The sequence below is a fragment of the Mustela nivalis genome, assembly GCF_964662115.1.
Source record: "Mustela nivalis genome assembly, chromosome: 14".
NCBI classification, from domain to species: Eukaryota; Metazoa; Chordata; class Mammalia; order Carnivora; family Mustelidae; genus Mustela; species Mustela nivalis.
In genome coordinates, this window is record NC_139033.1 from 79,289,462 (window position 1) to 79,577,819 (window position 288,358).

At 39.6% G+C, this 288,358-nt stretch overlaps 2 protein-coding genes and 1 long non-coding RNA gene across 11 annotated transcripts; 2 read left to right on the forward strand and 1 right to left on the reverse strand.

The window, feature by feature from the left end:
* Positions 1-64,423: 64,423 nt before the first annotated feature.
* On the forward strand, positions 64,424-94,141 carry SEH1L (SEH1 like nucleoporin). 2 transcript variants are annotated; one of them, XM_082697415.1, is made up of 9 exons: positions 64,424-64,689; positions 69,536-69,586; positions 72,337-72,483; positions 78,732-78,943; positions 82,857-82,955; positions 88,004-88,144; positions 89,101-89,258; positions 90,639-90,789; positions 91,837-94,141. In XM_082697415.1, the coding sequence occupies exons 1-9, from the start codon at positions 64,579-64,581 to the stop codon at positions 91,847-91,849; spliced, it is 1,083 nt and encodes a 360-aa protein (XP_082553541.1). In that variant the 5' UTR covers positions 64,424-64,578; the 3' UTR covers positions 91,850-94,141. The 2 variants fall into 2 exon arrangements, with proteins under 2 accessions (XP_082553541.1, XP_082553540.1); XM_082697414.1 differs by having other exon boundaries at positions 93,467-94,141.
* A 4,141-nt stretch (positions 94,142-98,282) lies between these two features.
* On the forward strand, positions 98,283-224,906 carry CEP192 (centrosomal protein 192). Of its 8 annotated transcripts, none has more exons than XM_082697403.1 (46): positions 98,283-98,458; positions 99,115-99,285; positions 102,470-102,637; positions 103,666-103,791; positions 112,846-113,021; positions 118,022-118,074; positions 120,192-120,312; positions 132,060-132,205; positions 133,328-133,466; positions 134,032-134,165; positions 148,477-148,837; positions 149,244-149,387; positions 155,671-155,735; positions 156,164-156,373; positions 158,628-158,754; positions 160,200-160,318; positions 165,388-166,216; positions 166,302-166,428; positions 172,558-172,726; positions 174,821-175,739; positions 176,705-176,853; positions 178,378-178,608; positions 182,473-182,598; positions 182,799-182,942; positions 183,052-183,115; positions 183,754-183,893; positions 183,992-184,084; positions 184,640-184,758; positions 185,651-185,827; positions 189,980-190,070; positions 190,221-190,397; positions 193,778-194,038; positions 194,287-194,402; positions 196,005-196,114; positions 199,301-199,451; positions 204,424-204,599; positions 205,210-205,333; positions 207,045-207,150; positions 207,576-207,783; positions 210,162-210,241; positions 211,150-211,245; positions 215,457-215,576; positions 216,052-216,173; positions 218,880-219,009; positions 219,500-219,558; positions 224,459-224,906. In XM_082697403.1, exons 2-46 carry the CDS (start codon positions 99,176-99,178, stop codon positions 224,598-224,600), a joined length of 7,755 nt encoding a protein of 2,584 aa, XP_082553529.1. In that variant the 5' UTR covers positions 98,283-98,458; positions 99,115-99,175; the 3' UTR covers positions 224,601-224,906. The 8 variants fall into 8 exon arrangements, with proteins under 8 accessions (XP_082553529.1, XP_082553530.1, XP_082553535.1 ...); XM_082697404.1 differs by having other exon boundaries at positions 218,883-219,009; XM_082697409.1 differs by lacking the exon at positions 176,705-176,853 and having other exon boundaries at positions 174,821-175,261.
* On the reverse strand, positions 179,792-186,804 carry LOC309847359. Its single transcript, XR_014302423.1, has 3 exons — positions 186,641-186,804; positions 185,150-185,249; positions 179,792-179,915 (listed from the first exon to the last, which is right to left on the reverse strand). It is a non-coding gene; the product is annotated as an uncharacterized lncRNA (long non-coding RNA).
* Positions 224,907-288,358: the final 63,452 nt, after the last annotated feature.

Genomic DNA, 288,358 nt, shown 5'->3' on the forward strand with positions numbered 1-288,358 from the left:
AATGGAACAATCACAATTCTTCCCCTGGGGTGAATAAGTATGTTTTGACTGGGGGGAAGTAAGGTTCTAGTGAGTCAAGCCTCATTGAACAATTCTAGAGGACAAAAGGTTGCATAAAATCTGTTGAAAGGAGAAGTTGCCTGAGAGGGATAAATATGTAACTTGCCAAATCATTTTGCCTTAAGCAGTTTTGGAAGGAAGTATGAATAATGGGTGAAGGAAGGCAAAAACTAGGTAATGATGACCAGGACTCTGAAATGATTCATTTTTTAATACTTTATTACAACCATATTCTTTTGTATGTGCCAGAGGGTTTTTAAGTCTTAATTCCTGAAATCTAGGATGTACCCATCAATGTCTTAGGAAGAAACAGTACACTCAAAAAGGGTAATTCAAGAGTGTTGGAGGACAGGACAATTCACAAAGTTGTGAACAAGATTAAACAAAATCAATAAAGCAGGATGACACCCCTTAGGTCAGCAATGGTGGAGAAATCCTACCATGTATGGGTCTGAAGGTAAAAAGGAAAGGAAGGGAACAGTTACCAAACCCAGAGGACAGGCATGAGAGGGCCGACAGATGGGCACAGTGGCTTTCTTTAGAGAAACACAGTTGTGCAGTCCAATGACTTTTAGCAGGAAGACAAACTGTGTTAGTTTCCTACCGCTGCTGTGAAAAGTTACCACAAACTTTGTGGATTAAAACAAATTTATTATATTAAAGTTCTGGAGTTCAGAGTCTGGAAATGCGTTTTACTGCTCTAAAATCAAAGGGTTCGTGGGGCTGTGTTTCTTCTGGAGACTTAAAGGGAAAATCTAACCCTTGCCTCCTCCAGCTTCTAAAGGCCTCCCACATTCCTTGGCTCATGGCCCCTTCCAATAACAGCATCACTCTGACCTCTGCACCCATTATCACATCAGCTCTTCTATTCTGACCTTTCTCTTCCCTCTCTGATCTTTCAAGGACCCTTATAATTACATTGAACATACCCAGGTAATCTCCCCATCTTGAGATCTTTAATTTAACCACATCTGCAAAGTCGTCTTTAGCAGGGGTTATAGATGAGGACACGGACATTTTGGGGAACCATGGTTTCTCTCTCCTGACCCCGATATCCTGCTGGTGTCTCTCATTGGCGAGAAACAGATAGCCAGAGGCAAATAAACCATCTATGTCTATAGAAGCCAACCTCTGGGGCACACAAGGGGAGAGAAGGGTGAAGTATACATCTGCAGTTGCAAATGTAGACTATCTGGTACAAAGGTAATTAAGAATTTTATACATACTCGGCACCTGGTGCCTCAGTTGGTTAAGCATCTGCCTTCGCTTCAGGTCATGATCCTGGAGTCTTGGTATCGAGGCTGGCAGATCAGGCTCCTAGCTCCACAGGGAATCTGCTTCTCTCTCTGACCTTCTCCTCTCTCATGCTCTCTCTCAATGTTTCTCTCTCAAATAAATAAATACAATCTTTAAAAAAAAAAGAATTTTATACATACTGACAGATAATTTCTTTGTTCTTATTAAGAAAGTAATATATTTGCAGTTGATTGGACAGAGATTGATGCCAAACTTAAGCTGATCCAATCAGAACCTCCCTCTCAGAAATTTAGAATCAGGCCTATCAGTTTTTCTCTGGCGGTAAATGGAGTGAAAATACGAAGCCATTATCCCACCATTAAGGCCAGAGAAGCAGAGAAAGCATGTAGTTAGAATAATTTTCAAACTCTCAATTTTAAATATATTTTCAGACATGCTAAAAGATATGTATATATGTTATATATGAAAATTAAAAACGACCCAGTTATTAACTACAGAAAAAAAAATTAATGTCAAAGAAAGGAAATAGCTTCTTTTTCTGCAGTCTCTATCCCTGTTAATGGCAACACTCATTTGCCCAAGCCCCAAACCTGGGAGTTATTGTCAACATCTCCGTTTATCTTCTGTGTTTAATGGGTCACTTGGTTCTGCTGATTCTTGCCTTCTAAATTTCCCAAATCCATACTATACTCTCTTTCTCCTTCTCCTATTATTTTTAGTTCAGGTTTCATCATTTTCCTGTTTGTCTCCTGTCTTATCCAATTATATGACATTTCATTTCGATTTCCTGAATGCCAGCACAGTGCATGGGATATAATAGATACAGAATATATGTGGTTGAGAGAATGATTGAATGAATCTCTGATGGACATTTAGATTGTTTCCAACTTTCCTATCCACATAAAAATGCTGTAGTATCTTTTTCGGATATAACTCCTCCCTCCTTTTTTAAAAGGATTATTTCACTTGGATAAATACCCAAATGGATAATTATTGGCAAAATTTTTACTGTTATTTCCATTTAGATTTTCCCAGAAGCAAGACCTAAGGCAGAGATTTGAGTGTAAGTTGGGTATGTGGAAGGTGATGCCAGGAAACATTGGTAAGAGAGTGTGGAAGGGAGGCAAAGCAAGGAAGGGAGCTAATAAAGGGTTTGCTAACAACCAGTTACCACCAAAGGCAGCTGGACTTCAGTCCCACTGGGGAACCCTGAGAGGAAGTATGGAGCATACTGTTGAGTTATCCAAACTGAAGGGCAAGGAAGCTGGGGTGTTATCCACCAACTCCCCAGCTGTCATAGTTTTAAGTGCCAGGAATGGCCAGCGATCCCTGTACGGAGGGATGAGATTACTCCAAACCTTGCTGTGAAAGAGAGAAGGCAAGGGAGTGAAACACTCAGAGATGAAGACCCTTTGCTCTTTTTTGCTCCTGCTTTCATTGGACCTTCAGGGTAATCATAAATTCTATCGCCATTTCTCAAGCATGTAATGTGTGACAAGGGGTCCTACTGGAACTTGGAGGATCTGTTTACAAGAAAGATATGATCTGTGTGCTCTACGAGTTCTGCTAAACAGCCCAGGGAGACAATGCAGACATCTCTTAGATCACAGGGCCCTGGTTTGGGCTAAGAAATCTTTGGAAAAGGCAACTCTTCACGGCATTCCAACAGCAGAGTGGTCACGCAAGCCTCAGCATTCTAAAGGTCTATGCCCTTCTCTGAAAACTTCCCTGCCCTCAGCGGCCTCTGTATTATATTTAAACAAGCCAGGAATTCTGGATGATTTCAAGCTCTACATTAATCCCAACACTGAAGAATGCTTCTAGAGGTTATTAGCTCTCTGGCACTTCCAACTTTCTCTGTGTGTAAGCAGAATATGTTCCCTACTATAAACCAAAATTCATATGTTGAAATCCTAACCCCAATGTGGTGGTATGATGAGATGGGGCCTTTGAGGGTGATTAGGTCATGATGGTGGGGTCCTTATGAATGGGATTAGTGCCCTTATAAAAGAGAGCACAGAGGGCCCTCTTGATCTTTTTTCCATTATGTGAGGACACGTTGAGAAGACAGAAAGCAGATGGCCATCTATGAACCAGAAAGCTGTCTGCTCCCAGACACTAAAGTTGCTGGCACCATGATCTTGGATTTCCCAGCCTCTAGAACTATGAGGAATAAATGTTGGCTTAGACATTATTTTTGTTAAAGCAAACCAAATGGTCTAAAAGGGTACCCATGGTCAGAACTTCTTTAAGCAGATAACCTCTGAGAGTGGGGGTAAATGTTGAGGGCATGTGGGCAAGGCACGTAGAGCATCTACTGAAGATGTTTTTATAGCTTTTGAAATGCACTGCTAAACTGATTTATGAAAGAATAGAACCAATGTGTACTACATGAAGAAATCTAAAACTATGTGAGTTTACCCACACCCTTACTAACATTAGTAACCATAATTATCCTTTAAAAACTTAGGATATTTGAATGCTCTATATTGTTTTCCTTTTGCTTTCTTTTTGCCTGTAATTCTTTCCACTTCCTACAATTTCATGCTTATGTGTAAATTGAGCTGTTTCTAAAGTGAATAGCAACTAAATCAATATAAAATCACAAAAAATTAATATTGTTGCAAAGACACTTTTATGCCTAGCTGGGACAGAGACTCTAGACAATTTTAATTGATATTTTAATTATTTAAATAGATTTAAATAATATTTAATTATTAGAAAAGTTCACATTTTTTATTAGAAAAGTATATGCTTGCTATTGAATACACATTCAAATGCCTAAATCTTACTCAGCTGCACTCAGCATCTTATCAGTAAGAATTCTATCTCTGAGCACCTTTCACTTCCTGGCCTAGGGTCCCTCTGATGCTGTAACATGGCAAACCCTAAAGTACCCATTATTCATCCAAACATACGTAACTTAGAAGGGCAGGTAAGTTAGTGGGGTCACTCTTGACAAATGATTTCCTCTTTCATCCCTCAGGCACACAATTCTGAGATATGTTTCTTAAGGTTTCTCATAAGGTCCTGGTAGGAATGGGCGCCATTTGTCCCTAGAGATGGCCAACATGATAAGGCATTTTCTTCCTGTTAGCTTTTTCTCCTTACCTCTTCTACTCCCCATCCCACACCATTGCTCTCTAGACACACTTTTGCAGGTAATGCACCTGCACATAAGCCCTTATCTTGGACTCTGTTTTCAGGGTTCAGAAGTTGCCATGGATAGCAGACTCTCTGGATGGGTTTTTGGAGCTGCGTTGCACAGCAATATGGACCCAGTTGCTGGAGGTACATGTATGCAGTAACATCACAATTGCTAAGGATATCACCTGTGGTGGCTTGGATGAGGTGGGAGTGGAAAGTGAAACACTGGATTATGTGGTAGTTCTAAACCCTAAATGATATTGGGGCAAGGGTAATTATAAAGATTTTGGAGGTACTGGCCTTTGTCAAATGCTTTGGAAGGCTTCAACAAAGTAAAAGACAGGTTTTGGTCACCATCATTCAACATGAGTCAGGCTGTAGGAGCAAGGGGGCCGGCTGGCAGTGTTCAAGGTGACAGCTTCTTAACCACAGATTGTGCTGAATGAAAATCAGGCACAAAGTCTTGTTTTAAAGAAAACAGAGATGCAGGGGAGAATAAATTCATAGCCATAAAAGATCTCTTCATCAAAATCAAAGGCATTAGAATTATTGGGTGGAAAGCCTGGGGATCTTGTAACTCCAGTCTTTTTGAACCTCCAGTGTCTTTTGGAACCTTGTGCACCAGAAGCACACTTTCATTCTTGTTAGGTTTACTGAAGACCTCACCTGAAGAGGTGTCTAAAATGATGTTTCTAACTTCTCAAGATTTACCCCTGCCACCACTCATTACGTCTTGACTGATAATCAAGGGTTCACTCTCAGCACAGCTTGAATGGGGGGAAAAGAACTCTAGGAAGTTCTTTTCTACTCTAAGAAGAAAGCATATACAATCAAAAGAATTGTGAGACCTGGCTAATACCCACAAAGGAAGGAAGGAGAAGAAAATGGGCAACAGTAAAGGTGTTAGATGAAGGAAGAGGCAAATATAAGGATTTTTTTTTTTTTTTGAGAATTGGAAAATTCATTGATACAGATATACACTGATGATTTGGGAGTCCTGGTGAGATCATCTGAATCTACTTCTACTTCACTGCTGAGACAGCTTCTTGAAGCATGGACAGGATTATGACCTACAATGAATGAGGTGAAGATGTTTAACTTTCCTTGGCAGAGTGCTAGAAAAACTCAGTGAAATTAGATGTTAGAATGAATCCACTATATGAGAGCAGAGAACTCACCACCTGGCTGTGTTCCTTAGGACAACTCATAAGAGGCACCCTTTAGAAAGCACAAGGACTACATTGATAAGGGAGGCATGGGCATCTTTGATAAGCTTGGTAGAACATGAGCTGACCAGAAGAAGATATTGCCAATGGGCTGCCAAGTATCCATGGGGATGGTAGGATTCCGAAATAGTAGAGGGGAGGCACAGCACAAGGAGGATGGAATAACTGTAATGGGTAGCAACACCAGAATGGCAATTAGAGTGCAAAGTTCTGTAGTACAGACTAATAAATAATGGTGTTCTGTTCTAGTGGGTGAGCTAGAATGAATATGCCAGCCAAGTAAGGTGGGTTTTGACTTGGATAATTTTTAAAAAAGAAAAAAAAGGGTATTGGAAAGGTGAAGTTTGAAATTAACCACAGCAATGGAAAAATCACAATCCCATATTCAATTTCCAAAGCTAAATCAATTCACAGACCTAAAAGCACATTGATTGAAGGGAAGGTTGCCAGTTCTCCTTGATAAAGGACTCTGCAATACCACTAAAAGTATAAATGGTGACTATTACCCCAATCCTTCCCTACAGCCATATATCAGGATAATGGTGTCTAAGGAAATGGGTAGAGAATCTGGGTTGATACAGATACTACAGGACCTGAAATACCATTATGTCCGTCTAGTTAGAGTTGGGGCTTATGAAGGGCAGATGATAACATACAGCTTAATCCAAGTACACCTACAATGGATCCACTGGGTCATGGACCTGCCCTGTGGTTGCTTTCCTTCTTCCCACATGTGAAATAGCAATAGATACTTAGTAACTTGAAGAACACTTACAATGATTTCCTGACATGTAGAATAAGAGAGATAGGGAGAGGTCGCTGAAACTGCACCCAATCCAGCCAGGATAAAAATTAGAAGCAACCGGGGGTGCCTAAGTGGCTCATTCGGTTAAGCATCTGACTGTTGATTTCAGCTCAGGTCATGATCTCAGGGTCCTGAGATGGAGCCCCAGGTCAGGCTCTGCACTGGGCATGGAGCCTGCTTAAGATGTTCTCTCTCCCTTTGCCCCTCTCCCACCATTCTCGTGCTCTCTATCTCTTTAAAAAAAAAAAAAAAGGAACCAATCTTAGGAGGAATTACAGAGATTAGTACCACTCTAAAAGACTTCAAGGACAGAGGGTGGTGGTCCCATCAATTTACCTGACTGGCCCTTATAAAACTCAGAAAGACTGTGGCAGACAAGGGTGGCACACTGCAAATTAACTAAATAGTAGCCCCAATCACAGGTGCCATGCTCCATGTAGTATGGACTGAACAATCAACCCAGTTTCCAGAACCTAAGTGGCTATCGCCCTGTTAGTGTTGTTCTCTTAATATCCATCAATAAAAAGGTTCAAAAGTAGTTAGGGTAGCGTAGCCAGGGAGGGGATGGGAAGAAGAGGGAATGAACAGTAATACACATTCATTTTTTCCCCAGGACTCTTTACTTTGGTCACAGTATTGTCCTCTGGGATCTTGATCTGCTTGGCATCTACGGACTATCACAATGGCTCACTATTTGAGCTGTTCATTCCAAGCTCAGTTGGTTAAACATCTGACTCTTGATTTCAGCTTAGATTATGGAGTCAGAGTTCTGAGATCAAGTCCTGCGCTGGGCTCTAGGCTCAGCAGGGAGTCTGCGTCTTTCTCCCTCTCCTTCTCCCTCTGCCCTTCCCCTTGCTCATGCTCTCTCTCTAAAATAAGTACATAAATCTTTTAAAAGATAAAAATTTTAAAAGTATAACAGTTAATAATTGTTTAAGATTTTATTTATTTATTTATTTATTTATTTATTTATTTATTTGATTTATTCAACAGAGAGGCGAGAGAGGAAGAAGCAGATTCCCCGCTGAGCAGGGAGCCTGATGCAGAGCTCAATCCCAGCACCCTGGGATCATCACCTGAGCTGAAGGCAGAGGCTTAACGCCTGAGCTACTCAGGTGCCCTAATAAACAATTTTTAAAAACTTTTAAAAACCAGAACAGAGTTTTCCTTTAAGGATGTTAACAGGGTGTCAGTCATGATCATGCAATGCTTAACAGAGAAGAGCAGTGGGCAAAGACCCCACAGTGTGGGCCTGTAAGACCCTCGGGATCTGACCCCTGAATGAATTCCCTCCTCTTCCCACCCCTTCGCTTGCTACTCTACCCATTCTTCAGATCTTGGTTTAGATATTATTTTCTCTGTGAATTTTTCCTGTTTCCTGTTCCTTAAGACTGAGCCATATTTCCCTCCCTTGTTGTGAGCAGCCCAAGTGCTACCTCGTATCATCTACCACTCTATTATAAATTCCTGCTGGTTCATCTCATCACCTAGACTGCCAGATTCTTGAGGACAGGGGCTATGTGGAATTCAACTCTACATTTCCCATCCAGCACTGTTCCCAGCACTGTTCCCAGCCCTGAGCGCATGCCTCATACATTTCTGCTGTATCACATAGATTCTTGGCCCAGACAGGGTGCTGCAGGGGGATCCATGCTGTCAGAGGGTATGAAGAAGATGCCAATAGGAAATATTCAGGACACCCCCTACTGGAAATTGTATTGCCTTATTCTGGTTCTCAGGAAGAGAAAGTAAATTCACTTAATTTTTTTTAAGACTTTATTTATTTATTTATTTATTTATTTGTCAGAGAGAAGGACAGAGAGAGAGAGAGGAAGAGATAGAGCGAGTGCACGCACAAGTAGGGGGAGCAGCAGGCAGAGGGAGAAGCAGGCTCCTCCTCCCCGAGCAGGGAGCCTGATATAGGACTCGGTCCTAGGACCCCGGGATCATGACCTGAGCTGAAGGCAGACCCTTAACTGACTGAGCCTCCCAGGCGTCCCTAAACGCACTTAATTTTAGTTAAAAACACAATAACTGATCTTTAGGTGTCATTTTCATTTTAGCAGTCCCCTTTAAATGCCGCGTTATGTTTTATTTAATCGGTCCTCTATTGTTGGACATTTACATTGTTTCCAACTTTTCGCTGTTATAAATAACAGTAAAATAAAGAGCATTTTGATGCATGTTGCCAAAATTTCCCTCTAGAGACACTATACTAATTCATTTCCCGACAGCAGTGTGCTCTGTGTGACTGGGGCACGTTAGCCTGGAAATAGGAATATGCCACGAGAAACCAGCAATGCCCCTAGGTTGTGCAGTGCCCTGGACAAAGACACACAACTTGTTTTGAAACAAATATATGCACAGTTTGTTGAAGAATGTCTTACAAAATTCATAGGACCATTTGATGTATATGGATTTACTGATACAGATTTGGAACAGTGGATCAAAAAGGGATATTTCTATATTTATTTATCACCCAGGTAGTACTCATGAAGACTCTTTGCTGTGTCCAGGCACCAACTCTTCCTGTTCTGTATTGTCAAGTCGCCATTCTGGCTTGTGTTAGAGTTCCCATTTTGAGAAAAAGCAGTCATGTATGTGGCCATTACTTGCAATGCCATGGTGCTGGCACCTGTTCATATTGACACGATGGAGACTTTCCTGACTCTTGAGGCTCCTTGGAACCATGACACTGTGGCATCATTGCTGAGGAGGCCAAGGCATGCTGTCTGCCCAATGCCATAAACACTAACATCTATGGACGCTCTCCAAGTTTTTCTTTGTGCTTTGCTGATGTGGCCACCAATGCCAGGATTTCCCAGAGTGCAGGAAGATGCAAATGAAGGTTTATTTTCCTGTCTTGGTAAGGGTATTGTTTGGAATTTTATAGCATAGTGGTAGAACAACAGCTTTTCAACCATGTTTTTTCTTTATCCCTTTGGGCTATAGTTGCAGCACTTTTAGAATGTGGTCTCCTTCAATGTTGACCCCACCATGCTTTCCATACTACCACCAGCAGGGGTGAGAGGGCAGGCAAGGAGCCGATGGACCGAGCAAGAAGTTCATCCTGAAGGACTTAAGACTGACCAGGGAAAGCAAGACATCATCCCATTGGCTGAGTGTAAGAGAGAACATCAATTGGAAGGTCCTGTTGGGGTCCGAGAACAAAGATCATACAAACTCTCAGAAGAGATGACATATGGCATGGTGTCCACAGAGGGTCCAAAGTCACAACTTTGGGTACCAGAGGGGGTGTGCAGGGTAAAGACACCTGCTGCCTGCTCTGCTGGCCTCAGTTGCTATTGACCACAGGCAACATCCAATCTAAATGGGCTATATAGGTCCGCACACAGACTATTAGCAACACTGTGTGCCAAAGATGATTGAAAGTTACCAAAACCAGTGTGTTAGCCCCACTGTTGTGACCCAGTCTCTCAAGATTCTGTGAAAGAAACACTACCAGTAAAAAGTTGTGATGTACTCATGGTCCTCCAGGAAATGCCTTGGTCATGAGAATGAGGAACTACCCCATCAACAGAGAGTCCTCAGTCTCATGGCACTCCCTCTCTTCCACCCCAGCCAGCTCATTGCCTGGGGGGAGTACAGAGAGTCAGAGTGTATACTAAAGAGATATGGGTTCTGAGCTCATGAGGGATCTGGTCTGGGAGCAGGGTGACCACCCAGATGGCCCAGGCTTGGGAGGAGACAGAAAATGTTGAGAAAGGCAGTTACACAACAGGCATCTAGTCCCAGATCTTGAGAACACCACCCATAGCAATAGCTGAATGACTGCTTTTGCAATATATTCACAGAGAGGAAAGATTATTTTTGTTGCCACTGTTGGTGGTGAGTCTAATACCAGTATTAAGCAAATGTGGGAAGTCTTATGCCCTCCAGCCAGGGGTAGCCCAGTCAGTGCCTTTTAGTCAGATTGCTGGCAAATGTACAGGAATGGTTTTATAGGATAAAGGAGGGAAAATATGGGAACACATAGTTCTCATCAACTAAAAATAACTTTTCATGCTTTTTTATTTATTTTTTTTTAGTGATACTCTTTCAGTTATAAATTTGCTTCGTAGGCTGTTGGATCCTTTACTCCCCTTAGCTAAGCTCTGAGACTAACTTTTTTAAAGTGTTATTGCAAGACAAGCTAATGTTTTCATAGAGCTTGCCAAAATAGATAGGAATGACTTAAGAAAAAAAAAAAAAAACCAGTTCCAGGAAATATGTAATGACTTTTTTTAAACAAAGAACACAGAATCTGAAATTGTGAAAAATGCTGTACGATACCCCTTATAACATTTTTGGAATCTTTTTAAAGCGTAAGCTAATAGTCTAATTAACAAAATACAAGGTTTGAAGAACAGTTTGTAGAGTTGTTAAAATCTCTTAAAATGCATTTTTGATCTTTTATAGGCTGGTAAGGACACTCCCTTATTTTACAAGAGTGAATTGTAATTGTTTCTTCATTACACAGACCTTAAACTTGATAGAAATGTTAGTCCTTAACCATCCTATGTTCCTTAGGCCCCAACATCAGCTTTCAAGTGAAAAGTTTGCATAAGCAGTTCTGCCCTTCTGGTTTTCTTCCATGGAAAAAAGAAGAAAAGAAAGAAAGGGAGGGAGGCAGGAAGGAAAGAATGGAAGAGAGAGGCAGAATAGAACATTCTGGATTCACAGTTAATGGACCATCAATCTAATGACACCCAGGTTATGCTGTGTTTGAAGACCATTACCAGCAGATGTTCCTTCCACCTGGATTCTCAGCAATGTCCCCTTGTATTTCTCTCTGGTCTACACAACCAGGTTGCTGGGGAGCAGGCAGGAATTGATGAGAATTATTTTGGAAAACTGACTTCTCTCATTCAGACATAGCTTTTCCGGAGCAGAGTATTTTCAGAACATTTACTGGCAGCATAACATAGATGATATCACAGAAGTAATTCCCGCACTGCTGAGCTGCCTAATTCCCCAGTTAAACACTGCTCTGATGTCAACAGCCTCACAGCCAAGAGGACTGCCAAAGTCATGTTGCACTTAAAAAGACTTCTCACCACCCCAGGAATGCCACTTTCCACTAATATTAATTTCAAATAATTAGTTATTCTTTTTCTTAATCAGTATTTGACTTATTTTAGTTATATAGATTTAGACATACTTTAGTTGGTTGAAATTTGAAATTTTTGTTAAAGATTTTATTTATTTTTTTGAGAGATAGAGAGAGAGAAAGAGAGGGAGAGCATGAGTGGGGGGAAGGGCAGAGGGAGAGTGAAAAGCAAACTCCCCACTGAGCGCAGAGCTCAGGGGCTTGATCCCAGGACCCTGCGATCATGACCTGAGCCAAAGGCATATGCTGAACTGACTGAGCCATCCAGGTACTCCTGAGACTTGAAATTTTAAACAAAATTTGAAAATTTCAAATGATTGAGCTTGATCCTATCATGACACCAATGCCATGTAGAGTCAGGGATATGAAAAGACATGAAGTTGAGTTTGAGTGTTTGCCATACCTTTGTCCCAGGTAATATATCATGTAAAAATATGGAAGAATCAAGAATATTGACATTTTGTAGGAATGCCTATTCCTTGCCCACAGAAAGATACCAAAAAGATATCTTACCCTCCTATATTTCTGGTCCCAAGTTTCAACATCTGTAAGAAATAAAATGGCATTTTGTAGATGACCTCTATGGTCCTTATTATTCTAAGAATTCATTGCTTCATGAAAACAGAGAATTCATGCTTGAGCAAAGAAGAGAGTTTAGTGGCCAAGAAAGACCTTCACTATTAGTAACAGTCTTGTTCACATTATGTTGTAATACGGTTCTGGGATGGGTGAGTAGCTGGACAAGAAGGTACTCTGCTATTACAAGGTTGAAGAGTACCCATTCAGTTTCAGTCAATCAACTTCCAGAAAGCATCATATTCACATCTTTAACAATCATAAAACAGAAGACATCCATGGCTGGAATTTTAAGGAGGAGTTACGGTGGGGACTATTTTCAGAACTGTGTGCCGTGTTTAGGGCACTGACAAGAGATGTTGAGACACCCAGGACTAGAAATAGCAGAAGGGTGTGTTACAGGAGCCCAGTGGGAGTTGGTCCTATCACTGACCACAGCCCACAAGGCTGGGACTGACACTTTTCACCCAGGGAGAACCAATCCACAAGCTCAGCTAAGCCAGTCAGGTATTCTTTCTCAAGGAATTGAACTTAATGGCCAGAGATCAAGCCAGCCATATGACGCGAGACCTTTAGCTATAAACTCTGGTGGAGCTACACGCAGTCAGTAAGATCCATCCAAAGACAGAAATTAAGAGAATCACAGAGGAGTCTTGCCTGGAGGGAGAAAGAGATAGATGGAGAGGATGTAGAAATTAAAGACCGTGGCCCCAGAATCATAGAGAGATATTTTCTCTGATATCTTTAAATTCCCAGTGTACCCCAGCTAAGTTCATTTCAGTCCTTAAGTCATCAATGACTCACTGTACTTACACCCTTTGGTTACACTGGCCCAGAGAAACCCAGATTTTCCTGAGACACCTTTAGTATTCAACTAGTATGTAATGGCTGTACCATAGTCCATTTTATGAAATAAACAAACCATAGTTTATTTATAAATCTCTCATCATCTCTAATATTTTGCATTATAAACATCCTTGTAATCTGAGTCCATCTATCATTTTTTTCTAGAGGTAAATTCCAAGAAGCCGAACTCCTGGGCTATTTGGATAGTTTGATGTGTTTATTACCTTTGGTTTATTACCTTTGGTTCAACTAATTTACACTTGGACAAGCAGTGCATGGCAATCCCGTTTCAACCTATTCCCTAAATACTGCCATTCTTATTTTTCCATACATGCCAATATGTTGGGTTGAAAAGTATTTCATTGTTAATTTTTATTTCATTGATTGAACTTTTTCTCAAATATTGATGGGCACTTATATTTGTATATGTATGTCTTGAGTTTATGACCTTTACTTACTTTCTATTGTTGTAGTCAATTTCTCTTATTGATTTGTAAGAGACTTGAATTAACCCATTGTCTGTTACCTTGGTTTAAATATTTTACGGTTTATTGTTTGATTTTAAAATTTTGTTTGTGGGTCACTTAAATATCACTCTTCCACTACCTTTTTTCAAAATGTAAAGACAGAATGTGGGATTATTCAGTTAAGTGGTTTGTACTTGTGTTTGGTTTGTACTTTTAGATTCTAATCAATCCTATTAGTCTTTACTTTCATCTAAGGCTTAGCCAGTTCCTCCTCCTCAAGTCTTCGATGGCAGGTTTTTACTCCGGTCCATATGTGCTTGCCTCTAGATGTGAAAGCTGGTGCAACTCTATTCACCTATGAAGGTCTCCTTTCTCTTTAAATTCAGTTAATTGGACTTTATTTCCCACTATTTATTAGGTTCATAGAAAAGTATGATAAATCATACATTATTCAGGTGTTTCTTGCTGTTACTATGACAGGGAAAAATTTTCATGTCCTTTTAAATCCTAACTGGAATCAGACTTCAAGATGTCTTAAATTTCCTTGAGTCTTTTTTTTCCTTCCTCACATCCAATTTCTCTGCAGTTCCAGCAACTATATCTACAGTATAAATTTTGAATCTATCCACCACTGTCTCCAGTGATTCTACCAATGCTGATATATTCAGTGGATTACTGAAGTAGTCTACTAACTCATCTCCATGCTTGTATTCTTGACAACCTCTATATTCCATTCTCCATGAGAAGCCAGAATACTCATTTAAGTGAAAAATCGGATTTCCTTTTGCAAAATCAACAATTGTTTCTTATTTTATCTGGACTTAAATCCAAATTCCTTATCACAGCCCACAGTGCTCTACATGTGATTCTTTTTTTTTTTAATGTTATGTTAGTCACCATACAGTACATCATTAATTTTTGATGTAGTGTTCCATGATAGAATGTTTGCGTATAACACCCAGTGCTCCGTGCAATACACACCCTCCTTAATACCCATCACCAGGCTAACCCATCCCCCCACCCCTCTCCTCTCTGAAACCCTCAGTTTGTTTCCCATAGTCCATAGTCTTTCATGGTTCGTCTCCCCCTCTGACTAGCCCCGTTCATCTTTCCCTTCCTTCTCCTAATGTCCTCCATGCTATTCCTTATGTTCCACATGTAAGTGAAACCATATGATAATTGTCTTTCTCTGCTGGGTTTATTTCACTCAGCATAGTCCCCTCCAGTTCCAACCATTTCAATGCAAATGGTGGGTATTCATCACTTCTGATGGCTGAGTGATATTCCATTGTATATATGGACCACATCTTCTTTATCCATTCAACTGTTGTTCATCCATTCAATTGCTCCTTCCACAGTTTGGCTATTGTGGACATTGCTACCATGAACATTGGGGTGCACATGCCCCTTCTTTTCATTACACCTGTCTTTGGGGTAAATGCCTGTAGTAAAATTGCTGGGTTGTATGGTAGCTCTATTCTTAACATCTTGAGGAACCTCCAAACTGTTTTCCAGAGTGGTTATTCTGGCTTGCATTCCCACTAACAGTGTAAGAGAGTTCCCCTTTCTCCACATCCTCGCCAACATTTGTTGTTTCCTGTTTTGTTAATTTTGGCCATTCTAACTGGTGTAAGGTAGTTTCTCATTGTGGTTTCGATTTCTCAAATTTTGTATTCTCTGAGGGCTAGTAATATTGAGCATTTTTTCATGCGCCTGTTAGCCATTTCTATGTCTTTTTTGGAGAAGTGTCTGTTCATGTCTTCTGCCCATTTTTTGACTGGGTGATTAGTTTTTTGAGTGTTGAGTTTGAGAAATTTTTTATAGATCTTAGATACTTCTTTAATTGCATCTCATACCACACTTTTTCTCACTAATCAAATTTCTACCAACATTGATTTCCATACTTTCCTACCACATCCCAAGAATCTGTTTCTCTTTTTGCTTCCCACTTACTGGCCTTGGCATTGCTATTGCTTGCCAGGAAAGCTCTCCCAGATCATCACAACTTTTGGCTGTCAGACTGATCCTCTCTGCTTTGCATAGTACCAAAATCTGCAAACACATTTCCTGAGATTCCCTTGCATACTAGGTTTTGCCCAGGTTCAGCCAAAGAAGAGATCCGACAAGAGATTAAACATTAGGGGTAAGGGAGAGATTATTCCCCTCACCCCTCTGTGAGGAGGTATCGTCAGCAGTGATTGCATCTTTTCTGTGGTTCTAGCTCTGGCCTGGCAGCCCCTGCCACAGTAATAGTATGTCTCATTTGCATAGGACTAGGAGTGGATTTCCTTCCTGCTCATCTCTGGTTGCCTTACCACACCCTGTTTGACTTAACAACTCTTCTGACACTCATATTAAATGACCTCTATTTAACTGCCTGGTGTAATTGTTTTGTGTTGGTTTTGTTGCCAGTGTAATTCAGCTGATGCATTTGGTTATATGTTATCATTCAGTTCTGAGCTCAGATGATATCTCCTCAAAAAACTATTTTCTGACCATTCTGTGTACAGTAGTGTTCTAGTAACTCTCATTCTATCACTTTTTAATTTATTGCCTGTTTTCTCCCAATAGCATATAGGCTTTAAGAGAGTACAGACCTCCTTAATCTTGTTGAGTGCTCTTTCCCTGTGTCTAGAATGGTACCTGGAACATAGTAACACCTTAATAAATATTTGTGGAATAAATGAAAGAAAATACCTACTACTTTTATGAGTTTAAGCTTCACAGTTATATTTTAATACATCTAAAATTTATTTTGGTGTAGATGTAAAGTATCGATACAATTTTTGTGTTGTATAGCCACTAGCATAAACCCATTGATTGAAAAACTATTCCTTTTGCCCTGTTTCATACTGATCCCTTTATTATATACAATTTCTGTACATATATTTGTTATTGGACTTTCTGTACTGTTTTGTTGTTTAACCCATGCAAGTAATATACTATTTTATATCTTTATAATGCATTGTAAAAACTAGTGGGCCAAAATCTCCCCTCTTTTAAAAAAATTGTAGCAAATATATAACATTTTTATTGATCTAGATATACTTAAGAATAAAATTTAAGGGCCCACAAAAATCTAACTTGCATTTGATTGAAACTGTTTTAAATACATGGATTATTTTGAGGGAAAAATTACTTTATAATATCGAAACTTCCCATATAGAAAAATAGTATTTCATTCTATTTTTTTTCGATTCAGTTGTGTATAGTGTAGCACTTCAGTAAAGTTTTAGAACTCTTATTATATAAATCCTGCATAATTCTTCCCCTTAATATTATCAGTGAATTTTGAGTTCTTACTATGTATCAGGAACTGTTCCAAATACTTTAAATGTATTAGTACTATATAATGCACACAATCATATAGATAGGTACGTTTACTACCATTATTCCTAAAATGATTTATATTTTATTGTTATGTTGAATGAGATGATATCCTTTTGCATTTTCTAACACTTTATATATAGGAAAGCTATTGATTTTTATAAATATATCTTGTAATTGGGGCATGTCTGGCTTTTAAAAATGAGTTAGAGTAATTACCAGTTCAATGTGCACTTAAGAATGCTGCTCTGTGATAAATAACATATTATGTCTACCCATATTCACACAGAATTTTTAGTAAACTTTAAATATTTATCATTAGTCATATTAACAATAAGAATTACTACTTACGGGATGCCTGGGTGTTCAGTCAAGTAGTGTCTGCCTTCGAGTAAGGTCATGATCTTGGGGTCCTATGGTCCTGGGATCAAGCCCCATGTCAGGCTCCCTGCTCAGTAGGGAGTCTGCTTCTCCCTCTCCCTCTGCCCCTCCCCCCTGCTTGAACTCTCTCTCTCCAGCTCTCTCTCTGGTGTTCTCTCTCTCTCTTTCTCAAATAAAGAAATAAAATCTTTTAAACAAAAAGAATTACTACTATCAAAGAAGATCCTACTATCTGACAAACAGTATGCTTGACAATTTACATATATGATATCTTTGAATCTCTGGCACAACACCCTATATAACAAGAATTATTATACCCATTTTACAGATGAGAAAAATTGAGACTCAGAGAGAATAAGTTATTTCTCCAAGTTCACATATTTCTACTCTGCTGCTTAAAAAGTAACTTATACATATAACATTTCATTTTCAAATGTTAATTAATATAAAACCAGAGCACCAGGGTGATTCAGTAGGTTGAGCATCTGACTCTTGGTTTTAGCTCAGTTCATGATCTCAGGGTCCTGGGATCAAACCCCATCTTGGGCTCCACACTCTGTGGTAAGTCTGCTTGGGATTCTCTCTCCTTCTCCCTCTGCCCCTACTCCCTACACCTTCTCTCTCTCACAAATAAATACACAAATCTTTTTTAAGTTAATTATATAAAACTATAATTGAATTTTGATAGTATAAAATAAAAATAAATGAGTAAAGTAAAATATAATATTAATTTCTTTAACATTGCACTCTTAAAACTTTTATTTTAGACTGAGGGTCATTTTCTCTTCATGAAATTTTACTACAGTTTAAGGCAGGGCAATGTGATGTTGTCTGAAGGGGGCTTGATTCCATATCCCAATGAATGTTTGGTTTGGTTTTCAAAAAACCATAATTTCTTAGTGTAGTAAGAAAAAAAATTCAAAAGAAAATTATATGTAATAAGATATCTAGGAATAAACTTAACCAAAGAGGTGAAAGCCCTGTACTCTGAAGCAATAAAACATTGATGAAAGAAATTGAAGAAGGAAAGAAATGTAAAGATATTCCATGCTCATGGATTGGAAGAACAGATACTGTTAAAATGTCTATGCCACCTAAAGCAATCTACAGATTTAATACTATCAAATTTTGGGGGTGGGGGTACCTACCCTAAATTCCGAATAGAATTTTTCACAGAACTAGAACAAAAAATCCTAAAATTTTTATGGAACCACTAAAGACCCCAAATATACAGAACAATTTGGAAAAAGACAAACAAAGCTGAAAGTATCACAATTCCAGGCTTCAATTATATTACAAAGCTGTAGTAATCAAAACAGTATGGTACTGTAAAAAAATAGACATATAGATCAAAGGAACAGAATAGAAAACCCAGAAACAAACCCATAATTATATAGTCAATTAATCTTTGACAAAGCAGGAAAGAATATCCAATGGAAAAAAGACAGTGTCTTCAACAAATGGTGTTGGGAAAACTAATCAGCAACATCCAAAAGAATGAAGTTGGACCACTTTCTCAGAAATAAATTCCAGATGAATGAAAGACCTAAATGTGAGAACTGAAATCATAAAAATCCTAGAAGAGAGCACAGGCCGTAATTTCTCTGATATGAGCCATAGCAACATTTTCCCAGATACGTCTCTTGGGAAAAGGGAAACAAAAGCAAAAATCAACAATTGGGACTTCATCAAGATAAAAGGCTTTTGCACAATGAAGAAATGATCAACAAGGGGCACCTGGGTGGCTCAGTGGGTTAAAGCCTCTGCCTTCCACTCACGTCATGATCTCAGGGTCCTGGGATCAAGCCCCGCATCAGGCTTTCTGCTCAGTGGGGATTCTGCTTCCCTCCCCACCTCTGCCTGCCTCTCTGCTTACTTGTGATCTCTCTCTGTCAAATAAATAAATAAAAATTTTTTGAAAAAGAAATGATCAACAAAACAAAAAGCAGCCTATGGAATAAGAGAAGATATTTGCAAATGACATATTGGATAAAGGGTTAGTAACCAAAATATATAAAGAACTTATAAAACTCTGGGCCCTAAAATAAATAATCCAATTTAAAAAATGGGCAGAAGACATAAACAGGCATTTTTCCAAAGAAGACATACAACAGACACATGAAAAGATACTCAACATCACTCATCATCATGGAAATGCAGAACAAAACTGCAGTGAGATGCCAAGTCACACCTTTCAGAATGGTTAAATTAAAAAACACAAGAAAAATAAATGTTAATGATGGTATGGAGTAAAAGAAACCCTCTTGTACTATTGGTGGGAATGCAAATTGATGCAGGCACTCTGGAAACCAGTGTGGAGATTCCTCAAAAAGTTAAAAATAAAACTACCCTAAGATCCAGTAATCATACTACTGGGTATTTACCCCCCAAATTAAAAAAAAAAACAAAACACTAATTCAGAGGGATAAATGTACCCCTATGTTTATAGCAGCATTATTAACAATAGCCAAATTATGGATGCAACCCATGTCCATCGATAGGTAAACAGATAAAGAAGATGTGAGATATCAGGGCATCTGGGTGACTCAGTGGGTTAAGCCTCTGCCTTTGGCCCAAGCCATGGTCTCAGGGTCCTAAGATCGAGCCCTGCATCAGGCTCTCTGCTCAGCAGGGACTCTGCTTCCCTCTCTGTCTCTGCCTGCTTCTTTGCCTATTGTGATCTCTTTCTCTGTGTCAAATAAATAAATAAAATCTTTAAAAAAAAAAAAAAAAGATGTGACACACACACACACACACACACGGGAATAATATTCAGCCATAAAAATTACTGAAATCTTGCCATTTGCAATGACATGGATGAAGTTAGAAGAATTATGCTGGGGTGCCTGGGTGGCTCAGTAGGTTAAAGCCTCTGCCTTCGGCTCGGGTCATGATCCCAGGGTTCTGGGATCGAGCCCCGCATCAGGCTCTCTGCTCAGTGGGGAGCCTGTTTCCCCTCACCCCCGCCTACCTCTCTGCTTACTTGTGATCTCTGTCTGTCGAATAAATAAATAAAATCTTTAAAAAAAGAAAGAATTATGCTAAGCAAAATAAGTGAGTCAGAGAAAGACATACAATATGATTTCATATATGTGGAATTTAAGAAACAAAACAAACAAGCTAAGAGGAAATAAGAGAGAGGTAAACCAAGAAACAGACTCTTAACTATAGAGAATAAAAGAATTGTTCAAATAGGTTATGGAATTAAGGAGTGCATATGTGATGAGCTCCAGGTGTTATATGGAAGTGCTGAATCTTTCTGTTGCTCACCTGAAATACTACATTGTATGTTAACTATACTGGAATTTAAAATAAAATTAATTTTTAAAAAAAGAAAAAATTGTGGCACCTGCATGGCTCAGTCATTACGCATCTGCCTTTGGCTCAGGATCCCAGAATCCTGGGATCGAGCCCTGCATTGGGCTCCCTGCTCTACAGGGAGCCTGCTTCTCCCTCTTCCACTCCTCCTGCTTGTGTTCCCTCTCTCACTCACTGTGTCTCTCTCTGTCAAATAAATAAATAAAATCTTTAAAAAAGAAAGAAAGAAAGAAAAAATTACGTGGATCACTGTCCAGCTCCTTAAGTGTTTGCCTTTGCTTTTTCAAAGTCTACTTTAAGCTACATGAAGGATTTATTTCAAGCCTTCTCATATACTGTGCCTTTCTCCTTAATTTTTAATTTTGCTTAATTTGAAAAAATTCACTAAAGTCATGATCAATGCTGCTATTAAGTACTTCTATTCCCTTGAACTTCCCAACACTCAGGCAGAAATTATGACAATTTCTTAGAGTTTATGCTGTTTCTGGTACATAATGTTCAGTGTTTCTTTTTCTCTCCATCTAATCCAAAACTTGTAGAAATTTTACCATGAAGAAAATCTATCATTTTATGCTCTTGCCTATAATGGAATACTCAACTCCCATCTTTCATAGCATGCTAGGTAGGTACCCCCACCCCCAAAAAAGTCTTTTTCTTCTTAGAAAAAGAAACTGTAGTCTCTTTCTTTAAGAAAACTCTAGGGGTGCCTGGGTGGCTCAGTCAGTTAAGCATCCAACTCTTGGTTTTTGGCTCATTTTATGATCTCAGGGTGGTGGGATCAAGCCCCACATCAGACCCTCCACTCAGCAGGGAGTCTGATGTTCTCCCTCTTCCTCTGTCCCTCTCCCTGCTTGCTCTCTCTCCTTTTCTAAAGTAAATAAATAAATCTTTTTTTAAAAAGAAAGAAAACTTTCTCACAGGATTATTTTGTGATTTACATAACTTTATGATAGTCTCAACTCCAAGTTGCACTTAAGGGCAAAATAGTAGCATAATACTACTAATCATTAGGGAAATGCAAATCGTAACTATAACGAGACATTGCCTCACACTCATTAAGGTGGTTACTATATTAAAAAGCAGAAAACAAGTATTGGTCAGGATGTGGAGAAACTGGAGCTCCTTTGTACTGTTGGTGGTAATGTAAAATGGTATAGCCATTGTGGGAAACAGTATAGAGGTTCCTCAAAAATTAAAAATAATATTACCATATGACCCAGAAATTCCACTTCTGGATATATACCCCCAAAGAATTGAAAGCAGGGTCATGAACAGATATTTGTGCAACCCATATTCATAGCAGCATTACTCACAATACTAAAACGTAGAAGCAACCCAAGTGCCCATTGACAAATGAATGGAATACCAAAATGTGGTATAGTCATACTATTAAATATTATTCAGTCCTAAATAAGAAAGAAATTCTGCAAATATGCAACAATATGGATGAATCTTGAGTACATAATGCTGAGTGAAATAAATCAGTCACAAAAAGTTAAATACTGTGGCGCCTGGGTAGCTCAGAAAGTTAAGCACCTACCTTCGGCTGAGGTCATGATCTCAGGGTCCTGGGATGGAGCCCCGCATTGGGATCCCTGCATGTTTGGTGGGGAGCCTTCTTCTCCCTCTCCTTCTACTGCTTCCCCTGCTGTGCTCTCTTACTCTCTGTCAAATAAATAAATAAAATCTTTTTTAAAAAGGTCAAATACTGTATGATTCCACTTATATGAAATAATGAAGTAGTCAAAATGATAGAAGCAGAAGGTATAATTTTGGTTGATGGGACTGGGGAGAAAGGGAGAATGAGGAGTTATTGTTTAATGGGTATAGAGTTTCAAATTAACAAGATGAAAAGAGTTATGAGTTTAGATAGTAGTGATAGTTGCACAAGAATATAAATGTATTTAAAACCACTGAACTGGGGGCACCTAAGTGGCTTAGTCTGTTGAGTGGCTGACTTTTGGTCTTAGCTCAGGTCATAATCTCATGGGTCCCAGGACTGAGCCCCATGTTGGGCTCCACACTCAGCAGGGAGTCTGCTTAAAGATATTCTCCCTCTGACCCTCCCCCACCACACTGGACCTCTCTGGCTCTCTCAAATAAATAAATAAATCTTAAAAACAAAACAAAACAAAACCGAAAAACACTGAACTGTTACCTTAAAAATGGTTAAGATAAGCAAGCAGAGTGGGACAGTGGAAGCATGCTTGGCCCCATAACCCAGAACCTGATGGATGGAAAAATGGTTAAGACGATAAATATTGTTATGTATATTTTAAAACAATTTTTAAAATCAAAATTAAATATTTTTAAAATAAAAAATTAGAGTCCATCAGTCACATAAGTTATTTGACTATAGATAGATATACAGGAAACATTGATTTTGCTGAATTCAGACAGGCCATTTTGTGTGGATGGAAAGCCTAAATCTAACTAATGATATTTCAAATCCACCTTTGTTGAGAATTAGTTAATAGCCTTCAGCATGATATATGCTTATAAAATTTATTAATTTCAGATAGATAAATTTAACTCCTTGGTTTTGGAAATTGATACACAATTACTAACATAGAGAAAAGGGCACTGAGCTATGGTTTTATAAAATGTTATTCAAGAATCATTATTTTATGAATTTAATGGCTTTTCGTAAAAGCTCCTGAGATCATTCAGACTCCTTCATAATGAAAGAGGTGTGCCCCTCATTCCCTTTTGCAAGCCCTGTGACAAACTAAATGTTAAGAAGAACTGTAAAGAAAAGTTTCACTGCCAAACCGCTAACCATGCTCTGAACGTGCAAAGTAGAAAAAAAATTAAAAGTCAAACAAAAACAAACAAGGCTAGAGTTCTATGAAGCCAGAATAAACCACAGACCATAGGAAAACACTATCCCTTCCATGGCCTCAGTATCATCATAGTAGACGAGTGCTGTGAGTGGGGATGTCTGGGTCCAGCCAGCCACCATCTTGGAGCCTCAACCCCATAATTTCCGCCTCTCAGTGGATACTACGTGAAGATAGAGTGTATTCATGGTTATGAGCAGTCTTTGTCTCCTCTCCTCTCCATGTTGGCACCCAGAGAGTCTCCCTGTTGGCTGTAGTGGTCTCTGTATTGTCAAGAAAGATCATCCAAAGTAGCTAATTCCTCAAGAAACTTTGCCAAATCACATTCAGCAAGGTCGATGCATAGCAGTTCATTATTTTCCAAGTGGGTAGCACTGATTAGGAAAGGACAAAAAGACGCCCTAATGTTTTTCCTTTTCTTTGTGTCTTCCTCAATTTCTTTCATGAGTGTTCTATAGTTTTCTGTGTATAGATCTTTACCTCTTTGGTTAGGATTATTCCTAGGTATCTTATGGTTTTTGGTGCAATTATAAATGGGATGACTCCTTAATTTCTCCTTTTTCTGTCTCATTATTAGTGTACAGAAATGCAACTGATTTCTGTGCATTGATTTTATTTATTTTTTAAAGATTTTTAATAAAGATTTTATTTATACATTTGAGAGAGAGAGAGAGAGAGCACAAGCAGGGGGAGAAGGAGAAGCAGACTTCCTTCCCACTGAGCTGGGAGCCTGATCTGGGAAATGATTATTGTATTGTATTATGATTATTGTTTCAATTTCCTTGCTGGTTATGTGTCTGTTCAGGTTTTCTATTTCTTCCTGGTTCACGTTTGGTAGTTTATGCATCTCTAGGAATGCATATTCTTCCAGACTGCCTAATTTATTGGCATATAATTGCTCATAATATGTTCTTGTAATTGTTTGTATTTCTTCGGTGTTGGTTGTGTTCTCTTTCTTATGTGATTTTACTTATTTGAGTCCTTTCTCTCTTCTTTTTGGTAAGTCTGGCCAGGGGTTTATCAATCTTATTAATTCTTTCAAAGAACCATCTCCTGGTTTCATTGATCTGTTCTACTGTTATTTTGACTTCTATTTCATTGATTTCTGATCCGATCTTTATTATTTCTCTTCTCCTGCTGGGTTTAGGCTTTATTTGCTATTCTTTATCCAGTTCTTTTAGGTGTAGGGTTAGGTTGTTTAATTGAGATCTTTCTTGTTTCTTTTTTTTTTTTTTTAAAGATTTTATTTATTTATTTGACAGAGAGAAATCACAAGTAGGCAGAGAGGCAGGCAGAGAGAGAGAGGAGGAAGCAGGCTCCCTGCTGAGCAGAGAGCCCGATGCGGGACTCGATCCCAGGACCCTGAGATCATGACCTGAGCCGAAGGCAGCGGCTTAACCACTGAGCCACCCAGGCGCCCTCTTTCTTGTTTCTTGAGAAAGGCTTATATTGTTATATACTTCCCTCTTTTGAACACGAAAGGTTTTGAACAGTTGTCATTTTTATTTGCTTCCATGAATTCTTAAAAATTGTTCTTTAATTTTCTGGTTGACCCATTTGTTCTTTGGTAGGATGCTCTTTAACCTCCACATATGAGCTCTTTCCAAATTTCCTCTTGTGATTTTCCTCTTTAGTTTCAAAGCATTGTGATCTAAAAATATGCAGGGATTGGTCCCAATCTTTTTGTACCAGTTGAGATCTGATTTGTGACCCAGTATGTGATCTATTCTGGAAAATATTCCACGTGTATTCAAGAAGAAGTGTATTCTGTTGCTTTGGGATGGAGTGCTCTGAATATATCTGTGAAGTCTATCTGATCCATGGTGTCATTCAAAGCCCTTGTTTCCTTGTTGATCTTCTGCTTAGATGATCTGTCATTGCAGTGAGTGGGGTGTTAACGTCCCCTACTATTATTGTATCATTATTGATGTGTTTTATTTTGTTATCGGTTGGTTTATATAATTGGCTGCTCCCACATTAGGGTCATAGATATTTACAATAGTTAGATCTTCTTGTTGGATAGACCCTTTAATTATGATGTAGTGTCCTTCCTTATCTCTTATTACCTTGGTTGAAAATCGAGTTTGTCTAATATAAGGATTGTTACCCCAGCTTTTTTTTTTTTCATGTCCATTAGCATGGTAAATGATTTTCCACCCCCTCACTTTCAATCTGGACATATCTTTTGGTATAAAATTAGTCTCTTTGTAAGCAGCATATTGATGGGTCTTGCTTTTGTATCCAATCTGATAACCTGTGTCTTTTGATTGGGGCGTTTGGCCCACTTTTCTTCAGAGTAACTATTGAAAGATATGAATTTAGTTCCACTTTACTACCTGTAAATCACTTTTTCTGTATATTGTCTCTGTTCTCTCTGGTCTATGTTATTTTGGGGCTCTCTCCTCACTTAAAGGATACCTTTTAACATTTCTTGTAGAGCTAGTTTAGTGATCATGAATTCTTTTAGTTTCTGCTTGTCCTGGAAGCTTTTTATCACTCCTATTTTGAATGATATCTACTTGGATAAAGTATTCTTGGCTGAAGATTTTCCTCATTTACCACCCTGAATATATCTTGCCAGGCATTTCTGGCCTGCCAGGTCTCTGTGGCTAGGTATTCTGCCAGTCTAATGTTTCTGCCCTTATAGGTTATGGATCACTTGTCCTGAGCTGCTTTCAGTATTTTTTCTTTGTCTCTGAGATTTGCAAATTTCACTCTTATATGTCATGGTATTGACCTATTTTTACTGATTTGGAGGGGGCTTCTTCAGGCTTCCTGGACTTGAATGCCTATTTCTTTCCCCCGGTTAAGGAAATTCTTTATTACAATTTGCTCCATTATATCTTCTGCCCTGCCCTTCTCTCTTTCCTCTTCTTCTGGGATCCCAAATATTCTAATATTGTTTCCCTTTATGGTATCATTTATCTCTCGAATTCTCCGCTCAAGATCTAGTAGTTGTTTCTCTCTCTTTCGCAGTTTCTTTATTCTCCATCATTTTGTCTTCCAAATCACTAATTCTCTCCTGCTTCATTTATCCTCACATTTAGAGCCTCTGCTTTTTGTTGTTGTTGTTGTGTGTGTGTTTTAGGATTTCATTTATTTACTTGTCAGGGAAAGAGAGAGAGAGCAGAAGCAGGGGGAACAGCAGGCAGAGGGAGAGGCAGACTCCTGACTAAGCAAGGAGCCTGACCAAGAAGCCCAATGTGGGCCTTGATCCCAGGACCCTACGATCATGACTCAAGCCAAAGGCAGATGTTTAACTGACTGAACCACCTAGGCATCCCTAGAGCCTCCATTTTTTATTGTATCTCATAATGGACTTTTTGGCTTTGACTTGATTAGATTTTAGTTATTATATTTCTCTAGAAAGAGATTCTCTAGTGTTTTCTGTTTGTTTGTTTTCAGCTAATATCTCTATAATCATTATTCCTAACTCCAGTTTTGGCATTTTACTTATATCCTTACTGATTAGGTCTCTGGAAGTCAGTACTGCCTCTTTTCTCTTTTTTGAGGTGAGTTTTCTGTGTTGTCATTCTGTCCAGAGAAGAATAGATAATTGATAGAACAAAATATTAAAAGGGTAAGAACAACCCTAGAGAAATATACACTAAACAAATCAGAAGAGACCCAAAAGTAAGTACGTAAATAAATAAATAAAGTAAGTAAATAAATAAATATTTTTTATAAAGAGAATAAATCTGATAGGTGAACAGAATAGAGCAAATTCACTGGATCTTGCATGTATTTTGGTCTGTTTGTTTGAAAACTAGATCCCAAAATTGTAAAGAAAGAAAATGTATATGTATATAAAAAAAAAAAAAACTAAATCCAGCGAAAAGGTAGAATGTAACTGTACAAATGAAAATTAAAAGACAAAAAAAGAAAAAAGAAAAATGGAGGAATATGAACAGACAGTTTATGTTCACCAGAGCAATAAACTGTATCCTGAGTGTTTTTTGGTCAGTTTGTTAGAAGAAACTACATCTCAAAATTGTAAGAAAGAAATACATATATATGAAAAATAAAATTAAATACACTGCAAGGATAGAATGTATCCTTAAAGATGAAAACTTAAAAAGATTTAAGCAAAAACAGTTGATAAAATTAGAAATTGGTTGAAAAGGAAAGAGAAAAAAATTAAAATTAAAGTTTAAAGAAGCCTGGCGGTGGGGGGGGGGGCATGACATCTATATGCTATATTCCCCTAGTGCTGGAGTTTTGCCATTCTTATTGGTCGAGGCTGGATGTTCTTGCTGATCTTCTCAGGAAGGGGCCTGTTGTGTTGATTCAGGTGTCTTCCCTGTCCCCTCTCCCATCCCCAACCCGGGGCAGAATTGCGTGGCCCTTGCCAGGGTACTCCCGGTTGTCTTTTGGTTTTCTTGACTGTTTCCTTTGCTGTGCAAAAACTTTTTTATTTTGATGACGTCCCAATAGTTCATTTTTGGCTTATTCCTTGCCTATAGAGATGTGTCTAGTGTTGCTCCAGATTGCTCCAGATTACTCTATGTGGTTTTTGTTCCTTGAAGCCTTTCCACACTGCTTTAGAGAATGAGAATGAAAATGGCAGCCTCCCAATCTTCAGCTCTGGAACAGAAAGCTTGGGACCTCACTCCTCAGTGTGCCCCCAGGGAAAAGCAGTCAATCACTTTTGTCTCCCTCTCTGGGCCACACTCCATGCTCTCCCAAGTTGTGACCAAGTATTTCTATCTCAGGCATGTGATCCCATATCAAGTCTCCAAATCCTGCAGACACCTAGGAGGCGTCTGCCTGCTTCTGACATTTGCTGGGCCCCTGCTCAGAGAGCAGTCACCCAACCTTTCCATGGTTCTCAGTTTTCAGCCACTCTGAACTAAAAGCCCACTCCTGGCCTTGCTGATTGCAGCCAGCTTCCCTGCTCTGATGCCTGGAAACTCTGTCACATTCAGGCACCTCCAGTCTTCCTGTGACCCTGGGAATTCTGAGACCACACTGTCCCACCTAGGATCTGCCCCACTTAGCCAACTGAGCACCTTTCAGGTAGAGACATCCCTCACTGAAGCAGACTTCTAAAAATTCTGATTTTGTGCTCTCCTGCGTATCACTTTCCAGTAGCTGACTTATGGAGACTCCCTCACCATGGTTTAGCTACCCATATATCATCTTGGATTCACTTTTCCACACCTCCTAACTTATAGGAAGTGGCCACTTTTCTATTTGTAGAGTTGCATCTATTCTTTTCTTAGATCTCTGGTTGAGTTCACATGTGTTCAGAATAATCTGATAGCTATTTAGTTCAATTTCTGGGACCGACAAAACTAAGGTCTCCTACTCTCTGCCATCTTGGACCACATATCAATAAGTATTAGTTTTAATGACTAGTTTTCATCATTGAAAGGAGTGAAGTTTGACATTAAATAGCTCAGATCATATACAAATATGTATAATAAATTTTACTCTAATGAGAAAAAGTATATCAATAAACTTAGTAAATAAGCATGCATTGAAAAAAATACACATCTAGAAAATAATTTTTTTTAAAAATTCAGACTCATAATATAAACTTTGATCTTTCAGCTAAATTAGGGTGTAACTCAAAACATAACAGGGACCTAAAATAAGAAATGAAGAAACCTCACATTGTCCAAAAACAGGTAGGATATTTCAATTGTAGTTGCGAGCAAACTTCCAGGTGTTTGGTGAAATAGTTATCAAATATTTCAAGTATTTATATCAAATGTTTACCAAATATTTCAAACATATTTATCAAACATTTGGCATGACTAGTTGGAGTGAAGCATCTTTCTCCATCAAATTTATTGGTTTACTGCCCTAGTGGGCCAATGTCCATTCTCCTATCACCACTCGTCTCTCAAAAGTGAGAGATGAGACAATGATGGGGCCAGTCAATGAAAACCCATTACCAAGGGTAGAGAAGTAACACAGGTAATTCCAACTATTCACACAAGTGATCCATATGATCACATTTCTGTATGAACAGCAATATTGTTATTGAAAACTGCTAAATCACTAGCATTGTACACTGTTTTGTGGAAAGGAAAGACATAAAACATCCTGTCTTTCTCTTAAATTGTGAATGCTCTGGCATCAAGTAAACCAAACACATATGAAACAGCATGAGGAGAAACTACAAATCAATGTTATCAACAACTAAGAACTAGAATGATAGAATGTAAATTCATGAGGATCATAAATCCTTAGAATGTTGGAATATACGGTCCAGAGGTCAAGTTACTTTATCTTCCGGCAAAGACAACTGAGACCCAGAAACGGTCAACCTGTAACAGCCAGAAGAACTCAAACTCATAGAGATACATAAAAAGATACAGGGAAGTAGGGGAAAAGACTATTTTGACAGGTATTGTCCCCAGTTAGACCCCAAGACCTGTTCTTTACCGATTGTCCTTTGTCCCAGATTTTTCCTTAAGCTCTTCTTTCTAGTTTATCTCTTAACTCAGGCAAAAGACGCAAGCAAACTTGGAAACTCCTCAAGCAATAACAACTGCCCATATGAAGAGCTCCGGTGGCCTAGACCTCCCAGACCAGTTTGAACTCAACTCCTGACTCATACCTGTGCAGATGGACCATGCAGTGACCAACAGTTACCTTTTTCTCCTGATAATACCAAAATCTTCACCCAAAGAGGCGCCTCAGCCTTATTAACAGAGCATACAATGTTTGTATAAGCTATTTCCTTAAGGTGCATGAATGGCCTTTAGAGGATGAGACAAGGCTTCCCTATCTAAATATTCATCCTAACCCATTCACCCTCTCTCAGGGAGGCATGGCTTTGGAATGCTTCCCTGCAATCTCCTTATTTGCTGAAATAAAGTTTCCTTTGTGCAACAACACCACCTGGTATAGTTCCTATCTGAGACTCACCAAGGAGCAAACTCTTGTTAGTTTGTTTATAGTAGCACCAAAAAGCCTTTGGGTAAAGGTGAAACCTAAATGCATGGTCTACAGGAGGGAGCAGAATAAGGTAGCTAGGTGGTCTCTATAAGATGTTAGCAGGAATTTCAAAAATAGAACTTTAATTTTAGAATAGTTTTAGATTTGCAAAATAATTGGGAGGATAAGGCAGAAAGTCCCCACACACCACACTTAGCTTTTCCTTTATTATTAACATCTTAAATTTGTATTATGCATGTTACAACTAAGGAACCAATATTGAGCCATTATTATTAAAGTTCATATTTTACTCAGATTTCCTCAATTTTGTTTAAAAAAAAAACACCCACAAAGTTCAACTGAGTAAACTCTGAAGATCTTATTGGTTTTATTCAGTGATTAATGAATCAGGCAGCATCCCATCTTGTAGGAAGTAAGGAGCTCAGAAGAACTGAGCAAAATGGAGATTATTACAGGCAGAAGGGGGCAGGGACAAGGAAGGAGATGATTACCTTCTCTTTCTTTGGGGGAAAGAAAGGGTGTGTCAGTTGGGTTACCTCACTACGGCTGACCAGGTGATTCCAGATTGACTGGTTACAGGTTACATTCTGGGGACAGGTTGAAACTGCAATTAGGTCAGTTATAAAGTCTTGGTTTGCTGATGTGGTGCTTAGCACAAGTGACTTCATTTTGAGTCTCTTCTTTTGAAAACTGTTTTTATCTGCTATCACTTTTTTTTTTCCAGGATCCCATCCAGGAAACTATATTACATTTGGTCATCATGTCTCCTTGGATTCCTTGACTGACAATTTCTCAGACTTCATAAGCTTTTGATGATCTCAACAGTTTTGAGGTATTCTGTAGAATGTCCCTCTTTTGGGGCTTACCTGACATTTTTCTCATGATAAGACTGGGGTTATGTGTTAGTGGGGTGGGGAGGGAAGACCACAGAGGTAAAGTGCCCTTCTCATCACATTATAACAAGGCAACATGCTGTCAGTAAGACTTATCACTGTTGATGCTGAACTTGATCACCTGGCTCTTTGTCACCTGTCAGGGTTCTGTGCTGTTAAATTACTCTTTTTCCTCCTGGATATATTGTACTATTTTATTTATTTATTTTTAATATTTTATTTATTTATTTGGGAGAGAGCAAGAGAGACAGAGAGAGAGCGCATAAGTCAAAGGGAAAGACAGATGGAGAAGCAGACTCCCTGCTGAGCAGAGAGCCAAATGTGGGACTCAATCCCAGGACTCTGGGATCATGACCTGAGCTGAAGGCAGACACTTAACTGACTGAGCCACCCAGGCGCCCCTGTACTATTACCACGGCGCCCCTGTAAGAAGTTACCATGTGCAGCCCACAGTTATAGATTGGAGAGTGATGCTCCACTTCCTTAAGGATGGAGTACCTACATAAATTATTTGGATGTCTTCAGCTTGGCAGGATTGCTATTCTTTCTCATTCACTTATTTTTCAATCATTAATTAATATTGGTACAGATGCCTGGATTTTATACTTTGTGTTATAATCGAATGCTTTATTTACTTTATTGGTCAAATTGTTCCAGTGTTGGCTATGGGAGTTCCTTTGGTTAGCGGTTGTGTCCTTTGAACTGATACTAGAAATCAAGATAAGGCTGCTAGATCTGCTTATTGCAACCAGGCTGTTGTTGCCTCTAGGTGACAGAAAGAGAAAATATATGTATATATACTAGTATCTAGAAACATTTCTATGTGTAACTATTTGTACCTCTCTATATTTTTTTATTGTGTTATGTTAGTCACCATACATCATTAGTTTTTTTTTTTTTTTAAGATTTTATTTATTTATTTGAGAGGGAGACAGTGAGAGAGAGCATGAGAGGGGAGAAGGTCAGAGGGAGAAGCAGACTCCCTGTGGAGCTGGGAGCCCAATGCAGGACTCGATCCCAGGACTTGTGGCATCACGACCTCAGCCACAGGAAGTTGCTTAACCAACCAACCCAGGCACCCACATCATTAGTTTTTGATGTAGTGTTCCAAGATCCATTGTTTACATATAACACTCAGTGCTCCATGCAATATGTGCCCTCCTTAATACCCACCACCAGGCTCACCCATCCTCCTACCTGCCTCCCCTCCAAAACCCTCAGTATTTTTATCTATATTAAGCTAAAGAGAAGTCCTTACTGGTGTTTCCTGCTCTGATTCATTATCATATGAGTCACTGCGGCCTCTCCCTTTTTCTGACCTATGACCTCCTACTTCAACAATGAAAGACCTGCTTCACATCATGCATCCTCTATTTACTAAATTGTTCAATATATGTGTAGTGGTTTCAGAATTGTTAACCTCTACCCCTTGAAAGGAATTTTGAAGTACAGTAGAGCAACTAGAGAAAGAAGAGAAGGTTGGGGAAGAGCCAAAGTGGCCACAAATAGGGTGGCAGTTGTAAGTGGGCTTGAGGGACCCAGGAAAAAGTTTCTGGTGACAGATGCCAGATTTATAAGAGCAAAGAGTTCTCTAACAAATGTGGAGAGATGTACAAGCTCACTTATAAATAGAGAAATGCAGAATTAAACAATAAGGCCATTGTTATTTGTCATATGGGGAAAAAATGAAAAAGCAAGCTGATTTCCCAGTATTGCCTGGTGCCATGGGATGCTGTTGGTGAGATTGTGAACTGATGTGAGCATTGTGAAAGATAATCTGTCAGTGTTATCACTTACAGTGTATGTGCTCTTCGACCCAGCAGTTTCACAATAATGTTCGTAATTGGACAGTGTGTAACAGCAATAAACTGGAATTAAATGTCCATCAATAGGATACTGGTTAAAATGCCTGGCACATGGTAAATGCTCACTAAATGTTCATTGAGTGAATGAGTGCATATGTAAACGTATAAAATGAAACATATGTTGCAGTTTAAATACACATACACACATATATATGTATATACACACATACATACATACATAATACATATATACATGTACATAAAGAGGGCCAAGATAAAGTTGAATGAAAAAAGCAAATCACAAGATAATCTTATTCATAATAGGAGTCTTTTTGTTTTAAAAGATTTTATTTATTTATTTATTTGTCAGAGAGAGAGAGAGAGCACAAGCAGGGAGAACAGCAGCAGAGGGAGAAGCAAGCTCCCCACTTAGCAGGGACTTGATCCCAGGACCCTGGGATTGTGACCTGAGCTGAAGGCAGACAGCCAACCAAATGAGTCCAATAGTCAATTTTTGAAAATAATGTTTTTATATGCATATCAAACTTCTGAAGGGATACATTAAAAAAACAATTCTATTTCTGGAGAGTAGAAATGGTAGAGGAGAAAGTGCTAAAGGGATATTTACCTTTCCCTTTGTAGTTTGTAGTTTGAATTCTTAAATTGTGTTTAAATTGTTCTTTATTACTTTTATGATAAAAAGAACAAACAACCTTGGGGTGCCTGGGTGGCCCAGTCGGTTAAGTAGTTAAGTATCCAACATTTGACTTCACCTCGGGTCATGGGAGGAAAGCGCCACATTAGGCTCTGAGGTCAGGGGGATGTCTGCTTGAGTTTCTCTCTCCTTCTCTCTCTCCCCCTCACCCCTGCAATCTCTCTCTCACAGAAATAAATAAATCTTTAAAAAAAATAAAAAAAGAACCAACAATCTCATTCGTACATCACTTCCTTTGTGTTTATATGGCACTTTGTGTTTAAACTTTTTATATGAAGGTTAAACCAAGGACAAACAGGTCCACTATTCAACTTTAAGTGGTATTTCTATGACATAAATGTCCTTTGTAACCCCAAATCTTCGTTGAACTTGGCTACTTACTTAAATGCTTTGTGAGCATTTATTTTAGGGAAACCAAGGAAAAAGGTCTATGCTTTAATCCACAGAGCAAAGAGCAGAACACACCAAAATAAGTGGGTGTGAGAGAGGGTGAGGATCCAAGGCAGAGAAAGTAGGAAATAAGGTGACTATAAGAAGCGTTAGCCTGTGGGGTATATTGAGACATGTAGGAAGACCCCAGGTTAACTATATGAGCCATCCTAAATGGAATCTTCATTTGAGCCGTATTTTATTTGCATCTGAAAAAAAGGATGAACCCAGTTGAAACTTAGGTTGCAAGTTAAAATGCACAGGCTGTGTCTGGGGTCACATTAGAGTGGTGCACCATGGCCTCCAGGAGCATCCAAGAATGTGTGGCTGGCACCTCTGCCCAAATTGCCACCTTCAAAAAGGACAGGGTGTTTAGGCTGAATGGTGAAAAGTGCATAGGGAAGTTTGGTAGGAGAAGAGGTGTTAAGGCAGCACTTCAGGAATAGGAAAAATCTCATGGTGGTGCACATAATGGTGACTGTACTTCCCAGCAACCTTGCTGTTAGCCAGTGACCAATTATGGCCAATGGATCATGAAAGAAAGTGAGGTGTGTCAGCTGCAGGCTGAAGTAATGAAAACTCCCTGTCCAGCCCTCTAGCTTTCTCTTATCCTGCTGAGGCTGCCTGGAAACATGTGCTGATGTGACAGGGCCACAGGGCATAATGAACTGAATCCCAGAGTCCCTACATGGAAAAGAGCCATCCTGAGGAGCCAAGGAAGGCCGAATAAGCAAAAAAGGTAGACTGTAGTGTTCATTCACTGATATTTCAGGGTTAAAGTGTGACTGCAACATAATTTGGGCTACCCCAATTAATAGACATGTGATATCTTTCCAGGGTTTGACAACTCCTTGTATAACACACAGCCCAAGCGTGTGTTACACTCCATAGTGTGGTCTTTGCTACAGTTTCTGTTGCCTCCAAAGGTCTGCTGGTTCCCATCTATTTTCCAACTCGGATCCTCCAGCCTGCTGTTGAGTCTGTGAGCCCCAATATTTCTTCAATAAGTGTTCCCCATGTTTAACATTGCAACCAAGAAATCTGATGGGTATGTACATGAAACATGGTAAAAACAAAGTCACTGTAATACCAGATTGCATTTATAGCAAGCAGTATTCTATTTTAGTTCTAGTATAATTATAAAGGTACAGCTTTTGAATTAGATTGGTTATTTGCTGAGAGACCAAATCTCACTTTGGCCCATAAGTGGTTTGGGAATAAAATGAGATCTCATCACTTGATATGGATTGAAAATGAAGCTTGGTAATTAGAAAGGCTTCTGGAAGATCAGAGGCTTCAACTGAGAGAGATGTCCCAAGTATTTCACAACGTGAATAAATGTACACCAAAGAAAATAAGTAAGATGCACAGGTTGCTAGTAGGCCCATTGACTTAGTTTCCATGGATCAACCAAGTCAGACAATGAACAAAGGAAATTGCAGAAACACAGGGATTAAAAGCAAGTGGAGGTTAATTCTTCTCTGTGGGGCTTAGGACATAATAAGCAGTAGGGAAACCCAACTGATCATGCTATTCAAAATCAGACCTGAAGAAGAGAAACAACAGGGGAATAACTATATGCAACAACATTACACTCCACAAAATACTGTCATCGAAGTAATCATATTTATTGACCTACTTATTCATAAAATTTTATTTTTTTTAAATTATGTCTTTCTTAAAATTTTATTTATTTATTTATAAAAAGTTATCTGTTTACTTTTTTAAATTATTTATTTTATTATTTTTTAGATTTATTTATTTATTTGACATAGAGACATCACAAGTAGGCAGAGAGGCAGGCAGAAAGAGAGGGGGAAGCAGGCTCCCCACTGAGCAGAGAGCCTGATGCAGTGCTTGATCCCAGGACACTGAGATCATGAGTTGAGCCTAAGGCAGAGACTTAACCCACTGAGCCACCCAGGTGTCCCAGTATTTATTTATTTATTTATTTAAAAATTTATTTATTTTAAGCTTTATTTATTTCTAAAAATTTATTTTAAAACTACTTATTTCTTAAAAATTATTTATTTATTTAAAATTATTTATTTAAAATCTTTATTATTTATTTATAATTACTTAATCAGTTAATTAATTAATTTAGAGAGTCCGTGCTTGTGAGCAGGGGTAGGGGCAGAGGGAGAGAGAGAATCCCAAGCAGACTCAGTGCTGAGCACAGAGCTGGACGCGGGGCTCAATTTTACAACCCTGAGATCATGACCTGAGCCAAGAGGCTTAACTAAGTTAACCAGTTACCCCAGGCACCCAGTTACCCACAAAGTAACCTTGTGAGGTAGGTATTATTGCGCCATTTTGAAAATGAGGAAAGCAGGCCTCAATCAAAGGAACATAATTGTTTTTAACCTGAAAGGTCCAAAAAGCAGGCCCTGGGGCGAAGGCTAAGTGCTCTATTTTATTAAGGAATACAGTTCTTAGGAGCAGGAGCGAAGGCCCAGGGCAACCCACAGAGGAGGAAGAGGGGTCAATCTGAGATAATGGTTTTTGACTTGGCTCCTGCTGAGTGCAGGTCATGGTCTGCGGGACAGTGCTATGAGCTGCTGTGCAGCTGAATGTGGGAATGCCAGGGCAAGCAAATGTTTACCAGTTCCTGTGTCCTGTTGGATGGAACTTTACCCCCCAGAGACTTAACACCCCCATACTTCTGGGTTCTGTTTGTGTGGGCATCAAGGGATGGGTCCACTCTTTCCACACCTCATCGTCAACTGAGAACTTTGGGCAGGAGGCAAGAGGGACAGACAGAGGCAAAGGGCTATCTCAGCTGGAACCACGTGGAGCTGAGCCCTGCAGAGGCAACTGGAACCAGAGACAAGTGGGTGGAGAAGATAACAGATGTCCGGCAACCATTGAGCTGGATTTGAAGTTTGTTCCGGGTCTTCCGTTATGTCCAGAGAATGGGTGAGAATGTAAAAGTAGAGCAGGTGGTAGCTAAGTTAAATCCTAGGCCACAGACAGTTCAAGATCCTAGAAAGCTTATTTAGTTTATGAGAATCCCAAGATAAGCTTTGGTATGATGTAGGACTTTCCATTAGTCTTAAAGTCGCTGTCCTAGTCCGAAACTGTATAAATTATTTACATATATGAGTGCAATAAAAATCCAGCATAAAAGAATATATAAAGCTGACTTTCATTCATTTATGATTTGAACAAGTACATTTGCCAAAATGCATTAATCATATGTTCTAGTTGGACAAAACTATGATCTAGGTACTGTGAATAAGGAAAAAAACCTTGGCAGAAATTGCTTTTGTGTTTCCCAGGGATGGAAAGATTGTTTTTCAGTGGGAGTTTCTGATTCCAAACCTCTCATCTGAAAGTAAACTTCAGGGTAGGATAAAAATCTTCCTTCTCACCTCTGTCTTCTACTCCTAACATAAATAGGGCTCCCACATTAAAAAACATTCTTAATGTAATGTGAGAAATGGAATCAATATGCCAATGGGTGAATCACAAAAATACGTGTGCAGACTGAGGTTTGTTTGAATTGAACTTCATTGCTATTGCAGATTATTCCATGAAGATTGAGTTATTATTAGCAAGTTCTATCAGTTGCCTGGAAAACATCCATCACCAGGCAGAACAGCTACTAACCGGCAGACATTGATGCTGTGCAAATAACCCATAACGTTCTCCCATGTCACTGGAGAAAAATGGCTCTATGGTAATTCATTGCAAAGGCTTGCACTCTACAAGGACTCCATAAATAACAATATTAACACATCCGTTCATCACATACAAGTGGGTGGAGAAGATAACAGATGTCCGGCAACCATTGAGCTGGTATTTGTATTTTTCATGCAATCTTCTAAGAATTAGAATTTATTCAGATAGAAAAAGATCTGTCATTTATTTTTGCTGGCATTCTGGTTTATAATCATGAAAACCAATGATTTAATTTGAGTTTCCTTGCCCCTCTTACTGTCATCTAAATCATTATTAAGTGGAGTCAAATGATAGGCTTCGCTTCATCCCTAAGTGGAACTTGCCCATTCAATTTATTTTAAAACATTTAGCAAAGCAACATCACTTTCGGAAAACACTTAATAATTGCCTGGCAAATTATTCTCTGACGGTCCAGCGCTATTCTTGTCATATTCAGGAGCATCTTGATGCGGGAAGGCCTCAGGGGACCGAATAAGCAACCATCTCCCCGCTCTAAGGTTGGGCTGATGGGAAAGAAGCCCGGATTCCGCACTCTCTCCACAAACTTAGACACTAAATTAGCTCAGCTTAAGTGTCCCGGCTCTCCATCTGCTCCCATCTCTCTCTTGTGCACAGAACCTGTCCCTGCAACACAGATAGAGATCCAGAGAGGCTGGGGGGCAGGTCGCTGGCCCAGGACCACCCTAGGATTCAGTACTGTCGGCAAATGTGTTCAACAATATCTCCCCAGTTCCACACAGGAGCTGCTTGGACTTTTTCTGTATCCCCAACCTAGGGAAGATATTAAAAACATGGCAGGGTCAGGACAGCTGGGACATGGTTGAACAGAACAGATGTGTCTCCGCAGGCTGAACTCAGGCTTCTCAGCTAATGGTCAACCCTGCTCGAACCCTAACCAGCCTCCTTGACCCTCCATCTAGCTGGTCCCCCAGATGATGTTTCTAGCAACAGAAGAGTAGCCGGAACACTTGAGGGAACATGGCCTTGGGAAAGAAATGTGGGAGTAGTGTTCTAATCGGGACAAATAATAGTAAGGAAGATGGCAGGAGAAAAGAGAAATGACAGAGAATGGAGGATTAAAAAGAGACAAGGACAGCCAAACACACACACAACGGTGGGACAGACCCTCAGGGAGCCCCAGGATCTGGTCAGGGTCCTGCCAGGTAGCTGGGACTTGGCCTCTGCCTCCCCCAGCCAGCAGTGAACAGACAGGAAGAGCTGGGACATTCTGCACACCTGCACCTGGCAGGCACAGTTTCTGGGAACAGTCAGAAGGGGTGAAGAGGGCGTAAAGCCCCTTCTGAACATCCAAGGGTGTGTGTTGTGCTTCACATGCCTGACACTACTGGCTTCTGCAAAGGAGGTTTAGTGCGCAACAGTGTGTCTCCAGGAGGATTTGGGGGAGAACCTTCACTTCCAGCTGGAGTATTCCACATTATTTTTTTTACCTGTGTGTAGTCTTTTTGTGCAGGAAAGTTTCTGTGTCCTTTGCTTTTAGAGAAACCTGATGCCTTTTCACTTTGTTTGCATCTTTGTGTCAAGTTTGCTTGTTGCGACACCGACATAATGTTCCCGCATTGGTGGGTAGATCTCAGAATAAGAAGGGGAATCTACAGGCCACAGCAGTGCCCTACTTCAGGCCAGAAATTGCAGTATTTCCATTATTTCTTGGTTCCTTCTGTGAGGCGTCAGGCCTCCTCACTGCCAGAGCTCTTGACAAAGTTTAGGATAAGATGGGTTCTGGCACCACAACCTTTTTTTCACCTGAAGCATTCTTCTGCTCTTTCCCCTTAATTGGTCCTGGGAAAGAAGGAGCCATCGAAGGAAAACAACCAAGGTTTGGCTGATTAGTGAGGCTTACCCTTGGAGGCCTGGCCAAAAGCCAACGACTCCCTAATTTTTGTGCAGAGGATAGCAGTGGGGGAGTGAGGACACAGAAGATGGAACCCTGTGGCTAGCTGAGTCACTAAAACAGTGTGGTGTAACGCCTGGCCCTTCAGAGTGTGGTCCATGGGCACTATTGGTATCACTTGGACACGGACACTCATCCAGCTGAAATACAAGAACTTGTTCCTCACCAGACCTACTGAGTCAAAATCTGCCTGTTAACAGCATTCCCCCCATGCTGCCCCAGGTGATGCAGATTCAAGTTTGAGATGCCTTGGGTAGCGGGGTAGGGCCCTGGGCTTGGACCTGGAAAAGTTGACTTCCTACAATAGTTCTGAGTTTCTCCAACTGTGTGGCCTCGGAGGTCCAGCTTCTTTATCCACAAACTGGAGATGATTGTCCTTTCTGCTCCTTCTTCACAAGATGGTTACAAGGTAAGTCCACCTAAAATAAATATGTAAAAATTCCTCTAGGGGCGCCCAGGTGGCTCAGTCGGTCAAGTGCCTGTCTTCGGTTCTGGTCATGATCCCAGGGGCTTGGGATGAAGCCCTTTGTAGGGCTCCCTGCTCACTGGGAGCATGCTTCTCCCTCTTTCTGCTGCACCCCCTGCTTGTACTCTCCCCCTCTGTCAAATAAATAAATAAATAAAATCTTTAAAAAACAAAAAGCACCAAATCTTTAAAGCTCCTGTAAACCATGTATCATTTTGATTAAAGCACAATGATAACAAGGCCATGCTGCTTTTAATGTGGATTCAGTGTTAACTAAACTTACTGTGATCATTAGCAACATATATACCAAATAATTCTGTTGGATACCTCAAACCTATACAATGTTATATGTCAATTATATCTCAATAAAACAGTGGAAAAGTAAATTAAATTAAAATTTTAGAAAAGTTTAATAAAATAACATAAAAATGTATTACCACACAAGTGGATTCAATTCCTATGTTGATCTGTTACCTGGATCTGTGTCTTGTCACAGGCTTAGAGAGTCGCCATGCAGACATGAGCCTCGATCCCAAAAGAAGCCAGGTATGAGAATGACCTGGTTTAGTACTACTGAACAGTTGACGTACCCAATGCCAATTTCAGGCTTGAAACAGTGCATTTGGAAAACCTGCAATGCCAGACTGTGTCATCGCCAGCCATTGCTGACCACCCTACATGTCCTCCCTCCTTTCCTTTCCCTTATTAACTGGAGACCATCCAAAGCACAAGGAGTTTAAAAGACAAATGAATAGCAGGGCACCTGTGTGGCTCAGTGGGTTAAAGCCTCTGCCTTCGGTTCAGGTCATGATCTCAGGATCCTGGGATCAAGCCCCGCATCAGGCTCTCTGCTCAGCAGGGAACCTGCTTCCCCCTCTCTCTCTGCCTGCCTCTCTGCCTACTTGTGCTCTCTCTCTCTTTGTGTCAAATAAATAAATAAAATACTAAAGACAAATGAATATACCTAGTGGAGATATTATTTTCAAGGATTTCCTTATATATCATCCCCTCCCAGGGTGATGTGAAAATTTTACCTAATGTAGAGTATTGTGTATCAGTACGAGAAGTTTTTTGTAAAGATTTTATTTATTTATTTGACATAAAGAGAGAGCACAAGCAGGGGGAGCTGCATACAGAGGAAGAGGGAGAAACAGACTTCTCGCTGAGCAGGGAGCCCAATACAGGGCTTGATCCCAGGACCCCAGGATCATGACCTGAGCTGAAGGCAGATGCCCAACTGACTAAGCCTCCCAGGTGCCCCAAGTATGAGAAATTTTAATATGAAAGCCTGCTATTGTCCTGAAGACGCCATAATCCATGCATGTGTCAGCTACCGTACTAATGGTTCTGCATTTGATCTCCTTTAATTATTACGACACTCTTCATGGGTCTATTATTAACTCAATTTTAGAAATAAGAAAATGAGTACACGGCTATGAAGTGACAAAGTAATTAAACAAGGAGGCCATTAGACTGGGGTGTCTCTGACATCCTGACAGACCATGTAAGCAAACCAAACCCAAGGCCAGAGTCAATGTGCTCTAATCCAAGAAAATGAAATTCTGAACAACCTATCAGAAAACTGGAATTTCCCAAATAGGGCAACCGCTTAGGCTACAGTCAATCAAATCGTTTCTTCACTTTGCTTCAGTGTCTTCTCTAGAAAAGTCTCTCCCCTGGATCCTGCTGTGAAGCACTCCCAACCACATTGGTCTGTGCTGCCCCTTTTGGACTGATGAACACTCAAACTCCTGAAAATTTTAATGTGCCTCATTTCCTCTCTTACCATGATTTACAAAAGATATTGCAGCAGGCAACGGTCAAAGCCATACCAACACCAGGCAGTCTGACTCCAAACCCCTGCACAGTGAACCACCATTTTGCCCTCCAGAGAAAAGGAAATTGGCACTAGGTCAGCGATCTCAACCTTGGGTATGTCCTGGAATCATCTTGGAGTCATGTCAGTCAAACAGATTGGGGAGGAATATTCACAGTTTATTTATCTGACAAAAGCATTCTATCCAAAATATACAAAGAATTCTTACCAATGAACAATAAAAAGACAAGCAACCTAGTATTTAAAAATAGACAAAAGACTTGAACAGATGCTAGACAAAAGTAGACGTATGAATGGCCGATAAGCACAGGAAAAAGTGTTCAACATCATTAGTAACAAAAGGACTAAAAATAAGACAACAGTGAGAATCCCTGTCATACCCACGGGGTGGGCACCATCAAAAACAAGGATAATACCAAATGTTGGCAGATATGCAAGTGAAACTCATGCCCAGCTGTCAGTTGGGCGTGTAAACGAATATAACTACATTAGAGAACTGTACCAAAATGTGGACATAAAGTAAAAAACACATTTAATCATTTTTTTTAAAGATTTTATTTATTTATTTGACAGACAGAGATCACAGGAGGCAGAGAGGCAGTGAGAGGAAGGAAGCAGGCTCCCCGCTGAGCAGAGAGCCCGATGCGGGGCTTGATCTCAGGACCCTGGAATCATGACCTGAGTCAAAGGCAGAGGCTTTAACCCACTGAGCCACCCAGGCACCCCACACATTTAATCTTTAACCTAGCAATCTATCTGACATACTTAATGGACAGAAACTATACATAGTTTCCAAAAAAAGTTTCCAAAAAAAGACTTGTCCAAGAATGCTCATAGTAGCATCATTCTAGTTATCCAGTGTGACTAAAAAACTACCCCAAAGTTAATGGCATACAACCACCATTTTTCAGGCTCAGATTCTGTGGTGAGGGAATCAGGAGGGACACAATGGAGTCGCTCCTCTGTGCCCCACCATGGCCAGCTCTGTGCCCCAGCCATTCCCAGATGGCTCACCCACTCACTTCTAACTTCTGGGCTGGGCTGGGCTGGTTGAAGTTTGGGCTATTGCTGGGACTTTCTGAGCATCCTGAGTAGCCTTCTAGCATGGTGGGACCAAGGTAGCCAGGCTTCTTCCAATGGCAGTTTAGGGCTTTAAGGCAGGTATTCCCAGACAATTTCCCAGTTTGGGGAAGCTGTACAACCTTTTCTTTTATAGCCTCAGAAATAATGTCAAGTCTGTATGATTAGTCTGCTAGGGTTGCCAAATACTGTAGACTTAAACAGGAGGCATTTATTTTCTCACAGCTCTAGAGGCTGGAAAGTCCAAGATGGAGTATTCGTGTTTGGTGAAGCTCCCTTCCTGGCTTGCAGATGGCTACCTTCTCTCTGCTTCCCCACAAGGCCTTTCTGTGCCTCGTTTCCTGTTTTTACAGATTAGATTAGGGCCCTGGTCTTTTGACCTCATTTAACCTTATTGACCTCCCTACAGGTCCCATCTCCAGATACACTCATGCTGGGGGGTAAGGTTCCCACACAGGATTTCAGGGCCACAGTTCAGTCTGGAACAGTGTTGCTTCCACTATTCTCTATTAGTTGAAGCCATCAGAAGCTTGCTTAGCTTTAGCAGGAGAGTGGGGGAGAAGACCATTTCTGATGAAGGAGTGGCAAAAATTTTGTGGCCATGTTTAAAAATCACTACATCATCTTACTTGCAACCACTCAGAACTGTAAACAACTGCAACATCCCACAACTTCAGAATGGATAAATAGATTGGAATATATTTGTGTAAACAATTCCTATTCGGCGATCAAAAGGAATATACGAGCCCACAGATGAATGTCAAAAACATTATTTTGGAGAAGCCAAGCCCACCCCCAAAATATGAGTTCCATTTACACGAAGTCCAAGAACAGGCAAAACTCACCTGGAGTAATAAAAGAAAGTGGCTGCGTCTTGGAGGTGGGGGGTGGTCAGAATTCACTGCAAAGGGACATAGAACTTTCTCTTGCAGTAGAAATGTTCTGTCCATTGTTTTGGGCAGTGGTTACACAGGTGTAGACAACTGTGAAAACCCTTTGAACTGAATACCTAAGATATGGACATTTTATTGTCATGTGGACTATCTCTATTTACAAATACATACATACATACATACATACATACATACATACATATAATGATAACTCCTGGGTGCTACTCCCAGAGATTCTCGTTCAGTGATTCTGAATATACTCTGGGTAAGAGAAGCTTCAAAAGTCCACCATGTTAAAAAAAAAAAAAAAAAAAGTCCACCATGTGACTCCAATGTGAAGCAAAGGTTGAGGTCCTTTGCACCAGGCCAGTACAAATTCCTCAGTGGAGGGAGAAGCGCGTGTAATAACCAAGAACCCAGTGTTTTCTGTGTGTGTTCTTACTGCTGCTGTAACAAATTTAGTAGCGTAAAACAACCCAAGTTTATTCTCTTGCTGTTCTGGATGGCAAAATGAGTCCTCAGGGGCTAAAATGTAGGCTCTGTTCTTCCTGGAGGCTCCAGGAGGGACATGTCCCTTGCCTCTCGCAGCCTCTAGAGACTGTCCCACGTGGGCTCTGATCTTGGCTCCTGTCTCTGTTTCTCGTCACATCACCTTTTCCTGTGACTCTGGTCCTCCTGCATCCTTCTTAAAGGACTTCTGTGATGATATCAGACTCACCTGCATAATGTGGGATCATCTCCCCAACTCAAGACCCTTAACTTAATCCCATCTGCCCCATTCCCTTACCGTGTGAGGTAACCTATTCCTAGGTCCTAGGGATTAGGTGCGGACATATCTGGTGGGCCTACCACACTGCTGCTTGGAAAATAACATTTTAGGGGCACTTGGCTGTCTCAGTTGGTGGAGCATGCCACTCCTGATCTCGGAGTCATGGGTTCAAACCCCACGTTGTGGGTAGAGATGACTTTAAAAAAAGTTTTAACGTAGTTTCTCAGATATCAGAGGGAGGACTGACTCGTCACCTAGAACATTGAAATTCAAAGGGCTGAGGAAGTTTCCACAGCCGTCTCGAACTATTTTTTAAAAGTGACCTGCAAAAATTTTCCTTATCTCCCTAGACTATATAGGATTGCACGTCAGCTGTCCCAAATAAGCAGGCCCTGGGGCAGTGATCCATTAGCAGAAAACTCAATTTCCTTTCTCAGGTCCCAAGACAACAAGCCCCATTACAGTGAGAGAACTTGAGAAGAGTAACTGCCCTCTATTGTGAGGGAAGAGGGAGTGCAAATATTAGTTAAAAGTGCAGTGAGGAATACTTGTAGAGGCATAGATATTCCTATCTCTATTGTGAGGGTGGGTTTATAGAAAGCCGGCTCTTAGAACAATGTATGTGGGGAGAGCCAAGTGTAAGACATTCTCTTATTCTCCCCAAATGTTTTCAAGGGCATGCCATGTGCCAAGTGACAAATGTTCAGAAAGAAGTTGTTCTTCCTTACCTACTCTCCTTCCAGTTTCCTCCAGGGGTATAAGCCTTCCTAAGACACCACTTTTCTACTTGGTTTCCGAGCTGTTGGAGCACTGATGGCTCTCTCTAGCCTAGGGGATGAAGACCCGGGTCTCTGTCTGGTGTTTGGGGTCCTGTCCTGCCCAACATTCTCTTCCAGGACTCACAAAATGAACTTCACACTCCAGCAGAACCAATTTAAATAGAGAAACTTAAGTCTTTTATGTTTTGTCACTTAACATGTTGATATAAAATAGCATACAGGATCCTTCTCGCATGTTACAGACACTCACAGTGCGTGGTGTCTCATGCCTTGTCCTGCTTAAGGTCACTACCTCCCACCGGCCCACAGCAGCCAAGCCAGGCATACCAGACCACGCCAACTTCTTCTTGCCTAAACTCCTAAGACCTATTTATTCTATTTGATCCCCAGTCAAAAGGCGAACATCCAGAGGGTCAAATACATCATGCTAGGAAAGGGTTGGATCCCTGAAACCCATACATAAAGGCCTGAGGAGTCCTAGGACCTCAGTTAAGAAACTCTTGGAGAAGGAGAAGGCCATCTCTGAGGTCGTTTCTACTAATAAAATCTGTTGTCCTATAATTTTGCTCCTATTGTGTCCTCTTAATATATAATAGAAATTATAGTGGGAGGTACAGATCCCAGAGAAGTGACAATGGAAAATCTGTTCTTCCTTTATACCCACAATCACAGGCATCCTTGTCCTGAACCCTTATGGTCCTTATCCTAGACCCTTATGGTCAGTTCAATCCAATTCCCTCTAAAAGCTTTTCAGAAAAGAGACTGAGTCTTTCACCCCAGCCTCAAATGGTGAGGCTAGAATAGCAACGGTTTCCCTCTAAAATCTCACCAGTGTTCCAGAAAGATTCTCTATTCTCACCAACACTTTGTTGGACCTACATAGGAAAGCGGCTTTCTTGGGCTTCTATCATCTCCCTCTGCCCTTCTTAGCATGACTGCTGCTTCTGCTGGGGCCACAGATCACCACCTTTTCTTTCTTCTTTTGCCCCAACCAGAAAGGAAAACATGTCCCCAGCTCTCTACACCCAGTTAAGACAGGCTCTGCCTTCCAAAGGTCAGGAGCAGAATAGCAAAGGAAGTCTGCATGACCACCTTCTACATAACCCATGGGAGGGAGATAGGAGGGAGAATGCTACCTTCTCAAATCCTCAGGAGGGGAACACCATGAAAGGCCACACACCTTTTGCCCCTGAGGACTGCTGTCAGTGCTCACAAGCCACCTTCTTAATTCTGGAAGTGCACCTCTTTCTCCTTCACCAAATCTTCCCGTGGGAGAGGACCTCTCTCACCTCTGCAATGCTCCTGTCACAAGATGATTCTCTATGGGTCTCTCATTTTCTGCATGTCTTACAACTCAGGCACTGACTTCTCTTTGCTCTGGATTATCTTCTCAAGAACATTTGTATAGCGAACAAACCTTCTCCAAGGCAAAGGGCAGTTTGCTTACACCATTGGTGGATAGAGTGTCTTCTTCTGGAACAAATGGGTAGGCAGGATTACTGCCTACATATTCAGTCTCTATGTTCACAATTCCTTCTGAATTACAACGCCTTGAGTGTGCTGGTGTCACCTGGCTCAGTCATATTGGGGATCAAGGAAATGATGCAACAAAATGTAGGTGCTGGGGCTATTTCTTTTGCCATGAGTGATAACATGGCTTTTGCCAGCAAGTCTCCATGAAACTTGCACAGCCTCTCTTGTTTGCTTACAACTAGGATGAAATCTCAGACCCTTTCTGGGTGTCAACACTCCCTAGTGCTGGATTAAGGGCAGATTCCACATCTGGCCCCTCCCCACCCCCGAACCCCGGACCTCCTGCCTATTCTGTCAAGGCCTTTAAGTCTTGAGGACTTCAAGTTGATCGAATCAATTACCAGTGAATTTAGAAATATAAAGATCTCATTTCCAGTTTCACGATACACTGTCTGCTCTATTCTAGACCATGGAAAATTTGGGACTTTGCTTACACCTACGAATTCGTTACTGGGCTGTTCAAAGTTCTACAGAAGGTGTTTTACCGCCACCTACAGGCTGCTAATGAGAAGCTCTAGACCACCAAGTGGCCTAGTGCAGTTTATCCACAGCGAGATGGGGGGACTTAAGCAAAGCAGGGCTGAATCTCTTAAGTATAATGCAGAGTGAAAGATGCTAGATAGAAAAAGTATATATTGTACCATTTACAGAAAGTACAAAATCAGATGAAACTAAGTGCGTCAGAGTTTTCCTGAGAAACAGAACCTATATATTATTAAGTCATATATATAGTACTTAAATTCCTTAAATCTCCTTTATTTTTTTAAAGATTTTATTTATTTATTTGACACAGAGAGAGATCATAAGCAGGCAGAGCAGCAGGCAGAGAGAGAGGAGGAAGTAGGCTCCCTGCTGAGCAGAGAGCTGATGTGGGGCTCGATCCCACGACCCTGAGATAATAACCTGAGCCGAAGGCAGAGTCTTTAACCCACTGAGCCACCCAGGTGCCCCTTCAATCTCCTTTATATAAAATAGTGATATTTAATAACTTACATAAATTAATTCCCCTTATATGCAAGAGATAAGCGGGAGAATGCCATTATTTATATTTATATTAAGGGATTTATTTTGAGGGATTGGCTCATGTGATTGTGGAGGCTGGGAAGCTGAAATCTGTAGGAGAGTCTGGCAGGCTGGAAACACAGGCAGGATTTCTGTGTTAAAGTCTTGAGGTGGATTTTCTTCTTTTCCTCTGTGAAACCTCAGTTTTTGCTGGTAAGCCTTTCTATTGAATACATGAGGCCCATCTACATTATCAAGGATAATCTTTAAAGTCAAGTAATTATAGATGTTAATCACATCTACAGAATAACTTCACAGCAACTTCTAGACTAGTATTTGACCTTACACCTGGGCACTATAGTCTAGTCAAGCTGACACATAAAATTAGCCATAGCATTGTCAACTTGTTACCTGCACACATTTCCTTAAACCATAATTAATTTTTAATTAAAGACAATAATAAGATCATGATCCTGCCTAGCATGATACAACTCTCTTGTATGCAACTAATCCCCTCCCCAGGAGAGGTGGCCAAGTCCTTGAATGATGTTTACTCCTCTCCTTAAGTATTATGATATGAAAGTCTTAATACTATAATGTAAAGTTAACACATCTTACATTACATAAAAGGGAATAAGAGGGGAAAAGACAAAGATATTTTACCACACACATTTGTAGCCAAATAAGGGAGAAATAGTCATGATAATCACCATTCCCATTTCTGCAACTGATCATGTAGTCACAGCTGTTATTTATAACTAACTTCTTCCATTGCTTATTATGTATTTCCTTTGCCTTCAGCAAGCATCTTTGCTGGCCATGATTCTTTGCCTGGTGGGTGACTCAAACCTTCATTCTTGCTCTGCCTGAATTGGATGGTTGAAGTTTTCCATTGATCTTAATTCTAGGGCATAATAATACTTAGAGAGAACCTAAAGGATCTCCAGTATTCCATACTCTGCCCTACCTCTGCTGTAGAATATAAGCCCAGTTTCCCCTTAGTACTCCTGACTGATCACCCCAGTTAGCACAGTAACCCCTTCTTTTTCTGCCAACTCAGAAACATGAGGAACCCACAGTGGCCAGTCAGTAGTTTTAATTTCTAGTTCAACAGGATCATTTTTGTGTCTCTCAGTGGAAATACTCCTTCCTTTGAAACTAAGATTTCAAGACCATCAGAAAGTAAAAATTTTGCTAGTGGGTCACTAAGGGCAACAGCGAGTGGTGTCCCTCTCATTCCCACCCCTTGATTCCTGGTTATGGGAAAAATAGCACCATGTATTGGATACTGACTCAGAGCAATGCAGCCTCCTAGAGAACACTGCTCCAGGCTTGCCAGGTATTGCCACCTAGTTCACTTCCTAGTCACTGGCTGTAACTGAGTCTTCAAAGGCCATTCCACCATTCTACCATGATTGCTGCTTCTGGATGATGGAGAACGTAGTAAGACCAGTTAGTCTGAAGAGCATAGGCCTATTGCCGCCACACTTCATTTGCTATTAAGTGAATTCCTTGATCAGAAGCAATGCTGTGTGAAGTGTTATGATGAATAAGACATTTTGTAAGTTCACAGATGGTAGTTTTGGTAGAGGCACTGCATGCAAGGAAGGTAAATCCATATCCAGAGTGTCTCTTCCAGTAAGAATAAAACATTGAATCTTCCATGATGAAAGTGGTCCGTTGTAATCAACTTGTCACTGGATAGTTGGCTGATAACCCAGGGGAATGATACCATATTAGAGACTCTGTTGGTCTCTGTTGCTGGCAGTTTGGGCATTCAGCAGCAGCCAGGTCAACTTGGGTGAGTGGCAACCCATGCTGATGAGCCCCTGCATAACTTCCATCCCTGCCACCTCAGCAATATTCATGAGCACACCGGGCAGCAACAGGGTGCCTGGGACAAGAGACTGACTGGTGTTCACAGAATATGTCATCCTGGGGTGCCTGGGTGGCTCAGTGGGTTAAAGCCTCTGCCTTCAGCTCAGGTCATGATCTCAGCAGGGAGCTTGCTTCCCCCACCCCCCGGCCTGCCTCTCTGCCTACTTGTGATCTCTCTGTTAAAAAGAAAAAAGAATATGTCATCCTGTCCACTTGAATATTAAAATCCTTCTCTGCTGAGGTCACCATTGGGTGACACAGGACACAAATATCTTCATGGTTTTTTTTCCCCTTTCAGAGAGTTCTGTCCATACATCTCTTCCCCAAGTTTCCTTGTCACCAATTTTCCTATCATGTTACTTCCCCATCCCTGACCATCAAGCCACAGATCATGAATTGGTATACTATTGCATTTCTAGCTATTTCTCTCTCCAAGCAAAACAAACAACCAGATGAACTGCTGGAAGTTCTGCACACTGGGAGGATTTCTCTTCACCACTGTCCTTTGGGGATGTCCCAGAGAGGGGCAGTAGTCCTGCCACAGTCAACTTTGGGCTGGTGCCTGCATATTGGGCAGAACCTCTGTATATGTTTTCTCTTCCCAGTCAACTGGTTATAGGCAACTCTCCATGATTCCAGGGTTGGTGGTTGCAACAAAGAAGGTAAGTAGGCAGAGTGGGAACCAAGGGTTCCACTCAAAAATAACAAGTTTTTGGGTCACCCAGTAAAGGGGTGGAGTAGCAAACCCAAATGAAGACTATATTGCCTCCAAAGTCCTAAAAGGTCCACTACACATTGTACCTCTTTTTTGGTTATAGGAGGAGACAGAAAACAACAATTTATCCTTCCTCTTATAAGGGATAACTACACATGTTCACACTGCTGGATCCCTAGAAATTTCACTAAGGTAGAGGGCCCCTGAATTTTTGTCAGATTTATTTCCTACCTTCTGGAACAAAATGTCTTACCAGTAAGCCTAGAGTGGTTGCTACTTCTCACTCACTAGGTCCAATCCACATAATGTCATCAATATAATGAATGAGTGTGATATATTATGGAAGAGAAAGGCAATTAAGATCCCAGTGATCTCACTTTCTAAGATAAACCTGTCTCAACATCAGGAATCCTTTCTATGTAAACTTTGGCGAGACTGTTAAAACATACATAGTGCATGTAGGATATGTGGTTTGCTTAGGAAAATCTCAAAAGAAGATTTTGGTTGGATTTACTGCTTTTAATTGTTATTATATCCAAGAACTATGGATTATAATAAAGTTACTTTATTTAAGGAAGTCTTTGTGAACTGGGAATGCCTGGCTGACTCAGTCAGGAGAGCATGCAACTCTTAATTTCAGGGTCGTGAGTTCAAGGCCCATGTTGGGTGTAGAGATTACTTTAAGAAAAAAAAAATCCCTGTAAACTAAAATATGACATAAGGCTGAAGAGCTGATATTCTCCTGAGGTAAGATAGTGAAGGTGTATTGCTGGCCTTGCCAGGTGAAAGCAAACTGCTTCTGGTGCTCTCTATTGACAGGTATAGAGAAAAAGCATTTGTCAGATCAATAGCTTCATGCCAGGTATCAGGGGATGCACAATTTGCTCAAGCAATGAAGTCATATCTGGTATTGCAGCTGCAAGTGGAACCACCAGAACACTAGGGGTTGGGACTTCAACATATGAATTTTAGGGACTTGATGTGACTATGTTTATAGATCGTGCTTATAGGGAGGTAATTAAGGTTAAATAAAATGGGTCCTAATCCACTGTGACTGGGATCCTAATAAGAAGAGAAAGAGACATCAGAGATCTCTCTGTGTTTGAATGCACATGGAGGAAAGATCAGGTGAAGACACAATGAGAAGATAGATGTCTAAAACTCAGGAAGACAGTTCTTACCAGAAATTCGATTTTCTTGTACCTTGATCTGAGACTTCTAACCTCCAGCCAGAACTGTGAGGAATAAAATTTCTGTTGTTTAAGGCACCCAGTCTGGAATATTCTACTGTGGTCTTCCAAGCAGACTTATACAATAGTGAAAGTGCATCACTGGCCTTGTTGGCTGAAGGAAAATGGTTTCTGGTGGAAATCTTTTTTTTTTTTTAAAGATTTTTATTTATTTATTTGACAGAGAGAGAGATCACAAGTAGCTGAGAGGCAGGCAGAGAGAGAGGAAGGCAAGCAGGCTCCCTGCCGAGCAGAGAGCCTGATGTGGGGCTCAATCCCAGGACCCCAGAATTATGACCTGAGCCGAAGGCAGAGTCTTAACCCACTGAGCCACCCAGGCTACCCCTGGTGGAAATCTTTTTGATGAGTATTGAGGAAAAAAGCAATTGCTTGATTGATAGCTGCAAACCAGGTACCAGTGATGTGGTAATTTTCTAAAGCAATGAAACCACATCTGTAATAGGAACTTCAAATGTACTGACTGCCTGGGTAAATTTATGATAATCCACCATCATTCTCCAGGATCCATTTGTTTTCTGTGTAGGCCAAATATGCGAGCTGAATGGGCGTTCTTTGAGTCCTTGATGGTGGCTCTAGTCTCTGCAATCCCAGGAATGCAGTATTGCTTTTGGTGTACTATTGTCCTAGGTAGAGGTGGTTCTGTGCCTTCCAATAATGGCTTCCACTTGCATTCCCTCTATTGGTCGGAATCTATGTGAAGATCGGCCAGCTGCTGGGTATGTCTGTCCCACTTATACATTCCAGAACTGGGGAAATAACCAGAAAATGGGCTTGGGGACTCACAGTGAGATGAACCTCAGCCTAAAACCCCTCTGCTTGCCCCGATCTCCATAACCCCTACTCTGACTGGTGGACCACTGTGATGTTTTGGGTCTCCTGGAATTACTGTCAGTTCAGAGCTAGAGTTTAGTAATTCCTGAAAAGTCTAATTATTTCCTTTGCTCCAATGCATAATCACTACGGTAAAAGGCCGTAGGTCCTGAGGGAAGTCTGAGAGGAAGATTAACAGTACATACTTTTGGCAGTGCACCACAGTCCTTCCTCAAGGGGATCTGGCCTGCCCTTTTATTGAAGGGTTTTTGGGTCTGTAAAGTGGGTCGAGTCAGGAACGGATTGAAAGGCTGTGACTCTTGGTTTTATGATGTAAGTTAGGCTTTTGTGCACTTGACCTAGATCTCCTCCACTTTTACAGAACAAGGAAGAATTTGATAGACTGCCTGTTTCCTTCCAGGGACACCATGGTCTACTAGCCAGTGCCATAGGTCTCTGCCAGTAAGACTATCCCAATTGCTGCTTTGAATCTCTTGTCAGTTATGGTAACTAGTCCTACTTTGTCTTTGGCAATTATCCAATGCCCTGGGATTCAATTATTCCCATTGCATTTAGGGATCTCAGTTTAGAAGCAGTAATTCCCAATGGTTCTTCCTTTCTTCCTTCCTACCCACTACCTCCCTTCCTCCCTTCCTTCATCTCCTTCTTCTCTCCCTTCCTTCCTCCCTCCCTCTCTCTCCTTTTTTCTTTCTTTCTTTTGTTAGTTTTTATTTAAATTCCAGTTCGTTAACATATAGTGTAATATTAGTTTCAGGTTTACAATATAGTGATTCAACACTTCCATACAACACCTGATGCTCATCACAGAAGTCCCCTCCTTAATCCCCATCACCTATTTAACCCATTACCCCCCCCCCCACCTCTCCTCTGGGAATCATTGGTTTGTTCTCTATAGTTAAGAGTGTGTTTCTTGGTGTGTTTCTTGGTTTGCCCCTCTGATCATTTGTTTAGTTCCTGAAATTCCACATATGAGTGAAATCATATGGAATTTGTCCTTCTCTGATTTATTTTGCTTAGCATAATATTTTGTAGCTTCATTCACATCATTGCAAATGGCAAGATTTCATTCTTTTTGATGACTGACTAATATTCCACACATATATATGGTTGACTCTTTCCAAAATTTGGCTATTGTTGATAGTACTGCTATAAACATTGGAGTGTCTGTACCCCTTCAAATCTGCATTTTTGTATCTTTTGGGTAAATACCTAGTAGAGTGATTGCTGGGTGGTAGTAAAGATCTATTTTTAACTTTCTGAGGAACCTCCATACTTTTTCCAGAGTGGCTGCACCAGTTTGCATTCCCACGAACAGAGTAAGAGGGTTCCCCCTTCTCTGCATCCCAGCCAACACTTCCCAGCTGTTTTTTCTTTTTTTTTTTTTTTTAAGATTGTATTATTGATTTATTTGACAAAGAGAGCACAAGCAGGGGGACTGGCAGCTAGGAGGAGAGGGAGAAGTAGGCTCTTCACTGAGCAGGGAGCCTGATGCAGGTCTCCACTGGAGGACCCTGAGATCATGACCTGAGCAGAAGGCAGACTGAGCCTCCCAAGTGCCCCAGAAGAGTTGCTTCTACCAACAAATAAGACATATAATTTAGGGCTCAATGTTCTTAGCTTCATCAGACTCTATCCATATGTATCCATTCCAATTTTCAGGGTCTTATTTTTTCCCCAATCCATGACCTTGCAGCAGTTCCCTGTGAGATTGGGGATTCAATTTGTATTGTAATTGAACGACCTGCAGGATGAGACTCTGGATTCGATTTTCAGAAATCTCAGCTCTGTGGTGACATCACCAGCTCAACCCCAAGACCCGATCTTTACTGCCCATCTGCTTATACTCACTAACCTCTTGTCTTATATTTTTCCTTAAGCTCTTCTTTCTGGTTTACCTCTTAAGTCAGGCTCGTGAAACCTGAAACCACACCTCAGGCAAGACCTCCTGCTGGCCCAGACCACCCAGACCCTTCAAGCTAAAGCCCTGACTCCTACCTGTGCAGACAGATGGTGGAGTGACCCCTTGAATGATAGGCAATCGCCTTCACCTCATTTTAATACTAAAATCTCCACCCAAGGAGGAGCACCAGCCTCATTTACATAACATACAAGGTATGTATAGAAACGTTTCCTTAAGGTGCATGTATGACCCTATGCCTGCCTCTACACACAATGGCAAGACTTCTCTATCTAAATATTCATCCTAACCCTAAATGAAAGGAATTACCCATTTAACCTCTCTTGGAGAGTTAATGGCTTTGGAAGCTATTTCCTGTGATCTTATTTGCTTCAAATAAAGTTTACTTTGTGTGACAACTCCACCTGGTGTATCTGTGACTCACCAAGGAGTGAACTCAAGTTGGTCTGACTACAGTGAAAAGACATAAAAGATTCTTTCAGGGCAGTCACAGAAACTTTCTAGTTAGTTATGTGGTGCTTGAGCTGGAAATTTGAAGTCCTGAGCTCATCCTTTTCTTTCCCTATTTTTCTGGCACAGATAAGCGTAACCAGCCAGTCTCATTAGTTTAACAAAAAGATTCTCAGGTATCAAATATACGGTACACCTCAGAACTTTATTTCTCATACGCATTTGACTAGGAGTATCCAATGTTGATATTTTGGGCATCTGTTTTGCAACATCTTGCCATGGACTATTGAAGTCCCCTTTCCCTTCTGGGATTAGAGTCATTATTGCCTTTACATATATTCAGATTAGAGAAATAATTCAGAAAATTCATTCTCAAGACTTTCTTTCTTTAGAGCCACTCTTGGTATTAAAATCTGTACCAGAATTTTCCAGACATATGGGGCACCTGGGTGGCTCAGTTGGTTGAGCCTTCAGCTCAGGCATGATTCCAGAGTTCTGGGATCAAGTCCCACATGGGGCTCCCCCTGCTCTGTGGGGGCCTGCTTCTCCCTCTGCCTGCTAGTCCCCCTGCTTGTTTGTGCGCTCTCTCTCTCACTCTGTGTCAAATAAATAAATAAAATCTTAAAAAAAAAAAAGAATTTTCCAGATATATATTTTCTACTGGTTCTGATCTCTATGTATTTTAGGGAATTGGCTTATGTGATTGTGGGGGCTGGCAAATATGAAATCCTAGAACAGGCAAGAAAACTGGAAACTCAGGCACCATTTCTGTGTTTTAGTCTCAAGGCTGAAGTCCTTATTTTCCCCTGGGAAACCTCAGTCTTTGCTTGCAAGCCTTTCAGCTGAATGAATGAAGCACATTTACCTCATTTACGCTAATCTCTACTTAAAGTTAAGTGATTATGGATGTTAATCACACCTACAAATGTGCTGTTACTTCACAGCAACATCTGGATTACTATTTGAACAACTGGGCACCATAGCTTAGCCAAGCTGGCACATAAAATTAACCATCACACTAACTTATGCTATTGGAAATGAGGATAGTGGTTACCCTTGGGGCAGGGGTATAATGACCAGAAGGGAATATAAGCACCTCTTCTGGGGTGCTGGTCATGTACTATTTCTTGATCTAAAAATGACTACATTGATGTGTTCAGTTTGGAAAATTCAGCAAACTGTATACTTATGATTATGTGTACATTTTGGAATGTATATTTTACTTCATTAAAAAGTAAAATGTATAGGGGTGCCTGGGTGGCCCAGTTGTTAAGTGTCTGCCTTTGGCTCAGGTCATGATCCTGGGGTCCTGGGATCGAGGCCCCTTATCAGGCTCCCTGCTCTGCAGGAAGCTTGCTTTTCTCTCTCCCACTCCCCTTGCTTGTGTTCCCTCTCTTGCTGTCTCTGTCAAATAAATAAATAAAATCTTTTTAAAAAATGCTTAGAAAAAAAGAAATAAGACAACACAATAGAAACAAGAAAAAAAGCATTACATCAATTATGGAGATTTTTTGATTATAAGAAATTACCAGATGTCATTCTATATTGAGATATTTAAAATCTTAGTGAAATGATTGCTTTTTAAAGGAAAATAATGACGAAAATTGACTTGGAAAGGTGGGAAATCTAAAAAGATCACAAATTTTTTTTTTAAGATTTTATTTATTTACTTGAGAGAGAGACAGTGAGAGAGAGCATGAGCGAGGAGAAGGTCAGAGAGAGAAGCAGACTCCCCATGGAGCTAGGAGTCCGATGCAGGACTCGATCCCGGGACTCCAGGATCATGACCTGAGCCGAAGGCAGTCGTCCAACCAACTGAGCCACCCAGGCATCCCAAAAGATCACAAAATTTTTAAAAACTTAAACGCAATTAAAATTAACCACTTCCTCACTACCAAAGGTATCAGGCCTATATAATTTTGTGCATGTCATCCACAAAATATTTTAGAACAGTTGTCCTATGTTATTTAAACTAGTCCAGAACAGAAAAAGGTGAAAACTTCCTGACTTATTTTTGGTTATTCTAATTCAGAAACCATAAAAGGACAAGAACAGCATGCATGTGTGCATGTAATGTGCACACAAACTGTCTGCCTATGTTCCTTGTAAAGACAGAGGCAAAAATCCTAAATAAAATATTAGTGAATTACCAGCCATGTATTAGGACAATAATGGTTCAGCATTAGCAAATTTATTAATGTACTGATATGAAAAAGGTGATAAAACACTAATCCCTTTTTTTAAAATTATTTATTTATTTATTTATTTGCAAGAGAGAGAGAGAGTGAGAGCAAGCACAAGCAGGTAAGGGAACAGAGGGAGAGGGAGAAGCAGGCTCCCCACTGAGGAGAGAGCCCCATGCAGGGCTTGATCCCAGGACCCCAGGATCATGACCTGAGCCAAAGGCAGATGTTTAACTGACTAAGCCACCCAGGTGCCCTGAAAACACTAATTCCTAATTAAGATTCTCAGAAGCTAGAAATAGAAATTCATACTTTCAAGAAATTCTACCACATTAAAAGCAGTTTCATTAACATTAGTAACAAGATAAGTATGGCCATAGCTATTAATCAACACTCTATGAGAGTCAGCACTAGTTTTATTATCCCACCCTTTTTTCTTTCCATAATACAGGGAACTGGAAACCTCTGTTGTCTTCCCAGACTCTTACCAGCTCTCCCTAGTCAGGTTCTTCCTACTAGAGACTGGTAGGAGATTGGAACCTGAGAGAAAGGTTGGAGCTTTTTTCCTTTCCTGTGGAGGCATCTCAGATCAGCCTGGCTTCCTACTTGGGAGTGGGATTCTAACAGAAACAGTAGCAGTAGCATTCTTCTCTGGCTTCTGCATTTGCAGCAGAGGCTCCAAGAACCTCAGCTGTGCAGAATCTTTTTTTTTTTTTTTTAAGATTTTATTTATTTATTTGACAGAGAGAGATCACAAGTAGGCAGAGATGAAGGCAGAGAGAGGAAGGGAAGCAGGCTCCCTGCTGAGCAGAGAGCCCGATGTGGGACTCGATCCCAGGACCCTGAGATCATGACCTGAGCCGAAGGCAGCAGCTTAACCCACTGAGCCACCCAGGTGCCCCAGCTGTGCAGAATCTTGTGGCCCTTGCTCCTTTGGCTGTGGCTGCCGTCGGACCCCTACGGAATCATCTGGAGAGTTAGCTTCAGGCTTTCTGCCTGTTGCTGAGGTTCCAACATTTGCGCGTGGTGGTCAGTGATGATGGGCGCTATTTTCCCCTTCACTTTTCCTGCCCTAAGGGTGGGATGGGTTTCCTGCAGTTATTAATCTCTCTGTTCCCTTTTTGTTCTTAACTTATACTTCCAATGTATTTATAACCAATTTTCCAGTGTTGAATTCCCTGTTTCAAAGAACTTGAATGGATACTGTTTTTGTGATTGAATACTGACTGATACAAAGTATCTATAACTCCTTATTTGTGCCTGATATGATTTTTTTTAGCTATATACCCAAGAAATTCAATGTAGAAGCCAAATGAACTAAGGGCCCAATAAAGGAATAAATATAAACATACAAATTTCAGGGCTGCCTGGGTGGCTCATTTGGCTGGGGATTGGACTCTTGGCTTTGGTTCAGATCCTGATCTTATGGTTCATGGGATTGAGCCCTGTGTCAGGCTCTGCACTGAGTGGGAGTTAGCTTGGGCATTTTCTCCCTATGCCTCTTCCCCCACTCCCTCCCAAATAACTGAATAAATATTTTTTAAAAAAGATTTTATTTCTTTATTTGAGAGAGAGAGGGGGAGAGCATGAGCAGGGGAGGCACAGAGGGAAAGATGGGAGCAGACTCGCCATGGAGCAGAGAGCCTGATGTGGGGCTCGAGCCCAGGATCCTGAGATCATAACCTGAGCTGAAGACAGATGCTTAACCAACTGAGTCACCCAGGAATCCCATGAATAAATCTTTTTTAAAAATAGACAAACAAAATGTAATAGCTTTCTTATAAACAATATAGAAAAAAAGAGTTCTACCCCCCAAAGATAGCCCATTCATAATAGTATAAGAAACTGTTAAAAGATTTACTGAGCCTAATGAGAAACATGTACAATTACATGAAGAAAAACTAGCAGCACATATAATTAAACTTATATGAACTTACTATGGTGGTCTTCACATGTTAGTACATTAGTAGGAGAATGGTTAAATAAACCACAATTCATCCATATTTTGGAATGCATAGGTTACAAGACTGAAAGAATGAACTGGGGCCATGTAGAAAGATCTCTAAGACATACTGGATATTTTTTAAAAAGCCAAAAATGGTATAATATTTGTAAATTTATTTTCAAAAACTCAAACTTTCTGATACTAGGTACACATATATGTTTTATGTTCTGTAAATCCTTAGAAAATGTGTGAAGGGGTAACACAGTAACAATCATATCTTTTGGGTAGGAAGATTAGATAGTGGGATGAAAGGGAACCTTATCTTTTTACTCTATATAAACTTTTTTTTTTTTAAAGACTGTTTATTTGAGAGAGAGAGTGAGAGCAAGAAAGAGAGAGCATTCGTGGGGTGAGGGGCAGAGGGAGAAGCAGACTCCCCGCTGGTCAGGAGCCCTAGGAGGGGCTGGATCTCAAGACTCCAGGATCATGACATGAGCTGAAGGCAGGTGCTTAACTGACTGAGCCACCCAGGTGCCCCTACATAAACTTGTATTTCAAACATTTCTTCCTTCTTTCCTTCCTTCCTTCCTTTCTTTTAAAGATTTTACTTATTTGGGAGAGACAGACACAGACAGAGAGTGAGCAGGGGGAGGGGCAGAGGGAGAGGGCATAGACTCCCTGCCAAGCAGGGAGCCCAACACAGGGCCTGATCCCAGGACCCTCAGATCATGACCTTAGCTGAAGGCAGATGCTTAACAGACTGAACCACCCAGGTGTCCCTCCAACATTTCTTACAATAAATAGTCTTACAATAATTATGTAAGAAATGGCCAAGAGAATGAGAAGATAAGCCACAAAGTGAGAGAAAATATGTGCAAAAGACACATCTGATGAAGGACTATTATCCAAAATTCACCAAGAACTCTTAAAACTCAAAAATAAAACAAAAACCTGGTAAAAAAGTGGGGGTGGACAAGGCAAAAGACTTGGACACCTCAGCAAAGAAAATTAACAGACAGAAAATAATCATATGAAAAGATGGTCCATATCATATGCCATCAAAGAAATGTGAATTAAAACAATAATGAGATACCACTACACACCTGTTAAATGATGAATATCCAAAACACGACACCAGATGCTTGTGATGATGTGGAGCAACAGGAACTCTCATTCATTGCTGGTGGGAATGCAAAATGGTACAGGCAGCTTGGAAGAAAGTTTTGTGGTTTCTTGCAAAACTAAACAGATTGTTACCATAAGATACTTCAATGAAAGTCCTTGGTGTATGTCCAAAGAATTGAAAATTCATGTCCACATAAAACCTGCACATGGATATCTATAGCTGCTTTGTTCATAATTGCCAAAACTTAGAAGCAAACAAGATGTCCTTTAGTAGGTGAATGGGTTGATAAACTGTGGTACATCCAGACAATGAAACATTATTCAGAGCTTCAACTATACTTCAAAAAAATAAAGTTAGCTATACATTAATAGAAAAATATTATTCAGTGCTAAAAAAAAAAAAAAAAAAAAAGAGCTATCAAGTCCTAAAAAGATGTGGGGGAAACTTATACATTACTAAGTGAAAAAAGTTGATCAGGGAAGGCTATGTACTCTGGTTACAACTTTATGACATCCTGGAAAAGAAAAAACTTGGTGATGATTGATCAGTGGTTTTCAGGTGTTGGGGGGAGGGTGAGATGAATGGGCGGAGCACAGAGAATTGGTAAGACAGTAAAACTATTCTGTATGATACTACAATGGCGGGTATATGTCACCATGCATTTGTCAAAACCCATAGAATATACAATATACATTTACCCAGAGTAAACCTCAAGGGAAACTATAGACTCTGGGTGATGGTGATGATGATGAGTCAGTTATAGTTCATCAATTATTACAACTGTACTACTGTGTTGCTAGCAATTGATAGTTGCTAGCATCCATTAACACTACTGTGTGTGGGTGGGGGTAGAGAAGGCTTGTATATGAGAACTCTATGTATTTTCTGCTCAATTTTACTGTGAACTGAAAGCTACTCTAATAAATAGTCTTAAAAAAAATCTCTTGTACTTCACCTATTCAACCCTCCACTTGGATAATCTCTGGCAAATTGATCTGTTTACTGTCTCTGAGCTTTAAAAATGTTTTTTAATTAAAAGATATATTTTTAAAATTTTTATTTATTTTATAGAGAGACAGAGAGAGAGGAGAGGGAGCATGAGTGGGGAGGAGAAGGAGAAGAAGGCTCCCTGCTCAGGAGGGGGCCCGATGTGGGGCTCCATCCCAGGATGCTGGGATCATGACCTGAGCTGAGGGCAGATGCTTAACTGACTTAGCCACCCAGGCGCCACTAATGTATTATTTTTAAAATTAAAAAATAATTAACAAATAATGTATTATTTGTTTCAGGGGTACAGGTCTGGGATTCATCAGTCTTATATAACGAGCATGTATATGCTCGTACATACCCTCCCCAATGTCCTTCACCCAGGTAGCCCATCGCCCAACCCTCTCCCCTCCAGCAATCCTCTTTGCTTCCTAAGATTTTTTTTCTAAGCGTCTTTTCATGGTTTGTCTCCCTCTCTAGTTTCATCTTGTTTCATTTTTTCCTCTCTTCCCCTATGATCTTCTTTCTGCCTTTTTTATTAAATTCCATAACTCAGCGAGATCAAATGATAATTGTCTTTCTCTGACTGACTTATTTCATTTAGTGTAATACCTTCTGGTTCCAGCCCTGTCATTGCAGTGGCAAGATTTCATTTTTGATGGCTACATAATATTCCTCTCTCTCTCTCTCTCTCCACACACACACACACACACACACACACACCCCACATCTTCTTTATCCATTTATCTGTCAATGGACATCTAGGCTCTTTCCATAGTTTGACTATTATGGATATTGCTGCTATAAACATGTGTGATGCACAGGAACCCCTAATTTAAAGAATATTTTTAAGAAGTTTTAGACCTTTTAGGGACACTTGGCTGGCTCAGTCAGAAGAGCATATGACTCTTGATCTCAGGGTTGTGAGTTCAAGCTCCACATGGGGGAGAGTGATTACTTAAATAAATAAAACTTCAAAAAGTTTTAGAACATTTCTAAATTGAATTTTGTGAGTACTGTTTTTGGAAATGAGTCTCTTCGACCTTAAAGCAGTCACAGCTGTTATTAGTAATCATACTGGCAACTCACAGATTTGGAGTCTGTTAAACTGTCAGTAACATCTTACTTTTTCTTTTCTTTCTTTCTTATTTATTTATTTATTTATTTATTTTTGAGAGAGGGGGTGTGGTGGGGGAAGAGAATAATCTCAAGCAGGCTCCATGCTCAGAGTAGAGCCCAACATGGAGCTCAAACTCACAACCCTGAGATCATGATCTGAGACAAAATCAAGAGTAGGATGCTTTAGTGACTGAACCTCCCAGGTGCCCCCAAATCTTATTATTTTTATTTTATTTTATTTTTTTTAAGGATTTTATTTATTTGTCAGAGAGAGAGAGAGAGAGAGAGAGAGCAAGCGAGCACAGGCAGACAGAATGGCAGGCAGAGGCAGAGAGAGAAGCAGGCTCCCTGCCGAGCAAGGAGCCGGATGTGGGACTCCCAGGACGCTGGGATCATGACGAGCTGAAGGCAGCTGCTTAACCAACTGAGCCACCCAGGCGTCCCTATTTTTAGTTTAAAAAAAAAAAAAAATTCCAGAAAGGCTAAGTCATTTCTCCACCTCCCTCTGCAGGTTTCTCTGCAATCCATTGAAGGACACCTGGGACTAATTATTTTGAAAACTTTCTAGCCTGCTAATCTCATTATGCCCCACATTCTTGTCATTTCTCATTCCTGGCCGTAATCCAAAATATAAACCCTTTCTGCGGGCTTATTTTTGAGATTTTTTCCCCCTATTTTCATTCTCCAAATATTCCACCATTTCCCATCCTCATTTTACCATAAGCCCTCTAGAATCCCTGATAAACAAAACACCCTAAATCGCTACACTCTCTGCAGAATAGAGGCATGCTCCTCTTTTCGAAAGTTCATGTTACAGCACTTCGCTTTCATGCAAGACCTACATCAGTACCTGTTTTTGTTAACAACAAAAAAATCTAAAGGGGATTTTTTACTTTTGCATAAAGATCCAGTGTTTGTTTTGCAGCTAGCTGTCATAGAAGCGGCAGTAACCGTGAGCCATCAGTGGGGATGCAGAGCTTCTTCCCTGGGAGCTAAACAGCATCTGAACGTCAGACTGCCAAAGCTTTGAACTGTGTGTGTGAACATCTGTTCCTTACGTTGATTTATTTTTGTGCATCCATTAACAAGATGTGACCCTAAGGTGCTATCAGAAAAGCCCCAAAGTATTTATTTTTGGGGTCCGAAACTGCTTAAGAAATTTCCATGTAAACTTACGGTAATTGATTCTTCCTTTCTCATTTTAGTAAAGGTTTTATAGGAATGCTCTACTTTCAGATAGGCCAAGAGAAATCCGTATTCCTCCACTTCCGGGCTTTGACAAAATCATTGATTTGAGGGCTCTTTTCCAGGGATCTCTTCCCAGGGTTTTTTTGTTTTGCTTGTTTGACTTATTTCTTTATTGAGAACTCTGGCTCCAGACATCTCAGTCTTCCAGTTCGTTTTGGATACTGCTATTTTTTTAGGTGACTGGAGTTTCTTCATAAAGAACTTTTGAAACTTCTAGTCTCCCATTGCCCATATCTTGGTTCTTGACACCAAACGCCTGTTCTGTGTAAACTTTAAACCATTTTGGTGACTTTGGATCCTTACCTTTTCTCTTTTTCACACCAGCTCTTCAACCTCCCAAATCCCTCGGTTTTTCCCTCTCAACTCTATCCCTCCTGCCTTTACGTTTCGGCTGAGTCTGGACTCCTCAGACATATTTTCACCCTTCCTTGCTCTTTAATTGTCCCGGAAAAGCGCCCCTCCGTCTTCACTTGCTCTGAGCCAGTGTCTGGGTTGGGGCTTAGACACTAACCAATACTGACTCAAATCCCACGGATGGTTTTTCTAACTTTCTCACTTTTCCCAATAATCATACTTTAACAACTAACTCTTTTAAACTTTATTACAGCACAGCAAAGCTCGGTCTCCTACGGCCTTACCGCCGTGGGACTTTTTTCAGCCCGCGCAGGCGCAGTCACCCTCCCCGCGGCCTCTCGGTGCATGACGGGTAAAGGGGCGGGATGCACGGCTCCGGGGCGCGCGGGCCACGCGCCGTGCGCACCCTGTCGGCGGCGGGGTCCCGGTGGGCTGCAGTCTCCGCGCCGCCGCGGCCGCCCTCTTTGGTGGTGGGAGGGGCAGATCGAGGAGGCGCGGCCTGACGGAAGCCATGTTTGTGGCGCGCCACATCCCCGCGGACCATAAAGATCTCATCCACGATGTCTCTTTCGACTTCCACGGGCGACGGATGGCTACCTGCTCCAGCGACCAGAGCGTCAAGGTGTGCGCGGAGCCTTGGGGTGGGACCGGGCCCAGAAAGGGGGATAGTGAGAACGTGCACGACTCCCTATTAGACCGGAGCGAGCCGCGCTTGGAAAGAGGACTACCCGCCGATTTTGAGGCGTGCCGCTGGGCACGAGGTTTGGAGCCCAGGGCGGGCGGGCAGCGGGTTTGCTCCGCCAGCCTTGCCTCAGCATTGTGGGTCATAGCCGCCCCCTTCTCGGGGTGGGAGGTAGCGCGCTGCTTTGCGCCTGCGCGGACTGGGAGGGCGGGCGTCGTAGCCACGTGCGCGCTCCTGCCACTGGGAGCCTTGGGAGCGCGCGTGCTCCAGCGCGCGCAGGCTTGAGTCCTTGTAGGCAAGAGGCCGAGAGAACCCCAGCCTTGTCTGCGTGAGGGGCTTTTCAGACCGCGCGGGTTTGGGGGTGGTTGTGCTGTTACCACACTGGTTCAGCCAGGGGACCTGGCCTTGCGACTTGTCATGCAGTCCGTTTGCAGTGTTGTCTCAAGTGCTGTGTGCCTTTTCCCCGTGGAAGAAACCTAAATCCATGTTTGTTTCTTAGAGTTCGTGTGAATGTACACGGCTCTGACAAGCAGGAATTCTGGGATAAGAGGATGGTATTTGGGATTTAGGAGCTGTAGAGATTATTATACAGTAAATGATAGTAGTTTTGAAGTTGAAAGCTGGAGTGTGGATTGTTTGTATTCTCGACGACTCCAGAATAACTGAAAATCTGAAGGACGTTTTTGCTAGTTTTCACGGACAGGTTTGATACCAGCGATCCCTCAAAGATAGTTATTAATAACAACCTGCTTTGGGGCGCCTGGGTGGCTCAGTTGGTTGAGCGTGGGATTTTTTTTTTTTTAATTTATTTATTTGACAGAGAGAGATCACAAGTAGGCAGAGAGGCAGGCAGAGAGAGAGAGAGGAGGAAACAGGCTCCCCGCTGAGCAGGGAGCCCGATGCGGGACTCGATCCCAGGACCCTGGATCATGACCTGAGCCGAAGGCAGTGGCTTAACCCACTGAGCCACCAGGCGCCCCTGAGCGTGGGATTCTTGATCTCAGCTGAGGTCCTGATCTCAGAGTCGGCAGATGACCTGCATGGGGCTCTGAGCTCGGCGAGGGTCTGCTTCTCTCCTCCCATTACCCCCTCCCCTGTCCGCAGAAACACGCTCTAAAATACATACATACATGCATACATACATATATTCCCTTTTGAAAAATCGTATCGTCAAATCCATGGAGTAACTATAGCATTGTAATTCCTAAAAGGTTTTAAGTCACCTGAATTTTTTTTTTTATTGTGTTAAACTAACCATCTCCAAGTGTATTTTATAGTTAACTGGCATAAAGCACAACACTGCCATTGTTGTGCAGCCATCACCACTATTCATCTCTGACACTTCCTTTTCATCCTAAACTAAAATTCTACTCTGTAACTTCTTCCCCACTGCCCCCAGCTCTTCCTTGGTCACTTCCAATCCTTTCTGTATAAATTTGACTATGCTGGGTATCTCATATAAATGTAACCATACAAGTTACCATGATGTTTTCAAGGTTCATCCATATTTAGAGCATGTACAGAATTTCATTAAGATTGAATAATATTGGGATGGCTGGGTGGCTTAGTAGGTTGAGGGTCTGCCCCTTGGGCTCAGATCATTATCCCTGGTCCTGGGGCAGGACTGAATTTCCAGGTTGGCTCCTTACTCAGCTGGGGAGCCTGCTCTTTTATCTGCTTGCCACTCCTGCTGCTTGTGCCAGCACACTCGGTCTCTGACAAATAAATAAAATCTTAAAAAAAAAAAAAAAGATTGATGGGGTGCCTGGGTGGCTCAGTTGTTAGGTGTCTGCCTTCGACTCAGGTCATGATTGTAGCTTTCTGGGATCAACACCACATGGGGCTCCCTGCTCACTGCTTCTCCCTCTCCAGCTCCCCCCTGCTTTCTGTCTGTCAAATAAATAAATAAAATCTTAAAAAAAAAAATTGAATGTTCTGTTGTATATGTACACATTTTGTTTATCCATTCATCTATCCACTTGTCGAATATTGCATTGTTGTCTCTTAACCGAATATGCCATGCATTTTTTCCTTATCCACTTATTATTAAATCTTAATTAATCTTTCAATTTTGTAGGTTTTGTCTGTCAGAAGTGGTATTGCAGTTAAAATGTTCATTACTTTAGCATTTCTTGTGTTTTGAATGATTTTCTTAACCTCATTCAAGTATGAATATTTTAAAAGCTTTTGTGAATAATTGGCAGATTGCCTTTTCCAAGGTTCTGCAATATATTTTATACTGCCAGAGTGTTGATTTGATGGGATCATTATCCATGTCAGGCATTATTAACATTTTTTTCTTTTATTTATTTAAATTGTGTTGAAATACACATAACATAAAATTTACCATTGTAACAATGTTTAAGTGTATGGTTTAGTAGTATTAAGTACATTCATATTTTTGTGCAACTATCACCACCATCTATCCACAGAACCTTTTCATTTTGCAAAACTGAAACTCTGTACCCATTCTCTGTATCATCACGCCCAGCAATCCCCATTCTACTTTCTATGAATTTGACTACTCTAGGTACTTCATATAAGTGGAATCATACAATATTTGTCTGTTTTGTGACTAGCTTATTTCACTTGGCATAGGGTCTTTGAACCTGTGTTAGAATTTTCTTCCTCAGGGTGCCTGAGTGGTTCAGTGGGTTAAGCCTCTGCCTTCGGCTCAGGTCATGATCTCTCGGGGTCCTGGGATCGAGCCCCACATTGTGCTCTCTGCTCAATGGGGAGCCTGCTTCCCCCTCTCTCTCTGCCTGTCTCTCTGACTAGTTGTGAACTCTGTCTCTCTCTCTCTCTCTCTGTCTCTCTCTCTGCACCAGATAAATAAATAAAATCTTAAAAAATTTTTTTTCTTCCTCTTTAAGGTTGAATATGTATTGTAAATATTTCTTTCTTTTTAAGGCTGAATGATAGGCAAAATGTAGTTCTTCAAAATTTCTTCCTGCTTCCTTTCCTTTTAAGGCTGAATGTGTCTTATAAATACTGCATTTTGCTTGTCATTCATCTGTCAGTGTACTTGGGTTGCTTATATGATTTGCTATTGTGGATAATTCTGCTATGAATGTGGGTATACAAATACCTCCTTGAGACCCTGCCTTCAGCTCTTTTGGGTGTATGTACCCAGAAGTGGAATTGCTGGATCATGTGGTAGTTCTATTTTTCATTTTTTGAGGAATTTATCATTTTTTTAAAAAGATTTTATTTATTTGACAGAGAGGGAGAGCACGCTCACACACAGGTAGGCTGAGTGGCAGGGAGAGGGAGAAGCAGGCTCCCCACTGAGCAGAGAGCCCCATGTGGATTCCAGAGAGGACCCTGAGATCATGACCTGAGCCCAAGGCAGCTGCTTAAATGACTAAGCCACTCAGGCACCCCATCACTACATTTTTTAGGAGCTTAAAATGTTGTTTCATTATTGTAATCTGTATTTGTATATTTTTATTTTTTAAAAGATTTTCTTTATTTATTTGAGAGAGCGTGAGAGAGAGAGCACGAGTTGGGTGAAGGGCAGAGGGAGAAGCACACTCTCTGTTGAGCAGAGAGCCCAACATGGGGCTCCATTCCAGGACTCCGGGATCATGACCTGAGCCGAAGGCAGACACTTAACCAACTGAGCCAACCAGCAGCCCCTGTCATCTATATTTTTTCTTGATAGTAAGAGCCAGTGTTTTGCTTTTGTTTGTTTCATATACAGTTGGTCTTCACTATTAGCAAATTCCGTATTTGTGAATTTACCTACTCTGTACAATTTATTTGTAATCCCATAACCAGTACTCACAGTTTCTTGCTGACCTGAGGACAGAGTAGCAAAAAATTGGAGTTGCCTGATGTGCATGTATCCTGCTGAGGTTAAACAGGGTGATACTGCCTTCTTATTTGGACTGTCATTCTGTAAACAAGTGTCCTTTTCCTTGTCTATTTTTTGCTGCATTTTTCACATTTTTATTTTTTGCTGTTTGTTGGTGGTTTCACTGTTTAAAATTGTCCCCAGGTGTCATGCTGAAGTGCTGACTAGTGTGCCTAGGTACAAGAAGGCTGTGATTGCCCTACAAAGAAAATGTGCTAGGAAAGCTTCATTCAGACATGAGTTGCTTTTTTTTTTTTTTTTTTTTAAGATTTTATTTATTTATTTGACAGAGATCACAAGTAGGCAGAGAGGCAGGCAGAGAGAGAGGAGGAAGCAGGCTCCCTGCTGAGCAGAGAGCCAGATGCGGGGCTCGATCCCAGGACCCTGGGATAATGACCAGAGCCGAAGGCAGAGGCTTTAACCCACGGAGCCACCCAGGCGCCCCAGACATGAGTTGCTATTAGCTGTGCTTTCAGTGTTATTGAATCAATGATACACACTAAAAAGGTGTCTTTAACAGGTACATACAGAAAACAAGGTTATGTATTGATTGGTTGACAAATATTTTGTGACCACAAGCTCCTGTGAATCTTAGCCTTGTATTTTCCCTGGGAGCAAGTGGTTCAGAATTTGCTGACGCAGTGTTCCCAGCAACATTATACAAAATAACTAGTACAATGACAAGACTGGACTGCAACTGCAATTGTCTTTGTTACCTGTGAGAGCACAGATTCCTTGACTCCTCAGTGCTCAGCCTGGTGCCTGGCACTCCTCAGGTTCTCAATTAGTTTGTGATTGAATGTTCACTTATTGGTTGTTGTTATTTTGTGAATTTATGCTCACTTCTTTTGCCCTAATGCTGATCCAGTGTTTTTCATGTTTGTAGGACTGTGTAGGAATAAAATAAGTCGTTTTTTTTTTTTTTTACAGGTCTGGGATAAAAGTGAAAGTGGGGATTGGCATTGTACTGCTAGCTGGAAGGTTAGTATTTTTACAGTGCCTTTTAAAAAATTTAGATGTTTACTATTTATTTGGTATCATCAGTGACTTACTATTCATCTTCGAGAAAATTGTAAAATGTATAATTCTTAAAGTATCTTATGTTTTTAACTATTAAAGTAACAGAAATATATTTTAGAAATTTTGAAAGTAGGAAAATGTACAATTTCATAGGATTCTAATAAAACTATTTTTAGTATTTCAGTATTTATTATCTACTTTTTCCTTTGCATATACATATATATATATATTTTTAAGGAGACTCCTCGTCCAGTGTGGAGCCCAGCACAGGGCTTGAACTCATGATGCTGAGATCAAGACCTGAGCTGAGATCAGGAGTCGGACACTTAACCAACTGAGCTACCCAGGTGCCCCTGCATATTTTTAATAGTTGTGATATTTTGTACAAGTTCTATTTCTTTTTTTAGAAACGGCTTTACTCAGAATTTTACATACCATTAGAGTCATCAATTTTATTTCATTTATTTACTTTTTTAAGCCTTTTTTTTTTTTTTTTAAGATTTTATTTATTTATTTGACAGAGAGAGACACAGTGAGAGTAAACATAAGCTTGGGGAGTGGGGGAGGGAGAAGCAGGCTTCCCTCTGAGCAGGGAGCCTGATGCCAGGCTTGATCCCAGGATTCTGGGATCATGACCTGAGCCGAGGGCAGGCGCTTAACCGACTGAGCCACCCAGGTGCCCCTAGAGTCATCAATTTTAAATGAAATAGTTCAACAAATGTTAGTAAATTTATACACTTGTGCATCTGTCATCACAGTCTAGTTTTTATAACGATATTTTTTTAAATTTATTTGACAGATAGTGAGAGAGGTCACAACTAGGCAGAGAGGCAGGCAGAGCGGGAGGGGTAAGCAGGCTTCCTGTTGAGCAGACACCTCGATGCAGGGGTCGATCCCAGGACCCTGAGATCATGACCTGAGCCGAAGGCAGAGGCTTAACCCACTGAGCCACCCAGGTACCCCCAAAAGACTGTGGGAGTACAGAACACTGTCATCAACCCTGAAATTTCCCTTCTGCCTTTTTGGGACCAATCCCCATTCCCCACCAAAGCCCTAGGCAACCACTGACCTATTTTCTGTCTTTGTAGTTTTACTTTTTCTAGACATTTCATATAAGTGGAATTCTAAAATACTTAATTCTTAATGTCTTCTTTCCCTTTTCCTTGTGGTTCATTTATGTTGTGGCATCTATTAGTAGTTTGATCTTTTATAAACAATTTGATGGCATTTGTTACATTCACAATGTTGGTATAACTATCACCTCTATCCAGTTCTGGAACTATATATCACTCCAAAAGGGAACCCTTATTTCTTGCTTTTTAGTTTAACTTAGTTCATAAATACTTAAGTAGGTTTTTAAATCCTCTTAAAAAACAACAGTAAAATGTAAATATATCATGTTTTGTTCAACTGATGATAGTTAATATAGTTGTTTTCTTTTTATTTTGATGACTATGACTATCTCTGTAATCTTTATTTCTTAGTTAGGATGTACTTTACTGGAAATCTAATATTTAACAAAATCTCACTGCTCTAGTGCATTTTTTACCTGATAGCCTGTATAAATAAGAATTTAAAATGAATCAAAAAGACTGAACAAAACAAAGGATAAAAAATAAGAGTGCAAAATGTACTTTGGGATGACATATTTACCATGTAGAAGTTATACAGTTATGAAAGTTACCTGAGATTGTTGAGTGTGAAAGTGTTAGATATACAGAAGTGTAAAACAAACTTTAGAAACATTATTTGTGTCCTGAAGCTCGTTGTCATACTGTGTCTTTACTGGAAAGCACAAATGAAATTCTGTGGATGTGAAATGCTTTAAGACCTATCTGTTCGCTTTTTTTTTAAAATTGGTCAACATGAAGAATTGAAGAATAGTAATTTGCCATTTTTCAAATATTAACGGTAATGCTACTGAGCTTTAGATTGTTTTCTCAGAATACAAGGATTTGTCTTCTCTAAATTTGATCGCTCATTGCTGCTTTTCCTGGAATAGTCCACTGTCTAGCCAGGTTTTGGAATTGTTTTATTACTACAGTTTCTATGTACTGTTAGGTTTTTGAAGCTAATAATTTTTATTAGTCTTATTTATTTTATTAGGTGGCTGTTTCCTGTAGAGGGAATTTGCAAGTAAAAAAAGTGGTGGACTGGTAGATTTTTTTTTTTTTAAACCCTGGTTAGGCTAAACTCTGAAGCAAGTCTCTGTTAGCACTGGAAGAGGTAAACTTTATCCAGCTGGATTTTTACTTATTAGTAAAATGTTAGAAGGACTTGACTCCATAACAGCTACAATCCTAAATAGAGAATATCTTCTTAAAGTTAAAAATTTGTAGGACTTAACTTTTTATTTAAATGTGAAATTAGGGGTGCCTGGGTGTCTCAGTCGTTAAGCGTCCACCTTTGGCTCAGATCATGATCCCAGAGTCCTGGGATCGAGCCTGGCATTGGCCTCTCTGCTCAGCAGGAAGCCTGCCCCTCCCTCTCCCACTCCCCCTGCTGTGTTCTCTCTTGCTATGTTTCTCTCTGTCAAATAATAAATTAAAAAAAAAAAATCTCAAAAAAAAAAAAAAGAAAGAAATTAAATAGTTTTCTGCTCTTATTGAAGTAAACACATCTGTGGTGTATTTCCTCAAGTAAAATTTTGTATGTGTGAAACATGAGTAAAGTCAGCTTTTTGTTTTTTTGTTTTTTTAATAATTCCTCAGACACATAGTGGATCTGTGTGGCGTGTGACGTGGGCCCATCCCGAATTTGGACAGGTTTTGGCTTCTTGTTCTTTTGACCGAACAGCTGCTGTGTGGGAAGAAATAGTTGGAGAATCAAATGATAAACTTCGAGGACAGAGTCATTGGGTGAGACATTTGTTGGTTTTCAGGGGTTGGGAGGGTAGAATGGGGAGAAGGGTGAATGAACGTCCAGGAGCATCAGTCTTTCCAAGAACACTTCCGGCACTTGATAAGATGTTCCCACTTCTCACTATATTTACTAGTTCCATTTTTTTCCTCTTCCATGTTTTTCTCCTACTTGTTTATTTAATTTTGTCTTGGGCCTGAAGTGGTACTGAGGAACACTAGTGGCATTGTTTAATTATAACTTTCATGATGGATCTGTGGTATTTCCTTTGTCATACAGTGAGTGTCCTCTAAAAATCCATTAAAAAATTGTTTTTTCTCTTTTGTGGTTACCTTTGCCGCTTACAAAATACATTCTTATCTGTATCTGCTATTTGCTCTAGCTCTTCCCTGATTGGATGTTCGAATTTCAACAAGAGTATAGTGTCTGTATTGGCCAAACTCCAGAATTGAACTAGATTACCTTTAAGACCCATTCCAATGTTCTTTTTCCTCCCTCTTTATTTTTTGTAATAGATAATCAGGTACAAGTTATAAAATGTGAAAGGTAAAAATGAGTGTAAACAGTGACAACTTCTTCTCTTTGGCCACACATTTTATTTCCTAGAGGCAACCACCATTATGAGATTTTTCTATATTCTGGATATATTCTGTGCCTTTTTAAGGATATTAATATAGTGTTTTCTTCTCTGTTCCTAATAGTCCTCTTCACCATCCAACGCTAATGTTTATGTGTTGTCAGTACTGCTCTTTTTTTTCTGCTGCATTTTATAAATTGTGGTTTATACGTATTTAACATATTAACTATAAATGTACAATTCAGTAGCATTAATTACATTTACAATGCTTTGTATACATAACCAATATCTATAGCAAAGCGTTGTCATTCCCAGCATAAGCTTTTTATCATTAAATAGTACCTCCTCCTTCCATTCTTCCTACCCTTGGTAACCTCTGTTCTACTTTCTGTCAATTCAGCTGCTGTGGCTACCTCATACAGTGTTTGTCCTCTGTCTGGCTTATTTCACTGAGCAAAGTGTTTTCAGGTCCATCCATGTTGTCACATTGATCAGTTTCACTCCTGTTATGGCTGAATAATGTTCCGTTGTATGTATACCCCACTTTTTGTTTATCCATTTATCTGTAGATAGACTGTTGGGTTCTTCCTTCCTTCTAGCTATTGTACATAATGCTGTAACCGAACTCAAGGGATTTGCCGTTTGGGGTGCATCAAATTGAACACAACCCCAGAAAGTGTTGAAAGCAAAACACATTTTATTATTTGTTACAAGTAAGGAGACAAGGAGATAGTTTCCAAAGCACTTGTGAGTGGGGTTAGTAAAGGAAGCTTTTATTCAGTGTATAGGGGGCAGGGACAGGGAGCTTGCATAAATACTTCAGTTCAGTTGCACATGCTTAGCATATCAGCATGCTTGTTAAAAAAACACATGTGTGTTCAAAAAGTGGTGGAAAACTCTGCCTGTAGAAGATCTTAATATAAGGAGCTAAAGGTCAAGGGCTTCTGTGCTTGTCCTCAGCTCTAGTACAGCTCAGAGTGGCTCACCTAAGGGGTTATGAGGTGAAACACCTAGTCGGGGGTCTCCTTGGCTGGGGCTTTTGGTTCTCTAAAACAAAACATATTCTTCCCTGCTTTTATCCCTTCCCCCTTCCCCTTTGCTGATAGCTTTCAGCCTTTTTTTTTCTTCCTTTGAGCCTTCTTATTTGAGTAGGTTCCCCATTGCATCCTAGCTAACTAACATTGCTACTGTGAACAGATCTTGGATTCAGTTCTTTTGGGTATGTACCTAGGAGTAGAATTGCTGGCTCATATGGTAGTTCTGTGTTTAACTTCTGAGAAACTGCTAAATTGTTTTCTCCAATGGCTATACCATTTTACATCTCCACCAGCAATGCATGAGTGTTCCAGTTTCTCCATGTCCTCACCAATGTTTGCGGTTTTTGTTCTTCTATTGCAGCTGTCTTAGTAGGTGTGAAATGGTATCTCTTTATGGAGGTCTTCTTCTTCTTTTTTGCATTTCCCTAATGGTTTGTAATGTTGAACATCTTTTTATGTGCTAATTGGCCATTTGTGTATGTTTTGTAATGTTTTGATTTATAAGAAATATATTTTTCTTATGTGTTTGGTCTTCCTCATACAGTTCCTGACTTACAGCTCCAGGAGTTGTTGATATTTTCTAAATGTTGAAAGTGATGAATGCATCTTTTGCTATATTAATGGGGTGACTTTGGGGGCTGGTAGCCAGTAGGGCCAACCATGTGATTAGAGGGGTGAAACTTCAGTTCCACCCCCGACCTCTGGGGAGGGGAGAGGTGTTGGATGTTGAATTAATCACCAATGGCCAGTGCATTAATCTGTCATGCCTATGTAATGAAGTCTCAATAAAAACCCCAAAGAACGTGGGTTCAGAAAGTTTTTGGGTTGGTGAACAGGTGGAGATGTTGGGAGAGTTGTAGGCCAGAAGAAGACATAGAAGCTTCTCATGCTTTAACCCTTACTTTACAATTTACATCTCTTCATCTGGCTGCTTCTGAGTTATATCCTTTTATAATAAAGGGTATCTTTTAAGCAGATTGCCTGTCTGCGTTTTGATAACTGTTCATGTTTCTGAAGTGTGGGAAGTCCTACAGGATTGATAATTTGTGGAATCTGATGCTATTTCTGGGTAGATAGTGTCAGAATAGATTTGAATTCAGACAGCCTGTTGCTATGTCAGAATTAGTTGTTGGGGGGGTTATCTCCTCTCCAGCAGTCCTTGAATTGGCATTGGTACCAGAGTCCTTTACTTTTTTAGGGAGATATCTATTCAGTCCTTTGTCCATTTTTTAAATTGGGTTGCTTGTTTTTTGTTGTTGAGTTGTATGTGGTTCTTTATATTCTGGCTATTAGTACCTTCTCAGGTATGATTTGCAAATATTTTCTCCTGTTCTGTGAGTTGCCTTTCCTCTCTCTTGACAGTGTCCTTTGATGCACACAATTTAAAAATTTTCAGGAAGTCCAATTTATTTTTTTCTTGTTTCCTGTGTTTTTGGTGTCATATTCAAGAAACCATGGCAAATCCAATGTCAAAAAGGCTTTCTCCAAAGTTTTATATTAAGAGTATTAAATTGTAGGTTTTTAAAAAAGGTTTTATTTGTCAGAGATGAGTGAGAGTGTGCGCACGGGGAGCAGCAGGCAGTGAGAGAAGCAAGCTCCCTGCTGAGCAAGGAGTGTGATTCAGGACCCTGGGATCATAACCTGAGCTGTGGGCAGACACTTAACTGAGCCACCCAGGCATCCCTAAAATTTTAGCTCTTACATTTAGGTCTTTTTTTTTTTCTTTCCATCTTTATTTAAGTTTTGTATATGGTGTAAAGTGAATGTACAATTTTTTTTTTTTTTTTTTAAGTAATCTCTATCCTCAGTGCACAAATTCATGACCCTGAGATCAAGAGTCACATGCTTTACCAACTGAGCCAGCCAGGTGCTTCCAACTTTATTCTTTTGTGTGTTAATATCCAGTTTTCCCAATATCTTTTTTTTTTTTTTTAAGATTTAAAAAGATTTTTTTTTTAAAATTTATTTGACAGACAGAGATCACAAGTAGGCAGAGAGGCAGGCAAAGAGAAGGGGGAAGCAGGCTCCCTGCTAAGCAGAGAGCCCAATGTGGGGCTCGATGTGGGGCTCTATCCCAGGACCCTGGGATCATGACCTGAGCCGAAGGCAGAAGCTTTAACCCCCTGAGCCACCCAGGTGCCCACCGCCCCAGTATCTTTTTTTAAGTTATTAAATGTATTATTTGTTTCAGGGGTACAGGTCTATAATTCATCACAATACACAATACACAGTGCTCACCATAACACATACCCTCCCCCAGTATCTTTTATTGGAATGACTGCTCTTTGTAGAGGCTGCTTTTAGACAATAGGCTTGAACAGTGGAATGTAAAGCAAGGCTAAATACAAACAGGCCCATAAGGGCCACCCACCTCAAAATATCCATAGGCCCTAACTAACTAATGGGCTACTTACAACCTGGCACAGTTACCAAAAATGGGAAAATTCCAGAAGTCCCCATACCTCCTTATCTTCCTCTTTTAAATACAGCCCCCATCCACTGCCTCCTAGCAGACAGTCTCTATGCTGTCCTGCCTGGCACTCCCTTGCGGTGCATTGGATAAATTCCTATACCTACCTCCTTTGTTCTGCGTCTGGTGGATCCTTTCACTGCCTGTTTTTCAGGCTTCTCCACATTTGGGGGCCACCATCAGATAGGGAGAGATACTTCCCCCTTTGAATGGTCTTGGTGTCCTCATTGAAAATCAGTCGACTGTACCTCAGAGTCCATAGTCTCTCATGGTTCATCTCCCGGGCTTTGGAGGGGAGAGGTGTGGGGGGGTTGGGTGAGCCTGGTGGTGGGTGTTGTGGAGTGCCAGTATTGCATGGAGCACTGGGTGTGGTACATAAACAGTGAAAAGAAATTAAAAAAAAAAAAAAAAAAAGAGAAATAATGAAAAAAAAATCAATTGACTATATATAGAAAGAAGGTTTATTTTTGGATTGTATTTTGTTCCATTGGCCTATGTGTCTCTCCTTAATCTATGTGTCTCTGCCAATATCATATTCTTCTGATTACTCCAGGTTTGTAGCTTGCATGCTATTCACAGTTTTATAATTTTTTTTTTTTTTTTTAAGATTGATTGATTGAAATAACCTCTACACCCAGCGTGGGGATCTAACTCACAACCCTGAGAAGTGGAGTCGTCAGCCACATGCCCTTAAAATTTTTTTTTTTTAATGTTGGGAGGGGTAGGTTTAATTGCCTTTTCCCTAGGGAAAAGGCAAACAACTGCTTGAGGGGAGGAGAGAAGGGAAATGTATAAAATTGGAGGGAGTTTTCTAACAGTCAGGAATGGGTTAATTAGAATGATAGGTTGGGTTGAGGAGTGGTGGCATAGAAAGGATTTTTGTTTGAACTTAGAGGTAAAGGTTTCCCCCTTTATATGAATGTAGAGCATTCTTAGGAAAACCTTCGTAAGCTGAAACGGCCATAAAGTAGAGAATCAGTTAGCACTAACTTATATGGAAGAATTTTTGAGTGTTCCTGAGCTAAAAAATAACCTCTTTTAGGCTTTTCTGATGCCTTAAGACACACTTTGCTAATGTTAGCACAACATAAATCAAGATAAAGCACAGATGCTTACAGACACAGTTCAAAGCTCTTGAGGCTTGATGCTGAGATGCTGTATAGGTCTCAGGGAAGGAGCTGGGTGGTGCCATTCTTATACATGAGGGTGCTTGCTGCCTCTAAAGACTTGTAAAACAAATGACAATTCTATTTTCTCTTGTCGCAAAAGCTGGGATCCTCTTCAGATTTCTTTTGGTTAGCAAGAAAGGTACTGAAGTAGGTCTTTGTAAAAGCAAAGTGCTGTAACATAAACCTTAGAAAAGTAGGGGATATCTGTATATTTATTGTATTTAGTTAAATCACTGTCATTAATGCATTTAATATTTCAGCAGTTTTATTGGTATTGATTATTCAGTGGTGTTCATAGACTGATGTTTGCAAGGATGTAATCTTTGGAGTTTTATGTGCTCTTTTTCTACTATTGAGACTCCTTAAGATGTATTTTCGTAACCATAGACAATAAAGTCCTGATTTCTAAATTTTGTTGATATTTTCAGTCAGAAATCTAGATGCCAGAAAGTAGCTTGAATATGCTCTGTTGGCATTCTCTAATTATCACAATGCCAGCTTTGTACCATTCTCTTGGTCTCTAGTAAACGACTTCTCTTAAAGTGGTTGGTGGTGATCCAAATAGGGCTAACTGGCATTTATGTTTAAAGGAAGAAGTTGCATGCTTTCCATTTTACTGTTAAAGAATCTTAATTCATGTAATTTACTGCTTGCAGCATACTGTGCAAAACAAAACTACCTATATTAAAATTCAAACAGTTTGTAGTTTAGTGACTGGTCTCCTTAAGGCAGAGTTTTTGCTCTCTTAATAAAGTTAGACTTTCTAAGGCAACTTTTTTTCTCCCTTAAAGGGAATAATTAATTATAGGTCACTAACTTGTTACGGATTGCCAACTGTCTATGTGGTATTTTGCTGTGGAGGAAATTGAGACCCCGGTGGTTTTTAAATAACTTATTCAAGGTTACTTAGTAAAATGGCAGTGGGATTTTAGAACCCATGTTCTTTCTACTCTACCATCCTTCCTTTTTGTATGTAAATAATTTTTTTTTTCAGGTTAAGAGGACAACTCTAGTGGATAGCAGAACATCTGTTACCGATGTGAAATTTGCTCCTAAACATATGGGCCTTATGTTAGCAACCTGTTCGGCAGATGGTATAGTAAGAATATATGAGGCGCCAGATGTTATGAATCTCAGCCAGTGGTCTCTGCAGCATGAGATTTCATGTAAGCTAAGCTGTAGTTGTATTTCTTGGAATCCTTCAAGGTAAGCTTACACAGAAAACCTGATAATATAATCCTAGTAAAGCAAATTAGTATTTTTAAGCTAAGCACTTGATGGGTTAATTTCCTTAAAATATTTTCTTAGTCATGTTTATTATTTTTAAAAATACATGTTATGTAGAATAAAAATTCTCTTTAATCTGTCCTCACCCTGTTATGTCTCTTGTCCCCTATTTTTATTCCATAGAAGAAGCCAGCCATTGTAAATATTTGGGTGTACAACTTCTGGGCTTTTTCCATGTATATACAAATAAATACTCAATGTGTTTTTAAATACACAAATATAGGCAACATGCACATATACTATCATGTAAAGGTAGACCAGAACACACAGACGTGTATAGACATATATTCTCCTTATTTGAAATTTGCCTTTTTCATTTACAAATATATTGCGGGTATTTCCCAGTGTATTAGTATATATATCTAGTTTTACATTGTTTTTTTCACTGCTATACTATATCATAGTTGCTTTTTTTTAATGATTTTATTTATTTATGAGAGAGAGCATAAGTGGGTGTGAGGGGCAGAGAGAGAGAGAGAAAGAAGCAGACTCTTGCCGAGCAGGGAGCCTGACATTGGGATTGATCCCAGGATCTTGGAATCATGATCTGACCCAAAGATAGACCCTTAAGCAACTGAGCCACCCAGGTGCTCCCCATAGTTGCTTTCTATTAAGTTATTTTTTTTTTTTTTAAAGATTTTATTTATTTGACAGAGAGATCACAAGTAGGCAGAGAGGCAGGCAGATAGAGAGTGAGAGAAGGAAGCAGGCTCCCTGCTGAGCAGAGAGCCCGATGTGGGACTCGATCCCAGGACCCTGAGATCATGACCTGAGCCGAAGGCAGCGGCTCAACCCACTGAGCCACCCAGGCGCCCCTCTATTAAGTTATTTTTAAAATAAAAGAATAACGAATTACTTGGTAGAGAAAAAATTTCATGGGCACCTGGTTGGCCCACCCTCCCCCACCATGGTCTTGCTTTCTCTCTCAAATAAGTAAAATCTTTAAAAAGAAAAGAAAAAGAATAATTTCAAATCTAGAAGAGTACAAAATGAAAGGTTAAAAGTTCCCCTACCTGCTAAAAATGCCCTTCATAGTTCTGATTTTAGATTTTAATTCTGCCAGTTGCTATGGTATTTTTTTAAATTAAAAAAAATTTTTTAAAAGGATTTTGTTTTCAAGTAATCTCTACACCCAGCATGGGGCTTGAACCCACAGCCCCAAAATCAAGAGTTGCATGCTCTCCCAACTGAGCCAGCCCGGCACCCCAGTTGCTATTATATTTAGTATATTTATTTACTTATGCCTCAGGTTCTTGCTATGTTAGCTTTAAACAGTACCTATACTCACTATAAGAAAGATGAATTTAGTACATTTACAAAAGCTTTCCATTTCTCAATGTATGACTAGATAGATATTTTTTTTGTTGTTGTTAAGATTTTAAGTAATTTCTACCTCCAGCGTGGAGCCGAACTTACAACCCTGAGGTCAAGAGTTGCATGCTTCACCAATAGAGCCAGTTGGTTAGAGAGATCTTATTTGTGGGAATGTCGATGATGGTTTTTTAGTTATATTGGTAATTATCAGAATTTCAGGTAGTGTATCCATTTTCAACTTAGTGATTTACCAATTTTTAGATTAGATATGGACTCACCTCTTTTTTTTTTTTTAAACAAATTAGCTTATACCTCTCATTCACCCATTTTCTAATATTTTGTTACATTGCTTATAACTGGCAAGGGGATAACTGAGTATTTTACTCCTTGGGGAGATATGGGATTGGTTTCCCATGAGCCTTTGATCACATTTTTGTCAACTAATAAATACTTAACCTTATTTTATGAGTGTTTGTGTTTAAAGATACCTTATTTAGCATATGTTGCTGATTCATTAACATTGAACTCTGCCAACAGCCTTAAAACTCATGCCTTAACAAAGCTTATCTAATACAGTATTTTCTCCATAAGGTATATCATAGTCTTTTTGCTAAGCTTAGAAACACTAGACTGTACTGCAGTACCACTTTTGGGGACCATTTTAAAAAAAGAAATCACCAACCCACCACAAAAATGCAAAAAGCATGGTGGTAAATAGAGTGCAACACTTGTTTTCAGTGTGAGAGCTGAAATAAGAAGGCATAGCCTTACATTGTTTGACCTCAGCATGAAACATGTAGGTCGGATGATTAATTTTTGCAGAGCCGCTCCAGGCATATTCATGAGTTGACCGTGAAAGCCCCAAATATTGGATTTTGGGGGTTACAAACAAATTTTAGTAAGCAGGCCAGTTTACAAATAGAGAACAGGCAGATGATAAGGATTGGCTGTATCTACTTTCTCAGAGATCGTTTGTATACCTTGGTCTTTATTTTCATGCATCTTGGTTTCATTGTGTGTTAGTCTTTGCTTGTTTTTTTGTAGTTATGAACAAGAGTAGTATTTATAGTTAGGAACCAGTATTGGTATTTTTCTACTGTTAGGTGCTCTGTTTTCTTAGTAGCACACTCTCTTACCTAGTGCTTGGCTGAGTTTCAACTGAGTAGGTAGAGTGTGTTGGCAAAATTCCCTTGTAGGGAGTATAAACCAAGGGAACTGGTGGGCTGGGGTATCCCTGAATTTCAGGAGGACTTGACTTTGGGGATGGAGCACCTTAATTTTTGTTTCTTCTTGTCTTTCTATCTGCCAGTTTTAGAGTGCTGTAAAGCTCTATTAATAAAGAACTAAACCTTTTTTTTTTTAATTACCACATTCTGTTTTCAACTTTATGAGGTTGGCAGATGACAAGGTCAGAGGTTTAACAAGGGGTCATGTTCATAGGGATATTACTTAATATGGATGAGGGAGGCAAAGGAAATCAGTATTGAGGTAACTAGGCATTGAAATTTAAAAAAAATTCAACTTAGAGTTCACTTCAGTAGAGGTCATGCTTTTATTATCTTTTGTCTTTTTAACAGACTTTATTTATTTATTTAAAAAAGATTTTATTTATTTATTTGACAGACAGAGATCACAAGTAGGCAGAGAGGCAGGCAGAGAGGAGGAAGCAGGCTCCCTGCTGAGCAGAGAGCCCTATGCGGGGCTTGATCCCAGGACCCTGGGATCATGACCTGAGCTGAAGGCCGAGGCTTTAACCACTGAGCCACCCATGCGCCCCTCTTTTGACTTTTTTAAAAATGAAGTTGACCACAAATGAATCTAAAGAAGAGAATGACATGTGGGGAGCATGCCTTCTTGAGGGTTGATCTTTCTCTGCTTTTCTTCCTTCTGTCAGGGTTTCTTCTTTTTGTACAAAGCACTTAAAATCCTTTTGTCATGAATTGGTTGCCATAGGATTACTTTTCATTTCATAGTTAATGACCAAATCTTTCAGGAAGAAGAATTCTAAGACCTCCCGGCTCTTTTTTTTTTTAAACTCTACTGAATGCTTGAAACCTTTTGGGAGAAGAGCTACTTTTTTAAAAAAAATCATTTATTTAATTAGAGAGAGCACATGAAAGAGATTGTGCATGAGCAGGAGGAGGGACAGAGGGAGAAGGAGAGAGAGAATCTCAAGCAGACTCTGTGATGAGTGCAGAGCCCGACATGGGGCTTGATCTCATGACCCAAGCCAAAAGTCATGAGTCGGTTTCTTACCCTTGAGTTACTAGACGCCCCAAGAATTACTGTCTATTAGCAAAAGGATGGTATTATTTGTCCCCATGTTGAGCATTCTCAAGGACATACCTTTCCAAGGTGTGGCTGTGTCAGATGTATGGCAGGGATCTATCTAGTCATGGTAGTGACATGCTTATTTGTGGGTTGTAGAGCTTCTTGATGCCAGGTTTTTCTAATTCTCTGAATTAGATGTATATTAACTTGATAATTATGTAAAAAAGTTTTTACTTTTCATTTCTAGCTCTCGTGCTCATTCCCCCATGATAGCTGTAGGAAGTGATGACAGTAGTCCAAATGCAATGGCCAAGGTTCAGATTTTCGAGTATAATGAAAATACCAGGTTAGTACTGCTTTGGTTTTAATTAGTGTCCCAAATTGCATTTAATTTTTAAAAATGTTATTTCTTTATCCATTCATTGAATTACGCATGATTCATTACCTATTTACTAATTCCTGTGCTATGCCAATTTCTGTGCTAGGCTCTGATAATATAAAATTAAATGGTATAGAAGAGAAGGTGACTGATTTTTCAGTATGTAGCATCTCGCTGGGAAAACAAACAAAAATATTAAAGTGATGATGAATTTTATAAACTGGGAGAATTGGGGTGTTAAGGGTTTACTATACCTGGGGGGGAGAGGGCCAGGAAGGTTCTCCAGACAGAACTTAAGGGATGAGTAAAAGTTAGCCAAAGAGGGCAAAACATTCCAAATGGAGAAAACTACAAATGATAAGGTACGTGAACAAGAGAGAACCAATATATTTTTATTGTAGTTGAAATGAAATAGGCAAAAAGGAGTGTGGTGAGAAACAAAACTTAGATCTGTGAGACCTAGTGTTCCATGTTTAGATTTTATTTTATAGGAAATGAGAAGCCATTGAAAGATTTTTGCGTTGGGGAATGATGGGCTTGCATTGTAGTTTAACTCTTCCATAGGTATGGAAAGTATTTTTAAGGGTAGAGGTTGAGGTGGGAGATTGTAGTGGCTTTGGGATAGAGTCATGGCAATGGGGATTGAGAGAAGTAGGCAGTTGGAGAATAAATTAAATGGTATGAATAGGATCTGATGACTGGATGTAGAAGGTGAAGAATGGGGGAAGCTTTTGAGATGACTTTCAAGGTTCTGGCTTAATAGTTCAATGGATGGTGTGTAATTTCTTGAAAAAAGGGCATCTGGAAATAGGACAGATTTGAGTAGAGTATAGCAGCACATGATGGAAAATTTATGTTGGGTCATGTTGTGATACCTGCAACACCTCTTAGAGCTGTAAAGAGGTGTATTCAGAGTCTTATAGGAAAAGAGAGCACACATCAGTTGTTCAAGTGGGCTTCACATGTGTTAGACAACAGTCTTGAGTCGAGGAACCAGATATTGGGCAGGACCAGAAGCAGAAAAGAACTAGAGTTTTCCCCTTATCTGTAGGGGATATGTTCCAAGACCACCCAGTGGCTCCCTGAAACCTGAAATAGTATGAAATTGTATATACTCTGTTTTTTTCTATACATATATACCTATGATAAAGTTTATAAGTTAGGCAGAATATGAGATTAACAATAGTAGCTAGTAGTAACATGTAAGAATTGAAATAATACACTGTAAATAAAAATTATATGAACACAGTCTTTCTCAAAATATCTTACTGTGTTGGACTCACACTTCTTCCTGTGATGATGTGAGATGGTAATGTAATGAGATGGCAGGAGGGGAATGGTGTAGACCTGTGACATAGCGTTAGGCTACTGCTGACTTTCTGATGATATATCAGGAGATCATCTTCTGGATGGCAGTTTGATCGTGGGTAACAAACTGTGAGAAGCAAGACTGGCTAAGGGGGGGACCGCTAATTCCTTTGGGCTTTGCAATTCAGAATGTTTCTAGGGTTTTTGCAGAGTTCTTATACCAGCTCTCTAACTTCCCAGATTATTGATTTCTTTAGAGAGTCTGTGCTTACACAGTGTTGTCCAATAGAACTTGCTATGCTGATGGAACTGACCCATGCCTGAACCAGCTAACGTACTGGCCACTAGCCACATGGCAGCTGTGGAAGCTCAGAATGTGCTACTACAGCGGCAGAACTGCATTTGTTTATTTTTATAAATTTAAATTTAGATAGGCACATGTGGCTAGTGGCTGCAGTATTGGCCAACATAGTTCTAGATTATAGGAACCTTCCTCTAGAACTTCTGAGGCTTTTGTAACCTTTTAAGCTACTAAAGCTATGAGCAATATGAATAGCACATTTTTTTAAATAAGCATTTCTTTTTTTTTTTTTTTAAGATTTTTTTTTTTTATTATTTATTTGACAGAGAGAGATCACAAGTAGGCAGAGAGGCAGGCAGAGAGAGAGAGAGGAGGAAGCAGGCTCCCTGCTGAGCAGAGAGCCCGATGCGGGACTCGATCCCAGGACCCTGAGATCATGACCTGAGCCGAAGGCAGCGGCTTAACCCACTGAGCCACCCAGGTGCCCCAAATAAGCATTTCTTAAAAGATTTTATTTGTTTATTCATGAGAGGCAGAGCGAGAAGCAGGCTCCCCACCGAGCAAGGAGCCTGATGTGCTGGGATCATGACCTGAGCTGAATGTAGACACTTAACTGACTGAGCCACCCAGATGCCCTATAAACATTTTTTTCGATTAACATATAATGTATTATTTGCCCCAGTGGTACAGGTCTGTGAATCATCAGCTTACACATTTCATCGCACTCACCATAGCACATACCTCCCCCAATATCCATAACTCTACCCCTAACCGCCCACCCCCTGCCCTATAAACATTTTAAAAAAAGGTTTGAGAGTGAGAGAGTGTGCACATGCATGACAGGGGAGGGGTAGAGGAAGAGAATCCCAAGCACACTCTCTGCTGAGCATGGAGTCTGATGCAGGGCCCGAGCCCATGGCAGAGATCATGACTTAAAACAAAACCAAGAGTTGGATGCTTAACCGACTGAGCCACCCGGGTACCCCTAATAGCATATTTTAAAGAGGCTTCATGAAGAGTTAATATTATTATTATTATTTTTTTTTTAAAGATTTTATTTATTTATTTGACAGAGAGAAATTACAAGTACACTGAGAGGCAGGCAGAGAGAGAGAGAGAGAGAAGGAAGCAGGCTCCCTGCTGAGCAGAGAGCCCGATGCGGGACTCGATCCCAGGACCCTGAGATCATGACCTGAGCCGAAGGCAGCGGCTTAACCCACTGAGCCACCCAGGCGCCCCAAGAGTTAATATTATTAAAGTAATTTCTTTCAGCCTTAGCTGAACAGAATGAGTTTGGAGGCATAAATTGAAAATTTAAAAGGGGGATCATTTCTAAAACATAGAAGAATGAAAAGTACTTCATAAATAATATTTGAATAAAGGGATAAGAACTTCTAGTTAGTTCTGAAAGAAAATACAGGGCAGATAGAAAAGAACCTAAAACTTAAATGAATTCAGTGATAAAGATAACCGAATGAATCTCTTAGCTAGCAGAATAAATCTAGATTAGGAGCTGGATTTCCTGCATTATCTCCTATAACAAGGAGCCTGGCAGCAGAACAGTTCAGGGGTCAATTAAGCAGCTCACTTGGTGCAGTGGTCTTGGTATTTTCCTTTTTTTTTTTTTTTTTTTTTTTTTTTTTTTTTTTTTTTGCTGTCATACTTAGCGTGTGGTGACAGCTCCCTCTTAGATCACAAGAGCCTTTCTAGGTTTTCACATGCAAATACAAAGAAGGGCATTTGCTTTCATGTCTCTTTATATTAGGGAGAGAGAATATTTTCTGAAAGCATCTTTCATTGGGTCCTCTGGCCAGAATTGGGTCACTTACCATGCTTTAGATGCAAGGGAGTCAAACAGTAAGTGCCTGGTATTTTCTACATATGACTGGGAAGTGGCATTGGGTAGGTAAAGGTGTCTGTGTGTGAGTGTGTGAGGGATTGATTTAGGAAGTTAGCAGACCTTTAAGTTCACCCATTTTTGGATTTTTTTTGGTCTGGTTCTTTGAAGCAAGAGTTGTTCAAAGGTTCTTATATAGATTGAACATGTTAACATAGAGTGATAGTGGACTGTATAGTATGAAGTGATGAATACTTAGTTGATATTCCTGTAAGTAATAACACCATTTAGTACACAAGAGACATTTGTCCAATTAACTAGTATTGGATATTGTTATTTCTTTGGTGAGTGAAAATATTAAGAAAGACCTGGTCTTCATAGTGATGTAAGTGCCTACTTTTATATAAGGCATTTTCACATATTTTATGAAATTCAGATTCTAACAGTCATCTTATGAATAGGGTAGATAGCTTTTATATTAGCACCATTTTATAAATGAAGAAACAGATCAAGGTAAAATGATTTGTCTAAGATCAAACAGAAGTCAGGAGTAGAAGAATAGAAGCAGCAAGGCTGTGGCTTAGATTACTCAGGGTGAGCAGTATAGGGTGAGGAGAGGTTAAGGAAAGAACAATGAGGCATGCCCTGGCTTGGAGACATTTGAGAAAAATGTTGGGGTGAAAAGAAGGCCAAGCATAGAATGTTGGGAACACTAGTATTTCAGAGGAGGAAGGTAAGGTAGGTGCCTCTCTCTGACTCCTCCGTTACACACAGGGTTCTGTGCTTCACTTCTGTCCCTGATATTCAATCGATGACATAGAAAAATGGAATAGGAAAGTCTTAATCTGTTGTTTCCTTCATTGTTTTCTTCTCTGTTTGCAAATAGAGAAATAGAATTGTAGGGATGAAGTAGACTTTGGTATAGCTTCCTTTATCCCCACTAAAATTCTCGCTGTTATCAGGTTCATTTTTCAATTTATACTCAAGTACTTAGGAATTGAATTACTCTTTTCTTGGAATTAGATACTAATGGCTAATGAATCAGGATCTCATTTAATAATTCAAGTTTTTTAAAACGGTTCTAAGCTAAACTTAGGAAGTCAAAGAAAGAAACCCAGGCGGCTTTATTAGTTTACTGGTGTTGCCGTAACAAATTACTACAAACTAATGGCTTAAAACAGAGATTTATTCTCACAGTTCTGGAGGCCAGAAATCTGAAATCAAGGTGTAGTCAGGGCGTGCTTCCTCCACAGTCCTTCCTCATCTTCAGGCTTCTGGTGGCTTTGGGAGGTCCTTGGCATGTGGCTGCGTAAGTTCAGTTTCTCCCTCTGTCTTCAGATGCTGCCTTCTCGGTCTGTTTCTCCTTTTCTGTCTTTTATGCAAATGATCCAGGATGATCTTATCCTGAGATCCTTAATTACATATGCAAAGATCCTTTTTCTAAATTAGGTCACATTTCTGTTTCTGGGCCTTGGCCTTATTGTATACTGCTGAGGTAAACACTGCTTCAATGTGGATTTTTAAAAATTTTCATTTCTGAAATTTTTATCTGAATTGGTTTTTCATTAGGAAATACGCAAAAGCGGAAACCCTCATGACAGTCACAGATCCTGTGCATGACATTGCCTTTGCTCCAAACTTGGGAAGGTCTTTCCATATTCTAGCCATAGCAACCAAAGATGTGAGGATTTTTACATTAAAGCCTGTGAGGTGAGTTTTTGAAGCAATTACTAATTTAAAACTATTCTTAATTTTCTTCCATGGAGAAGAGTGAAGAGGCAACTGTGAACTGAAGAATGGATTCTTTATTGAACATTTTATCTACAAATATATGAGTTTTGGGGTTGGGGAATGGAATAAAGACAGGAGATTTATGTTTTCTTAATTGCGTTTTCTTTAGGCTGATATGATTTGGATCCTCTGAATATAATTGGTACTCTGTAAATGTTTGAACAAGAGAGAGGTGGGAGTTTACTTAGGAAAATTAAATTAGCACTGAGACATTCTTGTGAATAATCTGTTCAGTCTTTAGTTTTGGAATTGTGAGTTTCGGTTCTTTTCCTTTTTCCTTCCTTTCCCCCTTCTATTCTTTCCTTCCTACAGCTTTCCTTTTAAAATTGTTACGTATTTTATTTCTCAGTTTTGTTTGGGGGAATCCTCTTTTGTTTTTTCTTTTTTCTTTCTTTCTTTTTTTTTTTTTTAAAGAGAGAGAGTGGGTGGTGGGGGGCCCAGAGGAGCAGAGGAAGAGGGAGAGAGATAATCTTAAGCATGCTCCAAGCCCAGCTTAGAGTAGCCATGAGGCTTAATTTTGCAACTCTGAGATAATGACCTGGGCTGAAATCAAGAGTTGGATGCTTAACTGACTGAGCCACCCAGGCACTCCTGTTCCTTTCTTCCATGAAATAATTACTGAATAATTTTTATGTGGTAGGGTCATACTAGGTGCTGGGAGTCAAATGAAAGCGACGTGGCCCAGCTCTCAATGACTTAAGGTTGGAGGGGTGTGGGAGGGAAGGTGGTAGTTATGGATATGCACAGTTTTATAATGTAATATGGTAAAAATAATATAGTATGTGAGACCATTTGTATTTTTAAAATTAGAACTCTGTATGTGTGTGTATAAAATCTTCAATCAGCATTTCTTAGGGAAGTTTTTTTATTAATAGGAAAGAACTTACTTCCTCTGGTGGACCAACAAAATTTGAAATCCATATAGTGGCTCAGTTTGATAATCATAATTCCCAGGTCTGGCGAGTGAGTTGGAATATAACAGGAACAGTGCTAGCATCTTCAGGAGATGATGGCTGTGTGAGATTGTGGAAAGGTAAGATTTTAATGAAGGAATTGTTGCTGTGTTGGTTCGTCAGAATTTTCACTTAGAAATGTAAGTTCAGAAATACTTCGGAAAAAATTATCTTTCTACAGTTACTTAAATTGATGTCCTAACATTAATTTGTGTTATTTTGAACCTCCATTCATTTACTTAGTTCATGGCAGTTAGGACTGATTGAATTGTTTTTTAAGTTTCCATGTGGAAAAAAGCAACTTTTAAAACTAAAAGTAACAGAATATGCGGTTTAAGATCCTATTTGCTATATTATGCGGTATCTCCAAAAAATACCATTTGCTATATATGTAATCTGTGTGACTGCTCTGCAGACTCAGGATAGGACTACAGACATCTCCTATTAAATAATTGCTTTTAGCCAACCAGCCCTTCATAGGATAAAACCCAGTATATACCCCACTTCCTCTCTGCAGCTTTCAGAAGTTGAAGCTTCTGGCCACTGATTCTGAAAGTTTCTTGTGCCATGCTGAGAATTCTGTCTAGTAACTCAATGCTGACTGGTTGCTGCAGCATGGTCTGCACTTTTCCATGGAGGTTTATCCATTGGGCGGAGGTGTCTTTGGTCCTTGTACCACTCTGGTTGGTGGTATCCCACTTTTAGGATCCAAACTTAAGCTTAGTTTGTGTACCTTGACCAGTCACTCTTTCTCAAAATGCAGTTTGACTGAGTTTCCCATGGTTATTTTTAGGCTGTGGTAGAACCAGCCCAGACCTCAGTTTCCTCAGTGTCATTTGATATCAAGGGCTTTGCTTCCTTTTCATGCCTCTGGGCTTTAGTCAGGACCACACAGTTCCACTCAAGCAGGCTCCCTAACTTGAGTTTCCTGGACCCAGTGTCTCCAGCACTCTGTTTTGCATTCAGAGAATTAGGCCATGTTGGGTAAGCCACTCAAATCCTAAAGGTTTGTTACTTACATCCATCTCTGAGGACATTAGGTACCCACATGATCTGTACTTGCATAGCTAAGAGGATAACTCCATTACCCTCCATATACTTGTGATTGAAATTCATTTTCCTGAAGATGAAGAATTTATTTTGATAGTAAAATGTTAATGTGGTAAATTAGAGAGTAGTCTTTGTTAATATTTATCTTATAAGGAAGGAGAATGATAAAAATTTTGTTTTTTAAATTAGTTCTTGTAAAACTTTACAAAATAATTGTTAAAATTGAGATATATATATATATTCCATTTTAAATATGTCTGTAATATATCTTGAGAGATATGTTATAGTTTTTTAATTATAGTTATTTCTTTTTTTTTTTTTTAATTATAGTTAAAGGACTTGACCACAAATTTGTGCCCTTGAGTGATAGCTGTTAGTCATGTTAATGTATTTGACCATTTTCTTTTCAGCTAATTATATGGACAATTGGAAGTGTACTGGTATTTTGAAAGGTAATGGGAGCCCTGTCAATGGGAATTCTCAGCAGGGAAACTCAAATCCTTCCCTAGGTTCAAATATCCCAAATCTTCAAAATTCATTAAATGGATCTTCTTCTGGCAGGTAGGCTGATTTTGGGGACAACGAGAAATTAATCTCCTTTTCAAATCATTCTGGTAGGCATACTATAAGTCTGTGATTTTGTGGGTTTTAAGATTGAATGAAGAAATTCATACATAAGTAGAAAAAAATTCACTTTGTTAGCTCTGTGTTTAGCTTATGTGGCCATATTTATAGGTAGACTGTTAACCTTTAAACTAAACTATATTCTGAAATTTAGTGGTCTGTCAGAAATGTTTATAACTTTAAGATTTTACTTTGCTTCTAAAGTCAGATGAAGAGTAAATCTGGCATAATGCCAAGGATTTTTTTTTTTTAGTCCTAAATGAACATGAGTATGTTAGTGGTAGTAGTGCAGCCTTTAGATTAGGTCAAGCTGAAATTTTAAATAAACTGCATTAACCAAGGCTTTGTAGAAGAGAGTGAGTTAGATGTGGTTTTTTTGGTGTGTGTTTAAAACTTCAATGTATATTTAAGAGGAAATGGTAAATTCTGATTTCTTGATTTTTAGAATTTTTAACATATTTTAGATTCTTGCTTATCTTAATGTTTGATGTGATCTCAAGAGTCATCCTTTGTTTTTATATTCAAATTTCAAATATGTGAATTGGTAAGATAAAGTTATTTTAATATGCCTTTGTGAATAATTTGGAATACAATTCAGGAAACTTCAAAGCACAGCCTTAACAAATTGTCCTGTGGTTATCCTGTTGTCATCTTAAATAACAGAATACTATTTAAAATTTCAGCTATTTTTATATTGTTATATTTTAAAAAAAAGTTCTTAAATCTTTTGAGATTTAAGTATTTGCATGAAAACAATTTCAGGTTACCACAGAAAATACCAGATTATAAAGAAGATTTCATGAAACAAAGGATACTACCGTTAATTTAAAAAAAAAAAAAATCTGGTTTGTGGTTGCTGTCTGTACTGCATATATTGTAAAGAGCTTTGAAGTTTTGATCTGTATTCTTATTGTGCCAATAACCGTGTGTGTTAGATCTGTGATGCATTTTTCCCTTCTCCATTTGTATTATGTCCTTTAACAGAAAGCACAGCTGAGTACCAGCTAACTGGAGTAACTTTGCTGTTTTGCTGCTTGTTGCATGCACACAGGAATGGAAAGCGAGCTCCTTTTCCCCTTCCCCAGCACCGTTTGACCTCTCCCAAGATACACCAGCAGCCTGCTTACTACTAAACGCAATCCAAAAGGCCTTTAAAAATCCAGTGTATATCATTTTTTTGTACTAGCAGTTTATTGACACTATTTGAAGCTTTTGAAATATAAATGGAGAGGCTTTTTGTTGAGACATTGTCACCAAAACAATTTTTTGAAATGTTCCTGAAACTAACATGGGTTTTAAAATTAAAAGGATTGTTACTATCCTTACAAGCAGTTGGGAGGAGGGTAAATATCACTTTATTCCATTTGGAGAAAATAGACTTATTTGTTTTGTTTTCTAAAACAGTAGGCTAAAATGATGAATTTTTATAATTTGAAGGTTGAATAAATATTTTTCATAAAGATTGTTTTGAGTGCTAATTTGTTTACCTTTTGTAGAATTGGTTTACACATGGTATTATTTAGTACAACTCTGTCATTTCTTTGTAATATTTAAAAAATATTAGTAAAGGAGTGAGAGAAGTAGTAGTAAAATGAAAGTGATTTGACTGTACAGTTTGCGGCCAAATTAAACATTTGGTATTGCTTCATTTTATAATTTGGTAGTAAAATGAAGACATCTTTGTAAATTTTCAATTCATATTCACTAAAGAGCTTAACGTTTCTAATATGTGCTTGTATATTTTTTTATGGTATGATTCCATGGCTTAAGTTTTTCTTCAAAATTTGGAAGCCTACCGTAAGAGGAGCAGTTAAAAATTTGCTAAAATTGTGCATGCACATTAACCTCCACATTCCAAGTCTCAGGAATTTAATTTACTTGGCTGCTTCATTTAGTTCATATTCTCTAGAACTTTGACCTTAATGATAAAGCTATAAGTCTTTGCTAAAATGCTTAAGTATTACGGGTAAGTTATAAAATGGCAGAATAACAACAAGGACATATTCTTTGAGCTCTTTTGCTTAACAAAATTTTGTACTATTTAAGGTTTTTGCAGAAAATCACCTAAGTATTTTCAAAGATTGTATTTCTTCAGAAGTATATTGCAATAGCTGGCCATACTATATGAAAGTATATTTGGATTGGTTCTCAGTGTCATGTATGCACTAAAAAACCTGTGCCTGCTGCTACTACAAACGAAGCATTGCTTAAAATAAAGAAAAAGCTTATTAGATTTGTAAATTTACAGGATAGCATCAAATATGTTTCTGAAAGATTAGAAAATGTTTTAAATTATAAAATGTCTTTTTTTGTAACATTCATACTGATAATTTTTTTTTAACATTTTAAGTTTAACAGATTGTATTTCTTTCTTTCAAGTTTCTATACTTGCTTAAGCAAGCTTGATTTGAGTAAGGGTCTTGATTTTTGCGATTATGTTCTGTTAGTTTTGGCATGAATATACTAAAGCTTTTTTTTTTCAGCATGTGTTTTCTCCTCTTTGGTTCTCTTTGTATTTACTACTTTTCTCTTTTTCTTCTGTTTTTTCTTTTTTTTTTTTTTTCTGTTGTTTTTGTTTTGTTTTGGTGTTTTGTTCCTGTCTTCATTGTTTCAGGTATTTCTTTCCCCCTCTGGATTCCCCACGGGCTGGATCGAGATGGTCCAGTTATGCCCAGCTCCTTCCTCCTCCTCCTCCTCCTCTGGTAGAGCACTCTTGCGATGCTGACACTGCCAACCTCCAGTATCCTCACCCTCGCAGACGATCTCTCTCTCGGCCTCTTAATCCCTTACCTGAGAATGAAGGGGTTTAAAACACTGATTTAACACTTAAAGGCCTTATTCAAGTGCTTGTAAATGCTTTCATTCCTGGCTGCTTTTTGTTTTTCTTCATTTTCTTTTAGAAGATTTTTCTAACTTAGGGTCTGTCTTGCATGTATTACACCAGAACACAGTGTTTTAGAACCTAAATGTGTTTGTGCTTCTGCATCAAAGGAACATTTGCCTCACTGGTTGATAACCTTTGATGAAATGAGATAAGTACAAGTAACATGAACTGTGAGTTACAGTAGCTGATTTCAATTTCAAAGTGCCTATTCTGTAAGTTTTATTTTGAACTGTTACGGTGTTAGTTTTCTTATGGTTTGTCATTCTGGTTCATGTGAAAGGATTACCATAAAGTTCACTTTGCCTTTGAGACGTACTAAGAAATGTTTTACATTTTACAGGCTATTGTTGCAACCAACTAGTTTGTAAAATAAATCATTCCTGTGTATAAAGCAGCAAAACAAAATAATGGACTGTTGGGTCTTTTTTTTTTTTTTTTTTTTTTTTTTTTTTTTTAAAGAAATTGCCTTTTACTACTTGGAATTATTGTTTAAAGCTTTTGTAATTATTCTCCAAGTAGATTATTTAATAAAATATATTTTAAAAGATATGAATCTCTTGCCTTATGAAAAGAGAATGTACAGCTGGCCCTTGAACAACATGGGTTTGAATTGCACTGATGTACTTATACATAGGTTGATGGTCTCCCCCCCCATAAATGCCGTTTAGTACTGTAAATGTACTTTCTCATCTTTATGATTTTCTTAATACTTCTTTTCTCTAGCATACTTTATTATAAGAAAACATTAGTTTGTATAACATACAAAATAGGTGTTAATTGACTGTTCATGTTACTGGTAAAGCTTCTCTCAACTATAGGCTATTAAGTTTTTTTGGGAGTACAAGGTCAAGCCCAGATTTTCAACTATGTGGGTGCATGGCACCACCTAAGCCCTAGTTGTTCAAGGGTCAACTCTGTTCTATTTGATATATGATAACGCTTGTATCTCCTTATAATAGTACATTGCAAAAAAAGAAAGAAAGAAAAAGAAAAAACCCAAACAATAAAAAATTGGGAGATGAGCACGACATTTATTTAGAAGGTAGAAGGTCAATATGTAGACTAACATCTACAACTGACACATGTTGACTTCCAATCTAATTACACATTATTTTTTAATACTTTTAAAATTTGAAATCAGAAAATAATTGACAATAATTATGATAAAGTGATTAAAACTATGAGACTAGTAATATTCTTTTTAGTTCAGTTTTCTTAAGAATTGCCAAGGATTTAACTTTTCCTTAGGACTAGAGAAGGTGTAATTTGAGTAGCATTTCATATGTGTCTCAGTTAATCACATGTAGGTACAATTTGTTATAACCATATAATTTCTTATCAATTTTCAAAGACACCTTTCCTTTGTCTAGTGTCATACCCTTGAAACTTCTTAACCTGCAAGGGATAAAGAGCTAATAAGAGAATAATTTTAACTTAAGGAATATTTGAGTTTTGTGGTGACTGATTAAAGTGGTTTTTTTTCTGTAAAGTTGTTAGCATTTTAGCATTTCAATCTATGGAGAAGAGCCTTTTCCAGATAATTCTCAAAGGTCTTCCTTCTGTTAAAGGACTTGTTTTAGACTTGTTAGCTTTGTTTATGTTCAAAGCAAGGGGTCTAACTTAAGGCTGAATCTAGCTAAGAATTAAAAATTCATGTCTTTGAGATTTCAATTGTAGAGGTGCATGGGGTTAGAATGGGCAAATGAAATGAGACAGATTCTCCAATTTAATGAATATCGGGCATTTTCTACGTGCCAGATACTGTGCTGATACATAAAACAAAACAAAAAACAAAATGTCTGCACACAAAGTTATTCTAGTGGGAGAAGCCTTTTACAGAATTTACAAAAAGTAACCAGGATTCAGTTGCATAATAAAGGTCGAAACACAGAAAGTGATTTATTTGGTCTGACCAGGTTTGGAAGCAATGTGGGAGGGTATTCCACAGCCACCCGAGATTGAGCAGTAACAGGTCTGTGATGCCCTTAGATGTCCGGGGCTGCACATGTGCTACACTGACTGGCTCAGCATGTGCCTACCCTACGCCGGCAGGTGCAGGTAACCCGTTGAACTCCATTCACGATGGGCATCGGGGATTGCAGTTATTCCCCATGAACAAGGAATTCCCAGTAAGTGTGGGTCATAAGCTTCCGTTGATTAAGTCCCTGCCCTTTGTATACACCGCCCGTCGCTACTACCGATTGGATGGTTTAGTGAGGCCCTCAGAGTAGAGTAGTTCAAGCGGAAAAGGGTAGGAGTTCCGAGGTGATAGCCCCGCGGTAAAAGAGGATGGGTTATTTCGGCAACAAGGTATAAGCGTTAGTCTGATGTGAGGTCCATTTGGGGAGCTGGTGGGAGATTAATCTAGAATCAAACTTTGTGGTCACATTGTATGTGGCTTTGTATATCTGTGGCTGAGGTTTGCCACAAAGCAGTTGGTAGAGGAGAACTATGGGAGATGACTGCCTTTTCTTAACTGGATAAACATCACTTCTAATTCCTGGGAGGCATCCCTAGCCCTGAGACTTCTGCAAGATCTACCCAGGGTCCTGGGTGATGGACATTAAGGAGGGCATGTGATGTAATGAGCTCTGGATATTATAGAAGACTGATGAATCACTGAACTCTACCTCTGAAACTAATAGTGCATATGTTAATTGAATTTAATTTTAAAACAAAACAAAAAGATCTACCCAGTGTCTAAGGAGATTTGAAATCATTGGGAGTTGTGTGCCTCTTTTGGCAAGTAAGTTTGGATAATAGCTAGTATTTGTTGAGTACGTCCATGTGTCAGTGCTCTTCTAGATACTTCATGTGAATTAACTAATCTCCCAACAAATCTCTGAGGCAAGTGCTCTAAGTACCCCATTTTACCTGTAAGGAAATTGGAAGGTTAAAGCTTTTTGTCCAAGGCTGCACAGCTAGGAAGTGAGAACCAGAATTGAGATTTTGACAGGCTGGTATCAGTCTCTGCTCTCCTGCTTTCAGATACTTTGGATCCTTGTCATTAGAGTTCCACCAGGTTGCTGGATGTTGTGGGGAGAGCTTTGGTCACTTGATTTTTATGGAAGAAGGACATTTATTGAGTTGGGTAGAAGGAGACGGGGTAAACGAATAGACACATTCCAGTAGTTCACCTCCAATGTATGCTCGTGGTGTAGACAGAGTAGTTAAGATACTTTGTGAAACAGGATTGCTCATTACAGTCAAATAGCATCCTTTTAGTTCTAAAGCTAGTAGGTTTATTTTTCTGGATTCAGAAAACCTTGAGATTTTCTCCATTTACCTTTGTTCATTGAGTGTAGACAAAGGTAGAATGGGGTAATTAGAGTTTGCAAATGCCAAAGCTGGAGGGTTTCAAGAAAAAAATGGCAGGAGAATTGCAGAGACATCAACTGAGTTTGACAGGAGGCTAGTTCTAATAAAATAAGTGTTGAAAGAAGACTCAGGACCAAACCAGATATGATAGGTTGAATGGCTATAAGGTGTGAAAGTGAAGGTAAGGTTAAGGATAGGAGAAACAGAATGGTCTTAAGGTGATAAAACAGAATCAAGGAAGAGTGAGTTGGTTTTAGGTGGAAAGATGCAGCATTTCTAAAGGCAGTTACCAGTAGAGAAGGTATCCAGGAATGATAATTGAGCAGTGTTTTAGAGGACACAAAAGTAAAGTGATCAAATAAACATGTCATTCCCCAACAGGCTAACATTAGGAGTAGGGACTGTTAAGCTCAACTTTTTCATTTTCTCCCCCAAGTGTGCTGTTGCATCTTAAACATTAAATAACTTGCATGAATGAAGTTAGCTAGCTTTGGAAAAGAGGGACTTTTTCTCAGACTGTATGGAAGAAATTTTGAGAGGAAGGAAAGTAAAAGGCACGAAATTGAATTACCTCTGGTTTCAGTATAGTAGTAGTTAAAGCAGTGGTGGCATTTGTGGCCTAAGGAGAACAGGAAAACGTAGGGAGTAATTAGGGATGAATTATGTCTCCTCAGCTCTTTCCACCCTCAACCAGCCTTATTCCGTCACAAAGAGGCGACTAGGTGGAGAACTATCATGAAGCTTGGATCCTGAGAAATGATTTCCTAATTGAAGCTTTATTGCGGTTTATAACATAAGGCAAATGATGACACATTTCAGTGTCTGCCAAGCAGTGGTAGAAAAGATCCGCATCTGCTCTTGTAAAAAGACAAAAAAATGACACCGTTCTAAACTCAGGGTAGTATCAGATGACTCGTTCACCGCAAGTATTGTATAAGGTGAGTGACGATGTTTTGGGGTTCCAGACTGAATATGGTAAGCAGTGTCCCCCCCCCCCCCCCCGAGTTGGCCAAGGCCTTCATTATTTTGCGTTCGGCTCAGTCTTGCGGGGAAGGACTTTCGCAGTGCACCCAACCCTTCCAAACACCGAGCTCCTCCTCCGGACCAGCGGAGCGCGGTTTCCTCGCTTCAAATTCAGGGACTAGCGGTCCTCGTCCAATCGTCGGCTTCCTGCCCGCCCCGTCCCTCGTCGCTGTCCAATCCAAGGCCAGCTCCGAGTCCCCGCCCCGTTGCTCGTGCCGCGAACAGACGTAAACCTCAGGGGCGCGCTGTACGGCCAGTCCGGGTGGCCGAGGGTGCGGGGGTTGCATCTTGCGCACGCGTATTTGCAGAGCTACCGGGACGCCCCCTCCCCTGGACCTTTCTGACCAATTCTCGGCTCCCGCAGCTGGAGTCGCGGGCTTGGTGAGGAGGGGTCCCTTGTGTCTTGACTGCGGTTCGGCAGGGGGCACGCGAACCCTCTTTCCGCAGGCATTTCGGCCGCCGGGCGGATGGGGCAGTAGCGGTTGGGCCAGGGTCGGGCGCGGGGCGCAGGCTCCGGGCCAGGGACTGCGGGGCACTGGCTAGGGTCTGACGGCCTTGCTCCGGTCGCCACGCAGAATTCCGCTCAGTGAGTTTAATTGGGCGCCTCTGAGAGATTGGCTTTTAAAGAAACGGGTTTTGATTTTGGGGATAACATCCTGGTAGCCCCCCACCCTCTACCACTTCCTGACTTCTAGGGACCAACGCACTTTGCGCTTTGGTTTGGAGTTTCTTGTTGCAAAGTGCTCTTGACCTGGTTGGTGTTTGCTTCATGTGCGTCGTGATAGGCGGTCTTTTTCTCTTTTTTATCCAAAACTGACCCACGAAGCAAGGTTGTTAACTAAATGTAGAGGGGTCTGCTAGTGTCACCCGGGTATTCACTTTTTGTTTTGGTTTCTGCTAGGCCGCGTTCTCATCTACTCCCAGTACCTTTACTACATTCTTTACATCTGATTTCTTTATGAAAACAAACAAAAAACAAAACCATGAAAGAAGACAGTGTTTAATATCACCATACTTTTGATCTCTTTTAATTACAGACTTTGTTTAGTAAAACATGAGGTCCCTTTCAAAGCAGTCTTTTGGAGAACAGCTGTTTTTATGAAAGTATTTCCGTTTGCTGTTACCATTTTGAGGTCATTGGACTGGAGTTTTTACTGCTCCAAAATCAGTTTTTTCACCGAATTTCAGTTTTGTGATCAAAGTTTACGGTAAGCTTTGAAAAGTGATATATTAAATGCCTGCCTAATTACAGATTATTTCTTAGAACACCAAGAGTAAATGATGAATATTAGGAAGCTTGACAGCATATGCTTTAAAATGTGTTTAACTGTATGTGTAGACTTCCAATTAATGACTACAGTAAATGGTATTTTACATATCCAGAAATGTAATTAAAGCAGTTAAATATTAGTCAATTCAACTGTGAAAATTTGAGGTCTCTACTTTAAGAAAATAGCAAGAGCTATTCCAAAGATGGCTACTTAGTTCAGATATAGTAAAAGAAAAGGTCATGTTACATTTCCTTCACTTTAGGTGATGGAGGAGGGGTGGGTAATGCAATATAGAGGGAATTTAGGGAATTTTTCCTTCTAGGAAAACTTTAGGAATGTAGTATAATCCATGGATGGTTTAAACAAGTGTAATCCTTTCTGGAAACGAGAAATTAGATATTGGATTACATCTTAAGGAATCTTCCACTGGCTTCTATTACCCCTGCACCCATAGCCAAGCTCCATCCCAGCCCTTAACACTGTCATAATTAATAGGGAGCATAAGTGATTATAATTGATGAGAGTCATCAACTCCGTGAAGGGGAGCAGCTTCATTTTTGTATTTCCAGAGATAAGTAGAGTGTGTTTCATGGTTTGCGCTTGGTAATGATTGTTGCATGAATGATAATTGCTTAATACCTGATATTTCTTGGATTTGACTCTAAATAGAGACGAATCCTTAAAGAATTTGGGATATATTTTAATGTGGTTTACATGTCTATAAATGAATGAATAGCTTAGTGATTACAAGATTGGACGTGGGAAGGCAGGCTACTTGGAAGATTTATGCAATAGTTTAGATTAAAAAGCACAAATGAAGGATGGGAATGTGCTCTGTATTGAAATAATTTGAAGACATTCAACAGATTTATTGAGAATTACTCTGGGCAAGGCACTGCTTTAAGTAGAAACTCAGTAGTAAAATACGCCAAGTCCCTGCCCTCATGGAGCTTACATTCTAATATGGAGGAAAAAATTAATTAAATAGGTGAATTGTATAACATGCTGGATGGTGGTCAGCACCAGAGAAAAAAGAAAGCAGGGGAAAAAAAGAAAGCTTGGAGTTGATGAAGAAGATTGGTGAGGGAGACCAGACAGACAGATAAGTGGACTTTTACCAAAAACCTGAGCTGAACAGAGGTTAGAGCCAGGGCACAGTCCCTGAAGCTGGAGCCCTGGCAAGTCGTGGGGACAGCGTGGAGGTTAGGATGGTGAGGATGGAGCAAAAGCAAGGGAGAAGAGTAGAAGAGAATGAGATCAGATCATCCAGCCCTCATGTGGCCATTGTAGGTATTAAGTCTGAATGAGATGGGAAACCAGTGGAGGGTTTTGAGCTAAGGAGTGGCAGTATTTGACTAACTTAGCAGAGATAATTTCAGTGTATGGAGAATAGGCTAGGGGAGGAAGAATGGAGGGGTGGAGATAGTTATGTAAATATAAAGTGTTATATAATATAAAGTGTCTTGTAGTGAGTATCCATGCAGGAGGTAGTGGTGGCTTGACCAAGTGGAGGTAGTGAGAAAATGGCAGGGGGACGAGAGGGTATGAGACGGGGAAGACTTTTTTAAAAGATGAGGAAATAACAGCATGCTGGTAGGAATGGCTGCACGGAGAAGTTTTGATGATGAATAGAAGGAGGGTAGTCCCTGGAGTGGTTGTCACTGCACTGGTAACGGGTGGGATCAAGTGCAGGTAGAGGTGAGCTTTGCACGGGAACCTGGATACTTCACAGTCAGATGCGTTTTATAGCTCTCTAAAAGTCGTAAATATTTTCTGCTCTATAGAGTTAGTTAGCCCATTCTCTCTAATACCGATACTTGAATGCATTTGTCATTGGCCCCAGCATAGTCCGTCATTGGCCTCTATCTCACCAGTTGTGGTAGCTCTTTGAATATCCTTTCAGGTGTTAAGCCCTCTCCCTTCCTCTGTCAGGATCAGTCCGTCCCTGGGCTGTAGCATACTGTCCATACTTCCTAATGTACCTTTTAAGACTTTTAGAATCTGACTTCATGGTTTCATTCACTGTGTTTTTTGTACACCCGTTGCCAAAACACATTGAAGCACTTGTCTATTGCCTCCACACACTTAGTACTTGGGGTGGATTTTGGGGTCAGACCCGGGTTTGAATTTTACTAATTGTGCAACCCTGGTATGTTTAGCTAATTTAGTCTCAGTTTGTTTCTTCATTCATAAAGTGGGGTAAATGAGTTAAGGTTGTAATATACAATAAATCTTAATTCTCTTCCACCTTTGCTCATGTTTATTTGTTATCTTTGAGAGCCCCCTCATGTCATACTTGGCCTGTCAAAGTTCTACTCATTTTTCAAGGCAGGGGGCCTATACTCTCTCATTTATTGAGCCTTTCATGATTTAACTTTTTTACTGAATTCCATATAACCCTTATATGATAAACACTGAAGTAATTTTGAGATTGCATCTCCTAAGTACTGTAATCAGGATTAAGTAGAGCCAGAGTCCAATATGGGCTGGAAGATCTCTCAGTAATAGAGATTCTGTGCCAGATGAGTCCTTTGTATTTCCAGAGTAAGTCCTTTGTATACCACTTTCACCATTTTTGTCTTGTCCATGTGCCAGCTCGAATTGATTTAACTTTAATTTTTTCCTTCAATGGACTTCCCTTTTAAACTAACATTTACTCTTCCTTAAGAATAATTTCTGAAGTTAGGGGCTAGATTTTGTTGGTTTAATTTTTTTTTTTTTCCTCTTCCATGTTAGAATGAAGTACTTCCTGAAATCATCTGTATATTCCTTCAGTGCTGGGTCTCTGCTTCTTTACTAGACAAGTGTAGCAATTGATATTCTTTGTGATAGTAAACCAAGAGCAAATTAATCTGTGTTATATTTTACAAATTTGTTATGTTATTTATAAATAACATTTATGTTATTAGGTTAATTATAAAAAGATTGACATTTGTAGTCTCAGCTGTGAAGTAGCAAAGTATTCTGAGAATTACTTTACCTCCAAATGCTTGTTGATTTTATCCCCTTTGTGCTGTTCCAAGAAAATGATCTATCAGTTTTCTAAAATTTTTGAGACTTTTAATCATTTGGAAAGGTTTTTTAGTAGTATTTGATTTTTAAAAAACTTTTATTGTTGTAGTGAGATGGAAGATTTCCGAGGAATAGCTGAAGAGTCATTTCCAAGCTTTTTAACCAATTCATTATTTGGTAATAGTGAGATTTTGGAAAATGTCACTCTTCCTTCAAATCTTGGCTTGCCTGTTGCTGTTTCAACACTTGCTAGAAATAGATCCAGTGCTGACAACAGGTAAGAACTTTTAGAACACATGATTTTTTTTTTTTTTTTAAGGTCTAGAAAGCCTGCAATACATTGATACTTCTGTAAAAATTTCTCAGCCAAGGGGCACCTGGGTGACTCAGTTGGTTAAGTGTCCCAACTCTTGGCTTTGGCTCAAGTCATGATCTCAGGTCCTGGGATTGAGCCCTGAACTGGGGTGCACACTCTCCAGGGAGTTGGCTTGGGGATTTTCTCCCTCTGCCTCTCACCCTTGCATGATTGTGTGGGTACATGTGGCAGGCTCTCTCTCTCTCTCAAATAATAAATATATTTTAAAAGCTTCTCAGCCAAGCTTGAGCTTTTGCTTTATGTATATTTATATACATAAATTTATATTTATTTATATTTATATATGTAATGTGATATGTATATCATATATAAGTATATGATATATGTGTGTGTATATATGGTGTATATATATTCATATGTATATATAATTGTTATGAAAAACGTATACATTTCCTTACTTTGTTGCCTTAATCAGTAGTGGTTGGGTGGATTTGGAACTGAGTACCAGTGACCTTTTGGTCTACTAATTGTTTTCTCTGTTCATAGTGTTTTGGATTTGTATTAGTTCAGCCTTACTGGCAGCCAGTAATTTGAGTTGCATCTCTGTATGTGATGTGTACAGCTTATTCATCTTGTATGATGTGTAAAGTTTGCCCATGCTTAAATAATCTAACTGCTTTCCTGTCCTCCTCCCAACCTGAATGTTTGGTAAGAAGCATTATCTTTACCTTTAGAATGAAGAGTTTAACTCTGAAAACTTTTAGCTTTAAGATTTCTGTGACTCTTTGTTTAATACGAACACACCTCATTCTTGACATGTAGATTTTCAGCGCTTTGCACATGAGATGATGGTTTTGAATACTGGGGGCCCTATTTATTTTTATCCCCTAGCAATTGGTTTTATAGTCCTGTGGTCCTGATGTCATGGTGAATTTTAAATATGCATAATTTAACTTTTAACAAAACAAATTTTTTTTGTATGTGTGTAGGTATTCTGATATCCAGGCATCTTATTTAGTAGAAGGGAAGTTTTCAGTTCCATCTGAATCCTCTCCCAGCAGCCAGAGTGAAGGTGACCCAAGAGAGAAGTTACAACTTAGCTTCCAGGATGATGAGTAAGTTCATACCTTCATTTTGTTTTTGCCACATTAAAAGCAGGCCTCACTCAGTCTTATGGAAAATGAAAGTGTGACTATGTCTCTGAATAAGTCTAATTATAAGAATCTTCTTAAGAGTTTTCTTTATATGTTTTTTAGTTTTTCAGAATACCTTTTCTCATTCCAAAAGTAATATAAGCTTATTTTAAAAAGTAGAAAATGCAAAGAATTGTAAGGAAGATGCTAAGTCTATAGTCTTACTAACTAGAGAATAGTCACTGGGGCACCTGACTGGCTCAGTCTGCAGAGCATGTAACCTTTGATCTCTGGGTTTTAAGGTTAAGCCCTACACTGGGTATAGAGATTACTTAAAATAAGATCTTCAAAAAAGTAAGAGAGAATAGTCATTGATTATCTATTTATAGTCTTCCAGACTGCTTGCTTGCTTTCTTTTTAAAGATTTTATTTATTTGACAGAGCAGGAGCAGGGGAAGGGGCAGATGGATAAGCAGACTCCCCGCTGAGTACCAAGACTGACACAGGGCTTGATCCCAGGACCCTGAGATCATGATCTGAGTTGAAGGCAGATGCTTAACCAACGGAACCATCCAGGAGCCCCTTCCAGACTGTTTTCTATGCATCTATACATGTACATACTAAGTTGTGGTTTTTTTAAATTTTTTCTTTACAAATAGGGGATTGAACTGTATTTACTATTTATAACTTTTTTTTAAAACATTTTATTTATCTGACAGAGATCACAAGTAGGCAGAGAAGCAGGCAGAGAGAGAGGGGGAAGCAGGCTCCCCGCTGAGCAGAGAGCCTGATGCGGGGCTGGATCCCAGGACCCTGAGATCATGACCTGAGCTGAAGGCGGAGGCTTAACCCACTGAGCCACCCAGGCACCGCCATACTATTTATAACTATAAAAAATTAGTGTATTATGCTCATCTTTCAATTATAATTAATGTAGATATATGTCGTGTTAATGGCTGCACTACGTTAGACATTTAGAGTATTGGAATTTTGCTATTACAAATTTATTGAAATTTATTCATTTGCATACCTAGCAAATTATTGTATTTAGATAAATTCCTAGGATTGAAATTGCTGAGTTAATATTTAAAGACTGCTACAAAGCAGCACATTGCTCTTTAGAAGATTTGTTCCACTTTATACTCCCACTGGAAGATGTACATGAGAAAGCCTTCTCTGAGCCCTCCCCAACATTTGGTGGTATTATTTTTAATCCTTGAATTTAGAAGTAAAAAAACTTGTACACATGCATAAATGCATAGAAGAAAATCTGGAGGGCTATAAACCAAAATGTAAATGGTAGTTATCTCTTGATGGTGGTATTACAGGCATTCTTAAAGTTTCTGTGTTTGAATTCATAATAGAGTATTTATGGAATTGAACATACTTTAATGTTTATTCATTACTTATATTTTTGTTGTGAATTGCCTCTTGGTAACATTTGGATATAAGCACTTTCTATATATTAAAGATGTTAACTCTTTGAATACTCATTCATTCCATGTGTATTTTTGACCGCGTGCCTACTATGTGCCAGGTACTTCTCTAAGTACTTGGGAAATACCAGAACAGACATTAAAACAAAAAGACATTAAAAATATATCAGTTTTATAGTATATTTGAAGGGAAAAGTGCTAGGAAAAAAACAGAACATGATAAGGAGGGTAAATGGGTAAGCTGAAGGAAATGGTCAGTGTGGGTCTCATTGAGGGAGGTATAAATCTGAGCAAAGACTTGCAGGACGCAGTTAGCCATGTGGACATTAGGAGGAAGAGGACTTCAGGTGGAGGCTGCACAAGTGTAGAGGCACTAAGGTCAGAGCATACCTGTGTTCAAACAGCAGGAAGTAGGCTGCCATGGGGTGAGCAAGATTTTGAAAGAGGTGGAAACCATTGAAGGATTATGTTTTAGAAGGTTCACTCTGGCTACAGTGGGGTGAACAGACTGTTGGGAGGCAAGTCTGGAAACAGGAAGACCCCTTAGGAGGTTGGATTATCAAAGTAGAGAGGTAGATGGAGAACAGAAGAGCACCAGGGCCTCATGTCAGTACACTTCATTGTTAAGTTGAGGAGAGGAGGAGTAGACATGGAGGCTAAAGATTAGTGACTGGAGGTTGGGCAGACAACACAGTGTTTCAGAAGCCACAGAAAGAACATATGTAAAAGAAGAGAGAGGGATCCAGTGTGTCAAATAAAATGAGGACTAAGAAGTGACCATTGGAATTCGCGTAGGTTTGGTCATTGGTAACCCTGATAAGTGGTTTTGATGGAAGTAGGAGGAGGCAAGTAGTGTAGGAGAATGAGTTTAGGAGAGAATGAGAGGTTCATTTTGGAGATGGTGAGTTTGCTGCAAAAGGAAACCAAAAAATGGGGCTGTGATACCTGATGAATAGAGTGTGTCGAGAGAAGTTTTTATTTTTTCTTTTGTGGTGGGAGAGGTTACTGCAAGTTTATGTAGTAATAGGAATGATCTGGAATAGGAAAATCTGATTATGTAGAAAGAAGAGAATTGCTAGAGCAACACTTCTACAAAAATAAGAGGCGAGGAACTAATGTGTCATGGAAGGAATGGCTAGAGAGGTAAGACCATGGATAATTCCTCTGTATTAACCAGTGGGAAGGCAGAGTGTATGGGTACATGTCCTGGTAAGAATCTGAGGAAGTTGTCTTTTCAGTGCTTAGGGTCTCTCAGTGCAGTGGGAGACATGACATCAACTCAGGGTAGAGGAGCAGTAGAGAGATGTAAACAGTCATGGGCATGTGGGAGGGGAGGAGAGAGGAAAATAGTGGCATTGTCAGACAGCATCAGGAGGCCCACTCAGGGGTCATGGTCATGAATTTATTGTGATTGTGATGTTATCTCCAACCACATTCAGCTGTAGGGGTGCTGGCAGGGTGTGAGGAGAGAGTTGGGTTTAACTAGGCTTGTAGCTTGATGAAAGCAGTGAGGGATGAGGAAGCTGAGGTGTGTGATGATTGGCCATCTGATGAGGTTAAGGAAGAGGAGAGGATAGTAGAATGGCAAGGGAGTGTGAGATGTGGGGATATGAGTGGATTGGGGGCTTGGGTTACAGCAGAGGGTTATAGAGTTGAGGTACTAAGGCAGGTGCTGTGAGCGGTCGGTCATAGGTGACTCCAGGCTAGGAGGCTTTAGTGAGGATGATCTGGAAGTTGTACTGAGGGGACATGGTGATGGAGACACCCATTCCATCTCCACACCCAGTGATTCCAAGGCTGTGGGAGAGACGGATAGTCCTCACTTGCCAGTGTTTAAGGGAGGCAGTGTCCTCAAAGGACATCCAGGTTTTCCATAAAGCAGTGAGGTGAAAGGGATATTCATAGGAAGGGTTCAGGAATAGATTTTGCTGATTCAGCATTGATTTGTTGGGCTGGGTAGGGGGAGTATCCTTGTGGATCTTTGTCAGTGGTAAGGAGTCCTGGGCTTATTGAAGGGCATCATGAAGTTAGTGCCACTGAACTGATGTTGGCAATGAGACATTAGACATGGGGGAAGGGGAGGAGACTATCGGAAGTAATTCTTGACTCTTTGATGTGGGCCAGGAGATCTGGGAAGTGGTCTTGTTGATCCCTGTTAAAGGAAGATAGAAGACCTGGTAAGGTGGAGTCCTACATGCAGTGTACTGGCCTCACTCTAGACTTTCATTGGGTAGAGGTGAGTGCTTTGGGGCTGCTCCTTGCCCCCACTGAGTAGTCTGAAGATCTGGGTTGTTAGTCTGAGAGCCTGGACTTCCTGTGGGCTGCTTGTGATGGTGGGTACACAGCCTGCAGAGGTATGCTCTTATCGTGTGAAGGATGGCTTCTGTGGCTCCTTCTGGGGGAGGGTGGAATTTATGTTTTTAAAATATCCTTATTCTGGGTGCCTGGGTGGCTCAGTGGGTTAAAGCCTCTGCCTTCAGCTCAGGTCATGATCCCAGGGTCCTGGGATCGAGCCCCGCATCAGGCTCTCTGCTCAGCAGGGAGCCTGCTTCCTCCTCTCTCTCTGCCTGCCTCTCTGCCTACTTGTGATCTCTGTCTGTTAAGTAAATAAATAAAATCTTAAAAAAAAAATATCCTTATTCTAACTTTGGAATTAATGAATATTTTAGCTGAGGATAGGACTTAAAGATAAAAATAACTTTCACAAAATTTTGAAGGCACTGCTACATAGTGTGAGAAGCCTGATGTCATTCTGATACTTGACCATTTGTATCTGAACTTTTTTCTCTCTGGAAACTCTTAGAATCCTCCCTGAGTCCATACCCCCAACCAAATTCTAATTGGCATCAATCCAGAGATTTGTATGCTTTAGTTCTAGGTAATTATTATTACGTTGGTATTTTTCTATTTTCTTTCTTTCTGGGACTGCTGTTTTAGATTGCCTGGGCTGATCTATTTCCATTATTTTTTTCCTTTTTTGTTTTTGTTTTTCTTTTGTTTCAGTGCAAATAGGCAGTGTTCTAGATAAAGTTCCTAATTTTTTCCCTACCCTTCTATTAAATCACTTGGCAGTCATAATTTTGAGAGCTCTTTTTTCTGAACTTTTCATTTTTTTTTTTTATAATAGCTCCTTTTTGTGGATATAATAGCGACTTCAATGTTTTCTGAGAATTCTAATTGAGATTTTTCAAAGTTCTATAAATTATCCTTGTGTCTGGGGTTGTTTACTTTGTTCATCTTTATTTTTATCTCTCAAGCTGCTCCTTCTCCTGCATCTGATTTATGGCTGTCTTCTAGGTTGCTAGTGTGGGCTAGTGGGTATCCAGATCTCATTTCTCTTAGGTCTTCATGCAAGCTCATGGCCGGCTTCACTTTACAGATTCCATGCCGGGTATTTAATGCTGCTGTCACCACCATAGCTTCATTCTGCACAGGCGTTTCATATGCGTTCCTAGAAGAGCCTTCCTAGGTGTACAGCGACATGTTGACACTGCTGTTTTGTTTGTGTGGGCTGGGGAGCGAGAGTGGAGCACTGCCCAGCACAGGCACCTGATAAACTTTCAGTCATCCCTTTCCTTTGGACTCCCTCCTGTCCTCCTTCCTACTGTAGTCAGGAAACATTTCTGCAATTCTTCCTGGCAGATTTATTTTCTGCTTCCGGGCCCTTTTGTTCTTGTTCTGGACCATGCTTTTGTTTCTCCTGCATATCCCATCTGCTGTTCAGATTCTAGAATCTGAGATAAGCTTGGGCTAAGTAGGACTGGTGGCTCTCATACAGATTGCTTCACTTTTTTTTTTTTTTTTTTTTAGATTTTATTTATTTATTTGAGAGAGAGAGAGAGAAAGAGCACAAGCAGAGGGAGCAGGGGTGGGGGAAGGAGGGAGCAGGCTCCCTGCTGAGCAGGGAGCCCGATGCAGGGCTCAATCCTAGGACCCCTGGATCATGACCTGAACCGAAGGCAGATGCCCAACCATCTGAGCCCCCCAACCCCCCAGATTGCTTCACCTTTTTTTTTTTTTAAGATTTTATTTATTTATTTGACAGACAGATCACAAGTAGGCAGAGAGGCAGGCAGAGAGAGAGGAGGAAGCAGGCTCCCTGCTGAGCAGAGAGCCCCATGCGGGGCTCGATCCCAGGACCCTGGGATCATGACGTGACCTGAAGGCAGAGGCTTTAACCCACTGAGCCACCCAGGTGCCCCAAGATTGCTTCACTTTTATAGAGGTCCTTTATTGTCATTTTCATGCACTCCTAGAAGTTACTCTTGCCACTTATTTGAAGCTTATTTGACTTAATATTTGACTTAATTTGAGGAATTTTGATGGGCTAATAAGAACAAGTGATAGCTATAGTTTTGAGGACATGGATTTAGGGGAGGTGGTTAATTTAACTGGCTCTGTTATAAAGTTCTAATGGTCACGCTACAGTTGACCCTTGAACTGCATGGTCCACTTACATGCAGATTTGTTTCAGTAAATACATAGTGCTAAAAGTGTATTTTCTCTTATGATTTTCTTAATAACATGTTCTTTAGCTTTATTATAAGAAATAGCATGTAATTTATATACATATATATATGTAAATATGTATATATACACAAAGTGTGTGTTAATTAACTGTATATGTTATTTGTAAGGCTTCCAGTCAACAGTAGTTCAATTAAGTAGTTAAGTTTTGGGGGAGTCAGAAGTTAGACGTGGATTTCCAATTATGTAGGAGGTCAGTGCCCCAACCCCCATCTTGTTCAAGGGTAAAGCGCACATGCTTTTCTTGGAGTAGGGGGGCTTTGAAATATGAAATTAACCTAAATGTCATGACTTTTTTATTCATTTCATGTCACCATTTTGCTTCCCCACCACCTTTTTTTTTTCTTTTTTAATATGTCACCTAGGGACCTTTACTGTCTTTATTTTCCCTTTTATATTCTCATTTATTTGAAATATAGTTGACATATAACATAGTAGTTTCAGTTGTGCAACGTAATGATTTGATATTTGTATATACTGCAAAATGATCACCACAATAAGTCTAATTAATATTGGTCACCTTACATAGTTGCAGAAATTTTTTTTCTTAAGATGAGAACTTCTAAGATTTACTCTTGTAACTTTCAGATATGCACTGTGACCTGTAGTCACGATGCTATACATTATATCCATGACTTACTTATTTTATATCTGGAAGTTTGTACCTTTTGACCCCCTTCACCTGTTTCTCCTGCCACGATCCCCTACCTCTGGAACCATTATTCTATCTGTGAGGTTAGTTTTTTGTTCTTATTTTTAGATTCTGCATATAAATAGATTATGTGGTATTTGTCTTTCTCTGTCTTACGTACCATAATGCCCTTTATGTCTATCCATGTTACTGGACATGGTAAGATTTCCTTTTTTTGTGGCTGAATAATACCCCATCGTGTATATATACAACATTTTTTTTTTTTAAAGATTTTATTTGTTGATTTGACAGACAGAGATCACAAGCAGACAGAGAGGCAGGCAGAGAGAGAGAGAGGGAAGCAGGCTCCCTGCTGAGCAGAGAGCCCGATGCGGGACTCGATCCCAGGACCCTGAGATCATGATGACCTGAGCCGAAGGCAGCGGTTTAACCCACTGAGCCACCCAGGCGCCCCAACATTTTTTTTTATTCATCTGTCAGACACTTAGCTTATTTCCCTCTTGGCTATTGTAAATAGTGCTGCAGTGAACGTGGAGGTGCCATAATCTTTTTAAGTTAAGGGTTCAGTTTTTTTGGATGACTACTCTGATGTGGGATTGCTGGATCATATAGTAGTTTTATTTTTAATTTTTGAAGAACCTCCATACAGTTTTCCATAGTGACTGCACCAGTTTACATTCCCAGTTCACATCTCAGCACTGCACATCCTCACCAATACTTGTTATTTCTTGTCTTTTAAATTTTTTAATTTTAATTTATTTTTAAAAATATTTTATTTATTTGTCAGAGAGAGAGTGTGTGTGTGCACAAGCAGGGGGAGCAGCAGGAGAGGGAGAAGTAGACTTCCCACTGAGCAGGAAGCCCAATGTGGGGCTCAATCCCAGGACCCTGGGATCATGATCTGAGTCTAAGGCAGATGCTTCACCGACTGAGCCACCCAGGCGTCCCTCTTGTCTTTTTTATAATGATTATTACAACAGGTGTTAGGTGATGTCTCGTTATTGTTCTGATTTGCATTTCCCTGATGATTAGTGACATTGAACACCTTTTTTTTTTTTTTAATTTTTATTTATTTATTTGACAGAAATCACAAGTAGGCAGAGAGGCAGGCGGAGAGGGGGGCGGGAGGCAGTCTCTCTGCCGAGCAGAGGGCCCGATGCGAGGCTCAATTCCAGGACCCTGGGATCATGACCTGAGCTGAAGGCAGAGATTTTAACCCACTGAGCCACCCAGGCACTCCAAACATCTTTTCATGTACCTGTTGGTCATCTGTCTGTCTTCTTTGGAAAAATATTCAGATCTGCCCATTTTTTAATCCTGTTGTCTGCTTGTTTGCTTTTTGTTTTTGTTTTTGATATTGAGTCGTATGAGTTCTTTATATATTTTGGATATTAACCCTTTGTCAGATACGATTCGCAAATATTTTCTCCCATTCTGTAGACTGTCTTCATTTTTTCAGTTTCCTTTGTTGTGCACATCCCCACACTCTTCTTTATCATACAACTTTGTATCCACTTACAGTCTTTCCACCCACCTCTATCCTCTCTTTTACTCAGCTTCTGTTTGATTGGGATGAAACTTTCCTATATCAACCTATGAATGCACCTTTGGATTGAACTGTTAGTAATGGCTTTCTATGTGTTACAACCCCAGTACAGACATGGAGAAACTGGGAGGTAAATTACAGTTGGGAGTTGCCTCAGGCAAAGAGGGTTAGCACTCGGAATATGTGAAAGGACTGTCTTTTCATCCATCCTGGTCAGATTTAAGCTTGGCCCTAGATAGCAGTTTGTCAGATGATGGCTTGATTGCATTTAGAGGCATTTTTCTAAAAAGTTCATCCCTACCCCTCCTCTTGCTGGCAGAAGGCTGTGATGAGCTGCATGAGACCCACGAGCTTTTGCTGAAGATTGGGAGGAAAATTGTCTTTAAGGAAAAACATTGGCATCCAAGTATAAAACAACAGAGATACAAAGATGAGGACAAAGCCAGTGGCAGGGGCTAAAAGTAAAACTTTTAAAGCATTTCATAATTCAGAGAATCAGCTTTTTGGCATATATACTAGTGTCCTTTAAGTCTTCTTTGTTTTTAGAAAGCTGAGTTTTTCTCCATATATGATAGATTCAGAGATACTTACTTAGGAAAGAATAAAACCCCTCATTTTATCACTTGAGAGGCAGGATAGCAATATGATACTGTATTTGATTTTGGTAGACTGTATCTCTGGACCCAAGATGGTTCGCAGTCCCCAGGGCACCTACAGTGGAGCCAGTTGTAGTGTCTGGCTGGTCCTTGAAATTTTTCTTTCCACTGTATCCATTTTTTTCTTTTTGTGATATTAAATACATAACTGGTTAATGAATATTTTATTGATTTACCCAAGGTAACTAACATTTAATCATTCTGTTCCCTACTGGAAAGTTCTGTCTCTAAGAAAAAGAACCATATAGAAAGTCAACATTTGTCAGATGCTGTTCTTGAAGAGTCTGCTTTGCAAAGTGATATAGCAAGAACAGAAGAGGAGCAGGCTAAAACTGCAAAACGCTTTCATAGCCAAGACCCTTTTGATAAGATTTCACCACTGGAACAAGTGCAAGGTACTGAACTTATAGAAATTACTTTTAGAAATTACTGCCTAATGTATATATTTCAGTTTCCTTTCTGATTTGTCTATCTTTGTTATTTATCTTAAGCTACAGTACGGTAAACTGAAAGACACTTACGGTTTGGCATTTACCTATTAATATTTTTATAGGAAATGGTGTCTTGATTAATCTTTTTATTTAAAAAATTTTTTTGGTATTAACATATAATGTATTTTTGTTTCAGGGGTACAGGTCTGTGATTCATCAGTCTTACACAATACATAGTGCTCACCACAACACAAACCCTCCCCAGTGTTCATCCCCCAGCCATCCCATCCCTCCCACCCCCTCCACTCCAGCAACCCTCACTTTGCTAAAGGTTATTAAGAGTCTCTGATTGACTTGTTTCACTTAGCATAATACCCTCTAGTTCTCTCCACATTGTAGCAAATGGCAAGATTTAATTTTTTTTAATGGCTGCATAATATTCCACTGTATGTCTGTATATCACATCTTTATCCATTCATCTGTTGGGGGACATTGGGCTCTTTCCATAGTTTGGCTATTGTGGACATTGCTGCCATAAACATTGGGGTATAGGTGCCCCTTCAGATTACTACATTTGTATCTTTGTGTTAAACACCCAGTAGTGCAATTGTTTGGTCATAGGGTAGCTCTATTTTCAGCTTTTCGAGGAACCTCCATACTGTTCTCCAGAGTGGCTGCACCGGCTTGCATTCCCACCGCATTCCCACCAACAGTGTAGGAGGGTTACCCTTTCTCTGCATCCTCGTCAACATCTGTCGTTGCCAGACTTGTTAATTTTAGCCATTCTGACTGGTGTGAGGTGGTATCATTGTGGTTTTGATTTCTATTTCCCTGATGCCAAGTGATGTTGAGCACTTCCTCATGTGTTTGTCTGTTGACAACACTTACCATAGAGTTTAGGGTCCATTTCTGAGTTCTCTGTTCTGTTGCATTTGGATGTCTTCTTTGCAGAAATGTCTGTTCATGTCTTTTCCCCATTTTTATTTTTAAAAAAGATTTTATTTATCCACTTGTCAGAGATAGCACAAGCAGGGGGAGCAGCAGGCAGAATGAGAGGGAGAGGCACACTCCCTGTTGAGCAAGGAGCCTAATGCAGGACTTGATCCCAGGACCTTTGGATCATGAACTTGGATCATCATCCTGACTTCTGCACATTTCTTGATTGGAATTTTTGTTTTTTGGTGTTGAGTTTGATAAGTTCCTTATGGATTTTGGATACTAGCCCTTTATCTTATATGTCATTTGCAAATATCTTCTCCCATTCTGTAAGTTGTCTTTTGGATTTGTTGTCTATTTACTTTGCTGTACAAAAGCTTTTTATCTTGATGAAGTCCCAATAGTTCATTTTTACCCTTGTTTCCCTTGCCTTTGGCTGTATGTCTAAGAAGTTCCCGCAGCTAAGGTCGAAGAGGTTGCTGCCTGTGTTCTCCTCAAGGATTTTGATGGATTCCTGTCTCACAGTTAGGACTTTGAGCCATTTTGAGTCTATTTTTGTGTATGGTGAGAGGAGATGATCCAGTTTCATTCTTCTGCATGTGGCTGTCCAATTTTCCCAACACCATTTGTTGAAGAGACTGTCTTTTTCCATTGGGTATTCTTTCCTGCTTTGTCAAAGAATACTTGACCATAGAGTTTAGGGTCCATTTCTGAGTTCTCTGTTCTGTTGCATTGATCTGTGTGTCTGTTTTTTTGCCAAGACCATGCTCTCTTGATGGATCACAGCTTTGGAATAGAACTTGAAGTCTGGAACTGTTATGTCACCAGCTTTGGTTTTCTTTTTCAGCATTCCTCTGGCTATCTGGGGTTTTCTGGTTCCATACAAATTTTATGATTGTTTGTTCCAGCACTTGAAAAAAGTTGATGGTATGTTGATAGGGATTTCATTACCTCTGTAGATTGCTCTAGGTAGCATAGACATTTTTACAATATTTATTCCTTTGATCCATGAGCATGGAACGTTTTTCCATTTCTTTGTGTCTTCCTCAATTTCTTTCATGAGTACTCTATAGTTTTCTGAGTACTTTGCCTCTTTGGTAAGATTTATTCCTATGTATCTTATAATTTCGGATACAATTGTAAATGGGATCGACTCCTTAATTTCTCTTTCTTCTGTCTCATTTTTGGTATATAGAAATGCAACTGATTTCTGTGCATTGATTTTATATCCTGCTACTTTGCTGAATTTCTGTATGAGTTCTAGCAATTTTGGATTAGAATGTTTTGGGTTTTCCACCTGTAGTGTCATATCATCTGCAAAGAGTTAGAGTTTGACTACTTTGCCTATCTGGATGCCTTTTACTTCTTTTTGTTGTCTGATTGCTGAGGATAGGACTTCTGGTACTGTGTTGAATAGCAGTGGTGATAGTGGACATCGCTGCCGTGTTCCTGATCTTAGGGGAAAAGCTCTCAGTTTTTCCCATTGAGAATTATATTCGCTGTGGGCTTTCGTATATGGATTTTATGATATTGAGATATGTTCCCTCTATCCCTACACTGTGAAGAGTTTTAATCAAGAAAGGATGCTGTACTTTGTCAAATAATTTTTTCTGCATCTGGAAGGATGATACGATTCTTGTACTTTCTTTGATTAGTGTATTGTATCACAGTCGTTGGTTTGCAGATGTTGAGCCAATCTGCAACCCAGGAATGAATCCCACTTTGTCATGGTGAATAATCCTTTCAGTGTACTGTTGGATCCTGTTGGCTAATATTTTGGTGAGAATTTTTGCATCCGTGTTCATCAGGGATATTGGTCTGTAATTCTCCTTTTTAGTAGGGTCTTTGTCTGGTTTGGGGGTCAAGGTAATGCTGGATTCATAAAATGTGTTTGGAAATTTTCCTTCCATTCCTATTTTTTGAAACAGCTTCAGAAGAATAAGTATTAATTCTTCTTTAAATGTTATGGTAGAATTCTCCTGGGAAGCCATCTGGCCTTGGGCTCTTGTTTGTTGGGGCGTTTTTGATTACTGTTTCCATTTCCTTGCCAGTTATGGATCTGTTGGTTTTCTGTTTCTTCGTGGTTCAGTTTTGGTGGTTTATTCTTTTCTAGGAATGCATCCATTTCTTCCAGATTGCCTAATTTGTTGGCATTTAGTTGCTCGTAATATGTTCTTATAATTGTTTGTATTTCTTGGGTGTTGGTGGTGATTTTTCTGCTTTCATTTGTGACTTTATTTATTTGGTTTCTTTCTCTTTTCTTTTTGATAAGTTTGGTCAGGGGTTTAAACAAGCTTATTAATTCTGTCAAAGAACCAGCTCCTAGTTTCGTTGATCTCATCATCATCTTCTTCTTCTTCTTCTTCTTTTTTTTTTTCTTAAGATTGTATTTATTTTTTGGAGAGAGAGAGCACAGCAGGGGAGGGGCAGAGCTCCTTGCTGAGCAAGGAGCCTGTTGTGGGACTCAATCCCACAACTTTAGGGTCATGACCTGAGCCAATGGCAGACGCTTAACTGACTGAGCCACCCAGGTGTCCCCGTTGATCTCTTCTACTGTTCTTTTGGTTTCTGTTTCATTGATTTCTGCTCTTTATTATTTCTCTTCTCCTGCTGGGTTTAGGCTTATTAACTCCTGCTGGGTTTAGGCTATAATCAAAAAGTTGGAAAATAGCAAGTGTGGTGAGGATATGGAGAAATTAAAACGCTCATTCATTGCTGGTGGGTAGTTAAAATGATGCAGTTGCTGTGAAACTAGTTTGACAGTTCTTCAAAACATTAAACATTACACTATTGTTTGAGCCAGTAGTTCTAGTCCTAGGTATATAACCAAGAGAAATGAAAACATATGTCCACACAAAAACTTATACATGAATGTTCATAGCAGCATAAATCACAATAGTGAAAGAGTGGAAACAATGCAAAAACTTCATACAGTGGAATATTACTGAGCCTTAAAATGGAGTGAAGTATTGATATGTACTATAATATGGATGAACTTTGAATACATTAGGCTAAGTGAAGGAAGACGGATACAAAGGCCACATGTTGTAGGATCTTTTCATCCATAGATATCTGTAGACATCGGATTGGATCGGCAAATCCATAGAGACAGTAGATGTGTGGTGGCCAGGGCCAGGGAAAGGGGAGAATGGGGAATGACTGCTAGTAGATACAGTGTTTCTTTCTGGAGTGATGAAAATATTGTGGCATTAAAGAGTGCTTATGGTTGTACAACCTTGAGAATTTACTAAAAACTAGGGAATTGAATGCTTTAGGAGAGTGGTGATTTCATGGTATGCAAATTTTATGTCCATTAAAAAAACCCATATACTTATATCACAGTCCCAGTTAGTATAAGATTTAGTCATACTTGCTTTATCTCTTCTGTTTTGTGTTACTTTTTTCTGATATTTTAAAATTCAAGTATCGTTTTATTCCTATATATTTTAGTGTGCATCTGTAAAAATACAGATGTTTTCTTACATAAGCACAGTGCTATTAACACTGCTAACAGACTTAACAGTTCTTTTATTATCATATAGTACTCTAGTCCATATTCATTTTACTAATTATCCAGGTTGGTTTGCTTGAATTGGAGTCCAAAGAAGGTTACCATATGTTACGGTATATTATTTGTTGTATGTCCCAAGTCAGTTCCTGTTGAAAAAAGCTCAGTTTGTGACCCTGTAGATTGTCCCATGATTTGGATTTGTCTGTCTGTTTAGTCATGCTGTCATTTTTCTTGTTTCTCTCTTCCCTGTATCCTCTGTAAAGCAAAAGTTAGCTTTAAAGCCTTGATTAGATTCATAGTGAGTGTTTTTTTGGCATATGTATAATTTTTCATACTTCCCACCCTGATAGTTTTTTAATTAAACTGACCAGTGATAACTTCTTGTACCATCATATAAAAGTGCTCTATTCTACTAAAGGGAAAAAATGTTTAGTTCATTAATTTGCTACTTTTAGGGGTTATTGCGTTTTTATTGATAAAATAATTTGGTCTCACTTATTTTTGTTTTGTAAAACAGACTCACCTGTTGATTTTTGTTTACAACCATGGATGGATAATAAGGAGAACAAGGTAATCTTTTATATGTTACCAATTTCTGGAGTGTAACTGGGAGAGTGAAAGTTTCCATTTCACATGTGCAAGTATTAAACAGTAGTAATTTCAGTTAGAAGTCTTGTACTTTAAATAGCAGAGATCCACGTTACTGCCTCAAGTAATCGGCACGTGAGTGTAGTCCTGGTCCAGGGCTTCCTTGTCATTAGGACTTTTCCACTTTTGCTCTGTTTTACTCCATGCTGGCTCCCTCTTGAAAGATGGCTCTGGGAGGGTAAAGGTTTCTCTTTGTTTCATTTATTTTATTTTTTTAAAAGGTTGTATTTATTTGCCAGAGAGAGCAGTAGCAGGGGGTATGGCAGGCAGAGCGAGAAGCAGGCTCCCTGTAGGGAGCCCCATGCGGGACTCGATCCCATGTCCCTGGGTTCATAACCTAAGCTGAAGGTGGATGTTTAACTGACTGAGCCACCCATGCGTCCATCTTTGTTTTGTTTATTGTATCCTGAGTGCCTGGCACATAGTTGGCACTGAGTGATTACTTGAATGATCAGGAAGCTGTCTTCCTTTGTAGCAAGCCTACATTCTTAACATTTGTGATAAAAAAAAATGACCATGCTGGGGTGCCTGGTTGGCTCAGTCGTTAAGCGTCTGCCTTCAGCTCAGGTCATGATTCCGGTGTCCGGGGATTAAGCCCTGCCTCAAGGTCCCTGCTTGGCAGAAAGCCTGCTTCTCCTTCTCCCACTCCCCCTGCTTGTGTTCCTGCTCTTGCTGTCTCTCTGACAAATAAATAAATAAAATCTTAAAAAAAAAAAAAAGACCATGAACTTTCTTTGAGGGGAAAGAAAAAAAGACAACTCTAATGGGCTCACTTGGGTCCTAAGTTCTCCCCTATGTAAATCACTGTCAAGGGGTAGGTTGGAATAAAATACTGTTTGTTGAGCCTGCACTCAGGTCCACTTCTTTGTGAGTGTGTGTGTGTGTATACATATACATCAGTGTACATATATGTGTGTGTGTGTGTGTATGTATATATATACATACAGCTGTCAGCCCCACCAGTTCTACATGGCTCCTCAAAGGAATATTCCAAGAAGGAAGCCCAATGTTGGGTATAATCCCAGGACCCTGGGACCATGACCTGAGCCGAAAGCAGACACTTAATGGACTGAGCCACCCAGGCACCCCTTTTTCTTATTCTTAATTAAAGTATAGTATAGTTCATATATAATGTTCTCTTAGTTTCAGGTATACAACAAAGCAGTTCAACAACTCTATACATCATAAATGCTCTCCACCAGAAGTGTAGTTACTCTCTGTCACCATGCAAATTACTACAATATTATTGACTATAATCTCTATGTAGTACTTTTCATCCCTGTGACTTATCTATTTTATAACTGGGATTTTATGTATTCCATCTGTTTTACCCATTGTTCCACCCTCTCCCCTCCAGGAACCACCACTTTGTTCTCAGATGTGTTTGAGTCTGTTTCTGTTTTTTTCTTTTTTTGTTTGTTTGTTCATTGTTTCTTTCATTGCCACATCTTTGATCTTTATGAGCATAATTCACTGTTTTCTGCAAGTATGCAGTTATATAGCGAGCCCATGTTTTTATCTTAAAAATTGTGTATTTTGCAATCTAATTTTAAAGATAAATTTAATAAGATTGTGAAATAAAGTTGAAGGCAATGTTACCTTTTGTTGGCCTTGAGTGCCCTTAACAACCTGCTGTGTGCCTTTAGGATTATGTTGTCCCTGAGTTGAGAAGTAGAACAATCAGTGATTCTAGTATAGGCTGCAGAGTCCAACTTGGCTATTATCTTCACTTCCTACCGCAAGCCTTGTATTCATATTCATTTGGGTATTAGTGTCCTAACTATTACTAGGTCTTCTGAGCTTATATGTACATTTTGAGATGCTAAATTTTAACAGTGTCTCAATGGGTGGGTCAGGGGAGGAGAGAGGCATGGGGGCAGGAAGAAAATTATTGATACACATAAAACAGCTAGACCTTTATTGCCTAAATTGTGGATTACAAATACTGAGCACATTTGGTGGTCTTTCTTGCAACCTTGTACTGTGGTCCTCAGAGTAATGAAGTTTGCTTCTGTTACTTGGCATTTTATTTCTTACAGATTGTTGTACCTCATTCTGGGAAACATTTTGAAGAGAAGAATCCGCCCAGTGACTTAAGCCACATTAGTTTATTAGAAGATGAGAAACTTACATCACTGACGAGCTTGGAGGATTCTTCTGGTACCGTAAAGTGACTTGTGTTTTCTTAGTCCTTACCTTGCTGCTCCATGTCTTTCTGCTTCTTTGTTTCATAGTTACTATGCCAGCCTTTTGTTTCTATCTTCTCCTTTACTTCCTCCCTGTCAGCACTTGCAGGCACTTCCGTTGGTAGAATTTTTAAAAACTTGTGCAATATGAAACCTGATATGATTATGTTCATCCTCAGTTTATTATCATTAGGGTACGGAGTATAAAGCAGTTCGTTAAGAAATTGGAGGAGCAATGAAATATTTAGCCTCTGCTCTCTGAAAGTTCTGTCAAGTGAGAAAAGAGATGCACAGCTAACCCTCTGATACCTTAAGTATATTTCAACAGTACAAATCGTGCAGGAATCATAGGAGGGTGACAAATTAGTTCTCATTGAGGGAAGTATTTATGAAGCTTTATTAAAAAGGGGGTGCCAGTTTTCCTTTTTCATGAAGAGGCCCGTGATAGGCCTTAACATAGATTTGTGAAGAGAACTATATTTCAGGAAGTGGGTCAGCATCTATAAAGGTGCTATGGTGGGGGCATTTTAGACCATGTTTGGAGAATAGCCAGACTTTGTGGTTTTGTGCAGCAAGTGTATAGCACCTGTAGAAGGCTATTTTGGGAAATAAACTCAGACAATTAGGAAGGGACCACATTAATTACAGCTTTGAAGGCCAGGCTGTTGAGCTGAGTGGGATAAATAAAAATTATAAATTCAGGATTCAGAATTTTCCTGCCAAATTTTTAAAATATTTTCAGATTATGGCATTGTAAATAAGGAATCATTGGCTGAATTCATACAGATCTTTGTTTTAGTAGACTAGGTTTTTAGAGGTGAAATGCTGAAGTCCAAAGTTATGAGCATTTTTAAGGCTTTTGATGATTGCAAAATTATCCTCTTGAAAAGGCAATGACATGTTATAATACCATTACTAGTGATTGAGAGTTCTAGTTCTAGTCCTGGCCTTGCTGGGCTAGATTTTAGAATATTAAAAACCAGGTAGTGTTTTATTTATATACATCTTTTTGGTTTGATGGAAGTTGAATAATTTTTATTCATATCTATTAGTATTCAACTTTGCTATATATATTTTCCTTAGTTGCTTCTTTCTCAAGATCAGATATGTGAGGTTTCACTTTATACTTAATCATTAGTTCACCTGAAATTTATTTTTACTTCTCCTGTGACATGCTTATCTGTCCCTTTTTGATAGTTATCCTTTGGCACACTATTTTCTTTTTTTTCTTCCTGCCTTTGTTTTTTTTTTAAGATTTTTTAATTTATTATTTTGTCAGGGAGGTACAGCACGTGCACAAGCAGGAGAAGCAGCAGGCAGAGAGGGAGGAAGATGGAGACTCCCTTGGATTGCTTCCATAGTTAGGCTATTCTAAATAATGAGCAGTAAACATAGGGGTGCTGGAAGCCCTTTGAATTAGTGGGGTTTTTTGATTAGGTTAATTAAATTTTATTTATCTTCCCTCATTTTTTAATTAAAAAATTTAAACTTAAACTAAATTAACATGTAGTATATAATTAGCTTCAGAGGTAGAGTTCAGTGATTAATCAGTCTTATATAATACCCAGTGCTCATTATATCATGTGTCCTTTTTTTTTTTTTTTTTAAATATTTTATTTATTTATTTGACAGAGAGAGAGAGAGAGAGTGATCACAAGTAGGCAGAGAGGCAGGCAGAGAGAAAGAGAGGGGGAAGCAGGCTTCCAGCTGAGCAGAGAGCCTGATGTGGGGCTCGATCCCAGGACGCTGGGATCATGACCTGAGCCGAAGGCAGAGGCTTAACCTGCTGAGCCACCCAGGCGCCCCTCATGTGTCCTTCTTAATGTGCATCACCCAGTTACCCCGTCCCCCCCCACCTTTCCTCCAGCAGCCCTCAATTTGTTTCCTATGATTAAGTCTCTTACGGTTTGTCTCTCTCTCTGATCCCGTCTTGTTTTATTTTTCCCTCCCTTCCACTAGGCTCCTCTGTTTTTTTTCTTAATTTGCACATATGAGTGAGATCATATGATAATTGCCTTTCTCTGACTTATTTTGCTCAGCATACTACTCTCCAGATCCATCCATGTCTTACAAATGGCAAGATTTCATTTTTTTGATGGGTGACTAGTATTCCATTGTATATAGATACCACATCTTCTTTATCCATTCATCTGTTGATGGACATCTGGGCTTTTTCCATAGTTTGGCTATTGTAGACATTGCTGCTATAAACATTTGGGTGCAGGTGCCCCTTTGGACTACATTTGTACCTTTGTGGTAAATACCCAGTACTGCAATTGCTGGGTCTTACGGTAGTTCTATTTTCAACTTTTTGAGGAACCTCTATATTGTTTTCTGGAGTGGCTGCACCAGCTTGCATTCCTACCCATAGTGTAGGAGAGTTCCCCTTTCTACTCATCCTCACCAACATCTGTCATTTCCAGACTTCTTAATTTTAGCCATTCTCACTGGTATGAGGTGGTATCTCATTGTGATTTTAGTTGTATTTCCGTGATGCCAGGTGATATGGAGCATTTTTTCATATGTCTATTGGCCATTTGTATGTTCTCTTTGGAGAAATGTCTGTTCATGTCTTATGCCCATTTTTTGATTGGATTATTTGGTTTATTGGTGTTGAATTTGATAAGTTCTTTTTAGATATTGAATACTAGCCATTTATCAGAAAAGTCATTTGCAAATATCTTCTCCCATTCTGTCGGTTGTCTTTTGCTTTTGTTGACTGTTTCCTTTGCTTTGCAAAAGTTTTCTATCTTGATGAAGTCTCAATAGTTCATTTTTACTCTTGCTTCCCTTGCTTTTGGAGACGTGTCTAGCAATAAGTTGCTGGGGCCAAGGTTGAAGAGGTTGCTGCTGGTGTTCTCAAGGATTTTGATGGGTTCCTGTCTCAAGTTTAGCTCTTTCACCCATTTTGAGTCTGTTTTTGTGTCTGGTGAAAGGAAATGGTCCACTGTCATAATTCTGCATGTGGCTGTCCAATTTTTCCAACACCATTTGTTGAAGAGACTCTTTTTTCCATTGGTATTCTTTCCTGCTTGTCAAAGATTATTGACCATAGAGTTGGGTTCTCTATTCTGTTCCATTGATCTAGGTGTCATTTTTGTGCCAGTATCATACTGTCTTGATGATTACAGCTTTGTAATAGAACTTGAAGTCCGGAATTGTGATGCTGCTAGCTTTGGTTCTCTCTTTCAACATTCCTTTGGCTACTCGTGGTCTTTCCTGGCTCCATACTAATTTTAGGATTGTTTATTCCAGTGCTTGGAAAAAGTTAATGGTATGTTGATAGGGATTGCATTGAATGTATATATTGCCCTAGGTAGCATAGACATTTTAACTATTCTTCCAATCCATGAGTATGGAATGTTTTTCCATTTCTTTGTGTCTTTCTCAATTTCTTTCATAAGTGTTCTATACTTTCTTGAGTACAGTTCCTTTCCCTCTTTGGTTAGAATTATTCCTAGGTATCGTATGGTTGTTGGTGCAATTATAAATGGGATTGACTCCTTATTTTTTTTTTTCTTCTGTTTCATTGATAGTGTATAGAAATGCAGCTGATTTCTGTGCATCGATCTTATATCCTGCTACTTTGTTGAATTCCTGTAGGAGTTCTAACAATTTTGGAGTGGAGTCTTTTGTATACTCCACATAGAGTGTCATGTCATTTGCAAAAGTGAGAGTTTGACTTCTTCGCCAATTCAGATTCCTTTTATTTTTTATTTTTTTAATTGTCTCATTGTTGAGGCTAGGACGTCTAGTACTATGTCTAACAACAGTAGTGATAGTGGACATCCTTGCTGTGTTCCTGACCTTAGAAGAAAAGCTCTCAGTTGTTCCCCATTGGGAATGATATTGCTGTGGGCTTTTCATATATGGCTTTTATGATATTGAGGTATGTTCTCTTTATCACTACACTTTGAAGACTTTTGATCAAGAAAGGATGCTGTATTTGTCAGATGGTTTTTCTGCATCTGTTGAGAGGATGATACAGTTCTTGTCCTTTCTTTGATTAACGTAGTGTATCACATTGATTTGTGGATGTCGAGCCACCCTTGCAGCCCAGGAATAAGTCCCACTTTGTCATGGTGTACTGTTGGATCCTGTTGGCTAATATCTTGGTGAGATTTTTTGCATCTGTGTTCATCAAGGATCCTGGTCTGTAATTCTCCTTTACAGTAGGGTCTTTGTCTGGTTTTGGGATCAAGGTAATGGCTGGCCTCATAAAATGAGTTTGGAAGTTTTTCTTCCATTCCTATTTTTTGAAACAGCCTCAGAAGAATAGGTATTAATTCTTCTTTAAATGTTATGGTAGAATTCTCCTGGGAAGCCATCTGGCACTGGACTCCTGTTTGTTGGGAGGTTTTTGATTACTGTTTCCACTTCTTTGCCAGTTTGAGTCTGTTCAGGTGTCTGTTTCTTCGTGATTCAGTTTTGGTAGTTCATGCGTTCTGGGAATGCATCCATTTCTTCCAGATTGTCTAATTTGTTGGCATATAGCTGCTCATAATATGTTCTTATAATTGTTTGTATTTCTTGGTTGTTAGTTTTGGTCTCTCCTCTTTTAATTGTGATTTTATTTATTTGGTTCCTTTCTCTTTTCTTTTTGATAAGTCTGACCAGGGGTTTATCAATCTTATTAATTCTTTCAAAGAACCAGCTCCTGGTTTTATTAATCTATTCTACTGTTCTTTTGGTTCTATTTCATTGATTTCTGCTCTGATCTTTATTATTTCTCTTCTCCTGCTGGATTTAGGCTTTATTTGCTCTTCTTCCTCCAGTCCTTTAGGTTTAGGGTTAGGTTGTTTAATTGAGATCTTTCTTGTTTCTTGAGAAAGGCTTGTATTGCTATGTCCTTCCCTCTTAGGACTGCCTTTGCCATATCCCAAAGGTTTTGAACAATTTTGTTGTCATTTTCATTTGCTTCCATGAATTCTTTTAATTGTTCTCTTATTTCCTGGTTGACTCATTTAGTCTTTAGTAGGATGCTCTTTAACCTTCATGTATTTGAGTTCTTTCCAACTTTCCTCTTGTGATCTAGTTCCAGTTTCAAAGCATTGTGGTCAAAAATATGCAGAAATTGATCCCAGTATTTTGATACTGGTTGAGACCTGATTTGTGACCTAGGATGTGATCTTTTCTGAAGAATATACCATGTGCACTCGAGAAGAATGTGTGTTCTGTTTCTTTGGGATGGAATATCTGAATATATCTGTGAAGTCCATGTGGTGGAATGTGTCATTCAAAGCCCTCATTTCCTTACTGATATTTTGCTTAGGTGATCTGTCCATTGCAGTGAGTGGAGTGTTAAAGTCCCCTACTATTATTATATCATTGCCAGTGTGTTTCTTTGGTTTTGTTATTAATTGGCTTATGTAATTGGCTGCTCCCATGTTATGGGCATAAATATTTACAATTGTTAAATCTTCTTTTTGGACAGATCCTTTAAGTATGATATACTGTCCATCCTCATCTCTTATTACAGTCTTTGATTTAAAATCTATTTTGTGTAATGTAAGAATTGCCACCCCAGCTTTGTTTTGGTGTCCATTAGCATGATAAATGGTTTTCCATCACCTCACTTTAAATCTGGAGGTGTATTTGGGTCTAAATGAGTCTCTTGTGAGCAGCATATCACTGGGTCTTCCTTTTTTATCCAGTCTGATACACTGTGTCTTTTGATTGGGGTGTTAAGCCCATTTACATTCAGAGTAACGATTGAAAGATATGAATTTACTTCCATTGTATTACCTGTAAGGTCATTGTTTTTGTATATTGTCTCTGTTTCTTTCTGTTCTGTGTTACTTTTGGGCTCTCTATGCTTACAGGATGCCCTTTATTATTTCTTGCAGGGCTGATTTAGTGATCACAAATTCTTTTAGTTTCTTTTTGTCCTGGAAACTCTTATCTCTACTCCCATTCTTAATGATAGTCTTGCTGGATAAAGTATTCTTGGTTGCATATTTTTCTCATTTAGCACCCTGAATGTATCATGCCAGTCCTTTCTGGCCTGCCAGGTCTCTGTGGATGGGTCTGCTGCTAGCTTTATGTGTCTACCCTTGTAGGTTAGAGACCTTTTGTCCTGAGCTACTTTCAGGATTTTCTCTATCCGTGAAATTTGCAAGCTTCGCAATTAGATGTCTGGGTGTTGACCTGTTTTTATAGGTTTTGAGGGGGATTCTCTGTGCCTCCTGGCCTTGAATGCCCATTTCCCTCCATAGATTGAAGATGTTCTCAGCTGTAATTTGCCCTAATATACCTTCTGCTCATCTCTCTTTTTCTTTTAGCATCCCAATTATTCTAATACTGTTTTGCTTTATAGGATTATTAATCACTTAAATTCTCCCCTCATGATCTAGTAGTTCTTTCTCTCTCTTTTTTTTAGGTTCTTTATCCTTCATCATTTTGTTTTCTATATCACTAATACTTTTTTCTGCATCATTTATCCTAGCAGGTTGAGCCTCCATTTTTTTTTTTATTGTATCTTAGAATAACTTTTTGATCTTGACTCGATTAGATTTTAGTTTATTTCTCCAGAAAGGGATTCTCTAGTGTCTTCTCTCTTCTTTTTAAGACCAGCTGGTATATTTATAATCATTTTTCTGGACACTAGTTCTGACATCTTTCTTATGTCCATACTGATTAGGTCTCTAACAGTCAGTACTATCTCTTGTTTTCTTTATTGAGCTGAGTTTTTCCATTTTGTCTTTCTTTTTTTAAGATGGTTTTTTTTTTTGTTTTTTTTTTTTTTAAGATTTTCTTTATTTGTCAGAGAGCAAGAGAGAGAGCACAAGCTGGGGAGAAGCAGGCTCTCCATGGTGCAGGGAGCCCAATGCAGGACTCAATCCCAGGACCCTGGGATTATGACCTGAGCTGAATGTAGCTGCTTTTAACCCACTAAACCACCCAGGTGCCCATTTTGTAGTATTTTTATCTGATTTTGGTATCAGGGTAATGATAGAATGAATTTGGAAGCTTTCTTTCCTCTTTTAGTTTTTGGAAGAGTTTGAGAAGAAGAGATACTTTCTATTAAATTTTTGGTAGAATTCACCTCTGAAGCCATCTGGTGCTAGACTTTGGTTGGGTGTTTTTGATTACTGATTTAATTTCTTTGCTGGTAATCAGTCAGTTTTCCTATTTTTTTTTCCTGATTCACTTTTGGGATGTTATATGTTTCTATGAATTCATCTATTTCTTCTAGGTTGTCCCAATTTGTTGGCATGTAACTTTTTTGTAATATTTCCTTAAAATCCTTTGTATTTCTTTGGTGTCAGTTGTTATTTCTTTTCTTTCATTCCTGATTTTGTTTGCCTTCTCTCTTTTAAGTGAATACTGCTAAAAATCTGTCACTTTTGTTGATCTTTTCAAATAACCAGCTTCTGGGTTTGATTTCTTCTATTGTTTTTTAATTTTTATTTCATTTATTTCTACTCCAATCTTTATTATTTCCTTCTTTCTACTGGTATTGGGTTTTGTTTGTTCTTTTTCTAGCTCCTTTATTTGTAAGGTTAGATTGTTTATTTGAGATTTTTCTCGGCTTCTTGATTTAGGTCTTTATTGTTATAAATGTCCCTCTTAGAACAGCTTTTGCTGCATCCGAAAGATTTTGGACTGTTGTATTTTCATTTTCATTTGTCTACATATTTCTTCTTTGATTTCTTGGTTGACCCACTTATTCCTTAGTATCATGTTATTTAACTTCCATGTATTTGTGTTCTTTCCAGATGGTTTCTTCTGTTTGATTTGTGGTTCCATAGTGTTGTGGTAAGAAAGATGCATGGTATGACTTCAGTGTTTTTGAATTTGTTGAGGCATGTTTTGTGATCTAATATGTAATCTATTCTGGAGAATATTTCTTGTGCACTTGTGAAGTATCTGTTTTAGGATGGAATATTCTGAATATATCTACAAGATACATCTGGTTCAGTGTGTCATTCAAAGTCACTGTTTCTCTGTTGATTTTCTGTTTAGATGATCTGTCCATTGCTGTAAATGGGGTGTTAAAGCTCTTTATTATTATTATGTCACTGTTGATTACATTTTGCATATTTGTTATCAGTTGCTTAATGTATTTTGGTGCTCCCATGGTGGGTGCATGTATATTTATAATTGTTATATCTTGTTGGATTGTCCCCTTATGTTTATATAGTGTCCTTTGTCTCTTGTTACCTTCTTTGTTTTATAGTCTGTTTTGTCTACTACCCTGGCATTCTTTTCACTTCCTTTTGCGTGATAAATGCTTCTTCCCTTCAATTTCAGTTTGCATGTTTCTTTAGGTCTGAAATGATTCTCTCTCTCTCTCTCTCTTTTTTAAGATTTTATTTATTTATTTGATAGAGACAGAGAAGGAATACAAGCAGGGGGAGTGGGAGAGGGAGAAGAAGCAGGCTTCCTGCTCAGCAGGGAGCCTAATGCCGGGTTTGATCCCAGGACCCTGAGATCATGACCTGAGCCGAAGGCAGATGCTTCATGACTGAGCGACCCAGGCACCCCTGAAATGAGTCTCTTACAGGCAGCTTATAGATGGGTCTTGCTTTTTCATCTGCTCCGTCACCATGTATCTTTTTTTTTTTTTTAAAGATTTTATTTATTTATTTAACAGATAGAGATCATGAGTAAGCAGAGAGGCAGGCAGAGAGAAGGGGAAGCAGGCTCCCTGCTGAGCAGAGAGCCCAATGCGGGACTCGATCCTAAGACACTGGGATCATGACCTGACCTGAAGACAGAGGCTTTAATCCACTGAGCCACCCAGGCGCCTACCATGTATCTTATTATTATTTTTTTTAAATAGATTTTTTAAAAAGATTTTATTTATTTATTTGACAGACAGAGGTCGCAAGTAGGCAGAGAAGCAGGCATAGAGAGAGGAGGAAGCAGGCTCCCTGCTGAGCAGAGAGCCCGATGCGGGGCTCAATTCCAGGACCCCAGGATCATGACCTGAGCCAAAGTCAGAGGCTTAACCCACTGAGCGACCCAGGTGCTCCAACTTTTGATGGAAGTGTTTAGTCCATTTACATTCAGAGTAATTATTGATAAGTATGTACTTACTGCCATTTTGTTATTTGTTTTATGTCTGTATATATAGTTCTCTGTTTCTTTCTTCTTTTGCTCTCTTCTCTCAGGATTTGGTGGCATTCTTTAGTGATGTACTTGGATTCCTTTCTCTTTATTATTTCCTTATCTATTACTGATTTTTGATTTGTGGTGATTATTAGGTTTGTATATAACAGCTTCTGCATATGGCAGTCTATTAATTTGATGATCGCCTGAGTTTCAACCCATTCTTTACTTCTCTCCCCTCCACATTTTAGGTATATGTGTATGTTTTAGGTATGTGTCATGCTTTACATCCTTTTATTTTGTGAACGTCTAGACTAATTCTTGTACTTATTTTTACTGCTTTGTGCTTCCTACTTTTCATACTCCTACTTAAGGTCTTTCCAGTAAAGAGTGCCTTTTAACATTTCTTATAGGGCTGGTTTAGTGGTCTTGAATCCCTTTAAGTTTTGTTTGTGGGGGAAACTCTTTAGCTTTCTCTTTATTCTGAATTATAGCCTTGCTGTATAGGGTATTGGCTGCATGTTTTTTCATTTGAGCCCATTGAATATATCATGCTGGTCCCTCTAGCATGCAGAAGAATTCTGCTGAAAAATCCTCTGATAGCTTTATGCAGATTCCTTTGCATGCAGCTGTTTTCTTTTCTCTTGCTGCTTTTATTTATTTTTATTTTTATCTATTTAAGGCATGGAGTCCAACATGGAGCTTAAACTCATGACCCTGAGATCAAAACCTGAGCTGAGATCAAGAGTTGGATACTTAATTGACTGAGCCACCCAGGCACCCCAACTCTCTTATGCTTTTAGAATTCTCTCTTTATCTCTTTTTTTTGCCATTTTAATTGTTATGTATCTTGTTGTGGACCTCCTTGGGTTGATTTTGTTGAGGGCTCTCTATGCCTTCCGGGTCTGGATTTCTGTTTCCTTCCCCAGATTCAGGATGTTTTCAGCTCGTGTCTTCAAATAAATTTCTACTCCCTTTTCTCCTTCTGGGATCCCTATAATGTAAATGTTCTTAAATTTGGTGATATCGTTAAGTTACCTAAGTCTATTTTCACTTTTTTTATTATTTTTTCTCTCTTATATTCTTCTTGATTATTTTCTGTTATTCTGTCTTCCAGGTTGCTAATCCATTCCTCTGCTTTATCTCGTCTATTTATTCCATCTGTTTATTCCATGTATTTTAATTGTACTTATTATATTGTTGAACTTTGGTTGTTTTTTGTTTTCTATTTCCTTGTTAAGGGTTTTACTGATGTCCTCTAGTCTTTTCTCTAGTTAGTGCCTATCTTTATAACCATAACTTTAAATTCTCTATAGGAATATTACTTATCTTAGGTCTGTTGCTTTGATTTTTGTTCTGTTCTTTCATTTGGGACATTTTCCTCTTATTTTGTCCAACTCTCTCTGTCTGTTTCTGTGTATTTTGACAGCTGCATCTCCTGTTCTTGAAAGTGGCAGCCTTATGACGAAGAGGTCCTGTAGTGCCCTCCAGTGCAGTTTCCCCTGTTTACCAGAGCCTGGTGCTTAAGGGCTGTCTCCTGTGTGTGTTTGTGGCTAAGCTGAGCCCCTTTTGCTTTCAGTGCAGTCATCTGCAGTTTCTGTTTGTCTGTTATGAGCAGGGTTTGGTCTCTGTGTTATATTGGGGCAGTCTGGGGCTGCCTTGGGCTTGAGGTGAGTCAGACCAGGTATTTGCCAGAGCTGTGGTAGCACCAAACTACAGGGAGCTTTCCCTGTATTGTCCCCTGAGAAGCTTTCATTGGTAGATTGGTTTCATTGGTAGATTGGTAGTCAGATTAGCTGTCTGTCTTCAGCCTACTGCTGGCACCACAGTCTTGATATGTGTATGGCTGTAGTCCCCTCTCCCTGGGGCAGGAATCCCTTTGGAGTGGTGCTGGCCCCTGTCAGGGCTGCTTGCACACTGCCAGGCTTGTGGCACTGCTTTGGATGGGCTCCGGCCAAGGGCGTAACGGAAGGGGTGTGTCTATAGGAGAACGTGGGCCAGGGTGCACTGTTAGCAAGTTACGTAGCGAGTGTCTTTGTCCACTGGTCCCCACAGGTGTTTGTGTATCTAGGCTGGGGAGTAGGGAAGGGAGATGGTTTCCTGACTATTGGTTTTGTGTTTGTATCTCTGCAGGGCTATTTGTTGTGCTGTCTTTTTTAAAGGCAGGGACTCAGTTTTCTCTTGCCCTCTTGGCTCTGAGCCCACTGATTTTTAAAGTTCCAGGGGATATGCCCCAGTGATTGAAAGAACTTGTGAAATTTAACCCCTATGTTTTTCAAAGTTAGATGTCATGGGGTTTGTAAGGTGCCAGCTGTGAGGGTCGGTTTCTTTCCTGTCTCTGCACCCTTGGAGTCCCTCCCTTTTGAAGATTCTCCCATGGGTTCATTTAGCTCCTGACTGTGTCTCTGCCCTTCCTCTCCTCTTTGATGTGGCCTCTTCTCTACATTTAGCTGTGGAATGTCTGTTCTGGTAGTCTTTGGGTCTTTTCTGGGTTATTCATACTTAACGTGGGTGGTATCTAGTTGTATCCATATAACGTAAGTTTAGGGACCCCCCATACTTTTCCTTCTTCCTCAGAAGTCTTTATCAACCTTTTTGATTAAATATTATTTGTTGTTCAATCAGTACTTTAAAACATTTCCTTTTTTCCCCCCACTTTACCAATAGATGATGATATTGATGATGAAGAGTTTTATGATGAACATTTGGAGGCTTACTTTGAACAACTGGCTATTCCAGGAATGATATATGAAGACCTAGAACAGGAACATCCAGAAAAAGATTTTAAATTACCAACAAGTGATCCATGTCAGGTATGTTCTAGTCTTATGGTTTTTCATAAATTTGACTTTAGAAAACTATTACTGGTCTCATTAGATATTACCATAAAGTGTAAGCTTTTGGTTTTCTTTGGTGATGAGATGATACCTTATGATCAGAAATACCTTGTGATGAGAAATACCTTGCCCATCCTTTCTTGCTGCTTCTTACTCTTGCTTCCTCTGAAGAAAAATTGAAGAATGTCATAGTGAACATGTGTATGCCCCTCATCCATTTTAACCAGTTGTTAACATTTGGTCATCTTTATGGGTTTTTTTTTGTCCTTCCGTGGGTACTTTTAAGAGGAATTTGGATATTTTTGACAAGTCACCCTAATACTTTGGCATTTTCTCCTGTGTATGAAGATATTTTCTTGCATAATTTCAATTCTGTTATCTAACTTTGATACAGTAATGTAAATGAATATACAGTCCATATTTACGTTTACCCAGTTGTCTCCAAAATGTCCTTTTATTGTTTTTGATCTAGGATTTAATCAAGGGTTACAGGGTCTTCTGGTTTTCATATCTCTTCAGTATTTCACTTTGGAGTAGTTCTTCCATATTATTAAAGTTTTTATAAAATGAACCATAAGCTAATTATATCTGATTGCTTTTTCTCCCTCCTGATTAGTTTAAGGATTTTGGCAAGAAGTCCCAGTAAGTATGTTTATCATGAACAGGTTAAGATTAAACAGTAAGGATGATGTGTGCTTCTCCTTGAATCACATCAGGAGACATAGAAGTATGTTGGTCCCACTGTTGGTGATGTTGTGTTTGATAATCTTGGTTAATGTGGTGTTGGCTAGATGTCTACTTTGTGTAGGTGCCTTTCTTTTCTTCTTTGTTGTCAGTAAGTATTCTGAGGAATGATGCATTGAGGCCATGTGAACTTCCTATTCCCCAAGAACCTTCCACAAATTGGATTTAGTATCATTGCTGAGGCCTCCTAGAAACACTTGTTTCTAATAATCACCATGGTGATGTTTCCAGTTCCTTCTACATTAATAACTTGGCATCCTTCTGTCAAGAAGTCATTCTCAGTCATGTTTTTCCCCCTAAAAATTGTTGGTTTTAATTTAAAAAATTAATACAGCTAAGATATTTTCTCAACAGGCAGATGAAAATGGTAGCTATAAATCTCAATCAGAAGGTAACAGCTCTCTGATTTCCCATGGCTCACACTCTTCAGGAAATTCTGAAACAACCCACAGAGAGTTTGAAATAGGCCATGTTGTTTGTCTGCCTGGGACCAGTAAGTATGGAATATGACCCCATTGTTCTTTTTTTTTTTTTAAAGATTTTATTATTATTTTTTATTATGTTAAGCTTGCCACCGTACAGTAAATCATAGGTTTTGATGCAGTGTTCAGTAATTCATTAGTTGTGTATAATACCCAATGCTCATCATAATACGTGTCCTTCTTAATACCATTGTTCTTAAATTCTGTTTGACTTTGTCTTTTCTCCAAAGAATTCATTTCTGTGGTATAGTGTAACCTATTTTAACTGTTGAATTCCTTCAAACTTTTCAAAAGAATATTATTAGAAAAACCATAATGTATATTGCTTACATCACTTATTACAAATGAGTATGTTTTATTCAAACATTTGAGAATTAAAAATGAACTTGTAGTCACAGTTTGTCATATTTCCTGTTGTCTCTTACTGATGGTTACCTTTTCTTGTATGCAAATTGCTATATTTGTCCTATGATTTTAGTTACTAGGTTTACATAAAATAATTTGAATAGCACGAAGCAGTTCTTAGATTACTGAAACTTTGACATTGTTCTATTAAATTTTTTTCTTGTATTTCAGGTAATTATATAGATAATGGAGATAGTAGAAGGCATGTAGATGGTGTATTATCATTTTCTTCTAGTACTCAGAGAACTGAACAGGAGAAAGAAAGGGCAGACAGTTTGAAGGATATTGTCCCACATCGTGGCAGAGTAAGTTTATATACATTTTCTTCAAATTTTCTCTGAAAAGGATGAAAAAGCCTTTTGAATTGTATCAGGTTTTTTTTCAAAGTAACAACTGTTGATTTCTGGAAAACATAGAAAAAATATTAAGAAATTTCCCTATTGATAATGTTTTATGTGTATGTTGGTATGTATCTTTGAGATCACTGAGATTATATTAATATATAATTATGTACATTTTTCTTAATTTTAAATATTTTTGACTTGCATTTAGATTATTAATTTGAAAAGTTCTTCAGCTTGGTACCAAAACATTAAATAAAAAAGCAAACTGTTCATCTTTAACCTTGCTTAAGCATGTTTGTTTTCCGTTTCTTTCTTTTTTTTTTAATAAAGATTTATTTATTTATTTATTTGACTGAGAGAGAGAGAGAAAGAGACAGACACGTCACAAGTAGGCAGAGAGACAGGCAGAGGGGGAGGGGAGATGCAGGCTCTCTGCTGAGCAGAAAGCCTGATGTAGAGCTCCATCCCAGCACCCTGAGATCATGACGTGAGCTGAAGGCAGAGGCCCAACCCCCTGAGCCCCTTGTTTTCTATTTCTTAATAGCAACCCATTACTCCTACACTTGAAACTTAATAGTCATTTCTGACTCTTACCAATTCTTTGTCCCCTTTTTAAAAGTAATGTATACCTCAAGATTGTATGATGGTTTTTAATTTAGAGGGAGTGTGTGTGTTGGTATATGTAGAGATAGTCACTTATCCTCATAGTAATCCTTTGAGTGATTAAGGCAGTAAGTGGTGATGGGATTGTCATTTTAAAGGTAATGCAGCTCAGAAAACTGATTTCTCTCAGTGTGTTCTCAGGACTATGTCTTAAGTTTATTGTTTCCTGTTTATTTCCTTAACCACTATTAAAGTTAACCACTTAACTTGGTTAATTTCTTTTGGTTTATTTCTTTAAAGTTAACCACTTAACCACTTAGTTAAGTTAACCACCAAGTTCAATTAACCACTTAACTTGGTTAATTTCCTTGGTTTATTTCTTTAACCACTACTAAAGTTGAAGATGCTTGCTACCTCATGTCTGATTTATTGTGCCTTTCCACTATATTTGTTAACACCAGGTTAATCTTGTTAAAATGGGTTTTAATGTATATAATACATATAAGTATTTTCTATGCCTCAGTGTTTCAAATTAATATAATCTGACCCCATATTAATCTGTTTTTCTCTTATATGTTTCTTCTACAAATCCTGTTCCTGTTTTGTTTTCTCCCTTTCTTCCCTAATCCTGATTATGATCATTTTTCCAATCTTTCATGAAGCCTTGGTTACTTTTCAGTAACTCTAGATTACATTTATTTTTCTAAATTCTTATTACAGTGATTGTATTCCACAGTATAGTACTTTCTTTTATACAGGAGTATTTTACTTATCCAAAAGTTGCCTAGTCAGCAGCTTCAAGAATTTCTTAGTCATCCAAAGAGCCAGTTATGTACAAATACAGTCGAACCCCTTGCCTCAGACAACTAGAACAAGTGTTCAGAGTCAATGGGTTTATCCTTCTAGGACAGTGCTGTGGGCACTTGGTCATATGTTTAGTCATCTCACGGTTTAGAGTTATATTTCTAATATATCTAGTTTAATAGTCCAGCCCTCAGCTGATTAGGGGTAGCCAATGAGAAAAGGGAGACTGCAACTATTAATCTTCATTTTGTCCAAATGTGGTAGTTGATAAACTTTATAAATCTTTCTATCCATGGCCATTTAATTTTAGGCTAAGGACTTTGTTCTGTTATAATAATTATTTTTCTAATCAGCAGTTATTTGTCATTAAAAAACAGTAGTGTTGATATTGTTGAATACTCGCAAATTGCTTGGCATCTTCGTCAGGCCATTTTATTTATTTATTTTTTTTCAAAGATTTTATTTATTTATTTGACAGAGAGAAATCACAAGTAGATGGAGAGGCAGGCAGAGAGAGAGAGAGGGAAACAGGCTCTCCGCTGAGCAGAGAGCCCGATGCGGGACTCGATCCCAGGACCCTGAGACCATGACCTGAGCTGAAGGCAGCGGCTCAACCCACTGAGCCACCCAGGCGCCCCTCGTCAGGCCATTTTAATGAAAAGAATCATTGGTAACATCTTGGTGATAGGTGTGGTGCTTGGTATTGTAGGTCATACAAAGGTCATCTTCCTTCATGAAACATAGTAGGAAAGTAAAAGAATTACTTGGATAACTGTAAAATAAGGCAGAATCCTTTCTGTTGAATCTTATCATGCTTACTGAAGGAAGTCCCCAAGTTCTAGATTGAGTTACATTCTAAAAAGCTCTTTGGAGTTTTGAGGTCTTTCTAAGTGAAAACATAATTTCTGATGATTCATTTCTAGTCCATTTTCTTTCTTTTTTTTTTTTTAATTTTTTATTTTTTATAAACATATATTTTTATCCCCAGGGGTACAGGTCTGTGAATCACCAGGTTTACACACTTCACAGCACTCTCTAGTCCATTTTCTAAAAAAGAATTTAATCGTAAGATAACCAGGTTCTGGAGGAGCATTCAGACCCTCTGACTGCAAAGCCCTGATGCCTTCAGCTGTGGTTGGAGGAGGGCATCAAGTGTGGTAGGAGTGGCCTCTGGCTGCTGATGTTCCAGACAGTGTGGAACGAGCACTTGCATTTGAGCTTTGTTGTTTAGATGGGGGGAAATTCCTACCTGTGGGTCAACCATAAAGTATGTTACATTATTTCATGAGATGTCTTATTTTTCCCATTTCATAAGGTCATGTGGTTTGTGTTACCATGAGGTGACAATTTTCTGTTCTCTTTTTGGGAAGATTAGCAGCCCATTTTCCTTAATGCCATCTTAGGAACTCAGAAGCTACTAATTTTGAGTTCCCCAAATTTAACTTCTAATAGCATATTGACTGGAAACCTTACTGGTAACATAAGTAGTGATAAGTATTTTTTATGTTATACATGTTATGTACTGTATTTTTACAATAAAGTAAGCTAAAGAAAAGAAACTTATTAAGGGAATTGTAAGAGAAATACGTTGGTATTATTAGGAATACTGTAGTGTGTACTGCTTGCATTACTTATTACAGCCATAATTTCTTTCCCTTTTTCTGTCTTCTGTGTTTTGCAGAAAGTGCTCTTAGTCCCCATTGTGTTGATGATATTCCATGGGTTCCTTAGACTCTGTTCATTTTTTCTGAAACTTTGTAATTTCAGTTGTCCTATCTTCAGGTTTGCTGTATCTTTATCCTGCTTGTGCACATCTGTTTTCAAACCCCTCTAGTGAATTTTTCACTTCAGTTATTGTACCTTTCAGTGCCAGAATATCTGTTTAGCTCTTTTTAAAAAAAATCTTTTTATTGTTATGCATATTGTGCATTGATCATTTTCTTGTTTGTCCACATCTTCCTTTAGCTCCTTGAGCATCTTTAAGATACTGGTTTTCAAAGTCTTGGCATAGTAAGTTTGATATACAGGTTTCCTCTTCTATGTTCTCTGTTGACTTACTTTTTTCCTTTGAATGGATCATGCTTTCTTGTTTCTTTGTATGCCTTGTGATTTTTTGTTGTTGTTGCAAACTGGACATTTGAATCTTATGTGATAACTCTAGAAATCACATTCTCCCTTTTCTCTAGGGTTTGCTCTTTGTTTAACTTTTAATAGAGTATGTCTGTGCAGGGATGAGCATATGGTGAAAGTTAAGGTTTTACAGGTCCTTTCTGAGACTATTTTTTCCTGGGCATGTAGAGCAGCTCTCTTAATTTTCTCTGTACATGGTTGTTTTTGAATATTTAAAGAAATAGGTGTGACTCCTTTCTGTATGGTGATCGCTTCAGCTGGTAGGGTTTGAATCACTGGTGACCAGCCTCCGTGCCTGTAGCTCTGCAGTCAGAAGACAGAAACCTGATAATTGGGAGGCAAAATCCTTATTGCTTCTCTGGCTCCAACAAACCATGTTAAAAAAAAGGGATTGCCTTCCCCACATTGTCTGCCTTAGGGTTTAGGGTGAATGGCCATGATCATTCTGAAGCCTGAGTGACTGAGTGACCTGCTTATTTGCAGCTTACCAGCTAACCTTTTCTCTGGTAGCTGTAACTGTTCAAATAGAGTCCAGAATTCCAAAACAGCTACTTCAGAAGTGTTTGCCCCAGTATAGTACAGCGCTTGTCTAGGAGAAAAGACAGATTCCTGGTGCTTTCTCCTCTGCCATCTTTTCTGATACTACTTATTAACTTTATTTTTTATTTCTAACTTTATAGGCTTACAAAGTTTGGCTGGAAAATCTAATCCTTCTAAATATTTTGAGTAAAAATGTATTTCTATATGTGTTTCATGGACATAAGAAAAATGAAAAATGTGCTTTTTTGAAAAATACTTAGTTTTAAGAAGCTATTAGACTATTTAGTGCATTATTCAATTTCTCTATGATCACTTTTATTTTTAAGATTATTTATCTTAGAGAGCATGTGTGTTTGTGCACATAGGGGACAGGGCAGAGGGAGGGAAAGAATCCTGAAGCAGATTTCCTGCTCAGTGTGGAGATGGTTGTGGGGCTTGATCCCACCACCCGAAGACCATGACCTGAGCTGAAACCAAGAGTTGACCACTTAACTGATTGAGCCACCCAGGTGCCCCATGTGATCACTTTTATTTATCTGTACTAGATGTATCAGTCCAGAAAAGATAAGTCAAAGTCTCCCAATTAAAAAAAAAAAGATTTTATTTATTTATTTGACACACACACACACACATACACACACACACAGAGTGAGAGGGAATGCAAATAGGAGAAGTAGAAGAGGGAGAAACAGACTTTGTGCTGGGCAGAAAGCCTGATGCGGGGCTCGATCCCAGGACCCTGGGATCATGACCAAGCCAAAGGCAGTGCTTAATGACTGAGCCATTCAGGTGCCCCCAAAGTCTCCCAATTTTAATTGAATTTTTTACCAAGTTATTTTTGCACCTCCAATTTTCTTCTTAATGTACTTTCTGCTATGTTTACTCCATGTAAGATTATAGATTTATAACTTTAGTGATAAGAGTACCTTATTAGTAACACCACCCTTTTTTTATCCTGTTCAGTGCTTCTAACCTTAAATTTTCCTTTGTATGTTAGTATTAATACCCTTGCTTTTCCTGTATTTTGTGTATACTTGTTACCTTCTTTTCCATCCCATTTACATTTTTCTTTATCATTTGTTTAGAGGGTTTCTAATAAATAGCATGCAGCTAGGTTTTTTTTTTTTTTAAAGATTTTATTTCAGAGTATGTGCATATATGTGCAAGCAGGGGAGAGGGGGAAGGAGAGGGACGAGCAGATTCTACATTGAGCACGGAGCCTGATGTGGGGCTCAGTCTCATGACCCTGAGATCACAACCTGAGCCGAAATCGAGTTGGGTATTCAACTGACTGAGCCACCCAGGTGCCTTTAAGTTTTGCTCTTTTATGTAATCTGGTAGTCTGTTTTTTGATGAAGTAAATCCTTTAATACTCAGTTTAATGATTAATATTCTTGGTTTTATTTTTTTATGTACTTCATTTAACATTTACATTATTTTTATCATTTTCAAAATTTTTATTGTACTGTTTATCCCTGCTCTCTCCTTTCCCTCCCATTTATCCTCCTTAAGCATTTGCAATTTCTTTGATTTTTCATTAATATAAGATACACATTTTTCCTATTTTAACATTCTTTTTTTAAGATTTTTTTTATTTGACAGAGAGAGATCACAAGTAGGCAGAGAGAGGGGAAAGCAGGCTCCCCGCTGAGCAGAGAGCCCAACGTGGGGCTCGGTCCCAGGACCATGGGATCATGATCTGTGCCGAAGGCAGAGGCTCAACCCACTGAGCCACCCAGACGCCCAATATTTTAACACTTCTGAAATCAATATGTGTCTTATAGTTACTGATATGTTGTAGTTTTATGTTCTCTTTCTTAGTGGCACATACAGTAATGGCAATCTTAAAATCAGTAGTAAGAGTCTATGGAGGATGCTGTTTTTTTCATTTTTTGGAGGGCATCTCTTCCTTAATTCATTCTCAGCCATATTGTTCAGTCATTATTTGAGATGACATCAACATGTTCCCATCAGGGTGTTTTGTTGCCTCTTTGTTTCTTTTAGATGCCAATAAGATGGGACTTTAAAATAATTTCCTTATCTCCTTTTGAAACCCCACCTCCTAAGAAAATTTGGGATTGCTTTTACTTTTTCCTTTCACCTCACATTTCCTAACTCAAGTTTTCTGGGAAAGTTACACTGTCAAAATATAAACAAAAGCCTATTTTATGTTTAGGTTTAAAAATTGTCAAAGAAACTGCATTTGTCTTTGTTTTATTCATTATTATTAGATCAGAGCGAGGGGGACTGTTCTGTTCTGGAGGGAACCCCAACTCAGGAGCAGGTCATTGATGAAATGGTTTAGCACCAGCTTTCCCACCAACAGTGCATCAATGTGGATTTGACAGGATGGTTTGAGGCCCCATGTCACTGCCTTATCATTCAGCCTGGGCAGGATTCTGACATAGAGGCTTTCAGTCATAATCCCACAGATGCTAGCTTTGCTCCATTGGTTCCTAAGCCCAACACATAAAGGGTTCAGATGCATTTCATCAGATAGTGCAGTGTTTCTGGAGACTCACTTGGCTGCATTCTTTATTCACGACTATTTTAAGTAGTTTCACTGAGAAGATAGCTAGTTTCCAACATTCTGACTTTTCTTTTTTTCTTTATTTTTAAATTGAAGTACAGTAGACATACAAGATTAGATTGATTTCAGGTGTACAACATAGTGATTTGACAATTATAAATGTCATGATATGCTCCTTGATAAGTGTAGTTACCATCTGTCATCATACAAAGTTATTATGGTATTATAGACTGTATTCCCTATGCAGTACTTTTTATCCCTCTTTTTTTTATAACTGGAAGTCTGTATCCCTAATGCCCCTTCATGTGTCTTATCTGTCATCCCTTTACCCTCTTCCCCTCTGACAACTGCCAGTTTGTTCTCTGTATTTATGAGTCTGTTTCTGTTTTGTTCATTTGGTTAGTGTTTTAGATTCCACAAAGAAGTGAAATCATATTTGTCTTTCTTTGTCTGACTTATTTTACTTAGCACAGTGCCCTCTAGGTCCATCCATTTTGTCACAAATGGCCAAATCTTTCTTTTCCACAGCTGAGTAATATTCTGTGTGTGTGTGTGTTTGTGTGTGTGTATGTAAGGGTGTACACCACACCTTCATTATCCATTCATCTATTGATGGACACTTGAGTTGTTTCCATCTCTTCGGCTATTGTAAATAATGCTGTAATAAACCTGGAGGGTGCATTTATTCTTTTTAATTACTATTGTCATTTTTTTGGTATAAATACCCAGCAGTGGGATAACTGGATCAAAAGGTTTTCTTTTTTTAAATTTTCTTTTAAGGATTTTATTTATTTGAGGAAGAGAGAGTATATAGGCAGGCAGAGCTGTAGGCAGAGGGAGAAGCAGGCTTCTCCTGAGCTGAGAATCCAAAACAGGGCTCTGATCCCAGGACTCTGGGATCATGACCTGAATTGAAGGCAGATGCTTAAGTGACTGAGTCCCCTAGGGATCCCTGTTTTTTATTTTTTTGAGGGGCTTTCATACATTTTCCATAGAGGCCACACCAGTTTACATTCCCACACAATAGTGCACAAATGTTCCCTTTTTTCCATATCCTCACCAACACTTGTTTCTTGTGTTTTTTATTTTAGCCATTCTGACAGGTATGAGGTGGTATCTCATTGTGGTTTTGAGTTGCATTTCCCTGATGATTGATGTTGAGCATCTTTTCATGTGTCTTTTGGCCATCTGTAGGTGTTATTTGGAGAAATGTCTGTTCATGTCTTCTTCCCATTTTTTAATTGGATTGTTTGATATTATTTTATTGTTGAGTTTTATGAGTTCTTTATGTATTTTGGATATTAACCCCTTTTGGACATATGACTTATTTATACTTTCACTTACTCAGTAGATTCCTTTTTCATTTTGTTGATGGTTTCCTTCACTGTGCAAAAGCTATTTAGTTTCATGTAGTCCCCATTGTTTACTTTTTCTTTTGTTTACTTTGCCTGAGGAGACAGTTGTGGGAGAATATTGCTAAGGCTGAAGTCTAAAAGATTATGGGTTATGTTTTCTTCTAGGAGTCTTATGGTTTCAGGACTTATATTTAGGACTTTAATTCATTTTGAGTTTATTTTTGTATATTGGGAAAGAAAGTGGTCCAGTTTCATTCTTTTGCTTGTAGCTGTCTAGTTTTTCTAACACTGCTTATTGGAAAGATTGTTTTTCACTATTGTATATTCTTGCCTCTTCTGCCATAGATTAATTGACTGACTAAGTGTGGGTTATTTTTGGACTTTCTATTCTGTTCCATTGATCTCTATGTCTATTTTGTGTCAGTACCATAACTTTGTTTTTTTATTATTTTATTTGTAAGTATTCTCGATACATAATGTGGGGCTTGAACTCACAACCCCAAGATCAAAGATTGCATGCTCTACCTATTGAGACAACCAGGTACCCCATAACTGTTTTGATTACTATTGCTTTATAGTATAGGGTGAAATTTGGGATGGTGATATCTCCAGCTTTGTTCTTTCTCAAGATTGCTTTGGCCATATGGAGTCTTTTGTGGTTTCAAACAAGTTTTAGGATTGTTTGTTCTAGTTCTGTGAAAAATATTTTTGGTATTTTAGTAGGTCTTGCATTTAATCTGTGGATTGTTTTGGGTAGTATGGAAATTTTAACAGTATTTCCCAATCCACAAACATGGTTTTATCTTTCCATTTATTTGGGTTGTCTTCAGTTTCTTTCATTGGTGTCTTACAGTTTTTGAAGTATAGATTTTTACCTCCTTGATTAAATTTATTCCTAGGTATTTTATTCTTTTTGATATTTAAATAGAACTTAAAAAAATTTATCTTTTTGCTACTTCATTATTAGCTTCAGAAAACAACAGATTTCTGTATATTAATTTTGTATCCTGCAACTTTACTCAGGTTATTTATTTTATAGTTTTTTTGGTGGGATCTTAGGGTTTTTTATCTGTAGCATTATGTCATATGCAAATAGTGACAGTTTTGGTCCTTTTTAAAATTTGGATGCTTTTTATTTCATTTCTTATCTTATTGCTGGGCTAGGACTTCCAAGACTATGTTGAATAAAAGTGGTAAGAGTGGACATCCTTGTCTTTTTCTTGATCTTAGAGGAAAAGCTTTCAGCTTTCACCATCGAGTATGATTTAGTTAAGGTGTGTCATACATAGCCTTTATTATGTTGAGGTGTTTCCTCTAAACCCACTTTTGGTGTTTTTGTCATGAATAGATAGTGAATTATGTCGAATATTTTTTCCTGTACCTATTGAGATGATCATATTATTTTTAGCCTTCATTTTGGTAATTGTGTTGATTGAGGTATGGATATTGAACCATCCTTGCATACCTGGAATAAATCCCACCTGATCATAGTAAATGATCCTTTTAATGTGTTGTTGAATTTGGTTTGCTAATATTTTAGGGGATTTTGTAACTATGTTTATGAGGGATATGGGTCTATAATTTTGGTGTCAGATTAATGTTGGTCTGGTAGAATGAATTTGGAAGCATTCTATTTTTTTGAAACAGTTTAAGAAGAATAGGTGTTAACTCTTCTTTAAGTGTTTGGTAGAAATCACCAGTGAAGCTGTCTGGTTCTGGATTTTTGTTTTTTGGTAGTTTTTTGATTATTGATTAATTTGTTAGTAGTAATCAGTCTATTTAGATTTTCTGGTTCTTGCTGATTCAGTCTTGGAAGATTGCATGTTTTTAGAAATTAATTCATTTCTTCCAGATTGTCCAATTTGTTGGATTATAATATGTCATAGTATTCTTATAATCCTTTGTATTTCTGTGGTGTTGGTTGTAACTTTTCTTCTTTCATTTCTAATGTTATTTATTTGAGTTCTCTATCTTGATAAGTCTCTCTGAGGTCTTGTCAGTTTTATCTTTTCAGAGAACCAACTCTTGGTTTCATTGATCTTATCTATTATTCTTTTAATCTCCATTTCACTCTGGTTCTTTTTAATTTTTGCTAGTATTCTATATGAAAAATAGTTATCTGTTTTTAAATGGCATGACTTTGTTTCTTTGTCTTTTTTATTTTCTGTTGGAATACTCATATTTTAACTACTGTTTTTATAAGCTTTCTGAGTTAAGGAGATATTTTGATTCTTACACATTTTATTTATTTATTTACTTATTTGGCTCAAACAATAGAAATTTATTTTCTTACACTTCTAGAAAAGTCAGAGATTGAGGTTTCAGCAGAGTTGTTTTCTCCTTGTGCTTCTTTCTCTGCCTTACAGATGGCATTTTTCTCCTTGTGTCTTCAGATGGCATTCCCTCTTTCAGTCCTTATGCATTTTAGGCTTTAATGTTTACATTTGTTTCTTAGGGCTGCCAGAACAAACTACCAACATTTGGTAGCCTGCAACAATAGAAATTTACTCTCACAGCTCCAGAGGCCAGCAGATGTAAATCAAGGTATTGGAAGGGCTAATTAAGCTCCCTCAAAGGCTCCTTTCTTGCCTCTGGTAGCTCCTGGTTTGCCTTAGTTTGTGGCACTATCTGAATATTTGCCTCCATGTTCACATGGTCTTTTTCTCAGTGTCTCTGTGTCCTGGTAACTCTTTTTTCTCTTATAAGGACATTGCTCTTTGGGTTAAAGGCCCATTAAAAATCCAGGATGGTTTTATTTCATGATCCTTAATTATATCTGCAAGGACCCCGTTTCCAGATAAGATAAGATGACAATTTATGGGACCTGGGGTTAAGACTGGGAAATTTGGGGGGTGCCTGGGTGGCTCAGTGGGTTAAAGCCTCTGCCTTCAGCTCAAGTCATGATCTCAGGGTGCTGGGATCGAGCCCCGCATCGAGCTCTCTGCTCTGCAGGGAGCCTGCTTCCTTCTCTCTCTGCCTGCCTCTCTGCCTGCTTATGATCTCTGTCTGTCAAATAAATAAATAAAACCTTAAAAAAAAAAAAGACTGGGAAATTTTTAACTCACAAGAGTGTTATACATAGATGTTATCTACTAAAAAGTATAAGGTTATTCATCTGTATTTTCTCCTGGCACTTTTGCTTTCGAATGTTTAAGCCATCTGGGATTTATTTTGATGTAAGGTAGGATAAATGTAAGCTTATTTTTTGTATAACATTATTGGGAGATTACTCATTTAATAAGTGTTGGCACTAGGATTTAAACCTATGGCTTTTTTTTTCAAATTCAGCATCTTTTCCTTTATGTAGAACTACCTGCTTTTAGTATTTTAACTTTAAAGAACTTTGTAATACTGTTTTTGTCATCATACATCTTGTAACAGGAAAGATGACTCTTAACATGCTTTATGGGGACTTGACATTATGATGGTAGCTGAATGTCTGAGAAGAGTTTTCTAAGCACTTGGGCCCTTTTTTAGCAGTAGTTATTCTAGGAAAGAATAAGAAATGCCAATTAGGAAAGAGCATGGTTTTGAGGTGCTGGCTTAATTTGCCATGTCTGATGCAGTTGTTATGGGATATCTCATGGATGTCTGTAGTATATGCTGTTTTACTCCTGTTAAATGGTATTTTGTTCCCCCTCCCAAATTTGTATTGAAATTCTAGTTAACATATAGAGCAATATTGGTTTCAGGAGTAGAATGCAGTGGTTCATCACTTAATATAACACCCAATGCACATCATAACAAGTGCCCTTCTTAATGCCCATTACCCATTTAGCCCATCCCCCACCCCCCTCCCTCCTGCAACCCTGTTTTTTCTCTATTGTTAAGAAGATCTTATGTTTTGCTTCCCCTCTGCTGCCACTCTTTTTCCCTACTCTGATATGTTCATCTGTTTTGTTTCCTAAATTCCACATATGACTGAAATCATATGGTATTTGTCTTTCTCTGACTTACTTCACTTAGCATAATGCACTGTAGCTTCATGCACATCATTACAAATGGCAAAATTTTATTCTTTTAATGGCTGAATAATATTCCTCTATGTGGGGGCCCCTGGGTGTCTCAGTGGGTTAAGCCTCTGCCTTCAGCTCAGGTCATGATCTCAGGGTCCTGGGATCAAGCCCCACATCGGGCTCTCTGCTCAGTAGGGAGCCTTCTTCTCCCTCCCTCTCTGCCTGCCTCTCTGCCTGCTTGTGATCTCTCTTTGTCTGTCAAATAAATAAATAAAATCTTTAAAAAAAAATAAATTCCTCTGTGTGTGTGTGTGTGTGTGTGTGTGTGTGTGTAAAAATAATGTATGTACCACATCTTTATCCATTTACTAGTCGATGGACACTTGAGCTCTTTCCATAGTTTGGCTGTTGTTGGTAATGCTGCTATAAACATCGGGTGCATGTACCCCTTTTTAATCTGTATTTTTGTGTGCTTTGGGTAAATACTTAGTAGTCTAATTACGGGGTTGTAGGGTAGTTCTATTTTTAACTTTTTTTTCTTCAAAGATTTTATTTATTTTGAGAGAAATGGTGAGTGGGGGAGGGGGTGTGGGCAGAGGTAAGGGTAAGAAGAATCTCAAGCGGATGCCATGCTGAACATGGAGCCTGATGTGGGGCTCAGTCCCACAACTGTGAGGTCATGACCTGAGCCTAAGTCAAGAGTCGGGCTTAACTGACTGAGCCACCCAAGTGCCCCTCTATTTTTAATTTTTTGAGGACCTCCATACTGTTTTCCAGAGTGGCTGTATTCATTTGCATTCCCACCAACAGTGTAAGAGTGTTCCCCTTTCTCCGCATCCTCGCCAACATCTGTTGTCTCCTGTGTTGTTCATTTTAGCCAGTCTGACAGGTGTGAGGTGGTAGCATATCTTGGTTTTGATTTGTATTTTCCAGATGATGAGTGATTTTGAGCATCTTTTCATGTGCCTGTTAGCCATCTGGATGCCTTCTTTAGAAAAAGTATATTCATGTCTCCTACCCATTTCTTAACTGGATTATTTGGCTTTTGGGTGTTGAGTTTGTTCAGTTCTTTATAGATTTGGGATACTAGCCCTTTATCCAATATGTCATTTGCAAATATCTTCTTCCATTCTGTAGGTTGCCTTTTAGTTTTGTTGATTGTTTCCTTCCCTGTACAGATCTTTCTATCTTGGTGAAGTCCCAATAGTTTATTTTTGCTTTTGTTTCCCTTGCCTCAGGCAACGTGTCTAGTGAGAAGTTGCTACGGCTGAGGTCGGAGATGTTCCTGCCTCTGTTCTTCTCTAGGACTTTGATGGTTTCCTGTCTCACCTTTATGTCTTTCATCCATCTTGAATTTATTTTTGTGTGTGGTGTAAGAAAGTGGCTCCATTTCATTCTTCTGCGTGTTGCTGTCCAATTTTCCCAACACCCTTTGTTGAAGAGACTTTTTCCATTGGATATTCTTTCCTGTTTTGTGGAAGATTAGTTCACTATATAGTTGTGGGTCCATTTCTGGGTTTTCTGTTCTATTCCATTGAACTGTATGTCTGTTTTTGTGCCAGTACCATACTGTCTTGATGACTACAGCTTTGTAATATAGTTTGAAGTCCGGAATTGTGATGCCTCCAGCTTTTCTTTTCTTTTTCAGGATCGCTTTGTCTACTTGGGGTCCTTTGTGGTTCCATATAAGTTCTAGGATTGTTTGTTCTAACTGAAAATTGCTGATGGTATTTTTCATAGGGATTTCATTGATTGTATAGATTGCCTTGGGTAGTATAGACATTTTAACAATGTTAGTTCTTTCAACCCATGAGCATGGAATGCTTTCCCATTTCTTTGTGTCCTCTTCAATGTCTTTTATAAGTGTTTTGTAGTTTTCAGAGTACAGTTCTTCTTTTACCTCATTGATTAGGTTTATTCCTAGGTATCTTATGGTTTTTTTGGTGTAACTGTAAATGGGATTATTTCTAAAAGGTGTTAATATATCTTTTTAAGGGATGTTAATCGTACTTATGAGTTAGGTTACGTTAATGGGCTTGTCATCCTTGTTGAGAGTTCTAGTGGTAATTTTAAAAATTAAAGTGATATTTCTTACATCCTGTAATATAATGAACATGTTGGACTTACTTTTGGTATCTGAATCTGTTGATAAATGTTCATAATGACCACATTATGGTTCTGGTATATTGCTTAAAATTTGTTTACATATAGTCTAAAAGAGTAGAATGAATTCCATGTAGTCTGATGCTTCATATAATAATCATTTATGTCTACTACATAAATTTTTCCCATAAAGTTTTAGAATAAATTATGAAAAACAAAACTAATGGCTACTCTGTTATACATTTTTAAAGGAAAGTGAAAGAGAAGAAATTCCTGTGAAGACTATCCAGGCTACTAATGTGAAACTTAACCCTGTCTATTTTCATGACACAAATGCCAGTAAAGGTGATTTTGATTTAATGGACCCTTTGAAGCTGGAGGCCAGGTCTCTTCATCAAGATAAGCATTTGGGATCTGATTCAGAAACAGTTTTGCCTGTGGATAAATGTTTAGACACTGAAACTCCTGAAGTGTCCATTCAAAAATATGTGGACGTAGCATCTTTGAAGTCTATTAATGACAATGAAATTAATTACACTGATAGTCTTCGGTCACCAACTAGTGAAAGGCGAACATGTGAATATTACAAGTCTGTTGAAAAGAGCAAAGAGCGTAAGTAGTTTTTTAAAAAAAATAAAAGTTAAGAAATGTATAAAATGTTTATACATTTTGAATAGAATATGTTTTCAAGTGGAACTTGCCTAATCTTTTGTATTAGAATTTTGTGTCTTATGGATTAGAAATTGTATATTTATTCACAGATCTAGTGGAAGTATACTACTCTAAGTCTGTTTTTCCTTTTGCCACTGGTTCTCCATTACAGATCTTTTCTGGGTTAAGGCTGGCTTATCCACCATAAGAGAATTTTTCTTTTGTGGAAATGGATTTTCTTTTTTCTAACTAGTTTTGGGCAGATTGCAATACTGTTGATATCTAAGATAAGTCAACAAAGTAAAATTGTTTAGAATATTACATCATTTTATTTCATATGTGATTGGATATTTTTGGAATTTTTTAGAAACAGATCTACCACAAAATGTTGTCTATCAGAACGAAGAGGGCAGATGGGTCACTGACCTTGCATATTATACATCTTTTAATAAAGAACAAATTTTAAATATGTCTCTAACTGACGAGATGAATGAAGACTTCAGATCTGGTTGTAAGTGTATTGATAACCACTTTATTGTACCATTTTCATTGCTTTTCATGGTATTCTGAGATTATATATAGATTAGCCATATCAAATCGTTTTTGGACTATACATTTGAGCCTTGAGCAATATGGGGATTAAGGGGCACCAACTCCCTGCATATTTCAAATCTGTATATAGCTTTTGACTTCCCAAAATCTTAATTACTTACAGCCTACTGTTTACCAGAAGCCTTAAGCAGTAACATAAACAATTAACACCTGTTTTACATGTTACATGTATTATATACTGTATTCTTATAGTAGGGTGAGCTAGAGGAAGAAAAAGTTAAAATCATAAGGGAGAGAATACATTCATAGCACTATACTATATTGATCAAAGAAAAAAAAAATCTTTGTTAAGTGGACCTGTGTGGGTTCAAACCCATGTTGTTCAAGGGTCAGCTGTAATACTGAGCTTATCAGTAGTTTTTATAGGAACAAAGTCTTGAATTAGCCAGTGCTAATCATTATAGAATGAGCTGAGCCTTTTCCTTAAACAAGGACAGTGAGTCCGGCTATCATTCATTCACATTAGTTTAAAACTTCCATCTTGCAGAGTTGGAAGGAACCTCAAGCTGTACATTTTCACTTTTAAAATTCTGTCCTGAACAAAAGAAATATCCTCTGAAAAATGAGCAATTACAAAGTCCTATCCATTTTGGTGTTAAGCTTAAGAAATGTGGAAATGATGGGAGAAAAGTGACGGAAAACATAAATCTCAAAGAATGAGAGCATTAGGAATATCAGCTAGGTTTGTTGATTATCTCTGACTGTGAAAGGAAAAACCAGTTTAAGTCTGCAGAACAAATTACATTTTGAGCCTAAGTCTGTGGAGGTGCTGTGCCACTGAGGCCTCCAGCTCCTGAGCATCTGTAAACCTGCGATAAAGAAAGGCATTCAGTGGCCTGTCAAGCCTAGTCGTATTTTTAATAGGCTCAGAACATACCTCAGGAAGAAGTCATTCTGACTACTGCTTGTCCTGAGCTCCTCCTAACCATGCAATGATGTGGAAGATAGAGACACATAAGGTATTTTTCCATGTCCATCAGCTAAAGGGGGAAAAGATAAGAATAAAACAGTAATTAGCAGCATAAGAGACACAAACCAAATGGTTTTGGGAATTTAGAGGAAAAATAACTTTTGCATGAATGGGTGACGGATTTCACGTAGGAGGTAGTAGCTTTTGAGGTAAGAGTTTCAAAAGATAAATGCTTCAGGGCATGAGAAATTCCAAATGGATAGAAAACCCAATTAAAGATAATCAAATGAGGAAGTCTGGGTGTGTTTTGAGAGTGGTAAATAGTTCAATATAGCTAGCATTTATGACAAGGTATGGGAAGAGGAGAGTAGTAAGAGATGAAGAGGTGAAGCTGGAGAGGTAGAGTAGGGCCAAGTAAAGTAGAGTTGAGCTTTGACTGCCGTGTCTGAGTTGAGGCTTGTGTGATAAGCAATAGGGAGCCACTGCAGACTTCAGTGTCCAACTTCCTTTGTGAGTTGTCTTCTGGCAGCAATTGTCAGTTGACTGAGAAATTCCTCAGGATGTTGGAGAAATCTAGGTGTCACAGTGAGAATGAAAAGCAAGTAGAGATTGAAAGACTTGGAAATAAAATGGTTAGGATTTGGTGACTGGATTTCAGTAGAGAGAAAGGCAAGAAAAGATTGAGGTTTGTGGTTGGAGTTACTTGAGAAAATGGAAGTACCATGAACTGAGGTGGGAAAATCAGAAGAAACTGTAGAATTTTGAATGATTATAATTTGAGGTGGAAAGTGTGAGCCAGAAACTGGAAATTAAGTTACAGTTCGAGCTTGCTCAACAATATCTTGATTTAGAAAGAACAAGAGGGTACAGACTGGACAGTGGATAGCGATTGTATCACTTAAAAGTCAGTGGTCATGGAATTTTCATGTGTAACTGGTGGGAGTATAAAGTGATAGAACCATTTGGGAAATTTGTCTAACAGGAGCTTTTGAAGGTAAACTTTATGAACTTCATACTTTAGGGCCCCCAGTAATTCTACACCAGAGTATATACCCAATGTATAGAGGTACTCTTCACCAAAAGACTAAAGTATTTATAGCAGCACTATATGATTAACTCCAAATTAGAAACTCCCAGATTCTCATTAATGATACAATGGATGGTGTTTATTCACACATTGGAATGCTATGTAGCAATGGAAATGAATGCTGTGTAGCTACTTGTAGCAGCGGGGATGAATTTCACAAGCATATTGAATGAAATAATGCAAAATAAGAGTACATGCTATATAAATCTCTCTGTATATATTTCAAAATGTACCCTGCTCTGTGAAGTAAGAAGTAAGGATACTGGTTACCCTCTGATGGGAATGTAGTAACTGGAAGGAAGCTTGATTGGCCTTTTGGGGGTGCTAGCAATGTTATCTCTCTTGACCTAGGGTGTTAATCTGGCCACACAAATGTGTTCATTGAATTGTACACATAAATACTTTTCATATATATATATATATATATATATATATAATGCTTTGGTCAGCAATTTTTAAAAATTAGTGATCAGACTGAGAAATATATTTGCATTCCTGTTATGGGTTAAAGGCCTGTTTTCCTAATGTATAAAGTGTTCTAATAAATAGTAAGAAAAAGACCAGCTTCTCAGTGTAGAATTAGGCAGAAGATATAAACAGACAAATTAGAGAAAAGGAAATGAAAATGGTTGTTAAATGTTCAAAAAAAGTTAATGGAATTTATTCATGGAAAGAAACTACTCCACGATACTATTTTTCCATTATTTTTTTGGCAGTGATCCAGTAGTTTGGTAATAAAACTATATTGGCAAGAGTGTGAGGGAAAAGGTACTGTAGTATTTATGTAATATTTATGTAGGTAGGGAAGTATTAAAGCATCTGGCAAAATTATAAATGTATATACCCTGTAACCAAGGGGTTCTGCTGGGCATTTATTCTTCAGATATGCTTGCAGAAATGGTATGTGAATACATATTGTTTATAATAACAAAAGATTGGAAGCAATATGGATGTACAAAATAGGGAACTAATTAAATAAGGTGCATCTATATAAGGAAAATACATTGTGGTCATTAAAAAAATGGAAAGAGGCTCTTTAGGTACTAATGTGGAATAATCACTGAAATAGTTTAAATTCTAAGACATAGAAACACACATAAAATATTTTGACATTTATGTAAAAAGGTGGAAGGGAGAAGGACACACATGTATTCATAAATACATATGGTGGCCAAGATTTTTTTGAAAGTGAAAGAAATGGATTGCAAGGAATCCCCAATTACTGAACTCAGAAATCAAATAGATTCAAATCGTGATATCAGGGGTACTTTATATATTGGTTGCTTTTGGAGATGTGGGATGTAGGGTCAGGGATAAGGGGGAGACTTTTCAGTGCCATATTCCCTTTTATGTCTTTGGTTAACTTCTAAAAATTCTTTGTTGAAGCATAACATGTATATGGGCACCATTGCATTTTGAATTATGTGGGTGTGTTACTATTCACGGAAAACTAAAATAGATAAAAGAAGTTTAATGAAACCATCCTTGTGATCAGGGAATGAACAAAGGCCAGGTTGGAAAGGATGAGTGGTGAAGAAATGGGGAAAATGATTATGGAATACTGTGGGGAAAAGTGTGATGGAAGGAAAGAAAGGATGAACTAGGTCAAGGGAAATCAGCATCAGGGGAGCATAAATGCAGGGGAAGCATTTTTATAGGAAAGGGGAAGGGAATTTTTAAAACATAAGAAGAGATAATTCAGAAGAGGAAGGTTGGACCAAAGTGTAATTTCATAATGTCAAAGTCATTCAAAATGAAAATTTATCTACTTAATAAACTTTATTCAGAAAATAAGAGATATGGCACCCTCTGCTCCATTTCTGCTTTGCCCCCTCTCTGACAGCTCCATGCATCTGAGTCACTGTATCACTTGTGCTTATGGCCTAGGATTAAAACTGGCTGGAGGGCTGGGGTATATGGCCTGCTTCAAAATTTAACAGTGGAAGCATTCAGGAGATATTTGAAAGGACTATTTTATATTTGGCAAAGAAGTGGGTATAGATTCTTATAAAAAATGAAGTTCTTTTTTCTCATAATTGCTGACTGATTTTCTGGTGAGCATACAGAGTAGCAATATTACTGTAGATTTTTCTTGAATGGAAGAATCTGTTAAAGTTTGGAGAAGAAAGTACTTCAGAATCTAACAAATATCAGTTGGAACTGTTTAGTTAATGATTTGAGAAACATTTGATTTTTTTAAAAGATTTTATTTATTTATTTGAGAGAGGGGTGGGGAGAGTATAAACAGAGAGTGAGAAACAGACTCCCTGGTGAGCAGAGAGCCTAATGTGGGGCTCGATCCCAGGACCCTGAGATCATGATGCAGCCAAAGGCAGCTGCTTAAGCAACTAAGCCACCCATGCACCACAGAAAAACACTCGATATTTAATGCAGTGAAGTAAATGAAGTCTTTCTGGGTTATCTTCTTAGTGGTCTGATTTCCTACTTCCCCTCCCTTGGCTTTTAGAGATGGTTGGTTGATGTTTTCACATTTTAGGGTTTTTTAACTCTTTGAGTCATGGCTTTTAACTCTGAGTCATGGGCATCACAGAGAATCCTCATAGAAAAGTCTTTACGTGAAAGATTGTATCTCTAATGTGATTTGAGAGTTTCATTGTTCTCCTGATGCCCATTCATAGGTTAAGAATATGTTTACATAAGAAATGATGGGTTCACAAAGTAAAGAACCCCCACTATCCGGGATGCCTAGGTGGCTCAGTCAGTTAAGCCACTGCCTTCAGCTCGGGTAGTGATCCCAGGGTCCTGGGATCAAGTCCTGCATGGAGCTACTGGCACAGCAGGGAGCCTGCCCATCTCTCCGCCTCTGCCTGCCACTCTGCCTGCTTGTGTGCATGCGCACTCTCTCTCTCTGATAAATAAATCTTTACCAAAAAAAAAAAAAAAAAAATCCCCACTATCCCATCAAGTAAGGACCTGAGCTATCTCTAGTGTTCTTTTTTTCCTGATTGGAAATAGTCTATTTCTTAATATTTTTATTATTTTATTTGACAGACAGAGATTACAAGTAGGCAGAGAGGCAGGCAGAGAGAGAGGAGGAAGCAGGCTCCCCGCTGAGCAGAGAGCCTGATGTGGTGTTCAATCCCAGGACCCTGGGATCATGACCTGAGCCGATGGCAGAGGCTTTAACCCACTGAGCCACCCAGGCGCCCTGGAAATAAGTCTATTTCTATTCTCATTATGTTTCTCAGGATGTTAATGTTGAACTGTAAGGGTTTCCAAAAGAGCAGTTTGGATCTGATTAGCTCCTAATGAGCTAATGAGAGAGGGGGATACCTCTTGTTTGGGCCATGGTAGACTGTCTCTTCTGGGTTGCATATAGCTTCCTGTTTCAGCCAGTCTCCCAAAGTACCAGGCACAGACCCAGAGTGGGTAGCAGGTAGGCGGAAAGCCTGCAGACTGTCTGATTAGTCAACATGTTTAAAATTCTTTTCTCTTTCAATGACTTGAGCAGGATCATGTGCTTTCTAGTTTGCCACTATCCCATCACTCCCTGCCTTGTCACACCTGGACCTTTATGCTCATCCACTTCTGGCCTCTGAGGCATTTTAGTTTGTGGATTTGACTTAGAGATTTAAGGTGTCCAGGCCCGTTCATTTCCCTAAGGTAAAAAACTGAGTTGCTCAGTAGGGACTTTGAGGGCAGATTTTGGATGACCGCTTGTTTTAGTTTGTCCAGCCTTTGGAGTTTGCTGGGATGTGGGGCTTTCCTTTCTAACACTGAGACAGTCCTGAGCAAACAGGTGGTTGGGCATCCCAGCAGACCTCTTCACTACAAGTTTATAGGGTGACTTTCTGTTGTGCTGTTTCCAGATAAAATTTCACAGGTATTCCTGGAGTACTTTAAGTCAGTTGTGCCAAAATCTTCAAAAGCTAAAATTAAAGTGCATCTTTTATAGATAAGCTTACATTGTAAGGGCCCTTTAGCAAGTTAGGACAAGTTAGTAACTGATAAAATCATTAACAGTGGAGTGTTCATTACTAAAAGTTTAAGAACCAGAGACTTAACATACTTAAAATAGATATATCAGTTGTATGATGAAAGCTTTCATATACTTTTCTCAGTTATTTCTTTACTGTTTCATTTTCCTAACTAAGTTTTCAATATCTGCTAGTTTTTAATTAGGCATTAGTATAATTTAATTATATAAACTAATTTTTTTTTAAGCTGAAGCCCTGGATTTGATTGATCAAGATGAAGAAGAATTTAATAAAGAGCATCAATTTATGCAGGTTCGTATTTTATTGGGATTAACCAAAGTTCAAAACTTTACCTATATTCTTTCTGGATAGATACATAGTTTGTATAGAATTATATCTTGCTTTCTCATGTTTACACAATTTCTTTTTTAGTCATGCTCTCAATTATTAATTAAAAATAACTGCATACTAAATAAGTTCAGTTCACTTAGACTCACCTTAATAGACTTTAAAGATCTTACCATAGTTTTTAACCATGTTTTAAAATGAAGTAATGCTATTTAAACAAATTGAATATATTGATTACCTTATTATTAGCTATTTAAGCTTGATTTTGTCCTGATTTTTTTAAAATGAAGATGTTTAAATTTTCTTAGTTAAATTTTCTTATTTTTGCATATTAGAAGAACAGAAGGAAGCCTTGCTGGGGAAGTAAAATGAAACAATAACTTTCTCCCTAGGAAGAAAATATAGATGCCCAGAACACTTCAGCTGCACTAGGGGATACATCTTGGGGAACTTCAATTAATTATAATTTGTTGAGGAAATCACTTAGCACATCAGATTTGGACAAAGATGATGCCAGTTATTTACGCCTATCTTTAGGAGAGTTCTTTGCTCAAAGATCTGAAGCTCTTGGTTGCCTTGGTGGTGGTTACAATGTGAAAAGAGTAAGTATGATATGTGCTGAAAATGGTTGAATTAATTCACCAGCCCTTATATTTTGAATGTTATGATGATATTAACTATAGCATAGTATCTTTACAGCAGGGACAGAATAGGCATATGATAGAATTGTGGTAGACAGCTCGGGTTTTATAGTCGGTCAGACCCTGACTCCAGTCCTGGTTCTATCTTTTAACTCCTTCTGTGACGTGGAGCAATTTATTTAACTCATCTGTGCCTTAATTTTCCAGTTTTTAAAATGGAGTGCTATTTTATAGGGTTTCATAAGAATTAAGTGTGATGGGACACATAAAGCACTTAGCACCAACACTAACTTGCAGCAGGTGTTCAATACCTGTTAGTTGATATTGCTATTGTTATATCATTGGTTGACGGGAAGAATTTGAAGATTGATTTTTTTTTTAAACTTTTACCTGAAAACATGTTTTGGAATATAGGAAAGTTTTGGTTTAATAAGCTGTAGTACATGTAAAAATTTGAAAATGTAAGCAATAATAGTAAGTTCTATGAAGAATGGGGGAGACAAACCATGAGAAACTGTGGACTCTGAGAAACAAACTGAGGGTTTTGGAGGGGAGGAGGATGGGAAGTTGGGTGAGCCTGTGGTGGGAATTATGGAGGGCACGTATTACATGGAGCAGTGCGTGTGGTGCCTAAACAATGCATTTTGGAACATGGGGTGAAAAAAAAGAAGTTGCTTTAGCTGCGGTGGTCAGGGCGACCGACCTCTGAGGAGATGGCATTGAACTGGGACCTAAATGATGGGAAGGAGGAGGCTGCCAAAAGATCTGGAGGCAGAGTGCTCTCAGGAAAGGGCGATCATCTATGTGGAGGCTTGGAAAGCAGGCCAGGGGAGCTGATGTAAATGGTAGGATGGTTCAGTGGTAGAAAAATACCAGGACCAGATCATGAGGGGTCATTGTAGGACTTGGGTTCATCTGAAATTAATTGGGAAGAAATGCTTGGAGGCAGGAAGCGGCTTTGTCGTGGTGCCGGCGCCATCTCCAAGTGTGACATGATGCTACTGTATAAGGAACCTGGGTGGAGAGGGGCAAGAGGAATAGCAACAGGCAGAGGGTTCTTACTTGGGAAGAGATGTGAAGGCCGGTGTCTAGAATTATAGTATAGACCCAGAAAAATCAAGGATTCAAGATTCCTTTCAGAGGTCGAGTCAAAAGGCTTGATAAATTCTTTATAGGGGAGTTGGGTTATTGGAGGGAGTGGTATTAAAACTGGATTTTACTAAATATAATTTGAAATAATAGCCATGGTGTTAGAACTCAAAGTCCAGATACAGGACTTAAATTTGATTTGAACTGGTACCTGCATTTGGTATCTTCAGTTACTTTGACTGGCCTACCTGATTACACCTCAAAGCAGTGTTAAAGAGGAGTGATGATGTTGGGGTTTGCTGACACATCCCATCCCTATACATTCCTGTCTGCGCAGTGAATTAAAAAATGAAAATAAGTGCTTTGGAGAGACAGATTTTTCGTTTTAATTTGACGTTATAAGAGAAGTTGAAGATTAAATGCAATCCTTACTAAACAAACAAAGCATTGGATTGTGGAAAAATACATCTATCATTTAGAATTTCTGTTTTGGTTTGAATTATGAAATGTTACTTGCATTCAAGTTGCTGGATCAAGGGAAAAAATTCCCAGGTGAAGCTCAATTGAAAATTGAGTGCATTTAATGAATTTACATTTCAGGTCTGATATGTCAAAGTTGTATAAGAAAGACAAGTGGGAATTCCCTGCTCCTTAGCACTTTCTTCCAGGTGCTAGGAACATACCTAATCTTCCTCCCACCCCCAGCTAATCTTAATACAGATTTTTGTGGATGTATTGTATAAAATAAATACCCTTATACTTACAAGTTTTAAGAAGGCAGGACATTCTATCTTTTATCTCATTGATATATCACACTGATTATAAATGACTGACACAGCAGCTACTCCATAATAATTCCTGAAGGAATGAAATGTCTTTCCTGGGTGGTTTGAATTTGGATTTTTTAGTAAAAGCAGCGTATCTGACAGTATTAGTTTGATGATTGAATATGGCAGTAAGTAAATAAAACTAGACTTTTAAAATTTATCTCTAGTTGAGTTTAAATGAAAAGAACAATTATTTTGTTGAAGTAATTTAGCTAAGTTACCAGTAGTAAAATAAAATAGTCTAGAATTTCTCAGAGCAGTTAAAAATTCAGGAAATAACTCACATGTTTATTTTGTAGCCATCATTTGGTTATTTTATTAGATCACCAGAGAAGAGAGAACCTGTTGCTCTTATAAGAAAATCTGATGTATCAGGAAGTAATTTGGAAAAAGAAATGGCTCATCTTAAGCATGATATATTTTCAGGTAATGGATTAAATGAAGGAGTTTTTAGTAACCTTTTTTTAAACTATAAGTTAGTGGTTCTGTGATCGTATTAATGAGTGAAAATGTATATGTTGTTTTGAATTTTTTCAGTATTTGTTACAGATTCTATTCTTATATAACCCATATTGCCTTTTTTAGTCAAAAGTGGAAACAAGTCAACCAAAACCCACCTAAATCCTTTTGTAAAAAACAAAGTAAATGAAATACATCTTTTGTTTAATGGGTTAATTCAAATGGGTTAGTTAATTTTGGTCTATTCAACTACTGAGTTGATGAACTTAATTAGACTTTTGGTTAAAATGATATTTTGAGATTTGGACCATAGTAGTCTAAGTATGACAAGTATCTATGATAAATATTTTTTGTAAAGATTTATTTATTTATCTTAGGAGGTGGTGGGATAGAGGGAGAGAGAGAATCTCCAACAGACTCCCTGCTGAGTGTGGAACCTGATGCGGGGCTTGAGCTCATGACCCTGAGATCTTGACCTGAGCCAAAATCAAGAGTTGGATGCTTAACGAAATGAACCATCCAAGCACCCCTCCATGATAAATATTTAAAATCAGACTTTCTCAGTAATAACATACAATTATTGAACAGCTACTTTTTGTTAGTACAGTGCCTGGTGCTACGTATATAAAATTGTACAAGATTTGCTCCAGTCCTTAAAGAGCTTATATCTAGGGGCGCCTGGGTGGCTCAGTGGGTTAAGCCGCTGCCTTCGGCTTAGGTCATGATCCCAGAGTCCTGGGATCGAGCCCCACCTCAGGCTCTCTGCTCGGTGGGGAGCCTGCTTCCTCCCCTCTCTCTCTGCCTGCCTCTCTGTCTGCTTGTGATCTCTGTCTGTCAAATAAATAAATCTTAAAAAAAAAAAAAAAAAAAAGAGCCTATATCCAGTGGAGGAGTTGGGATGAAGAGATTAGATATAAAATTAGTTGATTTTCTATTATTGTAAAGAGGGCTCATTTTAATTTTTATTCATTTTTAGAGCAAGTGTGTGCATGAGCAGCAGGGGAGGGGCAGAGAGAGACAGAGGGAGAGAGAGAGAATCTCAGGCAGGGTCCACACTCAGTGGAGAGCCTGACATTGGACTTGATCTCACAACCCTGAGACCATGACCTGAGCTGAAACCAAGAGTCAGATGCTCAACCAGCTGAGCCACCTAGTGTCCCAAGAAGTTCTCATTTTTGAATTCAGCTTATTGTATATTTGTGAAATGTTTAAAGCTGAAAATATTAAATGAGTTTGTCAGTACTTGAAAGGGAGAGATTAAAATCCACAATCTAAAGTTGAAACTTGGCAAACTCAAATTGAGGTCCAAAGACTTCCTTGGCAGTTAGTCATGCTGAGTGGTCCTTATCCCACAGATTGTTTCTGTGAGGTAGTCTATAGATGTAAGTTGAATTATTGTTTATTTTCTACAGGAGACTTAAAAGCACAGCTAAGTGAAGGATCAGTTACACTTCAGGCTGAAGAACTGGAGAGTATTTCACAAGTGGATGAAAGTGATGTGACATTAACTGCCTCTAACAGCAAAACAGAGGTATCTTGAGCTTTCCATAGAGAAAAACTGAAACTGCATTGTCATAGTTCTTGTATAAGATCAACATAAGGTCACATGTGAAAAATATATACAGTATAATATTTGTTGGGTTTTTTTGGATTCAGTTTTGTTATAAATGTCCTTTGAATTTTCATAAAAATTTTAGTCCATGTATAATAAATATGCATGCCAAGTACATATGTACATACTAAACATAATAAGGATACATAAATTTATTTATAAAACAACCTTACAGTCAGTGAGTTACCACAGCTTACCCATGCATACCCCTAGGTCGAGAAAGAACATCAGTAGTAGCTCAGAAACCACTTTTTTTTTCTCCTCCTGAGCACTTCTCCTTCTATGTGCTATTAATTTTCCCTGCTTTTGAACTTTATTTATAAGAAATCATGTACCATGTATTCTTTTTCTTAGATTTATTTTTCACTTGTGTTTGCTAGATGCACCTCTTTTAAGTATAAGAAGAAGCTCATTTTTATTACTATATGTAGTACTCTATTATATGAATACCCTGCATTAAGCCCATTAGACATGTCCTTTGGACATTTGGGGTCTTATGTCAATATGACACTGTGGCTTTGTAAGTCTTGTTACCTTATTTTTCTTGTAAAGTATCTTGACTATTCTTGGCCATTTGCATTTCCATTTATTTTAAAAATCACTTTGCCACCTTCAGCAAACCAACCGGTAGTACTGTTGGGCATTTAACTGGTGTTGCATTTAATCTGTCAAACAGTCAGCTTGACACCTTTATAATTCTGAATCTTATAATTCATGAAAATTTTATACCTTCCACTTAGGTTTTAATTTTTCTCTGTATTTTATGATTGTTTTGTGGGCGTGCAGAGATGACTGTGCATCATTTGGATTTCTTTCTAACTTGTTGAAACAGTGTTTTAATACTGCCTTTCTTAGCTTCACTCTTCCTTTTTTTGGCTAAACAGAAATACATGTTTTTTCAAATACTCAACTTACATGTAGCGACCATGCTCAATTTACTATTAACTCTAATAATTACTCGTATTTTCCATATATGCAGTTTTATCTTCTGAGAACAATAGTTTTGTTCCTTTCTGATTTTGATACCTTCAATTTCTTTGACTGGCCTACCTGATTATACCTCAGAGCAGTGTTGAAGAAGAAGTAATGATGTTGGGGATTCCTGACAGGGCAGGAAAGCTCTTCAATATTTTATTTTTAAATTGGATGTGTGCTACTATGTGGTCGACTAATCTTCTACAAATCTTGAAAAAGACAGTCTCTTCAATAAACGGTGTTGGGAAAACTGGACAGCAACACGGAGAAGAATGAAACTGGACCACTTTGTTACACCATACACAAAAATAAATTCAAGATGGATGAAAGACCTAAAGGTGAGACAGGAAACCATCAAAGTCCTAGAGGAGAACATAGGCAAGAACATCTCCGACCTTAGCCGTAGCAACTTCTCACTAGACATGTTGCCTGAGGCAAGGGAAACAAAAGGAAAAATGAACTATTGGGACTTAACCAAGGTAGAAAGCTTCTGCACAGCAAAGGAAACAACACAACTAAAGGGCAACCTACAGAATGGGAGAAGATATTTGCAAACAACATACCTGATAAAGAGCTAGTATCCAAAATCTATAAATAACTGATCAAACTCAACACCCCAAAACCGAATAATCTAGTTAAGAAATGGGCAGAAGACATGAATAGACTTTTTTCCAAAGAAGGCATCCAGATGGCTAACAGACACATGAAAAGACGCTCAATATCACTCATCATCAGGGAATCACAAATCAAAACCAAGATGAGCTACCACCTCACACCTGTCAGAACGGCTAAAATGAACAACACAGGAGACAATAGATGTTGGTGAGGATGCGGAGAAAGGGGAACACTCTTACACTGTTGGTGGGAATGCAAAGGGATGCAGCCACTCTGGAAAACAGTATGGAGGTTCCCCAAAATGTTAAAAATAGAGCTACCCAATGACCCAGCAATTGTACTACTACTAGGTATTTACCCAAAGGATACAAAAATACAAATTCGAAGGGGCACATGGACCCCAGTGGTTATAGCAGCATTAGCAATAGCTAAATAGTTTAGCAATAGCTAAACTACTGTTTTTCTCAAAGAGTGGAAGAATGGTACTCTTATTTTTATTTATTTTATTTATTTTTTTTAAATTGGTGCTGTTAGATTTTGGTAGTGTACATCAGTGAAATCCTCAGAGTCTGGAATTTTCTTTAATACTTTTTAATCACTGACTCAGTTTTTTTTTTTTTTAAGATTTTATTTATTTGAGAGAGAGAGAGCACATAACTGCATGAGCAGGGTGAAGGGCAAAGGGCAAGGAGAGGAGCAAGCAGAGTCCCACTGAGCAGGGAGCCTGATCCAAGGACCCCGGGATCATGATCTGAGCTGAAGTCAGACACTTAACTGACTGGGCCACCCAGGTGCCCCTTGATTTCTGAAATAGTTATAGGACTATTCTGATCTTTAAAACTTGTGTCAGTTTTAATAAATTGTAGGTTCCTAGGAATTACAACCTTTCATCTAAACTTGAAAATCTATCCCTCTGTATAAATTGACAAATATTGACCGTAATATCCTCTTGTGATTGTTTAATATTTTAGGTTCTTAAGGAATATCTTCTTTGTTATATATTGGCTCTTTTCCCTCTGTTTTCTTAGTCATTCTTAGCAGGTATTTCTTAATTTTATTAATTCATTCATTTTATGTATTCTCTATCTTCTATTCATATTTTTTGGTCTTTATTTCCTTCCTTATATTTTCTGGGGATTTAATTTGTTGTTTTTCTAACTTCTAGATATAAATGTTAAGCTTAATTTTTCTGCCTTTCTGGTTTTCTTACATAAACATCTAATGGTATAAATTTCCCTGAGAGCAGGGATTTTGTTGCATCCTGTACTATTTTTTACATCACATATATTTTGCTAAGTCATACTCTCTTTTTTTTTTCTTAAGATTTTATTTATTTACTTGACAGAGATCACAAGTAGGCAGAGAGGCAGGGAGAGAGAGAGAGGAGGAAGCAGGCTCCCCACGGAGCAGAGAGCCCTTTGTGGGGCTCGATCCCAGGACCCAAGCCAAAGGCAGAGAGGCTTTAACCCACTGAGCCACCCAGGTGCCCCAGTCATACTGTCTTTATAATTCCATTTTAAATATTTTCTGATTTCTCTGGTCCATTGTGTTATGCAAGTGTATTGCCTAGTTTCCAAACATTTAAGGGTTTTCCAAATTTTTAATTATTGATTCTAGGCCTGTTATACTGTAGTCAGAGAAAGATAGGTTTTAGTCCTTTGAAGTTTGTTGAAACACGATGTATGGCTCAACATTTGTTCCATTTTTGAAAATATCTTCTGTGCACACGACAGGAATGCCTGTGGTGTGATCTTTGGTTGCTCTCTTTTGTATGTTTTATTTAGGAAAATTTATTAAATCATAGTGATGAAACTATCATTAAGAATATTGTACTTGTTCTTTCAGTTATTTAGATATTAAAATCTCACACTGTGATTATGGATTTGTCTATTACATACTGTGAATCTGGCATTATTTGCTTTAAAAATTTTGAAGTTGTGTTTTTAGGGTACATACAAATTAGAATTGTTCTCTCTGATGAATCAGACCTTCTGTCATTGTGTATGTCTGCCTTTGTCTGTGGTTACGCTTTATGCCTTAAGTCGAGTCCAGTGTTAACATAGGTGATACCAGCTTTTACTCTGTAGTGTTTATTGAGTGTTTACGTGTTGTATCTTTTCCTATTTTGCTTTTAACCTTTTACAGGAAAAGTCGCTGAAATAATTTGAGGCCATGGGAGATACAGTCTTCCAGACAGGATTTGTGTTTGCTTCTGACATGAAAGAGGACCCTAGCAAGACATAAATAGGAACCATGGGTAAACAACTGAAATGGAAGCCACGGCAAAGAAACATAAACCTATTTATTATTTTAAAAATGCAAGTTAAGACTTCTATCTCCAGTAATAGCAGACTAAGCAATGCAAACCAACTCTGGCTGACAACTGTTAGAACTAGATAGTGTATCCAGAAGCATCTCTTAGAAGGCGCAGGAGAGCTTTAAAAAAAAAAAAGGAACAAAAAAATATTGGGCCAAAATCCAAGAATCCAAGAGAAGGAAGAATCCCAGTACTGAGGATACTCTTTCCTGTGGAGATCTGTTGCTTCAAGAAGATGCTATGGATAAGAGTTTTAAGAAGAAACTTAGCAAAGGTGTTCTTATGGGAGTGAGGGAATCAAAACTGAGTTCAGTGTCCACCAATGATGAGAGCCTAGCCATGTAAACAACCATGCTTTAGGATGAGACCATAAAGGGCTACACACCTTCGGAGAAAAGATGAACCAAAATTAGGCTGGCTCTCATAAGGACTGAGGCCCAGCTCCAATCAGCTCAATCCCAATACCTGGATCAAAGTGATCTGAGACTGTTAGTGTTCCTCATTTCTAACAACTGAATGAAATTACCAAGAATTATACTTGGAATCACAATGGCTCAAAGGTTTCTCAATCCCAATATCTTAATTTTTTGTTTTAAATTATCATCTGGGGGGCGCCCAGGTGGTTCAGTGGGTTGAAGCCTCTGCCTTCAGCTCGGGTCATGATCCCAGGGTCCTGGGATCGAGCCCCGCATCGTGCTCTCTGCTTGGCGGGGAGCCTGCTTCCTCCTCTCTCTCTCTCTCTGTCTGCCTCTCTGCCTACTTGTGATCTCTGTCTGTCAAATAAATAAATAAAATCTTAAAAAAATAATTATCATCTGGTTCAGTTTTAACTCCTCTTTAGCATCTATTCAACTCCTGATGACTTTTCAAAAATAATTGATAATCCAATTTTGTGAGTAACCCAGTACTCTGTAATTAAAGTTGATATCAGCTATCTGTTTTTTAATTAGGATATTTAATTGGTATACCATTAATTTCTAGCTGCTGTTAAACTTTATGTGACATGTAAAGATTAAACTAATATGTATATGTCCATGGGAACTGAGATAAATTTATCTGATGTGAATTTTCTCCTTTCTAGGACAGTTTCTTCATGAGTAGCCAACCCCAAAGATACAAAAGCAAGCCGCCTTCTGGCAATGATTCTGTCCTTAGGATAAGCACCATCGCTTCAGCCATTGCAGATGCGTCGGTAAGTACCGATCCTGCCCAGCTTGCTGCCATGATCAAGGCACTTTCAAATAAAACCAGAGAGAAGACTTTTCAGGAAGATAATAAACAAAAGGACTGTTCCATGCTGCCTCATTTCTTGCCTAATGATACAGAAAAAAGTAATGGATCCAGCATGTTTGATATGGAGAAATACCTTAAAAAAACAGAATTCAGTAGATACGAAAGTGGACTAGAAAACTTTTCAAGAGCTGGTACATCTGGTCTGTGGGATTCATCTTTGCCAAAAGAACGGACTACACAAGACATCCATACAGTGGACTTAGGTGCCACTAATATAAGTATAAGGGAACCAGAAGAGAACAAAGCATTTTCTGTTTATGGTGAAAACAGAGAGAGCAAGAATCAAGAATCATTGAGAACAAACTGTCCCAATTCAATTCTTACAAATAGAAAAGAGAGTGAAAGTACCATAGTTGATGTGACGACATATCCTATGAACAACAAATTACCAGATACTGGTAACTGTGAAACAGCCACCTCAGTATCCACTCCAACATCTAATAGGTATTCATTAGTACCGAACCACAGGATAGCATCCGTTTGGCTGTCAGGAGACTGTGAAGAAATACCAAACAGTAGAGAAAATCAGAGGCAAAATGAGTGTGTTAGTGAAGCAAGCAATGGTGAAAAACATGTGACTTTTGGAAAACATTCCATAATCACACCTAAAAATGTTGGTAAGTATTGAAGTAATTGGTCATGTTCACAAAATTACAAGTGATTTTTTTGTTGTTCTCATCAAAAATAACACCTGTCTGATAGATTTGGAAAATCACTCTCCTGAGCATGGTGGACATAGCTCAGAGGATGACCAGGATAGCTTCAGACCTTCCTCTTCTCCACTGAGTCATTCTTCTCCTAGTGAAATTTCTGGAACAAGTTTATCAGGGTAGGTGCTTACCTTTTTTTTTTTTTTTCCTTTTTCTTTAAAAATAAAAATATGTGTGCAGTATAAGAAAATTGGAAAAAGTGTAGAGAAGAAAAATAATCATTTATAGGTTCATTTCTCAAAGGTAACCCACTTGTTTTGCCAGCTTTTAAATGATGTTCTTTGAGTCCCACCTGTGTTAGTTTCCCATGGCTGCCATAGCAAAGTGCCACAAACTGGGTAGTTTAACACAACAGAAAGGTATTACCTCATACTCTGTAGGCAAGAAGTTCAGGGCCATGTTCTCTCTGAAGCTTTTTAGGGGAGGGGCACCTGGCTGGCTCAGTTGATAGAGCATGTAACTCTTGACCCCAGGATTGTGAGTTCCAGCCCCTTGTTGGGTGTAGAGTTTACTTACAAAAAAAAAAAAAAAAAAAAAAATCTTTAGACTAAAGCTTTTAGGGGAGGACCCTTCCTTACCTCTTTCAGCTTCTGATGGTTGTAGGCGTCCATTGGTTTCTAGATGAATTACTCTAATCTCTGCCTCTACATTCACAGTGGATCAAGGGTCCAGCCTCTTCCACTATGACCTCATTTTAACTAATTACATCTGCAGTGACCCCCATTTCCAAGTAAAGTCACATTCTTAAGTATTGGGGATTAATACTTTAACATACGCTTTTTTGAAAACACAGCTCAACCCATAACAGCCTTTTCACCAATGAGAAAATGAGGGAGCTTATTCTCATGTTCTTTCCCTTTCTGCTTTTTTTTTTTTTAGTTACATAATTTCTGCATTGGCATTTCATTTGCATTTTGATTCATCACTGTATCCTACACTTGTTTAGTTTTTATTCTGTAGTTAGGTACATTCTTTTTCCTCTCTCCACTGAGGGAAGTCGGTCCTGTGGTAGTTTGCTGAGATGACGGAGGGAACAGTACTCTAGGCTCTTTCATGTTGCACAGTTAACCTGTGGCTTTTGTAATGAAAGCATAGCTTGGCTTTGTTTAAAATCTTTGGCTTACGTTTTCCTCCCCTAAGTCTTTTGTAGGAATTGCTTTACTGTTTCTGTGGAATGCTTTACTGTTTCTGTGGAATGTAGGAGAGAAATCTGAGGCACCCCACTTCTTTCCGCTTCAGACCTGGTCTTTTTGTAAGCTTATGCCAGAGATGCTCTCTTTCAAGTCTAGTTTAATTTTATTAGGCTGTATCTCTGTGTTGACTCTTCATGGTTATTTTGTTGCATCATACAGTATACCCTTCAATATGGGAATTCAAGCATTTATTTATTGAAGGAAAATTTGCTCCAGCCCTTTACTGCTCCCAGAACTCTAGTGATGCATATGTGGGATCTATTTTGCTTGACATCTGCATTTATTTTCTCTTTAATCCTTTAGGAACTTACTACTGTGGAAAAATTATAGATCACAGGAAGTTACAAAGATATTATAGAGGGATTCCCATATCCACTTAAACCAGTTTCCCCTAGTGGTTACATCTCTCATAATTATAGCAGGGTGTCATCACCAGAAACTTGTGGAACAGTGAATGTGTGGGTAGAATTTGGTGTCATTTTATCACAGGTGTGAATTCATGTAACCACCACCACAATCAGAGACACAGAACTTCACCACCACCACAATGCTCTGGCTCTTTCTTAATTTCTCTTTCATCTTATTTGCATTTCCCATTTTTGATCTCTGCACTCCTTGCAGTGTTTTTTAGAGGGTCTCCTTTCCTGTGCGTACTTTACAGTTTTCATCTTGTTTTCTGTGGTTTTGGTATTTTTTAATTACATATGAAGGCATTTAATAAAAACTATTAGTACTCTCATATAAAGCCTTACATTATTATTTTTTTCCATCACACTGCCCTTGGTCAGAGATAGAATGCTGGCTGGCTGGTCTTATTACTCTTGGACTCACCTGCCTTTTTTTTTTTTTTTTTTTTTTTGTCTTTCTAAGAAAATATACTTACCTGTTATGTGTAGGAAATATTAGGGGAATACTAACGTTTCTCATGAACTTGGTATATGTTCAGATACTTTGAATATTTAACCTTTCTAAAGTGACCATGGAATTGGTAAGCTTTCTCCACATGGGTAAGCTAACCAGGCACCTGCAACCCCAGTTCTTAGTGTGGGGCAACACAACAGGGCTTAAAAAGAAAAGGCCAATTTAGAAGAGGGTAAGTGTGTTCTGAATTAAAATCGCAGGGGAAGATGCAGTGAGAGTGAGGGAGTGTTGCTGAGTTGCTCAGCATACGTGTTTTACTGCCATAGCCACCAAAACAAATACTAGTTGAGATCTCTTCATCACTCCCTGGCATGTAGATTAATCCATGAATCATTTGGGGGTGTGGTTTAGTCTGCTATCATGCTTCCTGTCAGATTTTTGGCCCACTCCTAACTCAATTTTAGGATTTCGCAGTATGCATTGTTGTGTTTTATTTTTACTGTTGTATAATTAACATACAGTAAAATACACAGATCTTAGAGGTTTCATTCAGTGGGTTTCTGACACTTACATACACCTATTTAAACATTACCACCTAGAATATATAAAACATGTACGTCCCTCCATTAACAATCCTTTGCCTTTTTCTTTTCTTTTTTAAAGATTTTATTTATTTGAGGGGCGCCTGGGTGGCTCAGTGGGTTGAGCCGCTGCCTTCGGCTCGGGTCATGATATCTCAGGGTCCTGGGATCGAGTCCTGCTTCGGGCTCTCTGCTTGGCGGGGAGCCTGATTCCCTCTCTCTCTCTCTCTGCCTGCCTCTCCATCTACTTGTGATTTCTCTCTGTCAAATAAATAAATAAAATCTTTAAAAAAAAAAAGATTTTATTTATTTGAGAGAGAGAGCATGAGAGGGGCGAGGGGCTGAGCAGAGGGCCCAATGTGGGACTGATCCTGGGACTCCAGGATCATGACCTCAGCAAAGGCGGTTGCTTAACAACTGAGCCAGCCAGGTGCCCCCTTTGACTTTTTCAAGTCAATTCTCCTCCTCCCACTCCCACCCGGCCACCCACTTGTATCGTCATAGTTTAGTTTTTGTTATTATATTTCATATGAGTGGAATCATATATTTTTCTGTGTCTAGCTGCCAACGCTTTGACATGTTTCTGAGATTTATCCTGTGGTTGCCTGTACCAGTAGCTGCTCTTGTGCATTGCTGTGTAGCATTCCCATCATGTGACTGTCACCATCCTGTGTATCTGTTCCCCTGGGGCAGAGTATGCATTTGCATCTAAGCCTCATTTCCAGCTCTGTTTTAGCTTCCCCTACAGCTTTCTCTTTTTTTCCTTGTCAACTTCAAATGCCTGTGTCAGTTTCTTTGTTGGTTTTCCTGAATTATGGTAAACTCTGTATACATAGTTATTTCTTCAGCAGAAGAAGTTTTGTTTTCTGTTACTTTTGATTGTTGACATGTTCCACCGATTCTCTCTTCCTCTTGAGAACCTTGATTTCCCATTAGTTGACACTCCATTCTCTGGTCATTTATGACGATTTTCTTTTCCCTAATTTTCATTTCTTTATACATTTACTCTGTACCGTGGGGTAGTGGCTCGGGTGTTTATCATCTGCATCACTGATCTTCTGTAGCATCAGTTAGGCTTTTTATCGCTGCCAATATCAACTTTGGTTTTGTGTTCATTTATTTTTATTGAAGTTCTCCTTGTACTTTTTTAATATGGTAAAATGAGTGTGATTTTTTTTTTTCAAGTGTGATATTTTTATTCTTTTTCTCTGGTTTCTACCAACTTGTATTGCATTAAGGTTTTCTCGTTGTTGTTGTTGTTGTTTTTTATAGACTATTTATTTGAGAAAGACAGAGAGCGTGAGTGCCTGAGTTGGGGGTGGGATAGAGGGAGAGGGAGAAGCAGATTCCCCGCTGATCAGGGAGCCCAATGTGAGGCGCCATTCCAGGACCACAAGATAGTGACCTGAGCCGAAGGCAGCCCCTTAACCAACTGAGCCATCCAGGTGCCCCTGTTTTTTTTTTCTTTTTTTTTTTTTTTTTTTGTTTTAAGATTTTATTTATTTCACAGAAAGAACACAAGTAGGCAGAGGGAGAGGGAGAAACAGGCTCTGCTGAGCAGAGAGCCGATGTGTCTGCTGTAGGCGGACACTTAACAACTGAGCTACCCAGGTGCCTTTTTGTGTTTTGTTTTAATATTTATTATAGCTATACTGTTGGCCAGAATTTTTCTCTCTTCAGTGGCAACATTTTCTTGGTGAGTGTACTTTTTATCTGGTAAGTTTTGCTGCTCGTTAGCATTCCTGTTAGCTAGTCTTCCAGCTGGTTTCCAGCAGGTCCATAGAGCTGATTTAGACCTTCTAGTTCCAGAACTGCCTTTCTATCTCTGTGTGGCTGGCACCTTGGCAGTTTTGGGATTCCTTTGAAGTTTGACATCTTAGCTAAAATTCTCTGTTTCCATTCTTTTCGAAGGGTAGGGGCAGAAGGAGAGGGAAAGAATCTTAAGCAAGCGCCACACCGAGCACAGACCCTGACCTGGGGCTGGATCTCACAATCCTGAGATCATGACCTGCTGAAATCAAGAGTTGGGCACTTAACTGACTAAGCTACACTTAACTGTTTCCAAGTGTTCTTACAGTTCACTTCTCATTATTTGAGGTACTACACCCAAAATGCATTTGTACCTTTCAATCAGAGGAACTAGACTAGGGGTGCTGAGGTGGCTTAGTTAGTTAAGCATCTGCCATCAGCTCAGGTCATGATCTCAGGGTCCTGGGATGGAGCTCTGCATTGGGCTCCCTGCTCAGCAGGGAGTCTGCTTCTCCCTCTCCCTCTACCCCTCCTCCCTGCTTGTGCTCTCTCTTTCTCAAAAAAAAAAAAAAAAAAAAAAAAAATCGTTAAAAAAAAAAAAAAAGGAACTAGAGTAATGCAGCACATCACCCTAGTAACCCAGAACTTTTTTCATGTTGTATCATGGTATCTGTGTGTGTGCACGCATGTGTGCATGTGCATGTGTGTACATACATATAGGAACCCATGTGGGTGCATGTCATGCAGAAGCTGAAATAGGCCTGAAGCAATTTGGTTAATATTCTGTGACCATTGGTTAGAAATGCACTAACTAGTTTTTTGTCAGTAACATTGTCTCAATTTGGGGCTTTCCAAAGATCCAGAATTCAAAATGGGGTTTTCTCAGTATGTGATGCCCAGCTTAGTATTCTGAACTTTGTGCAAAAAAAAAAAAAAAAAGTGATGGGGTAAAATTCAGTCCAGTAAGAGCTGAACTGAAGCAACAGGGCCGAGTGTGCTTGCAATTGGTGCCACAGCTGCTGTCCACAGCAGTTGTTCCTGTTCAGTGGGGCTCTGCTGCTTCATCTCTCTCCTTGCAGTGGGTTGATCTGGCCCTGGGAGGGGTGTTGGCTAACAGAACATGGCATGTGTATTAGGTAGATGTGGGATCTTTTCATATTTATTGCTTTCTAATTTTTTTTTTCTTAATGCCACAAACATCTTTCTGAGTCAAAGGATAGTACTTAACAGCATGATTTAAAATAGCTGAATAGGGTTTTATTGTATGTTTGTGTCATAGCCTAATTTCTCGCACATTTTTAAGACGTAGCCTTTTGGCAGAGTCTTTATAATTAGCATTGATTTTTTTTTCCCCCTTAGGATTAGTTCCTAGGTTTGGAATGTCTGAGTCAAAGTGCTGTGATAAGCATTGCTTAATTACTCAGTCAGAAGGTGCCCCACTTCATATTCCACTTAGCAGTGTATGGCCGGTCCCGTTTCTTTGAACTTATGTACATCATTCTTTCTTTTCATATGTGCTCTTTCAGGGCAGGAACTTTTGAAGGCTTGGCTCATTGCTTTATATCAGGTATTCGATAAATGTTTATCAGATGAATAGCTAACATTATTAATATGACTGTGTATGAAATTTATTAATTAAAATGCCACAGCCTTTTTCTTTTACAAGAGTTTACCAAGTATTTCACTCAACGGAACTATGAGTTATAATTCTAGATAATTAAGAGTACAATTGTTGAGTTACCATACATGGCAGCAAGAACAGAGACTATAGATTAACAAGCTCATAGGCAAGCAGAAATGGCTTTTTTTTTGTTAGCATAGATAAAGGAATGGAAAACTAATCACAAGATGTTCTCCTTTTCAGGTGTGCTTTAGAGTCTTTTGATTTAGCAGCTCATCCGAAGCCCCCTTCTGAGGGTGAGTCGTCTCAGATGGTGTGTCCACAAGCAAGTGTGAGTAGGCTGACTTATGTGTCTGAACAGGACAGCTCCTGTCCCACTGCGGCCTCCGATCCTGGCCTTGAGGGCCACAAGGTGGGCAGCATTTCTATTATTTCTTTAGTAAGACTTATGGCTTTGAAGTTAGTGGTTGTAGGAGTCAGACTGAAGTTGAGGCCTTTGTAATTTCTCTTGCTGTTTTAACTTTAAAATTGTGTGTGTGTGTGTATGTGTGTGTGTGTGTTGATCAAATAGCTACTCATGCTGAGGAGGCAGAAGTACAGCTATTTTAATCTTTCATTCTGGTGGAGGACACTTGCCAGGCACGCTGGAATGAAGTGTGCTGTGATCCACCTGTGCTGTGGGATCCAGAGGGAGCTAACTATAAATCTAAGTGGACTTAGTGATGGTTCAACAAAGGTTATCGGGGGGATAAGCAATACACCGAAGGCATATTCTGTGAGAAGAAAGCAGACAAACAAACGAGGGAAGAGATGGAGTTGTAAAACGCACACTGCATTTGAAGGACCCCTGTAAGTCTGGAATGGCTACAGTGAATTGTACAGGGGGCAAGGAGGAGAGGCTGAACCACGAAGAGTCTTGGATGTAAAATTTGGGAGTTCAAAGACCTTAAGCTGGGCACTGACATGATTTGATTTGTGTTAATGTTTTGTTTTTTATTTTTATTTTCCTAAGATTTTATTTATTTGAGAGAGCGAGAGCGTGCTCAAGCCAGGGTTGGAGAGCAAGGCAAAGGGAGGGAAGAAGCAGGTTTCCTACTCAGCAGGGAGCCTGATGCAGGGCTCTGTCCTAGGACCCTGGGATCAGGACCTGAGCCCAAGGCAGACGCTTAACCCACTGAGCCACCCCCACACCCCTGTGTAGATGTTTTAAAAGCTCATGGCACAAGCATTGTGGAGGGGGCCCTGAGGAGGGGTGAGATTAAAACCAGGAGAATTTGACACAGGGCTGCGGTAGTCAGGCAAGAGATGTTGTGGGCTTGGATTAAGGTAGTGGCAGTAGGGGTAGAGAGAAGCAGGTAGATCCAAGAGATTATGTGGGAGAAGCTAGACTTCTATTATCTATATGTGTGTGTGTGTGTGTTGAGAATAGGATAGTATTCAGTTTTTGAATGAGCTAAATATGACTGTTGTGTTCAAAACAGTCCTCTTCCACCAAGCCCTTAGTAAATATATCCACTAGAGTTATTATATGTATGGTGTCACATTGGACAAATCATTGAAAGCCATCTTTTTGATGATGGTGGTAAATGTTGGGTCTCTTTGTTCTTAGCTTAGTGGTTACAGGCTAAGTTGTAGAGTTAAATGGGTTCTCCTCACTGTTTTCTAAGATAGACTGTAACTTCCCCAAGCCCGTTTCTTCATCGGTATGGATGGACAGTGATGTGAGAACAGTGCTTGGCACTGAGAAGTTACCGCTAAATACTTATTGGCTGTTATTTATTTTTATTGACTGATGGGTTGATGATGTTTAGTAAATAACCTGGTCTTTGTTTATTAATGTCCGTTTCTATGTGGTCTAAGAGAAATTTTCAAACCAAGTTTGGAGAATCATTAAGTGCATCTTAGCTTATTTGTAAATTCCAGCTGGTCCATCCTGCAGAGTTGTAGGCATCACTCCTGAGGTGATGCCTTATAATGAAATGAGCACATGAACATTGACTGGGGCTGTTACTTCTTACCTAAGAAAACAACTGCTTCATCTTAGGCACTGACAAGACTTAGTGCTCATAGAAATTAGTGTCTTCAAGCATAATAGTGGTATAAACAAACACCAGGGGTGGGAAAGCCTGTGACCTGCATAGATTCTTCCTGACCATGTGTCGATTTCATTGGAAAGCTTGCTTAGCCTCCATGCCTGTATTATTAATTTAATTAGATTTTTATTGTACAGCTGCCAGGAAAACAATCCCTTAAATTTGAATGGAAGTACTTGTTGCTGGTCCTTTATTTATGTAAATTTGTTAGAGATGTAATCGGTATGTAGCTCCTCTTTAATCTCCTCATAATTTCTGTGAAGCAGTAACTTAACACCTTCTTTTAGTCTTGAGTTACACAGCTGTAAAAAGTTGAATTTTTTTCCAGAGAGCTCATCTCTTCTTTGAGTTTATATCAGCATGGTTTGAATTAGTAATAGTTTGTGGATTATTTAACATTTTTTGTCACACAGAGTGATGTCACCAGTGAATTGAGCGCCACGATTATTCAAGCCAGTCTAATTCCATCAGAGGAGCAGGCTGTGGAAAAGCTGAAAGAAAAAGGTCCATGTCAAAGTAGAAGTAAAGTAGCACCATCGTATAATCAGAAGAACTCAGATACAGACAATGTGACTGAAACAGCTTCTCTGAGTAGCAAACCTGAAGATGTAAAACCTTACTTTAGGCTGAATAAAGATCTTTCCTCCAGGAGTGGAGACCTAACAGAAACTGGTACAGTAGGGTTGACCTCTAACCCCAGTGAACTGGACCAGATCAGCCTGGCTCTACAGAGCAAGTCAGGTCTCACCCACCCAATTGTGTCAGCGATGCCACACTGCCCTGTGTCACACCAGGCGTCTGTGAACAAAGGTGAAAGAGTAGCCTCTGAAGATACGCTGACTGCCGACAGTGCAGTAAGTGGCCAGATTCCTCATCGGATGGTTCCTGGACACCAGGGCACCCCTATTCCCAGCACTCTGTCTTGTGGCTCTGCTCCTGAGATGCAGAACATGCCCAGCGCAGTTCCTACACTCTTGACTCAACATTCTTTTACCACAGCTCCCTTTGCCCAGCAGTATTTGGGAACGCTACCTTCAGCTGGAAATGTTGCTTTGCCCCAGTGCCGTGCTGGCAGTGCCACTGTCTGTGGGTTCTCGGGAAGCTGTCCATATCCACCTGTCGCAGGAGAGCACGTTCAGAATTCTGTGGCCATGGGAATTTGTCTAGGACAAAATATCGGCTCTGGGTTGATGGGTCCTTCTTCCCTTTATAACCCATACCCTAATGCCTTAAATCAAAATCTTCTAAGTACTGCAAAACCTTTTCCTGTGCAGTCTGTTGGTACAAATTGTGGAATTGAGCCGTGGGATTCAGGAATGCTGTCAGGATTTGGTAAGATGCTTTTTCTCTGTTATTGCTTATTATTGCTTGCTATTATTGAAAAATTGAGTTTTCTCAAACAAGGCCACAAAACGAGTTTGTTTCAAGGACATACTGGTTGGTCTGAATTTCTCTTCATTTTATTCTTTGTCCTAAACTGAGAACACAGACCATAATACATTTCTGTGTGAGGGTCCCTGACATGGCCTTAGAAAAACAGAAATACTTATGCAGGTAAACTCCCTACTGCCTTTGTCTTTCTGTCTCTCCTGTACTCTGTGCCTAGATTTCTGTTCCTCTTTCAGTTAGCAACCACCCAGTTTGAAATTGGCTCCCTGGAGGAGTGAGTCTCCTTCCACTTTTTAAAGTCTTTTGAGGGATGACAATTGGGAGAGACAGCACCCTTCCACCCTTATCTGCAGTGGCTGAACTGGCCCCAGATTCTTTCGCTAGAGACGGCCACTCTAAGCAGAGCTGGGTGCTGTGCTTTCCCTGATGCAGTGCACACAGCCACTGGCTTGCGGTTCTTCCTCTCTACCCTCTTTTCTTCTCGAGGAAATTCTGAAGTTTCTGCATAAGGATGGTGAAAAGATTGGTCTTACTAAAATTCTGCATAGATGTGCAAACCTTGAAAGAGCCTTCTGTAAGTTTTTTATTAGGTAGTGGCTTGTATTTGTGGGAGAAAAAAGGAAGAGATTACTAATAGGTAGTCACATCAAAGAACTGATTAGCTGCAGATTGTGGGTTTGATCAGTTCTTTCAGTTTGTTCTTTCTGGGCTGGATACAACAGGAGAAAATTGTTGGCCTGTGCTGAGGCTTATACAATGTCAAGGACTCCTTAAGACCCAGGGCACGTCATACCATAGCTCTTGGGTGTCAGCAGGTAGTCTTCTGTAAAAATTTCCATTTAGCCAGTTGTGCTTTTAATCAGGTGTTTGATATAACTAGCATTTGACCATGCTTTGTCTTTGCCCAGGGAAGGTCAGAGTGCCTGAGGAACTGAAGTTTCCTCATGCTTGCTGTGTTGGCATTGCTTCGCAGACCTTCTTGAGTGTACTTAACCCGACTGACCGCTGGCTGCAGGTCAGCATTGGGGTTCTCACCGTTAGTGTTAATGGTGAAAAGGTAAGCTTTTTGTGTCTTTCTCCTGTGACTTAGCAGTTGCGTTACAGTTAATGCTGGATCTCTCTTTAGTACTTCCTTTTATACAGGGGAGTCTCTCCCCCCCCACCCCCATCCTTGCATGCCTTGCACAGAATCATTGCAATGATATATGAAAGAATAACATTGTATCTTTTTCTTAGCCCCCCATTTTGTTGTAGTACATCCAGTGTAAGAATTGAAATTTGTTTCTCCTTTTTCTATCAGTTATTTATATTTTGTTATTTATTCATCAGACTGTGTAAATGCACTTTTCGTGCTATTTAAACCACTGAAAGCTCTGATTTCTGCTGTTTGTTGGTTTTGTTAAATGTGATCGAATATAAGTTACTGACTTTTATTTAAAAAGTTACTCTTGGGACCTATACCCTCATTCAGTAAGTGGAGTCTTTTTGACTAATTTATCTGACCATGTTCTTAACATGCTCTTTTTAAATACCTACAGGGGCACCTGGGTGGCTTAGTGGGTTAAGCCTCTGCCTTCAGCTCAGGTCATGATCCCAGGGTCCTGGGATCGAGCCCTGCATCAGGCTCTCTGCTCAGTGGGGAGCCTGTTTCCCCCTCTCTCTCTGCCTACTTGTGATCTGTCTGTTAAATAAATAAATAAAATCTTCAAATACCTGGAAATACAGTTTTAACATAAACTCTTCCAGCAATGGTCTCTCACATGATCAGCTAGAGGTGCTAAAGGACACGATTCTAAGTCTCCTTTCATGATTACAGTGACCTATGTGGACATGAGGGAGCAGGAAGGGTGGGAAATACGGTCAACAACTTCTGTTTTGGAATATCCTGGTTTTGCAACTGCTGCTTGTAGTGAGCGTTAGTGTATGAGTTTACTTTCCCTCTTACCTCCTGGTAATAACCCTTACTTACTGGGAAAGTAAGATTGTGTCTGCTTTCCCTCTTCCTACCCTTTCCTCTCTGATCCTGAGGTTAGGTGGAATGTATGTCATTGGAGCAAAGCGTTAACAGTGAGAGGTAAGCTTGGAGGCCCTTTTAGGGGCACTTAGAAAGTAGTGTTGCTTCTGGACCTAGGAGTAGAAAAGAATGCCCTTGTGTACAGTGAGGAGGGAGGGGTTGAAGTGAGTCATAACCATGTACTTGGAGGCCTGATTAGGACCTGAGAGGTCAGTCTAGGCCCCCTGATTTACAGTTGCAAAAGCCATTCATAGACAATGTGTGGGGTGCCAGAGTACTGCTCCAGGGGCTCTTTCAGTGCAAGTGAGAGTGTAGATAGCTGTGTTTACTTTAAAACAGACCAGGGAATACACGTTCAACTGAGCTCCATAAGTCTTCATAATTTTGGCTAATTGTACTTTACAGATAATGAGTTAAAAGACTCGGATATTTTGGAAGAGTAATAAATTTTTGGATTTGATAGTTCAGGAAGAAAGGGACCTTAAACTAGTTGACCCTAATTCTTGATTTTCCTTGTGAAGCCATTTCTTAATGAACTGTGTGGCCTTTTTTTTTTTTTTTTTTTAGGTGGATCTTTCAGCGTATCCTTGTTTAGTCTTCAAGAATAAAGTCATCATAAGACCTCATGCCACGGAAGAGATAAAAGTACTTTTCATACCATCCGATCCTGGGATTTTCAGATGTATATTCAGTGTTGCTTCTTGGCCATTTTCAGCAGATGCTGAGACCATAGCACAAGCAGAAGCCTTGGCAAGTCGAGTCATTCTCACTGCTGTTGCCGAGACCCCTGTGATCGAGGTAACTGCTTGTAAGCAGGTCTTTGTCCACATGCCTGGCATTTGAATGAAGGTTGTTACTTGGGAAAAATGAATATGGTGTTAAATAGCTTTTAAGCTAACCATTGGTTCTTCATATCTTCTTATTTTATAATTTAAAATTATTTCTGTTATTTTACAGAAACACAGATATACTTGCTAGATGTGGGTGTTAGTTTGGGATGTTCTTAAGTCACTAGACATACTGGGTTGTTTATTTTAAAGGAGACTAAGAAAGGTAACCACATCAGTGATTATTTCTGGTGCTGTAGTAAACGTTGGATGTTATTTATTAGCCTTTTCTTATTTTTTAAATTTTTAAAAGATTTATTCATTTACGTAATCTCTGTACCCAATGTGGGGCTCAGACTCACAACACCCGAGATCAAAAGTTGCTGCTCCACCAACTGAGCCGGCCAGGTGCCCCATATTACCTGTGTAAATATCACCTGTTTAAATATCATATATCACCATATCACCTGTTTAAATATTACCTGTTTAAATATCACAATACAGTAAGTGGTTAGGTAGGGGAAATCTTGTATATAGGTAGGGAAAATAAGAACAGCTGCCCTATGTTACAGGAATGAGTGTTTCAGTTTGGAATAATGTTCATTGACCACATCACATATAGATTTAAAAACTTTTGATATTAGTTTTAAATGTTTGATGTTAGGTTTTTTTTTTTTAAGATTTTATTTATTTATTTGACAGAAATCACAAGTAGGCAGAGAGGCAGGCAGAGAGAGAGAGAGAGAGAGGGAAGCAGGCCCCCTGATGAGCAGGGAGCCTGATGTGGGGCTCGATCCCAGGACCCCGGGATCATGACCTGAGCTGAAGGCAGAGGCTTTAACCCACTGAGCCACCCAGGTGCCCTTATGTTAGTTTTAAATGGACTTGAAGAAAAAGCTGGAGGATGGCTCAGTGTCTCTAGTGATGAAGAAGCCACCAGTGTTGACAGTTTTGCCAGAGGTTGAGTACAGTTGTTTTCTCCTTGGAGTACTTCTCCCACACACTGCATACCATACTGTCGCTTTGTCCAGATGTTACCTCACACTGTTGATAGAATGGCAATCCCTACCTCTCCCCTCATCCCCACATGCCCAGTTCCCTTCCTCTCACTTTACTTTTCTGCTTAGCATTTTCAGCAGTGACATACTAAATACCTGTCTATTGTCTGATCCTCCTTGCCTCCACTAGAGCTCTTTGCGGGGCAGAATGTTTGTCTCTTCTGCACTTCCAGAATAGTGCTTGGCACATAGTGGGGCTCAAGTAATAGTTGAACTGTTGCTGCAAATAGAAGTAGAAATAGCAGTATTTCTAAGCATGTATGGTTTTTGAAATATTTTATTACATATTGCATATATGTGTACCAAGACCAATGAATATAGTCAGTTGGCTATTTCATCCATATGGTTAAAGGTTTATGTTAAGTCTGGCTAAAGAAGACTTTGGATAGTTTCTTGTGGGGAAATTGGATTGTTATACAATTTAAAGCACATTTATAGTTTCTCTGGGTTTATTTTTTTGAGATTTTATTTATTTTTAGAGAGAAAGAGCACAATGTTGGGGAAGGGGTGGAGGGAGAGGGAGAGAATCTCAGGCAGACTCTGCTTAGTGCAGAGCCTGATGTGGGGCTTGATCTCAAGGCCTTGAGATTATGACCTGAGCTGAAACCAGGAGTTGGGCGCTTAACCAACTGAGCTACCCAGGCGCCCTTGAAGTACATTTATAGTTTGCAAATGTGTTGGGAATGTTTCAGCTGCCTCTCGCTATTGTACTCCCCACATTGGAGTCAGAATACTGATTGGGGAGAGGGAAAAGGAGTGAGAGATTCCATAGTGTAGTATGTGTTTGATTCATGTTAATGTTTCTTGTGTGCTTGAAAAGAATGGCTTGCTCTTCTTTCTCTTGAGTGGAGAAATTCTTTCACATATCCTTTAGCTCTGATTTATTACTATTGTGGTTCCAGTCTTCTGTATCATTACGAATGTTTCTGTGTGCTTTGTCTTTTGGCCTCTGAGAGAGGTGTTTGTGGATTTGTCTCTTTCTCCTTATAATTTTTCTATTTATTTATGTCTTGTGTATTCTGAGCTCTGTTGTTATGTGAATTATTAGGTGTTGTGTGAAATTGTTCCTTTTTAAAATAAAAATGGTCTTTAACCCTTCTTTTGTATGTTTGGAAATTATGGGTTTCTGTTCCCTTCTTATTCAAATTGTTTACTCAGGTATAAAATTAATCAAGAGCTCTGTTCTAGCCCAAACAGCTCAAAAACCTGTAGTCAGTATTTTAGTGTTCATCTTTTCCTTCTGTAATATCTTTGATTAATACTTTAGTCCCAAACCATTTTAAAACTCCAGAATTGAACTTTTTTTAACAGACTGATCAAGCTATACATTTTTTTTTTGCTCATTATTGTTTCTTGAATCTTATATTTTTACCTTTTTCACGGACTCTATTATCTGTATTTAAAATGCACTTATTTTATAATTAATCCTTATTTCTAGTTCCTCAGCTGCTGATTCTTCCACTAGTTTTGCTAGGTCTTCCTGATTACTTTCCTCATGTGGTTTCTGATTTTCGAATTGATAATTTAAATTTTTTATTTTTATTTATTTATTAAAGCTTTTATTTATTTATTTACGGAGAGAGAGAGCACAAGCAGGGGGAGAAGCAGGCTCCTCGCTGAGCAAAGAGCCCAATGCGGAACTTGATCCCAGGACACTGGGATCATGACCTGAGCCGAAGGCAAATGCTTAACCGACTGAGCCACCCAGGTGTCCCTAGTAATTTAAATTTTTTAAATGTGGATTCTTGTCACGGAGGTGCTCTCTGCTATAGAAATCCTGTGTGTCCATGGAGAGTACTCTGTAGAAATGCTGGGGGCTCTAAAGGTCTCATTGATTTTCAACTTGGAGCTCCCATGCCTAGTGTGGTATAGGCCTGGGGTTTTACTTTCCTTAAAATGATCTTCTAACACCCACCCATCTCTGGACAAACTTCCCTGATATCACCTCAGACATGTAAACAGAATTTTTCCAAGTCCCTTTTCATAAAAAGGACACTTCTTTGGATCTCTGCATTTGATGCGAGGAGCTCAAACTCCATCCCAGCCTCACCCTGCCCATAACAAGCTCAGAGTCCTACCTTCTGTTCTCAGGAGGGTGTTGAAGCTCAGCTACCTTGGGAACGGGTTGATCCCAGACCTTCATGGAAATCAGCTCCCATTTGTTTTTCCCTGTCTTTTATTTCCTTTTGCATTTGACCAGGCTAAAGAAATTTATGTATATTTTAAATATTATCTAACATTTCTGCATGTGTGGGTGTGAGAGGTCTGTTTTAGGTTGTTCTCCAGTGTTTAAAGAAGTCATCTGTCATGATGACAGGCACTCATTTTAAACTTCTGATATGTCTATTTTGATTTCATTTTAAATATTTTCAGTTTTGTCAGAAATTTGGACTAAATCTGAAAATGTCAACATATATTTAGAAGGGAATTGAGAAGTTAAAATTGTGTAATAATAAGCTCATAGCTTTTTGAAGGGAAGCCTATATATTTTATAAAATTGTCAGTTTGTCTTAAGATCTAACAGTCATTTCAAAGTAGCAACAACAAACGTATAGCTTTGTTCTATAGTTTATATTTGGATACATAGACTACCTCAAAAAAACCCCTTAATGTTTATTGTTGTAGAAAATAGCAGCTGTAAATGGCCTAGGGAAACTTAAGTAAGTTTACATTTAATGCTGACTATTTGTGGCTGTAAAGAGTAGTGACATGAATATAAGCTGTGGTATATATTGATTTATTGCTTTTTAGAAATCAGTATTTTCTTTCGTAATTAGGTAGAAACAGAAAAGAAAGATGTTCTTGATTTTGGCGACTTGACCTATGGTGGCTGGAAGGCTCTGCCATTAAAATTGATAAACAAGACTCATGCCACTGTGCCAATCAGACTTGTTATTAATGCTGTAAGTACGAACATACAATAAGAAACTTTACAGAGCACATTGATTTGGCATTGTAGACACTCCTGATACCATTCTTGATTAATTTTTCTTACAGAAGTAAATTTTTTGATTAAGGATTCTGTCAACAGATTTAACATTTAACATCACACCAACATTGTACTGTTGGCTTTATTGAAACTGATTCTTCTATTTCTGAACAGAATGCCATAGCCTGGCGCTGCTTCACGTTTTCCAAGGCACCCATCCATGCTTCTTTGAAAGCTGCTCCATATGCCGACGTGATCGCTCAGCTGGCAGCTCCTTCTGTGGTCAACCACATGATGCCTGCCACTTACGATGGACAGGTAAGATGGCTTAGAATTAAAGAGGAAGTTAAGGTTCCAGATAGCTTATCTTTCATTAAGACTTAAATCTTAATGCTATAATGTAAATTTATTTTATTTTATTTTACAGGATCCAGAATTTCTGATCATTTGGGTTCTTTTCCATAGTCCAAAGAAACGGGTCACTTCTTCAGGTATCATGTGTATGTTTTTTGGGAATTGCTTTACTCTGGCTAAATAAACCACAAAGTTGAGGCATATTTCCTCCATCAATAAATGTGAATACTTTTGAGTAATTTGTCAAATATTTTATGTTGTTTTTAAAATGGGGCAGAGAGCATGCGTGCTGTTTCGAATCAAACCCATGTATGGGTAACCCCGGTAAGGACCACTGAAAACTTTTCGGCATCTTTTCTGTTCACTGATTTTATCACATCTACTAGTTGGATGTTTCTTTCTTTCTCTCCTTTCCCTTCCACTCATTTCTGTTCCTTTAAGAAGGAACAGAGGGGCATGTGGGTGGCTCAGTGGGTTAAGCCTCTGCCTTCAGCTCAGGTCATGATCTCAGGGACCTGGGATTGAGCCCCACATCGGTCTCTCTGCTCAGCTTGGAGTCTGCTTCCCTCCCCCACTCCACTTTCTCTGCCTGCCTCTCTGCCTGCTTGTGATCTCTCAAATAAATAAATAAAATCTTTAAAAAGAAAAAGAAGGAACAGAAAGACATTTTGCTTAGAATTTCTTGTGACCCCTGAGGGGATAAAGTTGGAGCACATGAAGCATTTAGAATGAAATACGTCTCTGGTCTCCGAACTGAAAGAATGAACTTTTACAGAGATTTTAGACTCAGCAGAAGAGTTCTTGGCAAGAGTCGATATAGAAGTTGACAGCCCAAACCCTACTCCAGTCATTAAAAGTATTGGTCTTCAAGCAAGAACAGGAATAGCTAGGATACATGCTCCAAAAGACTTACAGGTACCCTAAACTCTTCTCATTGCCGTGATTCTATGTTCAGGTTGATTTCATTCTAATTGTGACATTATTTAAAATGTCGGTTTTACCCTGTCCTCCAGACTATGCACTTGTTTGCCAGTGTGGCTTCCTCAACAAAGCAGCACTTACCTTTGAAAAATGCGGGGAATATTGATGTTTACTTAGACATCAAGGTAAGGATTTGTGTCAGAATGCTATAACATAGTATTTCCTCAGACTGTGAGACTGTATCTCCTCACATTCTGAAGGCTGCTCAGCTGCCTACGTTGGCAGAGTGCCATGGGGATCAAACAGAAGAACCCATATGAGTGCTTTAAAAGCCGGGGGCTACACCAGTATGAAATAGATGGTGGGGTACTATAACTTTGACATCTGCTGTTTTATGTATAAGAACCAAATTCTAGATTAGTTCTGGAAAAATGTATGTGTTATCCTAGTGGATAGGTGGAATTGGAGGAGAGTGATCACATATGTAGACTTCAGTTCTGAAACGGGTCAGTGAGCAAGAGGGTATCAGTGACAGGAATCTCTTGGGATGTCAGGATTGGGAGATGAAGTTTGTTATGGAAGAGAAAGCGCCCTTTTCAAAAGAATAAGACAAGGTGGGGCAGTGACAGACAAGACAGAAGGGAAAAATAACCTATCAGAGTAAATGAAAAATGAGAGTAACTGAGTAAAAGCCGTATTTGCCCAAGTCAGCATTTAGTTATAATTGTATAAATATTTAGATCCCAGATCAAGGAAGTCACTTTTCAGTGGATCCAGAGAATCTATTCCTTAAACCTGGAGAAGAACACGAAGTTATAGTTACCTTTACTCCAAAGGACCCCAAAGCCTGTGAGGAAAGGTAATATAAAATTCTTTATAATGACAAGTTTTTACTCTTCTCTCAAAATAGCCATGTGCTTCAGTCCACAGCCTGAGTGATAGAGTACATGTTTTATCTCACCGAATAGATAGTATAGTTCTCTTTACCCTTTTTTTTGCCTCAGATTTTCTTCTTTTTGTTTACTAAAACTCTCTTTTAAACCAGCTGACTAGAAATTAAAAAATTACTATTTTTCAAATATATTCTGACAAAAGTAAATAATAAAATGTCAGTCTTGATGTTTCTCTTTAACCTTTCCGTGCTCTTGCTCTCCAAGGGAATCATTGCCAGTTGTTAAAGATGCTTCCCCACCCACCACCCCTTCTCCAGGCTTGTGACATTTTGGTGCCCAAATCATAAGTGAATATACCTGATAGTGGGCAGAGCACCATTGTCCTTAGTATTTGAACTTGCTTGGTAAACAGAGCTTATAAGCTTGTTGTCCTGAGACACAATGGCCTGTCCTCCACCTGGAAGAATGTAGAATGCTTTAGTGTGCTCAGTCCGCCCCTGTGACCTTATGGAGAAGAGCTGGCCTGCACAGATGGGACTGCTTGTCTCTGCAACGTGCGCCTGCAACATCACTGGGTTAATTCTTTCATCTAAGAAGGTTTCCTCAACTCTTCTCAAACACCTCATTAATAGTAGTTGGTAACATTCCTATGGCCCCATGAACGTCCCCTCTCCCGTTATGTAGAGGTTGTGATTGTCTCTTTCCTTGTCTGTTCCTCTCTGGAGTACAAGCTCAGGGTGGGAATGTCCTTGTATCCTCAGCACCCATTCAGTCTCTTGGGACAGAGGAAGCCTGTGGGTAATAGATGCCAGTAGAATTGAATTCTGGGCATTCAACTTAGATGGTTTTCTTTGTTAGGATCCTGAAAATATTCGTGCAGCCATTTGGACCTCAGTATGAAGTGGTGTTAAAAGGTGAAGTAGTTTCTTCGGGAAATAAACCTCTGGCACCTGGCTCTTGCTGCTCAGATGTTCCAGCGATTTTGTCCAACAAGCAATTTCTGGCCTGGGGGGGTATTCCTCTCGGTAGAACTCAGTAAGTATGCGCATAGCAGTCTCTGAACTGAATTCTGCTGTCAGCACCTAGTGTTAGTCTCTGCTGTAATAATTTTGACCACGTTCATGTTTTTAGAGTTGAAATAAAGCTGTCTTATCTTCCTATCATGAATTCAGATGTTTTCATTAAAATTTTCACCTCTGCAATCCAGAAAAATACATTTCAGTTTTCTTTAGCTCTTTTCTCTGATGATTACCAAATTTAGGCTATTAAGAGTTTCTTTGTTCCTTCTCTGGAAAGCCGTATGGGAAGGTAGGAAGGAAAAATAATCAGAGACCTGGCATTCTGCTTAAGGAGTTCACGAAGTAGTTGGTGAATACTTTGTACTTTAAAGAGTGTAGGGAGTCTTTAGTAGAGCAGATATATTCTGTCATAGCTTAATGTGAATTACATCTTGGATCTTATTTTTATGTGTACTTTGATTATGCATTTTGAATATGAACTCTGAATTAATAAATTGGCATATAATATATAGTATGGTAATTTTTTCCCTTCATAAGCTTGGTAACATAGCTAAAATTTTTTTACCAACCTCATACATACCAAGTAATAACCTAGTAATTATTAAACCTCAGTGTTTCCTCTTTCACACTTTGCATTTTTGTGTTTGACCTAAAACGCAATACCTTTTTTTTTCCCCCATACATTTTTTTTTTTTACACCTGAGAGATCAGAAACTTCTGGCTGAATCTTCTTTAAAATTCGTTTTGTCAGTGCACAAAGGATCTAATTGAACCGCCTTACTTTATAGAGTTCATACATCTGCTTAACCACCCGTGTAGTCATACTTACCTTGTCTTGTTCCAAAAGCAGCTTTCAAAAGGACACAGTAAGATAAAAACAATTGAGGGCAGATGGCTGTGGGAAAATGAGACGTGGTCACCATAAAGGTAGTGTCCAAGCGTACAGTACAGACCCTGTACACTTGCCTTGACGTGGGTCTTGTGTTCAGTTCTGACTCCTCCTTCATCATCCTGAAACAAGGCACAGTGTTCAGAGGTTAAGAACAAGCCAGTTACTGTGTGAGGGCGTGTAGCTGTTCCTGCTATGGACTTAAGGCATTTCCTCCAGGATCCTTTTAAAGAGAAATCCATACAATATAGTGAGTCTCAAAGTACAACAGCTTCACAGCAAATACTCCTATGAGTATGCTCCCTCTTTGAGGTGCTCAGTCCAGTCTGGACGCATCACATGGGAACACTCAGCTAACAGCGTTTTCTTGGTATTGAAGCATGTGGTGGCTTGTTTGAGACAGCTTAGGCCCTTTCTAGGGGCCTAATGGGCTGTGTATTCTTAAAGCAGCTCTCAGTAAAGATTGTCTCAGCTAGACCTTTGAAAAATCCTGAGGTATTGTGCCCTCTTCAGTTAGCTCCTGTGTTCTTATGTCATATGCTTTTTGCAGCAGTTAAGAAGGAATACACATTGAAAGGAAAGGCTGAACAAGGGCCTGTTTCTCTATAGAAGGTTTTTCCAGTTTTGTACAGTTGAACCTGAACAGCATCTGTATGCCAGATTTTTCCTTGAAACATTAATTTATGGTCTGCTCCAATATATATACAAATAGTAATTGAGACCTTGAAGTTCTATGCTGTCGAAGGTGGCTGAAATAACTTAGCTGTTCAGATCAGCCATTGATGTCTAAGTAAAAGGAAGTGGAAAATCACTTTCCAGTACGCCCTGGCAACCACAGGCATTACGACAGTGCAGACTCTGGCAAGCATCAGTTACTACGTGTCTCTGTTGACAGCTTATTCTATTATTGCTCTTTCCTTTAACCAAAGGCAGAAGAGAGCTCAGTAGGAGTCATCATCATCCTTGTGTTGTTCTTGACAGAATTCCCTACCTTCTGATAAAATTTGTAGCATATGATTAATGTGGTAAAAATGGCTGCTCTTAAAATCTAGCTGCTCCAGATGCTGTAACATCCTAAAATCTTACAGCTCATGTGAAACAAAATTAATGTGTGCTAAACTTTTTTTTTTTTTTCCAGATAAGAAATTCCATTAGTGAGGTTGAAAATGGGGGCACTGCCTTATGCATACTTCTAGACTTGTCAGTGGCATTTTTTCTCTGGCTCTCTCCTAAGTGAAGGGACTTCAGGCTGTCCTCTTATTTCTCGAATTCCTTTCCTCATGGAGATTCATGGTCCACCTTCTGATCCAACAGATCTAAGTGTAAGCCCCATGCGAGCACAGCAAATTGACCTGAAGAGCTGTCATGTCCCCTGTTTATAGTTGATTAGGTGTCTTAATCTTAACTCAGCCTGGAGGAGCTTGCCAGTCATATGAAAAAGGAGACTACCTTAGTCCTTGGATGCTATGCCACATGATGGCTAAAAGTGGTCTTGTTGAAAGTGATAGATCCTTTGGATCTATCTTACAAAGGATAGATCCTTTGTAAGGATGTTGCAGCAGAGTTTATGATGAAGTGGTGTACTGTCTGCTTAGAAAGAGATCATTTTCTGTCCATTAGAAATGTCGTAGGAAACAGTCAGAGGGCTGTGACCCAGTGGGTGCTAGGAGAGGACTCAGAAATAAAGGGTGGGAGACGCTGGTGCTTACTAGATGCCCTTCTGATGTGGTACTTGCCTGTTCTCTGCCTGTTTTTGTGCTTGTTGCAAAATGGAGATTTGAAGGGAGCTCTTCTAGAGTAAAGAGGAAAAAATTCATGTATAATGTGGGGGCACAGTGTTCTCATTGAGTAATGCGTTTTGCCTCAGTTATAGATAGAAATGATAATTAATAAAATTATATTTTCTAAGGGTAAAGTGGTCCAAAGTGGTATTTCATTCCAATGTTTTTGGATTTTTGAAGTTCTTCATTTTTCCATATATTCATTCATTCTAGTTTCTCTCTCATAAGTCTGCATCTATACTTTGGTTATTTGTTGGTTAGGATTTAGTATTTTTTTCTTACTAATTTGTGTGACCCCCTATATAATAAAGAAGTTAACCCTTTTTTATTTTGTGTAGTTCCTTTTTAAAACTAGAAACTGAACTCCCTCTTCCCCAGATTGGTAACTCTGCTACTTGAAAATGATAACTACGTTTCTCTAAAAAAAGATAAAACATAAAAGCTTTTTTTTTTTTTTTTTTTTTTTAAGATTTTATTTATTTATTTGACAGAGAGAGACACAGGTAGATAGAGAGGCTGGCAGAGAGAGAGGGAAACAGGCTCCCTGCCGAGCAGCCGAGCAGAGAGCCCGATGTGGGACTCGATCCTAGGACCCCGAGATCCTGACCTGAGCCGAAGGCAGCGGCCCAACCCACTGAGCCACCCAGGCGCCCCAAAACATAAAAAGCTTTTAAAGAATTTTTTTTTTTCAGTAAATCTCTCCTAGTCAGTATGAATGTTCTTCTTGGATATGCTGATAGCAGAAGGTCTTATATTTTATTCTGATGTTAAGCTCAGCACCCTTTCCCCTTTATCCCAAGTTGGACAAGACATAGACCACAGTTTAAATAACGTAACTGCCATTATTCAGAATTTGAATAAAATGGAGATTTACTAATGATCTTCTATTCTCCCAATGAAGAGGATTCATGTATTTTCAAAGATTGAAGGAGGTTTTTTGTTTTTTTGTTTATTTTTTTTTTTTACCACCAGCCAGCTGTTATTCATAGTCTATTGTACTTGCATATCACAACTTTTTAAAAGTATGGTTAATTCAATGTACTGTTTAAAAGACTAATTTGTGCAAATGAGGCTCTTAGAGTGAACCGTCTAAGTGGTGTGCCTGGGACTCCTTGTTCGCATGAAAGCTAGGAATTCAACCTAAGCATAGTATTGACTTAGCGACTTAATGAATTTGTTAATCTGGGTTTTCATTTGATTGTTTTACAAGACAGCTGAAGACTTCTATGTGTAGTGTAAATAACAAGGTCCGCTAAGGAGCTATAATAGGAGAATAATTAAGCCCAAAGAGTTTCTTTGACAAAGTGGTTATGTTTTGAGTATGTTTTCAGAAATGTGGCATCTTAGGACTGTGGAGATTACCTCTCCAGGCTGCTAATAAAGTAGTATATTCCAGCCCATCTCTAAATATTGCAGTCAGTTTTAATTGGCTTTGGTTTTATAGTTGTAGCAGTATCCATGGAGGGAAACTGCATTTACAATGTGTAATTGTTTCTAGGCTTCAGAAGCTAGCTTTACGCAATAATTGTACATCTACAACCCAACATCTGCGACTGCTCATCAGAGGACAAGACCAGGACTGCTTTCAGGTTGGTAGAGTGCCTGGTGCTGTTCCATGTTCTTTTAGACCACTTACCTGTGCAGCCCATTGGGTAGTGCTTCAAAAGCTTTGGGTTGGTTGATGGTAGTTTTATTTGGACTCCTGCTTTTTTGTATGCAGTGATTGTTTTAAATTATAGCTTCAGCACACTTTTGGTTCAGAAGAACGACTAACCAGTAACTGTGAGATCAGAATGCGTCCAAAAGAAGACATTCACATCTCTGTATTATTTGCACCTACTCGATTATCTTGTATGTTGGCTAAACTAGAAATTAAACAACTGGGAATTCGATCACAACCAGGCATTAAGTTCACGGTAAGATGATTTTATTGCTTTTTTTCCTCCTGTGGAGTTCTTACATGTTGTAACTATTAGTTTAATATTGGTAAATTATGTATACTCTGCTTTTTGTAAGTCAGAATAGGTGATTGCCTTGCTTTACAAACAAGTTAGGAAGTAACTAATGTACTTTGTACAAGTGTTGTATTTTGAGAGTAGTCTCCATAGTATTCCTATAGGAAACCATCTCTTCTTGTGCCTTTAAATTTCATTTCAGCTTGAGAATTTTGAAGTGTACCCAACAGGAACATATTTTTTGGTAAAACCAGATCAAATTGTTTAATATACTGCCTTTCCAAGTAAATTGTATTCTTTCAATTCAGCAACATATCTATTGACACCATTTACTAGACTCATCCAGAACTAGGGATACAAAGACGAGAGCTTTTTATATTTTGTTTCTTCCCAACATAATTTTTAAAAAGGATTTCAACTCATTTCTTTAGATTTATTTAGAGCAGTGAGAGATGAAGTTGGTGTATCATTGAGAAAAGGAAAGAAGGACAGGGTAATCAAACACAGTGTACTCCGTAAAAGTGCATACCTTTAAAACAACCCAGTTTTTGGCTGTGGGGCTGGAACTAAAATGTTGGTCCATTTTCTAGTGCTAGAGAAGGAATGTAACGAATTACAAGATTAGCAGTGCTTAGAAGGTTGTTTTTTTGCTTGTTTGTTTTTTGAGAGAGAGAGACTGAACAGTGAGGGGGGATAGGAGGAGGGGCAGCAGGAGAGAGAGAAAGAATCCCAACACAGGCCTTGATCTTATGACCCTGAGATCATGACCTAGCGAAAATTAAGAGCTGGACGCTTTACTTACTGAGCCACCCCAGGCACCCTTGAAATGGTTTTTTAAAACAGTAGATCTTTATGGCAAATCTAGCTTTTTTTTTTTTTTTAAGATTTTATTTATTTATTTGTCAGAAAGAGAGCGAGCAAGAGCGAGCACAGGCAGACAGAGTGGAAGGCAGAGTCAGAGGGAGAAGCAGGCTCCCCGCAGAGCAAGGAGCCCGATGTGGGACTCAATCCCAGGAGGCTGGGATCATGACCTGAGCCGAAGGCAGCTGCCCAACCAACTGAGCCACCCAGGCGTCCCAAATCTAGCTTTTTTTTGATGCTGAAGCTTGACTTATTCTCTGTGGAGCTCTCACCTTGTTCCCATGAGCTGTGGTGGGAAAAATTGTTTAAAGATGTAAGTCTTCAGGTGCCTGGCTGGCTCAGTCAATAGAGCATGTGACTCTTGATCTTGGGATTCTGAGTTTTAGACACATGTTGGGGGTAGGGTTTACTTAATTTAAAAAAAAAAAAAAAAGCATGTAAGTATTGTCTTCAGGAAGAACATTCTTCTACGTGAGCTGAGGACACAGTGCCAGAGTACCACATAACCTAATGGTCTGGTTTCAAGTCAGAATCAGGTGGTTTGTGGAGAGGACTACATGGGCAAGCCAGTACCAATTATGAGGTCCCTAATTTAATTTTTCAAAACGTTAATTTAAGTGCATAACACAACTCAAAATAAGCTATTGGTGTTTTCAAGTTTGCAAGACATTCTTTGGAACACTTTATTTTATTTTATTTTTTAAAAGATTTTATTTATTTATTTGAGAGAGCGAGAGAGAGAGAGAGAGAGAGAGAGAGAGGGAAAGGGGCAGAAGGGGAGGAAGAGACAGACTCCCCTCTGAGCGGGCAGCCTGAGCAGGTTCTTGCAGGACCTCAAGACCATGATCTGAGCAGATGGCAGACTTTTAATCAACTGAGCTATCAGGCGCCTCTGAAACACAGTTTTAATAATTAGGAATGATAGATCACTTTTAAAGGAGTGCATTTTTTTTGAAGATTTTTTATTTATTTGTTTGACAGAGATCACAAGTAGGCAGAGAGAGAGAGAAGGAGAAGCAGTCTCCCTGCTGAGCAGAGATTATGGGATTATGGGATTATGACCTGAGCCGAAGGCAGAGGCTTTAAACCCCTGAGCCACTCAGGTGCCCGAGGAGTGCATTTTTTAAAGATTATTTTATTAAAGATTTTATTTATTTATTAGAGAGATTCTGGGCTCAATCTCAGGACCTAGATATCATGACCTGAGCCAAAGGCAAACACTTAACTGACTGAGCCACCCATGTACCCCTGTTTATTTATTTTAGAGAGAGAGAGATAGAACACGTGTGTGTGAGCTGGGGTAGGGAACAGGAGAGAGAGAATCTCAGGCAGGCTCCCGCTGAGCTAGAAGCTCCATCCCAGGATCCTCAGATCATGACCTGAGCCAAAATAGTTGGATGCTTAATAAACCGAGCCACCCAGGTGCCACTTAAAGGAGTGCATTTTATTTTATTTTTATTTTATTTTTTTAAAGATTTTATTTATTTATTTGACAGGCAGAGATCACAAGTAGGCAGAGAGGCAGGCAGAGAAAGTAGGGAGAAAGCAGGCTCCCTGCGGAGCAGAGAGCCCGATGCGGGGCTCGATCCCAGGACCCTGGGATCATGACCTGATCCGAAGGCAGAGGCTTTAACCCACTGAGCCACCCAGGCGCCCAAGGAGTGCATTTTAAAGGATATGGAAAGTTTGTTTTCCAGCACCATATCTATTTTCTTACATTTTTATTTATAGTCTTTATTCTTGAATCCTTGTTTTCTGATAGTGCTGAACCCTGTGGAAGCAGCCTGGCTTAGAGACCACACCAGTTGGCCCCTAAAGCCTGCCTCTAGTCTGCATTCTGGCTACCAGGGGGTCTGTCCTCTGGGAGTTGAGTTCTTGGCTTCTGTTCAGTCCCTTTGGCATACTTCTTTTCTCATGCTGGTAGATCAAAAGCTAACAGGAGTATAGAACAATAGATTTTGTTTCATTAACACATTTCATTTTCAAAATTGATAATTATTGGGAAGTTGAAAGAATTATATGGTGAACCCTCACATACCCTACCACTTAGATTCTACAATTAACATTTTGCTGTATTTCTTAGGTCACATATCTCAACCATCCATCAGTTTGTCTCTTTTTTTTAAGCATTTCAAAGTAAATTACTGACATCAGTATGTTTCACCCTAAACGCTTCTTAAGCAAGTTTATCTATACTTATCTTTTACTCCTTAATCATCTAAGCTTGGCTTGTATAACATTGAAATAATTTAGCATACCTAAAAATTGGAAGGTAAATAATTTTGCAACTCTTTGATTTGTTTTTGTCCTAAGAGAAGTTCTTTAATATAATGCTGGACTGGAATTGGGGTAACTAGCCAAAGTACACAAGAAATAATAGTTGTATTAAATTTGTGAAGGTTTTTTTTTCTGTCTATAATTTAATCTTCTTTCTGCTTACATAAAAAATAATTTTGGATATATGTATTTTCTGTTCATAGATACCTTTGTCTGGATATGGAGGAACAAGTAATCTTATTTTGGAAGATGTTAAAAAGTTATCTGACAGTTACATGGTAACAGTGAATGACTTAATACCTGGCAAAGAAAGTAGAATTGTTTTTTCTGTTCATAACACTGGCTCTCGGGCAGCTTTTGTTAAAGCAGTAGGTTTTAAGGATTCTCAGAAAAAAGTTTTGCTGGATCCTAAAGTTTTAAGGATTTTTCCAGATAAATTTGTGCTCAAAGAAAAATCACGAGAAGTAAGTATAAGTTTCTGCACTAAAAATATTGGACTCATTTTTAGGTTAAATTAATAATTACATATTTTATGGCTAAAAACTAGTATTTGAGAGTAATGAAGGAATGGGAATACTTGATCTTCCTAGAAATTCTGTCATGTACATCCATGTGTATTGACTGCCTAGGCTCATATGATATTTAACTCACAATGAAATGACTTAAGAAAAATATTTAATATTCACTCATGATTTTTTTCCCTTGGCATCAGGATGTTACTATAATATATAATCCATCAGTCAGGGAGAGCAATTATACAACCACAACAGAACTGTCAACTATATACTTCTTTGGTGGTGATGAAATTTCAAGACAGCAATATCGAAGGTAGGTTATTTCTCTTAGATGATGTTGGAAACTCTTCAGTAGAAATAGTGAAAGCTTAAAAATGGTTGGGATTTGAAAGTTATAGAACATGCTCAGCTACTTATTAGTAAACTGCTGGCTGAAAAAATCTTGGTAAAATTTGTATAGCTGATAGTCCACTATGATAGTCTAATTTATGAGGAAGAAATGTGTGTAGGAAACCCATTTGCCATATTTGCATTATGCCTTCTTTTCTAGACATATATATTGTGCCTCTTCTCCTTTACGCAAATAGGAACCTTTGACTTCATAATAGGATGGTGTTCCTAATGACGATAGGTCAATTTTAGAACAGATTTAGGAACTACTGAAAGAATATATTGTGTATAAACACACCTTACTTATTTGTAGTATTTCTGGGAGTGTTGTGATTTATTTGAAAGGATTAAGTTGTACTTAGAAGTGTTGTACTTAGAAAGTTGTACTTAGAAATACCCTTAAAAAGGGTATTTAACTTGACTAGCTTAACGCATGTGCTTCTAGAAAATTTGGTACTTCTAAATATACTTTAATACACAAAAATATCAAATTTAGACATTTAGATTTAGGTGTGATTTAAACATAGGTAACTTTGCATGGTGAATTCAAGAGTTCTTGCATTATAAAATTTTATTTCCTAGCCTACAGGGCCTGAATATAAAATAAGTGAAGCTCACAACATTTCATCTGTCAGTAGGAAATCATTCACTCCCAGTAGGAGAGTGTTACATGAATATACCAGTATTTTCTTCATCCAACCGTTTGTGCTCTGCTTTGTGTTATTCTGATACATAATTTAGGAAATCGTTTTATTTTTAATTTGTTGAGGATTGTTAGACCCTTTAAAAAGAGACTTGAATGATAGATAGCTACATGATGTTAGAATAGACCCAGTATAAAGAGCTCAACCTTGAACCTGGTTTTGTTTCTCAATTAAGTATTTTAAATATAGAAACTGGCATTTGGAGAAATTAAATTACAGGTTTACGTTTTTTTTCCCCCTTTATCTCTACCGGGATATAGAAATGAGCATATTGTTTTAGAACTCCTCTTTGCCACATATACATAGTAATGAGATTTCTTTTGTTTGTGAACATCTGAGTATTACAGAGAAATTTACATTTCTGTTCTCTTACCTCAGAGATTCTTTAGAAGAGGTCAGGTAAAATACAGTCACATGGCAATTTAAACGTTTTCTCTCTGACAACTCTTACTTATATCATGTTCTTGCCATATTCTTTTTTTTTTCTGAGACAGATTTCTAACTATGATCAAATTCATACAAATATTGAAAAATGTAAGACCTGAAAAGAAGCTAATTTCACTCTTCTTTCTATCCTCATTTTAGGGAGCTCTTGTTTTAATGTTAATATTTCACTGAAAGTGATGATACTGTACTACCATGTATAACTTTGAAGGGAACTTCCAAAATAGATTTTCTTTTAAAAATTACTTATATTAGGATTTAAGACATGAGATCTATATACCAACACATTATGCATGCTGTTTGTGAGATTTGCCAAATACACTAATGAAAATCTAATTTATGTAAAATCATTTTTGAATAAAAATCTCTATTGGCAGAGCCTTATCTCATAAACCAGGGATTATAGAACAAGTACTTCCAGAACATAGTGTGCTGCAGCACGTTGATTTTGCGGAAAAATTTCAGGATGAGTTACTAGTAACTGAAGGTAAGAATTTCAACATGTCTAACTACTACAAATGACTCAAAAGATTTATCTAGGTCCAGTGATGTGTTATAGGGTGGAGGAGTATTAGATTATGGAGTCAGGCTGAGTTTGAGTCCCATTTCTGCTGTATGACTCGGGACATCACTGAGCTTGTTTCCTTTTCCGGAAATGAGAGCTATAATATCTAACTTCTCATCCATAAGGAGTTGTTGTGAAAATAAAATGAGAGAGCTTTGCTATATAAATGTTGGATATTATTAATGTATTGTGGCACCTATTCTATGGATAGACTTATAAACTGGAGGAGAATGGTCATTATTAAACTCAAAGTAATTACTGTTTAAGGTTTAATGATTGCAAACTTGAACTCATTTTGAGATTTCTGTGTCTGCTGTGCAATATATGGAGGAGGATGTGACAGTGGGGAACAAAATCCAAAATAGACAGCTGTGGAATAATTCCACCCTAGATTTTTAGCTGTATTTGAGCTGAATCATTTAAGCATCTAATGGTGTTTATTACTGTTAAAAAATATATGTACTGAGACATACAAATTGTGTAATAATGGACAGATTTTTGTCACAGTGTTGTTCATAACAGCAGGAAGTCAGAAGTAACTTCAGTGTCCAAGAATAGGGCATCGTTTAATTATGTAATAGAATATGTTGAAGCTCTTAAAACAGTATGACTCTATATTAAATGACAAGAGAAATCTCTTCATTAATTAAGAAAAACTTTTAAAATTTACATATTAAGATCTCATGGTAAAAATAATGTGTCTATATACAGCTATGTAGGTAAAATTGCAGGAGTATACACACCAACTATTGACAGTGGTTATGTTCTGGTAATAGAATTTCAGGTGGTAGTGTTTCCCCCCTCCCCATTTTTGTTACTTAGTTTTTTAATGGTAAAATATATATTACTTCTAAGATATGGAATGATAAAGGAATATTTATGCCTATGTAGAGGTGATGTAGAATAGTCTGTGATCTTTTTGGTAATTAGGAGTCTAGATCATCTACTCAAAGGGAAGGTAGGGGTGGATTAGTTAAAAAAAAAAAAGTGAAAAGATTTGAAATGGATCTTGTCAGCAGTTTAAGGGAGCTGAATATGGAAAGAACCTTGGATTTGGAATTGAAACAGTGTAAAGCCATGCCTGTCAGTTTATCTCCACTGAGCTTTACCTTCCTCCTGCCTTTATTGTAAGAAAGATCTCAATAAATAAAGGAGTTAAACTGAATTATGCTTTGTAGACAGAAGCACTTAGTAACATACTACAACAGTCCTGAATACTGTGATTAAAAATAGGTAAATGGGTTTGTGGTGGTTCAGAAGTTGGCACAGTTGCATGATTTGGCAACAACATCACACAGGTGATTAATGTGTGGTATGAAAAGGGCCATGATGGATGTGTGTTTAGGAATCTGGAGAATATAGGGATGCCTCAGTGGCTCGGTTGAGTGTCTGCCTTTGGCTCAGATCATGATCTCAGGTTCTTGAGATCAAGTCCCACATCCGACTCCCTGTTCTGCAGAGAGTCTGCTTCTCCCTCCCCCTCTGTGTTCTCTTTCCTTCTCCTGCATTCTTTCTAATAAATAAATAAAATCTTAAAAAAACAAAAAAGGAATCTGGAGAATATAGAGAAAGGATACCCCATTTAAAATGAGGTGACTCTTGAAGTATCTTGAAGAATGAGAAGTTGACAAGATGCAGAAGATGGGGACCAGAATGGGGAAGGATAGTCCAAAGAGATTTGCATGTACAGAAATTCAAGAAATGTGTTATGTTAAGGGTCATGTTGACAAACCCAACCAGGAGCTCAAGTAAGCTGTCAAGACTCCCATCTAAGAGGGGGTTGAGTTGGGACTTCAGGTAGGTCTTTGGGACACCAGAGTACTAGAATCCTTGAGATGGTATATTATCCAGAGGAAAGGAGGAACCAATCCTACTTTGTTTTGTGTTGGTTAGTATAGTAGATCACCTGTGAGAATGTTGCAGTTGAACTTTTTATATGGTTATTTGAACACGTTATCATTACAGGTATTTATAATCTTGCTTTTGCAAGACGATACGATTTGCGGCAAATATTTTCGTACTTGATTTAAATTTTTATGATCCAATATCTTGGTTATTATAAATGTCAATTTACACTTAGTGTGTTCTTTTAAAAATTTTTTCATTTAAAAAGTATAATTCTTGGGGCGCCTGGGTGGCTCAGTGGGTTAAAGCTTCTGCCTTCCGCTTAGGTCATGATTCCAGGGTCCTGGGATCAAGCCCCACAAAGGGCTCTCTGCTCAGTGGGGAGCCTGCTTCCTCCTCTCTCTCTACCTGTCCCTCTGCCTACTTGTGATCTCCATCTGTCAAATAAAGTCTTTTAAAAAAAAAAGTGTAATTTTTAATGTCCAGCTTATTACTTTTTTTAAGTAGACTCCATGCCCAGCATGGAGCCCAATGGGAGCTTAAACTCATGACCCTGAGATCAAGATCTGAGCTGAGAGAACAAGTCAGACAGAGGCTTAACTGACTGAGCCACCCAGGCTCCCCTCTTAATGTTTTATTTAAATGTGGAATACAAGGATGTTCTGTAAAATTTCTTGTGTATAAAATTTGGGTGGACTAAGCTAGAGATGTTCAACTCTAGCACTATTTTATTAATCACCAAATTTAGTAGTATTATTTCTGGGTTTCTAGATTTGCTAAAGTTAAATGTCTGTGAGACCACCACTTATAAATTGTGTATCTTTAACCTCTTTGTGCTTCAGATTCCTCATCCTTGAAGTAGAGATAATACATACTTACCTCAAAGAGCTGTTGTGAAGGCTGACTAGATTAATATGCACAAAGGGATTAGAATAGTACCTGGCCCACAGTCAGCTTGTTGCATATGGAGTTTTAAGCATATTAATACTCTAATGCTCACAATAACTTCTGAGATGAATTGTTACTTTATATTTATCCTTGAGGAGACTAGGGTTTAGAGAGGTTAAATTGCCAAATTCAAAGCCAGAGCCTGAGCTGCCTATGATTTCATGCTAGTCAGTAGAGGTAAACATCAATTGTCACTCATCCTCAACCTTCTTAAGAAAATAATTTTCTCTGGTGGTTAATGTGTAAGTTTATCTGTTACTTTGTGGTGTGATTATGTGAAGATTCATGTATTTCAAACATTATTTTCTGTTTCAGTATATGATCTTCCCCAACGGCCTAATGATATTCAGCTCTTTTATGGAAACATGCGTAAAATTATACTTTCAGTAATTGGAGAATTCAGAGATTCCAGGTCTAGCAGTGAATTCCTTCAGTCTTCTTCCAAAGCTGACTCAGAATCTAAAAGGTAAAATAGACAAACAAAACATCTTTCACCAGATTTCAAGATAATTTAATTCATAGTAGAGCTGATCTTTTCTCTGTACTTTTTTGCCTCCCAAAATGTTTATTTCATCTTTATATTTTAGTTTAAGTTGAAATAATTTCAAATTTATGGAAGAGTTTAAAAATAGAATATATGCTGCCTCCATTGAGATTCCTGAGTTGCTAACATTTTACCACATTTACCTTATTATTTTATACATGTATATATATAACTTTTTTCTGAATCATTTGCGGGTATAATGACCAGTTTGTCCTAAGTTTCCTGAAAACACAGACCTTCTTCCAAATAGCTATAGTAAACTCATCAAAATTAGGACCTTAGTATTGTTAAAGTGCTAAGATCTAGTCCACAGATTCCATGCAAATCCCCCAGTTCCCTAATAAAGTTTTATGTATTTGAATCAAAGAAATAAGCAAGAAATCTCCTCTTTGGTTCTGAGTCTAATCTGAGATCACACCTTACATTTAGTTAGCCTGTCTTCTTTATCCTTTTTGAGCATAGAGCACTTCCTCAGTCTGTCCTCTTTCATGAAAGAACAGAGGGTTGCATCATCAACCCAGAGCCACAGAATCCAACTAAGCTTTAGTAATAATTTTAGATGAAAACATGAGGAAATTGGGATTGCTAATGATGCTTCCTAGGCACTTTTTGCAACATTAATACTCTACTCTGACTCTTACTGTCACAAAACAAACTGAGGGTGACCAGGGGAGGAGGTTAGGGAGAGGGTGGTCGGGTTATGGACATTGGGGAGGGTGTGTGATATGGTGAGTGCTGTGAAGTGTGTAAACCTGGCGATTCACAGACCTGTATCCCTGGGGCTAATAATACATTATATGTTTATTAAAAAATTAAAAAAAAAACTGGTTCAAATTTAACATGAGGTTTCTAAATTGTGCATGCGATTATCCGTTGCTTACACAAAAGGGGGAGCTATTTCAGTTACAAAAGCTATTTTATACTTGTGTAATTACATACTTTATGTGATATTTTTTCAAACAGCTGTGCCACATAAATTCATAAATTTCAGATTTCTTTGCCATAACCAATACTAGACATACCAGGAATATCCTTTTTATAAGCATTTCATAGAAAAGTAAATTAGTGTGTTTGCTGGGAAATGTCATTAGGAAGATCACAGGGAATTTGACCAAGTTATCCTTCTTTTTTTCCTGGGCATTCCCTAGTAAAAAGTGGGGGAAAGGGTGCAGGCAAGCTGCTAACTGTTTTCTTGCCAGTGACCTTGATGTTTTTGTATAGACCAGTTACTTTGTAAAATGTCCCTCACACCATGGAAATGATGCTGTTTGTTTTCTCAGTACATCTTCTCAGGTAGCGAACAATGCTGATTTGTCCCATTACTAGAAATGTTTTATTGCTTAATTAAAATGGTGTCTGCCAGTTTCTCCACTATAGTTAATGAATGTCTTAAAGGGAGATCCTTAGAGATAATGAGTATCATGTTTCTTTTCACACTTGTAGCACCCCAGTGATGATTATTGCCTGAATCCTGTTAGTATTGTCTTATTTGCCAAATGGTGATTTTCTAATTCTGTGTTTCTACATTTTCTAGTTGTCTTTCACGATGAAGAAGAGATTTACCTTACCCTCTTTTATGTACTTACTTCAGGGCGGACTGCTGGATTCAGTATTAATCCTTTACTGTCACCATTTGGTCACTTAACCTGGCTCATTATTCACTGGCACAATGGATATTTGAGGTTTCATGTATGCTTTCCTTGTCCCAGTTCTGGAATAGAAGTCCTGAGTCCTTTTGGTAGAGAATAGTATTAGAAACCAGGATATGAGTAGTAAGTGTGCTGTTGCTTTTCAGGTGTTACTACTTCTAGGACCCCTCAGTGGTCACAGCTAGGAAATACATGTATTTATATATACATCCCCATGTATCCAAATCCGTTTATAAATATGTTGAAACCATGAGTTTACACTGATATCTCCAGTACTGAGAAACCTGGCTTCATTATCCTCAGTATATTTGGATTTATGCAGTTCTCCTGTTTTTAACATCTTCTCATCATGTGGGCTCTCCTTAGCACAGTGTTGCCAACTCGTATTAGCTGAGAGTTCTCTGGAAGTTGCAGCCACCAGCTGAGGGCTAACACACCTACCTAGTGCCTCCAACTCATTCCAGCTTGCCTTCTTCCCTATATTTAAAAAAACAAAAAAAAAAAACCCCAGAAAACAAAAACCTTATTAGAGTACAACTCATATGCAATATCCTTTTAGTTTCAGTTGTACATCATAGTGATTTGATATTTTTATGCATTATGAAATGGTGCCCACAATAAATCTAGTTACCATCTGTCACCATACAAAGTTATTACAGTATTATTGACTATATTTCCTAAGCTGTTTATTACATCCCCATAATTTGTTTATTTTTTAATTAGAAGTTTGTACCTCTTAATCCCCTTCACCTGTTTAACCCACACCCAGCCCCTCTCCCACCCCCTGAAACCAACAGTTTGTTTCCTGTGTCTAAGAGTCTGTTTCTGTTTTGTCTGTTCATTCATTTTGTATTTTAGATTCCACATATAAGTGAAATTATTTAGTATTTGTTTTTCTCTGTCTGACTTATTTCACTTAGCTTAATATCCTCTAGGTGCATGTTGCCACAAATGGTTAGATTTCATTCTTTTTTATGACTAATATTCCACTGGGCATATAAACAGCATCTTTATTCATCTATCATGGACATAGGTTATGTTGATATTTTGGCTATTTTAAATAATGCTGCAGTGAATGTGGGGATGCATATATCTCTTCAGATTTGTATTTTCATTTTCTTTGGATAAATTGCTGGATCATATGGTACCTTTACTTTCAATTTTTTGAGGAACCTCCATACTATTTTCCATAGGGGCTTCAGTTTGCATTCCTACCAGCAGTGCACAAGGGTTCCCTTTGCTCTCCATCTTTGATAGCACTTTTTTGTTGTCTTTGATAATAGCCAGTTTGAGAGGTGTGAGGTGATTTCCTGTGGTTTTGATGATTAGTAATGTTGAGCATCTTTTCTTTCTTTTTGAGCATCTTTTCATGTGCCTCTTGGTCATCTGTATGTCTTCTTTGGGAAAATATCTATTCAAGTCCTCTGCCCATTTTCTAAATCAGGCTGTTTCCTTTTTTTGGTACTGAGTTGTATATGTTCTTTCTGTCATCTGGATATTAACCTTTTATCAGATAAATGATTTGTAAGTAGGTTTCAGTAGGTTGCCTTTTCATTTTGTTTTGATGATTCCCTTCACTGTACTAAAGCTAGTATCTCAAATTATTCCAAAAAATAAAAGGAAAGAAGGACTTCTTTTATGATGCCAGCATTACTCTGATATCGAAACCAGGCAGAAACACCTTAGAAAAAGAAAATTACATGTCCGTATCCTTAATGAACACAGATGTAGAGATACTCAACAAAATATTGGCAGACTGAATTCAACAATATATTAAAAGGATTCCTATGCTTCTAATGATAATTCTTTTTTCTAAGATATTCAATCAAAGAGTTTAAAATAGTTGTTAAATAGATTAAAAATTATATCAAAAACCAATTAAATTGTGAGGAGCTGGTTTTTAGGAAAATAAACAACCAAGAAGCAGCTCTATAATCTGTAAAAAATTGTTTCTGACTTTTAGCTGGTACCTGCATTATATCTCTGTCTCTGGGGCAGTAGAGGTCTGATTGGAAAAGGAGCAGGTGAGAGGGCAGTGGGTAAGAGGGTGAGGAGAAGATTCTTCTCGTCTGTTGAGTGTCTGCTTGAAATAAAGATGGAGCTCTGCTCTGTGGTAGAAGAATTTGGGCACCACCCAAGTGAACTTGTTAAATCATATGCTTCTATGATTACAAAATTCATTAGAATTACAATTTTTTGTAATCTAAGGCTAAACACTTTTTAACACTTAATAAAAATCTTAAACCTTATCAGCATTTCTTACCATAGTATTTTGCCCAGAAGACTTTCTTTGATGTTAGCATCATGAAACCAGTTATCATTGTACAGTTATAGATACATTAAGAGTTTTGTTTTTTAAAAATTCTTAATTTTGGGTGGTTTTCTCATAAATCTTTTAAGAGACTTCAGATGGCATGCTAAGTCAAGACCGGAAAGAAATTAAATCAGTATTCTAATGAAAGATTAGTATAACAATATTTGAACTCTACTGTATTTTTATACATTACTTTAAGAATACACAGTGAAGGGGCGCCTGGGTGGCTCATTGGGTTAAGCCTCTGCCTTTGACTCAGGTCACGATCTCCGGGTCCTGGGATCGAACTCCGCATCAGGTTCTTTGCTTGGTGGGGAGCCTGCTTTCCCCCCTCTCTCTACCTGTTTGTGATCTCTTTCTCTGTCAAATAAATAAAATCTTAAAAAAAAAAGAATACACAGTGAACAATTTTTATTCCATGAAACATACACAGTATATTCCATAATACACTTTCAGTTTTATCTAAATATTTTTAGATTTATGAAGAATTAATATAAAAATATGACATGGTCTGGCTTTTTAATCTTTTTTTAAAAGCAGAAATATAATATTTTAATATACAGCTTCTATACAACCAAAAAGTGAAACATTGCAATAAAATATTGGCGAGAAAACACAGTATTTCATTTATAGTGCATGGCAAATGGTTAACATCCTTAGTCATAAGCTTTTTAGTTTTTGATATTTTTTAAAGATTTTATTCATTTATTTGGTAGAGACACAACGAGAGAGTGAATACAAGTAGGGGAGCAAGAGAAAGAGAAGCAGGCTTCCGGCTGAGCGGGGAGCCTGGTATGGGGCTCGATCCCAGGACCCTGGGATCATGACCTGAGTCGAAGGCAGACACGTAATGACTGAGCCACCCAGGCACCCCAGCTTTTTATCATTTTTAATTTCTTTCCTCTCCCCATCTCTCTTTCTGTTTCTATAGTGAATCTGAAGGTCCTGGGAAGCATGGTGGCAATGTTTCTTTGGATGTTTTACCAGTTAAGGGTCCTCAGGGTTCTCCACTTCTTTCACAAGCTGTTTGCCCACCCCAAGATAAATCATCCTCTAAGGAAATGTGGACTGTCCAGCCTGAACACTTGATTTTGATGGCCCCTTCTTGTGAGTATATCAGTAACAACACAAACAGCAGTGCACTCTGGAAACCAGGGCTGAACTCACTCTGAGCCCATTGCTCATCTAGGAAATATACTTGGAGTGTATACAGATGTGACTAATGGCTTATGCAGGTCCTCCTCTCCCCTACTGAGTGAGACCTAACTCACACGCAACCTTTGCATTGTCTAGCACAAGGCCATTGTTCTCATTCCAAGCTTCCAGTTCTCCATCTGGCTGGGCCACTAGTCCATGGGCCCTTTCTACCACCACATCCCTTGCCCCAAAGATCTCATTTGGTACTTGGCATGTTTTACTCTTCACATTGATATGGTTGCTTCAGAGTAGGAATAAATCTGGTACCACTGTATGTGCCCAAGATAAGACCAGATGGTAACAATTTCCAGATGTCCTTTTACCTCTTTGTTCAGTATCATTGTAGTTTAAGAGTAAACACAATGTTTTTTTTTTTTTACCAGGGATTTGAAATTCCTATAAAGCAAAATTAAGTTGGTAGACTAATGTATTTAAGATTCTTTTTTACTATTTATTAATGTTTGGGGTTTTTTTCACTAATGCTAAATGTAAGTTATATTTTATTTCTCTGATATAATAGGTGATCTGGCAAAAACTGCATGTTTCCAGATTTTAAATAATTCCGTTATGTTACTGAAATTTGAATTGTATTGGCCGGCACATTGCCTTACTGTAACACCACAACATGGATTTATCCCACCAGAGTAAGTATGACTTCCCTTCCCTCGAGGTTGTTGTTCAGATGTTAGCATGGTGACTTTTGAAGGATTAGATATTATGCCATTTTAATTTATTCAGTAGAATTTTGTCATATGCTCCCTATACAGAGTTCCCTGTGTTTTTGTGAGACCACACTGAAATTTAAGATTCAGGCTCCTTAGCAGAGTAGAGCCCACGTCCATGGCCACTTATAGTGTATATAGCCTAAAAGAGTTAAGAGATATGAGTGAGGTGGGAAAGATTTCCTGAAGTAGAAAACATCAGATTGTGCGGACATGTTACTCTGCATACCAAATTACAAAACAGGAGATGCAGCTGGGCGGATGATGAGAGGTGGTGGTCCCTAAAGCCCAGATGGTTCTGTCCTTCATTACCTTGGGTCTGGCTCAACTTATTCTGCTAGTTTTGTCTAACAGACATTTTATAGACAAAGCTTCCTGACTTTTAATATGTCTGAACCATAACCTGGCTGGCCATTTTTTACAAATAATATTCTAAGAAGGAAGTCTTGGGGACCAGATGCTGATAAGCAGTTGTCCTCTCTGCGCAGCTTAATTATTAATAGGAGGTAAAGCTGCACTTCTGCAGTTTTTCAGGGACTTCGTCTGGGTTGGCACAGAACATCTACATCTGCAGGTTGCTTCCTATTTGGGAATGGAAGCTTCGCAGAAGAGCAACATGAAGTTACTTACTTTTGCAAAGTGATGAAGTATGCATTTTAGAAGAGTTATAGTTGACTAATACTGACCTAAGGTAGGGTTAGGGATACTACAGAGAAACATTCGTAGGACCAAAGCAATGAATTAAACATTTACTAATTAATGGTTGAAAAGATAGGGAAATGATAGAGTAGATTGTTCACAAATAACTTTTAATATCATCCCACACATTTAGCTGTTAGGAATGGAAAATAATCTTGCTCTGCCATTTTTTTTAAAGATTTTATTTTATTTGAAAGAGAACATGAACAGTAGGTAAGGGGCAGAGGGAAAGAGAGAAGCAGACTCCCCGCTGAGCAGGGAGCCCAACTCAGTCCTCACTGAGATCATGAACTGAGCCGAAGGCAAGATGCTTAACTATCTGAGCCACCCAGGCACGCTTGCTCTGCCATTTTTGACATATGTGCCAAAGTATCTTTTACAACTTTTTTTTGTTTCTTCTGAGTCACAAATCTGATTACATTGTCCACGTTTAAAAGTCATCTTTGACATTCTATAGCTCTTGAAGAAGAGGACAGTGAGCTCAGAAAGTTTTAGCAATTGGATAAAAAGGAATCTTACTCATTTCTTTTCCATCCCGCTCCCTTTTTCTTACAGTTTTCTTTCCTGCTGTTTCATTCTCTGTGTATGGTAAACGGTATCATTCTTTGTTATCAGATGGCTCAGAGCTTTTGTGTATTGGTCCTGTGCTCTAGAAATTGTTATTTTGAATTGCTTTTTAAATGGTATTTCTACAATATGGTCTGTTTTTACATGAGTTTTCCCCTTAGGTTCATGGGTTTATGCCACTCAACTTTTTGTGAGCCATGAGTTGGGGCTGTTGCAGAATCAGACATGTCCGGGATCTCACCTCTTCTCTGCTCTTTGTGAGCAACAAGGAGAGCTGGGCATTGATAGAACAGTATTTATAACTTGTGGTTGTTGCTGTTCAAGTATAGGATATTCTTGGTTTTCATTATTAAATTATTTTTTCCAGGAGTAAGCTACAAATTCTTGTGAGTCCTAATTCCTCCTTATCTACAAAACATTCAATGTTCCCATGGAGTGGTTTAATCTATGTACACTCTGACAATGGACAGAAGGTACTTTAAGTGTTTGTTTTTAAGCAGCATTTTTCCTGTTTTGCAACTTAAGTGTTGTGATCCTTATTAGCATTTACTTTTCAGAAGTGAGATGAAGGGGCCTGTCCTTTCAGCCGGGCTAGATGTATTCATAGAGAGAGCTTAGCACAGACTTTTTCCATTAGTGATCTGAATGATTCTCCTGGATGGGGCAGAAATGGAAAGTGGAGCCTAGAAACCACTATTGATTTGTAAAATATGCATTGAAAAAGAAGGGAGTTGGGAGAGTCAAAGATTTACTTTGAGATCTGAGTAAATTTTCTAATGCATCCATGTTTCATTTGTTTGGCATTACTTTTCTCCACCATGTTTTAAAAATAAGAATTGTTTCTTTAAAATGATAGATCCACTTGTGTCTTACCGCCTAAATTATTTGCTCATTTCAGAAAATTGTGAAAGTTCAAATTCGAGAAGACTTAACCCAGAAAGAACTCCTTGCTCACTTGACCACCAGCACATTTGGAATCCTTTCTCCGGGAGCTGAGCCTGCAGTTGGTCATCTGGTGAAACCAGTGACAAAACCACGCTCCACAAAAGTTGAGATAAGAAATAAGACTATTACTTTTCCTGCAACAGAACCTGGTGAAACCTCAGGTGTGGTATCACAAGGTTATATAATTCAAACGACCACGGTTTTGTTGAGTCTAACACTGTTTTTAGTGAGCTTCGTTGCAGTGACAGGGATAATATTGTCCCCTATTTCAGGAGATACTCAGGTTGTCATTGGCAGTCACTTCAATCACAGGCCAGATTGGAGGAGCTTAAAAATTGTAAAATGTTAAATCTAGGTATTTAAGAACTCTGTGTATTCTCGGAGTCTCATATTCCACCTGGTCAGAACCATCCCTCCTCAGTTCTCACTGGGTCTTTTACCAGACCTCCTAACTAGTTAGCAGCTGAAGAAGAGGAGAAAGTAGGTAAAACCTGGTTCCGTCCCTCACTAATGAGACTGAAGCACTGAAAGAGGTTAAATAGATACACTCAGTTTCCCCATTTGGAAAATGGCTGTCATAGTCGACGATTCTCACGGAGGGCTTTGAGGTGTAAATGAAATAAGGTATTTAAGGTGCTCGGCATAGTGTTTGGCACATAGTAGGTACTCAGTATTGCTGCTTTTGCTTGCCCCCCCTTTACCTCCCTGTGATGGCTCAGTCTAAGTGACTGGGGTTGCATGTGGGACTTGTTGGAAAGGGTGTGGGCCTTCTGTCACCTGGCCCTCACTCCCTGCCTCTCTCACTGGCTTTGTCTTGCACTCACACTCAGTTTCCACTGCCCGTCCAGCCTGTCCCTCCCTGGTCATCGCCTTTCCACTCACTCCATCCTCCCCGTTCGCATCCTCTAGGAGTTCCAGCGGCTCTCTGGCCTCATTCCGATGTCCAGGCCACTAGGCCTACTACCTCCTCACTCTCCCGCACCCATGTCTCGGCCACTTCTGCTTGAATTCTGTCATCTGTCACTGCAGTTATGCCTTAGGAATGCTCTTAACTGCTGTGTGCCCCTCCCTCTGCGGTCCTGCGCGGCAAGATCCTAAGCCAAGTCAGACCCAGCCGCCTCCCAGCTCTGTGTCTCCTGTAGCCGAACCTCGCTGCCAGAGGAAACGGTGGCCGCACCCGCACATTTGTGGTCTCTGTTCTCAGATGCCACTGGGCACCAGGCTGTTCTAGCAGCCCTCCTTGGTGTGTGTCCTTTCCCGTTTCCTGTAGTCATTCAACAACTTCACTCTTCGTGCCCCTCCCCGGCTCCTGGTTTCTCTTCCCAACTCTCGATTTTGCCTCACACATCACTGCAAATACAAAAGCCATTAGACTAAGTGGGAGGCTTCTGCTTGCATCCCAAATGAACCCTTCTGCCCGGAATCTAGGCCCATCTATTCTTGCCATCTCAGGGCCTTCCTCTGCCCCTTTTCTCTCCTGTGTTCTCAGCTTCTCCCTTTGTTGATGCCTTTCCCTTGGCACACAGTCCTCTCTGCCATCACGTGTCTAAGGAATGCCTTTCTCGGCCCCACATCTCCTTACTATCTCCCTGCTTCCTCGACACCCCTTCCTCATGGAAGGATCGTGCTCCCTGCCTTCATTTCCTCGGGCTGTAACCTAATTGGTGCTGCCACCTGCCTTGACCCCACTATCAAGGTCACTGAAAAGGGAGTGTATCCTTGATAGGTCTTTGTTAATTTGACCCCTCAAGGCTGGGGTCAACCACTCCTTCTTCCTTGGACTACTTTCTTGTGCTTCTCCCAGTTTTCCCTGCTTCACAGGCTCCTTCTCAGGTTTCACTGATGACTCTTTCTTCCTGGGCCCGCCTGTGTCCCCTTCTTTATCTTGGCTCTTCCTGCATGCTGCTCAGCTTCTGCCCTCTTGGCATCTCACAAACAGAACTCCTGTTTTACCCATGAAGCCTGCCTCTCCTCCAGCTCTACCCATGTCCGTAAGTGGCCCTGCTGTCTGCTCATTAAGCCAAATCCCTGGAAGTTATTTGCTGTCTTCTCTCTCCCTCTTCCCACACAGTCCACTAGCAAGTCCTTTGCAGTCCGTGTTCAGAATGGATCCCCTGTCTGCCTGCTCCTTTTCCTCCCACTGACTTGACTCAAGCCTGATAGACACTACCCCACGTGTCTTCTCTCCATGCAGCTGTTGCTGAGGCGTCTTACCAGGGAACCTCATCTACTCTGACCCCCTTGTGGTCTCTCCTCTCCACAGCAGCCAGTAACTCTGTAAATTAACATGAAAATCATCTTACAGCTCTCTTGCTTAAGCCCTTCATTATCCTTTGATTAAATCCAAAACAAGATATCTGTCAAATTTGATTTTGTTAGAAAATACTGTAAATTCCCATGGAGCTTCTCTGAGGATCTGATGAGTGTATTTTTCCCCTCTGATGAGGTAATTAGTCATTATTATACAGTATCACAGTAATCTACTTGTTTACTTACATCTCCAAGAATTGTTTGACTTGTGACATGTGTGTTCTTGTAGAAAATTTTCTGGAACTTGAAAATCATGGTAACACAGAAGTAAAGTGGCATCTGTCATCCTTAGCTCCCCCTTACGTCAAGGTCAGTAATAATTGCCTTAAATATATCCATTTTAATGTTTAAACTTTACTCAGGGTTTTTTTATACTGAATTATGAACATAGGTTGAGATTATTGGGCTTTTTTTTGGTCCCACTAATTCACTTACTTGATTTTCTCTATAGATGGGCCTAATACATGCCCCATCTTTTTCACAAGATTGTTTTTAGAGTCAGATTAGAAAGTATATTTGGAAATATGTGCTTGCTCATTTAATACTACCTCCAACAACCCTGATTTTTATCTGAAAATAACTTTATTTTGAAAAAACTTGAAAGTTTTATTATGGAATATTGTGTGCATGTGCACATGCACATGCATTTTTCTTTTCCACAGTCTGGGTACTATTCCGTGTTTTCAGCCAGTAGGAGCTAGTGTAGGAGACAGACTCTTTGTCAGTGAGTGCTAGCCGACCCTATACTGCAAATGGTCTCCAGCAGCGGGCTCTATACCTGAATTGAGCATGTCGTCACCTATGTTGTTTAGAATGCTATGTCCTTCCTGCCGTATATTTTGTGTGACAGTGGTAGTTTGGAGCCCTCATACTAACAAAATGTGTGCAAAAATAGTGCTGTATCTACTGAAAAAAAAAAACCTGGTATTGCATATGATGTTAAAATGTACATTCAGCAAAGGGTCTTCAGGGTCCTTGAGGAGCAGGCCGCCCTTGAACAGGATGAGCATTGTCCTAAAGCTGACTAGCCAGGAAGGAGTGGCTGCTGATGGAAGGAGGGGCATCAGCATGGGCCTTTGTGAGCAGAGTTAAGGAGTGCTCCCACTCCTAGGCGGGCACTGAGCTCTCCTGGCCCCTGCAGAATAGGTTTGTGTGTCCTTGGTAATGGTGTCACTCTGACGTCTGTTTTTTTCCTTTGATTGCTTAAATGATTGTAGGGAGTTGATGACAGTGGAGATGTTTTTAGAGCTACCTATGCAGCATTCATATGTTCTCCTATTTCTGGTATACTGGAAAGCCGTGGAATTCGGAAGGTGAGTTTTGACATTTTTTTCATAGCCATTGATAAGAACATGGTGTTGCTTGACCAGGGGACCTTCATTTGTTTCCACCCAGATAGCGGCTTCACCTAGACTAGTGTTGCCCTGCTAACAACCAGCTTTCCACAGGAGAAGACCTGCCTCAGTGCATGTCAGTGGGCTGCTTCCTGCAGCAGAGCTCTTGCTTTCTAAGTAGCTAAACAAAACGCCATGCTTAATGGTAGGATTGATTTACATTCTGATATAAGCGCTTTAGGTGGCCACAGGCTGCCAGTACTTATAACACACTTGGAATAGCTCTAATCTAGACAGTATTTTGTCCACCAGCCGTAATAATCTGCTACCACTCAAGAACAACTGTGTTCATGTCATAGTCAACAGTATATCTTCATGGGCAAATGGTGATGGATCCTTTTAGTACCATGATCCTCTTAAGTTCTAATCCATTGGTAGACCTGACATAGTTTTTTCAAATATCCCTTAGTGACATAGTCACTCACTTAGTCTCAGTAATATACTTTTGCATTTGCTAACTGCTGAAATGCATTTAAACTATAGCATTTATATGACATTGGTCCATTTATTCAGAGATTCAGACTGGTAATCAGTTCTAGACTATAGTTGTGGACTCATTACTGACTATAGAAGAATCTTTGAGCAATGATAGTCACAAACCTTGTGCACTTTAGTAGGTCTGTGTAACAGGCTTCCAGAAGGTTTCTGACTTTTTTGGAAAGGCATACTCTTCTATGGTGTAGTTTATTTCATTTCCCAGCCCACAGTAATGGCAAAGCAGTATAATAAAGAACAGACACATTGCTTAACAAAAGTTCAACATCTGGGGCAAAGGCAGTGGGGGAAGGGTTGCAAAAAAAAAAAAAAAACCAGCAGGAAAGACATCCTATGTTCTTGGATCAGAATATCTAACATTACTAAAATAGCAGTATGGCCTAAATTGATCTACAGATTTGATATAATCTCAATAAAAAATCCCAGGTGGCATTTGGGTTTTTGTTTGTTTTTTAAAGAAATTGACATGCTGATCCTAAATTCATGTAGATATGCAAGAGAACCAGAATAACCAAAGCAATCTTGAAAAAGAATAGAGTTAGGGGATTCACACTTCTCATTTTCAAAACCATACTAATCAAAACTGGAGTATTGACATAAAGATAGAAATATAGAATATGTGGAATAGACTGGAGGGTTCCCAAATAAACCCTCATATTTATGGTCAGTTGATTTTTTTCAGTAAGGGTACTGAGACAGTTCAATAGGGAAAGAATATTTTGAACAAGTAGTGCCAGGACAACTGATATCCTCCTATAAAAATATTAAGTTGGATCCTTACCTCACACCATATCCAAAAAGTAACTTGAAGTAGACCATAGACCTAAATATAAGAGCTGAAACTATAAAATTCCTGAAAGATAACATAGTAAATATTCATGACCTTGGGTTAAGCCTTGGTTTCTTAGATATGACACCAGTAAAGCACAAGTGACAAAAGAAAAAAATAGATGAGTTACCAGAATGTAAAACTTGAGTGCATCAAAGGATACTATTAAGAACATGAAAAGGGATACCAGATTATGGGAGAAAATGTTTAGAAATCATACATTTAATGAAGGATTTGTACCCCAAATGTGTAAAGAACTCCTACAACTAGATAACCCAAAGACAAATAACCAGTTTTAAAAAATGGGTGAAGGTCTGAATAGATTATAAAGAGGGGCTTCTAGTTGGCTCAGTCAGTTAAGTACCTTCTGCTCAGGTGTTGATTTTAGCGTCCTGGGATCTAGTCCCACATTGGGCTCTCTCCCCTGGCTCTTGTGCACTCACTCTCTTTCCCCTCTCCAAATAAATAAGTAAAATCTTAAAAAAAAAAAAAAAAAAACTGAATAGATGTTTCTCAAAAAAAAAAAAAAGATATACAGGTGACCAATAAATATATGAAAAAATATTTGAATCACTGTTCATTAGGGAAATGCAGAACAAAACCACAGTGAGATATCACTTCACATGCCTAGGATGACACAGATTTTGGAAATCAGATAGTAACAAGTGTTGGTAAGGATATGGAGAAATTAAAACCCTCATACATCGTTCGTAGGAATGGAAAATGGTACAGCTGCTTTGTGTAACAGTTTGACAGTTCCACAATAAGTTAAATGTAGAATTACTATATGACCCACCAACTTCACTTCTGAATATATACCCCAAAACACTGCAAACCAGAGTTCAGGGCACCTCAGTGGCTTAGTCAGTTAAGTATCTGCCTTTAGCTCAGGTCAAGATCCTGGGGTCCTCAGATCGAGCCTTGCATGGGGCTTCCTGCTTATCAGGAAGTCTGCTTCTCCATATCCCTCTGACCACCCCCTGCTCATGCACCAACCCCCATCTCTCTCAAATAAATAAATAAAATCTTAAAAAAAAAGAAATCCAGTGTTCAAACAAAAACTTATACACAAATGTTCATAGCAGCCTTATTCAAGATAGCGAAAAAGGGTAGAAATAACCCAGATGTCTATCAACTGATAGATGGAGAAACAAAATGTATACCCATACAGTGAAGTAATACTTGGCTATAAAAAGGAATGAAGTAGTGATAACATGCTACCACATGAACCTTGGAAACATGCTAAGTGAAACAGTGCAGAGATAAAAGGCCATATATTGTGTGACTGAGTTTGTGTGAAATATGTAAAATAGGTAAATCTGTAGAGACAGAAAGTAGATATGTGGTGGTTTGGGCTGGAAGTGAAGGTCGGGAGTACGGAATGACTGCTGATTGTATGGGGCTGGGTTTTTTGTGGATTATTGGAAATAGTTTAAAATCAGGTTGTGGTGGTTGCAGAGTTCTGGAAATACACTAGAAACACTGACTGCGTTTTAAGTGGGTGTATGGTATACGAATTCTATCTCAATGAAGCTTTGAAAAAAGAAAAGTATGCAGGATTTCTCCTTTCACACAGTAGAACATAAAAATGAAACCTCTGTGGGATCTTTGATTTTTTTGTGTGTTCATCACTGTATATCTTGGACTGAACTCGTTGCTTGCCACACTGTCAGGTCACATTCATCAACTGAATTCCATGTCTGAATACTTAATTTATGTTAGTGGAGAAGAAAGCAAGGCACATCGCTCTGGGACCATTTAGGGAAATACTCCCTAAAAAGTACCACTATTGATGTATGTAATAGTGATCCAGAAGGAAGAAAAAAATTAGTTTGTTAGGTACCTGTTTCTTAAAGTAAGAGATGTACATAGTAATTTTCTGAAACATCGGTCAGTTTGAATGGGATTAAATGAGCTAACGAATGCTCGGGCTCCTAATATGTGTCTAGTGTGTGTCACATACAGTACTAGTAGGTTGTCCCCTCCTCTTTATTTTTGGTGTTGGAAAACAGTGTTCCAGATAATTCGTAAAGTTTCGCCATTTAGGGGAAACTAAATGGTTTAGTTTCATTCTTTCTTCCTTGATCTTGGCAGTGTCCATACCCCCTTTAACAGTGTAATTTCCTAATCTTGATGATCACCTCTTTTCCATGAGTATTCTGCCTTTGCCTCCACATCCTAAGACTTGCTGGCTGCATTGTTTCTTATGTTCTGTATTGACAGAAATTGGGTCACTTAACAGTTTTAATGTAAAGTTCAGACTCAAAGATACTGATTAGTGGTTAATGTAGCTAATAGCATTTTTAACACTAAATTCGTTGATAAAGGAAGCACTTAACACTGGCAAACTTTATAAAATACTATTTTTTAAATACTACAGCTTTCTCATTACTGACCTTTTTACAGATTGTACGCATGCAGTTCGTGTGTATGACTTTGAGGTGTGTGGTTGGGGTAACTGGTTCTAGGCCTTAGGCCTTTACTGTGTGGTCAGCAGAGGGGTCCATAACCATTTCATCGAAAGACTGGATTGTGTTTCTGGGGTTGACCTTCCTCATTTAGGTCTTGTACTTGACAGCTCTAGAATTTTTTGATAATGTAAAGAGCATTTGCATTTTGAGGACTGTGTTACAGAGAGCCCTAAAGAAGAGTGTATATTGAATCTGGTATAATCTTCTGCCAAAAGAAGAGTTGTTCAAATCCCTTTCAGTTAGTGGCAAAACTAGCTAGTGCTAAATCATACACCAACTACATGGTGTGTGAGGCTTAGTGTCTAAATTTCTTCCCTGGGTGTGTTGTTTTGTAGGTCTCCATCACTTTTTTGCCCAGAGATAGAGGGGATTATGCTCAGTTTTGGGATGTTGAGTGTCACCCCCTTAAAGAGTCTCACATGAAACATACCCTGAGATTTCAACTCTCTGGACAAGTGAGTATTACACTGAATTTAAGTGAATTATTGTGTGTGTGTGTGTGTGTGTGTGTGTGTGTGTATTAAAAACATTAAGTGAAACTGACATGGAAAACTGTCCTGAAAATGCAGACTATTTTCCTGGTATTATTCTAATCTCATTAATTCTGTTGTCTGGCCCTGTAATCTTAATTTTCTCATTTGCTTTTATTGATTGGCATGCCTTGAGGTCTGGGTTGGCTCTGTGAAATCTGTGTTTGACTTGATTAGGTAAGATTGTGTGTGTGTGTGTGTGTGTGTGTGTGTGTGTGTGTGTGTAAAGAAGCTGACCAGGAAAAAATGTAGGTATTGCGATTTAGGGAATTTAAAAATCTTAAGTTTTCTTCGAAAAATTGTGAAGGAAATAGTAGAATTTAACCGGGTAATTATCCATATATTTTCCAAGAATATTTATTTTTCCTCCCCCACCCTGTGATTTTTTTTTTTTATACAGAGTGTCAAAGCAGAAAATGAGCCTGAAAGTTCAAAAATTTCCACAAACTCCCTCATTAAACTAGATAATTTAGTTAAGTCCCGAAGACAAGCTGTGTCAGAGGCTTCTGCTCTTATACCTGGGTATGTTGTCTTTGTCATTCTTATGACATTTTTTCCAGTACTTTATTGAGATATAATTAAATTCAGTAAAATGCTCAGTGTCCTTACCTGTGAGTTCTCATGCATTGCTACCACTCCAATCAAAATAGAGAATATTTCTTTTCACCCAGAGAGCTCTTACATATCCCTTTGCAGTCAGCCCTGCCCTCACCCCAAGATTTGTTCTTTTCTGATCTAGGTTGGCTTTGTCGAATTTTGTACACATACACACTCGCTGAGTCTGGCTTCTTTCATCACACATGGTTTTGGGATGCATTTGTGTTGTAGGGTGTACATTTAGTTTGTCCTTGAGTATTGTTTTATGTGATCATGCCATAATTTATTCATTTTATGTGATCATACCAAAATTTATTCATTTATTCAATTTATTCATTTGACATTTGGGTGGCTTCTCATTTGGAGCCTGTAATTATAAATGAAGGTGCTATGAACACTATTGTATGTGTATTTTTGTGGGCATACTTTTTTATTTCTTTTGGGTAAAAGTACCTAAAGAGTAGAATTGCTGGGTCATATGGTCAGCATGTGTTTAACTTTAAAACAAACTGCCAAATAGTTTAACCAAAGTGACCATACCATTTTATGTTCCCAAAAAACATTGTATGAAAGTCAATTCTTGAAAACTTCTTTTTGGTGGGGAGTGCGTCTGCCCTTCAGCTTAAGTCATGATCTTGGGGTCAGGATCAAGCCCCCATGGGGCTCTCTGCTCAGTGGGGAGTCTGTTTTTCCCTGTCACTCCATCTGAACTTCCTCCACCCAAATAAATAAAATCTTTTTAAAAATTCTTTAATTTTTATTTAATAGCTTGTTATATTTTTTAGTAATCTCTACACCCAGTGTGGGGCTCGAACTCACAACCCCAAGATCAAGAGGCGCATGCTCCTCCAACTAAGACAGCTAGGCACCCCTTAAAAACTTTTTAAAATGTGTTTTTTATACCAGTAGCTTACACAGCTCTAATGGTAATATTTAAGTATTTTGCCTAATAAACATGTTTCTTACAATCCTTAATTAACTAATACTTAGATCTAACTTTGTCCTAGAGGAAGACACTTGTAAGAAAAGTATGTGTTAAGTACCTGCTAAATTTAATATTCATGTTGTTATTTATTTTCTAATGGGAGTTTTGTAAACATTTTGTAAGCATTGAGGCTCCTTTAAAGATTATGTGTTCTAACCACACTCTTTTGCTACGTACTCTTTTGTTCATCTCGTCTTTACGGAGCACACACCATGTGCTGGGTAGTGGAGGCAGAACTGCCCTAGTCCTTGTCTCCAGGGGCTTTACCTCCTAGAGAAGGAGCCACATCACAGAGAGTCTCACTAACAGGCTTGATTACAACCTGTGGAAAGGACTGGAAGGAAAGAAATGGGAAACAAGGGAAACATGACAGAGGGAGCTTGATGTGTGATACCTGGGAGGAGCCTCCCCGAAATGGGACCTTTAAGTTGAGGAGGATAAGTGGAAATGACGGACGTGACGAGCATAGGAGAAGTTCCTGACTTTGTAAGGACCAGTTAGTGGGGATCGTTGGCCCTTGAGGAACCAAAGGCAGCATCCAGGCCTAGAGCCCAGATGGAGGGAGAGTAGTGTGAGGTGAGGCCAGAGGGCTGGTGGGCAGAGGCAGACTGTGCAGGGCCTCACATGGTAGATATTAATTTGGGGTTTATCTGGGAAGCTGTTGGAAGCCATGAATGACATGATCAGATTTGAGTATTTATAGAAAAATCCTCTGGCTGTGGTACAGTCTGATTAAGAAGTAGGCAAGAGTATATATGGCAAAACAAGTCGGAGGCTATTTAAGTAGTCCAGGACTAAAGCAGTGTCCAGGAAGAGGATGAGAAATGGACAGATTTGGGAGGTGTATAGCAAGGAAATTTGAAGGATTCAGTGACTGGGTTCAGTAAGGGGGCTTGAGAGAGAAAGGGGATCAGAGTTGGCTCCCAGACAGAAATACAAATGGAGGGTCAGGTCTGAGAAGAAGGATCCCAGGTTTAATCCGGATTTGTGGCATCAGATCACTGTGTGGTGACAGGCATGTTGCCCAGCAGCTCATTGTGAGCTGAGCTGTGGATCTGGGAGTCACACGGGGGCGGGCTTGCTGGTTCACCGAGCTGGGATTTCTAGGGAGACTGCAGCGAGAGCAGTTAGAGGTGTCCGGGGCCAAGCCACAGGGGACAGCAGCAGGGGCAGTGAGGGGGTGAGCCAGCACAGACTGAGCTGGCGTCTGATCGCTGCCGTCAGATGCTGCTGAGAGGCCAGAGCTTGTGTTCCACTGTCAGGGTAGTCTGTCCGGACAAATGAAGAGCGTCCAGTGGACTGCGCTGGGAGTGCTCTGGGTGAGGTGAACTAAGGTGACAGGAGCACCCGCGCGCACATGGGCCAGAGGCAAGCAGAGACCCAGGCCCCGGGGAGAAGGGGGGCAGAGGTGGTGCTGTCATCTGTGTCCTGTCCGTGCAGCAGCCCACCGCTGCACCTTCTCAGAGAACTGTGCTGCGCCTTCTGTCTTCATAGGGATTAGTGAAATTGCCATTACAGAACTAATTTCCTGTGAGCTGTGAGAGAAAATACAAATCGAAACACAAAACACTTCCTTGTCGAATATATATAAATTGTTTAAATTACTCTGGATTTTAAATAGTTGACTTTTAAACCTGTTTCCAAAGCAGACAGCTTGACTTGACGCACCGTGGAGTTTATGCCCCAGAAGATGTGTATCAGTTTCTGCCTACTAGGGTTGGGGAGTCAAGGACGTTGAAAGTCAACTTGCGAAATAATTCTTTCATTATGCACTCCGTAAGTTGGAAATAGTACTGTGGGTTTTGGGAAGATGGATGTATTCAACTATTTAATAAATATTTTCCTGATAATTTAGAAGCTTGTTTTGTAAATTATACTTAAGTTTTAATGATTAATTTTTTAAATGCTTTATGCTGTATTTGAAAAGTAACTCATGAGAAGTTCATGACCCTTTATCTGAAAATTGAAAATATTTGGCATTTGTTTTCATATTTTCATTTTTAAATTTTTTCTCTTGTTTTCTTTTTCTTCTGTACTAATTGACACCAACATATTTCTGGATAACATTTACTCTAGTCAGAACCAGAGTAAATTCATATTAAAATTATTTTAAATGTGTTTTCATGAGGATTTATTATCTTACCTAATTTTGTGGCTATACTTAAATTTACTAAATACCTTTAATTAAAGAAATGCATGGTATGTTTATGTATGCTCAAATGTCTAACTTGCATAATTTTATGAAGTGTTTCATATTAAATTCCAGCTCAAGTTTTTAAGTCCTAGAGAGCCTTTCTACGTCAAGCATTCAAAATATTCTTTGAGGTGAGTTTATCATAAATCAAAATGTTCTCATTCGAGTGCAGGACTTCATTTTCAGGACTTCAGAATTTCTCCTAAGAGTTGTGCCTTGTGAGCTCTCCCCCCTCCATTATAGCCCATCATCTCCATCACCAGCACCACAGCGCACTCCTTGTCATAAATTTTAATAAATGCTGAGGAACCTGCCAGGAAAGCATTTTATGACTGCCCACAAGTGTGCTTTTACTATGTAGCAACCCAAACTTTGTGGGATGTTTTGGAATTTAGCACATGATTCCTGTTACCCGGTATTTTGTCCGTCACGTAAATACATAGAATATTAATTATCTTGTGATTTAGAATAATTTCTTTAAATGTTATTTTTACTATGCTAAGGATCAGGGAGTTGAATTTTCAGTAATTGGGACAAAAGTGTCCCAGCTTAATTAGGAAAATTTTTTTTTTATTGTGATGTTTTTCTGGTTGTCATTCTTCAAACACCCTGTACTTCATCCCTTTTTTTTTTTTTTTTAAGATTTTATTTATTTATTTGAGAGAGAGAGTACACAAGCCAGGGGGAGGGGCAGAGAGACAGGGAGAAGCAGGTTCCCCACAGAACAGGAAACCTGATGCAGGGCTCCATCCCAGGACCCAGGGATCATGACCTGAACTGAAGGCAGACGCTTAACCAACTGAGCACCCAGCTGCCCTGAAATATCCTATACTTCTTAAAGCGGGTCCTTTTTCTCTTGTCACTCTTGCTACTTTTTGTTTGCCATATGATCTTCATTTATTTTTTTTCCCCCATAGGATCTACATTTAGATTGAAATATCAAACTGGGTTGTCACTGTTATCTAGAATTTTAACAATAGTGTTCTGTCAGACTTAACACTGAAGAATAATTTTATCTCCCATCTTTGAATCTTTAAGCCATTTAATAAATTATAAACTCTTATATTTTAGTATTAGGTGATTCCAAAAACATGTTATGTTCCATGAAAACTTGGACCACCCTGTGAACATTCTAGGACTGCCTCTGAGGCTCTAGGACTCGCAGAGCCACACTCTGGAAGGTTACCTGTATCTCTAGATACCAAAAAGATGCTGTCGGGGGAGGCCCGTTCCCTCTCCTCTTTCTCTTTTCTCTCTTCACCTCGTCTACCTCCCCTCCCAGCCTCCGGACTGTAAAATCTGCTATTCATGTACTTGAGGGTCCAGCACTTCCTTTGCCTCTCAGCGCCTGACCTAAGAGCACAAGCTGTGCAAACCAAATAGTGAATGTATCTAGAAAGTTACCATAGGCTTCATCTCTCTAAGCCTCGGTTTCCTGATTTGTAAGAGACGACTGCGCTCCTGGCAGCCCGGGTTCATTAGAAGGACATAAGCGATGTGCTGGTGTTAGTGTCTAGCCCTTGGGGGCACTCGGGAGGTGGTAGCATCTCGGGTGTTACTGACAGTGCCTTCCTTTCAGCCAGCATCCCTGGTGAGGTCCATCAGGACCAACCCCGTGGATTTTAATGGAACGCCACGGTTCTGTGTCCATGCTTTTCCTTTAATCCCTTCAACAGCCACGTGGAAGAGAAAGGCCCTAAGTTGTAAAATACCAGTAGCTGCATATTTTCTAGTTTCTGCAGCTTGAGTCCTTGACTCCCAGCAGCTTGTGGGCCTCCAGTTAATGAGGCTTTGCCCGACTGATCGAGGACTGCTGATGTTAGCCTGTGTGTTACCGTAGGTGGGCACTGCGAAACACATGAGTAAGAAGACCAAGTAAGTAAACCCCAGGTCACAGAAAACTTCTCTCAAGACCCCTCCATAGGCTGAAATTTTACATAAAGTTCAGCAGAAAAGCTGGTTTCTTTGTACTTGAGAACAACTTCTTTCAGCTTTGGAGAGGAAGCAAAACTTTGCTACAGTATCTCACTTGAAATTTTTTTTTTAATTTTTTTTTTTTAGATTTTATTTATTTGACAGACAGATTACAAGTAGGTGGAGAGGCAGGCAGAGAGAGGGGAAGGGAAACAGGCTCCCTGCTGAGCAGAGAGCCTGACACGGGGCTCGATCCCAGGACCCTGAGATCATGACGGGAGCCGAAGGCAGAGGCCTTAACCCACTGAGCCACCCAGGCGCCCCTCACTTGAAAATTTTTACCACAAAACTGAAATAGTGCTGCCTGTTCTTACTGTAATGGTTAGTGCTTTTGTGTTTATCCCACTTTGACTTTGCACAGGGGCTCATGAAATACAAATGCTGGTTCAGAGTAATGGTTAGCTTGCCTCGGCAGGTGGAACGGAATCTGTTCTCAGAATCTGAGAAGCAGTTCCCAGCTTTGCATTAGTGATGTTTTTGTTCATTGATCACTTTCTGCTCTACGACACCATGAACTCTAGCCTTCCAGAGTAATACTGTGACTTTAGTCATCTGTAGAGAACCTGAGGTGATCCATGCCTCACTCCAGATAGGCACCTTCCCCAGGGCAGTCATGAGGCCTGACAGGGCTGCTCGGGGTAGGTTCTCACATTGAACTGTGAAAGTGGCCTGAGGCCTTTGCAATATGCCACAGAAGTAGGAGCTTCCTCCAGAGGCCACAGAGGTTTTGCCTAGTTCAGAGGTGGGGAGCGTGGAAGTATGTTGGGGATTTAGCCCCCTTAAAGCAGTAAATTATAAAGAAGGTAATAGGGGAAGGAAACCCTGATTGTCAATTTTTGTAAAGTTTGTTTTTGGGGTTCCAGGTGATCATTTCTATCCTAGCTTTGTAAAAAGAATTCATTTATGTTCCCACTTAGCCCTAAAAAGCATTCTTTCTGCTCACCTGTTGTTCTATTTGAGTCTAATCTGCTGAGACATTATCAGAATACATTTCGCATCTCCTGTGCCCACATCTGCATGCACCCAAGCATCCTGGCTGGCTCCTGCTGCTGAGCTGCCAGACCCTGCTGGGTCATCCCAGGGGGAAGTCACAGCCGGGACAGCACTGTCATTGAGCCATCCTTCTTACCAACACGCAGGAGCCAAGGAGTTTGTCTCCTCTTCACTTTCTTTGGTAACGATGGTATCTTGACTGTGCTGACGGACTCCTTTTTTCCTACACAGAGTATTCCTTTACAATTAAAGAAAAAAGGAAGAAACCTGGTTTATATACTTTGTAGGTTCTGTAGATGGGGGCATGTATTTATGGATGTGGTTTAGAGTGTTTTACCACAGCTCCTGCCTCCCTCTTGGTTGTGTCTTTGCTCTAACGTTAGACTTCAGCTAGTGAGGGATTTTGAATGAGACCTTTCCTCTGGCTACAGCATACTTTACTCTGCCTTTTCCCTTTTAAGAGAGAGAGAGAGAGAGTGTGTGTGTGTGTAAGAGGGAGAGGTTAAAGAGATAATAGTACAAAGTACTGTGTTTAAAACATCCATCATGTAGTGTTCTAGAGCTTATTAAATTCACAGTTCTTTCTAAATTACATTCTAGTTTATTCAGAGTATCTGTAAATCCAAAAACACGTTTTCAGCTGAGTATAGAACAGTTCTATGTTCCATATTAAAATTTGTTAATGATGGGTTTGTCAGATTTGTTTCAGGATACTTTATTTTCGTAATTCATAAGTTACTTATAACTTATGTTATAACATGCCTCTTAAGTTGGCAAATTGTACATTGTTCTGGGTACTGAAATGCAACATGAAAGATAAAATAGTAGTTTGTCAGTGCTAAGGACTAGGTACCATTTTTAAAAAGGCACATTAGGGGGCACCTGGGTGGCTCAAAGCCTCTGCCTTCGGCTCAGGTCATGGTCTCAGGGTCCTGGGATTGAGCCCCACATTGGGCTCTCTGCTTGCCAGGGAGCCTGCTTCCCACCCCAGCTTCCCCCGCCCCCCGCCTGCCTCTCTGCCAACTTGTGATCTCTCTTTGTGTCAAATAAATAAATTTAAAAAAATAAAAAATTGACTTGTTTAAAAAAAAAAAAAAAAGAATCTCAAGCAGACTCGCTGCCAAGTATGGAGCCTGCCTGACACAGGGCTCAATCTCATGACCCTGAGATCATGACCTGAGCCAAAATCAAAAGGCAGATGCTCAACCAACTGAGCCACCCAGGCCCCCAACATAGTAATCTTAAACACAGGGTGCTCATTACCTGCCTCTAGATATAGTTGACCTTTGAACAATGCGAGGGTTATGGGCGCCGACCTTCATGCAGTGGGAAATCTGTGTATTACTTTTGACTCCCCCAAAACTTAACTCGTAGTGGTCTACTGTTGGCCAGAAGCCTTCCCAATAGCAGTCAGTTAATGTATTTTCATATGTGTGTTATGTACTATATTCTTACAATAAGGCAGAGAAAGGAAAATGTGATCAAGAAAATCAGAGAAAATAACATTTATAGTACTATACTTTTTTGAGAAAAAAAAAATCCTCAGGTAAGCAGACTGCTCAGTTCAAACCTGTGTTGTTCAAGGGTCAAACGTAATCTGAAATTTTTAAGAAAATTTTTTGTAAAAGTTCCTAACAGTCCTGGAGCAGAACCTGTACAGCCCTGCCCTGATACTGGTGGGCATGGGACAGGTTGGTTTACTTCCTTCCTGTTGAGTATGCTGCTGGGGGAAGACGGGCAGGATATGTCAGGTGTCCTCTCTGCAGACAGAACCCAGAGTTCCATACACAATAGGACAGACCGCTCCTCTCCCTTCTTCTGTTGGGTAGCCAGGAATATATATGCAATACTATTTAAATCTGATTTTAGATTATCCTCTCCTCGGCCAGTTTCTTAGTAATAGCATCAAAGAAATGAGAACCCAATTTAAATGGAACGTAACAATACTAAGTTCTTTCATGAAAACCGACTGCGCGCTCTGCTATGCATCGTGCTTAAGAATGTGGCAGGGGATGCTCGTGCTGTCGGAGCTTCAGACCAGTGACCTTTCCTTTCTCTTTACAGAGCCCAGCATTACATCAACATGCCTGTGCAGTTCAGACCAAAGGCAGTGGGCAAATTTGAAGCTTTGCTTGTTATCCAAACAGATGAAGGCAAGAGTGTTGCTATTCGACTAATGGGTGAAGCTCTTGAAAAAGTTAACTAGATACCTTGTTTGTAAAGTAAATTACATAAGTTATATTTTGGTGACTTTGTTTTTTTACACTACGATATTCTTTTGTATATATTTTGTAAGATAGACGATATGTATAACTAGATTTTGGTTTGTTTGTCTTAAGAAGCTAATACTGAAGACCCAACTAAAATATCATGTATGTAGCCTACAGTATTGTACTTAACTTTTTTATGGGGGAGAAGAGAATTCTATTTTTGCATTGATTATGATACTCTGAACAAATACAGTGTATATTTTAATGTGGTATACCCAGAAATAAATGTAATTTCCACTGAACCTGTCTTTTTTATATGATGATGTCTTACAGAAATCAGAATATTGCTTTATTCTGCTAATTATTTTCTCAAGCTGCTGGGTCTATTTTGTGATTTTTTTTTTTCTCCATTACACAGTTTCCTTTCCTCTAAGAAATCCCTTCTCTGGTCCTTCTGTCTTTTAGCTAATTGCCCAGACTAGAAAGGAAGTGTACTTTTAAAGAAAATGATTTTCTCCAAAGTAGGGGAATTCATATTCTCTGCAAATACATTGGAGAGGTTGATGTAGTTTAAAATAGCATTTATTGTAATTAAAGTTAAATGGGACAGCTGCTCCAGAACCCTTCATAGAAGGAAGACTCCACAAGCAGGTGCTGGTGGAGAGACTGTGAGTTGCCGAGGGGGCAGAAGTACCCTATTGTGGCATCTTGAGCTGTGAGGTGGAGAAGGGGTGACACAGACTTGGTTTTACCCAGGAAGACCATGATGATGAAATGCTTCTCAACCATTACTGTTAAGTCTCCTGACAAAATTTCCTGAGCCCCAGCTAACAGCCTTGTTGTTGGGAGCAGCAACACAACACAACACCAGATTGTGAGCAGTTGTGTGGTGGCTTGGGGTCATCACAAGTGGATATTATTGATGGAGCAGAAAGACTGGAACATGCAAGAAGCTTCCTGGATGGCTTCAGTCTGCAATAGTTTGGAACCAGTGATGGTAAGCTGGACCTAGAAAAACAGATTTCTTTTCTCTCTGAAATCAATACATCCTTAGAAGTGGGGGATTGGCGCCTGGGAGGCTCAGTCAGTTAGGCGTCCAACTCTTAGTTGGTTTCAGCTCAGGTCATAAAATCAAGCCCCACATCAAGTATGGTGCTCTACTTGAGATTCTCTCTCTCGCTCTGCCCCTCCCCCCACTTGCACATACTTTTTCTCTATAAAAAATAAATCTTTAAAAATAATTTTTTTCTTTCTTCTTCTACCTTATTATCTCTTGCTTAGAAGTTCTTTCTTAGAAATCAAATTTATAGGGGCACCTGGGTGGCTCAGTTGTTAAGTGTCTGCCTTTGGCTCAGGTTGTGATCCTGGGGTCCTGAGATTGAGCCCCGCATCAGGCTCCTTGCTCGGCAGGAAACCTTCTTCCTCTCCCTCCGCCCCTGCTTGTGTTCTCTTTCTCGCTGTCTCTCTCTCTCTCTGTTAAAGAAATGAATAAAATCTTTAAAAAAAATAAAAATTTATAAAAACATATTTTTTAACATTTTATAAGATTAAAAAATATAAAAACATTTTATAAAATAGAAAATAATAAAAACATTATATTTTAACACAAGTTAAACAGTTGTTGCTGTTACTGATACTACCCTACTCCAGTTTGGATTTCATACATCAAATGTGGGTGACTTGATGCTTCAATGTGTTAATTTGATTACATTCAGCCTCAAAAATTTTCAAATAGTGGTATTTTTTATTTTTTTAAAGATTTTGTTTATTTGAGAGAGAACACAGAACAAGAGAGAGAGCATGAGTTGGGGGGAGAGAGAGGGAGAGAAGCAAACTCCCCACTGAGGAGGGACACCCCCTCCCAACATGGGGCTCGATCCCAGGACACTGGGATCATGACCTGAGCTGAAGGCAGACGGTTCACCAAATGAGCCACCCAGGTGCCCCAGTGTTGCTTTTTAAAAAGTGTTTGCCATGGTCTTTCAGTTTCTCAGGGTTGTTACATTTCTGTGGAATGATCACTCTGCCTTTTAGTGATCACTCTGCCTTTTAGATTATACTCAGGAGGTAAAAAAAAAAAAAAAGGGGGGGGTGGTTAAGCAAACAAAAAACTTTAAATGACTCTCCTGTAGACCATATGCCTTTATGGATATTCATTTCTTCCTGTGCCTCTGTGTTTTGGAAGCTGGATGTTTGGAGTTTCGAGAGCAGTTGAACATGAACCAGTCCAGTGATTGACTGTAGCCAGTCATTGCCATAAAGCAGCTGTGACCACTGGCTCTTTGCTGTGATCTGCAGCGTGGAAGAGCATCTGATAGGCAAAGTTACCGTATCTGCTTTCTCTAATTAGCTTTCCATCTAGAAGCTGGTCCCCCTTCTTTCCCATTCCTTCCCAGATCGAAAACTTGAGTCTTACCCTCTCCTCTGAGCTTCAAACTCAGCTGGACATTTCCAGGTGGTTCTCGAATAGGCATCTCGAACATTAGATTCCTTCCCTACCTCAAAGATGTTCTCTCCAGCTTTCCTCGTCTCCACAGATGTCCTCACTCTCCATCCAATTTCTTAGCTAAAACCGTAGGTTTGGGTGTTTTACCCTCATCCCCATCAACTCTACTGAACGTGTCTCACAGAACTCTTTCAGTCTGTGTCCACGGGTGGCCACTATAGCCCATGCCACCATCCTCACTCTCATCCCGCTGCCATAGTCCTCTCACCACACTGCTGCTTGTGCTCCTGCCTCAGGAAGCACTTCACCAGCAGGCAGAGTTACATTGATAAAAATGTAGACCAGAGCCAAGGCTCCCCTGCCTAAAATACATAATTCCATTACACATGGTCTGAGTCCACACTCACTCCCTTGTTGGCCTAGGAGGTTACTGGTCCTCTGGCCTCTCTGCCTCTCTCTGAGGCCTCATCCACTCTCCCAACCACTTTGCACCAGCTCTGTGGCCTTTGTTTTTTGGCTCAGTCACTAGGGCCTTCTTGCCTGCTGGACCATTGGCCTCTAAAGTTCTTCCCCAGATCTTGGCATGGCTACTTACTTCCCTCCTCAAGGGGGACCTTTCCTGACCACTGTGTCCAGGAGAGTCCCTCCCTAACTATCTCATATCACACTTCTTGCTTCACATTACAACCCTGTGTCTTTCTTATATACTTGTTGACTAGTTTACTTGTGCTCCCTCAGGAATGCCAGCTCTGTGTGACCATAGGCCTGGGTTCCCATCCTGATCACTACATCCCCAGACCTGGTCAGCCCCATGTATGTATGATATGACTGACCGCATTCCTTGTTCTGGAAGGTTCGCTGCACACTGTCCTGACCCAAAAGCCCAGCCATGCTTTTCACCAGCCCCAGTAAACATCATCCTAGGGTTCCCTGAAGATTTCTTACCTAGTTTCTCACCAGTCTCTGGTAGGTTGTTCCTCACCATAATAAGTGAACATTAATTGAGTGCTTCCTATGTGGCAGGTAGTGTCTCAAGTGCCCTCTATGCACTGTCCCCCTTAATTCTCATCAGCTTCATAGAGACAGACACTTTCTTGACAGGGAGGCCTGAGAGAGAGGGTCAGAGACCTTTATCCTGCTGTAGTCTCCGGTTACTTGTGACTTTATCTGGGAACAGACTGGTGCATCGGTAGCGGGCTGTGGGTGGTGCTGAGCCTCAGGAGGGCAGGAGGGCCCTGATAGCCTGGTGTGGATGAGAAAACTCAGGCTCAGACTATAGGCCAGGGCTGGGATCCAAACCTTGGTTCTTCTGACTTGGGTGCCTAATTGAAGATAATAGAAACTGTTCTTGCGGTAATTAGAGAAATTTTAACATTGGTATATGTCTTTAAAAGTTTGATTCCCTTTGGTTGTAAACCCTGAGATCACAGATTATTAGCACATTTGACAGTCATGCTTCTCAGCCAGGGAAGATATTTTAGCAGGCAAGAAGTTCCGGAGGATTCAGGGATGATTAATGTGCATCATTACTGATTTAATTAGTCCAGAAATGAGACTAGGTAAGAGGGCATCTGTTTTGAGTCTTCAGTTAAACTCAGAGATGGGTTTCAGTTGCATTTCTGTACACAAACAATGAGACAGAAGATAGAGAAATTTGAAGAATAGATCCCATTTACAATTGCACTGAAAGCCATAACTTAGGAATAAACCCAACCAAAGAGATAAAGGATCCCCACTCTAAAAACTACAGAATGCTTATGAAAGAAATTGAGGAAAGACCCAAAGAAATGGAAAAACATTCCATATTCATGGATTGGAAGAACAAATATGTCAAAATGTCTATGCTACCCAGAGTGATCTACACATTCAGTGCAATCCCTTTCAAACTACCATCTACATTCTTCACAGGGCTGGAACAAATAATCCTAAAATTTGTATGGAACCAGAAAAGACCCCGAATAGCCAGAGGAATGTTGAAAAAGAAAACCAGGGGTGTCTGGGTGGCTCAGTCAGTTAAGCATCTGCCTTCCGCTCAGGTCATGATCCCAGGGTCCTGGGATTGAGCCCCAAATTGTGCTTCATGCTCAGTAGGGAGTCTGTTTCTCCCTCTCCTTCTGATCCCACTCTCTTTCTTGCTCACTCTCTCAAGTAAAATCTAGGAAGGGAAGGGAAGGAAGGAAGGAAAGAAGGAGAAAAGAAAGAAAAAGGAAGGAAAGGAAGAAGGAGAGAGGTAGGAAGGAAGAAAGAAAGGAAGGAGAAAGGAAAACAGAAAACCAAAGCCGGTGGCATCACAATGCCAGTCTTCAAATTGTATTACAAAGCTGTAATCATCGAGACAGCATGGTACTGGCACAAAAACAGACACATAGATCCATGGAACAGAATGGAGAACCCACAAATGGACCCTCAACTCTGTGGTCAACTAATCTTCGACAAAACAGGAAAGAAGATCCAATGGAAAAGGGACAATCTCTTCAACAAATGGTGCTGGAAAAATTGGGCAGCCACGTGTAGAAGAATGAAACTGGACCACTTTCTTACATTGTACACAAAAACAGACTTAAAATGGAGAAAAGACCTAATGTTTACAGGAATCCATCCAAATCTTGAGAACACAGGCAGCAACCTTTTTGACCTTGGCAACAGCAACTTCTTGCTAGACATGTCTCGAAAGGTAAAAGCAAAAATGAACTATTGGGATTTCATCAAGATAAAACGGTCTGCACAGTAAAGGAAACCATCGGCAAAACTAAAAGGCAGCTACAGAATGGGAGAAGACATTTGCAAATGACATATCAGATATGTCTAGTATACTAGGGCTAGATTTTAGATACTAGCCCTAGTATCGAGTATCTAAAATCTATAAAGAACTTGGCAATTGGGGTGCCTGGGTGGCTCAGTGGGTTAAAGCCTCAGCCTTCGGCTCAGGTCATGATCTTAGGGTCCTGGGATCAAGCCCTGCATCAGGCTCTCTGCTCAAGCAGGAAACCTGCTTCCTCCTCTCTCTCTGCCTGCCTCTCAGCCTTGTGTTCTCTGTCAAATAAATAAAAATCTTTAAAAAAAAAAAAAAAAAGAAGAAGAAGAAAAACTTGGCAAACTCAACACCCAAAAAAACCCCCAAAAAATCCAGTCAAGAAATGGGCAGAAGACATGAACAGACATTTTTCCAAGGAAGACATACAGACATTCTTCAAGGAAGACATGGTCTGTTGGCCAACAGACACATGAAAAAATGCTCCACGTCACTTGGAAACACAAACCAATACCAATGAAATACCACCTCATACCAGTTAGAATGGCAAAAATTATCAAGACAGGAAACAACAAATATTGGTGAGGATGCAGAGAAAGGGGAACCCTCCTACACTGTTGGTGGGAATGCAAGGTGCTGCCACTCTGGAAAACAGTATGGAGTTTCCTCAAAAAGTTAAAAATAGAGCTTCCCTACAACCCAGCAATTGCACTACTGTGTATTTACCCCAAAGATACAACTGTAGTGGTCTGAAAGGGTACCTACACCTCCAACATTTATAGCAACGATGTCCACAATAGCCAATATGTGGAAAGAACCTAGATGAATGGATAACGAAGGTGTGGGGGATGTGTGTGTATACATACATACATACAGCTGCATACACAAGGGAATACTACTCAGTCATCAGAAAGTATCAATACTTACATTTACATTGACGTGGATGGAACTGGAGGGGATTATGCTAAGGTCAGAGAAAGACAATTACATGGTTTCACTCATATGTGGAATATAAGAAACCTGCAGGTATCCTATTGCCACAGCCTGCTAACAATCCACCAGTCTTTTTGCAGACACGGTCACAGAGGCTTGGAAGGCCTCTGACCCTCTTGCTCCCAGACCTCCCTGCCGAGAAAGGGTCTGTCTCTGTAATAAAGCTGATGAGAATTAGGAGGGACAGTGCATAGAGGGCACTTGAGACGCTACCTGTCACATAGGAAGCCCTTGATTAATGTTCACCTGTTATGATGAGGAACGATGTACCAGAGACCGGTGAGAAACCAGGTAAGAAATCTTGGGGGAAGCCTCGAAGTACAATCTAGCAGGTCAAAAGGCAGTGAGTGAATCCTGCCAACCACCAAGTAAATGAGCTTGAAAGTGGGCCCTTCCCCAGCTGAGACTTCAGACAAGACCCTCGTCTCATCCAACACCCTGATTGTAGCCTGTGAGAGACTCCAACCCCCAGCTGCTAAGCCGCCCCCAATTCCTAACCCATAGGAACTGAGATCATGCATGTTTGCTGATTAAGCCACTAAGTTTGTGGCAATTTGTTAGGAGGCAGAAGATACTTAACATAGTGATGCTTAGTGAAAAAAATAACCATTGCCAATGGAATAAGCTCATACAAATCAGCTACATTGGTAAATCATTATATGTAACAGATGGAGAGAGTCTAACAGCTATAGATCCTTTAGTGATTAGAAGGCTCTCTTTTATTTTTTTTTTAAGATTTTATTTATTTATTTGACAGAGAGAAATCACAAGTAGGCAGAGAGGCAGGCAGACAGAGAGAGAGGAGGAAGCAGGCTCCCTGCTGAGCAGAGAGCCCGATGCGGGACTCGATCCCAGGACCCTGAGATCATGACCTGAGCCAAAGGCAGTGGCTTAACCACTGAGCCACCCAGGCGCCCAGAAGGCTCTCTTTTAATCCCCAAATGGACCCTCCCTTTTACGCCCAAGATCTGGGCATAGTGGAACCACGAATCCTGTAAGTTTTCAAATGCACACCAAAAAACTGCAAGCATTTAGAGCTTCCTGAGCTCTAAAGGAAATAGAAGGAGAGTCTGTATTACTTTTCTGGGGTGGCCAGAGGGATGGGCTTGTTTAGACAGGAGGGAGTGTGGGGTTGGTGGCACACACCTGATGGGGCACCCATTTGGGAGCTGACAGCTAAGCGACTCCAGCTTTGAGGAGCGTGACATTGAGGTGTAGGAGGAGCTAGGTGAGCCCTCCTTAGAATGTTTATAACTTTCATTTTGACAGCCAGTGCCTACCCTGAAAGGTATGTGTAAGCACACGAATGTGATTGTGTTGACTTCCATAGGCACGCTTGGCATATACCGCCTAAGGCAGCCTTCTTCTTCCTATGACTTCAGGTGGAACAGGAAGCCTTGTGCTGCTTGAGTCAGCCAGATTCTCCTTATATCGTGGTTGACCCCCATAACTGCCCTTGTGTAGGGATCAGTGTGTGGAAATGCAGTCTTGTATGCTTGGCTGTGCATGAGGCTTGGGCCCTGAGAAGCTTTGGCACCAGAAACAGCCCTGTCATCCAAACGGACTCACAGCAGGCATCCCCCAGATCTGTGGGGGGCGGGTGTAGGCCTGCTGGGGGCTGGGAGAGGGCACCAGTGCCATCGGGCTGTGGCACAGCTTTGCAGAGGGCACCTCAATCAGCAGAGCACTCTATCAGTCTTGGAAGTTGGTTCTTCGGCAGCTTCTTGGGGAACCATCTTCACTGAAACACCCAGAAAGTCCAGTTTGTTCTGCTGCTGGGCCCACGCATGCCCTCGGTCCTCTGTTCCAGCCGGCTTCCCGCTCACTAACTCTGCCACATGCCGACCCCAACCCCATCCCGGGATGGGCCTCCCAACACTTTCTCCCTTTCAGGGGGACACTTCCCCCACAGGAGGGCCTTTCTTACCTCCCTTCCAGGCCCTCAGGGAAGATGGCCCCGTGATTAATGGGTAATAGTGTTGAACAATTCTCTGTTGAGTGTCTGTTCCATAGAGTCAACTGCAAGCACCATGAAGGCAGAGACCAGGGCTGTCCGGTTTACCTTGAAAGCCTCTGTGTGTAGATTTACGTGAAAATACTAAGAATGTATGCATAATAACATAGGAATGGATGGACCCTTGTTTAATATGTATTTAATGATGTACTTCTTTCTTTCTCTTTTTAAGTAGGCTCCACTCCCAACGTGGGGCTTGAACTCATGACCCTGGGATCAAGAGTCATGTGCGCTAGCAACTGAGCCAGCCAGGTGCCCTAATATGATGATGTACTTCTATCTTGAGCCACGAGCAAGTGATGCTAATGGAGCAGCGCCGGAGTCAGGAGCAGGGTACCCTGTCGACAGCACGCGGTGTGGCCCTGGACGCCTACCTGTTGGCCCTGGGCAGGTGGACAAGGGCAAGAGGTGAAATGGCTCAGCCAGGTGATGTCAGTGTTGATGTGGGTTTCCGAGATAATTTCCTTTAAAAATTATAAACATCAAGAGAATTCAGTCTTGGAACTAGTACCAAATCGATATACAAAAATCCGTCTTTCCATACACAAGAAGATAATAACAGTCACAATATAGTGGCAGACAAGTTAAAACTCCTAGGAATAAATGTGTAAAGAAATGTGTAAAATGTATATGAAGGAGACCTGAAAGTCTCCCTGGAGGGAGCCGAATTAAGCTCGAAGAGGAGGAAGGTCACAGGCCCACGTCACCTCTGGGCGGGACCCTGCAGCTGTGGTCATGCATGCCTGCCCTGTGAACGCTTTGCACTCCCTCCTGGGTGGGAGCTTTCCACAAACACAGGGAAGGGCCTCGACCCTCGTCTGTGGCATCATGGGGCTTGGAGCTGGGCCCACAGCTGACTGTCCAGCTGCCTCGTCTTCGCTCTTGCCTCCGCCTTCCTTAGGGCACCTCCATCAACCTAGCATCTCCTTTTTTTAAAGGATAAAACCCTACACTTAATGTATATCTTTATTAGGATTTTACAAGTCCTTTTAGCTGGTCTAAAGTTTGGTGAGGATTATATAACAATCATTACTGCTTTAGTTACAAAGTTTATTTTTCTTTAAGATTTTATTTATTTATTTGACAGAGAGAAAGCACAAGCAGGGGGAGCAGCAGGCAGAGGGAGAAGGAGAAGCAGACTCCCCGCTGAGCAGGGAGCCCGATGCGGGGCATGATCCCAGGACCCCAGGATCATGACCTGAGCTGAAGACAGACACTTAACTGACTGAGCTACCCACGTGCCCTCAAAGTTGAATTTAAGCAGTCACCCCCAAACGCCATTTTCCTCAATTTCAGTGTGTGAATGGGAGGCTCATTAGGAATACGTATTTTGCATTATTGTGGAATCTGCTTTTGAAGAAAAAGATCCAATAATTAAATCTGTCCATTCTCCCCAAGCTGATCTCATATTTAATGTGTTTCCAGTGACAATACCTACAAAGTATTTTTTTTTTAAAGTGGAAAAATGACTCTAATGTTGATGTGGAACAAGGCTGTGCACAAGTGCCCAAGACAGTGCAGAAAAAAGGTAGGGAGGGAGGGAGGCTCCAGCTGTTGGCCCTCTGGAGCACTAAAGAGGTGAGGACCCTCTAGCCCTTGGAGAGAGAGCAGGCAGCCCTCTCCAGCCTCAACTCCAGCTCCCTCGGGAGGAGGAATCAGCTCTGGGCCTCTCCCCTCCATCTGAGGGCTAGGGGCCGGGGCCGCTGCCTGTCAGAGCTGCTGTCTTCCTTCAGGACAGAAAGTACTAGGAAGCAACATAGCAGCAAGGAAGCTTATATTTGATCTTCCCCTCTGCCAGTGGAAACCTGTGGGGGAAAAGCTGGTGGTGGGATTCGTTGGCCACTTCAAGCCATAACAACAGTAATTAAGATGGCCTGTGTGAGACTGGTTTATGAAAAATTAAGGAAACAGAATGGACTCCAGAAAGACCCAAATATATATAGAAATTTAATATATGGTGGCATTTTTGTGAGGAAAAGATGAGTTATCCCAACATATCTTCCAGATGAATTTTACATTAAAAATGAAATTATAGAAGTCCCAGAAGAAAATATGGGACAGGAATTTCAGTAAACTTCTAATAATGAAACAAAAACTAGAAGTTCTGTAAGGAAGACTGATAAAATTCAACCACATACAAATAAACACAAATTAAAATTTTCTGGGTGGAGAAAACCTTTTGTCATTGTCAAAAGACAAATGACAAGCTGGGGAGAAATTTACCACAGTGTGTAAAGGGGCTTCAGATATTAAGAAAAAAGCAATTCAATAGAAATACAGGCAAAAGACATGGGCAGGTAGTTAATAGAGAACACAAATAACTTTAACATTTTTTTAAGTAAGCATGCTAATCAACTTTTAAATGATCTCAATCTCAAGTGTCTGTACGGATGCACCTGTCTTTCTCACTCGGGTGGGTGGGAGGTGTCATACAGGATATGGTATATCCCACCTACGTGTAGGCGTGGCAGGGCCAGGCCTGTGTTCAGATAACCCCTGTGTTTCTCCCTCGCTGTGGCCAGTAGGGGTCATGTTCTCCTCAGGGTGAGACTCGAGACACAGGTGGTCCAGCAGACACATGCGAGGACTCTGAAGGCCTTGGCTTGGAACTAGCTCTTGTCACTCCCTACCGCTGCCTTCTCGTGGGCCAGAGCACGTCACACAGGCAAACCCAACGTGGGGGCCTAGAAGGTGCAGGGGTGTAATTCTATGTATTACAGGAGGTCATGAAGGATATGGAACAACAGTCACATTTGCCATGATGGATATTCTTTTGAACAAGTAATTCAGGCACGTGGTATGAAACACAAAAGGTTTATAGTAAGGAAGTCTGCTCACATCTGCCCACTAGCCGTGGAATGACTTTAGAAGCAAACGAGTGTGTCAGTTTCTTGCCTTTCCTGAGTGTGTGTGTGTGTGTGTATTTGTGTGTGTGAGAGAGAGAGCTCACACGTGCATACATCAGGCCGACACTGTTCAAATCCCACCAACTTACTTCACTGGTTCTGTGACCGTGGGCAAATCGGACCTGTGCTTCATTTCCTCACTAGTATAATACCAGTACTAGTATCCGTTTCCTCGAGTTTTTGTGAAAATTAGTAAATATTTTTAAAGTGCTGAGAACAGTGCTGACACATAATAAATGACATATAATTGTAGGGGTTTTTTAGAGGGGGGAGGGGCAGAGGAAGAGGGGGAGAGAATCTTAAGGAGGCTTCATACCCAGCATGGAGCCTCTTGTGGGGCTCGATCTCCACGACCCTGCGACCATGACCTGAGCTGAAATCAAGAGTGGATGATGCTTAATTGACTGAGCCACCCATATAATTGTAGTTTTACATAATTATATATATAATTTTTAAAACACAAGTCAGTATATTTGCTTTTTTTTTTAACTTAAAAATATACCTTGGAAATCATTCTGTATCAGCACTTGTAAAACTGCCTCTGTTCTCATTAATGGCCACCTAGCATCTTTGTATGGCTCTGCCATTATTTATTTGACAATTTTTATTTGATTGACATATTGGCTATTCCAGTATTTTTCTATCGTGAACAGTACTACTAAGACTGTCTACATACAGATGTCATTTTACATATGTTCAAGGATATCGGCAGGATAAAATACTAGGCGTGCTAGGTCAAAGGGTATGAGCAGTTTTAATTTGGATAGTTATTGCCAAATTGCTCTCCATGGTGGTCGGACAAGCTTTTACTCCTGCCAGAAATCTATGAAGAGCGCCTGTTTCTCTACATCTTTGCCAAGACGGCATGTTAGCCAACTTTCAGTTTTCCCACTCTAGTAGGTGAAAGATGGTGTCTGGTTTAAAATGCACAATGTGTCTGAACACGGAGCAGAGCCCCCAGGAGCCATCCCTCACCCACTTCCCACCAGGGCTCACTTCAGCAAAGAAGGTCGAATGTGCCAGACATTGGCTATCCTAGCACCCCCGGAAGCTGAGCTCAAAAGAGAGACCCTCTGAGGATAGGACCATCCTTCCCTTTGGGCTCTGGATGCTGTCACATGCGACCCGGAGCAATGGCAGCCATCTGTGACCACATATTGACAACTATGTGGACAAGAAGCCACTTCTGAGAATGGAAAGGCAGAGGATGACAGCCTGGGCCATGTAGGTCACTAAGGAGCTGCCAGCCCCGACCTCCTGCTGTCTTACAACAGTAACGGTCAACACTGAGCTAGGATCCTGCACAGATAGCCCTGCTCCTGTGCGTGGGAACCCCTCCATGGCAGTGCCTGTGACTGCAGTTGCTTCAAGATAGAACCCCAGAACCTCTGGACTAAGTTGGGGGAGAGCTTGCCTTTACTGGAGTACCCCAATTTTCTAACATGTTCAAGTATTAACAATTTTTGTAATGACGTTTTAAAGGTAAACATAACCACTGAGTTTAGTAAGAGATTTTCTCCGTCAACATTCAGTAAACTTGATGGAAGGTATGCGCTTTTTAATTAAGGTGTTTGGGCCAATTAATTGGGCAACCAAATACTACCTATTGACAGTAGTCCTTTTCAGAAGGCTTTTTTTTTTTTTTAATATTTTTATTTATTTGAGAGAGAGAAAGGGCTTGAGTAGGGGGAGGGGCTGAGGGAGAGGAGGAAGCAGGCTCCCAGTTGAGCAGGGAGCCCAGCGTGGGGCTTGCTCACAACATCCCAACCTGAGCCGAAGTCAGACGCTTAACCAACTGAGCCCCCCAGGCGCTGCTCAGAAGGCTTTTGAAATGACACCTCCTAGTAAAATTCTAGATGGATTCTTTCCTTGGGTCCCTCCCCAGGGCCTGGCATGGGAACGCTCATCTAGCAGAAGTCACCAGGGAGCTGGATGTTCCCCATCAGCTCTGCTTTGCCAAGGGTTTCAGTTTGGTGTTCACGGTGAGAAGCAGCTTTCAGAGCTGCGTGATTTGGTGTCACCCCTGGCCAGTCACCTTGGCGAGCCTTTGGGGATAGAGACCCCAGAGAGTCTGAGAGATCTGGAAGCCATTGCAGGGACGACCCTCCATCCTGCCTGGCGTTTGGGAAGTGAAGTATCAGTCGTGCCTGGAGACCTTTGGTCACACTGTGTCTGCTTTGTTCTGTTGCATTCCAAGTCAGTGTTCTGTATTGTTGTTGTTGTTGTTTTTAATTGAAGTATAGTTGATAAGGGTTTCTGTTATTTTAATGTCCATGCTAAGCCACCAAGCGTTTTTCTGCATTTCTAGCTCATTTGATCTTTGGACATGTAGCAAGCCTGTTTTCAGGGGGCTGGGGTGATTCCCCCAGAGCTATGACCACAGAGTGGGCTCCAGCCGGCGAGGTGAGTTTTGATTCTTAGGGTTGACGACTGCTTTCCCCAACCCCCCAGCCCAAGCCTGAGCTATCTCTAAATCTGACCAAAGATCAATTACTAAAAATGTCAGTCATGCAGAGATGGCCACGACAGAATAAAGAAAAGAAGTCAGTTGTAAGACCGTATGCATGGGGGCGATCCTTTTCTGTAGGACGAATGGATGTTACTAAATGGACAGAGAACATTTCGGAGAACAAGCTCTGCGATGATTACCAGCTTGTATTATGGGAGGGTGGGTAATGTTTTAATAGTATGTGTTATTGCTGCTGTCCAAGAAGGAAAGGTGAGGGAAAAGGACCAAAATTCAGAGACTATAACCAGCCCAATGTAGCTAAGCCATTCAAGGGGCGAATCTCAGGGCCACTTTCTGCACCAAGGAGCGGAGCTGGGAGGCAGCTTGAGAGCACTGGGGCTTCTTTGGGGGCCCTACACCAGGTCAGGTTGGTGTATTTGCTTCCTTCTGACCCAGGAAGGCTGCCCATGGAGACCCTGTGCACGCGGTCCCTGCACCAGGCGTGCAACTGGGTGTCCGGCTGCAGCACCATGTGCCGCCCCCCAGCCTGCTGAGGGGGAAGGGGGGGTGGCAGGACTCAGGGAGGGGCCTGGGGAAGGGCAGATTAAACCCCAGTGACCCCACGGGAGCCCAGGCCTCCAGACCTGCCTGCCTCATTGGGCAGAGGGTTGTGTTGAGGCAACAGTGGACAAATCCCATCGGTGTGCTTAGGAGTCCTTGCTCTTCGTGCCACCAGGCTATCAAGTTAAAAGCAAGGGACCCCCGCGGGTGAGGAAGGGGTCACCCTGCCCTCCCTCCCTGGGTGTACCTTCCCGCCCTGCGTTCCTCAGAGCTTGGCGGTCAGTGGGACTCATCCCACAAAGGGCTGTCCCTCTTTGTGGCTGCTCTGTCACCAGCCAGAGCTGTCAGGTACGTCAGTCATGTCGCTTTGTGGCCATGTCACCAGCATAATCAGCGAGATTAGGTGGCCACAAAGAGCCGTGAATGAGGTGGTAATTGCGTTCAAGGGAAAAGAGAGTTAAAGAAAGAGGGACTTTCCTTTCTCACAAGACCCGTGAAAGAAGTGACAGCTGATATTTTAAAGCTGGAGCAAGATAATTGCAGTAAGAGATCTTTGTACGTTCTCTGACAAGGGCTGCGCACTCACAATAAATATTCAAACGCTCAGTGTGTGTTGTGAACACCAGATAACCATTTGCAGGGAAACCATTTACATTTGCCATTTTGGAAGTTCAAATCCAGCCCTTGCGAGAGTTGAATAAGCAGACCACACAGCCCCAGGACCTGGGATGGCGGAGGCAAACTGCTGGGGCGGGTCTGGGGAGCACACGTGTGTGTCCGCACCCCCCGACCCCCTGATCATAGGAGCAGGCAGCCCACCATGCAACTTCAGGGCACTGCTCCTTTGCCTTTCTCTGCTTTGGTCAAAAAAGAAAACTGAGCCACGTGGGAATGGACGGAAAAAGGGAAAAGATAAAGAATACAAAAAAAAAAAAAGAGAGAGAGAGAGAGAGAAAGAAAAGAAAGAAAAAAAGAAAATCTGCAGTCAGCCCACCTTGGGGGAAAAAACAATTAACCCCCTTTCTAGCATAAAATTAGTAAAATCAGTCATGGAAAAGATGCCCAAACTTCCAAAACATAGCTCTTCCTGGTGGCATTTCATTTGGTCTGGAATTTCATTTGGTCTGGAATTTCATTTGGTCTGGAATTTCATTTGGTCACAGCGCAAGGCCAGGAGCTCCTTGTGGAGGGGACAGGACCGAGGAAGGCAGGGCCTCACACAGCCCCAAGGTCCCCATGCACTTGGATTTGTCGGCTAGTTTGGAGCTCAGGTCTGGAAAGAGGCATCTGATATGGATGCCTTTCCTTTCCGAAGCTGTTCAGGGCGATGAGGACCGAAAGAAAACCTTGACCCCAAACAAAGCCTCACTGGAGACAGTTAATGCTCTCTCGGTTTTCTTGAGTGTCCCAAATTGAACCTTTGGACACATCGAAGGCTGACACGTTCCATGTCTCACATTTTCATCACATCCTTCATCAGTCCTTCAGGATTTCTTTCCCTCCCTTCCTTCCTTTCTTCCTTTTTCATTTTAGAGTTGGCGTCTCTTGGTTTCCTGGTGAGTAGACCACATGAGCTCCGAACCACACACAGACTCAGGGCTCCAGCAACCTCTGTGTCTCTGCAAGCTTTTGTGTCCAGCAGGTCTGGCAGACAAAAAGCTACAGGGGTCCCATTTAGAGACTTCTAGCAGCACTCCAAAGGGAGGGAGCAGCTTTTCTCACTGAAGTACCCTCTTCTGAGCACATTCAAGCAATCCTATTTGCTTCCACGCAGTGCTAGAAAATGCCCAGAGGGACCCAAAGACCGGGCCCCCAGGAGCCTCTTACCATGGCAGGGGGCGCAGGGGGTCTCCCTTCCATATACGGTATCCTGAGTTTTTGCCTTGAAGTGTCTTGAATCTCAACACAGAGAATGAACTGTTGTTCCTACATCCTCTGCTTAGCCATTCTTCTCCACACATGAGACGATAAAAAGGTAAAAAGAAAATGCTGCAGTAGCTCACTTAGCCTTGGCCAGAACTCTGGCATCCAGACCCATCCACTTGCTGGCCGCAGGGAGCCTGACCCATCTGGGGGGAGACGGTCTTCATGCAGGTTGTCCTGGGCTGATAAAAAGGAAGGAAGTTCGCCCACAGCCAGGAGCTTCAAGAATCCTAAAGGGAAGAGAGGCAGAGGCAGCCTCCCCGGACCACGCCCACTACAGCACTTGAGGGAAGAAAGGCAAGTTGGAGCTGGCAGCATTCCGAGTAGGACAACTGAACGAATCCAGGGTACAAAACAGCTTCTGCAGGGGGAGGGCGGTGCGAGATTCTACCTGCAAGTGGGAACAGCAGGGAAAACCTGCTTTCATTCCCCAGAATGACACACGGAGGGCACCCCTCCCGCAGCCGCACACCTTGAATTTTGAAAGGGATAAAAGAATACACATCTCATTTGTTTCCTATTTTATCTCAAAGCCTAAAATTCAGTCTTACGGCAGCTGTCATGCAGTCAAGTGTTAGGATAAAACTGTTTTGCTAAGCTCGTGGATGTAGGGTCTGGTGAGGTCGCTGGGCCCTCTGGGGCAGTTCTGGGGGTGGTCTGAAGCCTGGGAGTGGCGGAGGAAGGTTGTGGCCCGGAGATCATTCCTGGGGCAAAAGAGCACTGATGCCCTTTCTTTTGGTCCACAGGACCTCCGGCCTCACCTGTGAGACGCCCCACTCTAGTCTGTCCTCCTCTTCTTCCCTCCCGCCTCTCACTCTCCGCCCTTTATTCTTACCTCCTTATTCTCCTCAAAATCCCTCTCCAGCCTCAGTTTCTCCCCCAAGTCTCTCCAGGGGACTGGCCCACCTGGTCTGGGTTTGCGGTGCCCGTGTGACACAGAGGACAGGAAGGGGAGCTGCAGCAGGCCACCTGGGCTCCAGCGCCGGGACACCTGACCTCAGAGCCTTCCTGCTCTGGGCCTTGGTTTCTTCTCCGAAAAGAAGGACTATTAATAGCTCTTCCCCTTTAGGCAGTGAGCGGAATGAAAGGGTTTAGAGGGGAGGGTGGCGTGGCTAAATCCCCCTCAGCTCTCAACTCATGAATCCTGAGCTCTTGAACCACTGTCTCAAGGAGGCAAGTTTATGGTGCCCTTGAAGGTTTGGTTCTGCCCATTTGTGTGTTTTGGGGGGGCGGGGGGGTGCGGGGGGACGTGGTGTGGCTGGGGGAGGGGCAGAAAACAAGGCTCCTGGAGAGTTTGCCTAATGTGACAAGGGGATGGTCAGGCCTGTGACTGCTGGTCGACCCAACTGTGTGTTGGCGGCAGGTGACCCTGCTGAGGACTGTGCTGATGTGCCTTGCTTTGTGTCAGCCCGTCTGCTGCCCCACAGCCACACACCCTGACCAGCCTTCCACGGCACAACGAAGACTCGCCCACCTTTGAGACAGCATGCTTCGGTTGTACTCTGTGCACCCATTTGGGCCATGGGAAATGGTGACAAGTTCTTGCCCAATCCCTGGCTCTATGCAGGTGTCCCGTCAGATGCCCAGTAAGGAAGGTGAAGGGAGGTGCTCAGTACTCACATTTCACAGGCGGGAACTCCAGCACAGGGAGGCGGGCACCTCACAGCTCGGGAGCCCTAACCCAGGTCAAGAGACCAGCACAACGGATGGTAACTAGACTTCTCCTGGGGATCACTTCGTGATGCACAGAAATACCAAATCAATACTTTGCGCACCTGAAACTAATAGGATATTTTATGGCAGTTATATTCCAATTAAAAAAAAAAGTCTCAGAGGCAGAAAAGAGAGAGGGACACCAACCACAGCAGCCTAAAGCACCCCGTTTGGGTCCTGATTCAAACAAAGTGCCTATTCAAAAGAGAAAAGTGAAACTGACAAATGGACAAGGGATTGGCTATTACAAAAGTATTGATAACTTTATTGTGTGATAAGAATTTTTAAAAATTTCCTTATGTCCGTGGTACATGCTGGAACATTTATGGATAAAATGGTGGGTTGTCTGGGATTTACTTCAGAGTCTTTGGAAAAGCAATAGACAAAAGCTGGGAGATGGAAACTAGATGAAGGAAAACCTGAAGAGTGTTGATAATTACAGAAGGTGAGTGATGGATATGGAGGGGTTCATATTCTCTATTCTTTCTACCTTTGCCTATGTTTAAAAAATTCTATAGTAAGAAAAATGTTAAGGTTGAAGAGTAAGTCACAAATAATATTTGGATATAACCATTTTTTTCTCATAGTAAGTCATGGGGAGGCCTGTTCCGGCCTCCCGTGTGGTACCCCTATTCCCTCTGTCTGGAATGTTCCCCCACAAACGCTTATGGGTGACTCTCACACCACATCACTCTCTCTCCACTTTTTCCCTGCTGTCCCCAGAGGAAATGTCCCTCACTCCTCCACTTCTTCCCTCTCCCTCCTAATTTTTCCTGATAGCATCTTTTACCCACTAATATTCTGGTGGCAGAATGAACCCCAGGCTCCATGTGGCTCATGATTGTGAGTGCAGGACTGAGACCAACGCCCAACACAGGGCACACTGGAGGCCCACACTCAGTGTGGAGCCTACTTGAGATTCTCTCCCTGTCCTGCTTCTCCCCTTCCCCCACCCTCTCTGTCAAGCAAAACAAAACAAAGTGCAGATATTGTGTCCTAATTACTTGCCTGGGTGCATATCAAACAAATGTTTAATTTCTGAAAAAGAGTGGTCAAATTTATCATTACAATGGAAGGGAGTGATCAGAGTTCCCCTGGAAAGTCATAGTTGGCTTATTTTCAAAGGAGAGAATTGCCTTACTAGCAAGCTTTGCAATTCATTGTTTTGTTTGAGTAAAAATAAATTAGAAAGATCCTAATTCTTTTGTTGGAGCACTGTTCTAAGTTCATTTTTATAACTTGATCCTGTTAGACTCATTCAAGGCCACCAGATTATTTTAGCATTAAACAGTACTTGAATTTGCTTAGAGCTCTTCATCTCAAAGGGAAAGCAAGCTTCTTCATTCAGCACACAGTTCTTTTTTTTTTTTTTTTTTGACAGACAGAGATCACAGAGAAGCAGGCAGAGAGGGAGGAGGAAGCAGGCTCCCTGCTGAGCAGAGAGCCCGATGCAGGGCTCGATTCCAGGACTCTGGGATCATGACCTGAGCTGAAGGCAAAGGCTTTAACCCACTGAGCCACCCAGGTGCCCCTGCACACAGTTCTTAATGGTATTTACAATCTGTCCTAATTGTTAAGAGTTTCATTAAGCAGAGAGGTCACTTTGCTCTGAATATCCACAGACACCAAACAACATGTGTGTTTCTATTCCCAGGGATCCCTCATGGCCACTCATCACAATGCTGTTCACCAACTCATCTGGGTACACTTAGTCTGATACAGACTACAGTATAGAGATGACTTATTAATATCTTCATTTGTTTAAAAATTTCAAAATTAATTGTTGGGATAACATTTTAACGAAGAAGTACTTAGATCTAGGAAAATACATGTAAGATCTCTGTGCAGATAACTATAAACACTTACAAAGGAAATCAAAGTCCTAAACAAATTAGAAGATGTACCATGTTCATGGATTGGAAGGCTTAAATTGTTAAAATGGTGATTATCCCCAAACTGAGCTTTAGATTTAATGTAATCCTAATCAAGATCCTATCAGAATTTTGTATAGGTATTGACAAGGTGATTCAAAAAAATTTATATGAAAAAACAAAAGGAATAGAAGAATCAAACAATTTTGAAAAAGAAGAACAACATAGAAGGAATTGTACTACCTGATTTCAAGATTTATGATAAAGCTACAAGAATCAAGAGTAGTGGCAAAATGATAGACATATCTAGATCAATGGAACATAATGGGAATCCAAGAAGTAGACCCACACAAATATATTCAACTGATTTTAACTGCAAAAGTAATTAATGGAGAAATGACAGTCTGTTTAACAAATGGTGCTGGAATAATTGGATGTCCATATGGAAAAAAAAAAAAAAAGAACCTAGACATATACCTCACACTTGGTATAAAACTAAATGAAAATGTATCATGGACCTACACATACATAGTCAATTAATTTTTGACAAGGGTGCAAAGGCAATTCAGTGAAGAAAATATAATCTTTTCAACACATTGTGCTGGAACAACGGGACATCCATATGAAAAAAATTAATTTTTAGGAGCTTGGGAAGATGGCAGAGTAGGAAGACCTAAAGCTTACCCTGTCCCACATTTTCAACTAACTATCATTCACATCCATGTAAATAAACTGAAGAATGATCTGAAGACTGGCAGAACAAATTCCACAACTGAAGGTAGTAGAAGAGAAGCAACATCTGAGAGTTTAGGAAGGACAAAAATGGTGGTCGGAAGCTGCCCACAGGAGGGGGAGAGCTGCAGTTGTGGAGAGGGGAAAGCACCAGGGAACCCACCAGGGGAAGACATATCCCCATGATATCTAGCTTTGAAAACCAGAGGAGTTGAATTCCCTGACTCTATGTAACCAGCAGGAGCTTTAAAAATCAGCTGACTTAACACTGGGCCAGCCAGGAGGGCCAGAGAAAGCTGGGTGCCTGCCCTTAAACAGACAGCAGCTCATGGAGAGGCAAAGTGACTGGGGCAAATGGGAGTAAGATCTATTTATTCTGATTTCAGAGCCTGTTGAGGGACTTCTTTGGAAACAAAGGAAATGGCAGGTGCCATTTTCCTACCCCGCCCCCTGGCATAAACACAGAGCCACCGCCAGGAGGCAGTGCTGCACAGATACTTACTACCTACCACCTAGAGATGTGCCTTGCCCACTTGTTCTCCTAAGGACTTGCCCACTTCAAACCTGCTGGCCAAGAGCCTGTGCTTAGCGCAAATTTTGTTAATGCCCAGGACCATCAGCTTAATATAGACTGCTACATGCAGATGTTCTTTATAAGCAGAATGATAACTGCAAATTAAAAAACAGTCATATATATGCAAAAAATAAAGAGCAAGGAATCCAGGTATATCACTAAAGAAAACCAAGAAACCATGGAAGAGGGAAAGAGAAGAAAGGATCTGAGAAAAACTACAAAAACAACCAACAAAATGGTAATAAATAAGTATCTATCAATAAGTAGTTTGAATGTAAATGGACTCTATGCTCCAATCAAAATGCATAGGGTGTCAGAATGGATAAAAAAACAAGACTCATTTATATACTGCCTACAAGAGACATGCTTTAGACCTAAAGACACCTGCAGATTGAAAGGGAGAGGATGGAGAAACATTTATAATGTAAATAGATGCCAAACCAGAGTAGCAATACTTATACCAGACAAACTAGACTTTGAAACAAAGACTGTAAAAAGAGACAAAGAAGGACACTATGTAATAATAAAGAAGACAATTCAATAAGAAGATATAACAATTGTAGATATTTATACACCCAATGTGGGAGCACCCAAACACACAAAACAGTTAATAAAAAACATAAAGGAACTAATCGATAGTAACATAGTAATAGTAGGGGATATAACACCTCATTTACATCGATGGACAGATCATCCAAACAGAAAATCAACAAGGAAACAAGGGCTTTGAATGACACACTGGACCAGATGGATTTAACAGACATATTCAGATCATTCTATCCTAAAACAGCAGAATACATATTCATTTCAAGTGCACATGAAACATTCTCCAGAATGGATCATGTTAGGCCACAAAACAAGCCTCAACAAATTCAAAAAGATCAAATTCATATCTTGCATCTTTTCTTAACACAACACTAAGAAACTAGAAATCAAACACACGAGAAAAATCTGGAAAGAACACAAATACATGGACTCTAAATAACATGCTACTAAACAGTGAATGGGTCAACCAAGAAATCAAAGAAATTGAAAAGTACTTGGAAGGAAACAAAAATGAAAACACAATGGTCCAAAACCTTTGGGATGCAGCAAAAGTGGTTCTAAGAGGGAATTTTGTAGCAGAAATTTTATAACAATACAAGCCTACCTCAAGAAGCAGGAAAAATCTCAAATAAACAACGTTACACCTAAGAGAGCTGGAGAAAGAATGAACAAAACCCAAAACTAGAAGGAAGGAAATAATAAAGATTAGAGCAAAAATAAATGATATAGAAACTAAAAACAAAAACAAAAAACCCCAAGAGAACAGATCAATGAAACCAGAAGCTAGTTCTTTGAACAGATCAACAAAATTGATGTCATCTAGCCAGATTCATCAAGAAAAAATAGAAAGGAACAAATAAAATCACAAGTGAAAGCAAAGAAATATAACTGACGTGACAGAAACACTATTATAAGAGAATATTATGAAAAACTATGCCAACAAATTAGACAATTTAGAAGAAATGGATAAATTCCTAGAAACATGTAACCTGCCAGAACGGAAACAGGAAGAAATAGAAAATTTAAGTAGACTAATAACCTGCAAAGAAATTGAATAAATAATCAAAAAAACTCCGAGTAAACAGAAGTCCAGGATGAGAGGGCTTCACAGAGGAATTCTACCAAACAGTTAAAGAAGAGTTAATGCCTATATTTCTCAAATTATTCCAAAAAATTAAGAAGAAGGAAAATTTTCAAATTCATTATATGAGGCCAGTATCACCCTAATACCAAAATCAGATAAGGAAACCACCAAAAAAGAGAACTACGGGCCAATTTCTCTGATGAACACAGATGCAAAAATCCTCAACAAAATACTAGAAAACTGAATCCTACACTTAAAAAACCATTCACCACAATCAACTAGGATTATTTCTGGGATTCCAAAGTGGTTCAATAGTTTCAAATCAATCAATGTAATGCATAGCATCAATAAGAGGAAGGATAGAAACCATATAAGCATTTCAACAGATGCAGAAAGGACATTTGACAAAGTACAACATCCATTTGTGATAAAAGTCCTCAACAAAGTAGGTTTACAGGGAACATACCTCCATATATTAAAGGCTGTATATAAAAAGCTCACAGCAAACATCACATCAGTGGGGAAAAACTGAAAGTTTTCCCATAAAGTCAGGAACAAGACAAAGATGTCCACTTTTATTCAACATACTACTGGAAATCCTAGTCACAGTGATCAGACAACAAAATGAAATAAAAGGCATCCAATCAGTTTGCCAATGACATGATTCTATATATAGAAAGCCTTAAGGACTCCACCGAAAAACTATTAGAACTGGTGAGTGAATTCAATACATTGCAGGATACAAAATTAATGTGTAGAAATCTGTTGCATTTGAATACACTAATAAATGAAGCAACAGAAAGAGAAATTAAGAAAACAACCACACTTACAGTGGACGAGAAATAATAAGATACCTTGAAATAAACGTAACAAAAGAGGCAAAAGGCCTGTGCTCTGAAAACTATTAAACATTTATGAAAGAAATTGAAGAGGACACAAAGAAATGGAAAGACATTCCATGCTCATGGACTGGAAGAACAAATATTGTTCGGTATTTTTTAAGATTTTATTTATTTATTTATTTGTTTGTTTATTTTATAGACTGAGTGGGGGACAGAGAGAGTACCTCAAGCAGACTTCACACTGAGCATGGAGCCTGACACAGAGCTCGAACCCATGACCCCGAGATGACTTGAGCCAAAGTCAAGAGTTGGGTGCTTAACTGACTGAGCCACCCAGGCACCCTGAAGAACAAATATTGTTAAAATATTTTAACAGTATTGGTACAATACTGTACCAATATTTTCTATATTGGTACAGAAAATCAATATATAAAATTTTGTTATTTAACAAAATATTGTTATTGTTAAAATAATATTTTAACAATAAAATCAGCAGATCTAATTTAATCCCTATTAAAACACCAACAACATCTTTCATAGAGCTAGAACATCTAAAATTTATATGGAAACATGAAATACCTTGAATAGCCAAAGCAATTTTGAAAAAAAAAAACAGAGCTTGGAGGTGTCACAATTCCAGACTTCAAGTTATGTTACAAAGCTATAGTAATCAAAACAGTATGGTACTGGCATTAAAATAGACACATAGATCAATGGCAAATAGGAAGCCCAGAAATAAACCCTCAATTATAGTATAGTCAATTAATATTTGACAATACAGGAAAGGATATTTAATGAGAAAAAGAGAGTTTCTTTAATAAATGGTGTTAGGAAAACTGGACAGCCATAGGAAAAGGAATGAAACTGGGCCACTTACTTACACCAAACACAAAAATAAATTCAAAATGGATTAAAGACCTAAATGTGAGATTTAAATCCATGCAACTCCTAGAAAGAACACAAATAGTAATGTCTCTGACATTGGCCAAGCAACTTCTTCCTGGATATGTCTCCTGAGGCAAGGGAAATAAAAGCAAAAATAAACTATTAGAATGACATTAAAATAAGAGATTTCTGCACAGTGAGGGAAGCACTCAACAAACTAAAAGGCAACTGACAGAATGGGAGAAGATATCTGAAGAAGGGTTAGTATCCAAAATATATAAAGAACTGATACAACTCAACACCCAAAAAACAAATAATCCTATTTAAAGAATGGACAAAAGACATGAACATACATTTCTGCAAAGAAGACAGATGGCCAACAGACACATGAAAATGTGTTCAACACCATTAATCGTCAGGGAAATGCAAATCAAAACCACAATGAGATATCATCTCACACCTGTCAGAATGGCTACAATCAAAACCACAAAAAAAAGTAGCAAGGATGTGGAGAAAAAGGAACTCTCTTGCACTGCTGGAAGACCAAACTGATGCAACCACTGTGGAAAACAGTATGGAGGTTCCTTAAAAAGTTAAAAATAGAATCCATCAATCGCACTGCTAGGTATTTACCCAAAGATTACAAAAACACTAATTCAGGTATCATGCTTAGCAAAATAAGTCAATCGGAGAAAGACAACTATCATATGATCTCCCTGATATGAAGAAGTGGAGATGCAACATGGGGGGTTAAGGGGGTAGGAGAAGAATAAATGAAACAAGGTGGGATTGGGAGGGAGACAAACCATAAGTGACTCTTAATCTCACAAAACAAACTGAGGGTTGCTGGGGGGAGGGGTGTCGGGAGAGGGAGGTGGGGTTATGGACATTGGGGAGTGTATGTGCTATGGTGAGTGCTGTGAACTGTGTAAACCTGGCGATTCACAGACCTGTACCCCTGGGGATAAAAATATATGTTTATAAAAAATAAAAAATTTAAAAAAACACTAATTCAAAAGCATAATTGTACCCCTATTGTTTATAATAGCATTATTTACAATAACCAAATAATGGAAGCAGCCCACATGTTCACTGATGGATGAATGGATAAAGATGTTGTGGTATGTGTATATATACACAATGGAATATTATTCGGCCATAAAAAAGACTAAAATCTTGCCATTTGCAATTACATCGATGATCTAGAGAGTATAATGCTAAGCAAAATAAATCAGAGAAAGACAAATGCCATATGATCTCACTCATGTGTGGAATTTAAGAAACAAAATAAGGAAACGAGAAAAGAGGGAGACAAACCAAGAAACAGACTCTTAACTATAGAGAACAGACTGATGGTTACTGGAGGGGACATTGTGGCAGGGGGTGGGTGAAATAGGATAGAGATTGAGGAGGGCACTTGTGATGAGTACCAGGAGTCCTATGGAAGTGTTGAATTACTGTATTGTACATCTAAAAGTAAGACAACTCTGTATGTTAACTATACTGGAATTAAAATAAAAACTTAATAAAAATTCAATTGTGATGATATATTTATCGATATTTGCAACTTTAATATTCCTAATAATCTGGAGGTTAGCATTTAATAAATACATTTTAATGCAAATATGATAAAAAGAAAAAAAATTAACGTGTCCTTGCACCTTATAACAAATGAACCCCAAATGAACCATAGACTTAAATGTAAAATCTAAAATCATAAAACTTTTAAAGGAACACAAGGGAGAAAATCTTTGCATCCTTAGGAAAGGGAAAGAGTCTTTAAATACACTGTAAATAATAAGATCCATAGGGGTGCCTGGGTAGCTCAGTTGGTAAAATGTCTGCTTTTGGCTCAGGACATGATCCCAGGATCCTGGGATCAAGCCCCACGTTGGGCTCCCTTCTCAGTGGAGAGTCTGCTTCTCCCTCTCCCTCTGCCTGCAACTCTGCCTGATTATGCTCTTTCTCTCTGGCAAATACATACATACATAAAATCTTTTGCAAAAAAAATAAGATCCATAAAAGAAGATGAATTGGACTCTATCAAATTTAAAACTCCTATTCTACTAAAGGCAATATTAAGAGAATGAAAAAAGGAGTCACAGACTGGGAGGAAATATTTAATATTATATACATGACCAAGGACTTGTATCCATCACAAGTAAAGAATTCTCAAGAGTCAAAATAAGAAAAACTTTAAATGAACAAAAAAGAAATCTGAACAGACTCTTCTTTAAAGAAGAGATACAGATGGCAATTAAACCCAGCAAAAGATACTGAATATCGTTATTCACTAGAGAAATGCATATTAAAACCCCAATGAGATACCAGTGTATGTCTATTAGAACAGCATTAAAAATAAAAAGAACATGGGGTGCTTGGGTGGCTCAGTGGGTTAATCCTCTGCCTTCAGCTCAGGTCATCATCTCAGGGTCCTGGGGTCGAGCCCCACATCAGGCTCTCTGCTCAGCAGGGAGCCTGCTTCCCTTCTCTTGCTCTGCCTGCCTCTCTACCTACTTGTGATCTCTGTCTGTCAAATCAATATATAAAATTTTTTTAAAAATAAAAAGAACAAAAAGTTGATAACACCAAGTGCTGATGAAGATGTGGAGGGACCAGAACTCATTTGCTGGTGGGAATGCAAAATTGTATGCACACTTTGGAGACTGTTTCGCAATCTCTTTTACAATTATATATAGTTACCATATGATCATAAATCCTACTCCTAAGTACTAACCAAAGAGAAATGAAAACATGCATTCATGGGGAAATCCTTAGATGAATGTTCATAGCAGTTTTATTCACCATAACCAAAAAAGCCCTGGAAGCAACCAGGTTTAAATATCTTTCAACTGGTAAGTGGATAAACACCATAATGGAATATTACTCAGCAGAAAAAGGAAGAAACTACTGATATATGCAAGAACATAAATAAATGTCAAATGTACTTTGCAAGTAAAAAGTTAAAAAAAAAAAAAACCAAACCCAAAAGCCACATACTATCCGATTCTGTTTAAAGGACATTGTGGAAAAGGCAAAATTATTGGTACAGGAAACAGATCAGTGGTTTCTAGAAATTAAAAGTGAAGTGAAGGGCTGATTACAAAAAGGAAGCATGCAGGGAAGTTTGCGGGATGATAAAACTGTTTTTTTCTGAAGATTTATTTATTTGAGAGAGAGAGATTGAGCGATAGAGGAAGCACAGCTCGGGGTGGGGTAGAGGAGGAGGGAGAAGCAGACTCCCCACTGAGCAGGGAGCCACATGAGGCTCGATCCAAGGATCCTGGGATCTTGAGCTGAGCTGAAGAGAAACGCTTAACTGACTGAGCCACCCAGGCACTCCCCAAAAGCTTTTATTTTGAATGTGTTGATTTTGCATCCCTATGTGCATTTACTTATGTTCACAGAAATATGCACCCAAAAGAGTGAATTTCCTGCATGTGAAATGTTAAGACAATAAAATAGAAGTGAAACTGCCGTGACAACAAAAGAGATGGGGGAATGTGTCTATACCCTTATTTATCATCTTATCATCTTTTACCATCTTTATCATTGTATCCTCTCTAGATGAACTGTGGGAAACATTATGTGGAAACAGGAAGTTCAGAATGGTGTAAATTACATGCTACCTGTTACCTAAGAAAGGGGAAGAGCAGGCCAGATCCTAAGGTGTTCCCCATGATCACTGCACCCTGTATACACACCCTATATGTTCCCCTTGAGTGTGGGTGTCCCTCTAAACAGAATCAGATCATGCCTGAGATTATGTTGTGTTATCTGGCAAAAGAAAGAGCATCTGGGGTGGGTCTAACCTAATCAGATGAGCTCTTGAAAGCCAGATTTTCTCCAGGAAGTTGCAGAAGACGATCTATAGGTGAGCTCCTGCCAGCCTGAAAAAGCAAACAGCTATGGTGTGACCTGCCCAAGAAGTTGAGAGAGGCCGCCAGGATGGTGACTAGTGGTTGACAAGCAGCCACGCACTGAAAGTCACCAAAGGAATGAGCTTAGAAGGGCTCTCCAAGATCCCGATAAGAGCATGGGCCAGCCAACGCATTGATTTCAGCCTTGTGAGACTCTGAGCAGAGAACATAGCCGAGAGCTTGCTGGGCTCCAACCTCCAGAACTGTGAGCTAGCTAATCAGTGTTTCATGCCTTCTCCAGTTCCCGGTGATTTGTTATGCAGCAACAGAAAACTAGTATGTTTTCAAATAAATGTATGTTTGTCTACACTTTTTTAAAATGAAAGAATAAAAAGCTAATAAAAATCATTATGTATGGTGCGAGGGAGGAGACACAGGAGGAAAGTTACACTCACCTGAATGTACTTTGCTTTGTAGATTTGACTTTAAAATTTTGTGAACAGGCTGTATAATTATAAATCAATATTAAAGTTTGAAAGCTCAATCCGTAAAAATAAAAAATAAAAATAAAACGGGTGAAACGAATTCTACTGAATTACGACTTCACACCACGTCAAGATAAATGACTTCAAATGACTTTAGATTTCAATAATTTAACTTTACATCCCTAGTGGGATATATCCTAAGGCCAAAAAGTATTATAAATGTATCTTCAACTCTATTGTGAAGAATTGTATACCAGCACTATTAACAATATGATTACTACTACTAATATAATTGGCATTGTTACTCAAAAGCTATTAGGTTCGGTAGGCCGAAGCAAATACTTAATTGTATTATGTCATTAGGAGTCAAAATGTTCAGCATTAGAAGAAGAGAAAGGAGTATGAAATTAAAGAAATTAAGTAAAAGTCCTTTAATACTAATTTGAATTGGGACTAGAATAACCTCATGTTATGTTTCTTCTGAAAAAATTTGTTTCCTGGCTCTATCTGTTGAAAAATACTACAACAGCCTACGTTAGCTAAAGAGCAAGGGGCACCCCTTCCTTCCAGATGAGCTTCTAAAGTAAAAAGAACCAGACATCCCTGGAGAAACACTGCTTCCAGGCCTGAGGCAAAACATGTCCAGAATCTGGGACATCCTGTCTCAACAGAAAACAAGGAAGTCATCACAGTTGACCAGGGTCATTCCAGAAAGACTCAGATGCCAACTTGAAGGCATTTCCTTAGGCCCCAGATGCAACCATTTGAACATTAAAAAGAATAGTAATTGCAAAGGATTGAAACACATTATTACATCTAAATCCGGGACTCCGTAATGCTGAAATAAACAAACAACACCCACAACTCATCGCTTCACTTAGGAGGATGCTAAGAAGCCATGATTCTTGAACAAAAACTTGTAAATAAAAGAAAACAATCATGAATTTACCCTGTTTTTGTGTTATAAACTATAGCTCCCAGTAATCACATAATTGATGAGATTTTTCTCTTTTTCTTTTAGAGAAATTTTTTCTTTTTCTTATAGAGAAATTCCAACTCATTGTCCAGAATAAAGAAGGAAAAATAGAATATTACCATTTTGCAGCCTTTAAAAAAAAAGATTTTATTTATTTATTTAACAGAGATCACAAGTCGGCAGAGAGGCAGGCAGAGAGAGAGGAGGACCCTGAGATCATGACCTGAGCTGAAGGCAGAGGCTTTAACCTACTGAGCCACCCAGGCGCCCCTCCATTTCAACCTTTAATGAAAGAATAGGTCAAGGCAAAAATCATCCATCCTTGCTCAGTCCGGAGAACTGTTGATGTGGAATGGATACATTAGTCTGACAACAGCAACACCCGCTGGTTAATCTCAGCCTCCCCAAATCAGACACGTGCTTCCTGGTGCATTGCAAGGTCCAACATAGGCTCACCAAAGAAATCAAGCCTGAATAAGTTCAAATCTCTAGATTTAACTATAGTTTACAGCAAAGACACATGTACAAGAAATGTTAGTGACAGTGTGGTAGACAAAATAATGCCCTCCCAAAGAAGTCCACTCCACTGTGATGTCCCCCTACCCCTTACTTGGCAAAAAGGGGTTTGCAGATGCAACTAACATTGTGGACATTGAGTCCTTGAAAGTAGAGAGCACTTCCCAGTGTGGTCAGAGACAGATGACACCCCAGGAGAGAGTCAGAGGGAAGCAAGAAAGAGACCGGGTCCACTGGGCTGGTTTTGAGAATGGAACCACAGAGTGTGGGTGGCCGCTGGAAGTGGAGAATGGCCCTTAGCTGACAGCCAGCAGAGAAACAGGGACCTCTGGCATACAACCACAAGGCACTGAATTTTGCCAACCACTGAATCATCAGGAAAACAAGCTTTGAGGAAGGAAGGCAGCAAGCCAACACAAACTTGAGCTTGGTGAAACCCAAACAGAACTTCTGACTCCCAGAACTGCAGGAGAAAATGTTTGTTTTGATTAAAGTGTTAAGCTTGTGGTGACTTGTTTTCCAAGAAAGTCATTTTATTTAGTTCAAGTGACTGCTTAAAACATTTGTATACAATAATTTCTACAGAAATCATCCTATGGGATTGTTTGATGACCTTGAAAAAATTACAAAACTGCTTTGAGATTCAGTTTCTTTTCCACTAAATGAACTGACTGGACAAGATAATTCCAGATCTTCAAAATAAGATGGTCATTACCACTTTAGAAAGAGAACTTCATAATAGTGAAAAAAGCATAGGGTTTGGGTTCATGAATTCATTCATTTATTCAGCAAATATTTGTTGAACAACTACTATGTGGCAGCACTGTCTTAGACCATGGAGACAAGGTCTTTGACATCATAGAATTTATCTTCCATTTATTTTTACTGTGATAAAAAACACAAAACATAAAATTTACCATCTTAACCCCTTCAAAGTATACAGTACAATTGTATGCACTATAAGCACTTTATTGTATAATACATCTCTAGAAATTTCTCATCTTGCAAAACTGCATTATGGTTTTGTCATGTTTTGAAATCAGGAAGTACAAGGCCTCCAGCTTTGTTTCTTTTTCTCAGGATTGTTTTGGTTATTCAGGATCCTCTTAAATTCCATGTAAATTTTAGGAAGTTTTTCTCTATTTCTGCAAAAATGCCACTGAGATTTTGGTAGGTGTTGTACTGAATCTCTTGGCCACTTTGGGTAGTATGGACATTTTAACAACATTAAGTTTACCAATCACAAACAAAGGGTTTCTTTCCATTTGTTTGTGCCTTCTTTAATTTCAGTGTTTTGTAGTATTCAGTATACAGTGTACAATTCTCTTGCCTGCTTGGATGAATCTACTCATAAATACTTTGTTCTTTTTGGTGCCGTTGGTTTTTTTTAAGATTTTATTTATCTATTTTAGGGAGAATGAGTGAACAGGAGACAATCTCAAGCAGACTCCCATAGAGCAGGGACCCTGAGGCAGGCCATGATCCTATGACACTGAGATCCTGACCTGAGCCTAAATCAAGAGTCAGATGCCCAGCCAACTGAGCCACCAAGGTGCCCCTTGGTGTTACTATAAAAGGCATTTTCTTAATTTCCTTTTCAGACTGTTCATTGTTACTGCATAAAAACAAAACAAACAAACAAAAAACCCCCTCCTTTATGTGTGTTGACTTTGTATCCTGCAAATTTGCTGAATTCACTTATGAGTTCTGAAAATTTCTTTGTGGAATCTTTGGTGTTTTCTACATATAAGATCATGTCATCCGCAAACAGATAACTTTACCTCTTCCTTTCTGCTGTGGGTATCTTGCATTTCTTTTTCTTGTCCGGTTGCTCTGGCTAGTACTATGTTGACTAGAAATGGCAAGAGTGGACAACCATGGTTTGTTCCTGATCTTACAGGAAAAGCTTTCAGTCTTTTACAGTCTTTCGCCATTGAATGTGATATTCACTGTGGGCTTTTGCATCTGGCCTTTATTGTGTTTAGGTAGTAACCCTCTATTCCAAGTTTGTTGAGTGTTTTTCTCATAAATGGGTGTTGAATTTTGTCAAATGCTTTTATTGCATCAATTGAGATTTTATACTTCATTCTGTTAATGTGATGTATTACATTAACTGATTTTTTTATGTTGAACCGTCCTTTCATTCCAGGAAAAATCCCACTTGGTCATGGTATATAATCCTTTTAATGTGGTGTTGAATGTGATAGATAGTATTTTGTTAAGGATTTTTGCATCAACTTTTGCATCCCTTAAGTTCATAAGGGATATTTGTCTGTAGTTTTCATGTCTTGTAGAGTCTTTGTCTGGCTTCATTATCAGGTTAATGCTGGCTTTTTAGGATGTGTTTAGGAAGTATTTTTCCACTTTCATTTTTTTGAAAAGTTTGAGAAATATTGGTGTTAATTCTCCTTTGAATGTTTGAGAGAATTCATCAATGAAACCATAGGGTCCAGGCCTTTTCTTTGTTGGAAGATTTTTATTACTGATTCAACCTTCTTACTAGTTATAACTCTATGCATAAAAACAAAACAAACTTCTATTTCTTGGTGATTTGCCTTGTGGTTTTGTATTTCCAGAAATTTGTCTATTTCACCTAGGTTATCCCATTTGTTGGCATATGGCTGTTCATAGCATTCCCTATAATCTTTCTTATTTCTATTGAGTCAATAATAATGTTCCTATTTTCACTTCTAATTTTAGTTATTTGAATCTTTTTTTAGTAGTCCATCTATCTAAAGGTTTGTCAATTTCAAAGAACTAACTTTTATTTATTTATTTTTTAAGATTTTATTTATTTATTTGACAGACAGAGATCACAAGTAGGCAGAGAGGCAGGTAGAGAGAGAGAGAGGAGGAAGCAGGCTCCCCGCCGAGCAGAGAGCCTGATGCGGGGCTCGATCCCAGGACCCTGAGACCATGACCTGAGCCGAAGGCAGAGACTTTAACCCACTGAGCCATCCAGGCACCCCTCTTGGGGCTCTAAATGACTGTGCCACCCAAGCACCCCTGTTTTAAATATGTTTATAGCTAAAAATTTCCCACTTAGCACTGCTTTTGCTGAGTCCCAAAAATCTTGGTATGCTGTGCTTTCACTTTTATTCATCTCTAAGAATTTTGCAGTTTCTCTTGTGATTTATTCTTTGATACACTGGTTGTTTAATTGTGTATTGTTTAATTTTCACATTTCTGATTCTTCAAATTTTATGTCTGTTACTGATTTTTTAAAGATATATTTATTCATTTATTTGAGAGAGAGAGAGCATGCATGTGTGAGTGGGGGGAAGGGCAGAGGGAGAGAAAATCTCAAGCAGACTCCCCACTGAGGACAGAGCTCAGTGCAGGACTTGATCTCATGACCCATGACCTGACTTGGAATCAAGAGTCAAATGCTTAACTGACTGAGCCACCCAGATGCCCCATGTCTGTTACTGATTTTTAACCTTATCCCATTGTGGTTAGAGAAGACACTCTGTCAGACATTTACATATTTTAATCTACTGAAACTTAACTTGTGGTCTAATCTATCCTGGCATGTCTCACATGCACTTGAGAAGAATTACTGGGCAGAGTTTTCTGTATGTATCTGTTTGATCTGTTTGGTTTATTATATTAAGTCCTCTATTTCCTTCTCTATCTCCTGTCTGGTTGTTCTATCCATATGGAGAATAGGATGTTGAAGTCTCCAGTAATTATTTTAGGACTGTGTATTTCTGCCTTCAGTTCTAATCTTTTTTTTTTAATCTTTATTTTTTAATTTTTAATTTTTTTATAAACAAATAATGTATTTTTATCCCCAGGGGTACACGTCTGTGAATCACCAGGTTTACACACTTCACAGCACTCACCATAGCACATACCCTCCCCAATGTCCATAACCTCACCCCCCTCTCCCAACCCCCCTCCCCCCAGCAACCCTCAGTTTGTTTTGTGAGATTAAGAGTATGAAAGTATAGTTTGGCTATGGAAAGAACCTAATCTATTTTTGATTCATGTATTTTGATGGTTCGATACTGGGTGTTTGCTCTAGTAAATATTTTATTAATGTATAATGTCTTTTTTTTGTCTCTTATAGATTTTTTAATTTAACATCTAATTTGCCTGATATTCGCATAGCCTCCCTTGCTTTCTTTTGGTTACTATTTACATGAAATCTTTTTTCTTACTTCCATTATTAATCTATTTGTGTGTTTGAGGCTAAAGTGAGTCTGTTGTAGCCCTCTCATCTGCCCTGCGATCCTGTCCCTGTACTGACCACTGCTGTTGCCTGCATGGAACCAGCTGTCTGAGCTGCCTGGTGGGGGTTCTCCCGTGGGAGCTTTGGTGAGCCCGAGGAGACAGGCTCACATTTCCAGGCTAAATGTTTTGTGTTTTTTTTTTTTAAATTTAACTTAATATTTATTTATTTATATTAGGTTATGTTAGTCACCACAGGCTAAGTGTTTTGATGTTAAGCTGACACTTTGCTGTCAGTGTCACTCTTGTTACCACCAGCCTTTTGATCCAACTACAGTGTTCTCTGTCTTTCAGTAAGGAATGTCCACCAGGTGCATGGAAAAAATGTTCCCGGTCCATTACAAAATAACAATAACGAGGAAACCAGTTTCAGAACCCCCACCGCACACACAAAATAAAGTGTGTCTATTGTAGACAGAATATAGATCATGTGGTCTTTATATATTCTGCCAACCTCTGTCTTTTGGCTGGAGAGCTTAATTGTTCTACATTTCAAGTAATTACTAAGGAGGGACTTTCCTCTGTCATTTTTCTATTTTATACAGTAGTTTGCTATTGGCCTTATAGCTTTGTCCCTTCTGTCCTGCATTACTATTCTTTCATGTTTGATTTTTTTTGTAGTGAAGTGTTTAAATTCTTTTCTCATTTCCTTTTGTATATATTCTGTAGCTATTTTTCTCTATGGTTGCCATGGGGATTACATTTAACATCCTAAAGTTATAACACCCTCATTTGAATCTATACCAGCTTAACTTCAGCAATTACACAGAAAAACTCTGCTCCTCTACAGCTCTGCCTTCACCCCTTTTGGTTGTTGATGTCACCAAATAACTTTACACATGTGTGCCCCCAAATATAAGCTAATAATTCTTTAAATGCATTAGTGTCTTAAATTGTCTAAAAACAAAATTTGGAATTACAAACCAAAATTACAGTAATACTAACTTGTAGACTTTTAGGTTTTTTTTTTAAATGTATTCGTTTTTAAAGATTCTGTGCAAAACAAAAAGTAGAATTACAAACCATTGTTAGAATAATACTAGTTTTTGTAATTACCCATGTATTTACCTTTACTGAGATCTTTATTTCTTCATATGGCTTCAGGTTACAGTTTTCATTATACCTTGCGGGATTCACTTGAGCATTTCTTGCAGGGCAAGACTAGCGGTCACATATGTCCTCAACTTCTGTTTATTTGGGAATGTCTTAATTCCCCCTTCACTTTGACAATTTTGCCAGATATAGAATTCTTAATTAACAGGTTTTTTTTTTCCTTTTAGTACTTGAATATATCAACTCCCTGCTTTCTGGCCTCCAAAGTTTCTAATGAGAAATCTGCCGAAAATCTTTTTGAGGCTCCCTTGTATATGATAATTCTCTCCTTTCTTGCTGCTTTCCAGATTCTCTCATTGTCTTTTGAAAGTTTTATTTTAAAGTGTCTCAATGTCTATCTATTTGAGTTCATCTTACTTAAAGATCACAGAGCTTCCTGGATGTTTATATTCATGTATTACATCACACATGAGACATTTTCATTATTTCTTCCAATAGTCTTTCTGTGACCTTCTCTCTCTCCTCTACCAGGGACTCCCACATTATGTAGGTTGGTCCACTTGGTGGTGTCCCATGTGTCTGTCAGGTTCTGTTCACACTTCTCGGATGGCTTTTTCTTTCAATTCCTTTCAATTCCTCAGACAGTAATGTCCATTGTCCTATATTCAAGTTCACTAGTTTTTTCTTCTGCTTGCTCAAATCTGTCTGACTCCTTCTAGAGAATATTTCATTTCAGTTACTATATTTTTCAGCTCCAGAATTTCTTTTCAGTTTCTATCTAGGTTTTCTATCTTTTTGATATTTCATTTTGTTCACACAAGATTTTCTTGACTTTATTGACATCTTCCTTTAGTTTTTTGAGCATGTTTAAGATAGTTTTGTCTTGTATACCTTCCACCAGGCCCAATATACCTGCCACTGTTCGTTTTTTAAAAGAAGAATACATGCCCAGCTTAGAGCCCAGGCAGGGGTGGGGAGATTTAACTCACGACCCTAAGATCAAGACCTGAGCTGAGATCAAGAGTTGGAAGCTTCACCACCAAGGTGCCCCACCACTGTTTGATTAATTTTTTTCTGTTGATTTTTTTTTTTTTTGTCTGAATGGGCCCTAGTTCCTACTTCTTTGTGTGCCTTATGATTTTTTTGTTTAACACTGGACACTTGAATCCAATGGTGTGGTAACTCTGGAAATCAGATTCTCCCCTTTCCCCAGAATTTGTTGGGTTTTATTGATGTTTTGGTTTTGTGATTCTTGTAGGTTTTCTCTGTGGCCAAGGTCATCAGGAGATGAGACTCTCATTTCTTTTCTGAGCCTTTTTGGCAGGCATGGTCACTTTCTAATATCCCCCCTCTATAGAGTTGGTTTTTAAAAATTATTTACTTAAAGTCAATTTAGTTAATGTATACTCTATTATTAGTTTGAAGGGTAGAATTTAGTGATTCCTCAGTTGCATATAATATCCAGTGTCAAGTGTCCTCCTAAATGCTGTTACCCAATAATCCCTTCCCCCCACCCAATTCCCCTCCAGGAACCCTGTTTATTTCCTAGAGTTCATTATCTCCTATGGTTTGCTTCCCTCTCTATTTTCATCTTATTTTTTTTTTCCTTACCTCTCCCTATATTCATCTGTTTTGTTTCTTACATTCAACATATGAGTGAAATCATATGGTATTTGTCTTTCTCTGACTGACTTATATTGCTTAGCGTAATACCCTCTAGTTCCACCCATGTCATGGCAAATGGCAAGATTTCATTCTTTTTAATGGCTATACACACACACATACACACACACACACACACACACACACATACACACCAGTTCTTCTTTATCCATTCATCTGTCAATGGATCTGAGCTCTTTCCATAGTGTGGCTATTGTAGACATTGATGTTATAAACATTAGGGTATAGGTGTCCCTTTGAATCACTGTTTTTATCCCTCTGATAAATACATAGTAGTACACTTGCTGAATCATAGGGTAACTCTATTTTAAACTTTTTGAGGAACCTCCATACTCTTTTCCAGAGTGGCTGCACCAGCTTGCATTCCCACCAACAGTGTAAGAGTTCCTCTTTCTCTACATCCTTGCTAACATCTGTTGTTTCCTAAGTTGTTATTTTTAGTCGTTCTAGTGAGATACTACCAGTGTGAGGTGATATCTCATTATGGTTTTGATTTGTATTTCCTGGATGACAAGTGATGTGGAGCATTTTTTCATCTGTCTGTTGGTCATTTATATGTTTTCCTTGGAGAAATACCTGTTCATGTGTTCTGCTCATTTCTTGCCTAGATTTTTTTTTTTTTGGGTGTTGAGCTTGGTAAGCTCTTTATAAATTTTGAATACTAGCCTTTTATCTCATAAGATGTTTGCAAATATCTTCAATCAGTTGTAGGCTGCCTTTTAGTTTTGTCAACTCCTTCCTTTGCTGCGCAGAAGCTTTTTATCTTCTGTGTCCCAATAGTTCATTTTTGCTTTTGTTTCTCTTGCCTTGAGAGACATGTCTAGAAAGAAGTTGTTGTGGCCAAGGTCATAGAGATTGCTACTTGTGTTCTCCACTAGGATTTTGATGGACTCCTATCTCACATTGGGGTCTTTCATCCATTTTGAGTTTGTTTTTGTGTAACATGTAATAAAGTAGCCCAGTTTCATTCTTCTACATGTGGCTGTCCAATTTTCCCAACACCATTTGTTGAAGAGACTGTCTTTTTTGCATTGGATAATCTTTGAAGCTTGGTCAAAGATTAGTTGACCACAGAATCGAGGGTCCATTTCTGGGTTCTCTATTCTGTTCCATTGATCTATGTGTCTGTGTGTCACTACTGTGCTGGAGCTAAAGTTGTGGGCGCCTGGGTGGCTCAATTGGTTAAGCAACTGCCTTCAGCTCAGGTTATGATCCTGGAGTCCCAGGACTGAGTCCCACATTGGGCTCCCTGTTTGGCAGGGAGTCTGCTTCTCCCTCTGCCCCTCTCCTCTCTCATGCTCTCTCTCTCACTCTCACTCTCTCTCTCTTAAATAAATAAATAAAATCTTTTTTTTTAAAAGAGCTAAAATTGACTGAAATTTACTGAAACTCTTTTTAAAAAGGAAAAGATTGGGTGGGGTTATGGACATTGGGGAGTGTATGTGCTATGGTGAGTGCTGTGAAGTGTGTAAACCTGGCAATTCACAGACCTGTACCCTGGGGGATAAAATATATTATATGTTTATAAAAAATAAAAAATTTAAAAATAAAATAAAATTAAAAAATTAAAAATAAAAAGTAAAATATTTATTTATTTATATTATAGAGAGAATGCATGCACAGGAGTAGGGAGAGGGGGAGAGGGAGAGGGAGAGAGAGAATCTTCAAGCAGTCTCCCTGCTGAGAGCTGAGCCTGACTTAGTGCTTGATCCCAAGACCCTCAGATGATACCTGAGCCCAAACTAAGAGTTGGCCACTTAACCGACTGAAACACTCAGGTACCCCAACTGCAACTTTTTATCCAAGCCTTCCCCCTGGAAGTTGCAAGATTTCAATAGGCTCCAGAGTTCCAAAATAGTTATAGCAAAAGATTCTGCCAATGAAATTACCGTCTAGGTAGGGAGACTGCTTTCTGTTGTTTTCTATTCTGCCATCTTACCAGAATCTGTGTTTGGTTCTTTTTTTACATTTCTGTCCTTGTTGGTATTCTCATTTTGTTCATGAGTTTTCCCCCCTGCTTTTCCTTGATTATTTGTGTTCTTTTATAGTAGGTTGAGCTTCTTTGAGGTGGTTATTTTGTAAGGGAAGTCATATATTGTTTCTTTTTAAAATTTTTTTGAAAAAGTATTTTTATTAACATATAATGTATTATTTGTTTCAGGGGTATAGGTCTGTGAATCATTAGGCTTACACATTTCACAGCCCTTACCATACATAGCACATACCCTCCCCAATGTCCATAACCCAACCATCTTCTACCTCCCCCCTCCCCCCAGCAACCGTCAATTTGTTTTGTGAGATTTAAGAGTCTCATATGGTTTGTCTCCCTCCCGATCCCATCTTGTTTCATTTTTTCCTTCCCTACCCCCCCAAGCCCCCTGCCTTGCCTCTCAAATTCCTCATATCAGAGAGATCATATGATAATTGTCTTTCTCTGATTGACTTATTTCACTCAGCATAATACCCTCTAGTTCCATCCACGTTGTTGCAAATGGCAATATTTCATTTCTTTTGATGGCTTCATAATATTCCATTGTATATATAAATACCACATCTTCTTTATCCATTCATCTGTCGATTGATATCTAGGTTCTTTCCATAGTTTGGCTATTGTGGACATTGCTGCTATAAACATTTGGGTGCATGTGCCCCTTCAGATCACTACATCTATATCTTTCGGGTAAATACCCAGTAGTACTATTGCTGGGGCGTAGGGTAGCTCTATTTTCAACATTTTGAGGAACTTCCATACTGTTTTCCAGAGTGGCTGCCCTAGCTTGTATTCTCACCAACAATGTAGGAAGCTTCCTGTTTCTTTGCATCCTTGCCAGCATCTGTCATTTCCTGATTTGTTAATTTTAGCCATTCTGACTGGTGTGAGGTGGTATCTCATTGTGGTTTTGATTTGTATTTCCCTGATGCCAAGTAATGGTGAGCACTTTTTTTCATGTGTTTGTTGGCCATCTGGATGTTTTCTTTGCAGAAATGTCTGTTCATGTCCTCTGCCCATTTCTTGATTGGATTATTTGTTCTTTGGGTGTTGAGTTTGGTAAGTTCTTTATAGATTTTGGATACTAACCCTTTATCTGATATGTTATTTGCAAATATATTCTCCCATTCTGTCAGTGGTCTTTTGGTTTTGTTTACTGTTTCCTTTGTTGTACAAAAGCTTTTGTTCTTGACAAAATCCCAACAGTTCATTTTTGCTGTTGCTTCCCTTGCCTTTGGTGATGTTTCTAGGAAGAAGGTGCTGCAGCTGAGGTCGAAAAGGTTGCTGCCTGTGTTCTCCTCAAGGATTTTGATGGATTCTTATCTCACATTGAGGTCTTTCATCCATTTTGAATCTCTTTTTGTGTGTGGTGTAAGGACATGATCCAGTTTCATTTTTCTGCATGTGGCTGTCCAATTTTTCTAGCACCATTTGTTGAAGAGACTATCTTTTTTCCATTGGAAATTCTTTCCTGCTTTGTCAAAGATTAGTTGACCATAGAGTTGGGGTCTATTTCTGGGCTCTCTATTCTGTTCCACTGATCTATGTGTCTGTTTTTATGCCAGTACCATACTGTCTTGATGATGACCGCTTTGTAATAGAGCTTGGAGTCTGGAATTGTGATGGCACCAACTTTGGCTTTCTTTATCAACATTCCTTGGGCTATTCAGGGTCTTTTCTGGTTACATATAAATTTTAGGATTATTTGTTCCATCTCTTTGAAAAAACTTAATGTTATTTTGATACGGATTGCATTCAATGTGTAGACTGCTTTAGGTAGCATAGACATTTTCACAATATTTGTTCTTCCAGTCCATGAGCATGGAACGTTTTTCCATTTCTTTATGTCTTCTTCAATTTCTTTCATGGCTACTTTATAGTTTTCTGAGTACAGATTCTTTGCCTCTTTAGTTAGGTTTATTCCTAGGTATATTATGGTTTTGAGTGCAATTGTAAATGAGATTGACTCCTTAATTTCTCTTTTTTCTGTCTTGCTCTTGGTGTATAGTAATGCAACTGATTTCTGTGCATTGATTTTATATCCTGACACTTTCCTGAATTCCTGTAAAAGTTCAAGCAGATTTGGAGTGGAGTCTTTTTATTTTTCAGGAGAATAGGTATTAATTCTTCTTTAAATGTTTGGTAGAATTTCCCTGGGAAGCCGTCTGGCCCTGGGCTCTTGTTGGTTGGGAGATTTTTGATGACTGCTTCAATCTTCTTACTGGTTATGGGTCTGTTCAGGTTTTCCCTATAAAGTATCATAACATTTGCAAAGAGTGAGAGTTTGACTTCTTTGCTGGTTCAGATGCCTTTAATTTTTATGTGTTGTTGTTTGATTGCTGAGGCTAGGACTTCTAGTGCTATGTCTAACAACAGTGGTAATGGTGGACATCCCTGCTTTGTTCTGAACTTAGGAGAAAAGCTCTTAATTTTTTCCCATTGAGAATGATATTTGCTGTGGGTTTTTCAGAGATGGCTTTGATAATATTGAGGTATGTGTTCTCTATCCCTACCCTTTGAAGAGTTTTGATTAAGAAAGGATGCTGTACTTTGCCAAATGCTTTTTCAGCATCTGTTGAGAGTAACATATGGTTCTTGTTCTTTCTTTTATTAACGTATTGTATCACATTGATTGATTTGTGGATGTTGAACCAACCTTGCGTCCCAGGAACAAATCCCACTTGGTCATGGTAAATAATCCTTTTAATGTACGATTGGATCTTAGTGGCTCATATTTTGGTGAGAATTTTCACATCTGTGTTCATCAAATATGTTGGTCTGTAATTCTCCTTTTTGATGGGGACTTTGTCTGGTTTTGAGATCAAGGTAATGCTAGTCTCATAAAATGAGTTTGGAAGTTTTCCTTCCATTTTTATTTTTCAGGAGAATAGGTATTAATTCTTCTTTAAATGTTTGGTAGAATTTCCCTGGGAAGCCGTCTGGCCTTGGGCTCTTGTTGGTTGGGAGATTTTTGATGACTGCTTCAATCTTCTTACTGGTTATGGGTCTGTTCAGGTTTTCTATTTCTTCCTGGTTCAGTTGTGGTAGTCATATGTCTCTAGGAATGCATCCATTTCTTCTGGATTGTCAAATTTGCTGGCGTATCATTGCTCATAATATGTTCTTAAAATTGTTTGTATTTTTTGGTGTTGGTTGTGATTTCTCCATTTTCATTCATGATTTAATTTATTTGGGTCATTTCTCTTTTCTTTTTGATAAGTCTGGCCAGGGGTTTATCAATCTTATTAATTTTATCCAAAAGGCAGCTCCTATTACTTGATTCTGTCAATGAATAGAACAAATTTTTTGATTTGCTCTACTGTTCTTTTGGTTTCTATTTCACTGATTTCTGCTCAATCTTTATTATTTCTCTTTTCCTGCTGGGTTTAGATTTTCTTTGCAGTTCTTTCTTCAGCTTCTTTAGGTGTATGGCTAGGTTGTGTACTTGAGACCTTTCTTGTTTTTTTGAGAAAGGCTTGTATCACTATATACTTTCCTCTCAGGACTGCCTTTGCTGTGTCCCACAGATTTTGAACAGTTTGTTTTCATTTTTCATTTGTTTCCATAAATTTTTTCAATTCTTCTTTAATTTCCTGGTTGACCCATTCATTCTTTAGTAGGATGCTCTTTAGCCTCCATGTATTTGAGTTCTTTCCAACTTTCCTTTTGTGGTTGAGTTCTAGTTTCAAAACATTGTGAACTGAAAATATGCAGGGAATGATGCCAATCTTCTGGTACTGGTTGAGACCTGATTTGTGACCCAGGATGTGATCTATTCTGGAGAATGTTCTATGTGCACCAGAGAAGAATGTGTATTCTGTTGCTTTGGGATGGAATGTTCTGAATATAGAGCCTTTATTTCCTTGTTGATCTTTTGCTTGGATGATCTATCCATTTCAGTGAGGGAAGTGTTAAAGTCCCCTACTATTATTGTATTACTGTTGATGTGTTTCTTTGATTTTGTTATTAATTGGTTTATGTAATTGGTTTCTCCCATGTTAGGGGCATAGATATTTTAAATTGTTAGATCTTCTTGTTGGACAAACCCTTTACATATGATATAGTGTCCTTCCTCAACTCTTATTATAGTCTTTGGCCTAAAATACAATTTATCTGGTATAAGGATTGCCACCACAGATTTCTTTTGATGTTCATTAGCATGGTGAATTGTTTTCCACCCCCTCACTTTAAATCTGGAGGTGTCTTTGGGTCTAAAATGAGTTTCTTGCAGACAGCATATTGACAGATTTTTTTTTTTTATCCATTCTGATATCCTGAGTCTTTTAATTGGGGCAATTAGCCAATTTACATTCAGGGTAACTACTGAAAGTAATAAATTTAGTGCCATTGTATTGCCTGTAAGGTGACTATTACTGTATATTCTTTCTGTTCCTTTTTGGTCTACTACTTTTAGTCTTTCTCTTTGTTTAAAGGACCCCTTTCAATATTTCATGTAGTGCTGGCTTGGTGTTTGCAAATTCTTTTAATTTTTATTTGTCCTGTAAGATTTTTATCTTCCCTTCTATTCTCAATGACAGCCTAGCTGGATATAGTATTCTTGGCTGCATATTTTTCTCATTTAGTGCCCTATATATCATGCCAGTTCTTCCTGGCCTGCCAGGTCTCTGTGGATAAGTCTGCTGCCAATCTAATATTTCTACTATTGTATGTTACAGACTTCTTGTCCTGAGCTGCTTTCAGGATTTTCTCTTTGTCACTAAGACTTATAAGTTCTACTACTAGATAATGGGGTGTGGACCTATTTTTACTGATTTTGAGGGGGGTTTTCTGTGACTCCTAGATTTTGACGCTTGTTTCCTTTGCTGTATTAGGGAAATTCTCTACTATAATTTGCTCCAATATATCTTCTGCCCCTCTCCCTCTTTCTTCTTCTTTTGGGATCCCAATTATTCTAATATTGTTTGATCTTATGGTATCATTTATCTCTCGAATTCTCCCCTCATGGTCCAGTTGTTGTTTGTCTCTCTTTGCTCAGCTCCTTTATTCTCTGTCAATTGGTCTTCCATATCACTTCTGCCTCATTTATCCTAGCAGTAAAAGCCTCCATTTTTTTTTATTGCACTTCATTAATAACTTTTTTGATTTCAACTTGGTTAGATTTTAGTTCTTTTATTTCTCCAGACAGTTTTCTCTAATATCTGTCATGCCTTTTTCAAGCCCAGCTAGCACCTCGATAATTGTCATTCTGAACTCTAGTTCTGACATATTACCAATGTCTGTATTGATCAGGTCCTCAGCCGTTGGTACTGCCTCTTGTTTTTGTTTTTGTTTTTGGCAGTGAGTTTTTGCACTTTGACATTTTATCCAGATAAGAATATTTGAATGAAAGAATAAAAAACTAAAAGGGTCACAAAGATCCCAGAAAGATATAAGCTACCCAAATCAGAAGAGACCCAAAACTGGGGGGAGAAGGAAGGGAGAAAAAATTTTTTAAAATATTTATGTAATAAGTTAGACTGGTGAATAGAACAGAGCCATCCATTTGATTTTGGGTGTATTCTGGTCTCTTAGAAGAAATAACCTCTGAAAATTTTAAAGAAAGAAAAACAAATATATACAAAAATAAGAGTAAACATGACAAAGGGATGGAATATGACTGTAAAGATGAAAATTTTTAAAAATTCTAAAAAAGGAATTGATAAGATATGTCTGTTAGAAAAAGAAAAAAAGAACAGAGGACAGAATGTGATCAGGCTGGAGACTAGAACAAAGCCATGTGCTGGATTTAGGGTATATTTTGATCTATTAGAAGAAATTGTATCCCAAATTTTAAAGAAAAAAAACCTTGTATGTATACAAAAAATAAGTTTAAATACAATGAAGGGATAAAATATGATATAACAATGAAGATTTAAAAAGATTTTTTAAAAAGTTTCGTTAAGATAAACTAGTTTTAAAAAGTTAAAAGAGGAAAGAGGAAAGGTTAAAATAAAGTAGAATAAGAAAAAAATAAAATTAAAAAAATTTAATTTTGCAAGGTTAAAGGATCATGGGGGAAAAGCCATGAATTCTATGCATTGCTTCCCCCTGCCTCTGGAGTTCCGCTGTTCTCATTGATCAGTGAACTTGGTCTTGGCTGGATGGTCTTGGCTGGATGTTCTTGCTGATCTTCTGGTGGGGGGGCTGTTGCAGTAATTCTAAAACGTTTTTGCTGGAGGCAGAATTGCACCGTCCTTGCCAGAGCCAGGCTAAGTAATCTGTTTGGGTTTGTTCTCAGGAGCTTTTGTTCCCTGAACACTTTCAGTACAGCTTTGGAGGACGGAAATGAAAATGGCGGCCTCCAAACTCCATAGGAGCAGACAGCTTGGAGCCCCACTCCTCAGTGTGCCCTCAGCGAAAAGCCTTCAATCCCTTCTGTCTCCCTGGTCTCTGGCAGCACGCTTTGTATACCCAGCCTGTGACTGAGCATTTCTGTCTCTGGTGCATTGTCCCGTTTGGAGTCTCCAAACCCAGCTGATTCCTGCCATGCTGCTCCTGCACCACTATTCCCAGAGGAAGAAGGTTCTTTCTGGATCTGCCACTTGTGGGGTCCTTGCTTAAAAAGCAGTGGCCCGACTGTGCCTTAGATCATGGTTTAAGGTAACCCCGAGCTGAGAGCCCCTCCTCAGCTCAGTCTCTGCAACTGGATTCCCCACTCTGACACCTGGGAGCTCTGCCACACCCAGATACCCCCAATCTTTCTGTGACCCCAGGAGACCTGAGACCACACTGTCCCCGTGAGGACTCCGCCACCACTTAACCTCTGGAGTGATGTCCCTCAGTGGAGCAGACTTCTAAAATTTCCAATTTTGTGCTCCACTCCTCTGCTGCTTGCTGGGAGCCAGCCTCTCCCCCACCATGCTCTATCTTCCCAGGGCTTCAGATTCACTTCTCCACATGTCCTACCTTCCAGAGAGTGGTCAATTTTCTGTTCCTAGAATTGCTGCTCTTCTTCTCTTCTATCTCCTGTTGAGTTTAGGTGTTTGGAATGGTTTGATAACTATCTAACTGAACTCCTGGACCTGATGTCATTTCAGTCTGCTACTCCTCTGCCATCTTGCCTGTAGGAACCTTCATATATTGTTTCTTTAGGAAGGATTTCTGGGGGTTATTTTTTTTTCCTTTGATTTGGCCATGTTTCCTTGTCTCTTCATATGTCTTTAAAACATTTTTTTGTGTGTTTGGTTTTCAACTGGTTTCATACAGGAAAAGATCTCACCAATCAGCCACAGCTAGAGGTTGCTGGGAGCTTCTCAGTCCTTTTCTGATGATGTGTCTTCCAATCAGAGACATTTGCCTTTTCTTTTTTAGAAGCTAGTAATCTGCCCCTTCCTTTGGTGTCTGTCTATGGTGTATGTCTGTCTACAAATCCTGGGTCCTCTGAGGACCATGGCCTGCTTTCCATGGCCCCAGGCATCCGAAGTATGTTTATTCCATCAGCCTCCTGAGGCAGGTGAAACCAAAACCAGTCCCTCAGGAAGCGTCTTGAAAGCTGAAATGTTGGATGTACATTCTACCTGTCTTTTTTTCCTCCTGAGGGAAAAGCTACATGTGGGCTCTTTCACCCTATTGCACCAAGCTTTCTAGCTTGGGGAAAAGGCAACTGGTTTGAAATTAAACAGCTCTCCTTACCTATTTCAATTTGTCTGTTCTTGGCTTTAAGCCTGCCTGGGCTTATTATAACTTATTTAGTAATTTCTAGAGTTCTCATAATGTTTGGTTTTTTTTTGTTTTGTTTTGTTGGTTTGTTTGTTTTGTTTTTGGACTATATATGGTTTTTCGGTTGGTGTCTCTGTGGGGAAATGAATGAGATCTGGGGCTTCCCATTCTGCCATCTGGCTGATATAACTCCCTTCTGGTAACTTCTTATGACAGCCATAGGAATTAATATGGACATCAAAAAGATGCAGTGAACAAAATTCATGAGGCATAAAGGACACCCGATTAAGACACATCCCTGAAAGGCCTGAGCCTCATCTCAGCTGACTATCCCTCTTGCATAAGGTGTTGGCCAACCTGCTGGAAGTCTCAGTTTTTTAATTTTGGTGATGGCCATCTTGCTGGAGAGGTACAATATCCCCAGTTGTTATGGTCAGTGGGTGCCAGGTGTCCTGATGATGGGGGGATCAAGGAGGTAGCTTATGGACTGGAGCAGGCACTGTGAGAGGGCAGAGCTCGAGTTGGCTACCTAGGGTGGGTTGGGGTGAAAGGAACATTCCAGGAGAATAAGGAGTGCTTTCTGTTTATGGGTAGGAAAATTAAGATAAAATGAAATTGATCATTTTAACCATTTTTAAGTATCCAATTCAGTGGTAGTAAGTAGGGAGTGTTTTTGTGCGAGAAGTAATTTTATTTTGGGAAGGAAAATCTGGTGCTTTTTCAATGGTTAAAAGACTAAAATACTTTCATTTATTTAGTTTTATTTATTTGTTTTTTTAAAGATTTTATGTATTTATTGAGAGAGAGAGAGAGAAAGAGTGCAACAAGGGAAGAAGCAGAGGGAGAGGGACAAGCAAACTCTGCACTGAGTGCAGAACCTGATGCAGGGCTCAGTCCCACAACCCAGAGATCATGACCTGAGCAGAAATCAAGAGACAGATACTCAACTGGCTGAGCCACCCAGGCTCCCCAAGACTAAAACACCTTAAGAGAAAAAAAGCAAAAGGACTACTTAAGAAGTAATCAGTCAGTGAACAATCGAGGATTGTTTGTCACATTGGCTAAGGAAATGATTGTTTGGTTTAAATAATGTTCTAAAACGGGAAAGAAAGAATTAGTATCCCCATTCCTCAAATAAGGAAACTGGGGGTCTGATTAAGTGACCTGCTCCAAATGCACAGTATGAAAAGGGTGAATCTAAGACTGGAACCCAAGTCTTCATCTTCTGATTCCAGACCTCTTTGCACCACTCCTTCTACCTTCCTGAAGCTGAAGTTTCCTTAGTCTCAGTAGAAAGTTACCTCCTAGGGAAGACACAGGATGCCAGATCTGGTTAACAGCAGGTGACAGCAGTGGTTAGACTCAAGGCCACGTGCTGGACATTCTGTCCTCAGGATATAACCACTTTCCTTCTAGTGGGCAAGAACATGGTTTGGCAGGTCATGTAGAGGAGTTTTGGGGACCTGGCTAGCTCAGTAGGAAGAGAGTGCAATTCTTAATCTCTGGTCTTGAGTTCAATCTCCATGTTGGGTGTAGAGATCAATAAAAATCACAACAACAACAACAACAAAAACCCTAAAAAACAAGGAGAAAGGTTTTATTCTACATATCTGTGAATGCTATTTGTTGAGAGGCACTGTCCCTTCAGTCTTGCCATTAGCAGTGAGGCCATCTGCATGGTGTTGATTGCCAGTGGCAAGCTGTGGCCCTGGAACCAGAGTATTAGGGCTGGCAGAAGGTGCATGGGGATGACAGAGAGTGTGCTGCTTGCTGGCCAAAAAGCACTCAGCCAGAACAAAGTCCCAAGAATAGACTTTGTAAGTTTAGGAGATGTGCGGTTGTTTCAGAGGAGGAAAGGACAGTAATGAAGATACTAGATAGATAGAAGACTGCTAGATAAGTACCTTGGGATCACTTTGTGGAGGTCATTGGCCAAGAATGAAGAGAGCTTGACCTTGGGGCCAGATTCCCTCCTCTCTCTGGGCAGCCTTACCACAGGCAGCATGACTCGTTCTGACTGTCCCACTGGAGAGTTGAACTCTAGCTTAAAGGGGGCTGAGTCCAAATGGTCCAGACCTCTCCCCAGGGTCAGGTCCCCTTTGCCCATCCTCACCTCTGCCAAAGGCTCTCCAGCTTCTGGGCAAACACTCCCAGGGGTGAGGGACCACCTTGGGAAGGCAGACATTTTCATGTAGGGGTAAGAGTTACTGTCATCACTTTCTTCTCTTCTGCTTCTTCCTTCCAGAGAGTGAGCTTGGTGGGAAGTATGAGGTGCCCTGAAGTATAGAAAGGGCTCCATCAATGTGTTGGAATCCCCCAAGAGGAGGCAGCAGAGAGGGCCTGTGGGCTCTGCCTGAGCACCCCACCCCAGTCAGGTTTCACCCCGGTCATCCTTGGTATTTCACCTAGCCTCGTCCTTGCAGCCACCCTGGACTCCACGTGTTAGAGTGGCCCCAGCAGACTTGGGATCTTGTCCCAGTTCTGATACTGAGTAGCCAGCCACAGGACCTTGGGCAAGTTGATTACTTCTTTACAACTCCCTTTCTGTGCTGTAAAATGAGAGGCTTAGACCAGATTTAACTTTTTAATTGAGTACGTTTTGGAGAATTTTCCACAGAACAGACTTGGTGCAGGAAGTGGGACACGGCCAAGGGGAGCAAGGCCCAGTTTGTTGGGGGACACTGTTCTACATGTGGGTGGTTATGAGACAGAATGTGGTAAAGCCCGGTGGGAGAGGTGTGTGGGGACTGTGGGCAGGACAGCCCTCCTGGGCAAGCATGGCCAGGGCAGGCAGCACTGGGACCCCATGGGTGGCCACTGAAGGTCTTGGGCCTGGAGCACCGGGACTGTGATGGCCCTGGGAGTGGGGAGCAGGGGCCACAGCGCCCAACAAGTGTGTATGTGGGGGGCATGGCTTCACACCATGGGGACCAGGGAAAAGTGTTGGGGAGGCTAGTGGCCTGAGTGAGAGTCTGGACAACTGATGACTTCAGACAGAGGGCCCAGAGGAAGAGGAACAGAGGACAAAGGGACAGAAGGTAGGAGTGACCAGAGGTGCCTGGCTGGGAGCCCAGTGATGAGGGGGTGGAAGGAGTCAGAGGGGTCACTCAGAGCATGGCCCAGGCTTAAAGATAGACAACTGGGCCAGGACCCTCCTCGCTGCCTCACCTTAGACTACAGACCGACTTGAGGCCTTGGGGGAGCCTACTCGCACCCTCTGGGTGGCTAAGAGCATGGGTACGTGGGGAAGGGAGCATCCTGCATGCCCCCATGCACTGGCCTCTCCGTCTGGAAGGATTTTTCTGTCAGCTCAGGAGTGGAGCTTCTGTTCCTCAAGAAAAGGCAACGACTGAGCTAGGGCTGTAACTGGTCAACAGAAAGAACTCTATGCTCATGATGGAATCCGTGTGGTTTCCAGACTCACTTGAGCTATCAGCCCCCAAAGGTACACATACGTGTGGGGATATGTCAGGAAGCTGCTTGTTCCCCCGTCTTGCTATTTGAGCACTACACGGAGGACGGCCCCTGGAATAAGGGCCGGCATGGGGAAGAGGAGTAGAGGTCAGGAGAGCCACCCAGCAATGTGGATGACTTGCTCCGAGTGCCCCGGGGGCTGGCTTTCTGGGAGCACTAGACCCGTGAGATGTGCGAGACCCTCCAGGGACACCTGCCAAGCCCCCAGGAGGATGGAGGCCGCAAGGGTAGCACCAAGGGGAGAGCCTGGGGAATTCTGAGGGTGAAGCCCTGCAGAGAGCGGCAGCCAGGGACAGAACCCACTGTCTAGTGACCTTGATGTTGTTCTTTTTGTTTGTTGGTTGGTTTTTAAGAATGAGCACACACAAAGGACTTGTTTAACTCATCAAGGAGGGGACAAGTAGGATGATAGAGCTGGTTTAAAAAATATTTTAGTTACTGAAAGATTGGAGGAATAAAGTGGCTGAATTATATACAAAACTGGTCGACACCCCAGGGCAGAAAAACAGTGTGTCCTCTGGGTTGTAATCTTTTCTATTGGACAGTGACCATTTGTATGTTTGCAGGACAAGATTCACCACCTTGCTGTTGGGCAAGGATAATTTGCATCGCTATCAGTTTCCTAAGAGATAGCATCTACCCTATGAGGTTTATAAATTACCCTCATGATAGAGTGCGTTCAGTGAGAATTGCCGGGTGGGGTCTTGTGGGTGCTTTGGGGTGACATTAAGAGAACAGGCTGGGGGCACCTGGTAGCTGAGTCGTTAAGCATCTGCCTTTAGCTCAGGTCATGATCCCAAGGTTCTGGGATGGAGCCCCACATTGGCCATCGGGCATCGGGCTCCCTGCTCAGTGGGAGGCCTGCTTCTCCCTCTCCCACGCGCCCCCTGCTTGTGTTCCCTCTCTGGCTGTGTCTCTCTCTGTCAGATAAATACACAAAATCTTCAAAAAAAAAAAGAGAGAGAGAGAGAGAAAGAAAGAGAGAACAGGCTGCCAGTTGATACTGCTCTTTTCTTAAGAGCTCCCCGCTGTAACCACAGATAAGCTCCCAGTATTACCCAGCACACAGAAAGGCTGGTCTGACTGGTTGACACAGGTCAAGCCAGGAGAGTTAAGGCACGTCAGACTCCTTGTACTCTCTCATCAGAACTGGAGCTCAGAGTGTGAGTGACAAATGCGGCCAGAAAATTCACTTCGTTTTGTGAGGAGACGGCAGGAGGATCTGAGGACTGCACGTTCGTTCTTCCTTTCCTCCCTCCCTCCCTTCTTCTTTCCTTCCTTTCTTCCTTCCTCTTTCTCAGGGGGAGGGGGAGAGGGAGAAGCAGGCTTCCTGCTGAGCGGGGAGCCTGAGGTGGGACTCCACTCCAGGACCCTGGGATCCTGACCTGAGCTGAAGGCAGGCGCTCAATGACTGGGCCACCCAGGTGCCCCAAGGACTGGATTTTCTTTTCTTTTCTTTCCGTTTTTAAGATTTTATTTATTTATTGGACACAGAGAGAAAGATCACAAGTAGCCAGAGCAGCAGGCGGGGGGGGGGGGGAAGCAGGCTCCCCACTGAGCAGAGAGCCCCATGCAGGGCTCCATCCCAGGACCCTGAGATCATGACCTGAGCCGAAGGCAGAGGCTTAACCCACTGAACCACCCAGGTGCCCCAAGGACTGCATTTTCAATAGCCTTTACCAGTCCAGAGATTTAGAAATTCTCTTAATGTGTTCTACTCTGATGCGGGGACATTCAACCCACGAAATGAAGCTCAGTTTTGCCTGCAGAACTTATAAAAGAGGGTGAATCCCACTCTCTTTAAAGTCCTACAAACTGCTAAAATTCCCAGCCTGCGAGAAAATAGCTTTCCTTACTCTCTTTTCCCCAGGAGGGCTTTAGAGGTATTATTACCACATTTGAAGTCCAATCGATGTTCCTCAACGATGAGTTTGCCATACCTGATCAAATAGGATTTATTATAAAAAATACAAAAATGCAAACTAGGGGTGCCTGGGTGGCTCAGTCTGATAAGCATCTGCCTTCGGCTCAGGTCATGATCCCAGAGTCCTGGGATCGAGTCCCGCATCAGGCTCTCTGCTCAGCGGGGAGTTGGCTTCCCCCTCTGTCTGCAGCTCCCCTGCTTCTTCTCTCTCTCTCTCTCTCTCTCCCTGACAAATATATAAATAAAATCTTTAATTTAAAAAAAAAAACACAAAAGTGCAAAACAAAGGGCACAATTTGTCCAGTTTTATGCTGGTAAAAATAAGGAAGGTTTTTACTGAATGTACACAGATTATGCCATTCAAAGCAAAGGAATTCAATAAAACTACTTGTTTATGAATTCTGAGCTAGAATCAAGAATAAGATATTTAACAGTGTCTCATATCAACTTGCAAAAGCATAGTCTGTTAAATTAAAAGTTAGAGAGAGGTGGAGAAGAAAGAGAAAGGGCTTCGTCATCTTCTAATCAGAAAATAAAACATCTCTTCCACTCATCCACTCAGGTCTGCTTAATTCTTGTTTCAAGGGATCTTATACCTAAAATTCTCTGCTTCTGGACTACAGAGAATCCCAGAAATCTTAACTCTATTCCCTCGGACTATCTGATAGTATCTAAGCAATGTCAGCTCCCAAACTGTATCAATGACTGTTCCGTGAAGGGGAGTCCTTTCCGCGAGGCTTGGAGACTTCCGTTGAGGACATAAATTCTCTCCTGGCTAGGTTCAGCTAACACCTTGTTTCCAGAATCCCCTCTCTGCACAATGCTGGGTGAGAGGGAGCCCAAAGAGAAATCAGCCCAAAGTTGGGGAGGCAGAGTGCTGTCGTTACTGTCACCCTGTGGGAGCACCCAGGGGTCTCACCAGGGGTAGGGGAGGGCAGCTACTACCCTTCCTCATGCGTGCCTGCTGGCAGTCCCCAGGCCCATTCCACACCAGAGGCAGCAGCTTCGGACACCTGTCCAGCAGCACCTGCAGCGGGCTGGTGTCTAGGGTGCTGCCCCACCATGTCCAATATGGAAACCTGAGTGTCACCAGGGATGTGACCATCAGCTCAGCCCTCTGTCTCCACCCTGGGAACCTCTTGCTTCCAAGACTAACCCTTTTCCTGAGTGCCATAGTCACACCTTTGCCCTTCTGTAGTTTTAAAGCCAGTTCCCGAACACACGTGCACACACACATTCCCATACCTGTTCAGTCTTCCACGGCTTTGAACTTATGAATGGAATCATACTCCTAACTCTTCTTTTAATTAATTGTTTAAATTTTTTTATAAACATATAATATATTTTTATCCCCAGGGGTACAGGTCTGTGAATCATCAGGTTTACACACTTCACAGCACTCACCATAGCACATACACTCCCCAATGTCCATAACCCCCCTCAACAGACCCCCCTCCCCCCAGCAACCCTAAGTTTGTTTTGTGAGATTAAGAGTCACTTATGGTTTGTCTCCCTCCCAATCCCATCTTGTTTCATTTATTCTTCTCCTACCCCCTTAACCACCCATGTTGCATCTCCACTTCCTCATATTATGGAGATCATATGATAGTTGTCTTTATCTGATTGACTTATTTCACTAAGCACGATACCCTCTAGTTCCATCCATGTCGTCACAAATGGCAAGATTTCATTTCTTTTGATGGCCGCATAGTATTCCATTGTTGTATATATACCACCTCTTCTTTATCCATTCATCTGTTGATGGACATCTAGATTCTTTCCATAGTTTGGTTATTGTGGACATTGCTGCTATAAACATTTGGGTGCACATGCCCCTTTGGATCACTACGTTTGTATCTTTAGGTTAAATACCCAGTAGTGCAATTACTGGGTCATAGGGCAGTTCTATTTTCAACTTTTGGAGGAACCTCCACGCTGTTTTCCAGCTGCACCAGCTTGCATTCCCACCAACACTGTAGGAGGGTTCCCCTTTCTCCGCATCCTCACCAGCATCTGTCATTTCCTGACTTGTTAATTTTAGCCATTCTGACTGGTGTGAGGAGGTATCTCATTGTGGTTTTGATTTGTATTTCTCTGATGCCGAATGATGTGGAGCACTTTTTCATGTGTCTGTTGGCCATCTGGATGTCTTCTTTGCAGAAATGTCTGTTCATGTCTTCTGCACATTTCTTGATTGGATTATTTGTTCTTTGGGTGTTGAGTTTACTAAACTCTTTGTAGATTTTGGGTACTAGCCCTTTATCTGATAGGTAGTTTGCAAATATCTTCTCCCATTCTGTCAGTTGTCTTTTGGTTTTGTTAACTGTTTCCTTTACTGTGCAAAAGCTTTTGATCTTGATGAAATCCCAATAGTTCATTTTTTCCCTTGTTTCCCTTGCCTTTGGCCATGTTCCCAGGAAGAAGTTGCTGCAGCTGAGGTCAAAGAGGTTGCTGCCTGTGTTCTCCTCAAGGATTTTGATGGATTCCTTTCTCACACTGAGGTCCTTCATCCATTTTGAGCCTATTTTCATGTGTGGTGTAAGGAAATGGTCCAGTTTCATTTTTCTGCATGTGGCTGTCCAATTTTCCCAACACCATTTATTGAAAAGGCTGTCTTTTTTCCATTAGACATTCTTTCTTGCTTTGTCAAAGATTAGTTGACCATAGAGTTGAGAGTCTATTTCTGGGCTCTCTATTCTGTTCTGTTGATCTATGTGTCTGTTTTTGTGCCAGTACCATGCTGTCTTGATGATGACAGCTTTGTAATAGAGCTTGAAGTCCGGAATTGTGATGCCACCAACTTTGGCTTTCTTTTTCAGTATTCCTTTGGCTATTCGAGGTCTTTTCTGGTTCCATATTAATTTTAGGATTATTTGTTCCATTTCTTTGAAAAAAATGGATGGGATTTTGATGGGGTTGCATTAAATGTGTAGATTGCTTTAGGTAGCATAGACATTTTCACAATATTTATTCTTCCAATCCAGGAGCATGGAACATTTTTCCATTTCTTTGTGTCTAGCTCAATTTCTTTCATGACTACTTTATAGTTTTCTCAGTATAGATTCTTTGCCTCTTTGGTTAGGTTTATTCCTAGGTATCTTATGGTTTTGGGTGCAACTGTAAATGAGATTGACTCCTTAATTTCTCTTTCTTCTGTCTTGTTGTTGGTGTAGAGAAATGCAACTGATTTCTGTGATTTTATATCTTGACACTTTACTGAATTCCTGTACAAGTTCTAGCAGTTTTGGAGTGGAGCCTTTTGGGTTTTCCACATATAGTATTGTAACATCTGCAAAGAGTGATAGTTTGACTTCTTCTTTGCCAATTTGGATGCCTTTAATTTCTTTTTGTTGTCAGTTGCTGAGGCTAGGACTTCTAGTACTATGCTGAATAGCAGTGGTGATAATGGACATTCCTGCCGTGTTTCTGACCTTATCGAAAAAGCTTTTAGTTTTTCTCCATTGAGAACGATATTTGCGGTGGGATTTTCATAGATGGCTTTGATAATATTGAGGTATGTGCCCTCTATTCCTACACTTTGAAAAGTTTTGATCAGGAAGGGATGCTGTACTTTGTCAAATGCTTTTTCAGCACCTATTGAGAGTATCATATGGTTCTTGTTCTTTCTTTTATTAATGTATTGTATCACATTGATTGATTTGTGGATGTTGATCCAACCTTGCAGCCCTGGAATAAATTCCACTTGGTCATGGTGAATAATCCTTTTAATGTACTGTTGGATCCTATTGGCTAGTATTTTGGTGAGAATTTTCACATCTGTGTTCACCAAGGATATTGGTCTGTAATTCTCTTTTTTGATGGGATCCTTGTCTGGTTTTAGGATCAGGGTAATGCTGGCTTCATAAAATGAGTTTGGAAGTTTTCCTTCCATTTCTATTTTTCGGAACAGTTTCAGGAGAATAGGTATTAATTCTTCTTTAAATGTTTGGTAGAATTTCCCCGGGAAGCCGTCTGGCCCTGGGCTTTTGTTTGTTTGGAGATTTTTGATGATTGTTTCAATCTCCTTACTGGTTATAGGTCTTTTCAGGTTTTCTATTTCTTCCTGGTTCACTTGTGGTAGTTTATATGTCTCTAGGAATACATCCATTTCTTCCAGATTGTCAAATTTGTTGGCATAGCGTTGTTCACATACTCCTAACTCTTCTGACATTTAGATTTTTCAACATTGTTGTTATCCAGGTTGATGCACCATCACTTAGTAACTTATGATCATTTCTAAAATAGCCGACTAAATACCCCAGTGCTGATTTGTTATTGTAACAGAGAGAAAACCCAAATTCCAGTGTTGCATTAATATGATATTTGGCGGGGAAGAATTCATACACTTTTATACTTTCTTATGAACAAATCCACTAAGTATGAACAAATTTTGCCCAAGTTTTAACACAACTCATTGTTTCTCTTTGGATACATTATTTGCTGATGTTTGGAACCAAGGAAAATGAAGTTTTCTTCATTTCATTTCCTCACTTTCTTCAAACCTTCTATAACTTTCTGTTTTCTCTCAAACTGTATCTTTTGCAAATCTCTCTCCCACTCTGGAGTAAACCAACACTTTATTTTAGACAAATGAATCTCTTCTCCTTGATAAACAAAAGCACATCCTGAGAGCCACTACAGCTCCTAGTATGGTCTCAGTCACCATAATTAATTACCAGTGTTAATTACCAGGGTTAACCCAAGTCATTAACTTCTGTTTCACAGACAGACTTGGGAGGTAGGTGACTGCGAACTGCCCGGACTGTGCAGCATTTGAGCAGTGTCCCATGTAGGAGTCTCTGGGGAAGTTGCTAAGACAGAGCTGGGGTTGCCAATGGTTTCTAGGGTCCAGCACTTAGGAGGACAGGGAAGAAGCAGAATTGGACAGAGGAAGGAGTCAGGGCCTGTGGGACCAGAAGTGACAGAGAGAGGCATCCTGCACTGGCTGAATAGTGGGGGCTGTGAAGCCCCTCCCTATTCAGTAGTGAGCCCCAGGCACCACACATCTCCAGGGAGGTGGCTCTGACTACCTCCAGTGTGTCCCTCCTCAGTGGGGCCCCTGGCTGCACATCCGCACACCCACCATAGCCAGGGAGGCTCACGGACATAGAAGAGGACCCCTACAGTGTACCCATCAAAGTGGTAGGGGCGCCTGGGTGGCTCAGTGGGTTAAAGCCTCTGCCTTCGGCTCAGGTCATGATCCCAGGGTCCTGGGATGGAGCCCCGCATCGGGCTCTCTGCTCAGCAGGGAGCCTGCTTCCTCCTCTCTCTCTCTCTGCCTGCCTCTCTGCCTACTTATGATCTCTGTCTGTCAAAAAAAAAAGTGGTAAAAATGGACACATTTGTAACATGGCACATATAACAATAAGAAAAGTAAGTATGTGAAGATGATCTGTTAATTAGTTTAATATTAATGCAATGTCTTAAAGAAAATTACGGACCTTGGAAATGATATGTAAAAATGACATTCTACAGAACATAATTACTGGTGGTATAATAAAGTTTGTTAGATTTGTAATTCAATAGAGTTGAACACAATTTTACATTTTTTAAATCTGAAAATTTATATGGAAGTAATATTAGCATACCTGGTCAATATAAGAAGTATAGGAAGTTCCGATTATCTTATTTAGTCAGGATAAAACAAACTCAAATTTATAAAAAGTAAAATATATGCTTGCATTATACTTCACATAGGTTAAAAACAAGAAAAAAGCATATTAGCTGTTTTTAAACTTATTTAATATTATTAATATTATTCACTATTCAATATCATAATTATTTTAATTATATAATATATTATATAACTATAAATTTATATACAATCATAATATAGAATTAATTATATTTATAAATATAATTATATATAAAATATACAATCATAATATGCAAATATATGTAATTATATATAATTATAGTATATAATTAATAATGAATTAATATCATATAATTAATAATGAATACTGATGTTGTTAATTGTTTTATTATTCTTCATAAACTTAATAATCATTAATTGTTATTAATAAATTAATTGTTATTTACAAACCAAATAAAGATTTTTGGGGGCACCTGGGTGGCTCAGTCATTGAGTGTCTGCCTTTGGCTCAGGTCATGATCCCAGGGTCCTGGGGTCAAACCCCACATCCAGGCTCCCTGCTCCATAGGAAACCTGCTTCTTCCTCTCCCACTCTCCCTGCTCGTGCTATAAACCAATCAACATTTATTTATTGTGATAGACTTTATAATCTAATTTATTAATTTACTCTTGATACAGAAAATGTTTCAATTGCTTGAGGAAGACAGATGAAGAGAAGATGAGAAAATTCTCACTGGAAACACACAGCACAATACAATCATAATATAGAATTAATTATATTTATAAATATAATTATATATAAAATATACAATTATAATATGCAAATATATGTAATTATATATAATTATAGTATATAATTAATAACGAATTAATATCGTATAATTAATAATGAATACTGATGTTGTTAATTGTTTTATTATTCTTCATAAACTTAATAATCATTAATTGTTATTAATAAACTTAATAATGTACTTATTAACCTAGTATGATTATTTAATCATTTTGATTATATTCGCTTTCTTTCTTACAGAAAAGTGCTGTAAGTGGTAGACATTTTGGAAAGAAAGATTTTCTCTTAAAAGGTTAGCACATTAAATAAACTATTAGAAGTTGAGTTTCTTTATTTTCTAGGAATTCTGAGAATGTTACATTTATATAAGCATTATTAGTGGCTATAAACCAATCAACATTTATTTATTGTGATAGACTTTATAATCTAATTTATTAATTTACTCTTGATACAGAAAATGTTTCAATTGCTTGAGGAAGACAGATGAAGAGAAGATGAGAAAATTCTCACTGGAAACACACAGCACCGAGCTCTTACAGCTTTCTTTCTATAATCTCAGCCCCAGGTGAAATCAACACAGAAACATAACAACCCCCTGACGGAGACCTTAAAAACCCATTCTTCTTCTTCAACACATCATTCTGATGGAGGTGAGCACACAAGCAGAAAAAAAAGGTGAATAAAGCAGATTTTTTGTCTTCTGTCACTGGTGCAGAGTAGATCCCTGACACCCCAGTGGAGATGGCCTCCTAATTGCAAGCCATAAGACCTGGCTCTAGGCATTGCTGCTGCTGGTAGTGGGGAAGAAAGTACTGGATCTGGCCAAACCAGAAACAGAATCAAAGCTGGCCAAAAACGAGAAACAAAAACAGAAACACAAGGTCAGGAGAAAAAGAACCAATGAGTCAGTGAAGGGAACGTTCTAGGGCCATTTGGGATCTACTCTGGGGTTCAAGGATCAGGTCTGTAGCCTTGAGGCACTCTCAGGAGGGGGAATTCTGTGGTTCTGTTGGGTGAGTCCACCAGGCATCTCAATGGGGCTGCCAAAATTGTCCAGCTAATTTGCAGAAAGAGAAAAAGCATTCCTTTCATAGAAATGTAGAGTAAAGATGTGTTACGGATGTATTGAACTCACTAATAAGGGAATCAGGAGGGCAGTGAAGCTAATGCCCATGTTACTCTTTTGAAATCTTTCTGGTGGGCTTAGCTATACCCCACAGTTTATTCAAGAAAAAGTCCTGTTGACTATCTCTATGTGGTGGCTGAATATGGGACTCCTTTGGTCATGGCTGTCTACCTGGACCTATGGAGGCATGTGATCAAGAGTGAGACATGAATGGATCCCACAGGCACTCTGATGTGCATGTATGGAAACAGCATGTGGTGGGACGCCGGGGGGCTCAGTTGATTGAGCGTCCACCTTCTGTTCAGGTCATGATCCCAGCGTGCCAAGATCAAGTCCCAAGTCCGGCTCCTTGCTCAGAAGGCTGCCTCCTTGCTTCTCCCATGCTTGTGCACTTTCTCTCTGACAACAAAAAACCAAACAACACCCCCGCCCCAAAAAAAACCAGCATGTGAAAAAAATAGCTGGCTGCTGATCATAGTTCTCTGAGGCCTGCCGGCTCTTCCAAGGTCCACATTTTGATGTAGACACAAAACCTTTGGTGCCTTTTGGTATCACTCACTTCCTAGGAGACTGAGGCCATCATTCCACAGAAGCTCATACCTCTAGCCTCCATCAGTAGCTCCACAGAAGGCTTCTCTCCTGAAGAAATTCGCTTACCTTTTATTCAAAGTTTGTTGTATTGAACCAAAGCAAAAAAAAAAAAAAAAAAAAAAATTGGGGTGCCTGGGTGGCTCAGTGGGTTGAGCCTCTGCCTTCAGCTCGGGTCATGATCTCAGGGTTCTGGGATCGAGACCCGCATCGGGCTCTCTGCTTGGCAGGGAGCCTGCTTCCTCCTTCCTCTCTCTCTGCCTGCCTCTCTGCCTACTTGTGATCTCTCTCTGTCAAATAAATAAAATCTTTAAAAAAAATTTTTTTTGCATAGCAAAATTTTATTTAGACTTTCACTCCTATAAAAAGCTGTAGTTGCCTACATTAACATGCTTTGTAAGCACTATCATTTCCACCAATTACCCGTTTCTTTCAACATAGTTTATTCCAGAATAAATAATATCGCAACATGCTACTAGGCCATGTTGATATTATTTTAAAAATGCATCAGATCTGGCAAGGAGACCCATCAATTACAACCCCCTCCCTGAGCTGGAGTCTCCAGGAGATTTAGGTAACCACAGAATTGAGGCTTCTTTGGCTTTTTCCTTTTCCAGGGTTTCTGGGAGGCTCAAATCCTGCTCTCTGGTTCTTCAAGCCAGCAAGCCCTCAGACCTTCTAAATGCCTGCTACCCCCACTTAGCAGGGGCTGGGGCAGTCTTCAGGCTAAAAGCCACAGAAAACAAGAATTTGCAGCTTCCTTCTTCCAGATACAGACTCCGTTGAGAGTTGGTCTGCTCTGGTGCTCTCTGGTGCCTCCTCAAAGCTGCTTATATTTTGTCCCGAGTTTATGGCTGTTGCCTGAGGGAGGGTTGGTCTGTGAGGACCTGCCACCATCCCTGGAATCACCTTCTACAGATGGCTCTTGGAAAACGAATTTCTTCATCTTAAGTAGTCCCCTTTTACCTGTGTTAGGAGGAATGTCTCCACTAAGGCTTCTGAGGATAAACTTATTTATTCCACTTTTTTCTATATATTTATCTCATGTGCTGCTGTCTTAATTCAGTACCATGACTCTCCCCCTTTTTCTTCTTGATTGGTTCTCTTCTGTCCCCTGTCCCCTCTCTCCTCTCCATGGATCTCAGGTTAGATAGCGCTTTTCATCTTACAGATATTTTGTCTCAATTAATCTTTGTTTGTTTTTTTTAAATAAGAGATTTTATTTATTTATTTGACAGAGAAAGACACAGTGAAAGAAGAAGCACGAGCAGGGAGAGTGGGAGAGGAAGAAGCAGGTTTCCCATGGATCAGGGAGCCTGGATGTGGGGTTTGACCCCAGGACCCTGGGATCATGACCTGAGCCAAAGGCAGACACTCAACGACTGAGCCACCCAGGTGCCCCCAAAAATCTTTATTTGGTTTGTAAAATTTCTTTGAAAAAACCAGGGTGAACACTACATTGTGGCCATTTCATGGATGAGGATAAAGAGTATGTAACCAGCTCAGGCCACAGGGGGCAAACATTAGGACTGGCACACTGGCCCTGATGGGGCTCCTGGGTCCCAGGAGATGGTATCTGGTGCCAAGAGATGATGTTAAAAGACAGTTTCTGGGTCTGTAGCAGAAGCGTAAACTACATTTTATTAAAACGCATGGACCTTCAGAAAACTAGTAAATTGTTTGGACTTTAAAAAGGCATTTTCAAGCTGTAAATCAGTGCACTAAGGCATGATCGAATCCCTTCCTGGTATTGATGACGTGTTATGTGAGGGCATGATTGTCAGTGAGTAAAAAGAGAGACTTTACAGAACGTGTAATTGTGTTTGACATTTGAGCAGCATAAACGGATTTACAGGTGGAATTGCTGAATTGAAGGTGTTATTGTAGCTGAGCTATGCTTGGGGCAATACTTTGAAAACAAACCACCAACATGGGGAGTCATTTCAGGATTACATGAGAAGTTTGAGGAAGAGGTTGCTGGCTATACACACCGGGTGGTTAGTGGAGAAAGGGCCCTGTGTCAGCTCTGGGAATCGCCTCGGAAACACGTACAGGGAACTTTGCCTTTCTACACTGCCCATTTATTACACGAATTATTACTTACCAAAATGTATACATTTGACCTTCTAGTTCATAGTCAAACTGGCTTATAGAATTCATTTACGCATCTCAGAACTTCAACTGACATAAAGGTTTCACATATATAATTTAATACATATGTATTAATTATATTAAATTATAATATTTACTTATGATTTACTGAATAACAGAAATCTCTATGTTCACATTTTTCTGGAGTAATCTTATTTTCCTGGATGTTTAAGTAGTTTATAATGCACGTGTATCTTTCACCATTTGTGCTGATTTCCAAACTCAGTATGTAATTCATCATGAGAGACCCGGTCATTGTGTTTTTGTTGTTTCACGTTCTTGTGGGGTCTTAACTCATTTGTCAAGAATACGATATTGTAGGGGTGCCTGGGGGGTGCTCAGTTGTTTAGGAGTCTGCCTTCGGCTCAGGTCGTGATCTGGGGGTTCTAGGATGGAGCCCTCATTGGGCTCCCTGCATCGCAGGGAGCCTGCTTTTCCTTCTCCCTCTGCTCCTCATCTTTTCTCATGCTCTGTCGTTTTTAAAAAGATTTTATTTATTTATTTGAAAGAGAAAGAGTGAATGAGAGCGAGAACATGAGCAGGCGAATGGGGAGAAACAGACTCCTTTGTTAATGAGGGAGCCCTATGTGGGGCTGGATCCCAGGTCCTTGGGATCATGACCTGAGCTGAAGGTAGTTGCTTAACCGACTGAACCACCCAGGCATCCCATAAATAAAATCTTAAAAAAAAAAAGTGATATTGTAAATTTTGTTGTGATTTTAAAGTTTCTTCTTTAATGAATTTAATGGAAAGTACAAAAGAATTGAGTCTACATGAACTGTTTTCTGTATTCTTCTTTGTTTAGAGTTTAATTATTAATTATCTTCCTGATTATAATTATAAAGTGATACAGACTTTACCATCATCTTATAATTATTTAGCATTCATTATTAATTAGCGTTTGTTAGTGCCTTCAGTGTAAGAGACTGTCAAACCACATAGGCATTTAATGATATTATTAAAACTTTCAATTGTTTATAAATAGACAGAGTTTTTCAGGTTTAGATAATTTGTTAACTGTCCCCGAGAGTATGGGGTTGATTTGAATGTAAAGAGCTAAGATCTGGAGCTGCTCCAGAGCTGCTGGGTCGGGGGGGGGGGGGGGATGGGGGGGTGGGGGGGGGTGCCGGAGATGGGGGGGGGTGGGGGATGGAGTGGAGGGGTGAGGAGGTAGAGTGGGGAGGGGTGGCGGTGGGTGGTGCATGAAACTTATTAGTTGAAGAAGATTGAAATCATATCAAACATTTTTTCTAAACACAGTGATATGAAACTAGAAATTAATTACATGAAGAAAACTGGAAACTTCCCAAATATGTGGAGACTAAACAACATGCTATTGAACAACCAATGCATCAATGA

Coding starts and splice junctions, on each gene's coding strand:
- SEH1L (XM_082697414.1), top strand. CDS start 64,579: ATGTTTGTGGCGCGCCACATCCCCGCGGACCATAAAGATCTCATCCAC. Junction 72,484..78,731: donor TTCGAGGACAGAGTCATTGG/GTGAGACATTTG, acceptor TTTTTTTTTCAG/GTTAAGAGGACAACTCTAGT. Junction 90,790..93,466: donor AATGGATCTTCTTCTGGCAG/GTAGGCTGATTT, acceptor TCATTGTTTCAG/GTATTTCTTTCCCCCTCTGG.
- CEP192 (XM_082697403.1), top strand. CDS start 99,176: ATGAAAGTATTTCCGTTTGCTGTTACCATTTTGAGGTCATTGGACTGG. Junction 120,313..132,059: donor GAGCTTGGAGGATTCTTCTG/GTACCGTAAAGT, acceptor CTTTACCAATAG/ATGATGATATTGATGATGAA. Junction 184,085..184,639: donor ATGTTTACTTAGACATCAAG/GTAAGGATTTGT, acceptor ATAAATATTTAG/ATCCCAGATCAAGGAAGTCA.